Source organism: Triticum urartu, chromosome 2A, assembly GCF_056163025.1.
Source record: "Triticum urartu cultivar PI428250 chromosome 2A, HENAU_Tu73, whole genome shotgun sequence".
NCBI classification, from domain to species: Eukaryota; Viridiplantae; Streptophyta; class Magnoliopsida; order Poales; family Poaceae; genus Triticum; species Triticum urartu.
Window position 1 is genome coordinate 318,987,991 of NC_141874.1, and position 288,358 is coordinate 319,276,348.

Consider the following 288,358-nt stretch of genomic DNA (forward strand, 5'->3'; position numbering starts at 1 on the left):
AGTGAGGTGGCATCTCTTTATAGCCAACAACAGGCTACATTATTTACCATGCTCTAATGTGTTTTTCAAAACCGCCTTTGAGTATTGACAAGATTAATAGTACATGAGATGTATAATGTGAAAATTATATCATTATAAGCTCCTTTCACATACGAATTTGACCGTATGCTTTGTGTAAGTTGCATTTCATATATTATTACTCTAAAATTTGGTCAAAGTTAGCCTCGAAAAATGCATTAGGCAATGTATAGATGGAAGGATGGAGTAGTGGTGGAAGTGGATCCTCTCACGTTATCCCTGCCTTACCCTCCATTTCGATCACTTACTGGCAGGCCCCATGCTTGCTAGGCCCCGCATGTGAGTTACTCAATGGGTTCAGCCATGTCAGGGGATCCTCATCCATAGTATACTCCCTCTATTTTTACTTACTCCGCATAAAAAGGAGGGAGTAGTAGTATAAATGACATTGGCGGGGGAGGGAGAGGGATGTTAGTTTGCTCTCAACTGCGGTCCCACAAGTGACCGAAAATGCAAGAAGAAGCGCGTTCCATTCGGTGAGTAACGTGGAGGGTCCAGCGTGCCAGGGTGCAACGCGAACATGACAAGAGCGATGTACAGTCAAACCCGGTTGACCAGTAGTCATTGGAACCACTATTCACACCAGAACCTTCCCTGCTCGGCCTACGCCAGCCACTGCGCCAAAACCACACCTCCTCTACAACCCATTCCCCCACCTTTTGATCCCCTAGCCCGCATCAAGTGCCCCCTAGTTTGCCGAAAAGCCATGGTGCGCCGCAAGATCACGTACTACAAGATGCTGATTCCGGAGCGCCGCGCAGAAATCGCGGCAGCGGTCGGTGCCACAAACCTCCGTTCCCAAGCTCGCTTTGCGGCGGGCCAATCCCCGAGTTCTCTGGACCCAAGCTACGAGGAGGAGGAAGCCGATCCAATGTTCATGGCGGAGGACGTGGCGCAGAAGGCCCCTCATGCCTATGAGATGATGGACGTCGACTTCGTGCCGGCGTCCGGGTCCCCAATGGTGCAGGCATACCAGTGGTTCAACCTGGCGATACTAAAGGAGGACCGGGAGGCGGAGTCTCAACTCGATGCGGAGCGCGCGCATGCCGCTGCCATCAAGGCTCTCCTGCAGGTGGAACTAGATGTCGTGGATGTGAACCGGGCAGCGGAGGCTCAACTTAACGCGGAGTGCAAGGATGCCGCTGCCATCGAGGCCCTCCTGCAGGCGAAACCGGATGTCCTAGACTTGAACCGGGCGGCAGAGGCTCAACTCGACGTAGAGCGTATGGATGCCACTGCCATCGAGGCCCTCCTATAGGCGGAACCGGATGTCCTGTTCTTGAACCGGGTGGTGCTCTCGTCCATGCAGAGTGCCCACATGCTCCGCATGAATGTGTAGCTGGAGGCCGAGGACAACCACGGTGCGAAGACACATGTTGGCAGCTATGGCTTGTTCGCGACGGCAACCAAAGACGACGAGACCATCTTGTTCTGCGAGCAATAATAGTTTTTCTTTATGTTGTTTTTAGGGATCTTTTGTTGTGTAAAAACATATATTTATGCAAGTCGCCTGACTTCCATCATTTGGGTCAGACGACCACTTCAGGCGGTTGGATGAATATCCTACGTCTCCTAACCCTTCTTCCTTACGTCTTCTTCTTCCCCAACAGACCACCGCACGGGCCGTACGGATCTTCCCCAACATGTAGTTGGATAAACGTGTTGTATGAACGAAAATTATGTGTTAGTGGTATGATGGCTGAGTTTGGTTTGATCACATACAGTAGCACGTGTCAATGAGGGTGTGTTCCCTTGGTTGGGTTTGCGGCGTGCAGGAGCGACTGTGTGAGGGTGCGGTGCGACCGCGACAGCCGTGCACAAGTGTACCTCCTTTTCATTTTGAAAACTTTAGGCAAGCATGGCAAAAATGATGTAGGGTAGAACCCTAATCGCCCGATCTTTCACGAGAGGAGCGGAATCCCGCGATGAACACGAAGAATACAAAGGGGAAAACGAGGGGAAACACAAGGGAAATAAGAGAGGAACACACAAACCAACAAGATAGTCACACACATGCTAGATCCCTGAATACATAGAGTAAGATACACGATCCACGATCAACTAGGGATGATACACGGTAACAGATCTTGTCCATGAGGAGGTCTTGATGTTCTTCCCTAAAGAGGGGTCTTGAATCCGCTTGGGGCATCTTCTCCAAGGAGGTGCGATCTCTGAGGAGAAGGTAACCAAGTGGATGAGCAAAGCTCTCACACAATCATGAGCTATCTCTTTGCCAACCCTAAAACGTAGGTAGGAGAAGAGTATTTATAGTCTACTTGACGAAAGGGTACATGGGCCTCAGCCCAAGTCGCTGCACGCAGGCAAGGCCGGAAGTTCCGGGGAGGGTCCGGCCTAACCAGAGAGTTGGCGCGGGTGGAGATGTGTTGGCATCCGGGGGCCGGAAGGTCTGGGCTGGCCGGAGGTTCCGGGCGCCGGAAGGTCCGGGATGGGGTCCGGGCTAACCCGAGAGTTGGCACGCCTGGGCTGGTCGAAGTCATCGGCGGCCGGAAGCTCCGGGTCGGCCGGAAGGTCCGGGGGCCGGAAGTTCCGAGCTTTGGCTGGAGGTTCCGGGCGATCCAGAGTGTTGACGCATGTCTCTTCTTCTACAGCCCTTGGCTCCATGTCTTGAGCGTTGTACCTGATCACACATAGCATCTCGGACTTAGGCAGTAGCCATGTCTCACTTGAAGAGGGGGGAAACTCAAGTAGGAGTGATGTCACCTCGGATTGAATAGCACATGCCCTAGCCCTTGTCATGGGCCCACTTGGAGCTTGGATAGTTGAGGTGGCGTCCATGGGGATGGTTGTGGGATGCTCCGCATCATCTCCCCTCCCTTGGGGAATATCCGTCCTCGGATCGAATTCTTCATCACCATGGAAAGGCGAGAGGTCATTGACATTGAATATATCGCTCACGTTGTACTTGTCGCGGGGGAGGTCGATCTTGTAAGCGTTGTCGTTGTAGCGTGCAAGCACCTTGAAGGGTACGTCCGCTCATGGTCGAAGTTTGGACTTGCGTTCTTGGGGAAAGCGGTCCTTGCGAAGGTGTAGCAACACGAGGTCTGCAATGTTGAATATCATAGGGTTCTTGTTGACGTCGAGCTTGGTCGCAAGGTGTTGTACTTGGTGCTCAATGGTGTTTCTTGTATCTTCATGCACCTTCTTGAGATGTGTCGCTCGTGCATGTGCGTCCAAATTGATGCACTCCTGTAGTGGTAGAGGAAGAATGTCCAATGGTGACAATGGGTTAAATCCGTAGACGACCTCGAATGGGTACTCGCCGGTTGTTGAGTGTCATGCCCGATTGTAGGCCAACTCGGCGATAGGTAGACACTCCTCCCACTCCTTGATATTCGTCTTGATGAGTACTCGAAGTAGAGCGGAGAGTGTGCGGTTGGTCACCTCCGTTTGGCCGTCGGTTTGAGGATGGTAAGCTGTGGCGAAGAGTAGCTTCATTCCGAGCTTGGCGCATAGGGTCTTCCAAAAGTAGCTAAGGAACTTGACGTCGCGGTCCGAGACGATAGTCTTTGGCACACCATGTAGACGCAATATTTCCCTACAAAAGAGATTAGCAACATGTGAAGCATCGTCTATCTTGTTGCAAGGAATGAAATGTGCCATTTTAGAGAAACGGTCCACAACGGCAAATATGGAATCTTTCCCATTTCGAGTCCTAGGAAAACCAAGTACAAAGTCCATGCTAATGTATTCCCATGGTTGGTATGGAATTGGTAGAGGCATATAGAGGCCATGAGATTGATCTTTGGACTTAGCTTTGCGACATGTAGAGCATCGGTTTGTGAAACGATGGACGTCCCGAAACATCTTGGGCCAGAAGTAGTTCTTTGAGAGCGTGGCAAACGTCTTGTTGTTTCCAAAATGTCCCATTAAGCCTCCTCCATGAGATTCCTGCAAAAGCAACAAATGAAGAGAAGACTCGGGGATGCAAAGTTTGTTAGCTCGCATAAGATATCCATTTTTTGATGTAATAGCGTTCCCAAGAGGTGTGCGACAAACACTTGGCATAAGGAGTAGCAAAAGTTGCATCATGCTCATACAAGTCTTTGATATGCTCAAAACCAATGACATCTAACTCAAGTTGTGTAACAAGCATGCATATGCGGGAAAGAGCATCCGCTACGATGTTTTCTTAACCCTTGATGTACTTGATGACATAAGGAAAAGACTCAATCAATTCACTACACTTAGCAAGACGCTTGTTCAACTTGGTTTGGCCCTTAAGGTACTTGAGAGTCTCATAATCGGTATGAATGATGAACTCATGGGGACGAAGGAAATGTTCCCACTCATGCAAAACACGGACTAAAGCATATAGCTCTTTGTCATAGATGGGGTAATTGAGTTGCGCTATGGAAAGTTTCTCAATAAAGTAAGCTATGGGGTGCTTCTCTTGCGTTAACACACCGCCTATGCCATTACCACTAGCATCGCAATGAATCTCAAAAGGCTTGTCAAAGTTGGGTAAAGCAAGCACGGGAGCATGAGTAAGCAAATTCTTAAGCTCATTGAATGTGGTATCTTGGGATGATCCCCAAACGAAAGGTGCATTCTTCTTTCTCAAAGCATGTAAAGGAGAAGCAATGGTGCTAAAATCCTTCACAAAGCGACGATAGAAACCCGCAAGGCCAAGAAAACTACGCACTTGATGAAAGTTCGTTGGTTGCGTCCAAGTCTTAATAGAATTGATCTTGGACTCATCAACATGAACACCCTTAGAAGAAACAACAAAACCCAAGAAAACAAGCTTATCAACATCAAAAAGGCATTTCTCCATATTAGCATAGAGGCGCTCTTTTCTAAGAGTTTGCACAACGGTGCGGACATGGGTGAAATGCTCTTTGATAGATTTGCTAAATAGAACAATTTCATCGAAGTAAACCACAACAAATATACCAATGTAAGGGCGAAAGACATGATTCATAAGGCGCATAAAAGTGTCTGGTGCTTCCGAGAGACCCATAGGCATGACTAACCTCTCATACAAAGAAAACTTGGTTTTGAAGGCGGTTTTCCATTCATCACCTTCTTGTATGCGGATTTGATAGTAACCACTCTTAAGATCAATTTTGGAAAATATACTGGCACCACTAAGTTCATCTAGCATATCATCTAGGCGTGGAATGGGATAGCTATAGGGAACGGTGATAGCATTGATAGGTCTACAACCGGAGCACATGCGAAAGCTACCGTCATGTTTTTGCACAAGAATGACCGGTACGGCACAAGGGCTCAAACTTTCACGCACATGTCCATGGTCTATGAGATACTTTACTTGCCTTTGTATTTCTTTGGTTTCTTCAGGGTTGACGCGGTAGGGAGCTTTGTTCGGAAGCGGTGCTCCGGGGATGAGGTCGATGCCGTGCTCAATGCCTCGTAGTGGAGGTAGTTCCGGAGGTAGCTCGTCGGGGAAAACGTCGTGAAATTCCTGCAAAGAGAAGACAACACTAGAGGAAGATTGTGAGAAGTGTTAGTTTGTGGTGCATTGTCCTTGCACACAAGGACGTAGTGTAGGACACTAGATGGGTTCTCACACACTCCTCGTATCTCACTTTTGGTGTCATATAGGACTAAGTTCTTCTTTTCGCTCATCGTGGAGGTGTTCGATTTGGGCTTGTGGCGCTCACTCTCTTTTTCGTGGCTCGCTCTCTCACTATTCTCTCCATGATGGGTGGCTTGCTTGTCGGCGATAACTTGACTTAGGGACATGGGACGAAGTACATACTCCTTGCCCTTCGTCTTGAAGATGTAGTGGTTCGTTCGGCCGTTGTGGAAGACTCCTCTATCGAATTGCCATGGCCGTCCTAGGAGAAGATGACAAACGGACATTGGAACGACGTCGCACTCCATGGTGTCTTCGTAGGCGCCGATTTTGAAGGAGACTTGTACTCGGTGCTCGACTTGGATGGTGCCAAAGTCACTAAGCCATTGCACTTTGTATGGATGTGGATGCTTCGTCTTGGGCAATTGGAGCTTGGAGCAAAGCTCTTCGCTTGCGAGATTATGACAACTTCCTCCATCGATGATGACCTTGACAGATCGTCCATTGATGCCGGCCTTGGTGTGGAATATGTTGCATCTTTGGTCTTCTTCTTGGTGATGTTGGAAGGTCAAGACTTTGGAGACAACGAGTGCGGGACTTGAGTCTTCATTGCAAAAGACTTGTTCTTCTATATTGTTCACTTGGCGGTGCATGCTGACTTGCTCAAGGGCTTCCATTTTGCCTTCACTCATGGAGTCATAGGTGCCATCGTCGTTGAAGACCATGGTTCGCTTGTTGGTGCACTCATAGGACTTGTGGCCTCGGTCTCCGCAAGTGAAACACTTGAAGGAACTCGTCTTGATGGTCTCATCGGTTGCGGTTGATGACGATGAAGCTCTCGGCTTGACATTGCTCGTAGTAGGATGGCTTGTAGTTGACGAAGCTTTCTTGGAAGTCGACTTGTCGATGTTGGTAGAAGAAGGCTTTGTAGTCGGTGTTGGAGTCATTGAAGCTTGGTTGTTGGAGAAGCCGTAGGACTTGGATGAGAACTTGGCATACTTGAAGTCATCTTGCACTTGGCGTTCCGCTTTGGTAGCTTGGTGCACTAGCTCGATGAGATTGGAGTATGGTTGGAAGTCGGCGATCTTCTTGATGGGATGATTGAGTCCATTCAAGAAGCGTGCCATTGTTTGCTCACCATCTTCCATGACATTGGCTCTTATCATTGCAATATCCATCTCCTTGTAGTATTCTTCAACGCTCTTGGTTCCTTGTTTGAGTTGTTGGAGTTTCTTGAAGAGGTCGCGGTTGTAGTAGGTAGGTATGAAGCGTGCTCTCATGACATCCTTCATTTGCACCCAAGTAGTGATGGGTGGTTCACCTCTTGCCTCTCGATGCTCTATGATTTGTTCCCACCAAATGAGCACATAGTCTTGGAACTCAAGGGATATCGTTACGATCTTCTTCTCTTCTTCATAATTGTGCAAACGGAAGATCTTGTCAACTTTCAATGTCCATGAAAGGTACTCTTCGGGATTGGTGCTTCCGTTGAACTTGGGCATGGTGAACTTGAGTTTGCTCGAGCGTTGCTCTTTATTGTGTTGGGGTCGGGGATGACGACGCCCATGTTGTTGATGTTGTTCAACTCGTGGTGCTCTTGGCGCAGAGGGTTGTCAACCACGTGTTGCTCTTGTCGTGGGTGATCTCCAATGTCTTCATGATCTTGAGGAACTCGTTGTTCTTGGCATGCTTGTGGAGGAGCTTCTCGAGCGGAGGGAGGAAGTTGACGGTGCGCGCGAGCTTGATAAATCCTCTCGCGGACTTCTTCGCGAAGTGCTTCGGCATGTTCACGAGCTTGTCGTCCTCGGTTGGCTACGACTCGACTTGAATCGCGTAGAGCTCGTTGTGCCTCAAGTGCTTGAGTGTCACGGAGTTGTTGTTCTTGACGTTGTCCCTCGGCATCTTGTGCATTTTGGTGTAGATGCGCGCGTTCTTCCTCTTCATGTTGGCGTTGTCGTTGCCGTTCTTGTGCTAGCGCAAAGGCTTCTTGGGTTTGACGTCGTCGGTGCTCTTGCGAGTCGGTATCGCGTAGAGGATTGATGTATGCTTGATGCTCCTTGCGCGCGGCATGGCGAAGAGTGTTCGATGTCGGTGTACTTGAGCCGAAGAGGGTGAAGTCAGAGTGGCGACTTGAACGGCTCCTTCTTGAAGTGGAAGAAGAGCGGTTGAGCAACAACGCATGAATCTCGTCCATCCTTGCGTCATTCTCTTGCTTTTGATCATCGAGCTTGTGGTCGAAGTAGTCCCTTATACGTTGCTCGGAGAGTCGCAAGTCGGTGGAGAGGTTGTCGATGCGGTCACTCATGGCTTGTTGTTCTTAATGCAAAGCACGTTGTGCACCAAAGAGGTGACTCTTGGTGATGAAGGAGTTCATGTCATCGTCTTGCTCCATGATGAGTGGGTTGGTAGAAGTACTTGGCCTATCCATCATTCCAAGAAAAATGTGAGTGGTAGTGTCGGTGTCAAAACCGGCGGATCTCGGGTAGGGGGTCCCGAACTGTGTGCCAAGGCCGGATGGTAATAGGAGACAAGGGACACGATGTTTTTACCCAGGTTCGGGCCCTCTCGATGGAGGTAATACCCTACTCCTGCTTGATTAATATTGATGATATGGGTAGTACAAGAGTAGATCTACCACGAGATCAAGGAGGCTAAACCCTAGAAGCTAGCCTATGGTATGATTGTTGTATGATGTTCTATATCTATCGACTAGCCTGGCCTCGGTTTATATAATGCACCGGAGGCCTAGGATAACAAGAGTCCTAGCCGAATACGCCGGTGGGGAGAAGTCCTTGTCTTGATCGCCAAGTCTTGTGGAATCTTCCTTGTATGCGGTAGCCGTCCGAACTGGCCCATGAGTATATGGCCACGGGGGTCCTCGGGCCAATCTAATAGATTGGGAGACGACGTGGTGAGTACCCCCTAGTCCAGGATACCGTCAGTAGCCCCCTGAACCGGTGTTCAAGTTAGGGACGCTCCTCGATTCTTCCGAACTGTTCTTCATCTTCGGTTGCCGGTCTTGAAAACTGGTTCAACAAATCTTCTTTATCTTCGATCTTGAGGATCACCGAAATGCATTCGACGAGTTTACACGTCGGGTATCCAAGGAGCCCCTTTAAGTTTCCAGCCTTTATCAATGCCTTGTTTATTTTTATGCCACACCTCGGGTTTGAAGTCGTTCCCGGGAGGCAGGGTCCTCTTGCGTCCGAGCTCCAACGCCGGACTGCATTCGAGGTATCTTTTGCAGCCGAGCACCAACGCCGGACCGCTTCCCAACTCTAGTGCCGGAATGTATCCGAGCTCCAACGCCGAACTATGTATCCGAGCTCCAACGCCAGACTGTATATCCGAGCTCCAACACCGAAATATATCCGAGCTCCAACGCCGGACTGTGTCCAGGCTCCAATGCCGGACTATATCCGAGGTGTCATATCACCTTGGTTCAAAAAAGTTGAAGGAGTTTAGCCGAGCTTAATGCCGGAAATGCCCTCTATGGAGCCAGCCACTAGCGCCCGAGCTTTATGCCGGCCTGCTTCCGAGGTGGTGCACCACCCCGACTATGTGTAACACCCTCGATGCGGCTATAGCTCCCACGTGTCGAGGCACGACTTAGAGACATAACCGCATTGAAAGCAATGTCGCAAGTCAGGCAATCATTACAACATCCCATGTAATACATAATCAAAGGGGGAGATAACATAGTTGGCTTACACTCGCCACGTCACATCAGAGTACATAAATAACATTCATCAAACAAACACTCATGGCCCGACTACGGCGCCAAAATGGAAAAGAACCCAACATGCGACAAGGCCCTGAATTGAACCCCAACTAGGCACCACTACTGATCATCAGGAAAAGAAACATAATAACGCTGAGAGTCCTCGTCGAACTCCCACTTGAGCTCGTACTCGTCACCTGGAGCGGAATCACCTGGACCTGCATCTGGAATTATAGTATTTGTGAGCCACAAGGACTCAGCAATCTCGCACCCACGCGATCAAGACTATTTAAGCTTATAGGACAGGATAAGGCAAGTATATATGGAGCTGCAGCAAGCGACTAGCATATATGGTGGCTAACTTATTCGCAAAGGAGAGCGAGAAGAGGAGGCAAAGCGCGAGCGAGAAACTAGAAGGAACAACCTGCGCAAGCATTACTCCAACACCGTGTCCACTTCCCGGACTCCGCCGAGAAGAGGCCATCACGGCAACACACGCAGTTGATTCGTTTTAATTAATTAAGGTTTAAGTTATCTACAACCGGACATTAACAAATTCCCATCTGCCATAACCGCGGGCACGGCTTTCGAAAGTTCAATCCCTGCAGGGGAGTCCCAACTTAGCCCATGACAAGCTCTCACGGTCAACGAAGGAAAAGACCTCCTCCCAAGACGTTCCGATCAGACTCGGTATCTCGGTAACTCAAGACACTTCAACAGGTTAAAACAAGACCAGCAACACCGCCCGAATGTGCCGACAAATCCCGATAGGAGCTGCACATATCTCTTTCTTAGGGCACACTCAGATTGTCCTAGGTACGGGTAGGCCAGCCCAGAGTTGCCCCTGGTGGCCACCGGTAGCTGACAGGTGGACCAACACTCAGAGGAGCACTGGCCCGGGGGGGGGTTAAAATAAGATGACCCTTGAGTCTGCAGAACCCAAGGGAAAGAAAAGGCTAGGTGGCAAATGGTAAAACCAAGGTTGGGCATTGCTGGAAAAGCTTTAATCAAGGCGAAATATCAAGGGGTTCCCATTATAACCCAACTGCGTAAGGAACGCAAAATCCGGGAACATAGCACCGATATGACGGAAACTAGGGCGGCAAGAGTGGAACAAAACACTAGGCGAGAGGCCGAGCCTTCCACCCTTTACCAAGTGTATAGATGCATTAAGATAACATAGCAATATAATGATATCCCAACAAGTAAATAAAAGATGTTCCAACAAGGAACGGCTCCAATCTTCACCTGCAACTAGCAACGCTATAAGAGGGGCTGAGCAAAGCGGTAACATAGCCAATCAACGGTTTGCTAGGACAAGGTGGGTTAAAGGTTCAACCATGGCAATTGGGAGGCTGACAAGCAAAAGGTAGGCATCGTAGCAGTGGCATAGCAAGAGCGAGCAAACTAGCATAGCAAAGATAGTAGTGATTTCGAGGGTATGATCATCTTGCCTGCACAGTTGTCAGAGTTGACTGGATCCTCACAAGCAAACTCAACGGGCTCCTCAGTAGAGAACTCGTCTCCCGGCTCTACCCAACAAGACAAACAAGCAACAAGGATACAATCAACCACGTGCAAGACCAAGCAATATGATGAAATGATGACATGCTATGCGGGATGTGATGCGGGATGCAAAATGCAAGATATGACAGGAAATGCATGAACCTGGCCTCAACTTGGAATTCCAAGGGTGCCACTGGATAGAGGGGATGAAATCGCTTGAAAACGATATAAAGATCATTGGAATCGGAGTTACGGTTTGGAAATGGCAAGCGTTTTAAGATAGGACACCGGTCTGCGATTTACAGCAAGTAGGCATCTTAATGCAACTAAATAAACATGCTACAGACACCAAACATGAAAACAAAATACATGGCAGTGATGTACACAAGATGGTTAACAAAACACTAGCACTGAGCGATAGGCAAATTCATCCATTAAGAGGTTAAAACAAGCATGGCAAAAATGAATATGCAAAACAGATTCCAGACTTAGTGAAATTAACACTAGCCTGAAATTTCAGATCACGATGCTCTCTTTGGAGCAGCAAAACAACATGATAAATGACCTTAACGTGACAAGTGAGAACATGGCATGGAGCTACTCAACATGCTTAACAAAACACCCAAAGTGAACTGGGGTCAAAAGGGTTCACAAAATACTCTACCGAGCTCACGAACATAGCTCGAACACAATCAGTTTTCAGACTTTGTGAAAACTGAGACATGCAGAAATTTAACTCACGAAGGCATGTAAACGAGCTCGATGCACTCACCATGGTGCAAGTAATGGCAAGGCAAGCATATATCCAGAAAGAACACACAATATTCTAGCTACACATGGCAAGAACAAAGGCATATCATGCATGGAACACTAACGGTAGCATCAGCAAAATCGCAAACAAGTTGACGATCTGCCCAGAATAACAACGAAGCAAAAGTTGAGCTCGATTGAGTCAACCTAGAGCACTCCATATATGCAAACAAAGACATGGATGGATAGAGCATAACGTAAATATCAAAACTCCCTTACTGATCATCCTCAAAAGAGGCACGGATCACTAGGAAACAAGCTGGACATATAGCATCACGAACTAAAATATCCCAGACTTAGTGAAAATCACTAAGTCCCTGAAAACAGATTTCCCGGGTGCCTCACTTTGCAAGCTTGCACAAGTCACCACACACATCCGAAAAATGCATGGGTTGCACCTCTGGAAATAAGACAAAATTCTTAACAAAACATATGAAGGACTCACAGGCATAGCATGCACACAATAATCATGGCAAAAATGACAAAAGTGCATGATGAACTAACGGATCTGCAATTTAACTCACGAAGCCTCCTACTAACAGAATTTTGGGAATCAAGATGACCTCAAATGCAAATGATTCAATGGAATGAAATGATGTACATGTCGAGACGAAGATTTTGATATATCATATGCCCAAAACGGATCTACGGTTGCGGAAATACAAGCAGTCAAAGAATGCATGAAAATCTGGGAGTTAGGGTTTCGGGGGAGAGGTCAACCCGATCCAGATCCAGATCCAGATCGGCACGCGGATCGAGGAACGCCGGGGATCACTGTAGCTGGCCGGAACTTGGCCGTCGGAGACGCGGGAGGAGGCCGGCTGGGGCGGATCCGGTGGTCGCCGGGGCGGTGGCGCCGGCACGGTGGCGCGGAGGCCCGCGGGCGGAGGCGGCGGTGGTCCGGCGGCACTACGGGCGCCGGCCGGCAAGGGCGCGCACGGCGGTGCGGCGGCGGCGCCGGTCGCCGGAGGCGCGGAAGGCGGCGGCGCTCGGGGAAAGGAGGAGGCGCGGGGGCGCGGGCTCGCGGGGGCCGTCCCCGGGCCTGGCGGGCCGCGGCGGCGGTGGAGGCGCGGCTGCCACGTGGCGAGCCCTCAGTGGCTGCGGGCGGCGGCGGCGGTTGTCCGGGCCGGGACGGACATGTCCAGCTCGACGTGGGGATTTTTAGGGTTTCGGAGGTGGAAGACGATCCGAAAACGGAGGGGACTTTAAATAGGCATAGAGGGAGCTAGGAGAGTCCAAATGAGGTGCGGTTTCCGCCCACGCGATCGTGATCGAACGATCTAGGACATGAAGAAGAGTTTGGTGGGTTTTGGGCCAAATTTGGGGGGTGTTAGGCTGCAACACACACGAGGCCTTTCGGTCCCTCGGTTAACCGTTGAAGTATCAAACGAAGTCCAAATGGTACGAAACTTGACAGGCGGTCTACCGGTAATAAACCAAGGCCGCATGACAAGTCTCGGTCCAATCCGGAAATGTTTGAACCCCACACATGAAAGAAAGCTAGAAATGGCCACCGGAGGAGAACGAAGCGTCGGAATGCAAAACGGACAATGGGGAAAATGCTCGAATGCATGAGATGAACATGTATGCAAATGCAATGCACGAGATGACATGATAAGAGATGCACGAAAAGAAAAACAACACACGGAGACAAAGACCCGAACCCGAGAAATAAATATAACTTAATGCCGGAAACGGCAAGAGTTGGAGTACAAATAGGGAAAGTCGTATCTGGGGCGTTACAACACTCCACCACTACGAAAAGATCTGGTCCCGAGATCTAGGACTGAAAGAACTCCGGGTACTCAGAACGGAGGTGATCCTCGCGTTCCCAGGTAGCTTCACGGTCGGAATGGTGAGACCACTTGACTTTGAGAAATTTGATTGACTTGTTGCGAGTCTTGCGTTCAGTCTCTTCAAGAATAGCAACTGGGTGCTCACGATAGGAGAGATCTTCTTGGAGCTCAATGTCCTCGAAGTTGACGGTGCGGTCAGGCGTCTTGAAGCACTTTCGAAGCTGAGAGACATGGAACACGTCATGAACATTTGAAAAGTTTGAAGGAAGCTCGAGTTGATGGGCGAGGTCGCCTCTCTTGCTGACAATCTTGAAAGGTCCCACGTATCTAGGGGCAAGCTTCCCTTTGATACCGAAGCGACGAGTACCTTACATAGGAGAGACGCGGAGGTAAACATGATCTCCGATCTTGAAAGCCAAATCACGGTGCTTACTATCATAGTAGCTCTTCTGGCGGGATTGGGCTGCTTTGAGGTTATCACGAATGACTTTGCACATTTCTTCTGCTTCTGTGATTAAGTCATTACCCAGCAGCTGACGTTCACCGGTTTCAGACCAGTTGAGAGGGGTACGACACTTCCTGCCATACAGAATTTCGAAGGGGGCCTTGCCCGAACTTGCTTGAAAACTGTTGTTATAGGAGAATTCAGCATAAGGAAGACAATCCTCCCACTTCATGCCGAAGGAGATCACACAAGCCCTGAGCATATCTTCAAGAATCTGGTTGACACGCTCGACTTGACCGCTTGTTTGAGGATGGAAAGCAGTGCTGAAACGGATGTTGGTGCCCATGGCCTTCTGAAAAGAATCCCAAAACTTGGAGGTAAAGATGCTGCCACGGTCTGAAGATATCACTTGAGGAATACCGTGCAGAGGGACAATGCGAGAGGTATAGAGTTCCGCCAATTGAGCTGCAGTGAGTGACTCTTTGATAGGCAGAAAGTGAGCCACTTTGGTGAGCTTGTCGATGACAACGAATATAGCATCATTGCAATGCTTGGACTTTGGAAACCCAGTCACGAAGTCCATTTCGATGTGGTCAAACTTCCATTCTGGAATGGCAAGAGGTTGGAGGAGACCAGCTGGCCTTTGGTGTTCTGCCTTCACTCTTCTGCAGACATCACATTCATTCACGAATTGAGCGATCTCGCGCTTCATTCGAGTCCACCAATAAGCTTGCTTGAGATCCTGATACATCTTCGTACTACCAGGGTGGATGGAGAGGAGAGAGTTGTGAGCCTCGTTCATGATCACTTTACGAAGTTCACCTTTGGGCACAACAATACGATCCTCGAAGAAGAGAGTTTCCTTGTCATCAAGGCGGTAGCACTTGTACTTGGACTGACTCTTGGCAATCCCAATCTTCACCTTTTTCACCATAGCATCAAGAAGCTGGGCTTGGCGAATCTGGTCTTCTAAGGTAGGAGAGACTTGAAGGTTGGCGAGGAAACCTTGAGGAACAACTTGCAGATTAAGTTTGCGGAAAGCTTCACAAAGCTCGGGTTGATAAGGCTTGAGAATCAGACTGTTGCAGTAGGCCTTTCTGCTCAAAGCATCAGCAATCACATTAGCCTTGCCTGGAGTATACTCAATACTCGGATTGTACTCTTGAATCATTTCGACCCATCGAGTTTGCCTTAGGTTGAGATTAGGCTGAGTGAAGATGTACTTGAGACTCTTGTGATCAGTGAAAATGTCCACTTTTCTTCCCAACAGAAGATGTCTCCAAGTCAAAAGAGCATGCACAACTGTCGCCAACTCGAGATCATGAGTGGGGTAGTTCTTCTCATTAGGCTTCAACTGGCGAGATGTATAAGCAACAACTTTCTTCTCTTGCATCAATACTGCGCCAAGACCTTGGAGAGAGGCATCACAAAAGACCTCGTACGGCTTGGATTCATCAGGTGGAGTCAGAACTGGAGCAGTGATCAACTTCTCTTTCAAAGTGTTGAAAGCAATATCACACTCCGGAGACCAAACGTACTTGACGTGCTTCTGAAGAAGATTTGAGAGAGGCTTCGCGATCTTGGAAAAGTTTTCAACGAATCTTCGGCAATAGCTTGCGAGACCGAGAAAACTGCGGAGTTGCTTCACATTCTGAGGAGGTTCCCAATTCACAATTGCAGACACCTTCTCAGGATTCACGGAAATGCCCTTGGCAGAGATGATATGACCAAGATAAAGAACCTCATCGAGCCAAAATTCACACTTGGAGAACTTGGCATAGAATTGATGTTCCCTGAGCTTATCGAGAACCAAACGTAAATGCTTGGCATGATCTTCCTTCTTCTTCGAGAAAACCAGAATGTCATCGAGATAGACCAAAACGAAGTCATTGGTGTAGGCGTTGAAGATGAAGTTCATCATGCGAGAGAACGTCGGAGGAGCGTTGGCGAGGCCAAAAGACATGACAGTGTATTCATATGAACCAAAGCTTGTTCTGAATGCTGTCTTGGGAATATCTTCTTCACGAATGCGAATCTGGTGATAACCCATACGGAGATCAAGCTTGGAGAATACTTGAGCACCCTTGAGTTGTTCGAACAGCTCATTGATGTTGGGAAGTGGGTATTTGTTCTTGATGGTCTTCTTATTCACTGGACAGTAATCAACACAAAGTCGGCTCGAACCATCCTTCTTCTTCACAAAAAGAACACCACAACCCCACGGAGAAGTACTAGGCCGGATGAGACCCAATCTTTCTTGCTCATCGAGTTGTTTCTTCAACTCCTTCAACTCTTCGGGGCCGAGCTTGTAGGGACGTTTGCACATAGGTTCCGTACCGGGCTCAAGTTCAATAACAAATTCAACCGGCCGATGATAACCCATACGGAGACAAAGACCCGAACCCGAGAAATAAATGTAACTTAATGCCGGAAACGGGAAGAGTTTGAGTACAAATAGGGAAAGTCGTATCTGGGGCGTTACACTATGGGCCGATTTTTTGTCAATATTTTTTATTGGTGCAATTTATTCTCTACCGAGATATATAGCCAGTAGCCCTCAAGGTGTGTTTCGGTCTAAAACCCGAGATGCACACGAAGGATGACATAAGACCGCTGACCCCAGTAGCCGCTGAGACTCAGGTTGATTTGCAAAATCGGCCTGAGGATCAAGTCCTAGCTCGGCAGAATACTTCGGGACACAAAAGCGGCGTGCTCAGTCCTCAATACTCAGGTTGGGTGCGGCCGACCAACCTGAGGATCAAAATCTCCTCGGAAACTATATTGCACAGAAAATTTTCTGCATTGGACAAGCAATGCAGTAGCCCCCTTTAATATTTGTAAATAATAAGCCCGAAGCCCAGAAGCCCCCGAGCCTTAATGTGGGCACGGGTGGCCGAATTAAGGATCAATATCCATGGTAAAATCACAAATTATGTGTAATGACTCTATGTATCCAAGTACTTTACGCCATTAATGCTCGGATCCGCATTGTACAAAACTTTGTTGACCGACCATCGGCTTCCACCTCCTTGGCCAGTAGCCGAGGAGTATTTGTCCTACTTTATAAAGCCTTTATGAGGGCAAAGATTTACGACAAACAAGGCAATCTGGCCACACGGTTTTATAAACAAAGGTACGCAGAGAGATATGTTATATTAGTGTTTAACAGAAGAAATGTATTCCAAAGAAAATAGTCCCGCTATCGGTTCCTTTCTTTGGGTTGTCATGGTAAGCATGATCATGAAACCTCAGCTTGAATGTAAGAGCAAAATATCGAGGATTTAGTTTGGGAGGCCAGTTAATAGCCCCCGGTAGTGTTCGGCGATAGTCGAGGTCAAGCCATAAACACTTCGGCCAATGTTATGAATGGCCCGTCATAGTCATCGGATCGCTGACCAGATTACGCTTATTGTGACAGTCAGTTTTTGGCTTTCTCCACTAAGGTGCTTAACCATGTGAGATGGAAGCACAATCGCAGTGGTTCTCCCTTTGCACGCCTAGCCGAACAAAACGGAACGTAGGAAGCAAGTGCAGGAGCCGGGCAACCCAACTATTGACCGAAGACACAATTCGAAACCGATGCATATATAGCAATATCTGAGAATGTTTTTGCCGAATCCCTAGAGGTGTCCGGCGTTGCACTGCGAGACTAATGCTGGAAAAGCACAAATAGTTTAAAAGTGCCAAAAAGCTTGGAAAACCAAGAAACGTCAGTAAAAACATGACGTCCGAACAAGATCAAGTGTTCGGTGTCAATCCGGAAATTGTTCTTAGAAAAAAGAAGTGCTTCTGTCGTCCTTTAACATGACACATCCTATCTCAAGACTTCGAGCGGGTCAGCCTACAGCTTCAACCTCCTATCCCGAGGGCGGAGTACTTCTCATTAGGCCAGTTTAGCAAACTAAACTCTAGCGGCTTTGAGAGAGAAATTAGGTCCCCGGCTAGTGAACGCACACTCGCGTCGAAAAAGGGAGTGATAAATAATAATAATAGAACTTTGCAACGACTGAGAAGAAGAACACTTATTATAAAACGGCTCAAATAAACTTAAGATCCCCCAAGTGACTTGGGTAGAAGAATGATTGCATGTACCGAAGTACTTATATCATATCTATGTTCAACCGAACTTTAAACGCGTCTTAACCGACCGTCGGCTTCTCCCTCTTCGGTTAAGGACCGAAAAGTGTTATGTACTCCATGGGCCGAGAATATCGACGGTGTTTCCAATAACTAGGCAATCAGGCCATAAGGCTGTAACAGACAAAGTGCGCTCAGGGAACTTATGCTATATTACTGCGAAGAGTAAGAAGCATCTTCGAAGAAAATAGTACCCCCACTGATACCTTTCTTCGGTGCTCATTGTTATTATGAGACTTGTGCAATAGATTTTTTGTACTCATGAGTTCCGTTGTGTGCCGACCATCATTGAATAACTATAAGAGCGCTAGCTTTCGGCTTCACCCAGTCTGAGGTCCGGCTCGGGTGACCCGATCATGACAATCGCAGAGGTGCTCCCTTTACTCCCTAGCCGAACAATCGGGAACGTAGGGGTAAACACAGGAGCGAGGCAACCCAGCTTGCAAATCGCTTAAGTCAATGTGGTGCATATTGTGGCGTAATACACGAACAAGGAACGAAGCCGTACAAGTATAATCATATGCAATAGGAAAAGCTTCATAAAGGAACCCTCCAAGTAAACGGGGTATTTGAATTTATGCGTCACAAACAAAGTTTGGACAAGGAAATTTTTTAGAAGAAACTTTTTTCCAAAAAAGTATAATGCTTGGTCGAACTGAGCACAAGTTAGAAATTAAAGCTTTGAGCATGAAAGCGACTTAGCTGGTTAATGTGTTCGGTATTGATGACGCGGTCCGAGCTTGATGCGGGGCAAGGTTCCATCCCTCAAGCCGGTCCCGAGGTGGCGGAGTAGAGAGCTTGACACGCCGAAGTGGTGACATAGCACGATCAATGCAGACCGGCAGAGTGACGCCGAAGTCCCCGGATCATTTTCCTGTGCACAAAAAATAGTGCAAACCCGAGATAATAGTAATAATGATAATTAAAAAAATCGTTGCATAATAAATAATTTATGCAAAGTGAGTAATAAAAGAAATATGGCCTGGCGCCGAAGTCAAGTCGATGCAGGGCGTCGGTGTGATGCGGTAAAGGCGTGGCAAAGCCTGAATTCGCAGGTCGGTCCGAGCTCCGAGTGCGGCGTTCGCCGGACTATGTACGGAAACTGACCGAACCACCATGCGACTGTCGTTAATGCAGCCACCATTTGATAGACCTGTGTACATATGACGGACAAACCAGAGTAATAATTCCTTGGGAAAAATGAACCCAAACAAGCAAAAAATACTGGGATTAATAGCACCTGGTTTATTTGTTGTAGCAATCCGAAGGAAGGTGATTCCTAAAATTGGGACCCGCTCCGCACACCCATTGCCTGATGGGCGATAAAACGACGGCATGGTAATGCTGGTAAAGGTTGACTCGCCGAGGCAAAGCCTTCGGCCCAGCTAACGTGACGGAGCTGGTCGGCTAGTGACGCCGAAGTGTCCGGAGTAGGTTGAAGAAGAGATGGAGAAGCCCCCGGTCCAGCCGAGATGTCGAAGCCTCGATGTCAGCCGATGAGTCGAAGTATGTCGGCGTGATGGACACCAGCTTGAAGAAGCAATAGTGCGGCCCCATCGATGCAGGTCGTGACGTGGTCGATGCCGACTTGATGAAGCGACCGTGCGGCGATGCCGGTATGCCCGCTCCGTGTAATCCATGGGGCGGCGATGTTGGTGATGATTTATCCTTCGCGATGCCGGGCTCTTGTTCGGCTTGCCGAGATGATGATCCGAAGAAGTTGAGCTCGGCTCAACAAAGTGACGCCGTGTCTAGCGCAGGTCGGCAGCCGTGGAGTAATATTGCCGGACTAGTTTGACACCAGCATGATGTTGAAGATCATGTTCCAAAGATCTTACAGTTAGTGGGACGTGTTCGGGAACAAAACACAATACCCCATACAAAACTTCCTTCAAAAGGGAGGTCCGAAATCCTGTTCATAAAAAAGATGAACTCGGGTCGGATTCGTTTTTGCGCAGAAAACAGATCCAAAAAGTGATGCACTAATCGGAAGGTTTCCGGAGATTGGACGGTCGGATCGAGCCGAAATTTTGAGAGATGGTAGATATAGGAATTCCGCAGCCGATCAACGGCTAGATCTTCCAAAGGACGTCCGAGCTAGAAGCTGGACACCACGCCCTAAACTCATCCAAATTCCCGTCCAGATTTGACAGGGCTCCAGTATATCGTGGATTGCCAGAGATTTCTCCATCGGAACTCGACGAAATTTTCCAGGGTTGTTGTAGACTCAATTTCGCACAATTCCACCAAAGCGATCGTCAAAGCGATACTCGAGGAGGTGGTGATGGCAGATACGAGTTCGCTGCCCAGAAAGACAGCACGGTCGCTTGAGGGCAATGTTGACGTTGAGCCCCCGAGCTCCATAGATGATTCCTCCATGATCTTGATAGAGATCGGAGTTGATGTTTGATGAAGGCCCTCGTCTGGACATGGCGATCCGAACACGGGGCACAATTCTTGGTCGAACCAAGGTGACCAGTCGAGCTGGTGATGAAGATGCCGAAGTCGCAGTTGATCTGCAGGCGAGCCATCGATCCTTTTGTCGATCACACAGCGGAACTCTCAATGAAAGCACCAATGTCGGTGTCAAAACCGGCGGATCTCGGGTAGGGGGTCCCGAACTGTGCGTCAAGGCCGGATGGTAACAGGAGACAAGGGACACGATGTTTTTACCCAGGTTCGGGCCCTCTCGATGGAGGTAATACCCTACTCCTGCTTGATTAATATTGATGATATGAGTAGTACAAGAGTAGATCTACCACCAGATGAAGGAGGCTAAACCCTAGAAGGTAGCCTATGGTACGATTGTTGTATGATGTTCTATATCTATCGACTAGCCTGGCCTCGGTTTATATAATGCACCGGAGGCCTAGGATAACAAGAGTCCTAGCCGAATACGCCAGTGGGGAGAAGTCCTTGTCTTGATCGCCAAGTCTTGTGGAATCTTGCTTGTATGCGGTAGCTGTCCGAACTGGCCCATGAGTATACGGCCACGGGGGTCCTCGGCCCAATCTAATAGATCGGGAGACGACGTGGTGAGTACCCCCTAGTCCAGGACACCGTCACGTAGAAAGAGAAGAACGAATACCAAATGTACCTTGACCAAAGTTGAAAGTGGATCGGTGATCACTCCAATGTAGGACAAGGAAATAGCACGATTGGTGATGTAGGGTAGAACCCTAGTGGCCCGATCTTTCACGAAAGGAGCGAATCCCGCGATGAACACGAAGAACACGAGGGGGGAAACGAGGGGAATCACGAGGGGAAACACGAGAGAACACTCAAACCAACAAGAATGATCACACATGCGCTAGATCCATGAACACAAAGGGAGATACAAGATCCAAAGTCAACAACGGACGATACAAGAGGTAACCGGTTCTTCTCCGTGAGGAGGTCCTGAATCCACAAGGGGATCTTCCCATGAGGGGTCTTGAATCCAAGGTGGATCTTCTCCATAGAGGGGTCGCGGTCTCTCTCGTGGAGTAGATCCGATATGGATGAGCGAAGCTCTATCTCTCAAATGAGCTATCACAACGCTGACCCTAAAATGTAGGTGGAGTGGGAGTATATATAGTCTAAGGGGCGAAGGGGTACATGGGCCTTGGCCCAGATGCACTGCACGCAGGCAGGGGAGGCCGGACGTCCGGGCGACGGGCCGGATGTCCGGGGCTTCACGAAGAGCCGGATGTTTGAGCTGGCAGGCCGGATGTCCAGGCTGGAGGAGCTGACTTTGTTGCTCTCTGTTTGGAGGGTGCCGGATTTTTGGGGGTGAGGCCGGATGTCTGGGACTTGGCGAGGCGCCGGATGACCGGGGTTGACGCCGGATATCCGGGGCCTATAACACTTGGCGGCTGGGTGGCTGTTGCTGTAGTGGTCGTCTCTAGTGGCCGGATGTCCGGGTCCTGGAGTTGTCTCCGTCTTCTTCCGTCGTCGGTTCCGCGCATGCTTGGCCTTGGTCCTTGGGTTCTCCATGGTCTCCTCAGGTGTACCTGGGTATGCACAAGGTCTGTGCTTGAAGTAGCATCCATTTCTTACATGCGGAAAGGGAAGATTCGAAAAGGAGCGAGTTCATCTTGTGTCCAATGGCGTATGCTCGAGTGTACATGGGGATGATTGTAGGATGCTCCGCATCATCTCCCCTCCCTTGGGGAAGATCCGACCTCGGATCGTGATCCTCATCACCATGGAAACGGTTGTTGTTGACGAACTTATAGTTGGACGGAGTTGAAGACATTGCGCAATCCAAGTACGCCAAGGTGTCGCTGGAGTGGTATACATGCAAGAAAATCAAACACAACGGACACTCGGAAATACGATGGTTAGTGCACACAAAGTGTCCATCATGTAAGAAAGAGTCTGTGCAATAAGATTGATCATGACAAGGTGCATGAAGCTTATCCAAAAGATATGGAATGATATGCAAAGCATTCATGGGAGCAAAAACATTCAGTGCGCACACAAATGTGTTGTGAATACGATCAATGCAACCATGGTGCAAAATGATGTCATAGTGAGACGGTTTATCAATAGCATGAATATGGTAATGGATGCTCAATGTGATGTGATCATGCAATTGATGGTAGGCAATTAGATCATGATGTATGAATATGCCTTCAAGGTATATCACAACAAATTTGCTAATGAAATGCACAAGCTCATATATCATGGATGACACAGAAAGACAAGATGCAACAAGGCAATCATAATATGAGTCAATCCATGCATAAGATGCAAATTTGTCATTTGTATGATATGTCCATCGAGCATGACATGTGTGGTCACAATCAACAAGTATGGAGGTGTTGGTGTACCAATGCTCAATGTCGTGGTATGAGTGGAAGTTTGAAGGTGCATCCAATAAGTCCGAGCGCTCCTCATTGTGAAGGTCCATAGAGCCAATCTTCAATGTCGCTCCTCCGTTCGCGAGATGTACTATGTAGACAACAAGAAGGAAACAACAATGAAAGAGTGACCCATCCAATATGCATATTTGAGGATGGCTCAAAGGGAAGGAGTTCACCTTTAGGAGATTCTCGCAAATGTTGGTGTTGCACATCGTGTATGCCTTCACATGACCAAAATGTGTCATGACGGTATCGCCTTGTGAATCCTTCAAAATGAAAGAACAAAACAAACACTCGGAAAAACAAATGAGGTTAGCGGAAGTGCAAAACCTATCATTCGTGTGGGAAGATACCCAATAAGTGTATGCATCATGCTCATCATAAGAAAGGACAAGGGAGCATTTCATAGTATGAAGGCATATGATGCGAGAACAACCAAATGCAATAGGTTCAACCAAACAAGCATGCATCACAAGTAAAGTGTCCAAGTCTCCACGATCAATAGATGCAACAATTGGAGGCAAGCCACAATGAACAAAATATATCATGTGAGAGGCATGAACATATATGTCATCAACCCAAGAAAGCAAGTAATAATGGAACATGGGTGATGCGACAAAGCAAGCAATCATAGCAATCAAGTGGTGTGAGCTAGTAGTGCGAAGATGCAACATACTAGAGGGAATCATAGCAAGAATGTTATGGGTGCAAATAGTGTGCATGAATAATTCACATGACATAGCACAAGCATGAAAGGATGATATGAGCAAAATAACATCAATAGCATGAGGCACATGATAAACATGGAAATAGCAACAAGGATCTCCACCAAGCATGCAAATACACATAGGAGTAGCATAATTGTGAATCATGGGTAGATGCAAGCAAGGGTCACAATTGCATGGCAAAGGCATAGAAGAAAGCATAACATGCAAAGTGACCATGGTAAAATGAGAAAGAGAGCAGCCCATAGCCGTGTGAGAGCCAAGTGAGAGAGATGCACGTAGTTATTGCGCGAAAGGAACGGTGGTAAGGATAGTTCACGGGATCGCAAGTCATCTTTGCTCTCAAGAGCTCGTTTCGTTAACTCTTGGGATTGAGAGGTTGACGATTGTGCATGATTACCTACACAAAACAAAGACAAAGGAAAAATTGTGTGTGCGTGGTAGATGTACACATCATCCATCATGATGTGCACGTGCTTGTGTTGGTTAGCACAAAATATCCAATGCTCAAACAAATGAGATGCGTGATATAGAAACATGTCATCCATCATCATAGGTTTGTTGTTATGTATAGCATACTGGAGACTCAAATTGTGTAATGCATCAGAAGAAATATGTAGAGCATTGTTATTCATGGAATGCATATGGTGCAAGCAATTATGGGAATCATGCAAAGTATGGAATGCATCAAAATCTCCTAATATGTATGAGGAAACTATGGGGGTCTCCTCATGAGCATTAATGGAAACATCAAATGGAGAAGATTGACAACATCCCCAAAAATGCATATTTGGAACAATGTGATCATGCCATGGCATAGTAGATGAATTGCGCAAATCATGTAAAGGAAGCATAGCAATACCATCGCAAGAGAAACAAAAGCCAATGACCATCATCTCGTCATCTATGCCATAAGTGCAAATGGGATTTATGGTAATGGGGCATGCATAGTCACTATGTTGAGATTGAAATGATGCAATATGGGATATCTCACTCATAGCATATGACAAGGTTAATGGATTGTCAAACATGATGTGACCAAAAGAATTTTCACATGATACCCTATGGAGCATAGCATCACAACTAGGCAACTCGACATGCTCGTCATCATATTCATCATAAATAGGTAAGTCATGACATGAAGAAGTCGCACTAGCATGAAGCATGGGTATAGGTGTGTCAACATGATGCAAGAAATCATTCATAAAATAGTCCACTAGTGGGACAAGAGAAGCACCATCACCTATGTTACCTTTGGAGCATCGCTCATGTGTTGTAGGTGAGGTGTCGAAGACCAAGTCTTGGTCATCTTCATCTTGATGGAACCATGTGGGGGTACATCTTCTTCCACCATGTCCATCGTTGTCTCCATTGGAGGTATGGACTCGTCGAGGATAGGCATGTCGTCATGTAGGAGAGCTAGCACCAAAGAAGAAAACACACTCGGAGTAGAGGTTAGGTCGTTAGAAATCAAAGTGGCCTCACATGCCGTCTCAACTACCTCACTCACTAAGTGTTGTGGCTCACTCACTCCCTCTTGGATGGTCTCATTCATATGGTTGGTGGAGTCACTCAAATGGCGCTCAACCTCACATAGGATGTGTGGCATGCTCTCAAGTGCGGGGCTAGTGGTGGTCACACTCATCCTCTCATAGTAAATGCACTCAATGTCACATATGGTGGAGTCACTCATGTCACTCATGTGGTGGTGGATCTCCTCACATGGGAATTGGGGCATCTCTTCATATGTGGGTGTCGGAGAGATGTAGGTGCAAATGTCTCCATGCTCAATCATGTCGTGGTCGTAGCCGTGGATGAAGGCCGAAGATGGCACATCATCACTCTCCTCTAAGACCAAAGATAAGGTCTTATGTGCGGTCTCGTAGCTTGACTCGGAGTATGAGTCCAATATGGGCGCCGTCTTCATGTTGTTGAAGAGGTTCATGCTCGTCGCCGTGGTCGAAGGGGATGGCCCTAGATCGACCTTCTTGTCACCGCCTTGTTGTTGGAGGCCCATATGATGTGGCACCTCGTAGCTCGTCTCTATGACCGAAGGGAATTTCCCATGCTCGGCCATTTTCCTTTAGGGGCTTCCGAAGATGGAAGTGTCGCCCTCGCTCATAGGTGGTCGCCTTGTAATTGATGACGTCAATGTAGGGAGCTCATGGGAAGTAGGCGAAAATGCCGTACGTCCAAAGGCGAAGATCCCTTGATAGCACTTGGCGAAGATGCCAAAGTGGTGGTGGTAGTAGCCATAGCGCCATCTTGGTGGTGCTCGTCTCGCGGTCTTCTCTTCTGCTCATGAAGTTTGGACTTGTGAAGTAGGGCTTCTAGGGACTTGTGCATTTGCGCTTCGTGAGCATCGTCATGATGATGTTGGCGTTGTCGCACTTGAGCTCGTATTAGATGTCGTTCGTCATCGTCGTGCACATGTTTCTTGGAGGTGACTTGCCCTTCACGACGAGGTTGATCACAAACATGATGGTGGTCGCCATGGATATGTGGACGTGGATGACTTGCGCTTGTATCGCTTGGGCGCTCCGAAGAGGATCGATGTGCTCGCCGCCGCCTTGAAGATGACAAAGGGGAAGTAGACTTGATCAAGGCCCGAATCTCCTCCATCCTTGCATCTTGCTCCTTCTTTTGTGCGGAAAGCTTGTTGTCGATGTAGTCCCTTTTCCTCGCTTCGGAGAGGCGAATTTCCATGGAGAGGTTCTCGATGCGCTCTCGCAATCTTGATCGTGCACCTTGGGTTTGTCATTGTAGATCGAAGATTGTCGCTTTGGTGATGTAGTTGTTCATGCTATCGTTGTTGTGGAAGACCGGAGATGAAATGCCTTGCCTATCCATCACTCTAAGAGAAAAATGTGAGTGGTAGAAAGTGAAGAACGAATACCAAATGTACCTTGACCGAAGTTGAAAGTGGATCAATGATCACCCCAATGTGGACAAGGAAATAGTACAATTGGTACCAATTCTTGTCAGTTTCTCACACCTACACAAATACGGCTTATGATGGAGCTCGGTGAGTATAGTGGCACAAAAATTTGATGCAAAATGTTATCAAGAGTCAATAATGTTGAAAGAGATTCACAAATTCGCAAGTGTAACAAGTAGACCAATAGCAATATGGGTGGCACACGGAAACACACACACGTATAGATAAATGGGGTCGTGCAACCAAGGATGAGCACAAAATGTGGAATCCACGAAAAACGCTCGTGTTGCACAACTCAAGAGAGACGCTAGCACAATTGCTCTATAGGCGGATACGACACTTGTGCACAACCTATGAGATGCAAAATGTATGAACTTTCTATCCCAAGTATGCTATATATGTATGATGTTCCGGTGGTATGATCCAAGATGATCGGATATGACAATCTTATGCGATGGGGTATGATGCTATGGCACTTGCTTACAAGCTTCTTTGCTCTTTCTCTTTTGCTTAAAAGCTTTATTCTTTTTTTTGTATGGCCACTTTGCAAAATGCACAAACCAAGATAGCTATTGTGTATATGCGGGAACAAACTTGAGGCACAAGGGATGATATGATACCGATATGATATGGTACGTATGCAATGTATGGTGTAGATCACTAATGTGCACAAGTAACGTTGCCGGCAATACTCAAATGGCTAGTCACGATAGGCAAGTAACACAAAATGGGCTAGGGGTTATCAGTGCAATGGTAAGGAAATATACAATGGAGGGATACCATGATACCAAGATGATATGGAGGTTACTGTCCTTGGCGATGATGAGTGGCGGTGATCTTGATGGAGATACCAAGATGATGGAGACTCGTCCCTAAGTAGCCGAAACACCTTAGGAAACGGAAAAACCGCGAACTCAAAATCTCAAATGTCAAATGGTGGTAGCGGGAATGCAGTGGTGGTTGCGGAAGCTCAATGGGATTGCGGAAATGGCAATGATGGGTTATGGAGTACGCAATGCGGAAGTCGAGAGTCAGGTGGTGGACTATACACGGTGTCGGAGTTGGAAGCACGGTCCCTAAGTAACCGAAACACCTTAGGAGACACAACTCACAACACAAACAAAATTGGGTTAAGTTGGGATGGTGGAAGTGTATGGTGGTCAAGCCTATGCGGTAGTGGTGGTGGTTGATGAAGAAGCAACCGTCCCTAAGTAGCCTAGACACCTTAGGAGACTCAAATCACTCCTCAAGCAACCACTAATGCGATGGGGAACAAAATTGGTTAGGTTGCAGAAGTTGGTCGTGGTTATGTGGAGGTTGTGGTGGAAGCCCTAGGCAAAGATGCCAAAGTTCCAAATATTTGATTGAGTCAAATGGTGTTGGTAGTATTTTTGTTGGAAGGGGGATGTCAAGAGCTTTTCAACGAGCTAAAGAACGCGAAAATCGGAATCCAGATGAATTAGTTATGGACAAAACGGTGAAATGGGAAAGCTGAAATGTACAGGGGCCAGACATCCGGGGGTGCGGGCTGGATATCCGGGGGCTGATGTCCAGAACCGTGCGGGTTTTATGTTCCACGAGCTGGATGTCCGGCCCGATGGCCCGGATGTCCGGCCCGATGATTCCCGATCTCGTTCAGGACATCAAAACTCGATTTGGGGGCGGAAATAGATGAATTTGGGGGCAAAATTGATGGGATTTCGTGGATGGAAAGTGGGGAAAATTGGGGATATGCTAGATCCACTTGAAACCAAGAAAATCCATGGATCAAAATCAACAAAACTTCGTCAAACCAACAAATCACAAAAAAATTAGGGACTATTTTTGGTGGGGATTTTCGAAATTGGGGAAGAACACAACAAAATTAGGTTAGAAAACTATGAGGGGAGGCTCCGAAATCGTGATCAACATGGCTCTAGATACCAAGATGATGTAGGGTAGAACCCTAGTGGCCCGATCTTTCATGAAAGGAGTGAATCCCGCGATGAACATGAAGAACACGAGGGGGGAAATGAGGGGAAATACGAGAGAACACTCAAACCAACAAGAATGATCACACATGCGCTAGATCCATGAACACAAAGGGAGATACAAGATCAAAAGTCAACAACGGATGATACAAGAGGTAACTGGTTCTTCTCCATGAGGAGATCTTGAATCCACAAGGGGATCTTCCCGTGAGGGGTCTTGAATCCAAGGTGGATCTTCTCCGTAGAGGGGCCGCGGTCTCTCTCGTGGAGTAGATCCGATATGGATGAGCAAAGCTCTACCTCTCAAATGAGCTATCACAATGCTGACCCTAAAACGTAGGTGGAGGCAGGGGAGGCCGGACGTCCGGGCGACGGGCCGGATGTTCGGGGCTTCACGGAGAGCCAGATGTCCTTGTTGGCAGGCCAGATGTCCGGGCTGGAGGAGCTGACTTTTTTGCTCTTTGTTTGGACGGTGCCGGATTTCTGGGGGTGAGGCCGGATGTCCGGGACATGGCAAGGCGCCGGATGTCCGGGGTTGACGCCGGATATCCGGGGCCTGTAGCACTTGGCGGCTGTTGTTGTAGTGGTCGTCTCTAGTGGCCGGATGTTCGGGCCTGGGGCCGGATGTCCGGGTCCTGGAGCTGTCTCTGTCTTCTTCCGTCGTCGCTTCCGCGCACGCTTGGCCTTGGTCCTTGGGTTCTCCATGGTCTCCTCGGGTGTACCTGGGTATGCACAAGGTCCGCGCTTGAAGTAGCATCCATGTCTTACATGCGGAAAGGGAACATTCAGAAAGGAGCGAGTTCACCTTGTGTCCAATGGCGTATGCTCGAGTGTACATGGGGATGATCGTAGGATGCTCCGCATCAATTGGTACCAATTCTTGTCTGTTTCTCATGCCTACACAAGTAAAATGCTCGTGTTGCACAACATGATGAGGACATCAATACCATTATTACACCCACAACCCCTGCTGCTATACATACTGGACCAATTACTAGAGCTCGTGCATGCCAATTGAATTATCAGGTACTTTCGTTTCTTGGTAACGATTCTAATGTTCATGAGAATATGATGTTGCCTAAATTGGATACATTTGTTTTGCTTACAAATGAAGGGCCTAGCTTGGACAAGAAAGATGAACCTTGGAGCAAGATCAAGCATGGAGATGATGGCATGCGCAAGGGAATCAAGAACAGAGTTACAAGTGATGATTTCAAGACTTTGAAGCCACCATAAGGAGTGCATGAAGCCTTGGACGAAATATACAAGATGCCACTTCATAAATTTCGTCTAGAGGCTATTTTAGGTGCTGCGTCACCTTATTATTGGGCTAGGCCCATATATTTTCGAAATACTTAAGTATAGGCTATTTTTAGAGTCCGTATGTGTGAGGAAACAAGAGTTAGGGTTGGTTTCGGACCCCTCCTCCAAGGGCCACGAAATTCCCCCCTCTTCCTCCATATATACAGCCCTTAGGGCGTCGTTTAGACTTTGGGTTTTGTTTAGATTAAAAGTTCACCATAGCTGCAACTTCGCGTACTTCGTTTGTGTCCAACGACCAGACCAAGACGTCACAGAACCCCACCTTGATCAATAAAGCTTTCATCTTATATTCGCAATATCTAGATTGCAATCTCAGTTTCTTACTTGTTCTTCGTTTGCTCGCAGGAAACAGACCCTCGTGGTCAGGTTGATCGTGCTCTGGCGTGGTCAATAACCCCTCGGAAGTTGGTTTAGCGATTGATAAGGCGCGGCGTCTCGCACGTACGTAGTCAGATCGTCAAGGTCGACTCCCACAAAAACAATAGCCACCATCTCATCGAAACATCGGGACACCTTCGCCTCTATCACAACACTAGAGAGACGCTAGCACGATTGCACAATAGGCGGATACAAGAACTTGTGCACAACCGACTTAGCAAAAATGCAACGACTTCTATCCCAAGTATGTTCTATGCAAGGTGTTCCGATGATATGATCCAAGATGATCCAAGATTAATGTTGCATGATGCTATGGTTCTTGCTTAAAATCTCTTTGCTTATATTTCCTTTTTGCTTAAAAGCTTGTTTGGCTCTTTGATGTTTGAGCTCTTTTCACATGCAATTCTTGACGAACCAAGATAGTGATTGTGTATGCGGAAACAACTTTGTGACACAAGGGATGATACCAATATATGCAACAATGATGTATGTATGCTATGGGAGGTATGATAACTAATGTGCACAAGTCTCGTTGCTAGCAATACTCAAAGGCTAGTCTCGATGGGTAAGCAACGCAAAGGAGTGAGGCTATGAAGGCTACCAATATAATGGCAAGAGTGATATGTCCAATACCAAGATGAGGCTACCGTTCTTGCTTACGGTTGAAGGTTTCAAAAGGATGAGATTGTAGTCGTTGTCGTAGTGCACGGTCTTCAGTATGTTGGTGAAGATGCCGCTGCACCGTGGGTGGAGTTGTCGAAGTAGCGGAAATCGTCGAAGATGTGCGAACTTTCTGTCTAAGCCGGAAGGTCCGGGAAAGACGGAAGGTCCGGGTTCCGGAGGTTCCGGTGAGGCCGGAAGGTCCGGTGGCCGGACGGTCCGGGCATGGCCATAAGGTCCGGGGGTCGGAAGGTCCGGGCGTGTCCGGAATGTCCGGTGGTCGCGAAACTGGCAAGAACAGAGAAGTGGGTATCGTGGACTTGGGCAGAAAAACTTGAGGAAAAACACAAATCCACAGGGAAAAGCAAGGAAATTGGTGGAAAAGAAGGGTGGGGAGGCTGGATCTACGAGCCACACACAAAATTCATGGATCAAATCCAACAAAACTTCAACACACCAACAAATCACAAAAAAAATTGGGGCTATTTTATGGTGCGGATTTTCGGATTAGGATGAAAAACCACAAAATTAGGCTAGAAACACAACAGAGATGCTCCGAAATCGTGATCCACGTGGCTCTGATACCAAGATGATGTAGGGTAGAACCCTAATCGCCCGATCTTTCACGAGAGGAGCGGAATCCCGCGATGAACACAAAGAACACAAAGGGAAAAACGAGGGGAAACACAAGGGAAATAGGAGAGGAGCACTCAAACCAACAAGATAGTCACACACGTGCTAGATCCCCGAATACATAGAGTAAGATACATGATCCACGATCAACTAGGGATAATACACAGTAACCGGTCTTCTCCGTGAGGAGGTCTTGATGTTCTTCCCTAAAGAGGGGTCTTGAATCCGCTTGGGGAATCTTCTCCGAGGAGGTGCGATCTCCGAGGAGAAGGTAACCAAGTGGATGAGCAAAGCTCTCACACAATCATGAGCTATCTCTTTGCTAACCCTAAAACATAGGTAGGAGAAGAGTATTTATAGTCTAGGTGACAAAAGGGTACACGGGCCTCGGCCCAAGTCGCTGCACGCAGGCAGGGCCGGAAGTTCCGGGCGAGGCCGGAAGTTCCGGGCGCCGGAGGTTCCGGGGAGGGTCCGGCCTAACCAGAGAGTTGGCGCGGGTGGAGATGTGTTGGCATCCGGGGGCCAGAAGGTCCGGGCTGGCCGGAGGTTTCAGGCACCGGAAGGTCCGGGACGGGGTCCGGGCTAACCCTGGAGTTGGCACGCCTGGGCTGGTCGAAGTCATCGGCGGCCGGAAGCTCCGGGTCGGTCGGAAGGTCCAGGGGCCGTAAGTTCCGGGCTCTGGCCAGAGGTTCCGGGCGATCCAGAGTGTTGATGCCTGTCTCTTCTTCTACAGCCCTCGGCTCCGGTGTCTTGAGTGTTGTACCTGATCACATATAGCATCTCGGACTTAGGCAGTAGCCATGTCTCACTTGAAGAGGGGGAAAACTCAAGTAGGAGTGATGTCACCTCAGATTGAATAGCATGTGCCCTAGCCCTTATCGTGGGCCCATTTGGAGCTTGGATAGTTGAGGTGGCGTCCATGGGGATAGTCGTGGGATGCTCCGCATCAAAAAATGTGTGGCGAAGTATGGCAATGCAAGGCCTAGACCCAAACAGGATACAAGTACGTACGTAGGAGTACTAGGGTTCAAAAAGAAAGGCGGGGTTTTCCTTCGCGGGATTAATCGATACAAGTCCTCGTTTGATGTGTCAATTAATGCGTATTTTTTCTCCAACGCCCAAAGAGCTAACCATCTCACTCCTCATCACTTAATTAATGCAGCGCCATGCAAACCAACCTTCTCATTTCCGCATGCATGCATGGGTATATTAATGTCCTTGGTTGCTAGTACAAGGCAAACCCCATCAATTTTGCCTCGATTAGTGTTAGTGGCCTTCTGCAAATTGTAATTTTGATATACTGGCCTTGTGTACAATAAAAATTGAGGTAGTAACTATTTGACTTCCTTCCCCATTGCGGTGATGTCGATGATATCTCGAACGTTGTGGTTTGGCGAAGTGCGTTCGACGGAGAACACCATTGAGGGAGACCACGGTAAGTCGTTCACAAGTGCCGCTTGGAAGCCGATACAACCGCCTTATTTTCATCCATTATGTCCGTGAGCCAAAGGATGCATAATTGTACTGGTACTACACAATAGCGTCGTCCGTTCAACTTTAGTGTAGTGAGGTAGTTTCTCGAAGAAGACGATGGAGAAGTAGAGTCAGCAAAGAGTGAAATGATGGCTGCTTTGTCCGTGCTTTGTGATTTGACTCCTCACTGCTTTGTGATTTGTGATAAAAGGGACAGGGCAGTAGACTCTGTGCTCTATACTATACATGCGTCCAAGCACGGGAGAAAGAGGAGAGACGTTGCATTTCTCTATTCCTTCAATAAATCAATTAGGGAGCTTTGATTCCATCTTTTTGGCTTTGACAGCACTGTCCACAATGGTTCCCATAGATGACAAAAGCTATTTTCATATTTGGCTACACATTGTGGATGCCCTTAACCGCACCACTTGGTTTTGCTCCTGTGTGCTATCTATACAAATCTCAATTATATTGATCTACAAAATTATAGTATCAAGATTAGTAAAAAGGAGGTGATTTTGTCGGAGGATGGCTAGGCACGTTTCATACTATTAGAGGACGTTGGCCTGGCATTTTGCTAACATGCGGTCCCACGTGTTAGTGCTTTACCAAGCCGATCCGCGTCCCACATGAGGCAGAACAACGGCAGAAGCAACACGTGGTTAAGATGAAGAAGATGAGGGAGAAACGGATTTAGCAACGAGTGAAATGATGGTTGCTTCATCCCTCCAACTTCTTTTTTTAGCATTATTACTTCGTCCCTCCAACTTAACTGCGGAAAAGGTGCAACTTTGTGATTTGACGCCTCATTGCTCATCACTACGCTGGCGCCATGACTGAGGTGCTTCACCCCTACTGCTCTGCACTGTATTTGGGTATGGGACATGGATCCAGTAGCTTGATGTCCCACATGTCGGCGAAAGGGACTAGAACATTTATGAAAGTGAGCGCTCTAGTCTTACGGCGGAGGACTACACGACACAGCGGCCTAGTGAACTGTTACTTGTACTATAGTACTACTATAGTTTTGCTGTTTGGCACAATCTGTCGATACAAACCCGATTAAATAGGAAAGGGCGGGATTTTTCCCACGCAGTAGATGATACTGGCCATACATTTCAAAGGCAATTTTAATGTTTGCAAACTGAATAATTAAGTAACAATATGAGATCTAGTAAAACTAAAAAACACATATAATTTATTGTGTTGGTGTGTAGTAGTATTGTTGTATTGCATAGTCGTTATATGTAACATGCGAGAATGTGTAGAGATGTAGTTTTGGACGGCCTACAGAGAGAAAAGCTTAATACAGTCAGCGGACTTCATAATACGCTCATTATGGTCACTATATACGTTTTGCGGTGATTATACGGCCACGTGCTCACGGTTCAGCTTCGTATTGCACTCTGTTGACCGGCCAAATAGTCTGTGTAGCACTATATTGACTAGTTAAATTGACCATGTTCCTTGTGGGTCCCACCTGTCAGTTTGCATTGGAAAAAGGTCAGCTAAACACAAATTTACGCAGGCGCGACAAGACTCCAACCCGTGCACGGGAACCACCTGGTTGTGTATGTGTCTCTCAAGGCCTGATGTGTGCGCATGCACGTGCATGTTGAGCATTTGAGCTTGACAGTGTGTGTTGGTCGTGTGGTGTGTGCATGCATGCGTGCGTGTGTGCGTGTGAGTGTTGCGTGTGCATGCATGCGTGCGTGTGTGCGTGTGAGTGTTGCGTGCGTGCGTGGCTGTGTGTGTACGTGTGAGTGTTGCCGTGCGTGGCTGCATGTGTTCGTGTGAGTGTTGCGTGCATGCACTTTGTGTGCATGCGTGCGTGTGTGTATAATCACCACACCAGCTCATGTGTGTTAAAGCAGACGACTCAACATACCAATACAAGGCCACCTTGTCCGTTGTGTCCATGGTCATGACTTCGAACCACCATCCAATATTTTTTTGTCGTTTGTTTCATTCTTACTAGCAAGATGCCCGTGCGTTGCACGTAACATCAGGATGCATTTGTATGAGTAGTTTATCTTGTGAGAGAAAAGGATGAATGAGGGAAGGCCTTATTTGCAAATGTGGAGAGGTGTGTGGGTACCTGTAAGTGCATCTAGTGCCACCCTAAGTTGGTTTTGGAGTATTGATGACAAACTTGGTTCAGGGACTAATGTGTTTGTGAGAATTGCTGGATAACACAGGTAGTAGTCCCATATTGATTCGATTTACCTACCAAAGATGAGCCCTAAAAATGTGTGAAGACATTGAAGACAATGGTCGTCTGTGAAGATATTCACAATGAACATTATGACATGAGAAGACATTCACATGAAGACTATGGAGTGCGAAGACATAGTTGTTTTGTAGTTTCCTTTTCTTCTTTGTTGAGTCATAGGAACCACGGTACTGTTAAGTGTGGTCCAAGTGAACAAAGTCAGAGTGACTAAAGTGATGCTCAACCAAATCCTATGTCTTCGAGTGAAGACAATGAGAGCAAATCTTATCCAGAGCTGGATGAGTCAGCTTTACTTGTAGCCCAAGTCAAGCTGTCGCGTTTGTTTGAAATCTGACCGTTGGACACATGTCATTTCCTTAGTGACCCAGGGTCATTTTGGACAAATCAGGTCGGGTTCCCTCCTGGCTTTAAATAGCCCACCCCCTACACCATAAATTGGTGGCTGCTCAGAGCTAGTGCATGGCTTTTGTCGTTTGAGAGCAACCCACCTCCAAAGAATTTGAGAGAGAGAACCTTGTGAGGACAAAGCCCAAAACACCCAAAGCCAAAGAGTGTTAGGCATCACTGAAGTCTTTCTGTCCGCATGATCTGAAGACTTGTTGCACTTGAGGACTATGAATCCTCTAGCCGGTTAGGCGTCGCATTCTGAGTATAAAAGAGTCATTGTGGATTGCCGGTGAACGAAGTCTGTGAAGGTTTGGAAGTCTACCTTGAAGACTTACCAGAGTGATTGGGCGAGGACTGATAGGGGCGGGGTGTCCCGATCTTTCAATGAGATGATAACAATCGATTTGGTGGAGTCGACTTTGACAATCCGACTACAAACGTGCACGACGTTGCGCCTTAGCAATCGCTAAACCAATCTCCTGAGGTTACTGACGATGCCGGAAGCATGGTCAGCCTGACCACGAAGGTCTATTCCTGCAAGCAATCGAAGAACGAACAAGAATATGATAAAGCAATCTGAATATTGCGAATATATATGAAGTATTGATAATGGTGGGGATCTGTAAGCAGTCTTGGTCTGGTCATTGGACACAAACGAAGAACACAAAGTTGCAATGGCTAAATTTTTACTAAACAAATCCCAAGTCTAAACGATGCCTTAAGGGCTATATTTATAGGGAAATGAGAGGGGATTTCTTCCACCCTAGGCAAGGTGGGACTAAAACACCTCCTAAGTCATTCCCCCTACAATATGGACTCTAAAAATAGATTACATGGGCCTGGCCCAATATAAGGTGGCGCAACACCAATAATAAGCTATGGATGAAATTTATGAAAGGCCATCTTGTATATTTCGTCCATCTTCTTGTATGCCATCATGGTGGCTTCAAAGTCTGGAAATCTCCACTTGAACCTCTGTTCTTGTTCTCTTTGCACGCACCTTCATCTCTGTGCTTGACGATGCTCCAATGTTCATCCTTCTTGTCCGTGCTAGGCCCTTCCATTGCAAGCAACACAAATGTATCTAAGTTAGGCAGCATCATATTCTCATGAACACTAGAAACATTACCAAGAAACGAAAGTACCTGATAATTTAATTGGCATATGCGAGCCCTAGCAATTGTTCCAAGAGGTAGCAGGGGATATGGGTGTAACTGCGGTAGCCATGTCATCATCATCCTCCCCTTCTTGGAAACAAAGTCGTCCTCGGCGTTGCTTAGTCTGAAATGTGGCTAACAAAAGAGACAAGGTGTACACATTGTATATGTATATGTCATCCATTTTTCCTGATCTCAGTTGGGGAACATGTGACATGGTTATATAAGAGCACCCTTCGAAAGTCATGAAATATAAAGCCAATATATTATCACAAGAAGTCAAAGGCATGAAAATATTGCAATTCAGTTTGCACATATAAGTGAAGCTCTTATTCATATCAAAAGATTGACAGTGCTTTTCATTAAACGAGACCAACATTGATGAACCATCACCAAGAGTAGAGGTCATATCAAAATGATTAAACATTGGCACAATTATTTTCAAACGTATTTGATCCAAATTTGAGTTATTCCCTGATTCACATGGTTCTTTCGCATCAATAGTAAATTCAATGGGTTCACTCAAAATTGTTTGATCACATGGCAAAGTCAAATCATCAACAGAGTCCTCTAAAATAGCTGGTATGATGAAAGTAGTAGGTAGCTCATCGCATGGTGCATTTAAATTAACAAGGCACTAATTATACTCATGTGGAGGTGGAAGATTAATACCTTTGTCATTACCTATTATGGTTAACTCAGATGATGTAGGCACTATAGGTGGCGATAGGTCATGTGGTGGAGGTGAAGTAGTGCTCACAACAATGGATGTTGTTGTCATAGTAGGCGCAGTGGTGGAAGGAACAACTGTCGCAACTCTTGGGATTTGCACCTTCCACTTGTTTGTCTTCTAGGCAATACGTCTTGTTATCTCCTGTTCAGCTTTACAAGCAAGATGAAACAAACGGTCCATAGGATAACACTGTTCATGCATTAGTATCTCCTGAATGTCATAGTTTAATCCTCCCCAAAATCTATCCATAAAATCATCTTCAGTTTCTTCTAAAGAGGAATGCAACAAGATAGTTTGTAAATCATCATAATATTTCGTTACAGTGTCACTACCTTTTTTTAAATGCTGCAACTTTTTAATCATGTCACGAGTATAATAAGCGGGGACGAATGTATGTCGCATGGAAAGTTTCAAATCATCCCAAGTAATAGGTATATAATCAGGGTGTAACCGACAATATTCACTCCACCAAACTAAAGCATAACCAGTGAAAGAACCAACCGCAACATTAACTTTTTTACGTTCATCAAAATTATGGGAAGCAAATATATTATTTATGTCAAAATCCCATTCAATATATAAAGCAGGTCTAAAACGGCCATTAAATGATGGTGTAGGAAAATTAACCTGATCATGTGCATTTGGATGTTTATGCACCTCTCGTGATCGTTGTGGAATTTGCATAGGTGGTGGCACGTCTCCCGTGATCGACAAAGCCCATGAATTGACTCTAGATCTTGTCATGATTAGTAGAAACAAGAAACAAAATCCAAAAATAATGTTCCTATAACTACTAGGATGGGGTGATAAAATGCTCACAGTAAAGCAAATATCAATGTCTTATAAGTTCTTACCATGCAGCAGGCGGTGATCGGCGACCAACGGTGTCACGTAACACCAAAAGTTGGGTAAAGCGATTGCCAGTTGAACGTATGGATACATGGTGTACAAATATGTGGAGCTGGGTTGGCTTTATATATGTGAAAAAAATGCTACAACAACATTAATTAATGCAAGATGAACATTCGTTCAAAGTGGTCGAGTGCTGGTCCTAGGCTAGACTGTACTAGAGACGCGAGCCTAAGACAAAGAGGGATTCACGTAACAACTTGACAAACGGATGTGCATGCATAAGCAGGAAGCAACTAGAAAAAATGGGCGTACTGAAAAGGTTGATTTTTTTTCTGTCCTGATGATCTATCTCTCTGTAGTGCGGCACACAACCACCCTCTTTTTTGTTAAACCAAAAGGCCTACTACTCCCTATGCAAATTGATAGCACCTGAACCTTTTGTTTCCTTTCTTTCCTAATTCCTTTCTCCTAGAAAAAAACTGCATATGCTGTTTTTCTTTTTAGGAAACACAACCGAATCAGCCAACAGACTTTTTGAACTCCAACGTGAGGACCTAGGCAAATTCCACGTGCACTTTCCTTTCTTTTTCAATCTCCTTCCTTTAGTCTCCCTCTACTTCTTCTTTTAATTCCTCGTCTCTTTTTTGGCTGATTAGACTTGCCCTTTTTTCTTCTCTTTGAATACCTTCCAAACTTGGAAACAGATCTGCACTTTATTGTTAACCGATGCAAACCTGCAAAACCGGTCAGGTCTTTCCTTCTTTGTTTTATTCCTTTCCTAATTGAACTCTCTCTCTCCAAAACGTACTCAACTCTTTTTTTTTCAATAAATGTGCCTGGATCTGATCCGACTTGCCTTTTTTCTCTGCAAGATGGCTGCCCTTTTTCTCCTTTATTTTCGCCAAGGAAATTCCAAAACTTAGACACCACCAAGCGAATCAGCCAATTACAGTACTACTCCCTCTTTTATTTCCTTTCCTTCCCTTTTTTTTACCAATCAGATCTCCCTTTATCTATCTCTTTGATTCCTTTCCAAACTCTCTCTTCTTGCCTTTTTTCTTTTGCTCTCTTTCCAAACACACAAATCGGTTAGCACTTTCTTTTACTTGGTTTCCAAAAACGTGAAGAGCAAGGACTCCAAACCGAACAACTTTTTTATGTCAACGTCCCAAGTAGAAGTCCTTCCATATAGCACAAAATCGTACGTAAAAAGAATATCCGGAGCTTTCCTTTTCTCTCACTCTTCCAAACGTGAAAACAACCACATCTCTTCGATTTACGTGCAGATTTCTTTCCTCCTTTCCAAATAAACAACAGATCCCTTCCCCCCTTTAATCTTTCTTGACTTATTCAGATCACCGCTAAGAATTCATCGTTCAGTTTTGTGTGCTTAGGTACCATGTAAGCAACCAACGAGAAGTCATGATGTGAGAAGGACATCAAGAGCATGAAGAACATCATCCCAACTCAAAAGTCCCGGAACAACCGCCCATGCACCGCCCAACTTCCGCCTAGGCGGTACAACCGCTCGACCAACGGTCAACTACCGGTCAAGCTTCTGACATCAAGCGGTGCAAGGCCGGTACAACACCGGTTTATCCCTGCCACAACCATCTGACCGGTACAACCGCTGAGCACATCCGGAAACGCCTCCAGGAACCAGTACCCGAGCTCCCAGCGGTACAACCGCCCCCATGACCTGTACAACCGCCCTGCCTACGTGCAGCGACAGGGGTTTCACCCCATGTATCCCCCCAACTTACCTCTTGGACTATATATACTTATCCCTTAGCTCCGTACTAGGGTTAGCAAAGGATTAGCTCATATTTTGTGTGAAAGCTTTGCTCATCCACTTGGTTACCTTCTCCTCGGAGATTCGAGCCTCCACCGAAGAAGATCCCCCAAGCGGATTCAAGACCCCTCTTTAGGGAAGAACATCAAGACCTCCTCACGGAGAACTGGTTACCCTTTTGTATCGTCCCTAGTTGATCGTGAATTGTGTATCTTACTTTATGTACTCGAGCATCTAGCCCATGTGTGACTTGTTCTTGTTAGTTTGAGTGTTCCTCTCGTGTTCCCCCTTGTGTTTTCACTCATTCCCCTCTTTGTGTTCCTCGTGTTCTTCGCGGGATCCGCTTCTTTCATGAAAGATCGGCCGATTAGGGTTCCACCCTACATCATGTTGGTATCAGAGCCAACTTGATCACGATTTTGGAGCCTCCCCGTTGTGTTTCTAGCCTTGTTTTGTTGTTTTTCGTACTAATTCGAAAATTCCCAACCAAAAATAGCCCCAAATTTTTTTTGTGACTTGTTGGTGTGTTGATGTTTTGTTGGATTTGATCCGTGGATTTGCTTGGATTCAAGTGGATCTAGCATCTTCCCATTTTTCTCCACCTTCCATCCATGAAATCACTCGAATTTTGACCTCAAAATCATCCTTTTCCGCCCCAAAAACCACCCCGATCCAGATCTTGCGATCTTCCCGACCCCTGCGGTACTACCGTCCCCACGAGTGGAACTACCGCTAAAGTACCAAGCGGTACTACCGCCCCACCCAGTTTCAGTCAAAACCGATTGGCATCTTTGCGTCCACCACTTATACACCATCACCACTTCCGCATACTACCACCATTGTGCCCGTTTCGCACTCCGACACGTGTTGCCACTTCGAGGTTTGAGAATTTGAGTCGCGGTATCGTATCCTTTTGTGTTTCGCCTATTTAGGTACGGTTCGACATCGACATCATCGCCGCTCATCTTCGCCACGGACACGTCATCAACAACGACAACCTCGACTACAACTTGGTATTTGTGCCACCATTTTGACACCATACCGAAGCAAGAACGGTAAATTCATCTTGGTAATGTAATACATCATTCTTGCCATTACATTAATAGCCATCATAGCCTTACTCCTTTGCGGTACTTACCCATCGAGACTAGCCTTTGAGTATTGCCGGCAACGAGACTTGTGCACATTAGTGATCATACTCCCCATAGCATACATACATCATTGTTGCATATATTGGTATCATCTCTTGTGTCACAAAGTTGTCATCACATACTCATTTGCTATCTTGGTTCGTCAAGCATTGCATGAGAAAAGAGCTCAAACATCAAAGAGCCAAACAAGCTTTTAAGCAAATAGAAAAGATAAGAAAAGAGCTTTTAAGCAAGAACCATAGCATCTGACAACATTAAGATTGTCTTGGATCATATCATAGCAACACCTTGCATACAGAATATTTGGGATAGAAGTCGTTGCATTTTTGCTAAGTAGGTTGTGCACAAGTTCTTGTATCTGCCTATTGTGCAATCGTGCTAGCGTCTCTATAGTGTTGTTCAACAAGAGCATTTTTGTGGATTCCACATTTTGGCTCACCCTTGGTTGCACAACCCCACTTATCTTTTTGCGCGTGTGTTTCTGTGTACCTTATATGCTTGGTCTACTTGTTACATTGCATCTTGCGAATCTTTTCCAATATTATTGAAGCTCACTTACAATTGCATCAAATTTTGTGCCACCATCCTAACCAAGCTCCACCAAAAGCTTTTACTTGTGTAGATGTGAGAAACCGACAAGAACTCGTACCAATTGTGCTATTTCCTTGTCCTACATTGGAGTGATCCTCGATCCACTTTCAACTTCGGTCAAGGTACATTTGGTACTCGTTCTTCTCTTTCTACCACTCACATTTGTCTTGCAATGATGGATAGGCCAAGTACTTCTACAAACCCACTCTTCATGGAGCAAGACGACGACATGAACTCCTTCGTCACCAAGAGTCACCTCTTTGGTGCACAACGTGCTTTGCATCAAGAGCAACAAGCTATGAGTGAACGCATCGACAACCTTGCCGCAGACTTGCGACTTTTCGAGCAGCGTACAAGGGAGTACTTCGACCACAAGCTCGATGATCACAAGCAAGAGAATGATGCCAGGATGGACGAAATTCGTGCTTTGTTGCTCAACCGCTCGTCTTCCACTTCAAGAAGGAGCCGTTGAAGCCGCCACTCCGACTTCACCCTCTCCGGCTCAAGTACACCGACATCAAACACTCTTCGCCGAGCCGCGCGCACCGACCATCAAGCAAGCCTCAATCCCCTACGAGACACCGACTCTCAAGAGCGCTGACAACGTCAAACTCAAGAGGCCTTTGCGCTTGCACGAGAACGGCAACGACAACGCCAACATGAAGAGGAAGAGTGAGCACGTCTACACCAAAATGCCCAAGATGCCGAGGCACAACTTCAAGAACAACAACTCCGTGACGCTCAAGCACTTGCGGCGCAACAAGCTCTACGCGATTCGAGTCGATCTCTTGCCGACCGAAGCCGACAAGCCCGTGAACAAGAGGAAGCACTTCGTGAAGAAATTCAAGAACGAAGATTTCAAGCTCGCGTGCATCGTCAAGTTCCTCCTCGAGCTCGACAAGCTCCTCCACAAGCTCGCCAAGAACAACAAGTCAATCCAGAGCATGAAGACAATGGAGATCCTCCACGACAAGAACAACATGACGATAACAACCCTCCGCGCCAAGAGCACCACGAGTTGCACAATCATCAACAACATGGGCGTCCTCATCCCTGACCCCAACACAATGAAGAGCAACGCTATGGCAAACTCAAGTTCACCATGCACAAGTTCAACGGAAGAAACGATCCCGAAGAGTACCTTTCATGGGCATTGAAGATTGACAAGATCTTTCGTTTGCACAATTATAACGAAGAGAAGAAGATCGCAATGGCATCCCTTGAGTTCCAAGACTATGTGCTCATTTGGTGGGAACAAATCATAGAGCACCGAGAGGCAAGAGGTGAACCACCCATCACTACTTGGGCACAAATGACGGATGTCATGAGAGCATGCGTCGTACCTACCAACTACAACCGCGACCTCTTCAAGAAACTCGAACAACTCAAGCAAGGAACAAAGACCGTTGAAGAATATTACAAGGAGATGGAGATTTCAATGATAAGAGCCAATGTCATGGAAGATGATGAGCAAACAATGGCACATTTCTTGAATGGACTCAATCATGCCATCAAGAAGATCGCCGACTTCCAACCATACTCAAATCTCATCGAGCTAGTGCACCAAGCTACCAAAGAGGAACACCAAGTGCAAGATGATTTGAAGTATGCCAAGTTCTCATCCAAGTCCTACGGCTTCTCCAACAACCAAGCTTCAACGACTCCAACACCGACTACAAGACCTTCTACTTCCAACATCGACAAGTCAACTTCCAAGAAAGCTTCGTCAACTACAAGCCATCCTCCTACTAGCAACTTCAAGCCGAGAGCTTCATCATCATCAACCCCAACCGGTGAGACCGTCAAGACGAGTTCCTTCAAGTGTTTCACTTGCGGAGGCCGAGGCCACAAGTCCTACGAGTGCACCAACAAGCGAACCTTGGTCTTCAACGACGATGGCACTTATGACTCCATGAGTGAAGGAGAAATGGAAGCCCTTGAGCAAGTCGCCATGCACCGCCAGGTGAACAATGAAGAAGAACAAGTCTTTTGCGATGAAGACTCAAGCCCCGCACTTGTTGTCTCCAAAGTCTTGACTCTCCAACATCACCAAGAAGAAAACCAATGATGCCACATATTCCACACCAAGGCCGGCATCAATGGACGATCCGTCAAGGTCATCATCGATGGAGGGAGTTGTCATAATCTCGCAAGTGAAGAACTTTGCTCCAAGCTCCAATTGCCCAAGACGAAGAATCCACATCCAACAAAGTTCAATGTCTTAGTGACTCCGGCACCATCCAAGTCGAGCACCGAGTACAAGTCTCCTTCAAAATCGGCGCCTACAAAGACACCTTGGAGTGCGACGCCGTTCCTATGACCGTTTGTCATCTTCTCCTAGGACAGCCTTGGCAATTCGATAGAGGAGGTGTCCACAACGGCCGAATGAACCTCTACATCTTCAAGATGAAGGGCAAGGAGTACGTCCTCCATCCAATGTCTCCAAGTCAAGTGATCGCCGACAAGCAAGCCACCCATCGTGGAGATCATAGTGAGAAAGCGAGCCACCAAAAAGAGAGTGAGCGCCACAAGCCAAAATTGAGTGCCTCCACAATGAGCGAAAACAAGAACCTAGTTCTATTTGCCACCAAACATGAGATAAGAGAAGTGTGTGAGAACCCATCTAGTGTCCTACACTACGTCCTCGTGTGCAAGGACAATGCACGACAAACTAACACTTCTCACACTCTTCCTCTAGTGTTGTCTTCTCTTTTGCAGGAATTTCAAGATGTTTTCCCCGATGAGCTACCTCCGGGTCTACCTCCTCTATGAGGCATTGAGCACCAAATCGACCTCATCCCCGGAGCACCTCTTCCGAACAAAGCTCCATACCGTGTCAACCCCGACGACACAAAAGAAATACAAAGGCAAGTAAAGCATCTCATGGACCACGGACATGTGCGTGAAAGTTTGAGCCCTTGTGCCATTCCGGTCATTCTTGTGCCAAAACATGATGGTAGTTTTCGCATGTGCTCCGATTGTAGACCTATCAATGCTATCACCGTTCGCTATAGGTATCCCATTCCACGCCTAGATGATATGCTTGATGAGCTTAGCGGTGCCACTATATTTTCCAAAATTGATCTTAAGAGTGGTTACTATCAAATCCGCATACAAGATAGTGATGAATGGAAAACCGCCTTCAAAACCAAGTTTGGTTTGTATGAGTGGTTAGTCATGCCCATGGGTCTTTCGGAAGCACCGGGCACTTTTATGCGCCTTATGAATCATGTCTTTCGCCCTTACATTGGTATATTTGTTGTGGTCTACTTTGATGACATTCTTGTGTTTAGCAAATCTATCAAAGAGCATGTCACCCATGTCCGCACCATTTTGCAAACTCTTAGAAAAGAGCGCCTCTATGCTAATATGGAGAAATGTATTTTTGGTGTTGATAAGCTCATTTTCTTGGGTTTTGTTGTTTCTTATAAGGGTGTTCATGTTGATGAGTCCAAGATCAATGCTATTAAGACTTGGCCGCAACCAACCAACTTGCATCAAGTGTGTAGTTTTCATGGCCTTGCGGGTTTCTATCGTCGCTTTGTGAAGGATTTTAGCACCATTGCTTCGCCTTTGCATGCTTTGAGCAAGAAGAATGCACCTTTTGTTTGGGGACCATCCCAAGATACCGCATTCAATGAGCTTAAGAATTTGCTCACTCATGCTCCCGTGCTTGCTTTACCCAACTTCGACAAACCTTTTGAAATTCATTGCGATGCTAGTGGTAATGGCATAGGATGTGTGTTAACGCAAGAGAAGCGCCCCATAGCTTACTTTAGTGAGAAACTTTCCGCAGAGCAACTCAATTACCCCATCTATGACAAAGAGCTATATGCTTTAGTCCGCGTTTTGCATCAATGGGAACATTACCTTCGTCCCCATGAGTTTATCATTCATGACGATCATGAGACCCTCAAGTATATTAAGGGTCAAACCAAGTTGAACAAGCGTCATGCTTAATGGAGTGAATTTATTGAGTCTTTTCCTTATGTCATCAAGTACATCAAGGGTAAAGAAAACATCGTAGCGGATGCTCTTTCCCGCATATGGATGCTTGTCACGCAACTTGAGTTAGATGTCATTGGCTTCGACCATATCAAAGACTTGTATGAGCATGATGCAACTTTTGCTACTCCTTATGCCAAGTGTTTGTCGAATACATCTTGGGAACGCTATTACATCAAACATGGCTATCTTATGAGAGCTAACAAACTTTACATCCACGAGTCATCTCTTTGTTTGTTGCTTTTGCAGGAATCGCATGGAGGAGGCTTAATGGGACATTTCGGCCGCAACAAGACGTTCGCCACGCTCTCGAAGAACTACTTTTGCCCAAGATGTTTCGGGACGTCAATTGTTTCACCAACCGATGTTCTACATGTCGCAAAGCTAAGTCCAAAGCTCAATCTCATGGCCTCTATATGCCTCTACCAATTCCATACCAACCATGGGAAGACATTAGCATGGACTTTGTACTTGGTTTGCCTAGGACTCGAAATGGGAAAGATTCCATATTTGTCGTTGTGGACCATTTCTCAAAAATGGCACATTTTATTCCTTGCAACAAGATAGACGATGCTTCACATGTTGCTAATCTCTTTTGTAGGGAAATATTGCGTCTCCATGGTGTGCCAAAGACCATCGTCTCGGACCGTGACTACAAGTTCCTTAGCTACTTTTGGAAGACCCTATGTGCCAACCTCGGAATCAAGCTACTATTCTCCACGGCGTACCATTCTCAAACCAACGGCCAAACGGAGATGACAAACCGCACACTCTCCGCTCTACTTCGAGTACTCATCAAGAAGAACATCAAGGAGTGGGAGGAGTGTCTACCCATCGCCGAGTTCGCCTACAACCGAGCAAGACACTCAACAACCGGCAAGTCCCCTTTCAAGGTCGTCTACGGATTCAACCCTTTGTCATCATTGGATATTCTACCTCTACCACTCCAAGAGCGAATCAATTTGGACGCAAGTGCATGAGCGACCCATCTCAAGAAGGTTCATGAAGATACAAGAAACACCATCGAGCGCCAAGTACAACGCCTTGCGACCAAGCTCAACGTCAACAAGCACCCTATGATATTCAACATTGGAGACCTCGTGTGGCTACACCTTCGCAAGGACCGCTTTCCCCAAGAACGCAAGTCCAAACTTCGACCACGAGCGGACGGACCCTTCAAGGTGCTCGCACGCTACAACGACAACGCTTACAAGATCGACCTCCCCCGTGACAAGTACAACGTGAGCGATATCTTCAATGTCAATGACCTCTCGCCTTTCCATGGTGATGAAGAATTCGATCCGAGGACGGATCTTCCCCAAGGGAGGGGAGATGATGCGGAGAATCCCAAGGTCATCCCCATGGACCTACCTACATCTCCCACGACACCACTTTGACCAATGACAAGAGCCCGTGCGAGAGCCATTGAGAACGAGGTTAACTCTCTCCTTGTTGAACTTCCCTTTTACCAACTTGAGACATGGCTACTACCTTAAACAGAGATGCTTTGTGTGCTTAGGTGCCATGTAAGCAACCAAGGAGAAGTCATGATGCGAGAAGGACATAAAGAGAATGAAGAACATCATCCCAGCCCAGAAGTCCCGGAACAACCGCCCATGCACCACCCAACTACCGCCTGGGTGGTACAACCGCTGGACCACTAGTCGACTACCGGTCAAGCTTTTGACATCAAGCGGTGCAAGGCCGGTACAACACATGTTTATCCCTGCAACAACCACCTGACCGGTACAACCACCCCTGGCACCGGTACAACCGCCGAGCACATCCAGAAACGCCTCCAAGAACCAGTACCTGAGCTCCCAGCGGTACAACCGCCCCCATGACCTGTACAACCGCCCTGCCTACGTGCAGCGACAGGGGTTTCACCCCATGTATCCCCCCAACTTACCCCTTGGACTATATATACTTGTCCCTTAGCTCCGTACAAGGGTTAGCAAAGGATTAGCTCATATTTTGTGTGAGAGCTTTGCTCATTCACTTGGTTACCTTCTCCTCGGAGATTCGAGCCTCCACCGGAGAAGATCCCCCAAGCGTATTCAAGACCCCTCTTTAGGGAAGAACATCAAGACCTCCTCACGGAGAAGAACCGGTTACCCTTTTGTATTGTCCCTAGTTGATCGTGGATCGTGTATCTTACTTCATGTACTCAAGGATCTAGCCCATGTGTGACTTGTTCTCGTTAGTTTGAGTGTTCCTCTCGTGTTCCCCCTTGTGTTTTCCCTCGTTCCCCTCTTTGTGTTCCTCGTGTTCTTCACGGGATCCGCTCCTTTCGTAAAAGATCGGCTGATTAGGGTCCCACCCTACATAAGAGGGTCTATTTCCCGCAAGCAATGAAGAACAAGCAAGAAATTGAAATTGCAATCTGGATATTGCGAATATAAGAGGAAAGCTTTATTGATGAATGTGGGGTTCTGTGACGTCTTGGTCTGGTCGTTGGACACAAACGAAGTACACGAAGTTGCAGCTATGGCGAACTTTTATTCTAAACAAAACCCAAAGTCAAAACGACGCCCTAAGGGCTGTATATATGGAGGAAGAGGGGGGGATTTCGTGGCTGTTGGAGGAGGGGTCCGAAACCAACCCTAACTCTTGTTTCCCCACACATACGGACTCTAAAAACAGCCTATACTTAAGTATTTCGAAAATACATGGGCCTGGCTCAATAATAAGGTAACGCAGCACCTAAAATAGCCTCTGGACGAAATTTATGAAGTGGCATCTTGTATATTTCGTCCAAGGCTTCATGCACTCCTTATGGTGGCTTCAAAGTCCTGAAATCATCACTTGTAACTCTGTTCTTGACCCCCTTGCGCATGCCATCATCTCCATGCTTGAACTTGATCCAAGGTTCATCTTTCTTGTCCAAGCTAGGACCTTCATTTGTAAGCAAAACAAATGTATCCAATTTAGGCAGCATCATATTCTCATGAACATTAGAATCGTTACCAAGAAACAAAAGTACCTGGTAATTCAATTGGTGTGCGCGAGCTCTAGTAATTGGTCCAGTATGTATAGAAGCAGGGGCTATGGGTGTAACAATGGTATTGATGTCCTCATCAAAAGTGGATCCCTCAAAATACTAAGAAGACATGTTGGCTCAAGCTCAAAGCTCAGGACTCTACATTTTCTATTTTAGTGATCCAAGATCACATTGAGTCCACAGGAAAGCCAATACTATTAAAAGGGGATGAGGTGTTGCTTAATGGCTTGCTTGCTCAAGGGGCTTAGTGATATGCTCCAAAACCCTCAACTACTTCCTCATATCCACATATGTTCCAAACCAAAAGTCAAACTCGGCCCCACCGAAATTTCCCACCCGGCTCCATCGAGTTCACTTGACATAGCCACTGCCACAAACCCTGGTTGTTTCAGTCTCACCGATAGGGATCTCGGTCTCACCGAGATGGGATTGCAACCTCTCTATTTCCCTTCATAACGTTTCGGTCCAACCGAGATGAGCGATGGGTCCCACTGAGATTGCAATGCAAACTCTCTGTTTCCCCTTCATAATGTTTCAGTCTAACCGAGATGGGTGAATCGGTCCCATCGAGTTTGCTTGACCAACTCTCTGTTTGCCTATTACCAAAATCGGTCCCACCGAATTTGTGTAATCGGTCTCATCGAGATTACGTTATGCCCTAACCCTAATGGAATCGGTCCCACTGAAAATCCTAACGTTCACATTTTGAACTAAATCTGTCGACCGAGTTTCATGATTTGGTCCCACCGAGTTTGGTGATTTGTGTGTAACGGTTAGATTTTGTGTGGAGGCTATATATACCCCTCCACCCACTCTTCATTCATGGAGAGAGCCATCAGAACATGCCTACACTTCCAACACATATTTTCTGAGAGAGAACCACCTACACTTGTGTTGTGGTCAAGATATTCCATTCCAACCACATAAATCTTGATCTCTAGCCTTCCCCAAGTTTCTTTCCACTCAAACCCTCTTTCCACCAAATCCAATACTATGAGAGAGAGCCGAGTGTTGGTGAGACTATCATTTGAAGCACAAGAGCAAGCAGTTCATCATCAACACACCGTCTATTACCTTTTGGAAAGTGATGTCTCTTACATTGGTTAGGTGTCACTTGGGAGCCTCCGTCAAGATTGTGGAGTTGAACCAAGGAGTTTGTACGGGCAAGGAGATCGCCTACTTCGTGAAGATCTACCCTAGTGAGGCAAGTCCTTCGTGGGAGATGGCCATGGTGGTATAGACAAGGTTGCTTCTTCGTGGACCCTTCGTGGGTGGAGCCCTCCGTGGACTCGCGCAACCGTTACCCTTCGTGGGTTGAAGTCTCCATCAATGTGGATGTACGATAGCACCACCTATCAGAACCACCACCTATCTAAACAAAACCCAAAGTCAAAACAATGCCCTAAGGGTTGTATATATGGAGGAAGAGGGGGGATTTCGTGGCCCTTGGAGGAGGGGTCCGAAACCAACCCTAACTCTTGTTTCCCCACACATACGGACTCTAAAAACAGCCTATACTTAAGTATTTCGAAAATACATGGGCCTGGCCCAATAATAAGGTGACGCAACACCTAAAATAGCCTTTGGACAAAATTTATGATGTGGCATCTTGTATATTTCGTCCAAGGCTTCATGCACTCCTTATGGTGGCTTCAAAGTCCTGAAATCATCACTTGTAACTCCGTTCTTGACCCCCTTGCGCATGCCATCATCTCCATCCTTGAACTTGATCCACGGTTCATCTTTCTTGTACAAGCTAGGACCTTCATTTGTAAGCAAAACAAATGTATCCAATTTAGGCACCATCATATTCTCATGAACATTAGAATCGTTACCAAGAAACAAAAGTACCTGATAATTCAATTGGCGTGTGCGAGCTCTGGTAATTGGTCCAGTATGTATAGCACCAGGGGCTGTAGGTGTAACAATGGTATTGATGTCCTCATCATCCTCCCCTTCTTGAAATGAAGTCGTCCTCGATGAAAGCTCATCTTCCTCACCCAAATAAGGCTTCAAATCTGCAATGTTAAAAGTGGGACTAACCCCAAAATTTGCAGGCAGCTCAAGTTTATATGCATTATCATTTATTTTCTCTAACACCTTAAAAGGACCATCAACACATGGCATTATCTTTGATTTGTGCAAATTAGGAAATCTATCCTTACGCAAATGTAACCAAACAAGATCTCTAGGTGCAAACACAACATGTTTTCTATTTAGCATTCATATGCTCAATGTTTTCCTTAGTTAACTCATGCATTTTTAAAATCAATTCAGCATGTTCTTTAGCATCAAAATTAAACTTCTCCGAAGATGGAAGAGGCAACAAATCAATAGGTGCACGAGGTAGGAAACCATACACAATTTCAAAAGGGCACATCTTAGTAGTAGAATGCAATGAACGATTATAAGAAAATTCAATATGAGGCAAGCATTCTTCCCACATTTTTCTTCTTATTCTTCAAAACAGCCCTAGGCATAGTAGACAATGTTCTATTGACTACTTCAGTTTGTCCATCAGTTTGGTGGTGACAACTAGTACTAAAAAGTAGTTTAGTCCCAAACATAGCCCATAAACATCTACAGAAGTGGCAAAGAAATTTAGTATCACGATCTGAAACAATAGTATTTGGCACACCATGCAAGCGAATAATTTCACGAAAGAACAAATCAGCAACATTAACAACATCATCGCTTTTATGACATGGTATAAAGTGTGCCATTTTCGAGAACCTATCCACGACAACAAATATGCTATCCCTCCCCTTCTTTGTTCGAGGTAAACCTAAAACAAAGTCCATAGATATATCCTCCCAAGGAACACTAGGTACATGCAAAGGCATATATAAACCATGAGGATTGAGTCGTGACTTAGCTTTTTGACATGTAGTGCAGTGAGCAACAAAACGCTCAACATCCCGTCTCATCTTTGGCCAAAAGAAATGTGTAGCAAGTATATCCTTCGTCTTCTTGACGCCAAAGTGTCCCATTAATCCTCCTCCATGCGCCTCCTGCAATAATAAAAGACGAACAGAGCTAGCTGGAATGCATAGCTTGTTAGCACGAAACATAAATCCATCACTAAGAACGAACTTGTTCCATGTTCTCCCTTCCTTACAATTCCGCAATACATCTTTAAATTTGGCATCATGCACATATTGATCTTTGATGGTCTCCAAACCAAATATTTTAAAGTCAACTTGTGAAAGCATAGTATAACGACGAGACAAAGCATCAGCAATAACATTTTCTTTACCCTTCTTGTGTTTAATGACATAAGGGAAAGTCTCAATGAATTAAACCCATTTAGCATGTCTACGGTTCAGTTTTGCTTGACTTTGAATGTGTTTCAAAGATTCATGATCAGAATCTATAACAAATTCTTTGGGCCATAAATAATGTTGCCATGTTTCTAAGGTGCGAACAAGAGCATAAAATTGTTTATCATAAGTAGAATAGTTCAGACTAGGCCCACTCAATTTTTGAAAAAAGTATGCAGCAGGTTTGCCATCTTGTAATAACACACCTCCTAATCCAATTCCACTAGCATCACATTCAAGCTCAAAAGTCTTATTAAAATCATGAAGTTGGAGTAAAGGAGCATGTGTCAACTTATCTTTCAATACCGTGAAGGCTTCTTCCTGTGCGCTACCCCAAACAAAAGGCACATCCTTCTTTGTAAGATCGTTGAGAGGTGCAGCAATGGTGCTGAAATCTCTCACAAATGCCTATAGAATCCAGTGAGGCCAAGGAAACTCCTCACTTGTGTGATCGTTTTGTGCTGCGACCAACTCTCAATAGCTTCAATCTTGGCTTTATCAACTTGAATTCCCTATGGAGTAACAACATAGCCAAGAAAAGATACTCGGTCGGTGCAAAAGGTGCACTTTCCAAGGTTACCAAACAAACATGCATCACGTAGAGCAATAAAAACAACACGTAAATGTTCCAAATGTTCCTCCAAAGATTTGCTATAAATCAATATGTCATAAAAGTAAACTACCACAAATCGTCCAATGAAAGCTAGTAAAAGTTTGTTCATTAATCTCATGAAAGTACTAGGTGCATTAGTTAACCCAAAAGGCATGACTAACCACTCATATAATCAAAACTTAGTTTTAAATGTTGTTTTCCATTCATCTCCCAATTTCATACGAATTTGATGGTATCCACTACGCAAATCAACTTTGGAGAATATTGTAGAGCCACTCAATTCATCAAGCATATCATCTAGCCTAGGAATAGGATGATGATAACGAATAGTAATATTATTAATGCCTCTACAATCAACGCACATACGCGATGTACCATCCTTTTTCGGCACTAAAATGATAGGAACAGCACAAGGACTAAGGGATTCGCGTATATAACCTTTGTCGAGCAGTTCTTGTACTTGACGCATAATCTCCTTCGTCTCCTCTGGATTGGTACGGTATGGTGCGCAGTTAGGTAATGATGCACCGGGAATTCAGTCAATTTGATGCTCAATCCCTCTAATAGGTGGTAATCCCGGTGGCACGTCTTGTGGAAAGACGTCAGCGAACTCCTGCAAAATGTTAGTGACAGCAGGGGGCAAAGAGGAAGGCACGTCCTCGAATGAAAATAATGCCTCTTTGCACACAAAAGCATAGCAAACATATTTGCTAAAATCTAGATCATCAATATCAGATTTGGTGGCAAGTAAACATGCACTTTTCAATTTAATTTCAGAAACAACACTAGATGGTTTATTATTAGGCTTCATTTGTTGCTCAAATTCTTTTGCCACAATCTGATTTTCACTCTTATTTTTCTCCTGTTTTACTTTATTAGCTCTATTAATATCATCTTTCAAAATGGAATCAGGAGTCATAGGAAGCAAAGTAATATTTTTATCCTTATGAACAGGAGTATACTGATTGTTTCTACCATGTGGTCTTGATGTGGGGCATCCTATGGACATCACCATGTCAAGATTCCATTTGGCAAGTGACACGTGCCACACCTACTTCATACATACAAAGGTGAATCATCTCCTTTACACGTGTCCACTTGTACTTCTCGAGGATGGTATACTACTTGACCCCTCTCTCGTATGCATACATAGATGTAAGTGGAGCTACACATTCATCAAGGAGGAGTCCAAGAATAAGAGAACATCTACACCATCCAAGAGGGAAGCCTGGAAGCGGGGAAGGAAGCGCCAAGAAGAATGCAGCAGCTCCCAGGCAACCCCGTGCGCACGGGCCCCTCGGACCCCATGCCCACAGGCCTCCCAGGCTAGCGGTCCTGAAGTCCCCGTGCGCACGGCGTGTACCGTGCCCACGGGCCTCACGGACCCCGTGCGCATGGGCCCTTGCGTCAGGTCTCTAGATACCCCATGCGCATGGGCTCCACTTACCCCGTGCACACGGGGCCCCTGTGTGATGCTGCAGGCTTTGCCCTTGTTTTACCATTTCGCCCCCACTTATCCATCTCTTTGCCTAGGACTATATATACTCCTCCATCTCCTCCATTTAGACGTAGCTATGAATATATCTAAACACTAGAGCTTAGCTCATGTATCTCCCCTTGTGGGATTCCTCTTGAGAGAGAGACACTCCATTGGAGTTCAAGGCCTCCATTGGAGAAGATCCCTAGTGGATAAAGACCCCTTGTGGGAAGGATCTATCTAGATCATCAAGCCCTCGTCTCCTTCATAGGATTTGGGATGAACTGTACCATGTATCTTATTTCCCTTTGATTGTTCATGTACCCTGTGGGTCTTATGTGTTTGATTGTCTAGTGGATGTGTGATTGGACTTGTTCTTAAGTGTTCCTCTTGTTTTCCCTCTTGTGTTCATCTTGTTCTTGGGGATTCCCCCTCCAATTCATGAAAGATCTCCACTTAGGGTTCCACCCTACACCATTTTGGTATCATGAGCCAAGGTTTCTCACGAAATTGGAGCCCCCCTCTTTGTTTTCTAGCCTAGTTTTGTTGATTTCGTCCTAAATTCGAAAATTCCCCACCAAAAATAGCCGCATTTTTTTGTGATTTGTTTGTTTGGATGATGTTTTGTTGGATTTGATCCATGGATTTGCTTGATTTCAAGTGGATCTAGCTTTCCTCCACCTTCCCCTACCTTCCGTCCTTCGATTTAGACCCCAATTTCGAATTTACCCACGGATCCGGAGCAGTTCATCCGCTCACAGAGCACCCCGTGCACACGGGCCATCGGGACCCCGTGCACACGGGACCCCATGCACACGGGACCCCATGCACACGGGCCAGACAGACCCCGTGCGCATGACCCTTCCAGTGCGCTTCGGCCGCTGTCCCTTCGACCTCCCACCCTCCCATACCACCCCCATACACCCCAGCTACACCAAAGCAAAGAGATCCATCCATTTGGAGCCCAGATCGGGCAGAAATCCACCACACTCGCGTGTCCCAGGTGACCCCGTGCCCTCGGGTTGTGTACCGTGCGCACGGCACCCCGTTCCCACAGGCCCTAGACCCCGTGCGCACGGCCCCCCCTACAGCAGCCGCGTGCACTTCACCATTTCGGCCATAACTTCCACATCCGGAGTCCGATTGTCGCGTTCTTTACCTTGTTGAGTAGCTATTGACATCCCCCATCCACCTAGATAGGTTCCATCACCATTTGACTCCATAAAAATTTTCACATTTTGGCATCTTTGCATAATCCTTCCACCATACCATCCGCAAAATCCACCATATCCTTCCGCAACCTAACCCATTTTGCTCCATTTAGCATTTGTGGTTGTTTGAGTGGTGACTTGAGTCTCCTAAGGTGTTTCGGCTACTTAGGGACGGTTGCTTCTTCATCATCCATCACCACCACTTCCACATTGCCATCTCCGCTACCACCATTTGACTTGTGTCCGTGAGATTTTGAGTTCACGGTTTTTTACCGTTTCCTAAGGTGTTTCAGCTACTTAGGGACGAGTCTCCATCATCTTGGTATCTACATTGAGAACACCGCCACTCACCATCTTCAAGGACGGTAACCTCGACGACACCATTGTACATTCCCCTTGCAATTCCATTGATAACCCCTAACCCCTTTTGCGTCACTTGCCTATCGAGACTAGCCATTTGAGTATTGCCGGCAACATTACTTGTGCACATTAGTGATCTACACCTTCCATTGCATACATACCATGTCATATTGGTATCATCATATCATCTCTTGTGTGACAAGATTGTTCCCGCATATACACAATTGCTATCTTGGTTTGTGCATTTCGCATAGTGGCCATAAAAAAAGAGAATAAGCTTTTAAGCAAAAGAAAAGAGAGCAAAGATCTTGTAAGCGAGAGCCATAGCATCATACCACATTGTGCATAAGATTGTCATATCCGATCATCTTGGATCACCTTGAGAAGAACAAAGGGAACATCATACACATAGCATACGTGGGATAGAAAGCTCATACATTTTGCATCTTATAGGTTGTGCACAAGTGTCGTATCCGCCTATTGAGCAATCGTGCTAGCGTCTCTCTTGAGTTGTGCAACACGAGCGTTTTCCGTGGATTCCACATTTTGTGCTCATTCCTTGGTTGCACGACCCCATTTATCTATCTGTGTGTGTTTTCGTGTGCCACATATTGCTATTGGTATACTTGTTTCACTTTGCGAATTTGTGAATATTTTCCAACATTATTGACTCTTGCTAACATTTTGCATAAAAATTTTGTGCCACTATCCTCACCAAGCTCCTCCTTAAGCTTTACTTGATAGGTGTGAGTGAACATGTCCGGTACCAATTCCACTATTCTTTCATCTCACATTCAGTGATACAAGATACATCCTCAACTTTGGGAAAAGGTAGCTTGGTATTGTTTATCTCATTTCCTACTCACCTTTGCTCGAGTTTTGTGATGGATAGGCAAGGCATTTCACCTCCGGTCTACAACCACGACAACGAGTTCGATGCTATCAAGAACGTCATCGATGCCAAGATGGACAAGCAAATGGAGGAGCTCAAGGCCCTCATCAAGAACCGCAAGCGGTCCTCCTCATCTTCGAGAAGACGCTCAAGTGCAAAGACTTCCGTGCTACCATCTGCGGCAAGTACACACAAGCATCGACATCGACAAGACCATGAAGAGTGACCTACTGGACGAGAGTTGGCTTCTCTGCCACCCCTGTGCACACGGGCCCTCGACCCTCGTGCACACGGCCTCCAGCCCCTCCGTGCGCACGGGCCATACAGTACAGCAACATCGACTACAAGGCTACGACTTCTTCAATACCTTTGGCATCTTCACCAAGTGACTTCAAGGCATCTTTGCCTTCGGACGTACGACATCTTCGCCTACTCCACGAGCTCAAGTCCACTACTCCCTTGAGCTACTACGACCTCGACACCAACCACGAGATTCCTTTCTATGGGACTCTAGAACCCGAGGAGTATCTCGAGTGGGAGCGTTTGATGGACGACTTCCTCAAGATACATCAAGTCCATCCCGAAGATCAAGTGAAGTGCGCCTCAAGAAACTTCCACGACTACGCGTCCACATGGTGGCTTCATGCACCTTTGGAGAGCTACGACATGAGTTGGCGCAAGACGAAGAGAGGTTTGAGGCAAGAGTTCGTGCCTCCAACCTACACGGAACAACTTCCACGCCAATTGGAGAACACCATCCAAGGATCCAACTCCATCGATGAGTACTTCAAGGAGATGAAGCATGCCTTGCGACGTGCCGGCATGGATGACCCCATGTCAATGAAGTTCCACTTCATGATGGGATTGAACAACGACATCTCCAAGCCTATCTTCCTCGAGAACTACAAGTCCCTCGACGACAACTACATTGGTGCTCTCAAGGCCGAACAAGAACTCATGAAGGCCAAGGCTTCTCCACCCCAAGCACACTTCTCGAAGACCAAGCTCCAACACGACGAGCATGAGGCTAGTACCACCATGATGTCCAAGCCCGACGAGCTCCAAGACGATGCTCCCAAGTTCGACTTCACCGCCATCCCTCTTTGTGGCATTGATGATGCCAAGTCTCCTATGACTCTTTTTCAAGACAGTGCGGCGACGAGTTCAACTACGGAGACCTTCAAAGACCAAGCTTTGGAGGTGAGCGACATGGTGGCGAGCAAGGATGATGCTCCCATCTTAGGAGGCGAGAGTGATGATGTTCCATCTTCGGCCTTCATCCATGGCGACGGCGATGAGATGGTTGAGTATGTCACCTCAACCACGGCGACGCATGATGACTTGAGTAACTTTTTCCACCATATTGAGAGTGAGAGTGACTTCACCACTAGCCCCATATATGATGTGTTTCCACAATTCCCATGTGAGGAGAGCCACAACCCCCACCTCTTGATTGAGAAGAGTGACTCCACCATATGTGAGTTTGAGTGCACCTATTGTGAGGGAATGAGTGAACCACCACATAGAGAGAGTGAGGTAGTTGATAGGGCATGTGAGGCCACTATGATTTCTAACGACTTAACCTCTACCTCTATTGTGTCTTCTCATTTGGTGCTAGGTCCCTTATATGATGACGCGCCGATTCTCGACGACTTCGTCCTACCTTTGGACAAGACAATGGCCATGGTGGAATATGATGCACCCCCCCCACATGGTTCCATCAAGATGAAGATGACCACCATTTGGTCTTTACCACCTCACCTACACCACTTTAGTGGAATGAACAAGGTAACATAGGTGAAGGTGATGCTCTAGTCCCACTAGTGGACATTCTTGACGTTGATTGCTTGCATGATGTTGATCAACCTATTTCCATGCTTCATGCTAGTGTGACTTCCCCATGCGATGATTTACCCATTTATGATGAGTATGATGATTGCCATGTGGAGTCTATTAGTTGTGATGCCATGTTACATAGGATTTCTTGTGCTAATTCTCTCGGTCACATCATGTTTGCCAATCCGCTTGACTTGTCATATGCTATGCATGAGATCGACCACATGTCATATTTGCAATCTCTTCATAGTGACTATGCATATGCCATTAAGATTAACCCAATTTGCACTTATGGCATAGATGACATGCCCATGGTTATTGGCATTTGTTTTTCTTGTGATGATATTGATATGCTCCCTTTGCATCATTTATCTCATATGCCATGCCATGAACACCTAGCTTCGGATATGCATTGTTTTGGATGTTGTCCATTTTCTCCATATGATGTTTCCATTATTGCTCATGAGGAGACCCCCATAATTTCCTCATACATTTTAGGAGATTTTGATTCATCCCATTCATTGCATGATCCCAATACTTGTGCGCACCATATGCTTTCCATGAATTATGTTCCATATACTTCCATTCTCAATTTGTGTCCCCATCGTGTCATACATAATAACTATTCTTTCATGATGGATGACATGTTCTTATACCATGCATCAAATTTCTTTGAGCAATGCTTATCTTGTGCTAACTCACACAATGCTTATCTTGTACATTTACCACACGCACAATTTCTTTGGTTTGTGTCTCTTTTGTGTAGGTACCCATGAATACTTGTCAACCTCACAATCCCACGAGTTGACAAAACGAACTCTAGAGAGCAAGGATGACTTGGGATCCCATGGATTGTCTTTCCCACCGCTCTCTTCGCGCAAATACTTCGCGCATTTCTTCTACATGACCCTCACTTGGCTATGGGTTATTGTCCATTATATATCCTTTGCCCATCTTGCCATGTTCACTTTGCATGATATGATTATTCATATGCCTTTGCCATGCATTTGTGACCCATGCTTTGCATTACACATGATGATTGATTCTCATATTTGTATGTGTATTTGCAAGCTTGGTGGAGATATTGCTTGTTATTGCCATGTCTACTTTGTGCCCCATGCCTATGATGATACTATGATCTTGCTTTGTGTTTGTGCTTGCGATATGTCATGTGCATTGCCTATGCCTATTACTTTCTCACATGACATGATTGCCATTATTTACTCTAGTATGTTGCATCTTCGCACTACTAGCTTGGACGACTTGTTTCCTATGATTGCTTGCCTTGTTGCATCACCGATGACTCATACTTGCTCACTTCATGCGGTTGATGACAACCATCTACATGCTTATCACATGATTATTATTGCTTCTTGTCATATATCTCCCCATGTTGCCTCTCTCATTCTAGATGATTTGCCATGTATTGAGTGCAACTATGCCTTTAGTCTTGCTAATGAGATTGCCCCCATAGCATTCTCGCATATATTTGGAGATTCAAACATATTTCTTGTGAAGCATGCTTGTCTTACCCCTTTGCACCATATACCTAGTGCCATGAATATTGCCATTGTTGCATCATATTATTCTTGCACTTGTGTTTCTAATGGTTATGTGCAAGAGAAGAGAACCATCATGATGGACGATGTGTTTATCTACCGTGCGCATACGTTCTTTGCTTTGTTTTGTTCATGTGTAGGATACTTGGACATTCTGTCGACTTCCGCTTCACATGAGTTGACCATTCAAGCTCTTGAGAGCGAGCCTCATACATTCGACCACGACTCGCTTCTCCAACACCTTTGCTACCTCTTCGGCATTGTGAAGAATGCACAAGGACACGCCTTCAAGGTGACATCTTTCTTGAGCATGGCTATTGCGGATCATACTACTTGTGTTGCTTGCACCATGAGACTTATTGTTCATCATGATATATATGCCTTGTATGTTGCATCCAATTCTTGGATTACTTGCTCCTCTCATATGTTTGGTTGCAACAGTCATCACTTCACATATGACATGTTCCATCGATTGCTACATGCTTGCCTTGATTGCCTCACACATGATGAACACTTGCTCTTTCTATTGTGTTGAGTGCCACACTATATTCACTACACCCCATGCACATTATGCTTGGATTGTCTTGCACTTGACCCATGTTTTTAGACACCTCATTCTATTTGGTGTTGTGAATGATTCCTATGCCTACCATAGACCTTTTGTTGAGCACATTGCGCATTCTTGCTATGATCTTGAGGTTGATGCTTGTTCACTTGTCACACATATTAGCATCTTTACCTCCCATTTGCATACTTGTTTCCATGATGTCCTTGATTGTGCTCACCTTATATGCTTAAATGCCATGCCACACTTCTTTGTCAAACCATATGCTATGCTTGATGACAACACTTGTTGGGTGAACCACCTCTTGAATGCTTGGTTTTGCTCTTACACCAACCACATTTGTTTTTCCATGTTCTTGTTATCTTTGCTCCTTTTGAAGGAATTACAAGATGGTATGACATCGGAGAGTGCCCATTTGGAAATACAAGATGATGAATGCTTTGGTGATCGTCCACTACTACACGTCAACATCATCTCTTTCCAATGGTGATTTGGCTTTCGATCCGAGGTCGGATCTTTCCCAAGGGGGAGGGGATGATGCGGAGCATCCTATGGACATCACCATGTAAAGAGTCCATTTGGCAAGTGACACGTGCCACATCTACTTCATACATACAAAGGTGAATCATCTCCTTTACACATGTCCACTTGTACCTCTCGAGGATGGTATACTACTTGACCCCTCTCTCGTATGCATACATAGGTGTGAGCGGAGCTACACATTCATCAAGGAGGAGTCCAAGAAGAAGAGAACATCTACACCATCCAAGAGGGAAGCCTGGAAGCGGAGAAGGAAGCGCCAAGAAGAAGGCAGCAGCTCCCAGGCAACCCCGTGCGCACGGGCCCCTCCGACCCCGTGCCCACGGGCCTCCCAAGCTAGCGGTCCTGAAGACCCCGTGCGCACGGGCGTGTACCGTGCCCACGGGACCCCCATTCCCACGGGCCTCACGGACCCCGTGCGCACGGGCCCTTGCGTCAGGTCTCTGGATACCCCGTGCGCACGGGCTCCACTTACCCCGTGCACATGGGCCCCCCCTGTGTGATGCTGCGGGCTTTGCCCTTGCTTTACCATTTCACTTCCACTTATCCCTCTCTTTGCCTAGGACTATATATACTCCTTCATCTCCTCCATTTAGACTTAGCTAAGAATAGATCTAAACACTAGAGCTTAGCTCATGTATCTCCCCTTGTGGGATTCCTCTTGAGAGAGAGACACTCCATTGGAGTTCAAGGCCTCCATTGGAGAAGATTCCTAGTGGATAAAGACCCCCTTGTGGGAAGGATCTATCTAGATCATCAAGCCCTCATCTCCTTCATAGGATTTTGGATGAACTCTACCATGTATCTTATTTCCCTTTGATTGTTCATGTACCTTGTGGATCTTGTGTGTTTGATTGTCTAGTGGATGTGTGATTGGACTTGTTCTTGAGTGTTCCTCTTGTTTTCCCTCTTGTGTTCATCCTGTTCTTGGGGATTCCCCCTCCAATTCATGAAAGATCTCCACTTAGGGTTCCACCCTACACCAGGTCTTGTGGTGAGAGATAGCTTCTCCACCATCTCCATGCTAGCCAAGTTATTGCATCTCCCTCCATCTATGATGACGCGAACAGAACATTCCTTCACAACTCCCATTGTATGGAAAAAATTATGCCTCTGATTTTTCTCAGCTTGTGTAACCTGCACACTCAAAACACGTTGAGCAACTAAACATTCATACCTGTCAGCATCTTCAACAGCCATGTATTGCGTCTCATGATCAGAATCCTCTCCACCGTGTTCTTCATGTGTAATAAGAGCCAAAGTCTCCTCATCATAGTCACTAGCGGACTCATACCCACCATCCTTAGTAACAATCATCACACGCTGAGATTTGCATTCTCTCACAAAATGTCCTCTTCCCTTACAACGACGACAAATAATATCACTTGTGTGACCTATTGATGGCATGGAAGAAGAAGAACTCTATGCAGGCCTAGCAGGTGTGCTCTTGGCAGATAGTGGTGGTTGTGCTTGCTTTCTTGTATCACGGCTGGAGGTGGCACCTGATGGAGGTGCTCTTGCAGTGGAAATAGAGGATGCACGTGGTGTCCATGATGAAGATCGACCTGCAGAAAAGTTAGTTCGCGCCAATGTCTGTCGATCCTGCACTTCATGGTCAGCTTTACAAGCAAGATGGAATAAACAATTGATATTAGTATACTCCTTATACCCTAGAATGGTTTGAATCTCTCTATTTAATCCACCCATAAAACGTGCAGGCATAGCTTCATTCTCCTCAACAATACCACATCTAATCATGCCAGTTTTGTAATTCCTGATAATATTCTTCTACAAAAATTTTTCCTTGTCTTAAACGCTGCAATTTTTAAAGTAATTCACGTTGATAATATGGTGGAACCCAACGAGTACGCATAGCAGTTTTCAAAGCAGCCCAAGTTGCTGGAATAGGATATAATCTACAATGTTCAGACCCACCAAACACGTGCAAAGCTAGTGAAAGCACAAACAGCGCCTTGAACACGTCTCTCCTCAGGATATTGTGATGAGGACATCAATACCATTGTTACACCCACAGCCCCTACTGTTACATATACTGGACCAATTACTAGAGCTCGCGCACGCCAATTAAATTACCAGGTACTTTCGTTTCTTGGTAATGATTCTAATGTTCATGTGATTATGATGCTGCCTAAATTGGATACATTTGTTTTGCTTTCAAATGAAGGGCCTAGCTTGGAGAAGGATGAACATTGGAGCAAGAACACGCATGGAGTTGATGGCATGCGCAAGGGGATCAAGAACGAAGTTACAAGTGATGATTTCAGGACTTTGAAGCCGCCATAAGGAGTGCATGAAGCGATGGACGAAATATACAAGATGCCACTTCATAATATTCGTCCATAGGCTATTCTAAGTGCTGCGTCACCTTATTAATGGGCCAGGCCCATGTAATTTCGAAATACTTAAGTATAGGCTATTTTTAGAGTCCGTATGTGTGGGGAAACAAGAGTTAGGGTTGGTTTTGGACCCCACCCTCAAGGGCCACGAAATTCCCCTCTCTTCCTCCATATATACAGCCCTTAGGGCATCGTTTAGACTTTGGGTTTTGTTTAGATTAAAAGTTCGCCATAGCTGCAACTTCTCGTACTTCGTTTGTGTCCAACGACCAGACCAAGACGTCACAGAACCCCACCTTGATCAATAAAGCTTTCATCTTATATTCGCAATATCCAGATTGCAATCTCAGTTTCTTGCTTGTTCTTCGTTTGCTCGCAGGAAACAGGCCCTCGTGGTCAGGTTGATCGTGCTCCGGCGTGGTCAATAACCCCTCGGAAGTTGGTTTAGCGAGTGCTAAGGCGCGACGTCTCGCACGTTCGTAGTCGGATCGTCAAGGTCGACTCCCACAGAAAACGATAGCCACCATCTCATCGAAACATCGGGACACCTTTGCCTCTATCAAGTGGTATCAGATTTCCAGGTTGCTCGGTGAGATTTTTACAGTTTTTCGTACATTAGATCGAGTATGTTCTTCATACCTACAGTCCACAAAAAAGCCACAAAAAAAATTAGGGTTAGTTCATCATATCCGAACCAATCTGAGCCTTTGCATAATCTTTTTAGGGTTTTTGATTTGTTGAATTTGCGGTTGCATCGTCGTGTCAAGTTGCTGGTCTTAGAGTCTAGTCTTTTAGAGTTTCAAGTTCTGGTCATAAGTTGTCACGCCGCCGCCGCACCATCATCATCGCCCATCTACCACCATTGCTTATCCGCCACCGTTCTGAATCCGTATCCGTATACCACCACCAATCCGTATCCATATACCACCACCAATCTGTAACCATATATCCACCACCAATCCGAGTTCTTCTCTTATTAGGTTTGTTCTTGAGATCAATCTCAATTCCGATTCGTGTTTCCTCGCCTGCGTAGGTCTCGAAAAAAAAAAGAAAAAAGAGTCTGGAGACCCCCGGGCAGTTTTTAGGCCAAAATTTTCACGGGCAAAAATATTTTTCCCTATCCTATTTTTAGGTTTTTCTGAGTCTTTTGAGCCACGTGCCATCATAGTGATTTTTTGTCGCACTTTTTCGTCGTCGCTGCCCTGATTTCCGAAAAAAAAGTGAAATTTTTTTTTCGTGCCCATCCTATCAGTTTGACGAGGGAAGAGTTTTGAGACACTCGCCATTATAGTAATTTTTCGCAAAAAAAAGAGGAGCGCAAAAAAAACGAGGAGCGCAAAAAAAGCGAAAAAAAAAGTTCCAGAGTGTGCTTTTCCCTTATTTACGTGCAGCGCCGTGATTTTGTTAGTGTTCTAGGCTCGCGTCTCTAGCACGGTCTAGCCTAGGACCAGCACAGTACCGTCGTTGAGCGTTTATTCAACTTTGCATCTCTGAATTGATTATTGCTAACCCTTTTTGCTACCATACTATAAGCCTTCCCAGCTCCACATACCTCTACGTCGTGCGTTTGACTCTCCCTGGCAATCGCTCTATCCAAGCTTTTGAGAGTTGTGACTACAACGGTTGCCGGTCACCGCCTGCTGCTAGGTAAGAACTGGTAAGAATTTGAGATTTGCTTGACGGATTTGTGACACCCGCCACCACCACCTCTTGTTAGTATTCTGTAGGATCATATTCTTGTGTGTTTTCTATTGTTGCTAACCATGGCAGGATCACAAGCTGACGAGACTGACTGGGAGAACATGACGAATCAGGAGTTGCATGATAAATTTCAGCAAATGATGAATGGACAGGTGCAGGATGTGCTAAACAGATTTGAAGAGGCCATGGAGAAGATAGATGACATGGAGAAGACGTTCGAAACAAAGCTCGATAACAGGTTTAATGAATTGCTCGCGCGTCTTCCACCACCACCACCGGCTGCACCTAACGCACCTCTACAACAACAACAACGACGACTACCTACACATCGTGAAACAACCCTCCGCCGAGCGAGCCGTCTCCCTCTTGCACCTGGCCAAACTGTTGGTGCTACTGTTGCTACTTCTGTGGCTCCTGCTGTTGATGCAGAGGAGGATGATTTTGTTGGCGATTACGAGGATGAGGTTGATCAAAATCAGAACTACGTGCCACCACCAGCACAGCAACCATCAGGTCGTCCACATGCAAACAATGGCAATGGTAGGGCTCACCCTCAGGTACGAGATCATGACCATCTCCCTAAACTAAAATTGAATATTCCACCATTTGAGGGTAGATATGTTCCTGATATATATCTTACTTGGGAGTTAGAAACTGAACAACGATTTACATGTTTACAATATCCCGAGGAGAGACGTGTTCCTGCTGCTGTTTGTGCATTCACTAGTTTTGCATGTGTTTGGTGGTCTGAGCATTGTAGATTATATCCCATTCCTGCTACTTGGGCTGCTTTGAAAACTGCTATGCGTACTCGTTGGGTTCCACCATATTATCAACGTGAATTACTTCAAAAATTGCAGCGCTTAAGACAGGGAAAAAATTCTGTAGAAGAATATTATCAGGAATTACAAACTGGCATGATTAGATGTGGTGTTGTTGAGGAGAATGAAGCTATGCTTGCATGTTTTATGGGTGGATTAAATAGAGAGATTCAGACGATTCTAGAGTATAAGGAGTATACTAATATCACTCGTTTATTCCATCTTGCTTGTAAAGCTGAACGTGAAGTGCAGGATCGACAGGCATTGGCGCGGACTAACTTTTCTGCAGGTCGACCTTCTTCATGGACACCACGTGCATCATCTACTTCCACACGTTCTGCTACACCGGCGCCTCCGTCGGCTGCCACCTCCAACCGTGATACAATAAAGCAGGCACAATCACCACTATCTGCCAAGAGCACACCTTCTGGGCCTGCAAAGAGCTCTTCTTCATCCATGGCATCAACAGGGCAAACACATGATATTATTTGTCGATGTTGCAAGGGTGGAGGTCATTATGCGAGAGAATGCCCATCTAAGCGTGTGATGATTGTTACTGAGGATGGTGGGTATGAGTCCGCTAGTGACTATGATGAGGAGACTTTGGCTCTTATTACACGTGACGAACACGGTGGAGACGATTCTGATCATGAGACGCAATACATGGCTCCTGAAGATGCTGACAGGTATGAATGTTTAGTTGCTCAACGTGTTTTGAGTGTGCAGGTTACACAAGCTGAGCAAAATCAGAGGCATAATTTGTTCCATACAAAGGGAGTTGTGAAGGAACGTTCTGTTCGCGTGATCATAGATGGAGGGAGTTGCAACAACTTGGCTAGCATCGAGATGGTGGAGAAGCTATCTCTCACCACAAGACCACATCCACATTCTTACTACATCCAATGGTTCAACAACAGCGGCAAGGTTAAGGTAACACGTACTGTTCGTGTGCATTTTAGTATCTCTACATATGCTGATTATGTTGATTGTGATGTGGTACCTATGCAAGCATGTTCCTTATTACTTGGTAGACCATGGCAATTTGATAAAAATTCTATTCACCATGGTAGAAACAATCAGTATACTCTTGTTCATAAGGATAAAAATATTACTTTGCTTCCTATGACTCCTGATTCCATTTTGCAAGATGATATTAATAGAGCTAATAAAGCAAAACAGGAGAAAACTAAGAGTGAAAATCAGATTGTGGCAAAAGAATTTGAGCAACAAATGCAGCCTAATAATAATAAACAATCTAGTGTTGCTTCTGAAATTAAATTGAAAAGTGCATGTTTACTTGCCACCAAATCTGATATTGATGATCTAGATTTTAGCAAATCTGTTTGCTATGCTTTTGTGTGCAAAGAGGCATTATTTTCATTCGAGGACGTGCCTTCCTCTTTGCCTCCTGCTGTCACTAACATTTTGCAGGAGTTCGCCGACGTCTTTCCACAAGACGTGCCACCGGGATTACCACCTATTCGCGGGATTGAGCATCAAATTGACTTAATTCCCGGTGCATCATTACCCAACCGTGCACCATACCGTACCAATCCAGAGGAGACGAAGGAGATTATGCGTCAAGTACAAGAACTGCTCGACAAAGGTTATATACGCGAATCCCTTAGTCCTTGTGCTGTTCCTATCATTTAGTGCCGAAAAAGGATGGTACGTCGCGTATGTGCGTTGATTGTAGAGGCATTAATAATATTACAATTCGTTATCGTCATCCTATTCCTAGGCTAGATGATATGCTTGATGAATTGAGTGGCTCTACAATATTCTCCAAAGTTGATTTGCGTAGTGGTTACCATCAAATTCGTATGAAATTGGGAGATGAATGGAAAACAGCATTTAAAACTAAGTTTGGATTATATGAGTGGTTAGTCATGCCTTTTGGGTTAACTAATGCACCTAGTACTTTCATGAGGTTAATGAACGAAGTTTTACGCGCTTTAATTGGACGATTTGTGGTAGTTTACTTTGATGACATATTGATTTATAGCAAATCTTTGGAGGAACATTTGGAACATTTACATGCTGTTTTTATTGCTCTACGTGATGCACGTTTGTTTGGTAACCTTGGAAAGTGCACCTTTTGCACCGACCGAGTATCTTTTCTTGGCTATGTTGTTACTCCACAGGGAATTGACTTTGATAAAGCCAAGATTGAAGCTATTGAGAGTTGGCCGCAGCCCAAAACGGTCACACAAGTGAGGAGTTTCCTTGGCCTCGCTGGTTTCTATAGGCGTTTTGTGAGAGATTTCAGCACCATTGCTGCACCTCTCAACGAACTTACAAAGAAGGATGTACCTTTTGTTTGGGGTACCGCACAGGAAGAAGCCTTCACGGTATTGAAAGATAAGTTGACACATGCTCCTTTACTCCAACTTCCTAATTTCAATAAGACTTTTGAGCTTGAATGTGATGCTAGTGGAATTGGATTAGGAGGTGTGTTATTACAAGATGGAAAACCTGTTGCATACTTTTCTGAAAAATTGAGTGGGCCTAGTCTGAACTATTCTACTTATGATAAAGAATTATATGCTCTTGTTCGGACCTTAGAAACATGGCAACATTATTTATGGCCCAAGGAATTTGTTATACATTCTGATCATGAATCTTTGAAACACATTAAAAGTCAAGCAAAACTGAACCGTCGACATGCTAAATGGGTTGAATTCATTGAGACTTTCCCTTATGTGATTAAACACAAGAAGGGTAAAGAATATGTTATTGCTGATGCCTTGTCTCGTCGTTATACTATGCTTTCACAACTTGACTTTAAAATATTTGGTTTGGAGACCATCAAGGATCAATATGTTAATGATGCAGAATTTAAAGATGTATTGCAGAATTGTAAGGAAGGGAGAACTTGGAACAAGTTCGTTCTTAATGATGGATTTGTGTTTCGTGCTAACAAGCTATGCATTCCAGCTAGCTCCGTTCGTCTTTTGTTGTTGCAGGAGGCGCATGGAGGAGGATTAATGGGACACTTTGGCGTCAAGAAGACGGAGGATATACTTGCTACACATTTCTTTTGGCCAAAGATGAGACGGGATGTTGAGCGTTTTGTTGCTCGCTGCACTACATGTCAAAGAGCTAAGTCACGACTCAATCCTCATGGTTTATATATTCCTTTGCCTGTACCTAGTGTTCCTTGGGAGGATATATCTATGGACTTTGTTTTAGGTTTACCTAGAACAAAGAAGGGGAGGGATAGCATATTTGTTGTCATGGATAGGTTCTCGAAAATGGCACACTTTATACCATGTCATAAAAGCGATGATGCTGTTAATGTTGCTGATTTGTTCTTTCGTGAAATTATTCGCTTACATGGTGTGCCAAATACTATTGTTTCAGATCGTGATACTAAATTTCTTAGCCACTTTTGGAGATGTTTATGGGCTAAGTTGGGGACTAAGCTGCTTTTTAGTACTACTTGTCACCCCCAAACTGATGGACAAACTGAAGTAGTCAATAGAACATTGTCTACTATGCTTAGGGCTGTTTTGAAGAATAACAAGAAAATGTGGGAAGAATGCTTGCCTCATATTGAATTTGCTTATAATCGTTCATTGCATTCTACTACTAAGATGTGCCCTTTTGAAATTGTGTATGGTTTCCTACCTCGTGCACCTATTGATTTGTTGCCTCTTCCATCTTCGGAGAAGGTTAATTTTGATGCTAAAGAACATTCTGAATTGATTTTAAAAATGCATGAGTTAACTAAGGAAAACATTGAGCGTATGAATGCTAAATATAAACTTGCTGGAGATAAGGGTAGAAAACATGTTGTGTTTGCACCTGGAGATCTTGTTTGGTTACATTTGCGTAAAGATAGATTTCCTAATCTGCGCAAATCAAAGCTAATGCCACGTGCTGATGGTCCTTTTAAGGTTTTAGAGAAAATAAATGATAATGCATATAAACTTGAGCTACCTCCAGATTTTGGGGTTAGTCCCACTTTTAACATTGCAGATTTGAAGCCTTATTTGGGTGAGGAAGATGAGCTTCCGTCGAGGACGACTTCATTTCAAGAAGGGGAGGATGATGAGGACATCAATACCATTGTTACACCCACAGCCCCTACTGTTACATATACTGGACCAATTACTAGAGCTCGCGCACGCCAATTAAATTACCAGGTACTTTCGTTTCTTGGTAATGATTCTAATGTTCATGAGATTATGATGCTGCCTAAATTGGATACATTTGTTTTGCTTTCAAATGAAGGGCCTAGCTTGGAGAAGGATGAACATTGGAGCAAGAACACGCATGGAGTTGATGGCATGCGCAAGGGGATCAAGAACGGAGTTACAAGTGATGATTTAAGGACTTTGAAGCCGCCATAAGGAGTGCATGAAGAGATGGACGAAATATACAAGATGCCACTTCATAATATTCGTCCATAGGCTATTCTAGGTGCTGTGTCACCTTATTAATGGGCCAGGCCCATGTAATTTCGAAATACTTAAGTATAGGCTATTTTTTTAGTCCGTCTGTGTGGGGAAACAAGAGTTAGGGTTGGTTTCGGACCCCACCCTCAAGGGCCACGAAATTCCCCTCTCTTCCTCCATATATACAGCCCTTAGGGCGTCGTTTAGACTTTGGGTTTTGTTTAGATTAAAAGCTCGCCATAGCTGCAACTTCTCGTATTTCGTTTGTGTCCAACGACCAGACCAAGACGTCACAGAACCCCACCTTGATCAATAAAGCTTTCATCTTATATTCGCAATATCCAGATTGCAATCTCAGTTTCTTGCTTGTTCTTCGTTTGCTCGCAGGAAACAGGCCCTCGTGGTCAGGTTGATCGTGCTCCAGCGTGGTCAATAACCCCTCGGAAGTTGGTTTAGCGATTGCTAAGGCGCGACGTCTCGCACGTTCGTAGTCGGATCGTCAAGGTCGACTCCCACAGAAAACGATAGCCACCATCTCATCGAAACATCGGGACACCTTTGGCTCTATCATATTGTAAACATGTAAATCGTTGTTCAGTTGCTAACTCCCAAGTAAGATATATATCAGGAACATATCTACCCTCAAATGGTGGAATGTTCAATTTCAGTTTAGGGAGATGGTCATGATCACGTACCTGAGATGGTTGTGCAGCCCTACCATTGCGATGATATGCATGAGGATGACCTAGTGGCGGTGGTGCTGGTGGTTGCATGTTGTCGGTGTCAAAACTGGCGGATCTCGGGTAGGGGGTCCCGAACTGTGCGTCTAGGTCGGATGGTAACAGGAGGCAGGGGACACGATGTTTTACCGATTTTCGGGCCCTCTTGATGGAGGTAAAACCCTATGTCCTGCTTGATTAATATTGATGATATGGGTAGTACAAGAGTAGATGTACCACGAGATCAGAGAGGCTAAACCCTAAAATCTAGCCTATGGTATGATTATTGTTCGTCCTACGGACTAAAACTCTCTGGTTTATATAGACACCGAAGAGGGCTAGGGTTACACAGAGTCGGTTACAATGGTAGGAGATCTACATATCCGTATCGCCAAGCTTGCCTTCCACGCCAAGGGAAGTCCCTTCCGGACACGGGACGAAGTCTTCAATCTTGCATCTTCATAGTCCAGGAGTCCGGCCAAAGGTATAGTCCGTCCGTCCGGACACCCCCTAATCCAGGACTCCCTTAGTAGCCCCTGAACCAGGCTTCAATGACGACTAGTCCGCTGCGCAGATTGTCTTCGGCATTGCAAGGTGGGTTCCTCCTCCAAGTACTTCATAGAAGATTTTGAACGCAAAGGTAGTGTCCGGCTCTGCAAAATATGTTTCCACATATTGCCATAGAGAGAATAATATTTACAAAAACCTAATCTGCTGACGTATTCCGTAGTGTGACATCACACCATGGCCAGGTCTTTATTTGAATCGTTTTATTGTCCCACCTCAGCGCATTTAGCGAGGCGGTTTCCTCGGCATGTCTTGCTAAAGCAGAGATCGTGTCCCCTTATTCCGGGATTCTCATCAATACAGGTGTGAGTAACCCAACCGCGCCATTGACTACGGCGCTTGGGAGATAGGCGAGTTTTACTAGGCTGGTGGGGGGGGGGGGCATAGTCGCGTCCGCCCATATAAGGGGATAAGGATCCACCTTTTCATCCATGCCTTCTTCCTCCTTTGCCTATCCATTTCCGCGCACTCGAGCTCCAGCGCCCAAGTCCGCACACCCCACCTCAACCTTCTCCAGCCATGTCCGGAGCGGGAGGCAAGTGGATGGTCTCCTCCATCACGGAGGGACACATCAAAAAACTGAGGAAGGCCGGATACTTGTCTAACGACATTGCGCACCAGCTTCCCGAAGAGGGGCAGCTCATCCCCACCCCCAGGCCCCATGAGAGGGTGGTGTTCCTCCCCCATTTCCTCCGCAGATTGGGCTTCCCTCTCCACCCATTTGTCCGGGGGCTCATGTTCTACTATGGCCTGGATTTCCACGATCTGGCCCCGAACTTTGTCCTCAATATCTCGGCGTTTATCGTCGTGTGCGAGGCTTTCTTCTGCATCCGCCCCCATTTCGGCCTATGGCTCAAGACTTTCAATGTCAAACCGAAGGTGGTGCGCGGCACTCAGGCAGAGTGCGGAGGCGCCATGGTGGGCAAGATGCCCAACGTCCTATGGCCCGAGGGCTCCTTCGTGGAGTCCCTAAAGGGGTAGCAATCAGGGTGGTTTTACATCACTGAGCCGCGCAACCCTGAATGGGTCGCAGCCCCCGAGTTCCGATCTAGACCCCCTATGCGGCTCACCTCCTGGAAAGAGACGGGCCTGTCGTGGGGTAAAGAAGGAGAGCTGACCGGACTCCAAACATGCGTCCAAACCCTGGTGGACAAGAAGCTCAAACTTGTCAACGTAGTCCAGTTTATGCTCATCCGCCGGATCCTCCCGTGTCAACATCGAGCTTTCAACCTGTGGGAGTTCGACCCAGCGCAGCACCGAACTCTAAGCAGGCTCTTTGACACAACGTACGAAGATGCCTGGAAGGTGCTTTTCAAGGGCGCCGAGGCCCCCGCATCCGCTATCGAGGATCGCGGATTCAGCACACAGCGTCGCGCTCGTGCGATAAGCTGTTTTTATCTTTTACAGGGTATTAGTTTTTCATAGTTTGACTCCATGCGGGATCTTAAGCTCCCTTACCTTTGACAGGATTGGCAGGAGACGTCCGGACAGATCAACTATCCGGCTCCTTTGCCCGAAGGCCCAGCGGACGCTCGCTTGGCGAAGCTGCTGGTTCCGGCACCCTATGTGGTGCCGGAGAAGAAGGCCAAGAAGAAGACCACGGGGACTCGAAAGAGTGCCCGGCGCCTGGGGGTGTCGGATTCATCATCCGACGACTCCAAGACGCACTCCTCCCGTGAAGACGAGGAGGAGGAAGAAGAGACCTCTCCCCCTCCAGCGGGGGGAGAGAAGAAAAGGAAGGCCGCCCCAACTAGGGAGGCCGAAGGGTCCAAGAAGGGAAAAACCCTTCCTCCGGACGGCTCCACAACACCAACGACGGCGAAGAGGAGTGGCCGCACAGGGCCAAGCCCCTGGCGAGGTCGTAAGTGTCCGGATACCAGAGTGATTCATAGTATTATTCCATTGCACAACTTTTCCTTATGTCGAACATGTTTATGCAGTCCATCCAAAGACCGGCTCAACATGTCGTCGAGCGGTTCCCTGGATTCGTTGGATTGGAATTCGCTTCCGACGGCTACCTCCCCCCACCCTACGGACGACGCCAAGGTGCTGTCCCAACAGGTTCCAAGCCAGGAGGAGGTGGTCCTGGAGGAGCCGCAAGGCGACCTCCCGGACTCCAGGCGCAAAGGGAATAAAACCCCCAAGGGCTCTGAGTCCGGCCTTGAGACAGACACCGCGCGGGAACCTTCAATGGTTCCGGACTCCAGTAGGCGGCCTCATTCCAAGAGGAGCAAGCCTAGCGAGACAGTGACCTCCGTCCAACCGGAGGCACCGGACAATTTGCTGGAGACGCTTAACGGCGCCTCCATCGACGAGGAGCACCACACTATTATGAGTGCGGTGATCCAGAAGGTTCAGTCCGCCAAGAGCGGACTGACTGAAGCCTGTGCCAGCCTTCTAACGGGCTTTGAGGTAGGTAAAGAATATGTAAAAATATTACCGCATAGACAGTAGCCCCTGATGCTCTGTTCGGCATTCGAAAAGAAAAGCCGAATAGAGGATCTAATAATCAGAGGAGTCTAACATAATCAAGTCAATATACGTATGCAGGCTTCGCTGCTGGCCTCCGCCGCACTGACTGCGGAGGTGGATACGCTGAAGCAGAACCTCGCACGGTCCGAGAACGAGCTCGGCCATGCCAAGAGGCAACTCGAGGAGAAGGAAGGTAAGTAATACCTTGCGCAATTATATAGAGAAGATGTTGTTGCAAAAAATGACAGGATCAACGTGCTATTATAGGGGCCACGGCCGAGGTGGCAACCCTTAAGCAACAGCTATCCGAAGCCGAAAACAGGGCGGCCGCGGAGCGCATGGAGAGAGAGTAGCAGGAGGCGCGGGTGGAGGAGGTGCAGAAAGAGCTCCATGCTCTCGTGAAAAAACACGAGAGTTTGGAGCTTGACTCAAAGACGCAAGCGTCCGAGCTTGCGGCAGCCCTCAAAACACGAAGTCTGCCAAGGCCAAAGCCTAGAAAGACCTCAAAGAAATTGACGCGATGAAGAAGATAGCAGCGGGTAAGGCATTCATTATGCAAAGCAAGCATGTGAAAGTGAATTATTTGTTACTTACCCGAGTCCGGAGCTCTCCAGGAGCATTCGCCGATTTGCCCTGTAGTGCGTCTGATGTCGCCGCCTACTAGCGAGCCGAGGAGGGGAGCTCGACGGAGATGGTGTTTTGGTCTCAGTATGCTGAGGCCGGATGCCTGGTGCCTTTGAGCGACCAGCTGAAGTAGATGGTCAAGCTCCACAAGGTTGCCGAACAGGCCGTAAAGGGCCTCATAGTTCGGTTGTGGCCTGGAGAGGCTCTGCTTGGGAGCTACTTCGGGCTGGTGAGGCGGCTGGTGGATGCCTGTCCACGGCTTGAAGTAATCAAGCGCTCTATCTACATCGAAGGTGCCCGTAGGGCGCTTGCCCGTGCTAAAGTGGACTGGGGCAAGATGGATGCGGAGAAGCTGGTGAAGGACGGGCCGCCGTCGGGCAAGGAGCATTGCGTCCCGGAAGCGTATTATGAGGGCGTCCTGAAGGGTGCCTGCCTTATAGCGGATGAATGCTCCAAAGATGTAATTTTTGAGTAAACTCGCATTTGTGATCCTATACGCTGAAAACTTGTTCATATGCGCTAAGCAACGCTTTTGTATTTAAAATATTACCTTCTGTGCGGCCGTTCATCAAATTTGAGAGATGGCGAGTCGTCGGCTTCTGCCCCCATGCCACGAGTGCTGGGGTGTTCGGGATAAACATAAGCGCTCCTTTTCCCATTCTTGGGTCCTTCGAGGGAGGCGCTCAACACAACGAACAAGGCAATCGGACTATAATGCTTGAACACTCTCACTTAGCCATAGAATTCTATAATTTTAAATTTTGGTGAAGCCCCTAGTGTTCGGAAGACCGACTTCAGGGCGCTATCCACGCCTAGGCCGGACAAAGCCGACTCCTCGCTCTAAGCGGCATAAGTCTTTAGGGACTCGAAAACCTCTCGAACAGCGACCAGCTCTCGCCTCATCATGACGGCCAGTTTTAGCTTTCTCTACTGAGGTGCTTAGCCCTGCTCAACTGGGGCACAATCGCAGTAGTTCTCCTAGTGCTACCTTAGCCGATATGACGGAACGTAAGGTACCAAAACATAGGAGCCGGGCAAACCCAACTATTGACCCAAGACATGATTCGGAGCAGATGCATATAATGCTATAAGTTTGGGGTGCCGCACTTGTGAAAGTGTTTGAAATTCTCACACCATGTTGTGGGGTACTTAAGCCCCTGGCGTATTGGCCGTACCAAAGTGTACGGGTGCAACATGTCATTAATGAACATATATTCGTAAAAAAAGGTAATGCAATAATAGACGGAAGCTATGCATTGTTTATTTAAAAAAGCTGCGATCAAAGCAGAATGATACAAATAGTGCGATAAGCAAAAGATGGGACTATCAAATATGTCCTTTCCAGGGGCGAGCTGCGGAATGTTATGCGAAACAGGTATACTGCTCGGTATAGAGACCACCTTGGAGTTCCATAGTGCGGCGTAGCTTTCTGCTTCCCTGGTTGTATCGTTTGTGCGGCAATTGTACTGCCGGACAAGCCATCCGAAGAATGGAGTCCTGAAAATAAGAGAAAATTAAGAAATCGGCAGCCCCTAGTGCGGTTTAAGCCGCGTTTCAGGCGTGCCGGGATGGTGCCCCTCCCCCTGTGCCCATGGTATTTCTAGAGCGTAGTTATGTACGTGCAACACTGGTTTCGCAAGTTCGCGAGGGCTGGGGTTGGGGCCGCATTGCTACGCTTGCTCGGAACGTGCCAGGCGGTCTTGTTGTAGGTTACTCCGGGCGCACTTGATTGTGTCCGGACGTTTAATGGCCGGACTGGAGAATTGCCTTGAGAGGCTGCTTTGTACTTCCGCTGCGATAGCCGCCGTATGCTCCTCCATTCGGAGAGAGCGTTCGGTGTTTCCATTGACCGTGATGACGCCTCGAGGGCCTAGCATCTTGAGCTTGAGGTATGCGTAGTGCGACACCGCATTGAACTTGGCAAATGCGGTTCGCCCGAATAGTGCGTGATAGCCAATGCGGAACGGGACTATGTCGAAGATTAACTCCTCGCTTCGAAAATTATCCGGAGATCCGAAGACCACTTCAAGTGTAACTGAGCCTGTACAGTTGGCTTCTACACCTGGTATGACACCTTTAAAGGTCATTCTGGTGGGTTTAATCCTCGAGGGATCGATGCCCATTTTCCGCATTGTATCCTGATAAAGCAGGTTCAGGCTGCCGCCGCCGTCCATAAGGACTCTAGTGAGGTGAAATCCGTCAATAATTGGGTCTAGAACCAATGCGGTGAATCCACCATGATGGATGCTAGTGGGGTGGTCCCTTCGATCAAAAGTGATTGGGCAGGAAGACCATGGGTTGAATTTTGGGGCGACTGGCTCCATTGCGTATACGTCCCTTAGCACACGCTTCCGCTCCCTCTTGGGGACGTGGGTTGCATATATCATGTTCACCGTCCGCACTTGTGGGGGAAAACCTTTCTGTCTGCTGTTGTTCGGCGGCCGGGGCTCCTCCTCGTCATCACTATGCAGCCCCTTGTCTCTGCTTTCGGCATTTAACTTGCCTGCCTGCTTGAACACCCAACAATCCCTGTTGGTGTGATTGGATGGTTTTTTGGGGGTTCCATGTATCTGGCATGAGCGTTCGGGTATTCGGTCCAAACTGGACGGGCCCAGACTATTTCTTTTGATTGGCTTTTTCCGCTGACCGGGTTTAGAGCTTTTGAATCCGGCATTAACTGCCGTATCCTCAGCATTGTCGCCGTTAATGCGGTGCTTTTGCTTGTTGCGACAAGACCTGCCACAGCTGTCCTTGGTATCCGAAGTACCAGGGCTCTTGGTCATGTTATTGCTGCGAGCTAGCCAGCTGTCTTCTCCCACGCAAAAGCGGGTCATAAGTGTCGTGAGGGCTGCCATAGATTTCGGCTTTTCCTGTCCTAGGTGCCGTGCAAGCCACTCGTCGCGGATGTTATTCTTGAAGGCTGCTAGGGCCTCTGCGTCCGGACAGTCAATGATTTGATTTTTCTTGGTTAGGAACCGTGTCTAGAATTGTCTGGCCGATTCCTCTGGCTACTGAATTATGTGGCTTAGGTCATCGGCGTCTGGTGGTCGCACATAAGTGCCCTGGAAATTGTCGAGGAATGCAGCTTCCAGGTCCTCCCAACAACCAATTGATTCTGCTGGCAAGCTGTTAAGCCAATGCCGGGCTGGTCCTTTAAGCTTGAGTGGGAGGTATTTGATGGCGTGTAGGTCATCACCGCGGGCCATGTGGATATGAAGGAGATAGTCCTCGATCCATACCGCCGGATCTGTTGTGCCATCGTATGATTCGATGTTCACGGTTTTAAAACCCACGGGGATTTGATGATCCATTACTTCATCTGTGAAGCATAGTGGGTGTGCGGCGCCTCTGTATTGGGCTACATCACGATGCAGCTCAAACGAGCTTTGTCTACTGTGTTCGGCCCAGCCAGATTTACTGTATCTGGCGTGACGAGTACCGTCTCGTGCCGTGGGGCGCCCACGTGATCCGTAGATCGATCTTGTTTGCCTTGCCTTGTCCTCCAATATATCTCGCAGGTCTAGCGCATTTTCCCATGCCTTGGTAGTTTTTGAGCGGCGCCGGGGTGCGGCTTGAGTGGAGGGCCGAGAGGCCTCTTTGTCGCAGCCACGGGGTGGCCGGTGGGCCGCATCATGCGTTGGTGATGTAGGTTTAGGTGCTTCCTCCTCTAATTGGGTAGCAACCTGCACTTTGGGTAGCTCTTGTAGGGGCGTTCGAGTTCATACTCTTCGGCCGCAGGGACTTCAGTCCATCTGTCGGCTAGCAAATCTTCATCAGCTCTAAGTTGTTGCTGTTTTTTCTTGAGGCTGCTCGCCGTGGCCATAAGCCTACGTTTGAAACACTCTTGTTTGACGGGATCCTCCGGCACGACAAATTCGTCGTCGTCAAGGCTTGCCTCGTGTTCGGAGGGAGGCATATAATTATCGTCCTCGACCTCTCTTTCTGCCGCTCACTCATGAGGGCTGGCTTCTCTATCCTCCTGTGCTGAATCTTGCTGGAGGTGGTTGTCTTCGGCACTGTCCGGGGTGTTATTATCCCCCGTGCCGGAATCACCGTTTTTGTTTTGGCGGGATTTAGAGCGGCGCCGCTGACGCCGGCGCTTAGGCTGCTTCTTGGAGGGGTCATCCTCCGCTGTTCCATCGCCATTGTCTTCTTTTGGGGTGTCCACCATGTATATATCATACGACGAGGTGGCTTTCCAGTGCCCTATAGGCACTGGCTCTTGATCGTCTCCTGCATCGGCGTCCATACCGTCGATGTCTTCGGAGTCGAAGTCGAGCATGTCGGTTAAATCATCGACAGTGGCTACGAAGTGGGTGGTGGGTGGGCTTTGAATTTCTTCATCATCCGCATCCCAACCTTGCCGACCATAGTCCGGCCAGGGCTCTCCAGACAAAGAGAGAGACTTTAGTGACTTCAGAATATCACCGAAGGGCGAGTGCCGAAAGATGTCTGCGGCGATGAACTCCATGATCGGTGCCCAATCAGGTTCGATCGGTCGGGGTGCGGAGGGCTCGGAGTCTGGAGAGGAGTCCGGCTCCTTGGAGTCATGGGCTTCGCAGAGAATAGGGCTGGTGTTCGGCTCGATCGCCATAGAAATTGCAGCCCCCGAGGCGGTGTCTAACCACCCATCCTCGGCTGCTGTGATCGGCTCCGAGCTATGGGTCGGAGCGGACACAGGTGCAGCCTCCAAGGCACTGTTCGGCGGCAGAGCTAAATCATGCCCATCGTGACAGTGCGGTGCGCTCGGTTGTGGGTCGAATCCGTCAAAGATCAAGTCTCCGCGGATGTCGGCCTTGTAGTTCAAACTTCCAAATCTGACCTGATGGCCAGGGGCGTAGCTTTCGATCTTCTCCAGATGACCAAGCGAATGGGCCCGCAGTGCAAAGCCGCCGAATACGTAGATCTGTCCAGGGAGAAAAGTCTCACTCTGGATCACATCGCTGTTGATGATCGGAGAAGCCATCGGGCCTAAGAGTGATGACACAGAGGAACTCTCAATGAAAGCAGCAATGTCGGTGTCAAAACCGGCGGATCTCGGGTAGGGGGTCCCGAACTGTGCGTCTAGGTCGGATGGTAACATGAGGCAGGGGACACGATGTTTTACCCAGGTTCGGTCCCTCTTGATGGAGGTAAAACCCTACGTCCTGCTTGATTAATATTGATGATATGGGTAGTACAAGAGTAGATCTACCACGAGATCAGAGAGGCTAAACCCTAAAAGCTAGCCTATGGTATGATTGTTGTTCGTCCTACGGACTAAAGCTCTCCGGTTTATATAGACACTGGAGAGGGCTAGGGTTACACAGAGTCGGTTACAATGGTACGAGATCTACATATCCATATCCCCAAGCTTGCCTTCCACGCCAAGGAAAGTCCCTTCCGGACACGGGACAAAGTCTTCAATCTTGCATCTTCATAGTCCAGGAGTCCGGCCAAAGGTATAGTCCGTCCATCCGGACACCCACTAATCCAGGACTCCCTCACACGTAGTTCTGATTTTGATCAACCTCATCCTCATAATGGTCCTCCACCTCTGCAGTAGCAGTAGGAGCTACAGAAGCATCAACATCGGCACCAGAATTTTGACCAGGCCCAAGGGGAATGCGCAAGTGCCCGTCCCACTTGATTTGGAAGGTGATGTTGTTGTTGTTGTTGTAGAGGTGCGTTAGGTGCAGTTGGTGGTGGTGGTGGAAGACACGCGAGCAATTCATTAAACTTGTTATTGAGCTTTGTTTCGAGTGTCTTCTCCATGCCATAGATCTTCTCCATGGCCTCTTCAAATCTGTTTAGCACATCTTGCACCTGTCCACTCATCATTTGCTGAAATTTATCATCTAGATCTTTGTTCATCATGTTCTCCCAATCTGTCTCATCGGCTTGTGATCCTGCCATGGTTAGCAGCAATAGAAACACACAAGAATATGATCCTACAGACTACTAGGAAGTGGTGGTGGTGGTGTATCACAAATCCGCAAGCGAATCTCAAATTCTTACCAGTTCTTACCTAGCAGCAGGTGGTGATCGGCAACCGTCGTAGTCAAAACTCTCAAAGGTTGGATAGAGCGATTGCTAGGTGGTGTCAAACACACGATGTAGATGTATGTGGAGCTGGGAAGGCTTATGATATGGTAGCAAAAATGTCAGCAATAATCAATTCAGAGATGCAAGTTGAATAAACGCTCAACGATGGTACTGTGCTGGTCCTAGGCTAGACCGTACTAGAGACGCGAGCCTAGAACACGAACAAAATCACGGCGCGACACGTAAAGAAGGGAGGAGCACTCTCTGAAAAAACATTCCTTGTTTTGTCACTTTTTTGCACTTTTTTTCCTTTTGTTTGCCCCGCAACAATTTTTTTTCGGAAAAGTCTACAAATGGTCTAAAAATGCAATGAACTATTATAAGCAAATTCAATATGATGCAAGCATTCTTCCCACATTTTCTTGTTATTCTTCAAAACAGCCCTAACCATAGTAGACAATGTTCTATTGATTACTTCAGTTTGTCCATCAGTTTGGGGGTGACAAGTAGTACTAAAAAGCAGTTTAGTCCCAAACATAGCCCATAAACATCTCCGAAAGTGGCAAAGAAATTTAGTATCACGATCTGAAACGATAGTATTTGGCACACCATGCAAGCGAATAATTTCACGAAAGAACAAATCAGCAACATTATCAACATCATCGCTTTTATGACATGGTATAAAGTGTGCCATTTTCGAGAACCTATCCATGACAACAAATATGCTATCCCTCCCCTTCTTTGTTCTAGGTAAACCTAAAACAAAGTCCATAGATATATCCTCCCAAGGAACACTAGGTACAGGAAAAGGCATATATAAACCATGAGGATTGAGTCGTGACTTAGCTTTTTGACATGTAGTGCAGCGAGCAAAAAAAATGCTCAACATCCCATCTCATCCTTGGCCAAAAGAAATGTGTAGTAGGTATATCCTCCGTCTTCTTGCCGCCAAAGTGTCCCATTAATCCTCCTCCACGCGCCTCCTGCAACAACAAAAGACAAACGGAGCTAGCTGGAATGCATAGCTTGTTAGCACGAAACACAAAACCATCGTTAAGAACGAACTTGTTCCAATTTCTCCTTTCCTTAGAATTCTGCAATACATCTTTAAATTCAGCATCATGCACATATTGATCTTTGATGGTCTCCAAACCAAATATTTTAAAGTCAAGTTGTGAAAGCATAGTATAACGACTAGACAAAGCATCAGCAATAACATTTTCTTTACCCTTCTTCAGTTTAATGACATAAGGGAAATTCTCAATGAATTCAACCCATTTAGCATGTCTACGGTTCAGTTTTGCTTGACATGCAATGTGTTTCAAAGATTCATGATCAGAATGTATAACAAATACTTTGGGCCATTAATAATGTTGACATGTTTCTAAGGTCCGAACAAGAGCATATAATTCTTTATCATAAGTGGAATAGTTCAAACTAGGCCCACTCAATTTTTCAGGAAAGTATGTAACAGGTTTGCCATCTTGTAATAACACACCTCCTAATCCAATTCCACTAGCATCACATTAAGCTCAAACGTCTTACTAAAATCATGAAGTTGGAGTAAAGGAGCATGTGTCAACTTATCTTTCAATACCGTGAAGGCTTCTTCCTGTGCGGTACCCCAAACAAAAGGCACATCCTTCTTTGTAAGCTCGTTGAGAGGTGCAGCAATGGTGCTGAAATCTCTCACAAAACGCCTATAGAATTAAGCGAGGCCAAGGAAAATCCTCACTTGTGTGACCGTTTTGGGCTGGAGCCAACTCTCAATAGCTTCAATCTTGGCTTTATCAACTTCAATTCCCTGTGGAGTAACAACATAGCCAAGAAAAGATACTCAGTTGGTGCAAAAGGTGCACTTTCCAAGGTTACCCAACAAACATGCATCACGTAGAGCAATAAAAACAACATGTAAATGTTCCAAATGTTCCTCCAAAGATTTGCTATAAATCAATATGTCATCAAAGTAAACTACCACAAATCGTCCAATGAAAGCTCGTAAAACTTCGTTCATTAATCTCATCAAAGTACTAGGTGCATTAGTTAACCCAAAAGGCATGACTAACCACTCATATAATCCAAACTTAGTTTTAAATGTTGTTTTCCATTCATCACCCAATTTCATCCGAATTTGATGGTATCCACTACGCAAATCAACTTTGGAGAATATTGTAGAGCCACTCAATTCATCAAGCATACCATCTAGCCTAGGAATAGGATGACGATAACAAATAGTAATAATATTAATGCCTCTACAATCAACGCACATACGCGATGTACCATCCTTTTTCGGCACTAAAATGATAGGAACAACATAAGGACTAAGGAATTCGCGTATATAACCTTTGTCGAGCAGTTCTTGTACTTGACGCATAATCTCCTTCGTTTCCTCTGGATTGGTACGGTATGGTGCACGGTTGGTTAATGATGCACTGGGAATTAAGTCAATTTGATGCTCAATCCCTCTAATAGGAGGTAATCCCGGTGGCACGTCTTGTGGAAAGACGTCAGCGAACTCCTGCAAAATGTTAGTGACAGCAGGAGGCAAAGAGGAAGGCACGTCCTCGAATGAAAATAATGCCTCTTTGCACACAAAATTATAGCAAACAGATTTGCTAAAATCTAGATCATCAATATCAGATTTGGTGGCAAGTAAACATGCACTTTTCAATTTAATTTCAGAAACAACACTAGATGGTTTATTATTAGGCTTCATTTATTGCTCAAATTCTTTTGCCACAATCTAATTTTCACTCTTATTTTTCTCCTTTTTTACTTTATTAGCTCTATTAATATCATCTTTCAAAATGGAATCAGGAGTCATAGGAAGCAAAGTAATATTTTTATCCATATGAACAAGAGTATACTGATTGTTTCTACCATGGTGTATAGAATTTTTATCAAATTGCCATGGTCTACCAAGTAATAAGGAACAAGCTTGCATAGGTACCACATAACAATCAACATAATCAGCATATGTAGAGATACTAAAATGCACACGAACAGTACGTGTTACCTTAACCTTGCCGCTGTTGTTGAACCATTGGATGTAGTAAGGATGTGGATGTGGATGTGGTCTTGTGGTGAGAGATAGCTTCTTCACCATCTCCATGCTAGCCAAGTTATTGCAGCTCCCTCCATCTATGATGACGCGAACAGAACATTCCTTCACAACTCCCTTTGTATGGAACAAATTATGCCTCTGATTTTGCTCAGCTTGTGTAACCTACACACTCAAAACACGTTGAGCAACTAAAAATTCATACCTGTCAGCATCTTCAGCAGCCATGTATTGCGTCTCATGATCAGAATCCTCTCCACCATGTTCTTCATGTGTAATAAGAGCCAAAGTCTCCTCATCATAGTCACTAGCGGACTCATACCCACTATCCTCGGTAACAATCATGACACGCTGAGATTTGCATTCTCTCGCAAAATGCCCTCTTCCCTTACAACGACGACAAATAATATCACTTGTGTGCCCTGTTCATGCCATGGAAGAAGAAGAACTCTGTGCAGGCCCAGCGGGTGTGCTCTTGGCAGATAGTGGTGGTTGGGCTTGCTTTCTTGTATCACAACTAGAAGTGGCACCTGATGGAGGTGGTGGTGCAGTGGAAATAGAGGATGCACGTGGTGTCCATGATGAAGATCGACCTGCAGAAAAGTTAGTTCGCGCCAATGCCTATCGATCCTGCACTTCACGTTCAGCTATACAAGCAAGATGGAATAAACGAGTGATATTAGTATACTCCTTATACTCTAGAATAGTCTGAATCTCTCTATTTAATCCACCCATAAAACATGCAAGCATAGCTTCATTCTCCTCAACAATACCACATCTAATCATGCCAGTTTGTAATTCCTGATAATATTCTTCTACAGAAGTCTTTCCTTGTCTTAAACGCTGCAATTTTTGAAGTAATTCACGTTGATAATATGGTGGAACCCAATGAGTACGCATAGCAGTTTTCAAAGCAGCCCAAGTAGCTGGAATAGGATATAATCTACAATGTTCAGACCACCAAACACATGCAAAGCTAGTGAAAGCACAAACAGCACCAAGAACATGTCTCTCCTCAGGATATTGTAAACATGTAAATCATTGTTTAGTTGCTAACTCCCAAGTAAGATATATATTAGGAACATATCTACCCTCAAATGGTGGAATGTTCAATTTCAGTTTAGCGAGATGGTCATGATCACGTACCTGAGGTGGTTGTGGAGCCCTACCATTGCGATGGTATGCATGAGGACGACCTGGTGGCGGTGGTGCTGGTGGTTGCACATAGTTCTGATTTTGATCAACCTCATCCTCGTAACGGTCCTCCACTTCTGCAGTAGTAGTAGGAGCTACAGAAGCATCAACAGCGGCACCAGAATTTTGACCAGGCTCAAGGGGAATGCGCAGTGCCCGTCCCACTTGATTTGGAAGGCGATGTTGTTGTTGTTGTTGTTGTTGTTGTAGAGGTGCGTTAGGTGCAGCTGGTGGTGGTGGTGGAAGACGCGCGAGCAATTCATTAAACTTGTTATCGAGCTTTGTTTTGAACGTCTTCTCCATGCCATCTATCTTCTCCATGGCCTCTTCAAATCTGTTTAGCACATCTTGCACCTGTCCACTCATCATTTGCTGAAATTTATCATGTTGATTGCCAGGTGGTGTCAAACGCACGATGTAGATGTTTGTGGAGCTAGGAAGGCTTATGATATGGTAGCAAAAATGTCGGCAATAATCAATTCAGAGATGCAAAGTTGAATAAAAGCTCAACGACGGTACTATGCTGGTCCTAGGCCAGACCGTACTAGAGATGCGAGCCTAGAACACGAACAAAATCACGGCGCGGCACGTAAACAAGGGAGGAGCACTCCTTGAAAAAAAATTCCTTTTTTGTCACATTTTGCACTTTTTTTCCTCTTTTTTGCTCCGCAACAATTTTGAGTTTGGAACTCATTTTCTTCCGTGGATGGCTCGAAAGCTGGGGAGTCCTACTTGGTTACGACTCGAAGTATCAGGTGATCTGGAACTCGAAAACAAAGCAACAAATACTAGACTCGGACTAGGACTGGTGGCGGAGATGAATCTGGTGGAACTCGGACTGGTGGTATATCTGGACTCGGATTGGTGGTGGTATATGGCGATGGTATATCTGGACTCGGATTGGTGGTGGTATATGGCGATGGTATATGTGGACTCGGATTGGTGGTTGTATATGGCAGCGGCGATGTATATGGTGGGGTGGTGGTATATGGTAATGTTCATGATGATGGTGTGGCGGCGGCGTGACAACCTGTGAACAGAACTCAAAACTCTAAGGGACTAGACGCTAAGACCAGCAACTCGACACAACGATGCAACCACAAATTCAACAAAGTAAAACTCTAAAAAGACTATGCAAAGGCTCAGATTGGTTCGGATATGATGACCTAACCCTAATTATTTTTGGCTTTTTCGTGGACTATAGGTATGAAGAACAGACTCGGCCTAAACTACGAAAAACTGTAAAATCTCACCGAGCAACCTGGAAATCTGATACCACTTGATAGAGGCGAGGGGCCCGATCTTTCGATGAGATGGTGGCTATCATTTTGGTGAAAGTCGACTTTGACGATCCGACTACGAACGTGCGAGGACGTCGCGCCTTAGCAATCGCTAAACTAACTTCGAGAGATTATTGACCACGCCGGAGCACGATCAACCTGACCACGAGGGTCTATTTCCTGCAAGCAACGAAGAACAAGCAATAAATTGAAATTGCAATCTGGATAATCTGGATATTGCGAATATAAGAGGAAAGCTTTATTGATGAAGGTGGGGTTCTGTGACGTCTTGGTCTGGTCGTTGGACACAAACAAAGTACGCGAAGTTGCAGCTATGGTGTACTTTTAATCTAAACAAAACCCAAAGTCAAAACGACGCCCTAAGGGCTGTATATATGGAGGAAAAGGGGGGATTTCGTGGCCCTTGGAGGAGGGGTCCGAAACCAACCCTAACTCTTGTTTCCCCACACATACGGACTCTTAAAACAGCCTATACTTAAGTATTTCGAAAATACATGGTCCTGGCCCAATAATAAGGTGATGCAGCACCTAAAATAGCCTTTGGACGAAATTTATGAAGTGGCATCTTTTTATTTCGTCCAAGGCTTCATGCACTCCTTATGGTGGCTTCAAAGTCCTGAAATCACCACTTGTAACTCCGTTCTTGACCCCCTTACGCATGCCATCATCTCCATGCTTGAACTTGATCCAAGGTTCATCTTTCTTGTCCAAGCTAGGACCTTCATGTGTAAGCAAACCAAATGTATCCAATTTAGGCAGCATCATATTCTCATGAACATTAGAATCGTTACCAAGAAACGAAAGTACCTGATAATTCAATTGGCGTGCGCGAGCTCAAGTAATTGGTCCAGTATGTATAGCAGCACGGTTGTGGATGTAACAATGGTATTGATGTCCTCATCAAAAGTGGACCCCTCAAAATAATAAGAAGACATGTTGGCTCAAGCTCAAAGCTCAATGATGTAGGGTAGTAACCCTAACGGCCCGATCTTTCACGAAAGGAGCTGATCCCGTCCAAGAACGCGAAGAACACGAGTGGAAAACGAGGGAAAACACAAGAGGAAACACAAGAGAATCACTCAACCAACAAGAATAGATCACACATGCGCTAGATCGATGAACACAATGGTGAGATACAAGATCCAAAGTCAACAACAGACGATACAAAGGTAGCCGGTCCTTCTCCGTGAGGAGGTCTTGAATCCACGAGGGGGTCTTCCCTGAGAAAGGGGGCTTGAATCCAAAGGTATCTTCTCCGAAGAGGCCGCAATCTCTCGCACGGAGGAGATCCGATATGGATGAGCGTAGCTCTATCCCTCAAATGAGCTATCACAACGCTAACCCTAGAAAGGAGGTGGAGGAGTTCTATTTATAGTCTAGTGGGCGAAGGGCTAAGTGAGGGGGCGAAACAGGTACATGGGCCTCGGCCCGGTGGCATGCACGCAGGCAAGGCCGGATGATCCGGATGGGGGTCCGGATGATCCGGGCGTCGTCCTGATGATCCGGGACCTCGTCCGGATGATCCGGCTCCGCCGTGGAGATTCTGCAAGCTTCGGGTGTCTTCGGACGCAGTTACCCAGATGATCCAGAGGGGGACCTGGATGATCCGGCTGAGCCCGGATAATCTGGACGGCGGTACAGATGTCTGGCCTGGCTCCTGCAGCCGCTCCGTCTTCTTCTTCTCCTTTCTTCCATCTTCTCTTCCATGCTTCCGTCTTCTCTTCCATGCACTCCTCCTCGACATCCATGATGTTCCGACAATACCTATGCATGCACACGGAAGGAGTGTCAAGTAGTATACCATCCTCGAGACGGTCAAGTGAGCACGTGTAAAGGAGATGATTCACCTTTGTGTATGTGAAGTAGATGTCGCACGTGTCACTTGCCAAATGGTCTCATGACATGGTGATGTCCGTAGGATGCTCCGCATCATCCCCTCCCCCTTGGGAAAGATCCGACCTCGGATCTAAATCCAAACCACCATGGGAAAGAGATAGCGTCGCCAAGTAGAAGTGGTCAATCACCAAGTTCTCATCATCTTTAAGCTCGAAATGGGCACTCTCCAATGTCGCACCATCTTGGGATTCCTTCAAAAGGAGCAAAGACAACAAACACTTGGAAAAACAAATGTTGTTAGCGTTAGTGCAAAACCAAGCATTCAGGAGGTGATTCACCAAACAAGTGTCATCATCAAGCATAGCATATGGTGTGACAAAGGATTGTGACATGGCATGCAAGCACATAAATTGAGCACAAAGAAGGATTTCATGGAAACAAGCATGCAAATGGGAGGTAGAGATGCAAATATGTCTGACAATTGAACAAGCATCTACCTCAAGGTCATAGCAATCATGCATAAAACACTCGACAAATGGTCTATGGTAGGCAAAGGAAGCATTCACCACACCAAATAAAATGAAGTGTCTAAACACATGAGTCAAGTGCAAGACAATCCAAGCATAATGTGCATAGGGTGTAGTGAAGATAGTATGACACTCAACACAATAGAAAGAGAAATTGTTCATGATGTGTGAGGCAATCAAGTCAATCATGTGACAAGCAATGGGACATGGCATATGTGAAGAAGTGACATTGTTGCAACCAAACATGTGAGAGGAGCAAGTAATCAAAGAATTGGATACAACACACAAGGCATATATATCATGAGGCAGGGAAATGTTGAAATGGCAAGCAAGATCTCTAACATGTGCGCAATCAAGTAGTCCAAGATGAACAAGTCTCATGGGGAAAAGCAACACAAGTAGTATGATCCATAATATCTAGGCTCAAGAAAGATGTCACCTTGAAGGCGTGTCCTTGTTCATTCTTCACAATACTGAAACACAAGCAAGTGTGATGTAGAATCGTCGTGGTAGAAGGTGGTTCGCTCTCAAGAGCTCGGATGGTCAACTCATGTGATGTGGAAGTTGACACAAAGTCCAAGTATCCTACACATGCACACAACAAAAGAAAGAACATATGCGCATGGTAGATAAACACATCATCCATCATGATGGTTCTCTTCTCTTGCACATAACCATTAGAAGCACAAGTGCATGAATAATATGATGCAACAATGGCAATATTCGTGGCACTAGGTATATGGTGCAAAGAGGTAAGACAAGCATGCTTCACAAGAAATATGTCAAAATCTCCACATATATGTGAGAATGCTATGGGGGCAATCTCATTAGTAAGATTAAAGGCATTGTTGCACTCAATACATGTCAAATCATCTAGCATGAGGGGGCAACATATGGAGAGATATGACAAGAAGCAATAACAATCATGTGCAAAGCATGTAGATGGTTGTCATCAACCGCATGAAATAAGCAAGTATGAATCATTTGTGATGTAACAAAGCAAGCAATCATAGGAATCAAGTCGTGCAAGCTAGTAGTGCAAAGATGCAACATACTAGAGGAAATCATGGCAATCATGTCGTGTGAGCAAATAAGAGGCATAGACAATGCATATGACATGTCGCAAGCACGAACACAAAGCAATATCATAGTATCATCATAGGAATGGGGCTCAAAGCAAACATGGAAATAACAAGTGATATCTCCACCAAGCTTGCAAATACACATACAATTACTAGAATCAATCATCAAGTGTTATGCAAAGCATGGGTCACAAGTGCATGGCAAAGGCATAGGAATGGGCATATCATGCAAAGTAAACATGGCAAGATGGGCATATAATAAGTAATGGCAATAACCCATAGCCAAGTGAGGGTCATGTAGAAGAAATGCGTGAAGTATTTGCACGAAGAGAGCGGTGGGAAAGACACTCCATGGGATCCCAAGTCATCATTGCTCTCTAGAGCTCGTTTTGTCAACTTGTGGGATTGCGAGGTTGACAAGTATTCATGGGTACCTACACAAAAGACACACAAACCAAAGAAATTGTGCGCGTGGTAAATGTACACATCATCCATCATGATGTGTATTTGCACGTGGAAGTTAGCAGAAGATAAGCATCGCTCAAAGAAATTTGATGCATGTTATAAGAACATGTCATCCATCATGAAAGAGTAGTTATTGTGTATAACACGATGGGGATGCAAATTGAGCATACAAGTATAAGGTTCATGCAATGGATGGGAGTGATCAAAATCTCCTAAAATGTATGAGAAAAGTATGGGGGTCTCCTCATGAGCAATATTGGAAACATCATGAGGAGAAAATGGACGACATCCAAAACAATGCATATCCAAAGCAAGATGGTTATAGCATGGCATATGAGATAAATGATGCAAAGATAGAATGTCAATATCATCACAAGAGAAACTAATGCCAATAACCATAGGCTTGTCATCTATTCCATAAGTGCAAATTGGGTTAATCTTAATGGCATATGCATAGTCACTATGAAGAGATTGCAAATATGACATGTGGTCGATCTCATGCATAGCATATGACAAGTCAAGTGGATTGGCAAACATGATGTTACCGAGAGAATTAGCACAAGAAATCCTATGTAACAAGGCATCACCACTAATAGACTCCACATGGCAATCATCATACTCATCGCATGGGGAAGTCATCTTCATCTTGATGGAACCATGTTGGGGGGTGCATCGTATTCCACCATGGCCATCGTCTTGTCCAAAGGGAGGACGAAGTCACCGTGAATCGGCGCGTCATCATATATGGGACCTAGCACCAAATGAGAAGACACAATAGAGGTAGAGGTCAAGTCGTTAGTGTTGAAAGTGGCCTCACATGACCTATCAACTATCTCACTCTCTCTATGTGGTGGTTCACTCACTCCATCAAAATAGGTGCACTCAAACTCACATATGGCGGAGTCACTCATCTCACTCAAGTGGTGGGGGTTGTGTCTCTCCTCACATGTGAATTGTGGCAACACATATATGGGGCTAGTGGTGAAGTCACTCTCACTCTCAATATGGTGGCACAAGTCACTCAAGTCATGATACGTCGCCGTGGTCGACGGGAAAATCCCATGCTCAACCATCTCGTTGTTGTCGCCATGGATGAAGGCCGAAGATGGCACATCATCACTCTTGCCTCCTAAGATGGAAGCATCAACCTTTCTCGTCACCATGTCACTCGCCTCTAAAGCTTTGTCCTTGATGGTGTCCGTAGTCGTAGTCGTCGCCGTACCATCTTGAAAAAGAGTCGAAGTAGACTCGGCATCGTCAATGCCACAAAGAGGGATGTCGGTGAAGTCGAACTTGGGAGCATCGTCTTAGAGCTCGTCGGGCTTGGACATCATGGTGGTACTAGCCTCATGCTCGTTCTCATGGAGCTTGGTCATCACGAAGTGATCTTGGGGTGGAGAAGCTTTGGCCTTCATGAGTTCTTGTTCCGCCTTGAGAGCACCAATGTAGTTATCGTCGAGGGACTTGTAGCTCTCGAGGAAGATCGTCTTGGAGATGTCGTTGTGCAATCCCATCATGAAGTGGAACTTCATCGAAATGGGGTCGTCCATGCCGGCTCGTCGCAAGGCAATCTTCATCTCCTTGAAGTACGCGTCGATGTACTTGGATCCTTGGGTGGTGTTCTCCAATTGGCGTAGAAGTTGTTCCATGTAGGTTGGAGGCACAAACTCTCGCCGCAAAGCTCTCTTCGTGTTGGGCAAACTCATGTCGTAGGTCACCGAAGGTGTGTGAAGCCACCATGTGGACGCGTAGTCATGCACGTTCCTTGTGGCGCACTTCACTTGATCTTTGGGAGGAACTTGGTGTAGCTTGAGGTACTCGTCCATCAAACCCTCCCACTCGAGATACTCCTCGCGTTCTTGAGTCCCGTAGAAAGGAATAACGTGGTCGATGTCGAGGTCGTAGTAACTCGTGGAAGTCACGGACTTGAGCTTGGGGAGCTTCTCTTGAGGTGATTGTGGGCGAAGATGCCTTATGTCTGCAGGCGAAGATGCCTTATGTCTGCAGGCGAAGATGCCTTGAAGTCGCTTGGCAAAGATGCCAAGGGAGATGGTGAAGTCGTTGAGCGGTCACTGGTGTTGAGCTCGTGACCTTCACGTTCATGGTGGTGATGGTGTCGATGCTGATGTGACCTTGCCGGAGATGGTAGCTCGGAGGCATGTGCTCTTGAGCGTCATCTCGAAGATGAGGAAGACCGCTTGTAGGACTTGATGAGGGCCTTGATCTCCTCCATTTGAGCTTGCATCTTGGCGTCGGAGGAGTTGCTCGTGGCATCGAACTCGTCATTGTTGTTGTAGACCGAAGATGAAATGCATTGCCTATCCATCACTCCAAGAGAAAAATGTGAGTGGTAGAAAGAGAATAACGAATACCAAATGTACCTTGACCAAAGTTGAAAGTGGATCAATGATCACTCCAATGTGGACAAGGAAATAGCACAATTGGTACCAATTCTTGTCGGTTTCTCACACCTACACAAATAAGGCTTATGGTGGAGCTCGGTGAGGATAGTGGCACAAAAATTTGATGTAAAATGTTAGCAAGAGTCAATAATGTTGAAAAAGATTCACAAATTCGCAAGTGTAACAAGTAGACCAATAGCAATGAAAGGCACACGGAAACGCACACACGGATAGATAAATGGGGTCGTGCAACCAGGGATGAGCACAAAATGTGGAATCCACGGAAAACGCTCGTGTTGCACAACTCAAGAGAGACGATAGCATGATTGCTCTATAGGCAAATACAACACTTGTGCACAACCTATGATATGCAAAATGGATAAACTTTCTATCCCAAGTATATTATGTATGTATGGTTCCCGGTGTTTGATCCAAGATGATCGGATATGACAATCTTATGCAATGTGGTGGATGTTATGGCTATGTCCACTTTGCGAAATGCACAAACCAATATAATAATTGTGTATATGCGGGAACAAACTTGAGGCACAAGGGATGATATGATACCAATATGATATGGTATGGTATGTATGCAATGGAAGGTGTAGACCACTAATGTGCACAAGTAATGTTGTCGGCAATACTCAAATGGCTAGTCTCGATAGGCAAGTGATGCAAAATGAGCCAGGGGTTATCAATGCAATGGCAAGGGGAAAGTACAATGGTGTCGGCGAGGTTACCGTCCGTGGCGATGATGAGAGGCGGTGTTGTCGATGTTGACCCGTCCCTAATTAGCCGAAACACCTTACGAAATGGAAAAACAACTCAAAATCTCAAGGACAAAAGTCAAATGGTGGAAGCGGAAAGCGGTGGTGTTGCACTAGGCAAGGCGGAAGTGGAGGTTATGTTGGTGGACTATACACGGTGTCGGAGTTGAAAACACGGTCCCTAAGTAGCCTAAACACCTTAGGAGACACAACTCACAACACAAACAAAATTGGGTTAAGTTGAGGTGGAGGAAGTGTATGGTGGGCAAGGTTATGCGGAAGTGGTGGTGGTGGTTGATGAAGAAGCAACCGTCCCTAAGTATCCGAAACACCTTAGGAGACTCAAGTCACAACTCAAACAACCACATATACAAGGGGGATCGAAATGGGTTAGGTTGCGGAAGTTGGTGGTGGTAATGTGGATGATATGGTGGAGAGCCTAGGCAAACTTGCCAAATTTCAGAAAATTTGTTGGAGTCAAATGATGTTGGTGGTATTTTTGTTGGAAGGGGGATGTCAAGAGCTTCAAAACGAGCTAAAGAATGTTAAAAGCGGAGTTCGGATGAATTAGTTATGGCCAAAACAAAAATTCAGCCGAGTCAGTGTCAGGGTTACACGGACATCCGGGAGTAGGTCCGGATGATCCGGGTTCGTCAACCGGATTTCTGTCGTGTGGGGCGTTCGGACATCCGGGAGATGGTCCAGCTGATCCGGGTGGATCCGGATGATCCGGGAGCACTTTCGGATGATCCAGGCAGGTCAAACTGCTCGGGATTTTCTCTCGGGGACGGAAATTGGTTGATTTTGGGGTCAAAATTGATGAGATTTCGTGGATGGAAGGTGGGGAAACTTGGGGAGATGCTAGATCCACTCGAAACCAAGCAAATCCATGGATCAAAATCAACAAAACATCATCAAACCAACAAATCACAAAAAAATTTGGGGCTCTTTTTGGTGGGGATTTTCGAATTTAGGACGAAATCAAGCAAAAGTAGGCTAGAAAACTGTGGGGGAGGCTCCGAAATCGTGATCAACGTGGCTCATGATACCAAGATGATGTAGGGTAGAAACCCTAACGGCCCGATCTTTCACGAAAGGAGCGGATCCCATCCAAGAACGCGAAGAACACGAGGGGAAAACGAGGGAAAACACAAGAGGAAACACGAGAGAATCACTCGAGCAACAAGAATAGATCACACATCTGCTAGATCGATGAACACAAAGGTGAGATACAAGATCCAAAGTCAACAACGGACGATACAAAGGTAGCCGGTCCTTCTCCGTGAGGAGGTCTTGAATCCACGGGGGGGTCTTCCCTTAGAAAGGGGGCTTGACTCCAAAGGGATCTTCTCCGAAGAGGCCGCAATCTCTCGCACGGAGGATATCCGATATGGATGAGCGTAGCTCTATCTCTCAAATGAGCTATCACAACGCTAACCCTATAAAGGAGGTGGAGGAGGTCTATTTATAGTCTAGTGGGCGAAGGGGTAAGTGAGGGGGTGAAACAGGTACATGGGCCTCGGCCCGGGGGAATGCACGCAGGCAAGGCCGGATGATTCCGATGGGGGTCTGGATGATCCAGGCGTTGTCCGGATGATCCGGGACCTCGTCCGGATGATCCGGCTCCGCCATGGAGATTCTGCAAGCTTCGGGTGTCTTCGGACGCAATTACCCGGATGATCCGGAGGGGGACCCGGATGATCCGGCTAAGCCCGGATGATCCGGACGGTGGTTCGAATGTCCGGCCTGGCTCCTGCAGCCGCTCCATCTTCTTCTTCTCCTTTCTTCTGTATTATCTTCCACGTGTCCCTCGCAGATGGTGTAGACGTACACTTGCGCTCGCACTCGTCCTCGGCATCCGTGATGTTCCGACAATACCTATGCATGCACACGGAAGGAGTGTCAAGTAGTATACCATCCTCGAGAGGGTCAAGTGAGCACGTGTAAAGGAGATGATTCACCTTTGTGTATGTGAAGTAGATGTCGCACGTGTCACTAGCCGAATGGTTTCTTGACATGGTGATGTCCGTAGGATGCTCCGCATCACTCAGGACTCTACATTTTCTATTTTAGTGATCCAAGATCACATTGAGTCCATAGGAAAGAGAATACTATTAAAAGGGGATGAGGTGTTGCATAATGGCTTGCTTGCTCAAATTGCTTAGTGATATGCTCCAAAACCCTCAACTACTTTCTCATATCCACATATGTCCCAAACCAAAAGTCAAACTCGGCCCCACCGAAATATCCCACCCGGCTCCACCGAGTTCACTTGACATAGCCACTGCCACAAACCCTAGTCATTTCGGTCTCACCAATAGGGATCTCGGTCTCACCGAGATGGGATTGCAACCTCTCTGTTTCCCTTCGTAACGTGATAGAGGCGAAAGTGTCCCGATGTTTTGATGAGATGGTGGCTATCATTTCTGTGGGAGTCGACCTTGACGATCCGACTATGAACGTGCGAGACGTCGTGCCTTCGCAATCGCTAAACCAACTTCTGAGGGGTTATTGACCACGCCGGAGCACGATCAACCAAACCACGAGGGTCTGTTTCCTGCGAGCAAACGAAGAACAAGCAAGAAACTAAGATTGCAATCTGGATATTGCGAATATAAGATAAAAACTTTATTGATCAAGGTGGGGTTCTGTGACGTCTTGGTCTGGTCGTTGGACACAAACGAAGTACGCGAAGTTGCAGCTATGGAGAACTTTTAATCTAAACAAAAACCCAAAGTCTAAACGACGCCCTAACGGCTGTATATATGGAGGAAGAGGGGGGGATTTCGTGGCCCTTGGAGGAGGGGTCCGGAACCAACCCTAACTCTTGTTTCCCCACACATACGGACTCTAAAAACAACCAATACTTAATTATTTCGAAAATACATGGGTCTGGCCCAATAATAAGGTGAAGCAGCACCTAAAATAGCCTCTGAATGAAATTTATAAAGTGGCATCTTGTATATTTCTTCCAAGGCTTCATGCACTCCTTATGGTGGTTTCAAAGTCCTAAAATCATCACTTGTAACTCCGTTCTTGATCCCCTTGCGCATGCCATCATCTCCATGCTTGAACTTGTTCCAAGGTTCACCTTTTTTGTCTAAGCTAGGCCCTTCATTTGTAAGCAAAACAAATGTATCCAATTTAGGCAGCATCATAATCTCATGATCATTAGAATCGTTACCAAAAAACGAAAGTACCTGATAATTCAATTGGCGTGTGCGAGCTCTAGTAATTGGTCCAATACGTATAGCAGCAGGGGCTGTGGGTGTAACAATGGTATTGATGTCCTCATCATCCTCCCCTTCTTGAAATTAAGTTGTCCTCGACGAAAGTTCATCGTCCTCACCCAAATAAGGCTTCAAATCTGCAATGTTAAAAGTGGGACTAACCCCAAAATCTGCAGGTAGCTCAAGTTTATATGCATTATCATTTATTTTCTCTAACACCTTAAAAGGACCATCAACACGTGGCATTAGCTTTGATTTGCGCAAATTAGAAAATCCATCCTAATGCAAATGTTACCAAAAAAGATCTCCAGGTGCAAACACTACATGTTTTCTACCCTTATCTCCAGCAAGTTTATATTTAGCATTCATACACTCAATGTTTTCCTTAGTTAACTCATGCATTTTTAAAATCAATTCAGCATGTTCTTTAGCATCAAAATTAACCTTCTCCGAAGATGGAAGAAGCAACAAATCAATAGGTGCACGAGCTAGGAGACCATACACAATTTCAAAAGGGCACATCTTAGTAGTGGAATGCAATGAACGATTATAAGCAAATTCAATATGAGGCAAGCATTCTTCCCACATTTTCTTGTTATTCATCAAAACAGCCCTAAGCATAGTAGACAATGTTCTATTGACTACTTCAGTTTGTCCATCAGTTTGGGGGTGACAAGTAGTACTAAAAAGCAGTTTATTCCCCAACTTAGCCCATAAACATCTCCAAAAGTGGCTAAGAAATTTAGTATCACAATGTGAAACAATAGTATTTGGCACACCATGCAAGCGAATAATTTCACGAAAGAACAAATCAGCAACATTATGTTAGGACCCCGATTCCAAGTCACATCGATCTAGCCGGTAACACCTCATATAACATTGTGGCCTCACGCACGGTATTCCCACGGGTGTCGCCTTACCATGGCCCGGGGCCGTTTGCGCCTTTTGGCTCACGTATATGATAGTGTCGCTAGCATCCATATGACAGAGAACCCGGGCCGAGATGGCTAGTCGTGAACCAAAAGCGGCGCAGACCTATGGAGACAGGCATACATGAATCACATCGAGCATGTCGGTCATCAGCGAGTGAATCCGGGTTGTAGCACTGGGCTAATAGGACTCCGGGGAACCCGGGCTGTAGCAGGCCAGGCAGGACTCCGGATGTCACCGTGTGACATTTCCCCGAAGGGACAGACATAGGAACGAAGTGAAACACATGCCGGCCAGTCAAGTGTCCTGAGCAGTAGTGCTGGGCTAGCAGGACTCCAGTGGACTGGGCTGTAGCGGACTACTATGGCTCGAGGAACACTAGACTACATTTCCCCATAAGAAAGGCTACCAAGGATAAACAACTAGATTGTCGGATCCCACTCATACCAAGCATTTCAATCATACACATAATATGCCCGATATGAGTACATACAACATGGCATCACAAGAAAACTCTACAACTCAAGTACTTTATTTAAAGGCTCCAGAGAGCCATACTTAACATGTTCATACAGGTAGGGGGCACATGACCCAACACTCAAGTCATACAAGCATACAAGCACATGCGGAAGCAAATAGTCTGAGTACAGACAGTAGAAAGAAAGAAGGCTTCTCGAAGCCTATCTATCTACATAGGGCCCTCCATGGCCAGGATCAGCACCTGGGTGGCTAGTCACTCGTCGACATCAAGGTCTACATAAAACCCATCGGAGGGGGCGGTGTTGTCGTCTGAAAACAGTAATTAAGCAAACATGAGTACAAGGGTACTCAGCAAGTCTTACATTAAAACCTACTATACATGCTCATTCTGAAGAAGGTGGTGGAGTTATTGCAACAAGCGAGCTTTGACTCTTGGCTAAGCTATCCTACAGAACTCCACTAGTAAAACAGTTTTTCGCACACGAGTCCACTAATCACCAACACAATACTCCACCGGGGATCCTCCCTCGTCATCCTACGAGAGGGCCCTCCTCGGTACTCACACTTATCTTGAGTCTTTTAGTAGTATCCATTAGCTTGTCTATGAACTGTATAGGCAACCAAGCAGTCCTTTACCGCGGACGCGGCTATTCGGATAGTTTTATACCCTGCAGGGGTGTACTTCTTCATACACACTTTCACCACTTACCGCCATTTACACGACATGTACTCGGCAACCTTCAAGCGGAAGCCCAACGAGGGTGTCGGCCACGGCCTACCTAACACTCAAGCCTCTAGTCCAGGTTTATCGCCTATCCAGGTTCCATCCTAAGGGAGTCCGGCCGAGGTTTCCACATACGGCCCCGAACGATGTGAACAGGGTTCCCGAGACACCAAATGGGTGACTCGGTACACCGTGCCACGGTGTATCTACCGCTACATAGCCCACCCCTAGGGTCAGCGCTACGCACGGCCGCCAACACATAACCTACAAACACCAGAAACTATTTGCAACTCCTGCACAGAGTACTAGGGTGATTAAGAAGGCGAGAGGGTCCATTGGTTTCGGGCCCAATGTATGGTAGTAACTAAATCTTAAATCACACATACAGATCTCAGTTCTTCGGGACGGCCTCAATGAAACAACCCACCATGTACTCCTACATGGCCTCTCATCGATACCTTTACCAAATCATGTTCAACACATCCCTCACATTACCGACATAATCATTTCACTCTAGCCCATCACCCAGATGAACCAAACGTGACACAACTCTAAGCATAGCTGGCATAGCAAGGTAGGAAACACATACACGGCTCAATCAACTCCTACACATGCTAGTGGGTTTCATCTAGTTACTGTGGCAATGACAGGTCATGCAGAGGATAAGGGTTCAACTACCGTAGCACACAGCAGTTTGAATCGCGTTGTCTTAATGCAGTAAACAAGAGAAGAAGCGAGAACATGGGTTTGTATCAGAATGATCAATGGGTTGCTTGCCTGATGTAGTGGTAGTAGGGTACTGCCCTTCAGACGGATACTCGAGATTATCCTTGGAGGCAGAACCTACCACGAAAGACACACCGAACATAATCAACACATGACGATATGCAACAATATGATGCATGCTATGATGGCAAAATGAAAGTGTCTTGGCCTAATGCAAGCTAAAACAGAAAGGAATGAACTCATTTGAATCAAAGATTCAAATGTTAGATCATTTAACATGGCCTTATTAGTGCATTATCTTATTATGTTTAAACAGCAAGGTTAACTTGTTTTGTCATGCATGAAACCATTACAGATGGATAGATTGAATTTTTCCGATCATTTTTCATATATAAATTGTTTGATTTGGAGTTATGGTTGATTTTCTATGATTTTTAGAAGTTTTGGCTATTTTCTGGAATTTCCTATATAAGAATAATTCCAGTAATTGAATTAATGCGTCAGCATGACATAGGTGTGACGTCAGCGGGTCAACTGGGTCGGCCAGGTTAAACCTGACTGGTGGGCCCTGTCTGTCAGTGGTTCAGCTAATTAACAGGATTAAATTAGTACTAATTAACTGTCAGTGGGGCCTGGGCCCACATGTCAATGACTAAACTAATTAAAATCAGTTAACTCTAATCCTAAACTAATTAGCAGGCCGGCCCCACCTGTCATAGGCGCAGGGGGGAGTCAACCTGGGCCCACGCGTCAGTCCACGGTCAAAGGGGGTCAAACTCGCCGGTGTTTAGACGCTGGCGAGGCCAGACGCGGCGGAGGGCTCGAGTTTTGCACTCCGGCGACCAAAAGGACGGCGGAGACCATCTACGTGATGTGGTGAGTGAGCCGTGTCGAGTGGTGGCAGTAGGTGGAGCAGCGGCCGGAGTTCGGACGAGGTTGAACTAGTCGCTAGCAGGCACGGCGAGGGGCGCGCGGGGGTGCTACGGGCTCCTGCGAGTGCGTTGAAGACGAAGGCGTGCTCGGTTGTGACCCAACGTGGCTGTGGCCACGACAGCGACGTGCGGTGGCGGCGGCGAGCTTCGGCTCCAATGGCCATGGGTGTTAGAGGGCACAGACAAGCGCGGGGAGTCGGGGAAATAGGTCAGTAGCTCACTGCGGTTGCAGGGGAGCAAACGGCAAGCTCGGGGAAGAGCTGGAGCGAGCGGGGCGGCGAGGGGGATCTCCCGCGACCAAGGTTGAAGACGAGCTCGGTGCAGCGTCTCCGGGGCGAGCGAGCGCTCGGGGATGGGTCGAGGCGAAGCAGCGGACGACGGCGGAGCTTCTTGGCACAGCGAGGCAGCGAGTGGACGGCGGTGGCTGCGGTGGTGCTTGTCGGCGGCGACGGCTGCGCTCGGCAGTGGATGGGGAGAGAGCCAGAGAGGGGGAGAGGCGACGGGGAGAGTGGGGAGAAAGAGAGGGGGACGTGGGGGAGTGCGTGGCACTCGTAGGCGTGTCCGGGGCGTCGGCGGAAGCAGGAGGTGGCCGGCGTGTGGCCGTGGGCGCCGGCCACGCGCTTCTCGTCCTCCTGGCGGGAGGAGGAGGACGACTGGCAAGAGCCAGTGGACTGGGCCGAGCCGGTGGGCTAGGTGGGCTGTGCCAGGTAAGTTCTGTTCTCTCTATCCTTTTCTGTTTTTTATTTATTCTATTATTTCTGTAACTTCAGGGCTTTATTAAAAATGCCAGGGCATTTCCATAAATCATAAAATTAATCATGGCCACTGCTTAGAATATATCCAACAGCAAAAATTTTGATTTATGATTATTTGAGCATTTAAAATATTTTATAGCATTTAAATGCCCAAATGCAAATACTATAAGAATTAATTCAATGACCTTAAGATGTCCTAGAAAAATGTGCACCATTTTTGTCCAAGGTTTTAACCCAAAACAAAAAGGGTGGGCTTTTTAGAAGGGCATTTCAGGTTCATTGAAAAAGTTTTTAGTAAACCCTAGTTGTTCCAGGGGGTGCTGGGGGTTCTGTCATCCCCATTTCAAATTTAAGAGAAATTTAAACATGATGCGCACTCTAATGCTTGAACTGGCTAGGGTGTGACAACTCACCCCCACTCAAAAGAATCTCATCCCGAGATTTAGGATCCTCCAGGAAGAAGGTGGGGTACTCGAGTTGAAGACGATCCTCCCTTTCCCAAGTGGCTTCCTTTTCGGAATGGTGTGACCATTGAACCTTGAGAAACTTGATATTATGGCGTCGAGTGGTACGCTCGGCTTGATCAAGGATACGAACGGGATATTCCCGATATGAGAGGTTATCTTGTAGATCAAGCGTTTCGTGGTCCACTCCACGGATAGGATCCGCGAAGCAACGCCTGAGTTGAGAAATGTGGAGGACAACGTGAACTCTGGAAAGATGTGAAGGTAGTTCCAATTGGTAAGCAACTTCTCCTCTTTTGGCAAGAATGCGGAAGGGTCCGATGTAACGAGGAGCCAATTTTCCTTTGATACCGAAACGATGGGTTCCCTTTAACGGGGTAACCCGAAGGTAAGCCTTCTCGCCGACTTCATAAGTCATGAGCTTATGTTTACGGTCATATTGGCTCTTTTGACGAGATTGGGTTGTTTTCAATTTCTCACGAATAACGGGAACCTGCTCTTCTGCTTCCTGAATCATATCCGGGCCAAAGAGTTGTCTTTCCCCGGTTTCTGACCAGTTAAGAGGCGTTCGACATTTTCGTCCATAGAGAACTTCGAAAGGAGCTTTGCCCAAGATAGCTTGATAACTATTGTTATAACAAAACTCCGCGAATGGAAGGCATTTCTCCCAACCCATTCCGAATGAGATGACAGAAGCTCGGAGCATATCTTCCAGAATTTGATTGACTCGCTCTACTCGACCACTTGATTGAGGATGGAAGGCGGTGCTAAAAGAGAGACGAGTTCCCATAGCATTTTGGAAACTTTCCCAAAATCGAGAGGTGAAGAGACTCCCACGGTCTGAGTTAATTTCCAATGGGACACCATGAAGAGACACTATTCGGGAGATGTATAAGTCAGCTAGCTGGTTAGCGGTGATACTCTCACGAACAGGTAGGAAATGGGCTACTTTGGAAAGACGGTCGATCACGACGAAGATGGCATTATTCCCTCTCTTGGTCCTGGGAAACCCGGTGATGAAATCCATACTGATTTTATCCCATTTCCACTCAGGAATAGCCAAAGGTTGAAGGGTGCCAGCAGGCCGTTGATGCTCTGCTTTAACACAACGACAAACGTCGCAATTTGCAATGTATTGAGCGATTTCTCTCTTCATCCTAGTCCACAAAAACCTCTGCGTAGGTCTTGATACATTTTAGTACTACCGGGATGAATGGTGAGAGGGGATTCATGAGCTTCCTTAAGGATCAGCCGCCTTAGGTTTCGTGCCTTGGGAACCACTAAACAATTTCCAAAGTATACGACACCTTGATCATCAACGGAGAAACAATTTGCGACTCCTTTCTTAATGTTTCTTCTAATACGGGAGATTCCCGGATCTACCTTCTGTGCCTTGATGATCTGATCCGTAAGGGTAGGTTTCGCCACCAGGGTGTATAGGAATCCTCGAGGGACAATGTGAAGATTGAGCTTACGAAATTCCTCGTGGAGAAGTGGTTGACTTTGTTGTAACATCAGGTTGTTACAATAAGATTTATGACTTAGTGCATCAGCCATGATATTGGCTTTGCCCGGGGTGTAAGTTATTCCTAAATCGTAATCCGAGATCAACTCGACCCAACGTCGTTGCCTGAGATTCAAATCCGGTTGGGTGAAGATATATTTCAAACTTTGGTGATCGGTGAAAATCTCGCAACGATTACTGAGGAGGTAATGTCGCTAAGTTTTGAGTGCATGGACTACAGCTGCAAGCTCTAGATCATGTGTGGGATAGTTTTCCTCATGTGGGTGTAATTGCCGTGAAGCATAGGCAATTACCTGACGATCTTGCATGAGTATGCAACCTAGTCCTTGTCGCGAGGCGTCGCAATAGATAATAAAGTCCTTGGAGAAATCTGGTGGTACCAGTACGGGAGCAGATGTCAGGCCTCTTTTCAGTTCCTGAAAGCTGACTCGCACTGTGGGGTCCACTCGAACTTTTTATCTTTCTTGAGGAGTTCAGTTAGGGGTTTAGCAACCTTGGAGAAATTCTCGACGAAGCGGCGGCAATAGCTCACTAAGCCAAGGAACCTCCGAACTTGCTTGACCGTCTCAAGTGGAGTCCAATCAAGGACGGCTTGAACTCGCTCGGGATTGACAGCAATACCCTTACCAGAGATTACATGGCCTAGATAGGTCACTTCTGGCAACCAAAATTCACACTTGGAGAATTTGGCATAAAGGCGATGCTCATGAAGTTTCGTCAATACCAGCCTTAGATGTTCGGCATGTTCCTCTTCATTCTTGGAGTAGATGAGTATGTCATCGAGGTAGACTACGACGAATTTATCCAAATACTCCATGAAGACCGAGTTCATTAACCGAGAGAAAGTGGCTGGGGCATTGGTTAAACCGAAATACATTACGGTGTACTCGTATTGGCCATAACGAGTAACAAAGGTCGTTTTGGGAATGTCCCCATTTCTGATTTTGATTTGATGGTAGCCCAACCTCAAATCCATCTTGGAAAAGACCGAGGATCCAGCGAGCTGGTCATACAGATCGTTGATCCTGGGAAGCGGATACTTGTTCTTGATGGAGACCAAGTTGACAGGTCGGTAATCTACAACCATCCGATCCGTTCCATCCTTCTTCTTGACAAAGAGGACAGGGCAAGCCCAAGGAGAGGAACTAGGACGGATGAAACCCTTTTTCAAGGACTCATCGAGTTGGTTCTTAAGCTCGGCTAGTTCTAAGGGTGCCATCTTATAGGGTCTTCTAGAAATTGGAACGGTTCCTGGAACAAGGTCTATCACGAACTCGACATCCCTGTCAGGTGGAACACCTGGCAGTTCTTCTGGAAAGACATCCGGAAAGTCTCGGACTACCGGAATATCCTCAAGGTCTGGAAGGGGGTTGGCATTTAGGGAGTAAAGCTGGCGCTTGGCCACTCGAGTTAAGACATTGACTGTCTTGCTCGATGGGTGAGTAAGTTGAACGGCTCTAGTGGCACAATCAATCTTAGCATAATGAGCTGACATCCAGTCCATACCCAAGATGATGTTAATGTCTGAGGATTTAAGAGCTATTAAGGATGCAAGGAAGACAAGTCTATCAACAGGAATTTCGTTCCCATGGCTTACTCTAGAAGTTTGCCATTTGGAACCCGGAGTTTGAATTACCATGGAAGTGGGCATGTCACAGAATGTCGTGTTATGCAATCGAGCATAGTTCTTGGATATGAATGAATGAGATGCTCCAGTATCGAAAAGAACAGATGTCGGATGGCAGTTAACAAGGAGCGTACCAAGGACGACGTTAGGATCCTCATGAGCCTCCTTGGCTGAGACATAGTTGACATGGCCACGTGCAGTTGTGACCGGCTTGGCGTAGAATGTCTTTCCCGCTGGTTTACCACGGCCAACGGACTTTCCAGACTGATTGGGGTTGTTGTTCTGGGGACACTCTCGGATATAGTGACCCGGCTCTCCACACTTGAAACACGTCACAACATTGGGACGTGGAGCAGCATTAGCAGCGGGGCCACCATAGGGCTTGGGCGGTGCAAACTGCTGGTTGGGACGAGGCGCCTCAAAGGATGGCCTCGGAATGAACCTGGGTGGCAGTGCCGTGCTTGGAATCCACACCCGGCGCTTCTGAGCTCCAGAGTCGGATGAAGAGCCAAAATCACGTGAGTGCTTGCGTGAAGCGTCATAGTCAGACTGGCCTGACTCAGCACTGATGGCTTTATTGACCAACTTCTGAAAGGAGGTGCACTCGTGCAGACGAACATCGCGGCAAAGCTCAGGGCTAAGTCCCTTGCGGAACCTTGCCTGCTTCTTAGAGTCGGTAGATACTTCTTCGGGAGCATATCGTGCCAGATTCCCAAATTCATGACTATATGCATCCACAGTCAGTCTTCCTTGGGTGAAACTGCAGAACTCTTCCCTCTTGCGATCTATGAGACCTTCCGGAATGTGATGCTCACGGAAAGCCTCACTGAATTCAGCCCAAGTAGTGATTTGGCCGACCAGGCGCATAGCTTCAAAGTTTTCCCACCAGAGGCTAGCAGGGCCTTCGAGGTGATAGGCAGCATAGGTAACCTTATCAGCTTCAGCTACGTTGGCAGAACGTAGCTTGTGGGTGATGCTGCGAAGCCAGTCATCCGCGTCGAGGGGCTTGACGGAATGGTTAAACTTCGGTGGGTACAGCTTGATGAAGTCATTGATTGACACCAAGTCATTTCGCTGATGGCGTGCAGTGTTCTGCTCAATCCGCTCTAGCAGGCGGTTAGTCTCACGCTTGTTTCTTTCCGCCTCCAGCATCACTTCGGCCAGAGAAGGCGGGTGAGGCAGATTTTCACCCCTAGCTGCACTGGCTTCCCCCTGCTCCGGGGCAGCAGGGTTGCTGCGGGTGTTGACCATCCTAGATGAAAACAAGACAACGGTTTAGATAAGGATGGGACAGAATTAGCAAGGAAGTGCAGAATGTAATGGATAAGACGGAATGCAGAGATGTTCATTGCATGACATGGTAATATAGAAACTGCCATATATATACCATTGGTCATACACACCGTACATAGTTTAGTACAAGCCCAGGCTAGAGTACAACTACGGTGAAAGACATTACATCTCATCGGAGGCATTCCAAGATCCTATACATTATTTCCTACACCTCCAGAGCGTGATACACACCAAGTCATATCCCACGGTTACGCATGACTGTGGAGAATACAACTACTACAATACTAGTGGAACTACTACTAGCTCAGACGGCTCCGTAGTAATCCTCATAGAAGTCGCCACCAAAACCTGGAAGTGGAACATGATCATCTGGGAACAGACAATCCTGCGGAACCTGCGGACCAAAGGGACTCGGATGTGGCCTTGGTCCCATAGGTGGTGGCAGACGGGGACCACAAGGAGGGGTGATGCCTCCCACATCGCGCCACTCCATACAATCTGGCAATCCAGATCGTACAGGGTACAGATCCCTCAGATCCATGTATCCTGCCTTTACCGCTCGTGCAAACCGAGTCAAAGTGGTCCAGTGATCAGCACGAAAGTTAAAAAGCTCCATACGCAAGGCCCGATTTTCGCGGTCCTTATCCTCGAGCATCTCGGCAGTGGTGTGGAGTAGTGACTCCTCATGTGTGGGGTCAGCATAGATAGCCTGGAGATACCCTTGCGCTCCCGGAAGTGAAGCTGGCATATAACGGAAGTCGGTGTTCCGAAGTAGGCCAGTCCGGACTCGCATGATGGTCATCATGGAATAGGCAGCATCCTGCACAGCCATCTCAACAGTAACCCCGAGTCCATAGGAACAGTGAAGGGGCTCAGTGGCTCCAGGATAAGAGGGATATATCCTGACGATACAGAGGTACTGGCTCTGGTTGAAGTCTCTGAACTGCTCTTCGACAGTGTATTCGGGATACCAACGGTAACCTGTCTCGATCATTACCCGTACTAACATAGCAGTATGACCGGGCACAACGAGGCACCGGGTCAGGCGAACCACTTGAATTTGAGCACGAGTGGCCATCTGAAAGCACAACCACAATGCAAAGGCATTAGAATTTCTTGGGAAAAGTGGACAGCATAACAGCTGTAAATGCTTAGAGAAAGATTTGAGACATCCACAATAGTTTGCAATACCACTCAACATCATCATATCAAGGTTCTGATTCAACTAACAACATACTAAAAGTATTAGAAATTGTACTGAGGCTTGTAACAACAATCCTATAAGCTACTACGGATTAGTAACACGTGAACCTGATAGAAGAATAGAGCCTAGTCCTTAACCCATGTCGAATGAGTAGAGAATTACTCAGATCAGAGGGCATAAGGTAAAGGAGTAAAAGATCCTTACGTTCCCTCCCACAATCAATTCCCCTACATATAACTACAGCATTTCTAGACTCGACATCGACCAGTTTGGCTCAATGAACCTACAGGCAGTCCGGCTCTGATGCCAACGCTGTCAGGACCCCGATTCCAAGTCACATCGATCTAGTCGGTAACACCTCATATCACATTGCGGCCTCACGCACGGTATTCCCATGGGTGTCGCCTTACCATGGCTCGGGACAGTTTGCGCCTTTTGGCTCACGTATATGATAGTGTCGCTAGCATCCATATGACAGAGAACCTGGGCCGACATGGCTAGTCGTGAACCCAAAGCGGCGCAGACCTATGGAGACATGCATACATGAATCACATCAAGCATGTCGGTCATCAGCGAGTGAATCCGGGCTGTAGCACTGGGCTAACAGGACTCCGGGCAACCCGGGCGGTAGCAGGCTAGGCAGGACTCCGGATGTCACCGCGTGACATTTCCCTGTAGGGACACACATAGGAATGAAGTGAAACACATGCCGGCCAGTCAAGTGTCCTGAGCAGTAGTGCTGGGCTAGCAGGACTCCGGTGGACCGGGCTGTAGCGGACTACTATGGCTCGAGGAACACTAGACTACATTTCCCCATAAGAAAGGCTGCCAAGGATAAACAACTAGATTGTCGGATCCCACTCATACCAAGCATTTCAATCATACACACAATATGCCCGATATGAGTACATACAACATGGCATCACAACAAAACTCTACAACTCAAGTACTTTATTTAAAGGCTCTAGAGAGCCATACATAACATGTTCATACAGGTAGGGGTCACATGACCCAACACTCAAGTCATACAAGCATACAGGCACATGCGGAAGCAAATAGTCTTAGTACAGACACTAGAAAGAAAGAAGGCTTCTCGAAGCCTGTCTATCTACATAGGGCCCTCCATGGCCAGGATCACCACCTGGGTGGCTAGTCACTCGTCGACATCAATGTCTACATAAAACCCATCGGAGGGGGCGGTGTTGTCGTCTGAAAACAGTAATTAAGCAAACATGAGTACAAGGGTACTCAGCAAGTCTTACATCAGAACCTACTATACATGCTCATTCTCAAGAAGGTGGTGGAGTTATTGCAACAAGCCAGCTTTGACTCTTGGCTAAGCTATCCTACGGAACTCCACTAGTAAAACAGTTTTTCGCACACGAGTCCACTAATCACCAACACAATACTCCACCGGGGATCCTCCCTCGTCATCCTACGAGAGGGCCATCCTCGGTACTGACACTTATCTTGAGTCTTTTAGTAGTATCCATTAGCTTGTCTATGAACTGTATAGGCAACCAAGTAGTCCTTTACCGCGGACGCGGCTATTCGAATAGTTTTATACCCTGCAGGGGTGTACTTCTTCATGCATGCTTTCACCACTTACCGCCGTTTACACGACATGTACTCGGCAACCTTCAAGCGGAAGCCCAACGAGGGTGTCGGCCACAGCCTACCTAACACTCAAGCCTCTAGTCCAGGTTTATCGCCTATTCAGGTTCCATCCGCAGGGAGTCCGGCCGAGGTTTCCACATACGGCCTCGAACGATGTGAACAGGGTTCCCGAGACACCAAATGGGTGACTCGGTACACCGTGCCACGGTGTATCTACCGCAACATAGCCCACCCCTAGGGTCAGCGCTACGCACGACCGCCAACACATAACCTACAAACACCAGAAACTATTTGCAACTCCTAGACAGAGTACTAGGGTGATTAAGAAGCCGAGAGGGTCCATTGGTTTCGGGCCCAATGTATGGTAGTAACTGAATCTTAAATCACACATACAGATCTTAGTTCTTAGGGACGGCCTCAATGAAACAACCCACCATGTACTCCTACATGGCCTCTCATCGATACCTTTACCAAATCATGTTCAACCCATCCCTCACATTACTGACATAATCATTTCACTCTAGCCCATCACCAAGATGAACCTAACCTGACACAACCCTAAGCATAGCAGGCATAGCAAGGTAGGAAACACATACACGGCTCAATCAACTCCTACACATGCTAGTGGGTTTCATCTAGTTACTGTGGCAATGACAGGTCATGCAGAGGATAAGGGTTCAACTACCGTAGCACACATCAGTTTGAATCACGTTGTCTTACTGCAGTAAACAAGAGCAGAAGCGAGAACATGGGTTTGTATCGGAATGATCAATGGGTTGCCTGCTTGATGTAGTGGTACTAGGGTACTGCCCTTAAGATGGATACTCGGGGTTATCCTTGGAGGCAGAACCTACCACGAAAGACACACCGAACATAATCAACACATGACGAAATGCAACAATATGATGCATGCTATGACATGGCAAAATGAAAGTGTCTTGGCCTAATGCAAGCTAAAACAGAAAGGAATGAACTCATTTGAATCAAAGATTCAAATGTTAGGTCATTTAACATGGCCTTATTAGTGCACTATCTTATTCTGCTTAAACATCAAGGTTAACTTGTTTTGTCATGCATGAAACCATTACAGATGGATAGATTGAATTTTTCTGATCATTTTTCATATATAAATTGTTTGATTTGGAGTTATGGTTGATTTTCTATGATTTTTAGAAGTTTTGGCTATTTTCTGGAATTTCCTATATAAGAATAATTCCAGTGATTGAATTAATGCGTCAGCATGACATAGGTGTGACGTCAGCGGGTCAACTGGGTCGGCCAGGTCAAACCTGACTGGTCGGCCCTGTCTGTCAGTGGCTCAGCTAATTAACAGGATTAAATTAGTACTAATTAACTGTCAGTGGGGCCTGGGCCCACATGTCAGTGACTAAACTAATTAAAATTATTTAACTCTAATCCTAAACTAATTAGAAGGCCGGTCCCACCTATCATAGGCTCAGGGGGGAGTCAACCTGGGCCCACGCGTCAGTCCACGGTCAAAGGGGGTCAAAGGCGAGGCCAGACGCGGCAGAGGGCTCGGGTTTTGCACTCCGGCGACCAAAAGGACGGCGGAGACCATCTACGTGATGCTGTGAGTGAGCAGCGTCGAGTGGTGGCAGTAGGTGGAGCTAGGGTGGCCGGAGATGACGGCGACGAGCACGTCCGCGGCGGCCGGAGTTCGGGCGAGGTTGAACTAGTCGCTAGCAGGCACGGCGAGGGGCGCGCGGGGGTGCTACGGGCTCCTGCGAGTGCGTTCAAGACGAAGGCGTGCTCGGTTGCGACCCAACGTGACTGTGGCCACGACGGTGACGTGCGGTGGCGGCGGTGAGCTTCGGCTCCGATGGCCATGGGGGTTAGAGGGCGCAGACGAGCGCGGGGAGAGGGGAAATGGGTCAGTAGCTCACTGCGGTTGCAGGGGAGCGAACGGCGAGCTCGGGGAAGAGCTGGAGCGAGCGAGGCGGCGAGGGGGATCTCCGGCGATCGAGGTTGAAGACGAGCTCGGTGCAGCGTCTCCGGGGCGAGCGAGCGCTCGGGGATGGGTCGAGGCGAAGCAGCGGACAACGGCGGAGCTTCTTGGCACGGCGAGGCAGCGAGTGGACGGCGGTGGCTGCGGTGGTGCGTGTCGGCGGTAACAGCTACGCTCGGCAGGGGATGGGGAGAGAGCCAGAGAGGGGGAGAGGCCACGGGGAGAGTGGGGAGAAAGAGAGGGGGACGTGGGGGAGTGCGTGGCACTCGTAGGCGCGTCTGTGGCGTCGGCTGAAGCAGGAGGTGGCCGGCGTGTGGCCGCGGGCGCCGGCCACGTGCTTCTCGTCCTCCTGGCGGGAGGAGGAGGACGACTGGCAAGAGCCAGTGGACTGGGCCGAGCCGGTGGGCTAGGTGGGCTGCGCCAGGTAAGTTCTGTTCTCTCTCTCCTTTTCTGTTTTTTATTTATTCTATTATTTCTGTAACTTCAGGGCTTTATTAAAAATGCCAGAGCATTTCCATAAATCATAAAATTAATCATGGCCACTGCTTATAATATATCCAACAGCAAACATTTTGGTTTATGATTATTTGAGCATTTAAAATATTTTATAGCATTTAAATGCCCAAATGCAAATACTATAAGAATTAATTCAATGACCTTAAGATGTCCTAGAAAAATGTGCACCATGTTTGTCCAAGGTTTTAACCCAAAACAAAAAGGGTGGGCTTTTTAGAAGGGCATTTCAGGTTCATTGAAAAAGATTTTAGTAAACCCTAGTTGTTCCAGGGGGGTGCTGGGGGTTCTGTCATCCCCATTTCAAATTTAAGAGAAATTTAAACATGATGCACACTCTAATGCTTGAACTGGCTAGGGTGTGACACATTAACAGCATCATCGCGTTTATGACATGGTATAAAGTGTGCCATTTTCGAGAACCTATCCACGACAACAAATATGCTATCCCTCCCCTTATTTGTTCGAGGTAAACCTAAAACAAAGTCCATAGATATATCCTCCCAAGGAAGACTAGGTACATGCAAAGGCATATATAAACCATGAGGATTGAGTCGTGACTTTGCTTTTTGACATGTAGTGCAGCGAGCAACAAAACGCTCAACATCCCGTCTCATCTTTGGCGAAAAGAAATGTGTAGCAAGTATATCATCCGTTTTCTTGACGCCAAAGTGTCCCATTAATCCTCCTCCATGTGCCTCCTGCAACAACAAAAGACGAATGGAGCTAGCTGGAATGCATAGCTTGTTAGCACGAAACACAAATCCATCGTTAAGAACGAACTTGTTCCAAGTTCTCCTTTCCTTACAATTCTGCAATACATCTTTTAATTCAGCATCATGCACATATTGATCTTTGGTGGTCTCCAAACAAAATATTTTAAATTCAAGTTGTGAAAGCATAGTATAACGACGAGACAATGCATCAGCAATAACATTTTCCTTACCCTTCTTGTGTTTAATGACATAAGGGAAAGTCTCAATGAATTCAACCCATTTAGCATGTCTACGGTTCAGTTTGGCTTCACTTTTAATGTGTTTCAAAGATTCATGATCAGAATGGATAACAAATTCATTTGGCCATAAATAATGTTCCCATGTTTCTCAGGTCCGAACAAGAGCATATAATTCTTTATCATAAGTAGAATAGTTCATATTAGGCCCACACAATTTTTCAGAAAAGTATGCAACAAGTTTGCCATCTTGTAATAACACACCTCGTAATCCAATTCCACTAGCATCGCATTCAAGCTCAAAAGTCTTATTAAAATCAGGAAGTTGGAGTAAAGGAGCATGTGTCAACTTATCTTTCAATACCGTGGAGGCTTCTTCCTATGCGGTACCCCAAACAAAAGGCACATCCTTCTTTTGTAAGCTCGTTGAGAGGTGCAGCAATGGTGCTGAAATCTCTAACAAAACGCCTATAGAAACCAGCGAGGCCAATGAAACTCCTCACTTGTGTGACCGCGTGGAGTAACAACATAGCCAAGAAAAGATACTTGGTCGGTGCATAAGGTGCACTTTCCAAGGTTACCAAACAAACGTGCATCACGTAGAGCAATAAAAACAACGCGTAAATGTTCCAAATGTTCCTCCAAAGATTTTCTATAAATCAATATGTCATAAAAGTAAACTACCACAAATCGTCCGATGAAAACACGTAAAACTTCGTTCATTAACCTCATGAAAGTAATAGGTGCATTAGTTAACCCAAAAGGCATGACTAACCACTCATATAATCCAAACTTAGTTTTAAATGCTATTTTCCATTCATCTCCCAATTTCATACGAATTTGATGGTATCCACTACGCAAATCAACTTTGGAGAATATTGTAGAGCCACTCGATTCATCAAGCATATCATCTAGCCTAGGAATAGGATGACAACAATGAATAGTAATATTATTAATGCCTCTACAATCAACGCACATACGCGATGTACCATCCTTTTTCGGCACTAAAATGATAGGAAGCGCACAAGGACTATGGGATTCGCGTATATAACCTTTGTCGAGCAGTTCTTGTACTTGACGCATAATCTCCTTCGTCTCCTCTTGATTGGTACGGTATGGTGCACAGTTGGGTAATGATGCACCGGGAATTAAGTCAATTCGATGCTCAATCCCTCAAATAGGTGGTAATCCTGGTGGCACGTCTTGTGGAAAGACGTCAGCGAACTCCTGCAAAATGTTAGTGACAGCAGGAGGCAAAGAGGAAGGCACGTCCTCGAATGTATATAATGCCTCTTTAAACACAAAAGCATAGCAAACAAATTTTCTAAAATCTAGATCTTCAATATCAGATTTGGTGGCAAGTAAACATGCACTTTTCAATTTAATTTCAGAAGCAACAGTAGATGGTTTATTATTAGGCTTCATTTGTTCCTCAAACTCTTTTGCCACAATCTGATTTTCACTCTTATTTTTCTCCTGTTTTGCTTTATTAGCTCTATTAATATCATCTTCCAAAATGGATTCAGGAGTCATAGGAAGCAAAGTAATATTTTTATCCTTATGAACAAGAGTATACTGATTGTTTCTACCATGGTGTACAGAATTTTTATCCAATTGCCATGGTCTACCAAGTAATAAGGAACATGCTTGCATGGGTACCACATCACAGTCAACATAAGCAGCATATGTCGAGATACTAAAATGCACACGAACAGTATGTGTTACCTTAACCTTGCCGCCGTTGTTGAACCATTGGATGTAGTAAGGATGTGGATGTGGTCTTGTGGTGAGAGATAGCTTCTCCACCATCTCCATGCTAACCGAGTTATTGCAGCTCCCTCCATCTATGATGACGCGAACATAACGTTCCTTCATAACTCCCTTTGTATGGAACAAATTATGCCTCTAATTTTGCTCAGCTTGTGTAACCTGCACAGTCAAAACACGTTGAGCAACTAAACATTCATACCTGTCAGCATCTTCAGCAGCCATGTATTGTATCTCATGATCAGAATCCTCTCCACCGTGTTCTTCATGTGTAATAAGAGCCAAAGGCTCCTCATCATAGTCACTAGCGGACTCATACCCACCATCCTCAGTAACAATCATCACACACTGAGATTGGCATTCTCTCGCAAAATGTCCTCTTCCCTTACAATGACGACAAATATTATCACTTGTGTGCCCTGTTGATGCCATGGAAGAAGAAGAGCTCTGCGCAGGTCCGGTAGGTGTGCTCTTGGCAGATAGTGGTGGTTGTGCCTGCTTTCATGTATCACGGCTGGAGGTGGCACCTGATGGAGGTGCTGGTGGAGTGGAAGTAATTCATGTTGATAATATGGTGGAACCCAACGAGTACGCATAGCTATTTTCAAAGCAGCCCAAGTAGATGGAATAGGATATAATCTATAATGTTCAGACCACCAAACACATGCAAAGCTAGTGAAAGAACAAACAACAGCAAGAACACGTCTCTCCTCAGGATATTGTAAACATGTAAATCGTTGTTCAGTTTCTAACTCCCAAGTAAGATATAGATCAGGAACATATATACCCTCAAATGGTGGAATATTCAATTTTAGTTTAGGAAGATGGTCATGTACCTCAGGTGGTTGTGCAGCCCTACCATTGCGATGATATGCATGAGGACGACCTAGTGGTGGTGGTGCTGGTGGTTGCACATAGTGCTGATTTTGATCAACCACATCCTCGTAATGGTCCTCCACCTCTGCAGTAGCAGCAGGAGCGAGAGAAGCACCAACAGTAGGTACAGTAGCACCAGAAGTTTGACCAGGCTCAATGGGAACGTGTTGTGCTCGTCCCACTTAATTTGGAAGACGATGTTGTTGTTGTTGTAGAGGTACGACAGGTGCAGCGGGCGGGGGAAGGCGCGCGAGCAATTCATTAAACTTGTTATCGAGCTTTGTTTCGAACACCTTCTCAATGCCATCAATCTTCTCCACGACCTCTTCAAATCTGTTTAGCACATCTTCCACCTGTCCACTCATCATTTGCTGAAACTTATCATGTAACTCTTTGTTCGTCATGTTCTCCCAGTCAATCGCGTCGGGTTGTGATCCTGCCATGGTTAGCAGCAATAGAAACACACGAGAATATGATCCTACAGACTACTAGAAAATGGTGGTGGTGGAGTGTCACAAATCCGTCAAGCAAATCTCAAATTCTTACCAGTTCTTACCCAGCAGCAGGCAGTGATCGGCAACCGTCTAGTCAAAACTCTCAAAGCTTAGATACAGCGATTACCAGGGAGAGTCAAACGCACGACGTAGATGTATGTGGAGCTAGGAAGGCTTATAATATGGTAGAAAAAAGGGTCAGCAATAATGAATTCAGAGATGCAAAGTTGAATAAACGCTCAACGACGGTACTGTGTTGGTCCTAGGCTAGACCGTGCTAGAGACGCGAGCCTAGAACACTAACAAAATCACGGCGCTGCTCGTAAACAAGGGAGGAGCATGCTCTGAATTTTTTTCTTCACTTTTTTCCCTTGTTTTGCTACGCAACAATTTTTTTACGAAAAAGTCTACAAATGGTCTAAAAACTGCCTAGCCAGAATTTTCCAGACTTAGTTTTTTTTAGGTTGGAACTATTTTTCTTCTGCGGGTAGCATGGAAACTCAGGAGTCCTATTCTGTCACGACTCAAAGTATCCCGTGATCCGGAAATCGAAAACAATGCAACAATTACTGGACTCGGACTAGGACTGGTGGCAGAGATGAATCTGGTGGAATCTCGGACTGGTGGCGGCGATGAATCTGTTGGAAATCGGACTAGTGGCGGATATATGTTGCAGGTGGACTCGGATTGGCGTGACGGCGGCGGATATGTGGTGGCGTATATGGACTCAGATTGGTGGTGAATATGGCAGCAACGATGAAGTTGGTGTGGTGGCGGTATATGGCAGCAACAATGATGATGATGCGGTGGTGATATATGGCACCGGCGACATGACAACCTATGAACAGAACTCGAAACTCTAAAGGACCAGACGCTAAGACCAGCTACTTGACACGACGATGCAACCGCAAATTTAACAAAGCAAATATAGAAAAGATTATGCAAAAGATCAGATTGGTTCGGATAGGATGAACTAACCCTAATTTTTTTGGCTTATTCGTGGACAATAGGTACGAAGAACAGACTCGATCTAAACTATGAAAAACTGTAAAATCTCACCGAGCAACCGGGAAATCTGATACCACTTGATAGAGGCGAAAGTGTCCCGATGTTTCGATGAGATGGTGGCTATCGTTTCTGTGGGAGTCGACCTTGACGATCCGACTACGAACATGCGAGACATCGCGCCTTAGCAATCGCTAAACCAACTTCCGAGGGGTTATTGACCACGCCGGAGCACGATCAACCTGACCACGAGGGTCTGTTTCCTGCGAGCAAACGAAGAACAAGCAAGAAACTGAGATTGTAATCTGGATATTGCGAATACAAGATGAAAGCTTTATTGATCAAGGTGGGGTTCTGTGACGTCTTGGTCTGGTCGTTGGACACAAACGAAGTACGCGAAGTTGCAGCTATGTCTAACTTTTAATCTAAACAAAAACCCAAAGTCTAAACGACGCCCTAAGGGCTATATACATGGAGGAAGAGGGGGGATTTCGTGGCCCTTGGAGGAGGGGTCCGAAACCAACCCTAACTCTTGTTTCCCCACACATACGGACTCTAAAAACAACCTATACTTAAGTATTTCGAAAATACATGGGCCTGGCCCAATAATAAGGTGAAGCAGCACCTAAAATAGCCTTTGAACGAAATTTATAAAGTGGCATCTTGTATATTTCATCTATGGCTTCATGCACTCCTTATGGTGGCTTCAAAGTCCTGAAATCATCACTTGTAACTCCGTTCTTGATCCCCTTGTGCATGCCATCATCTCCATGCTTTAACTTGTTCCAAGATTCATCTTTCTTGTACAAGCTAGGCCCTTGATTTGTAAGAAAAAAAATGTATCCAATTTAGGCAGCATTATATTCTCATGAACATTAGAATCGTTACCAAAAAATGAAAGTACCTGATAATTCAATTGGCTAGCGCGAGCTCTAGTAATTGGTCCAGTATGTATAGCAGCAGGGGCTGTGGGTGTAACAATGGTATTGATGCCCTCATCATAACGTTTCGGTCCAACCGAGATGAGCGATCGATCCCACCGAGATTGCAATGCAAACTCTCTATTTCCCCTTCGTAAAGTTTCGGTCTAACCGAGATGAGTGAATCGGTCCCACCGAGTTTGCTTGACCAACTCTCTGTTTGCCTATTACCAAAATCGGTCCCACCGAGTTTTTGTAATCGGTCTCACCGAGATTATTTTATGCCCTAACCCTAATGGAATGGGTCCCACCGAAAATCCTAATGTTCACATTTTGAACTAAATCGGACTGACCGAGTTTCATGATTTGGTCCCACCGAATTTGGTGATTTGTGTGTAACGGTTAGATTTTGTGTGGAGGCTATATATACCCCTCCACCCACTCTTCATTCATGGAGAGAGCTATCAGAACATGCCTACACTTCCAACACATATTTTCTGAGAGAGAACCACCTACACTTGTGTTGAGGTCAAGATATTCCATTCCAACCACATAAATCTTGATCTCTAGCCTTCCCCAAGTTTCTTTCCACTCAAACCCTCTTTCCACCAAATCCAATCCTATGAGAGAGAGCTGATGTAGAGACCCGACCCGAATGGATCAAGTGCTCTGTGCTCAGGTGTCATCCCTGGATCAGTAATGCTGACACCACACAGTACATCGAAGGATTTATAGCAGAGTGGCAATCACACACTTATTACATCGTTGTCTCAAAGAGAACTTATTACAATAAATATGGCTTAAGGCCATCTAATAATGGTAACAACGGAAGACTCAGAAGATAAATGGGTCCATCAACTCCAACGGCATCACTGAGTATAGAACCACGACCTAAAAGCACCTTACTCATTGTCTAAAAAGTCTACAACATGAGAAGTTGCATCCCGAAACGGGTCAGCACATGGAATATGCTGGCAATGTAACACATAGAGAGTAATGGAATGAAACAGCTATACTATATGCATATATGGCTGGTGGAAAGCTCTATGGTTACAGTTTTGCGTAAAGCCAGTTTTTCACTACTGCAAAGGAATAAATTTATTTAACTATCATGGTGGTTGTGAAACATCGAGAATGGTTGACAGCATTCCCAATTAAGTGAACATTTAAACCCAACAATATTAATTAAAAGTAACATGTTGAGATTCACATGATATTCAAGTACTAGATACTCAAGTTGTCCATGACCAGGGACACGGCTAATCATGATTAGTTTGTACACTTTGCAGAGGTTTGCGCACTTTTCCCCACATGACTCGATCGCCTCCGTTTGGTTCCTCGCACTACATGGTGTTTGAGAAACGGATGACCGAGACACAGTCTTTCAGAAGCGCTAGCACCTTACATGTGGGGTAGACCGTACCACCTACAACCCCTACATCTGCTAATCCACCCCGTAAGAGTTCGCACAACTTAGTCAACAATGCCAGAGCCCATAGTAGCATGTGGCTGCACACGGAAGTTTCTAGCATGAAAGATCTTATGATCCCTTTGAGCCTGGGTGGCGGTCCGAAATAAAAACAGGCAAGTCCTGATAGACATCAGGTGCCTCAATCCACCCAGATGTGTGTTTAAGTTGCCACCTTAAATAAACCATTAAAATTAACAAACTCACATCTGTCATGGATATCACTCACCCAATCCACGTCTAGTAGCATAGCATGGCATAATAAGCAAACCTAGAAGTAACTCCCAAGGGTTTCATAATAATACAGGTAATAGGTACTACCTCATCTACTTCCCATCCCATAATTTAATTAGATCCTAATCATGCAATGTGAGAGGATTGATCTAATGCAATAAAACATGGGTTGTAGAAAAGGTATGATCAAAGTGTTACTTGCCTTGCTGATGATCCGCGAGACCTAGGGTTTCGAAGTAACAAGTGGCGCAATCTGGGTAATCTATCGCAGAATAACAACAAGCATACAATAAGTACTCATCTAATGCACAGGTAAAACTCGAACAAGAGAACGAACCAGATAGTTCAACTTAAGAACTCCGGTTGCAAAGAAAGAACGAACCGAACAAAGAAACAGAAAACAAACGGCGGAAGAAAACAACTCGGTTCTAGCAAGTTGAAGCTAGGTCAAATTTTACCGGGGCAAAAACTTGTTTAAGTTGACTAGACGAAATGGCGGTTTCGAAATGAAACTCCAGGCGCTTGAATCACCTGATTCCGATAAACGAGCGAGAAGAAAGACTAGAACGAAGATCGGATCTGAGATCACGATCGCGGAAAAGACGCGGAATAAATCCGACGAGAAATAAAACGAAGAACGGTTAAACGAACAGACGTTCGTTAACCGGGAACAACCGGTGATCACGTTCGTTAAGACGAACGGTCCGAAAGAAGAACGAAAACTGATCTAGGGTTTCGGAAAAGAAAACCGAAACAAAAACCGGAAAAGAAACTGGAAAAGAAACCGGAAAAAAAACCGAACCGAGGCGAGGGTGGCGCGGCTACCTCGACGAGGCTCCGGCGAGGGGCTCCGGTGGCGGCGGAACAAGGGCGGCGGCGGCAGGTGGCGGGGCTGGCGCGCGGCTCGGGGCGGGAGGCGGCGGTGGCTGCTGCTGCTGCTGTTTGGTGTGGAGAGGGGGGGTGGCTAGGTATTTATAGGAGGGAGGGGGGGTTTACTTGGGGGAGGGGGCAAGCAAGGGGTGGTGGCGGAGGCAGAGTCCTACTAGGACTCGGCCTGGCGAGGCGGCGGCTGGCGCGCGAGGGCGGCTGGGCCGGCCGGCCGGCTGGGCCTTGGCCCGGGCGGGGCGCTGCTCTCTCTTTTTTTTTAAATAGTTCCGCGTGCAGAAAAACAAAGAAAAAGAAAACTAAACGAGCTCCAAAAATTTTAAAGTAAATTTTCACCGACTCCTAAAAATGAGCCGAGCAAAATGAACTTTTCTCCGGGCCTAAAATGCAATTTTTGAAAACACGCATTTTTCCCTATCCTAATAAAATGCAAATAAACACCGGAAAACAAAATTTGATTTATTCATTAAATCTTCATTTTTTCCTAACTTTTGGGAAAGTCATATTATTCCCTCTCTCATTTTTTATTGGAAAAATAATTGAAGATGAAATAAATAAATCAAATGATCCTCTTTTCAAATTTGAGAAAACTCTCAAATATGAAAACAACGAAATCTCCAACTCTCTCCGAAGGTCCTTGAGTTGCGTGAAATTTCTAGGATCAACCAAAATGCAAGAAAATATAATATGCATGATGATCTAGTGTATAACATTCCAAATTGAAAATTTGGGATGTTACAAACCTACCCCCCTTAAGATGAATCTCGTCCTCGAGATTCGGGTTGGCTAGAAAATAGGTGAGGGTGGTCCTTGAGCAAATCTTCTTCTCTTTCCCAGGTGGCTTCATCCTCTGAGTGGTGGTTCCACTGAACTTTGCAAAATTGGATAACCTTGCTGCGGGTAACTCTACTGGCATAATCGAGAATCTTGACTGGCTTCTCCTCATACGTTAAGTCGTCCTTCAACTGAATCGCTTCGAGTGGCACGGTATCTCTTAGCGGTACCTCCGCCATTTCGGCGTGACATTTCTTCAGCTGAGAAACATGGAATACATCATGAACTCCTGACAGTCCCTCGGTAATTCCAACTTATAAGCGACTTCTCCCATACGTTGCAAGATGTTATATGGTCCAACGAAACGCGGTGCTAACTTTCCCTTAACTCCAAAGCGCTTAACTCCTTGAAGTGGGGATACTCGGAGATAAACTCTGTCTCCAATTTCATAGACTATCTCCTTGCGTTTAGAATCTGCGTAGCTCTTCTGCCTGGACTGGGCTGCCTTGAGCCTATCGCGAATCAACTTAACTTTCCGTTCAGACTCCTTAATCAAATCCGGTCCAAAGAATTGACGATCTCCAACTTCGGCCCATGACAACGGTGTCCTGCACCTCCTTCCGTATAAAGCTTCGAAAGGTGCCATCTTCAAACTGGTTTGGTAACTATTGTTGTAAGAAAACTCCGCATACGGCAAGTTATCGTCCCAACTAGATCCATAATCTAGTGCACAAGCTCTCAGCATATCTTCCAAAATCTGATTGACTCTCTCGGTCTGTCCCTCCGTCTGTGGGTGGAAAGCTGTGCTGAACTCCAGTCTGGTTCCTAAAGTTTCATGCAACTGATTCCAAAACTTTGAGGTAAATTGGGTTCCTCTATCTGATATGATACTCCTCGGAACTCCATGCAAACAAATGATCCTAGTCATGTATATCTTTGCCAACTTAGCACTGGTGTAAGTGGTCTTAACTGGAATGAAATGTGCTACCTTCGTCAAACGATCAACTACTACCCATATCGAGTCATAGCCTGATTTTGTCCTGGGTAGTCCTGTGATAAAATCCATGCCTATCTTATCCCACTTCCATTCGGGTATAGGCAATGGTTTTAACAATCCTGCTGGCTTCTGATGCTCTACCTTTACTCTCTGACATATGTCACAAACTGCCACATATGCTGCAATATCCTTCTTCATTCTGGTCCACCAGAATGTTTCCTTCAAATCCAAATACATCTTGGTATTCCCTGGGTGAATCGAATACGGTGAATCATGTGCCTCTTGCAAAATCAACTTCCTGATCTCCGGGTCATTTGGCACATACACACGGTCCTCAAACCATAGGGTATCGTGCTCATCCTCACGAAATCCCTTTGCTTTTCCTTTACTCATTTTCTCTTTTATAGCAGCAATCTCCTTGTCAGATTTCTGAGCTTCTCTGATCTTATCCATCAATATTGATTGAATCTCCAATGCTGCTACATAGCCTCTCGGAACTATTTCCAAACATAGCTCACGAAGGTTTTCTGCTAACTCCTTGGGTATTTTCCCCATCACTAGGGTATTGACATGGCTCTTACAGCTCAATGCGTTAGCTACTACATTAGCTTTTCCAGGATGGTAATGCAATCTCATGTCATAACCCTTGATGAGCTCCAACCATCTCCTTTGTCTGAGGTTCAACTCCTTCTGCGTGAAAATGTACTTCAAACTCTTGTGATCCGTGTACACCTCACAGTGATTTCCAATGAGGAAATGTCTCCACATTTTCAATGCATGCACTACGGCTGCTAACTCCAAATCATGCGTGGCATAATTCAACTCATGAGGCTTCAGTTGCCGTGAAGCATACGAAACCACTCTTCCTTCCTGCATAAGCACTGCTCCAAGTCCTCGACGTGAAGCGTCGCAATACACCTCATAATCCTTGGTCTGATCTAGCAAAATCAATACTGGTGAGGTGACCAAACGTTTCTTCAACTCCTGGAAACTAGCCTCACACTCCTCAGTCCATTTGAACTTAGTATCCTTCTTCAACAATTCAGTCATAGGCTTTGCAATCTTTGAAAAGTTCTCAATGAATCTCCGGTAGTATCCTGTGAGTCCAAGAAAACTCTGGATCTCTCCAACTGTTGTTGGTGATTCCCATTCGTTACGGTCTCAACCTTAGTGGGGTCAACTGCTATACCTTCTCCGGATATAACGTGTCCGAGGAATCCAACTTCCTTCAACCAAAACTCACATTTGCTGAATTTGGCGTATAACTGATGTTCCCTTAGTTTCTCCAAAACCAAACGCAAATGTTCCTTATGCTCCTCTTCATTCTTTGAATAAACCAGGATGTCATCAATGAACACTACGACGAACTTATCCAAAAACTCCATAAACACTTTGTTCATCAGGTTCATAAAATAGGCAGGTGCTTTAGTCAATCCAAATGACATAACGGTATACTCATACAGTCCATATCTCGTGGTGAATGCTGTCTTAGGTATGCCCTGCTCCCGAATCTTCAATTGATGGTACCCTGATCTCAAATCGATCTTGGAAAACACTTTAGCTCCTTGCAACCGATCAAACAGATCGTTGATCATTGGCAGTGGGTACTTGTTCTTGATGGTTACTTCATTCAATCCCCGATAATCTACAACCATCCTTAATGATCCATCCTTCTTTTCCACTAGAAGTACGGGTGATCCCCAAGGCGAAGAACTTGGGCGAATGTAACCTTTTTCCAGTAACTCCTTAATCTGATTCTTAATTTCCACCAAATCCTTTGCTGGCATCTGGTATGGTCGCTTCGATATTGGGCCTGTACCTGGCAATAACTCAATCAAAAACTCAATGTCTCTATCCGGTGGCATGCGTGGCAACTCTTCTGGAAATACATCAGGAAAATCCTTTACCACTGGTACTTCCTCGTATACAACTCCTGTTAGGCAATTCACTTGTGTCCCTTTTGGTACATGCCGGGATACATACTTGATCCTTCTCCCTTCTGGTGTGGTAAGCAAAATTGACTTACTAGCACACTCAATAATCCCTTCATACTTTGATAACCAATCCATGCCTAATATCATATCCAATCCTTGAGATTCCAATACTATTAGGTCTGAGGGAAAAACATAGGTACCAATCCTTAATGGTAACCGATCACACCATAAACTTGTCACATACTCTGCTCCTGGCGAGGTTACTAACATGGGTGACATAAGGGCTTGGGTTGGTAGGTTATACTTATCCACAAATCCCCTTGAGATGTATGAATGCGATGCACCAGTATAAAAAAGAACGAGTGCAGTAAATGACTTAACCAAAAACTTACCTATTACTGCATCGGGCTGATCTTCAACCTCCTCCACATTAGCGTGGTTCACCTGTCCTCTATTGAAAGGGTTTGACTTCTTCCCAGAACTCCCATTGCCATTTCCATTCTGGCCTTCAGGACATTCATTGGCATAATGTTCGGTCTTGGAACACTTGAAACAGGTGACTTGACTCAGGTCTCTCTTGGTTGGGGTCGATGGGGTGGTCCGGTTCTGGCCGTTGCTTCCTCCATTCCCATTACCATTCTTGTGGCCATTATGGTTGTGCGAGCTACCTCCTCCATGGGTGTGCTGAAACTGAAATCCCGGTTTAGGGGTAAAGCGGGGCTTCTGCTGGGCTCCAGAGTTATACTTCCCTTGTCCATACTTCCTCTTACGGTTCTCAATCTGCTGTTGCTTTCCTTCAATCATGATGGCACGATCTACCAACTCCTGGTAGTTGTTGAAACTTGCTACCATCAGCTTCATGCTTAGTTCATCATTCAGTCCTTCCAAAAACTTCTCCTGCTTAGCTGCATCCGTAGCAATGTCATCTGGGGAATAACGTGCTAACTTGCTGAAATCATCAACGTACTAGCCAACTGTCCTTCCTCCTTGGCGTAAGTTGCGAAACTCACACTTCTTCATGGCCATAGCTCCTGCTGAAACATGGGCAGTGCGGAAAGCTTGCTGAAACTGATCCCATGTGACAGTGTCAACTGGGTAAGTGGCTGTGAAATTCTCCCACCATGCTGCCGCGGGTCCGTCAAGCTGGTGAGCAGCAAACTTTACTTTGTCACCATCCGTGCATCCTGCAGTGGTCAACTCCCTTTCTATCTTGCGGAGCCAATCGTCTGCTACTATTGGCTCGGTGCTACTGGAAAACACCGGCGGATTCACCATCTCTGTAGCGACCCGACCCGAATGGATCAAGTGCTCTGTGCTCAGGTGTCATCCCTGGATCAGTAATGCTGACACCACACAGTACATCGAAGGATTTTTAGCAGAGTGGCAATCACACACTTATTACATCGTTGTCTCAAAGAGAACTTATTACAATAAATATGGCTTAAGGCCATCTAATAACGGTAACAGCGGAAGACTCGGAAGATAAATGGGTCCATCAACTCCAACGGCATCACTGAGTATAGAACCACGACCTAAAAGCACCTTACTCGTCGTCTGAAAAGTCTGCAACATGAGAAGTTACAGCCCGAAACGGGTCAGCACATGGAATATGCTGGCAATGTAACACATAGAGAGTAATGGAATGAAACAGCTATACTATATGCATATATGGCTGGTGGAAAGCTCTATGGTTACAGTTTTGCGTAAAGCCAGTTTTTCCCTACTGCAAAGGAATAAATTTATTTAGCTATCATGGTGGTTGTGAAACATCGAGAATGGTTGAAAGCATTCCGATCCCAATTAAGTGAACATTTAAACCCAACAATATTAATTAAAAGTAACATGTTGAGATTCACATGATATTCAAGTACTAGATACTCAAGTTGTCCATGACCGGGGACACGGCTAATCATGATTAGTTTGTACACTCTGCAGAGGTTTGCGCACTTTTCCCCACATGACTCGATCGCCTCCGTTTGGTTCCTCGCACTACATGGTGTTTGAGAAACGGATGACCGAGACACAGTCTTTCAGAAGCGCTAGCACCTTACATGTGGGGTAGACCGTACCACCTACAACCCCTACATCTGCTAGTCCACCCCGTAAGAGTTCGCACAACTTAGTCAACTATGCCAGAGCCCATAGTAGCATGTGGCTGCACACGGAAGTTTCTAGCATGAAAGATCTTATGATCCCTTTGAGCCTGGGTGGCGGTCCGAAATAAAAACAGGCAAGTCGTGATAGACATCAGGTGCCTCAATCCACCCAGATGTGTGTTTAAGTTGCCACCTTAAATAAACCATTAAAATTAACAAACTCACATCTGTCATGGATATCACTCACCCAATCCACGTCTACTAGCATAGCATGGCATAATAAGCAAATGTAGAAGTAACTCCCAAGGGTTTCATAATAATACAGGTAATAGGTACTACCTCATCTACTTCCCATCCCACAATTTAATTAGATCCTAATCATGCAATGTGAGAGGATTGATCTAATGCAATAAAACATGGGTTGTAGAAAAGGTATGATCAAAGTGTTACTTGCCTTGCTGATGATCCGCGAGACCTAGGGTTTCGAAGTAACAAGCGGCGCAATCCGGGTAATCTATCGCAGACAAACAACAAGCATACAATAAGTACTCATCTAATGCACAGGTAAAACTCGAACAAGAGAACGAACCAGATAGTTCAACTTAAGAACTCCGGTTGCAAAGAAAGAACGAACCGAACAAAGAAACAGAAAACAAACGGCGGAAGAAAACAACTCGGTTCTAGCAAGTTGTAGCTAGGTCAAATTTTACCGGGGCAAAAACTTGTTTAAGTTGATTAGACGGAACGGCGGTTTCGAAACAAAACTCCAGGCGCTTGAATCACCTGATTCCGATAAACGAGCGAGAAGAAAGACTAGAACGAAGATCGGATCTGAGATCACGATCGCGGAAAAGACGCGGAATAAATCCGATGAGAAAGAAAACGAAGAACGGTTAAACGAACGGACGTTCGTTAACCGGGAACAACCGGTGATCACGTTCGTTAAGACGAACCGTCCGAAAGAAGAACGAAAACCGATCTAGGGTTTCGGAAAAGAAAACCGAAACAAAAACCGGAAAAGAAACCGGAAAAGAAAACCGAAACGGTTTCTTTAAAAAAAAACCGAACCGAGGCGAGGGTGGCGCGGCTATCTCGACGAGGCTCCGGCGAGGGGCTCCGGTGGCGGCGGAACAAGGGCGGCGGCGACGGCGCTAAGCGGCGGCGGCGGCGGTAGGCGGCGGGGCTGGCGCGCGGCTCGGGGCGGGAGGCGGCGGTGGCTGCTGCTGCTGCTGTTTGGGGTGGAGAGGGGGGGTGGCTAGGTATTTATAGGAGGGAGGGGGGTTTACTTGGGGGAGGGGGCAAGCAAGGGGCGGCGGCGGTGGCAGAGACCTAATAGGACTCGGCCTGGCGAGGCGGCGGCTGGCGCGCGAGGGCGGCTGGGCCGGCCGGCCGGCCGGGCCTTGGCCCGGGCGGGGCGCTGCTCTCTTTTTTTTTAAATAGTTCCGCGCGCAGAAAAACAAAGAAAAAGAAAACTAAACGAGCTCCAAAAATTCTAAAGTAAATTTTCTCCGACTGCTAAAAATGAGCCGAACAAAATGAACTTTTCTCTGGGCCTAAAATGCAATTATTGAAAACACGCATTTTTCCCTATCCAAATAAAATGCAAATAAACACCGGAAAACAAATTTTGATTTATTCATTAAATCTTCATTTTTTCCTAACTTTTGGGAAATCATATTATTCCCTCTCTCATTTTTTATTGGAAAAATAATTGAAGATGAAATAAATAAATCAAATGATCCTCTTTTCAAATTTGAGAAAACTCTCAAATATGAAAACAACGAAATCTCCAACTCTCTCTGAAGGTCCTTGAGTTGCGTGAAATTTCTAGGATCAACCAAAATGCAAGAAAATATGATATGCATGATGATCTAGTGTATAACATTCCAAATTGAAAATTTGGGATGTTACAGCTGAGTGTTGGGGAGACTATCATTTGAAACACAAGAGCAAGCAGTTAATCATCAACACACCGTCTATTACCTTTTGGATAGTGATGTCTCCTAGATTGGTTAGGTGTCACTTGGGAGCCTCCGTCAAGATTGTGGAGTTGAACCAAGGAGTTTGTACAAGCAAGGAGATCGCCTACTTCGTGAAGATCTACCCTAGTGAGGCAAGTCCTTCGTGGGCGATGGCCATGGTGGGATAGACAAGGTTGCTTCTTCGTGGACCCTTCGTGGGTGGAGCTGATGTAGGGTAGGAACCCTAGGGGCCGATCTTTCACGAAAGGAGTGGATCCCGCGAAGAACGCGAAGAACACGAGGAGGGAAACGAGGGGAAACACGAGGGGAAAACGAGAGAAATCACTCAACCAACAAGAATAGATCACACATGCGCTAGATCGATGAACACAAAGGTAAGATACAAGATCCAAAGTCAACAACGGACGATACAAGAGGTAACCGGTCTTCTCCGTGAGGAGGTCTTGAATCCACGGGGGGATATTCCCTTAGAAAGGGGGCTTGAATCCAAAGGGATCTTCTCCGTATAGGCCGCGGTCTCTCTCGTGGAGTAGATCCGATATGGATGAGCGTAGCTCTATCTCTCAAATGAGCCATCAGAATGCTAACCCTAGAAAGGAGGTGGAGGAGGTCTATTTATAGTCTAAGCCACGAAGGGGTAAGTGAGGGGGCGGAAAGGGTACATGGGACTCGGCCCGAAACGTTACACGCAGGCAAGGCCCGGATGATCCGGATGGGGGTCCGGATGATCCGGCCATCGTCCGAATGATCAAGGAGGGGGCCCGGATGATCCAGCTTCACATGAGGCCTTCGGGTGTCTTCTCTTGCGAGTTATCCGGATGATCTGGAGGGGGACCCAGATGATCCGGCTAAGCCAGGATGATCCGGACGGAGGTGTAGACGTACACTTGCGCTCGCACTCCTCCTCGACATCCGTGATGTTCCGACAATACCTATGCATGCACACGGAAGGAGTGTCAAGTTGTATACCATCTTCGAGAGGGTCAAGTGAGCACATGTAAAGGAGATGATTCACCTTTGTGTGTGTGAAGTAGATGTCGTACGTGTCACTTGCCAAATGGACTTTTGACATGGTGATGTTCGTAGGATGCTCCGCATCATCCCCTCCCCCTTGGGAAAGATCCGACCTCGGATCGAAATCCAAATCACCATGGGAAAGAGATGCCGTCGCCGTGTAGGAGTGGACGCTCACCAAGTACTTGTTATCTTGAAGCTCGAAATGGGAACTCTCCAATGTCGCACCATCTAGTGATTCCTTCAAAAGGAGCAAGGACAACAAACACTTGGCAAAACAAATGTGGTTAGCGTTAGTGCAAAACCGAGCATTCAAGAGGTGATTCACCCAACAAGTGTCATCATCAAGCATAGCATATGGTGTGACAATGGATTGTGACATGGCATGTAAGCACATAAATTGAAAATAATGAAGGACATCATGGAAACAAGCATGTAAATGTGAGGTAGCGATGCAAATGTGTGTGAGAAGAGAATAAACATCTACCTCATGGTCATAGCAATCATGAATATAGCACTCGACAAATGGTCTTCGGTAGGCATAGGAAACATTCACAACACCAAATAAAATGAAGTGTCTAAACACATGAGTCAAGTGCAAGAAAATCCAAGCATAACGTACATAGGGTGTAGTGAAGATAGTATGGCACTCAACACAATAGAAAGAGCAATTGTTCATCATGTGTGAGGCAATAAAGTCAATCACGTGACAAGCAATGGGACATGGCATATGTGAAGAAGTGACATTGTTGCAACCAAACATATGATAGGAGCAAGTGATCCACGAATTGGATGCAACACACAAGGCATATATATCATGAGGCATGGGAATGTGGAAATAGCAAGTCGAAGCAAGATCTCTAACATGTGCGCAATCAAGTAGTCCAAGATGAACAATAAGTCTCATGGTTCAAGCAACACAAGTAGTATGATCCATAATATCCATGCTCATGGTTTGGGGGTTCTCAAAAGAGAAGGATATCACCTTGAAAGCATGTCCTTGTGCGTCCTTCACAATGCCGAAGTACAAGCAAGTGCGATGTAGAATCGTCGTGGTAGAAGGTGGTTCACTCTCAAGAGCTCAAATGGTCAACTCACGTGATGTGGAAGTCGACACAAAGTCCAAGTATCCTACACATGCACACAACAAAACAAAGAACGTATGCGCATGGTAGATAAACACATCATCCATCATGATGGTTCTCTTCTCTTGCACGTAACCGTTAGAAGCACAACTGCGTGAAGAATATGATGCAACAATGGCAATATTCATGGCACTAGGTATATGGTGCAAAGAGGTAAGACAAGCATGCTTCATAAGGAATATGTCGAAATCTCCAAATATATGTGAGAATGCTATGGGGGCAAACTCATTATCAAGACTAAAGGCATAATTTCACTCAATACATGGCAAATCATCTAGCATGAGAGAGGCAACATATGGAGAGATATGACAAGAAGCAATAACAATCATGTGCAAAGCATGTAGATGGTTGTCATCAACCACATGAAATAAGCAAGTATGAATCATTGGTGATGCAACAAAGCAAGCAATCATAGGAATCAAGTCGTGCAAGCAAGTAGTGCGAAGATGCAACATACTTGAGGAAATCATGGCAATCATGTCATGTGAGCAAATAAGAGGCATAGACAATGCATATGACATGTCGCAAGCACGAACACAAAGCAGGATCATAGTATCATCATAGGCATGGGTCACAAAGCAAAGATGGCAATAACAAGTGATATCTCCACCAAGCTTGCAAATACACATACAAGTACTAGAATCAATCATCATGTGTAATGCAAAGAATGGGTCACAAACGCATGTCAAAGGCATAGGAATGAGCATATCATGCAAAGTGAACATGGCAAGATAGGCATAGAATATGTAACGGACAATAACCCGTAACCATGTGAGAGCTATGTAGAAGAAATGCGCGAAGACTTCGCGTGAAGAGAGCGGTGGGAAGGACAATCCATGGTATCTCAAGGCATCGTTTCTCTCCAGAGCTCGTTTTGTTAACTCATGGTATTGTGAGGTTGACAAGTAAGCATGGGTACCTACACAACAAATACACAAGTGAAAAAATTGTGTGTGTGGTAAATGTACAAATCATCCATCATGATGTGTATGTGCACGTGAGAGTTAGCACAAGATAAGCATCACACAAAAAAAATTGATGCATGGTATAGGAACATGTCATCCATCATGAAAGAATAGTTGTTATGTATAACACGATGGGATGCAAATAGAGCATACAATTATATGGCACATCAATAGCATATTTATTCATGGGAAGCATATGGTGCACACAAGTATTGGGATCATGCAATGGGTGGGAGTGATCACAATCTCCTAAAATATATGAGGAAACTATGGGGGTCTCCTCATGTGCAATATTTGAAACATCATATGGAGCAAATGGGCAACACCCAAAACAATGCATATCCGAAGCAAGATGGTTATGGCATGGCATATGAGATAAATGATGCAAAGGTAGCATGTCAATATCATCACAAGAGAAACAAATACCAATAACCATAGGCTTGTCATCTATGCCATAAGTGCAAATTGGGTTAATCTTAATGGCATATGCATAGTCACTATGAAGAGATTGCAAATATGACATGTGGTCAATCTCATGCATAGCATATGACAAGTCAAGCAGATTGGCAAACATGATGTGACCCAGAGAATTAGCACAAGAAATCCTATGTAACATGGCATCACCACTAATAGACTCCACATGGCAATCATCATGACGAAGTCACCGTGAATCGGCGCGTCATCATATATGGGACCTAGCACCAAATGAGAAGACACAATAGAGGTAGAGGTCAAGTCGTTACTGTTGAAAGTGGCCTCACATGACCTATCAACTATCTCACTCTCTCTATGTGGTGGTTCACTCACTCTCTCAAAATAGGTGCACTCAAACTCACATATGGTGGAGTCACTCATATCACTCAAGTGGTGGGGGTTGTGGCTCTCCTCACATGTGAATTGTGGCAACACATATATGGGGCTAGTGGTAAAGTCACTCACACTCTCAATATGGTGGCACAAGTCACTCAAGTCATCATACGTCGCTGTGGTCGATGGAAAAAACCCATGCTCAACCATCTCGTTGTTGTCGCCGTGGATGAAGGCCGAAGATGGCACATCATCACTCTCGCCTCCTAAGATGGAAGCATCATCCTTGCTCGTCACCACGTCACTCGCCTCCAAAGCTTGGTCCTTGATGGTGTCCGTAGTCGTAGACCCCCATGTACACATCATCCATCATGATGTGTATGTGCACGTGAGAGTTAGCACAATATAAGCACCACACAAAAAAATTTGATGCATGGTATAGGAACATGTCATCCATCATGAAAGAATAGTTTTTATGTATAACACGACGGGATGCAAATTGAGCATACAATTATATGGCACATCAATAGCATGTTTATTCATGGGAAGCATATGGTGCAGACAAGTATTGGGATCATGCAATGGGTGGGAATGATCACAATCTCCTAAAATATATGAGGAAACTATGGGGGTCTCCTCATGTGCAATATTTGAAACATCATATGGAGCAAATGGGCAACACCCAAAACAATGCATATCCGAAGCAAGATGGTTATGGCATGGCATATGAGATAAATGATGCAAAGGTAGCATGCCATATCATCACAAGAGAAACAAATGCCAATAACCATATGCTTGTCATCTATGCCATAAGTGCAATTTGGGTTAATCTTAATGGCATATGCATAGTCACTATGAAGAGATTGCAAATATGACATGTGGTCGATCTCATGCATATCATATGACAAGTCAAGCGGATTGGCAAACATGATGTGACCGAGAGAATTAGCACAAGAAATCCTATGTAACATGGCATCACCACTAATAGACTCCACATGGAAATCATCATACTCATCATAAATGGGTAAATCATCGCGTGGAGAAGTCACACTAGCATGAAGCATGGAAATAGGTTGATCAACATCATGCAAGCAATCAATTTCATGATAGTCCACTAGTGGGACAAGAGCATCACCTTCACCTATGTTACCTTGTTCATTCCACTCTAATGGTGGAGATGAGGTCGGTAAGATCAAATGGTGGTCATCTTCATCTTGATGGAACCATGTGGGGGTGCATCATATTCCACCATGGCCATCGTCTTGTCCAAAGGGAGGACGAAGTCGCCGCGAATCGGCGCGTCATCATATATGCGACCTAGAACCAAATGAGAAGACACAATAGAGGTAGAGGTCAAGTTGTTAGTGTTGAAAGTGGCCTCACATGACCTATCAACTATCTCACTCTCTCTATGTGGTGGCTCACTCACTCCCTCAAAATAGGTGCACTCAATCTCACATATGGTGGAGTCACTCATATCACTCAAGTGGTGGGGGTTGTGGCTCTCCTCACATGTGAATTGTGGCAACACATATATGGGGCTAGTGGTGAGGTCACTCTCACTCTCAATATGGTGGCACAAGTCACTCAAGTAATCATACGTCGCTGTGGTCGATGGGAAAAACCCATGCTCAACCCTCTCGTTGTTGTCGCCGTGGATGAAGGCCGGAGATGGCACATCATCACTCTCGCCTCCTAATATGGAAGCATCATCCATGCTCATCACCATGTCGCTCGCCTCCAAAGCTTGTTCCTTGATGGTGTCCGTAGTCATAGTCGTCGTCGCAGCATCTTGAAAAAGAGTCGAAGTAGACTCGGCATCGTCAATGCCACAAAGAGGGATGTCGGTGAAGTTGAACTTTGGATCATCGTCTTGGAGCTCGTCGGGCTTGGACATCATGGTGGTACTAGCCTCATGCTCGTTCTCATGGAGCTTGGTCGTCGCAAAGTGAGCTTGGGGTGGAGACGCTTTGGCCTTCATGAGTTGTTGTTCCACCTTGAGAGCACCAATGTAGTTATTGTCGAGGTACTTGTAGTTCTCGAGGAAGATCGTCTTGGAGATGTCATTGTGAAATCCCATCATGAAGTGGAACTTCATCGAAATGGATTCATCCACGCCGGCTCGTCGCAAGGCAATCTTCATCTCCTTGAAGTATGCGTCGATGGACTTGGATCCATGGGTGGTGTTCTCCAATTGGCGTAGAAGTTGTTCTGTGTAGGTTGGAGGCACAAACTCTCGCTGCAAAGCTCTCTTCGTGTTGGGCCAACTCATGTCGTAGGTCTCCGAAGGTGTGTGAAGCCACCATGTGGACGCGTAGTCGTGGAAGTTCCTTGTGGCGCACTTCACTTGATCTTCGGGAGGAACTTGGTGTAGCTTGAGGTAGTCATCCATCAAACGCTCCTACTTGAGATACTCCTCGGGTTCTTGATTCCCATAGAAAGGAATCACGTGGTCGATGTCGAGGTCATAGTAACTCAAGGAAGTCATGGACTTGATCTTGGGGAGCTTCTCTTGAGGTGCTTGTGGGCGCAGATGTCGTATGTCCGCAGGCGAAGATGCCTTGAAGTCGCTTGGCGAAGATGCCAAGGGAGATGGTGAAGTCGTTGAGCGGTTGTTGGTGTTGAGATCGTGACCTTCACGTTCATGGTGGTGATGGTGTCGATGCCGATGTGACCTTGCCGGAGATGGTAGCTCGGAGGCATGTGCTCTTGAGCGTCTTCTCGAAGATGAGGAAGACCGCTTGTAGGACTTGATGAGGGCCTTGATCTCCTCCATTTGAGCTTGCATCTTGGCGTCGGTGGAGTTGTTCGTGGCATCGAACTCGTCGTTGTTGTTGTAGACCGAAGATGAAATGCCTTCCCTATCCATCACAAGACTCGAGCAAATATGAGTGGGAGAAAGAGAAGAACGAATACCAAATTTACATTGACCGAAGTTGAAAGTGGATCAATGATCACTCCAATGTGGACAAGGAAATAGCACAATTGGTACCAATTCTTGTCGGTTTCTCACACCTACACAAGTAAGGCTTATGGTGGAGTTCGGTAAGGATAGTGGCACAAACATTTAATGAAAAATGTTAGAAAGAGTCAATAATGTTGAAAGAGATTCACAAATTTGCAAGTGAAACAAGTAGACCAATAGCAAAGAATGACACATAGAAACACACACACAGATAGATAAATGGGGTCGTGCAACCAAGGATGAGCACAAAATGTGGAATCCACGGAAAATGCTCGTGTTGCACAACTCAAGAGAAACGCTAGCACGATTGCTCTATAGGCGGATACGACACTTGTGCACAACCTATAAGATGCAAAATGGATAACTTTCTATCCCAAGTATGCTATGTATGTATGGTTCCCGGTGTTTCTCACAAGGTGATCCAAGATGATCTTATATGCAATGTGGTATGATGCTATGGCTATTGCTTACAAACTTATTTGCTCTTTCTGTTTTTCTTAAAAGCTTATTCTTCTTCTTTTTGTATGTCCACTTTGCGAATTGCACAAACCAAGATAGTAATTGTGTATATGCGGGAGCAAACTTGCGCCACCCGAGGTGATATGATACCAATATGATATGGTATGTATGCAATGTATGGTGTAGATCACTAATGTGCACAAGTAACGTTGCCGGCAATACTCAAATGGCTAGTCTTGATAGGCAAGTAACGCAAAATGGGCTAGGGGTTATCAATGCAATGGCAAGGGAATATACAATGGAGGGGTACCATGATACCAAGATGATATGGAGGTTACCGTCCGAGGCGATGATGAGTGGCGGTGATCTTGATGGAGATACCAAGATGATGGAGACTCGTCCCTAAGTAGCCGAAACACCTTAGGAAACAGAAAAACCACAACTCAAAATCTCAAGGACAAGAGTCAAATGGTGGTAGCGGAATGTGGTGGTGTTTACGGAAATGCAATGATGGGTTTTGGGGTAGGCAATGTGGAAGTGGAGGTTATGGTGGTGGACTATACACGGTGTCAGAGTTGAAAGCACGGTCCCTAAGTAGCCAAAACACCTTAGGAGACACAACTCACGACACAAACAACATTGGGTTAAGTTGAGGTGGCAGGAGTGTATGGTGGGCAAGGTTATGCGGAAGTGGTGGTGGTGGTCGATGAAGAAGCAACCGTCCCTAAGTAGCTGAAACACCTTAGGAGACTCAAGTCACAACTCAAACAACCACATATACAATGGGGCTCAAAATGTGTTAGGTTGCGGAAGTTGGTGGTGGTAGTGCGGATGATATGGTGGAGGGCCTAGGCAAACATGCCAAATTTCAGAAAATTTGATGGAGTCAAATAATGGTGGTGTTATTTTTGTGAGAAGGGGAATGTCAAGAGCTTCAAAGCGAGCTAAAGGACGTCAAAAATGGACTCCGGATGAATTAGATATGGCCAAAACAAAAATTCAGCCGAGTCAGTGTCAGGGTTACCTGGACATCCGGGAGTAGGTCCGGATGATCCGGGTTCGTCAACCGGATTTCTGCCGTGTGGGGCGTCCGAACATCCGGGAGATGGTCCAGCTGATCCGGGTGGATCCGGATGATCTGGGAGCACTTCCGGATGATCTGGGCAGGTAAAACTGCTCGGGATTTTCTCTCGGGGACGAATTATTGGGCGGAAATGAGGGATTTTCGGGAGAAAATTGAGGAGATTTCGTGGATGGAAGGTGGGGAAACTTGGGGAGATGCTAGATCCACTTGAAACCAAACAAATCCATGGATCAAAATCAACAAAACATCATCAAACCAACAAATCACAAAAAAAATTGGGGCTATTTTTGGTGGGGATTTTCGAATTTAGGATGAAATCAAGCAAAAGAAGGCTAGTAAATGGTGGGGGGGCTCCGAAATCGTGATCGACCTTGCTCATGATACCAAGATGATGTAGGGTAGGAACCCTAGGGGCCGATCTTTCACGAAAGGAGTGGATCTCGCGAAGAACACGAGGAGGGAAACGAGGGGAAACACGAGGGGAACACGAGAGAAATCACTCAACCAACAAGAATAGATCACAAATGCACTAGATCGATGAACACAAAGGTAAGATACAAGATCCAAAGTCAGAAACGGACGATACAAGAGGTAACTGGTCTTCTCCGTGAGGAGGTCTTGAATCCACGGGGGGATCTTCCCTTAGAAAGGGGGCTTGAATCCAAAGGGATCTTCTCCGTAGAGGCCGCGATCTCTCTCGTGGAGTAGATCCGATATGGATGAGCGTAGCTCTATCTCTCAAATGAGCTATCACAACGCTAACCCTAGAAAGGAGGTGGAGGAGGTCTATTTATAGTCTAAGCCATGAAGGGGTAAGTGAGGGGGCGGAAAGGGTACATGGGCCTCAGCCCGAAATGTTGCACGTGGGCAAGGCCCGGATGATCCGGATGGGGGTCCGGATGATCCGGCTTCACATGAGGCCTTCGGGTGTCTTCTATTGCGAGTTATCCAGATGATCCTAAGGGGGACCCGGATGATCCGACTGAGCCTGGATGATCCGGACGGAGGTCCGGACGTCCGGCCTGACCCCAGCAGCTGCTCCGTCTTCTTCTTCTCCTTTCTTCCGTCTTCTCTTCCACGCTTCCCTCGCGGATGTTGTAGACGTACACTTGCGCTTGCACTCCTCATCGACATCCGTGATATTGTGACAATACCTATGCATGCACCCGGAAGGAGTGTCAAGTAGTATACCATCCTCGAGAGGGTCAAGTGAGCACGTGTAAAGGAGATGATTCACCTTTGTGTGTGTGAAGTAGATGTCGCACGTGTCACTTGCCAAATGGAATTTTGACATGGTGATGTCCGTAGGATGCTCCACATCAGGAGCCCTCCGTGGACTGGCACCACCTATCAGAACCACGCCAAAAATCTCTGTTCCTACATTGCATTTGCTCCCTCCAAACTCCTCCCTTTACCTTCATATGAAATTGTTTTACATTCCGCTGCTATAATCTTAGAATTGCATGTGTAGGTTGATTACTTGACTTGTGCTAAGTTGTTAAAATCTGCCAAGAATTAAAATTGGTAAAAGGCTAGATTTTTATTTGGTTAAGTAGTCTATTCCCCCCCTTAGACATACTTTCGATCCTACACTCTCTCTCAAGACACGTATGTTGCCTTTGTAAAACACCTTCACCGGGCATGCACACACAAAGTCTATCTAGGCCACTCTCTCAGTAACTATCTCCCTCCAGCCCTCACTACAACTTCGCCGCACGATATCTCGGTGTATTGTCTTTAAAATTCGAGTGTACGCTAGGCCACACTCACTCGATCTCTCCCTCTATAAATGTCTTGATTGACCTTGCTTTCTTGCATCGTCTCTCTCACACCTAGACACTCCCACTACACCCCTTGCATAGGCAGAGCTATGTAGATCGTCGGGGGGTAACCAAAAAGTCTCATGCTTACGTTACTGTGAAATTGTGAAGCTCTATTTAGGATTGTTTAAATTATATTTTTTGAACATTATATTTGTCCCCGCCCTTGCAAACACCGATGGGTTCTGCACCCCCAGTAGAATATCATGTGACCCCACACCTTAGATGATATACGGTGATATGAGTTCCTTGGAGCGTGTAGATCTGAGATATAGCGGCTCACAAGATGTCTTAATAGTTTTACAAGAAACCTTAATGACTTTGGGAATTGAACACAATAGTACCAAAACTACTCATATGCCCTTGGATCCAATATCCAACAGCCTCAAAGCTCGTATAAGATGAGGGAAGACCTCATATTCCCTTTTATTTAAGAATACCACGTGCTACCACACCTTAGATGCTGTGGTGATACAAGCTCCTTGGAGCCGTTGGATCTGTGATCCAATGACTCCTTGGTGGTTCAAAAGTTCTTTGCAGAAAGTCGCCCAAAGACTTGGGGCACAGCCCTCAAGCACAAAGACTACTAAGATGCCATTGGATCTTAGATCCAACAACCTCAAAGCTTGTATCACCGTAGCATCCAAGCTGCGAGAGCACCTGATGTTTTCTCGCACGCGGGAATATGAGGTGCTCCCACACTGTAGATTCTATGGTGATACGAGGCCCAGGAGATCTAACGGCTTGCAGTAGGAGGTTTGAATGTTTTTGCAATATAGGTAATTGCGTAGAAAGTACAAATACTACACACATGGCATTAGATCTCAGATTCAACGACCTAGATGCTTGTATCACCGTAGTGGCTAATTAAGCTATGGGGAGCACCTAATATGAGCTACTGGGAGCCGTTGGATCCATGATCCAGCGGCTCACCTGAGGCCTGAATGTTTTTTTTGCAAAAAACCCTTGGAGAGTTTGGAAGTTGTGCATAATTACAAAGACTACTCCCAAGCCATTGGATCTCAGATCCAACGATGTAAAATCTCATATCACCATAGGATCTAAGCTATGGGGAGCATGTGATATTCTATGGCACTATGATTGTTGTTCCTAAACTTGCAACATACGTGTAACTGGTGCCGTAACTTGTCTAACCGTGCAAATTGTTTGTGCAACAAAACCATCCTATACTGAAATATCGAAACAACACACAGGAGGCCCACTTGTCATTGATCAAATTTGGACCTAAAACTAACAAATCTAAAGGATGAGATTCGAACTAGCAACCTGGAGTACAAAGCGTACGTCGATAGCCTAAAACTCCAATGGTTGTTTGATTTGTCGCAGAAATTGATTTTATACAGTATTACGTTGAGTGGGGTAGAGGGAGTGGCTTGTCAACATGGGCATGAACAGTGACTGACTTACTGGTGGGTCCCATGTCTGCCATCTCTCTCTCCTCTCCATCTAGTAGTACAACCTTGAGACGCATGGGCACACACGAAGAGCGGCACGAGCACGCCGTGGTGTTATTATAAGTAAAAAATGCTTGGAAAATATATGAATCGGCTAGAACAAGAGACGTTGTGGCTGGTCGAGACAAAGCTGTGTGGCTAGTGGGGTGTTTTTGACCGATTGGCTGGGTCCCGAGGTCGAACCATAGGTAGTTTGATGTTTATTTTTACACGCACGTTTTTCCTCCATGCCGAGATGTGGAACACCCTACCGCATGGTTTCTGGATCCTCCTGGGTGGTGCACGCATATTTTCTTCCTTGCCGAGACATGGGACGCCCTACCGCGCGTTTTCTGGGACCTCCTCAGTCGTAGCGCCAAAGCAAGTAAATGAGTTGTCAAATCATAAAAGCACACCTTCCCGCCGAATACATCAGTGAAGCACGGTTGCTAGCTAGTTGGGCTAGTGCGGACGATTAGCTAGGCTGCCGCCACATTTATTTTTTCACTCCTGTATTTATCTCCTTGCTGGTAGGTAAATTTAAATATCCACCGCTTCATTGCACTAGTCTTTGGGTGCGGCAGGCGTGACGGGATTTTTATTATTTTGATTGACGGGAGCAGGCATGGTAGCAATTAGTCATGATGACCCTGCCTATAAAACCAACTACTCCCTAAAGTGAAAAGTTGTCGATTGGTGTTTTCCAATGGTGAAAACCAAAAGACTCACCCCGCTCCTCGCTGGCTCCCTCCGCCTTCTAGTAGATTGCATTTCCTTTTAGCCGTTTCGCCCCCTTTGCTTCCTCTCCCCATTGCTTCAACCTGGTTCCATGGGTGCACCAGATGACAGAACTCTGAGGTGAGGCACCTGACACAAAAGCTCCATGCCAAGGATGCGGAGCTCAGGGCCAAGGACATGGAGCTCCATGAGCTCAAGGAGGAGAGGAGCGCCATGCTCCTCCTTTATGTGCGAGAGTTCATGGAGCTTCAAAAGTGGCAGGCGTCCACCACAAAGATGCTTGAGGTGTCGGCGGCGTTGTTGTAGAAAGTAGGAGATACGATAGGTGGTTAGGCAAGCCGGCTGGAGCGTGAGCCGGTCGATCATGACAAGGTCCAGGATTACCTCAACCACTTGCTGGACCATGTTGCCACACACATATTGCGGTTGTGCGATGACTACCGTCGTGCCAGCGCAACCATGTCGGTCGTCGGGCTAAACCTATTCGACCAACCCATCGACTTCAACGAGCTGTGGCTTCCTTACCTGGTCTCCTTCACCTATATCTACAAGGAGCTGAGCCGTCTCTGTGAGGTGGTGGGGGCGGAGCTAGACTAGGAGGGGTTGCGGGCGGCCGTCGCCTTTGCCGGGCGAATCCTCTCAGGGCTTTTTCACCGGAATCCATTCCTGCCATGGACGTTCTCTTTGAAGAGTCGGCTCCTATCGACCGGGAGCGGGATGATGAGGACATCAATACCATTGTTACACCCACAGCCCCTGCTGCTATACATACTGGACCAATTACTAGAGCCCGCGCACGCCAATTGAATTATCAGGTACTTTCGTTTCTTGGTAACGATTCTAATGTTCATGAGAATATGATGCTGCCAAAATTGGATACATTCGTTTTCCTTACAAATGAAGGGCCTAGCTTGGACAAGAAAGATGAACCTTGGAGCAAGTTCAAGCATGGAGATGATGACATGCGCAAGGGGATCAAGAACGGAGTTACAAGTGATGATTTCAGTACTTTGAAGCCAGCATAAGGAGTGCATGAATCCTTGGATGAAATATACAAGATGCCACTTCCTAAATTTCCTCCAGAGGCTATTTTAGGTGCTGCGTCACCTTATTATTGGGCCAGGCCCATGTATTTTTGAAATAACTAAGTATAGGTTGTTTTAGAGTCCGTATGTGTTGGGAAACAAGAGTTAGGGTTGGTTTCGGACCCCTCCTCCAAGGGCCACGAAATCCCCCCTCTTCCTCCATATATACAGCCCTTAGGGCGTCGTTTAGACTTTGGATTTTGTTTAGAATAAAGTTCTCCATAGCTGCAACTTCGCGTACTTCGTTTGTGTTCAACGACCAGACAAAGGCATCACAGAACCCCACCTTGATCAATAAAGCTTTCATCTTATATTAGCAATATCCAGATTGCAATCTCAGTTTCTTGCTTGTTCTTCGTTTGCTCGCAGGAAACAGACCCTCGTGGTCAGGTTGATCGTGCTCCGGTGTGGTCAATAACCCTCGGAAGTTGGTTTAGCGATTGCTAAGGCACGACGTCTCGCACGTTCGTAGTCGGATCATCAAGGTCGATTCCCAAAGAAAACGATAGCCACCATCTCATCGAAACATCCGGACACCTTCGCCTCTATCACGGGCTCTACGGGCGGTGGCATCCTGCATCACCACCATCATGCGCCTCGAGAAGCAGAGGAACTTCGGCGGTGTTTAGGCATCCTATGCATGCGCATGTCTCGGCGCAACATGACCGTTGGATGCAATTCAGACGGTCAGATTAGTCACTATAGCTCAAAGCGTGCGAGTGTGTCTTGTTGCATTCTCATCTCAACGTAGTTGTTCCCTCTTCGTGCATGCTCATTTCAGCACCCCTCTTCATGCATGCTCCTAGTGTATTTGTGTTAACCTAGTGTGGGCTCATGCACCCTTCATGCTCATCTCAGATCCCATGTTCCATGGAGTACAGTAGCACCGTACTCTCCGTGCGTTGTAGTCCTAGTTCTGTTTACATTGATTTCAATGTTCATTGGCCCTGTTTGGATACTCTAACTTAGATAGAGGTTAGAGTTAGTTTCTAGCTCATGACTAACCCTGAACTAACTCTAGCTAAAGAGGTGTTTGGATGACAGGGTTAGATTGACAATAAATGTAGAGAACGAGCTCCAATTTAGCAGCTCTTGGTGGGATAGTTTTTTTGGGTGCGTTAGATGCAACTAGTGTTGGGGAATGTAGTAATAATTCAAAAAAATTTCCTACATGTCACCAAGATCAATCTAGGAGATGCTAGCAACGAGAGAGAGAGAGAGAGGCAGTGCATCTTCATACCCTTGAAGATCGCTAAGCGGAAGCGTTGCAAGGAACGCGGTTGATGTAGTCGTACTCGCGGCGATTAAAATAGCGGAAGATCCGATCTAGCACCAAATGGATGGCTCCTCCACATTCAACACACGTACAACCCAGGGACTTCTCCTCCTTCTTGATCCAGTAAGGGGAGAGGAGAAGTTGAGGGAGAACTCCGGCAGCACGACGACATGGTGGTGGAGCTCGTGGTTCTCTAGTAGAGCTTTGCTAAGCACTACGGAGGAGGAGGAGGAGTTGGAGGGGGAAGGGCTGTGCCAGGGGAAGGGTGCGGCTACCCTCCCACCACCTCACTATATATAGGGGGAAGGGAAGAGGGGGCCGCCCCCCTAGATGCATCTAGAGGGGCAGGGCGACGGCCAAGGGGGGAGACTTGCCCCCCAAGGAGGTGGGAGGCACCCCCACCCCTAGGGTTTTCAACCCTAGGCGTCGTGGGCCCTTGGGAGGGCGCACCAGCCCACTAGGGGGCTGGTTCCCACCCATATTCAGCCCACTTGGTCCGCCGGGGTAGGTGGCCCCACCTGATGGACCCCCATAGACCTTTTCGTGGTCCTGGTACAATACCGATAACCCCCGAAACTTTCCGGCGACTGAAACTGGACTTGCCATATATAAATCTTCACCTCCGGACCATTCCGGAACTCCTTGTGATGTCCAGGATCTTATTCGGGACTCAGAACAACTTTTGATAACCACATACAATTCTTATAACAACTCTAGCGTCACCGAACCTTAAGTGTGTAGACCCTATGGGTTCGGGAACCATGCAGGCATGATCGAGACACCTCTCTGGCCAATAACCAATAGCGGGATCTGGATACCCATATTGGCTCCCACATGTTCCACGATGATATCATTGGGTGAAACACGATGTCAGGGACTCAATCAATCTCGTATACAATTCCCTTTGTCCATCGGTATGTTACTTGCCCGAGATTCCATCGTCGTTATCCCCATACCTTGTTCAATATCGTCACCGGCAGGTTTGTTTACTCGTTCCGTAACACATGATCATGTGGTTAACTCCTTAGTCACATTGAGCTCATTACGATGATGCCTTACCGAGTGGGCCGAGAGATACCTCTCCCTCATACGGAGGGACAAATCCCAGTCCCAATTCATGATGAGGACATCAATACCATTGTTACACCCATAGCCCCTGCTCCTATACATACTGGACCAATTACTAGAGCTCACGCATGCCAATTGAATTATCAGGTACTTCCGTTTCTTGGTAACGATTCTAATGTTCATGAGAATATGATGCTGCCTAAATTGGATACATTTGTTTTGCTTACAAATGAAGGGCCTAGCTTGGACACTAAAGATGAACCTTGGAGCAAGTTCAAGCATGGAGATGATGGCATGCGCAAGGCGATCAAGAACAGAGTTACAAGTGATGATTTCAGGACTTTGAAACCACTATAAGGAGTGCATGAAGCCTTGGACGAAATATACAAGATGCCACTTCATAAATTTCGTCCAGAGGCTATTTTAGGTGCTGCTTCACCTTATTATTGGGCCAGGCCCATGTATTTTCGAAATACTTAAGTATAGGCTGTTTTTAGAGTCTGTATGTGTGGAGAAACAAGAGTTAGGTTTGGTTTCGGACCGCCTCCTCCAAGGGCCACGAAATCCCCCCTCTTCCTCCATATATACAGCCCTTAGGGCGTCGTTTAGACTCTGGGATTTGTTTAGTTAAAAGTTAGCCATTGCAACTTCGTGTACTTCGTTTGTGTCCAACGACTAGACCAAGACCGCTTACGGATCCCAACTTTTATCAACACTTCGTCCATATTCGCAATATTCAGATTGCTTAATCATATTCTTGCTTGTTCTTCGATTGCTTGCAGGAATAGACCTTCGTGGTCGGGTTGATCGTGCTCCGGCATGGTCAAGAACCTCTCGGAGTTGGTTTAGCGATTGCTAAGGCGCAATGTCGTGCACGTTTGTAGTATGATCGTCAAAGTCGTCTTCACCAAATCGATAGTTATCATCTCATCGAAAGATCGGGACACCCTCGCCTCTCTCAAGTGGTATTAGATTTCCAGGTTGCTCAGTGAGATTTTACAGTTTTTCATAGTTTAGATCGAGTCTGTTCTTCATACCTACAGTCCACGAAAAAGCCAAGAAAAAAAATTAGGGTTAGGTCATCATATCCGAACCAATCTGAGCCTTTGCATAATCTTTTTAGGGTTTTGCATTGTTGAATTTGGGGTTGCATCGTCGTGTCTAGTTGCTGGTCTTAGCGTCTAGTTTCCTTTAGAGTTTCGAGTTCTGTTCACAGGTTGTCACGACGCCGCTGCACCATCGTCATCATCATTACCATATACCACAACCCCACCATATACATCGCTGCTGCCACATACAACCACCAATCCGAGTCCACATATACCATCGCCATATACCACCACCAATCCGAATCCAGATATACCATCGCCATATACAACCACCAGTCCGACTTCCACCAGATTCATCTCCGCCACCAGTCCTAGTCCGAATCCAGTATTTGTTGCTTTGTTTTTGAGTTCCAGATCACGCGATACTTTGAGTCGTGACGAAGCCGGACTCCCTAACTTTCGTGCTATCTGCAGTAGAAAAATAGTTCCAAACTCAAAAAAAACTAAGTCTGGAAAATTCTGGCTAGGCAGTTTTTAGATCGTTTGTAGACTTTTTCGAAAAAAAATTGTTGCAGAGCAGAAAAAAAGAGGAAAAAAAGTGCAAAAAAAAGAAGTGAAAAAGGAAAAAAATTCAGAGGGTGCTCCTCCCGTGTTTACGTGCCACGCCATGATTTTGTTCGTGTTCTAGGCTCGCGTGTCTAGTACGGTCTAGCCTAGGACCAGCATAGTACCGTCGTTGAGCGTTTATTTAACTTTGCATCTCTGAATTGATTATTGCTGACATTTTTTCTACCATATCAAAAGCCTTCCCAGCTCCACATACATCTACATCGTGCGTTTGACACCACCTGGCAATCGCTCTATCCAATCTTTGACCATTTTGATTACGAGGTTGCCGATCACCACCTGCTGCTGGGTAAGAACTGGTAAGAATTTGAGATACGCTTGCCGGCTTTGTGATACACCACCACCACCACCACCACCACTTCCTAGTAGTCTAGAGGATCATATTCTTGTGTGTTTCTATTGCTGCTAACCATGGCAGGATCACAAGCCGATGAGACAGATTGGGAGAACATCATGAACAAAGCGCTACATGATAAATTTCATCAAATGATGAGTGGACAGGTGCAAGATGTGCTAAACAGATTTGAAGAGGCCATGGAGATGATAGATGGTATGGAGAAGACGTTCTAAACAAAGCTCCATGACAAGTTTAATGAATTGCTCGCGCGTCTTCCACCACCACCACCGGCTGCACCTAAAGCACCTCTACAACAACAACAACAACAACATCCCCTTCCAAATCAAGTGGGACGGGCAATGCGCATTCCCCTTGAGCCTGGTCAAAATTTTGGTGCCGCTGTTGATGCTTCTGTAGCTCCTGCTGCTACTGCAGAGGTGGAGGACCATTACAAGGATGAGGTTGATCAAAATTAGAACTATGTGCAACCACCAGCACCACCGCCACCAGGTCGTCCTTAGGTACATGATCATGACCATCTCCCTAAACTGAAATTGAACATTCCACCATTTGAGGGTAGATATGTTCCTGATATATATCTTACTTGGGAGTTAGAAACTAAACAACGATTTACATGTTTACAACATCCTGAGGAGAGACGTGTTCCTGCTGCTGTTTGTGCTTTCACTAGCTTTGCGTGTGTTTGGTGGTCTGAACATTGTAGATTATATCCTATTCCAGCTACTTGGGCTGCATTGAAAACTGCTATGCGTACTCGTTGGGTTCCACCATATTATCAACGCGAATTACTTCAAAAATTGCAGCGTTTAAGACAAGGAAAAAAATTCTATAGAAGAATATTATCAGGAATTACAAACTGATGAGGACATCAATACCATTGTTACACCCACAGCCCCTGCTGCTATACATACTGGACCAATTACTAGAGCTCGCGCATGCCAATTGAATTATCAGGTACTTTCGTTCCTTGGTAACGATTCTAATGTTCATGAGAATATGATGCTTCCTAAATTGGATACATTTGTTTTGCTTACAAATGAAGGGCCTAACTTGGACAGGAAAGATGAACCTTGGATAAAGCTCAAGCATGGAGATGATGGCATGCGCAAGGGGGTCAAGAATAGAGTTAGAAGTGATGATTTCAGGACTTTGAAGCCACCATAAGGAGGGCATGAAGCCTTGGACGAAATATACAAGATGCCACTTCATAAATTTCGTCCAGAGGCTATTCTAGGTGCTGTGTCACCTTATTATTGGGCCAGGCCCATGTATTTTTGAAATACTTAAGTATAGGTTGTTTTTAGAGTCTGTATGTGTGGGGAAACAAGAGTTAGGGTTGGTTTCGGACCCCTCCTCCAAGGGCCACAAAATCCCCCCTCTTCCTCCATATATACAGCCCTTAGGGCGTCGTTTAGACTTTGGGTTTTGTTTAGATTAAAGTTTGCCATAGCTGCAACTTCGCGTACTTCGTTTGTGTTCAACGACCAGACAAAGGCGTCACTGAACCCCACCTTGATCAATAAACTTTCATCTTATATTCGCAATATCCAGATTGCAATCTCAGTTTCTTGCTTGTTCTTCGTTTGCCTGCAGGAAACAGACCTTCATGGTCAGGTTGATCATGCTCCGGCGTGGTCAATAACCTCTCGGAGTTGGTTTAGCGATTGCTAAGGCGTGTCGTCCTCGCACGTTCGTAGTCGGATCGTCAAAGTCGACTTCCTCCAAAACGATAGCCACCATCTCATAGAAAGACGGGACACCTTTGCCTCTATCAAGTGGTATCAGATTTTCAGGTTGCTCGGTGAGATTTTACAGTTTTTCATAGTTTAGATCGAGTCTGTTCTTCATACCTACATTCCATGAAAAAAGCCAAAAAAAATTAGCGTTAGTTCATCATATCCGAACCAATCTGAGCCTTTGCGTAGTCTTTTTTGAGTTTTGCTTTGTCGAATTTGCGGTTGCATCGTCGTGTCGAGTTGCTGGTCTTAGCGTCTAGTCCCTTAGAGTTTCGAGTTCTGTTCACAGGTTGTCACGCCGCCACCGCACCATCGTCATCATCATTGCCATATACCACCACCCCACCATACATCGCCACTGCCATATACAACCACCAATCCGAGTCCGGATATACCATCGCCATATACCACCACCAATCCGAGTCCAGCTATACCATCGCCATATACAACCACCAGTCCGAGTTCCACCAGATTCATCGCCGCCACCAGTCCGAGTTCCACCAAATTCATCTCCGCTACCAGTCCTAGTCCGAGTCCAGTATTTGTTGCTTTGTTTTCGAGTTCCAGATCACGCGATACTTCGAGTCGTGACAGAGTAGGACTCCTGATATTCTGTGCTACTCGTAGAAGAAAAATAGTTCCAAACTCAAAAAAAATATTCTGGCTAGGCAGTTTTTAGATCATTTGTAGACTTTTTCGAAAAAAAATTGTTGCGAAGCAAAAAAAGAGGGGAAAAAAGTGCAAAAAAAGTGAAAAAAAATCAGAGAGTGCTCCTCCCTTGTTTACGTGTCTAGTACGGTCTAGCATAGGACCAGTAGAGTACCATCGTTGGGCGTTTATTCAACTTTGCATCTCTAAATTGATTATTGCTGACATTTTTGCTACCATATTATAAGCCTTCCCAGCTCCACATACATCTACGTCGTGCGTTTGACACCACCTGGCAATCGCTCTATCCAATCTTTGAGAGTTTTCACTACGACGGATGTCGATCACCACCTGCTGCTGTGGTGTAGGATGGAATCCCAAGAACAAGATGAACACAAGAGGAAAAACAACAGGAACACTCAAGTACAAGTCCAATCACACATCCACTAGACAATCAAACACACAAGATCCACAAGGTACATGAACAATCAAAGGGAAATAAGATACATGGTAGAGTTCATCCCAAATCCTATGAAGGAGATGAGGGCTTGATGATCTAGAAAGATCCTTCCCTCAAGGGGGTCTTTATCCACTAGGGATCTTCTGCAATGGAGCCCTTGAACTCCAATGGAGTGTGAGGGAGTCCTGGATTAGGGGGTGTTCGGGTAGGCGGACTATACCTTCAGCCGGACTCCAGGACTATGAAGATACAAGATTGAAGACTTCGTCCCGTGTCCGGATGGGACTTTCCTTGGCGTGGAAGGCAAGCTTGGCGATGCGGATATTCAAGATCTCCTACCATTGTAACCGACTCTGTGTAACCCTAACCCTATCCGGTGTCTATATAAACCGAAGGGTTCTAGTCCGTAGGACGAATTCATTGTACAACAATCATACCATAGGCTAGCTTCTAGGGTTTAGCCTCCTTGATCTCGTGGTAGATCTACTCTTGTACTACCCATATCATCAATATTAATCAAGCAGGAGTAGGGTTTTACCTCCATCGAGAGGGCCCGAACCTGGGTAAAAACATCGTGTCCCTTGTCTCCTGTTACCATCCGCCTAGACGCACAGTTCGGGACCCCCTACCCGAGATCCGCCGGTTTTGACACCGACATTAGTGCTTTCATTGAGATTTCCTCTGTGTCATCACTTTTAGGCCCGATGGCTCCTTCGATCATCAACGACGATGCGGTCCAAGGTGAGACTTTTCTCCCCGGACAGATCTTCGTCTTCGGCGACTTCGCACTGCGGGCCAATTCGCTTGGCCACCTGGAGCAGATCGAAAGCTACGCCCCTGGCCATCAGGTCAGGTTTGGAAGCTTAAACTACATGCCAGACATCCGCGGGGATTTGATCTTCGACGGATTCGAGCCACAGCCAAGCGCGCCGCACTGTTTTGAGAGGCATGATCTTGCTCTGCCGCCGAACAGTGCCCTGGAGGCCGCACGTGCACCGGTTCCTACCCTTAATCCGGAGCCTATTGCGCCAATTGAGGATGAGCGGCTGGACATCACCTCAGGGGCTACGATCTCAAAGGCGATCGAGCCGAACGTCAGCCCCGCGTTCTGCGTGACCTGTGACTCCGAGGATCCGGATTCCTCTCCGGACTCCGAACCCCCTGCGCCCCTACCGATCGAATCCGATTGGGCGCCGATAATGGAGTTCACCGCAGCGGACATCTTTCAGCACTCGCCCTTCGCCGACATCCTGAACTCACTAAAGTCTCTCTCTTTATCAGGAGAGGCATGGCCGGACTACAGTCAGCAAGGATGGGATGCGGGCGATGAAGAAATTCGAAGCCCACCCATCACCCACTTTGTAGCCACTGTCGACGATTTAACCGACATGCTTGACTTCGACTCCGAAGACATCGACGGTATGGACGACGATGCAGGAGGCAAACAGGAACCAGCACCTGTAGGGCGCTGGAAGGCCACCTCGTCATATGATATATACATGGTGGATACTCCAAAAGATGGAGATGGCGATGGAACAGCGGAGGATGACCCCTCCAAGAAACAGCCAAAGCGCCGGCGTCAGCGGTGCTGCTCTAAATCCCGCCAAAGCAAAAACGGCGATTCCGGCACGGGAGATAATACTACCCCGAATAGCGCCGAATAACACCCCCTACAGCAAGATTCGGCACAGGAAGATGGAGAAGCCAGCCCTCATGACAGAGCGGCAGACCGAGAGGTTGAGGATGATAGCTATATGCCTCCCTCCGAAGACGAGGCAAGCCTCGACGACGACGAATTCGTCGTACCATCGGACCCCGCCGAACAAGAGCGTTTCAAATGCAGGCTTTTAGCCACGGCAAGCAGCCTCAAGAAAAAGCAGCAACAACTTAGAGCTGATCAAGATTTGCTAGCTGACAGATGGACCGAAGTCCTTGCAGCCGAAGAGTACGAACTCGAACGCCCCTCCAAGAGTTACCCAAAGCGTAGGCCGCTACCCCAATCAGAGGAGGAAGCACCTACATCACCAGCACACGACATGGCCTCTCGGCCACCTCGCGGCCGCGACAGAGAGGCCTCTCGGCCCTCCACCCAAGGCATGCCCCGGCGCCGTTCAACCAAGGCACGGGAAAATGCGCCAGACCTGCGAGACGTACTGGAGGACAAGGCAAGACAAACAAGATCGATCTACAGATCGAGCAGGCGCCCCACGGCACGTGACGGTGATCTTCATTCCGGATACAACAAATCCGGCCGGGCCGAACACAACAGACATAGCCCCTTCGAGCTGCATCATGATATAGCCCAGTATAGAGGCGCCGCACACCCATTATGCTTCACAGACGAAGTAATGGATTATAAAATCCCAGAGGGTTTCAAACCCGCGAATCATATGATGGAACAACAGATCCTGCGGTATGGATTGAGGATTATCTCCTCCATATCCACATGGCCCGCGGCGATGATCTAGACGCCATCAAATACCTCCCACTCCAACTTAAGGGACCGGCCCGGCATTGGCTTAATAGCTTGCCAGCAGACTCAATCGGTTCTTGGGAGGACTTGGAAGCCGCATTCCTCGACAACTTCCAGGGCACTTATGTGCGACCACCGGATGCCGATGACTTAAGCCACATAATTCAGCAGCCAGAGGAATCGGCCAGGCAATTCTGGACACGGTTCCTAACAAAGAAAAACCAGATAGTCGACTGTCCGGACGCAGAGGCCCTAGCAGCCTTCAAGCATAATATCCGCGACGAGTGGCTCGCCCGGCACCTGGGACAGGAAAAGCCAAAGTCCATGGCAGCCCTCACGACACTCATGACCCGATTTTGCGTGGGAGAAGACAACTGGCTATCTCGCAGTAACAACTTAGCAAAGAACCCTGGTAATTCGGATACCAAGGACAAAAGTGGCAGTACACGTCGAAATAAGCAAAAGCGCCGCGTTAGCAGCGACAACAATGAAGACACGGCAGTTAATGCCGGATTCAGAGGCTATAAATCCGGTCAGCGGAAAAAGCCATTCAAAAAGAATACTCAGGGCCCGTCCAGTTTGGACCGAATACTCGACCCCTTGTGCCAGATACATGGCACCCCCGAAAGGCCAGCCAATCACACCAACAGGGATTGTTGGGTGTTCAAGCAGGCAGGCAAGCTAAGAGCCGAAAATAAAGACAAGGGGCTGCATAGCGATGACGAGGAGGAGCCCAGGCCGCCGAACAATAGTGGACAGAGGGGTTTTCCACCACAAGTGCGGACGGTGAACATGATATACGCAACCCACATTCCCAAGAGGGAGCGGAAGCGTGCGCTACGGGACATATACGCGATGGAGCCAGTCACCCCAAAGTTCAACCCAGGGTCCTCCTGCCCGATCACTTTTGATCGAAGGGACCACCCCACTAGCATCCGTCACGGCGGCTTCGCCGCATTGGTTCTCGACCCAATTATCGACGGATTTCATCTCACAAGAGTCCTCATGGACGGCGGAAGTAGCCTGAACCTGCTTTACCAGGATATAGTGCGGAAAATGGGCATAGATCCCTCGAGGATTAAGCCCACAAAAACGACCTTTAAAGGCGTTATACCAGGTGTAGAGGCCAACTGTACAGGCTCAGTAACACTTGAATTGGTCTTCGGGTCCCCGAACAATTTCCGAAGCGAAGAGTTAATCTTCGATATAGTCCCGTTTCGTAGTGGCTATCACTCCCTGCACGGGCGAACCGCATTTGCAAAGTTCAATGCGGTAACGCACTACGCATATCTCAAGCTCAAGATGCCAGGCCCTCGAGGAGTAATCATGGTCAACGGAAACACCGAACGCTCCCTCCGTACGGAGGAGCACACGGCGGCCCTCGCAGCGGAAGTACAAAGCAGCCTTCTTAGGCAATTCTCCAGTCTGGCCGTTAAAAAGCCAGACACTGCCAAGCGCGCCTGGAGTAACCTACAACAAGACCGCCTGGCACGTTCTGAGCAGGCGTAGCAATGCGGCTCCAACCCCAGCCCTCGCGACATAGCGAAACCAGTGCCTCGCATACATAACTACGCTCTTGAAATACCATGGGCGCAGGGGAAGGGGCACAATAACGGCAAACCCAAAATACGGCTTAAAACGTACTAGGGGCTGCCGGATTCTTTTTTTAATTTTCTCTTACTTTCAGGACTCCATACTTCAGACGACCTATTCAGCAATTCAACTGCCGCACAAATGATGCAAGATCCAGGGAAGCAGACAAGCCATGCCGCATTATGGAACTCCCAGGTGGTCTCTGTTACGGGCAGTATACCTGTTTTGGCATACAATTCCGCGGCTTGCTCCTGGCCAGGACATGTTAAATAGCCCAATATCTTTTGCTTATCGCACTACTTGTATCGTTCTGCTTTGATAGGAGCCTTTCTATTAACAATGATAGCTTTTTGTCTATTTTTTGCATTATCCTCCTTTCATATATACGTTTATTAAATGACATGTTGCACCCGTACACCATGGTATGGCAAACACGCCAGGGGCTTCAGTACCCCTCAATATGGTGTGAGAAGCCCGTACACTTTCACAAGTGCGGCACCCCGAACTTATAGCACTATATGCATCGGCTCCGAATCATGATTTGGGTCAATAGTTGGGTTTGCCCGGCTCCTATGTTTTGGTGCCTTACGTTCCGCTATATCGGCTAAGGTAGCACTAGGAGAACCACTGCGATTGTGCCCCAGTTGATCTGGGTTAAGCACCTCAGTGGAGAAAGCTAAAACTGACTATCATGATGAGGCGAGAGACCGGTCACTGTTCGAGAGGTTTTTCGAGTCCCTAAAGACTTATGCCACTTCGAACGAGGAGCCGGCTTTGTCCGGCCAAGGCGTGGATAGCGCCCCAAACTCGGTCTTCTGAACTAGGGGCTTCGCCGAAATTTAAAATTATAGAGTTCTATGGCTAAGTGAGAGTGTTCAAGCATTATAGTCCGATTGCCTAGTTCGTTGTGCTGAGCGCCTCCCTCGAAGGACCCAACTATGGGAAAAAGAGCGCTCAGGTTTATCCCGAATACCCCAGCACTAGTGGCATGGGGGCAGAAGCTGACGACTGGCCATCTCTCAATTCTTTGATAAACGGCCACACAGAAAGTAATATTTTAAATTCAACAAGCATTGCTTAGCGCATATGAACAAGTTTTTAGCTCACAGGATAAACACGAGCGAGTTCATTCAAAAATTACATCCTTGGTACACTCATCCGCCACAAGGCGGGCACCCGCAAGAACATCCTTATAGTAGTTCTCGGGCTTGCGATGCTCCTTCCCCGGCGGCGGCCCGTCCCTAACAAGCTTCTCACCGTCCAGCTTACCCCAGCACACCTTTGCACGGGCAAGGGCCCTACGGGCACCTTCAATGTAGACGGAGCGCTTGATGACCTCGAGCCTTGGACAGGCCTCCACCAGCCGCCGCACTAGCCCGAAGTAGCTCCCAGGCAGGGCCTCCCCGGGCCACAGCCGAACTATGATGCCCTTCATGGCCTGTTCGGCCACCTTGTGGAGCTCGACCAGCTGTTTCAGCTGGTCGCTCAAGGGCACAGGGTGTCCGGCCTCAGCATACTGAGACCAGAACACCTTCTCCATCGAGCTGCCCTCTTCAGCTCGGTAGAATGCGGCGGCGTCGGATACGCTGCCAGTAAGATCTGCGAATGCCCCTAGAGAGCTCCGGATTCGGGTAAGTAACAAGTAGTTTACTTTTATATTTCTGCTTTGCATAAAGAATGCCTTACCCGCTGCTATCTTTTTCATCTCCTCCAACACTTGGAGGGCCTTTTGGGCTTTGGCCTTGGCAGACTTGGCAGTCTCAAGGGCTGCCGCGAGCTCGACGCTTGCGTCTTTGACTCAAGCTCCAGACTCTCATGTTTTTTCATGAGAGCCTGAAGCTCTTGCTGCACCCCGCCGACCCGGGCCTCAAGTTTCTCTCGTTCGGTGCGCTCCGCGGCCGCTTTCTTTTCGGCCTCGGACAGCGCCTGCTTGAGGGTCGCCACCTCAGTCGTGGCCCCTACAATAAGCAGTACAATCCTATTATTTTTTGCAATCACATCTTTTTATAGGCACTTTTTTCTGTAAGGTATTTCTTACCTTCTTTCTCCTCGAGCTGCCGCTTGGCAAGGCCGAGCTCTTGCTCGGTCCGCTCGAGTCCCTGTTTCAGGGCACCCACCTCCGCAGTTAGTGCGGCGGTGGCTAGCAGCGAAGCCTGCATACGCATATTGACTCTTTGTTGTTATACTCCTATGAAATTTAATAGATCCTCTATTCGGCTTTTCTTTCCGAACGCCAAATAGAGCATCAGGGGCTACTGTCTATGCAGTTATATTCTTACATATTTTTTACTTACCTCGAAGCCTGTTAGAAGGCTAGCGCAAGCTTCACTCAGTCCGCTCTTGGCGGACTGAACCTTCTGGATCACCGTACTCATAATAGTACGGTGCTCCTCGTCGATGGAGGCGCCGTCAAGCACCTCCAGCAGATTGTCCGGCACCTCCGGTTGGACGGAGGCCGCCGGCTCAGAAGGCTTGCTCCTCTTGGAAGGAGTTCGCCTACCGCGGTCCGGAACTGTTGAAGATTCCGGCGCGGTGTCCGGCACAAAGCCGGACTTGGAGCCCTGGGGGGGTCTTGTCCCCTTTACTCCTGGAGTCCGGGAGGTCGCCTTGCGGCTCCTCCAGGACCACCTCCTCCTGCCCCGGAGCTCGTTGCGACGCCACTTCAGCGTCATCCACAGTGCGGGGGGAGACAGCGGGCGGAACTGAGTTCACGTCCGATGAATCCAGGGAGCCGCTCGATGAGTCGTTGAGTTCGGCCTGGGGCGGGCTGCATAATTATGTTCGACATTAGGGAAGGGTGTGCAACAAAGGAACGTCATGAGTTACTCTGATATCCGAATACTTACGATTTCGCCGGACACTTGGCCCTATCTGGCCACTCCTCTTCGCCCTCTTCGGTGTCGGGGAAGTAGTTCGGCGGAGGGGTCTTCCTCTTCCTGGACCCTTCAGCCTCCCCCGTTGGGGCATCCTTCCTTTTCTTTCCTCCCCCCGCTGGAGGGGGAGAGTGTTCTTCTTCCTCCTCCTCATTCTCACGGGAGGAGAGCGTCTCGGACTCGTCGGATGACGAGTCCGACACCACCACATTACGGGTACTCTTTCGAGTCCACGTGGCCTTCTTCTTCTTGGCCTTCTTCTCCGGCACCACATAAGGTGCCGGAACCAGCAGCTTCGGTAGGAGAGCAGGGGCTGGGTCTTTGGGCAAGGGAGCCGGACAGTTAATCGATCCGGACTGTGCCTGCCAAGCATGTCAAAGGTGAGGGAGTTTAGATCCCACATAGAGTCAAACTATTGAGAAACTTAACATCCTGTAAAGGTGAAAATAGCTTACCTCGCTAGCGTGACGCTGCGAGCTGTATCCGCGGTCCTCGGAAGCAGATGTGGGAGCCTCGGCGCCTTTGGTTAGCACCTTCCAGACGTCTCCATACGTCGTGTCGAAGAGCCGGTTAAGGGTTTGGTGCTGCGCCGGGTCGAACTCCCACAGATTAAAGCCCCGTTGTTGACACGGGAGGATCCAGCGGACGAGCATAACCTGGACTACATTGACAAGCTTGATCGGCTTGCTCACTAGGGACTGGATGCATGTCTACAATCCGGTCACCTCTTTTTCGTCGCCCCATGATAGGCCCGTCTCTTTCCAGGACATAAGCCGCGTGGGGGGTCCGGACCGGACCTCGGGGGCTGCGATCCATTTCAGATCGCGCGGCTCGGTGATGTAAAACCACCATGATTGCCGCCCCTTCAGGGTCTCCACGAAGGAGCCCTCGAGCCATACGACGTTGGCCATCTTGCCCACCATGGCGCCTCCACACTCTGCCTGGCTGCCGTGCACCACCTTGGGCTTGACATTGAAGGTCTTGAGCCAGAGGCCGAAATGGGGGTGGATGCGGAGGAAAGCCTCGCACACGATGATAAACGCCGAGATGTTGAGGACGAAGTTCAGGGCCAGATCGTGGAAATCCAGTCCATAGTAGAACATGAGCCCCCGGACAAATGGGTGGAGTGGGAAACCCAGTCAGCGGAGGAAGTGGGGAAGGAATACTACCCTCTCATGGGGCCTTGGGGTGGGGAGAAGCTGCCCTTCCTCGGGAAGCCGGTGCGCGATGTCCTTGGACAAGTATCCGGCCTTCCTTAGCTTTTTGACATGGCCCTCCATGACGGAGGAGACCATCCACTTGCCTCCCGCTCTGGACATTGCTGGAGGAGGTTGAGGTAGGAAGCGCGGGCTTGGGCGCTGGAGCTCAAGTGCGTAGGAGATGGATAGGCAAAGGAGGAAGAAGGCGTAGGTAAAAAGGTGGATCCTTATCCCCTTATATGGCCGGATGCGGTTGTGCGTCCCCACCATCCTAGTAAAACTCGCTTGCCTCCCAAGCGCCATGATAAATGGCGCAGTTGGGTTACCCACGTCCGTATTGATGAGAATCCCGTAAAAGGGGGCACACGATCTCTGCTTTGACAAGACGTGCCAAGGAAACCGCCTCGCTAAACGTGCTGAGGTGGAAAAGTAAAAACGATTCGAGTAAAGGACTTGGCCGTAGTATGATGTCACGCTGCGGAATGCGTCAGCAGATTGGATTTGTGTTGATATTATTCTCTCTATGGCAATATGGGGAAACTTATTTTGCAGAGCCGGACACTATCCTTGGTGTTTAAAATCTTCTTGAAGGACTTGGAGGAGGAACCCGCCTTGCAATGCTGAAGACAATCTGCGCGCCAGACTCGTCGTCATTGAAGCCTGGTTCAGGGGCTACTGAGGGAGTCCTGGATTAGGGGGTGTTCGGGCAGCCGGACTATACCTTCAGCCTGACTCCAGGACTATGAAGATACAAGATTGAAGACTTCGTCCCGTGTCCGGATGGGACTTTCCTTGGCGTGGAAGGCAATCTTGACGATGCGGATATTCAAGATATCCTACCATTGTAACTGACTCTGTGTAACCCTAACCCTATCCGGTGTCTATATAAACCGGAGGGTTCTAGTCCGTAGGACGACTTCATTATACAACAATCATACCATAGGCTAGCTTCTAGGGTTTAGCCTCCTTGATCTCATGGTAGATCTACTCTTGTACTACACATATCATCAATATTAATCAAGCAGGAGTAGGGTTTTACCTCCATCGAGAGGGCCCAAACCTGGGTAAAAACATCGTGTCCCTTGTCTCCTGTTACCATCCGCCTAGACGCACAGTTCGGGACCCCCTACCTGAGATCCGCCAGTTTTGACACCGATAGAGTGTCTCTCTCTCAAGAGGAATCCCACAAGGGGAGTTACATGAGCTAAGCTCTAGTGTTTAGATCTATTCTTAGCTAATTCTAAATGGAGGAGGAATTGGAGTATATATAGGTCCAAGGGATGAAGAGGTAAGTAGGGACGAGATGGGGATACAAGGGCCAAGCCCAACAGCCACGCACAGGGGGGCCCGTGTGCATGGGCTATGTGGAGCCCGTGCGCACGGGGTATCCAGAGACCTGACGCATGAGCCCGTGCGCACGGGGTCCATGGGGCCCATGGACGCGGGGGTCCCGTGGGCACGGTACACGCCTGTGCGCACAGGGTCTTCAGGACCGCCAGCCTGGGAGGCCCGTGGGCACGGGGTCGGAGGTGCCCGTGCGCACGGGGTCGCCTGGGAGCTGTTGCCTTCTTCTTGGCGCTTCCTTCTCCGCTTCCAGGCTTCCCTCATGGATGGTGTAGATGTTCTCTTCTTCTTCGACTCCTCCTCGATGAATGTGTAGCTACGCTCACACCTATGTATGCACACGAGAGAGGGGTCAAGTAGTATACCATCCCCGAAAGGTACAAGGGGACACATGTAAAGGAGATGATTCACCTTTGTATGTATGAAGTAGATGTGGCACGTGTCACTTGCCAAATGGACTCTTGACATGGTGATGTGCATAGGATGCTCCGCATCATCCCCTCCCCCTTGGGAAAGATCTGACCTCGGATCAAAATCCAAATCACCATGGGAAAGAGATGATGTTGCCGTGTAGAAGTTGACGATTACCAAGCATTCATCATCTTGTAGTTTCAAATGGGTACTCTCCAATGTCGCACCGTCTTGTAATTCCTTCAAAAGGAGCAAATATAACAAGCACTTGGAAAAACAAATGTGGTTGGCGTAAGAGCAAAACCAAGTATTCAAGAGGTGAGTCACCAAACAAGTGTCGTCATCATGCAAAGCATATGGTGTGACAAAGGATTGTGACATGGCATGTAAGCATATCAATCGAGAACAAGCAAAGATATCATGGGGACAAGCATGCAATTGTGAGGAAGTGATGCAAATATGTGTGTCAAGAGAATAAGCATCTACCTCATGGTCATAGCAAGAATTCACAAATTGCTCAATGAAAGGTCAATGGTAGGCATAGGAAGCATTCACAACACCAAATAAAATGAAGTGTCTAAACACATGGGTTAAGTGCAAGACAATCCAAGCATAATGTGCATGGGGTGTAGTGAATATAGTGTGGCACTCAACATAATAGAAAGAGCAAGTGTTCATCATGTGTGAGGCAATCAAGTCAATCATGTGACAAGCAATGGGACATGGCGTATGTGAAGAAGTGACATTTTTGCAACGAAACATATGATAGGAGCAAGTAATCCAAGAATTGGATGCAACATGGAAAGCAATCATAGTAACATCATAGGCATGGGGAACAAATGGAACATGGAAATAACAAGCAATATCTCCACCAAGCATGCAAATACACATACAAGTATGAGAATCAAGGGACGTGTGTAATGCAAAGCATGGGTCACAAATGCATGGCAAAGGTATAGGAATAAGAATATCATGCAAAGTGAACATGGCAAGATGGGCATAGAATATGTAATGAACAATAACCCATAGCCAAGTGAGGGTCATGTAGAAGAAATGTGCGAAGTCTTTGCGCGAAGAGAGCGGTGGGAAAGACAATCCATGGGATCCCAAGTCATCATTGCTCTCTAGATCTCGTTTTGTCAACTCATGGGATTGCGAGGTTGACAAGTATTCATGGGTACCTACACAAAAGAGGCACAAACCAAAGAAAATGTGCGCGTGGTAAATGTACACATCATCCATCATGATGTGTATGTGCACGTGTGAGTTAGCACAAGATAAGCATCGTTCAAAGAAATTTGATGCATGGTATAAGAACATGTCATCCATCATGAAAGGATAGTTATGGTGTACGACACGATGGGGATGCAAATTTAGCATACAAGTATATGGCACATCAATAGCATGTTTATTCATGGGAAGCATATGGTGCGCACAAGTATTGGGATCATGCAATGAATGGGATGAATCAAAATATCCTAAAATGCATGAGGAAACTATGTGGGTCTCCTCATGAGCAATAATGGAAACATCATATGGAGAAAATGGACAACATCCAAAATAATGCATATCCGAAGCTAGGTGTTCATGGCATGGCATATGAGATAAATGATGCAAAGGGAGCATATCAATATCATCACAAGAAAAACAAATGCCAATAACCATGGGCTTGTCATCTATGCCATAAGTGCAAATTGGGTTAATCTGAATGGCATATGCATTTTCACTATGAAGAGATTGCAAATATGACATGTGGTCGATCTCATGCATAGCATATGACAAGTCAAGCGTATTGGCAAACATGATGTGACCGAGAGAATTAGCACAAGAAATCCTATGTAACATGGCATCACAACTAATAGACTCCACATGGCAATCATCATACTCATCATAAATGGGTAAATCATCGCATGGGGAAGTCACACTAGCATGAAGCATGGAAATGGGTTGATCAACATCATGCAAGCAATCAACGTCAAGAATGTCCACTAGTGGGACTAGAGCATCACCTTCACCTATGTTACCCTTGTCATTCCACTCATGTGGTGTAGGTGAGGTGGGAAAGACCAAATGGTGGTCATCTTCATCTTGATGGAACCATGTGGGGGGTGCATCACATTCCACCATGGCCATCGTCTTGTCCAAAGGTAGGACGAAGTCGTCGAGAATCGGCGCGTCGTCAGATAAGGGACCTAGCACCAAATGAGAAGACACCATAGAGGTAGAGGTCAAGTCGTTAGAAATCATAGTGGCCTCACATGCCCTATCAACTACCTCACTCTTTCTATGTGGTGGTTCACTCACTCCCTCACAATAGGTGCACTCAAACTCACATATGGTGGAGTCACTCTTCTCACTCAAGAGGTGGGGCGTGTGGCTCTCCTCACTTGGGAATTGTGGAAACACATCATATATGGGGCTACTGGTGAAGTCACTCTCACTCTCAATATGGTGGCAAAAGTGACTCAAGTCATCATGCGTCGCCGTGGTCGAGGTGACATACTCAACCATCTCATCGTCGTCGCCATGGATGAAGGCCGAAGATGGCACATCATCACTCTCGCCTCCTGAGATGGAAGCATCATCCTTCCTCGTCACCATGTCGCTTGCCTCCAAAGCTTGGTCCTCGAAGGTCTCCGTAGTCATACTCGTTGCCGCACCATCTTGAAAAAGAGTCGTGGAGGACTCGGCATCATCAATGCCACAAAGAGGGATGGCGGTGAAGTCGAACTTGGGAGGATCGTCTTGGAGCTCGTTGGGCTTGGACATCGTGGTGGTACTAGCCTCATGCTCGTCGTGTTGGAGCTTGGTATTCGAGAAGTGTGCTTGGGGTGGAGAAGCCTTGGCCGTCATGAGTTCTTGTTTCGCCTTGAGAGCACCAATGTAGTTGTCGTCGAGGGACTTGTAGTTCTCGAGGAAGATAGGCTTGGAGATGTCATTGTTCAATCCCATCATGAAGTGGAACTTCATTGACATGGGGTCGTCCACGCCGGCACGTCGCAAGGCATGCTTCATCTCCTTTAAGTACTCGTCGAAGGACTTGGATCCTTGGATGGTGTTCTCCAATTGGCATAGAAGTTGTTCCGTGTAGGTTGGAGGCACGAACTCTCGCCGCAAAACTCTCTTCATCTTGGGCCAACTCATGCCGTAGCTCTCTGAAGGTGTGTGAAGCCACCATGTGGATGCGTAGTCATGGAAGTTTCTTGAGGCACACTTCACTTGATCTTCGGGAGGTACTTGATGTAGTTGAGGTAGTTGTCCATCATACGCTCCCACTCGAGATACTCCTCGGGTTCTAGAGTCCCATAGAGAGGAATCTCGTGGTTGGTGTCGAGGTCGTAGTAGCTCGAGGGAGTAGTGGACTTGAGCTCGTGGAGTAGGCGAAGATGCCGTACGTCCGAAGGCAAAGATGCCGTTAAGTCACTTGGCGAAGATTCCAAAGGTGTTGAAGAAGTCGTAGCCTTGTAGTCGATGTTGTTGTACTGTATGGCCCGTGCGCACGGGGGTGCTGGAGGCCGTGAGCACGGGGTCCCGTGTGCGCAGGGGTCGAGGGCCCATGTGCACGAGGGTGGCAGAGTAGCCAACTCTCGTCCAGTAGGTCGCTCTTCATGGTCTTGTCGATGTCGATGCTTGTGTGTACTTGCTGGAGATGGTAGCACGGAAGTCTTTGCACTTGAGCGTCTTCTCGAAGATGAGGAAGACCGCTTGCCATTCTTGGTGAGGACCTCGAGCTCCTCCATGTGCTTGTCCATCTTGGCGTCGATGTCGTTCTTCATAGCATCGAACTCGTCGTCGTGGTTGTAGACCGGAGGTGAAATGCCTTGCCTATCCATCACAAAACTCGAGCAAAGGTGAGTAGGAAATGAGATAAACAATACCAAGATACCTTTTCCCAAAGTTGAGGATGTATCTCGTATCACTCAATGTGAGATGAAAGAATAGTGGAATTGGTACCGGACTTGTTCACTCACACCTATCAAGTAAAGCTTATGGTGGAGCTCGGTGAGGATAGTGGAACAAAAATTTGATGCAAAGTGTTAGCAAGAGTCAATAATGTTGGAAAAGATTTACAAATTCGCAAAGTGAAACAAGTAGACCAATAGCAATATGTGGCACACGGAAACACTCACGGATAGATAAATGGGGTCGTGCAACCAAGGAATGAGCACAAAATGTGGAATCCATGGAAAACGCTCGTGTTGCACAACTCAAGAGAGACGCTAGCATGATTTATCAATAGGCGGATACGACACTTGTGCACAACCTATAAGATGCAAAATGTATGAGCTTTCTATCCCAAGTATGCTATATGTATGATGTTCCCGTTGTTCTTCTCAAGATGATCAAAGATGATCGGATCTGACAATCTTATGTGCAATGTCGTATGATGCTATGGCTATTGCTTACAAGCTCTTTGCTCTCTCTTCTGTTGCTTAAAAGCTTTTTCTTTTTTTTGATATGGACACTTTTGCACAATGCACAAACCAAGATAGCAATTGTGTATATGCGGGAACAATCTTGTGACACAAGAGACGATGTGATACCAATATGATATGGTATGTATGCAATGGGAGGTGTAGATCACTAATGTGCACAAGTAACGTTGCCGGCAATACTCAAATGGCTAGTCTCGATGGGCAAGTTACGCAAAATGGGCTAGGGGTTATCAACGCAATTGCAAGGGTGATTGTACAATGGTGTCGTCGAGGTTACCGTCCTTGAAGATGATGAGTGGTGGTGTTCTTGATGTAGATACCAAGATGATGGAGACTTGTCCCTAAGTATCCGAAACACCTTAGGAAACGAAAAACCGCGAACTCAAAATCTCAAGGACAAAAGTCAAATGGTGGTAGCGGAGATGGCAATGCAGAAGTGGTGGTGGTGGTTGAAGAAGAAGCAACCGTCCCTAAGTAGCTGAAACACCTTAGGAGACTCAAGTCACCACTCAAACAACCACAAATGCTAAATGGAGCAAAATTGGTTAGGTTGTGGAAGGTTATGGTGGTTTTGCGGATGATATGGTGGAAGGCCTAGGCAAAGATGCCAAAATGTCAAAATTTTGATGGAGCCAAATGGTGTTGGAGCGTATCTAGGCGGATGGGGGATGTCCATAGCTACTCAACGAGCTAAAGAACGCGAAAATCGGACTTCGGATGTGGAAGTTATGGGCGAAATGGTGAAGTACTCGCGGCTGTCCTGGGGGGGTCGAGCACACGGGGGTAGGAGCCCGTGGGCACGGGGTCCCGTGCGCACGGTACAGGTTCATGGGCACGGGGTGTCCAGAGACTTTTTTGGGGGCCCGTGCGCACGGGGTCTGGGGTCCGTGGGCACGGGTTGGGCGGAAAGTTCGCGATTTCGTGGCGGAAAATGGAGATTTCTTGGGCAAAATTGGGGAGATTTTGGGGATGGATGATGGGGAAAAGATGGGGGAGGGCTAGATCCACTTGAAACCAAGCAAATCCATGGATCAAATCCAAAAAAACATCACCAAACCAACAAATCACAAAAAAATTGGGGGCTATTTTTGGTGGGGATTTTCGAAATTGGGGAAGAACACAACAAAACTAGGCTAGAAAACAAAGAGGAGGCTCCAATTTCATGAGAAACCATGGCTCATGATACCAAATGGTGTAGGATGGAACCCTAAGTGGAGATCTTTCACGAATTGGAGGGGGAATCCCCAAGAACAAGATGAACACAAGAGGGAAAAACAAGAGGAACACTCAAGAACAAGTCCAATCACACATCCACTAGACATTCAAACACACAAGATCCACAAGGTACATGAACAATCAAAGGGAAATAACATACATGGTAGAGTTCATCCCAAATCCTATGAAGGAGATGAGGGCTTGATGATCTAGATAGATCCTTCCCTCAAGGGGGTCTTTATCCACCAGGGATCTTCTCCAATGGAGGCCTTGAACTCCAATGGAGGCCTTGAACTCCAATGGAGTGTCTCTCTCTCAAGAAGAATCCCACAAGGGGAGATACATGAGCTAAGCTCTAGTGTTTAGATCTATTCTTAACTAAGTCTAAATGGAGGAGGAAGGGGAGTATATATAGGTCCAAGGGATGAAGAGGTAAGTAGGGACGAGATGGGGATACAAAGGCCAAGCCCAACAGCGACGCACAGGGGGCCCCGTGTGCATGGGGTAAGAGGAGCCTGTGCGCACGGGGTATCTAGAGACCTGACGCGTGAGCCCGTGCGCACGGGTTCCATGGGGCCTGTGGACACGGGGGGTCCCGTGGGCACGGTACACGCCTGTGCGCATGGGGTCTTTAGGACCGCCAGCCTGGGAGGCCCGTGGGCACGGGGTCGGAGGTGCCCGTGCGCACGGGGTAGCCTGGGAGCTGTTGCCTTGTTCTTGGCGCTTCCTTCTCTGCTTCCAGGCTTCCCTCTTGGATGGTGTAGATGTTCTCGTCTTCTTCGACTCCTCCTCGATGAATGTGTAGCTCCACTCACACCTATGTATGCACAGGAGAGAGGGGTCAAGTAGTATACCATCCCAGAAAGGTACAAGGGGACACGTGTAAAGGAGATGATTCACCTTTGTATGTATGAAGTAGATGTGGCACGTGTCACTTGCCAAATGGACTCTTGACATGGTGATGTCCATAGGATGCTCCGCATCATGCTGGGTAAGAACTGGTAAGAATTTGAGATTCGCTTGCCGGATTTTTGACATCCACCACCACCTCTTGTTAGTAGTCTGTAGGATCATATTCTTGTGTGTTTCTATTGCTGCTAACCATGGCAGGATCACAAGCCGACGTGACTAACTAGGAGAACATGACGAATAAGGAGTTGCATGATAAATTTCAGCAAATGATGAGTGGACAGGTGCAAGATGTGCTAAACAGATTTGAAGAGGCCATGGAGAAGATAGATGGCATGGAGAAGACGTTCGAAACAAAGCTCGATAACAAGTTTAATGAATTGCTCGTGCGTCTTCCACCACCCCCACCGGCTTCCCCTAACGCACCTGTACAACAATAACAACAACAACAACAACAACAACGTCGGTTTCCAAATCAAGTGGGACGAGCACAGCGCGTTCCCATTGACCCTGGGCAAAATTCTAGTGCCGCTGTTGATGCTTCTGCCGCTCCTGCTGCTACTGCAGAGGTGGAGGACCATTACGAGGATGAGGTTGATCAAAATCAGAACTATGTGCAACCACCAGCACCACCACCACCAGGTCGTCCTCATGCATATCATCGCAACGGTACGGCTGCACCACCACTTGAGGCACATGACCATCTTCCTAAACTAAAATTGAATATTCCACCATTTGAGGGTAGATATGTTCCTGATATATATCTTACTTGGGAGTTAGAAACTGAACAACGATTTACATGTTTACAATATCCCGAGGAGGGACGTGTTCCTGCTGCTGTTTGTGCTTTCACTAGCTTTGCATGTGTTTGGTGGTATGAACATTGTGATTATATCCTATTCCAGCTACTTGGGCTTCTTTGAAAACTGCTATGCGTACTCGTTGGGTTCCACCATATTATCAACATGAATTACTTCAAAAATTGCAGCATTTAAGACAAGGAAAAAATTCTACAGAAGAATATTATCAGGAATTATAAACTGGCATGATTAGATGTGGTATTGTTTAGGAGAATGAAGCTATGCTTGCATGTTTTATGGGTGGATTAAATAGAGAGATTCAGACCATTCTAGAGTATAAGGAGTATACTAATATCACTCATTTATTACATCTTGCTTGTAAAGCTGAACGTGAAGTGCAGGATCGACAGACATTGGCGCGAACTAAATTTTCTGCAGGTCGATCTTCATCATGGACACCACGTGCATCCTCTACTTCCACTCCACCAGCACCTCCATCAGGTGCCACCTCCAGCCATGATACAAGAAAGCAGGCACAACCACCACTATCTGCCAAGAGCACACCTGCCGGACCTGCGCACAGCTCTTCTTCTTCCATGGCATCAACAGGGCACACAAGTGATATTATTTGTCGTCGTTGTAAGGGAAGAGGACATTTTGCGAGAGAATGCCAATCTCAGCGTGTGATGATTGTTACTGAGGATGGTGGGTATGAGTCCGCTAGTGACTATGATGAGGAGACTTTGGCTCTTATTACACATGAAGATCACGGTGGAGAGGATTCTGATCGTGAGACGCAATACATGGCTACTGAAGATGCTGACAGGTATGAATGTTTAGTTGCTCAACGTGTTTTGAGTGTGCAGATTACACAAGCTGAGCAAAATCAGAGGCATAATTTGTTCCATACAAAGGGAGTTGTGAAGGAACGTTCTGTTCACGTCATCATAGATGGAGGGAACTGCAATAACTTGGCTAGAATGGAGATGGTGGAGAAGCTATCTCTCACACAAGACCACATCCACATCCTTACTACATCCAATGGTTCAACAACAACGGCAAGGTTAAGGTAACACGTACTGTTCGTGTGCATTTTAGTATCTCTACATATGCTGATTATGTTGATTGTGATGTGGTACCCATGCAAGCATGTTCCTTATTACTTGGTAGACCATGGCAATTTGATAAAAAAATTGTACACCATGGTAGAAACAATCAGTATACTCTTGTTCATGAGTATAAAAATATTACTTTGCTTCCTATGACTCCTGATTCCATTTTGAAAGATGATATTAATAGAGCTAATAAAGCAAAACAGGAGAAAAATAAAAGTGAAAACCAGATTGTGGCAAAAGAATTTGAGAAACAAATACAGCCTAATAATAAACCACCTAGTGTTGCTTCTGAAATTAAATTGAAAAGAGCATGTTTACTTGCCACCAAATCTGATATTGATGATTTAGATTTTAGCAAATCTGTATGCTATGCTTTTTTGTGCAAAGAGGCATTATTTTCATTCGAGAACGTGCCTTCAGCTTTGCCTCCTGCTGTCACTAGCATTTTGCAGGAGTTCGCTGACATCTTTCCACAAGACGTGCCACCGGGATTACCACCTATTCGAGGGATTGAGCATCAAATTGACTTAATTCCCGGTGCATCATTACCCAACCATGCACCATACTGTACCAATCCAGAGGAGACGAAGAAGATTATGCATCAAGTACAAGAACTGCTCGACAAAGGTTATATACACGAATCCCTTAGTCCTTGTGCTGTTCCTATCATTTTAGTGCCGAAAAAGGATGGTACATCGCGTATGTGCGTTGATTGTAGAGGCATCCTATTCCTAGGCTAGATGATATGCTTGATGAATTGAGTGGCTCTACAATATTCTCCAAAGTTGATTTGCGTAGTGGATACCATCAAATTCGTATGAAATTGGGAGATGAATGGAAAACAACATTTAAAACTAAGTTTGGATTATATGAGTGGTTAGTCATGCCTTTTGGGTTAACTAATTCACCTAGTACTTTCATGAGGTTAATGAACAAAGTTTTACGTGCTTTCATTGGACGATTTGTGGTAGTTTACTTTGATGACATATTGATTTATAGCAAATCTTTGGAGGAACATTTGGAACATTTACGTGTTGCTTTTATTGCTCTACGTGATGCACGTTTGTTTGGTAACCTTGGAAAGTGCACCTTTTGCACCGACCGAGTATCTTTCCTTGGCTATGTTGTTACTCCACAGGGAATTGAAGTTGATAAAGCCAAGATTGAAGCTATTGAGAGTTGGCCGCATCCCAAAACGGTCACACAAGTGAGGAGTTTCCTTGGCCTCGCTGGTTTCTATAGGCGTTTTGTGAGAGATTTCAGCACCATTGCTGCACCTCTCAACGAGCTTACAAAGAAGGATGTGCCTTTTGTTTGGGGTACCGCATAGGAAGAAGCCTTCACGGTATTGAAAGATAAGTTGACACAAGCTCCTTTACTCCAACTTCCTGATTTTAATAAGACTTTTGAGCTTGAATGTGATGCTAGTGGAATTGGATTAGGAGGTGTGTTATTACAAGATGGCAAACCTATTGCATACTTTTTTGAAAAATTGAGTGGGCCTAATCTGAACTATTCTACTTATGATAAAGAATTATATGCTCTTGTTCGGACCTTACAAACATGGCAACATTATTTATGGCCAATGGAATTTGTTATACATTCCAATCATGAATCTTTGAAACACATTAAAAGTCAAGCAAAACTGAACCATAGACATGCTAAATGGGTTGAATTCATTGAGACTTTCCCTTATGTCATTAAACACAAGAAGGGTAAAGAAAATGTTACTGCTGATGCATTGTCTCGTCGTTATACTATGCTTTCACAACTTGACTTTAAAATATTTGGCCTGGAGACTCGATATGCATGATGCTGAATTTAAAGATGTATTGCAGAATTGTAAGGAAGGTAGAACTTGGAACAAGTTCGTTCTTAACGATGGATTTGTGTTTCATGCTAACAAGCTATGCATTCCAGCTAGCTCCGTTCGTCTTTTTTTGTTGCAGGAGGCGCATGGAGGAGGATTAATGGGACACTTTGGCGTCAATAAGACAGAGGATATACTTGCTACACATTTCTTTTGGCTAAAGATGAGACGGGATGTTGAGCGTTTTGTTGCTCGCTGCACGACATGTCAAAAAGCTAAGTCACGACTCAATCCTCATGGTTTATATATGCCTTTGCCTGTACCTAGTGTTCCTTGGGAGGATATATCTATGGACTTTGTTTTAGGTTTACCTCGAACAAAGAAGGGGAGGGATAGCATATTTGTTGTCGTGGATAGGTTCTCGAAAATGGCACACTTTATACCATGTCATAAAAGCGATGATGCTGTCAATGTTGCTGATTTGTTCTTTCATGAAATTATTCGCTTGCATGGTGTGCCAAATACTGTTGTTTCAAATCGTGATACTAAATTACTTAGCCACTTTTGGAGATGTTTATGGGCTAAGTTGGGGGCTAAACTGCTTTTTAGTACTACTTGTCATCCCCAAACTGATGGACAAACTGAAGTAGTCAATAGAGCATTGTCTACTATGCTTAGGGATGTTTTGAAGAATAACAAGAAAATGTGGGAAGAATGCTTACCTCATATTGAATTTGCTTATAATCGTTCATTACATTCTACTACTAACATGTGCCCTTTTGAAATTGTGTATGGTTTCCTACCTCGTGCACCTATTGATTTGTTGCCTCTTCCATCTTCGGAGAAGGTTAATTTTGATGCTACAGAACATGCTGAATTGATTCTAAAAATGCATGAGTTAACTAAGGAAAATATCGATTGTATGAATGCTAAATATAAACTTGCTAGAGATAAGGGTAGAAAACATGTTGTGTTTGCACCAGGAGATCTTGTTTGGTTACATTTGCGTAAGGATAGGTTTCCTAATTTGCGCAAATCAAAGCTAATGCGACGTGCTGATGGTCCCACTTGAGCTGCCTACAGATTTTGGGGTTAGTCCCACTTTTAACATTGCAGATTTGAAGCCTTATTTGGGTGAGGACGATGAACTTTCGTCGAGGACGACTTCATTTCAAGAAGGGGAGGATGATGAGGACATCAATACCATTGTTACACCCACAGTCCATGCTGTTATACATACTGGACCAATTACTAGAGCTCGCGCACGCCAATTGAATTATTAGGTACTTTCATTTCTTAATAATGATTCTAACGTTCATGAGAATATGATGCTGCCTAAATTGGATACACTTGTTTTGCTTACAAATGAAGGGCCTAGCTTGGACAAGAAAGATGAACCTTGGAGCAAATTCAAGCATGGAGAGTTATGATTTCAGGACTGCGCAACGGGATCAAGAATGGAGTTACAAGTGATGATTTCAGGACTTTGAAGCCACCATAAGGAGTGTATGAAGCCTTGGACGAAATATACATGATGCCACTTCATAAATTTCGTCTAGAGGCTATTTTAGGTGCTGCGTCACCTTATTATTGGGCCAGGCCCATGTATTTTCGAAAAACTTATGTATAGGCTATTTTTAGGGTCTATATGTGTGGGGAAACAAGAGTTAGGGTTGGTTTTGGACCCCTCCTCCAAGGGCCATGAAATCCCCCCCTCTTCTTCCATATATACAGCCCTTAGGGCGCCGTTTAGACTTTGGGTTTTGTTTAGATTAAAGTTCGCCATAGCTGCAACTTTGCGTACTTCGTTTGTGTTCAACGACCAGACAAAGACGTCACAGAACCCCACCTTGATCAATAAAGCTTTATCTTATAATCGCAATATCCAGATTGCAATCTCAGTTTCTTGCTTGTTCTTCGTTTGCATGCAGGAAACAAACCTTCGTGGTCAGGTTGATCGTGCTCCGGCGTGGTCAATAACCTCTCGGAGATGGTTTAGCGATTGCTAAGGTACGACGTCCTCGCATGTTCGTAGTCGGATCGTCAAAGTCGACTTCCTCCAAAACGATAGCCACCATCTCATCGAAAGACGGGACACCTTTGCCTCTATCACAAACTGGCATGATTAGATGTGGTATTGTTGAGGAGAATGAAGCTATGCTTGCACGTTTTATGGGTGGATTAAATAGAGAGATTCAGACCATTCTAGAGTATAAGGAGTATACTAATATCACTTGTTTATTCCATCTTGATTGTAAAGCTGAACGTGAAGTGCAGGGTGGACATGCATTGGCGCGGACTAACTTTTCTACAGGTCGATCTTTATCCTGGACACCACGTGCATCATCTATTTCCACTGCACCAGTACCTCCATCAGGTGCCACCTCCAGCCGTGATACAAGAAAGCTGCACAACCACCACTATCTGCCAAGAGCACACCTGCCGGGCCTGCACAAAGTTCTTCTTCTTCAATGGCATCAACAGGGCACACAAGTGATATTATTTGTCGTTGTTGTAAGGAAAGAGGACATTTTGTGAGAGAATGCAAATCTTAGCGTGTGATGATTGTTACTGAGGATGGTGGGCATGAGTCCGCTAATGACTATGATGAGGAGACTTTGGCTCTTATTACACATGAAGAACATGGTGGAGAGGATTCTGATCATGAGGCAATACATGGCTGTTGAACATGCTGACAGGTATGAATGTTTAGTTGCTCAATGTGTTTTGAGTGTGCAGGTTACATAAGCTGAGAAAAATCAGAGGCATAATTTGTTCCATACAAAGGGAGTTGTGAAGGAACGTTCTGTTCCCATCATCATAGATGGAGGGAGCTGCAATAACTTGGCTAGCATGGAGATGGTGGAGAAGCTATCTCTCACCACAAGACCACATCCACATCCTTACTACATCCAATGGTTCAACAATAGCGACAAGGTTAAGGTAACACGTACTGTTCGTGTGCATTTTAGTATCTCTACATATGTTGATTATGTTGATTGTGATGTGGTACCTATGCAAGCATGTTCCTTATTACTTGGTAGACCATGGCAATTTGATAAAAAAATTGTACATCATGGTAGAAACAATCAGTATACTCTTGTTCATAAGGATAAAAATATTACTTTGCTTCCTATGACTCCTGATTCCATTTTGAAAGATGATATTAATAGAGCTAATAAAGCAAAACAGGAGAAAAATAAGAGTGAAAATCAGATTGTGGCAAAAGAATTTGAGCAACAAATGAAGCCTAATAATAAACCATCTAGTGTTGTTTATGAAATTAAATTGAAAAGTGCATGTTTACTTTCCACCAAATCTGATATTGATGATCTAGATTTTAGCAAATCTGTTTGCTATGCTTTTGTGTGCAAAGAGGCATTATTTTCATTCGAGGACGTGCCTTCCTCTTTGCCTCCTTCTGCACTAACATTTTGCAGGAGTTCGCTGACGTCTTTCCACAAGACGTGCCACCGGGATTACCACCTATTAGAGCGATTGAGCATCAAATTGACTTAATTCCCGGTGCATCATTACCCAACTGTGCACCATACCGTATGATGCGGAGCATCCCAAGATCATTCCCATGGACGCACCCACACCTCCAACGGCACCACTTGGACCAATGACACGAGCCCGAGCCAAAGCTATCGAAGATAAGGTGAACTCACTCCTCTCCAAACTTCCACTTCCTATGCATGAGACATGGCTACTACCTAAGTCCGAGATGTTGTGCATGATTAGGTACCAAGAGGGTCCTCCCGAAGATGCGCATGAAGACGGACAAGTCCCTAAGTCCACGGATGAGGAGAACCAACGGAAGGAGCCAAGAGCATCTCTCAGGCCCCGGACATCCGGCCCCTGGAGCGCCTTCCTCCACAGCTGCTCAACCACCAAGTGCCTACAGACCCCAGACATCCGGCCCCGCAAGCCCAAACATCCGGCACTTCCCGAGGTACCGGAAATCCGACCCCCTGCCCGAAAATCCGGACCCCCCCGAACCCAAGAGCAACATGGCCAGCTTCACCAGCCCGGACATCCGGTCTCCACAGCCCGGACGCCTTGCCCTCCGTGAATGCCCGGACACCCGGCCCGACGCCCAGACGTCCGGCCTCCCTGTCTGCGCACAGTAAAGGGCCGAGGCCCGTGTACCCCTTCTACCCACCTAGACTATATATACTCCATCCTGTACAACTTTCTAGGGTTAGCAAAGGATTAGCTCATAATTTTTGTTAGAGCTTTGCTCATCCACTTGGTTACCTTCTCCTCAGAGATTCGACCCTCCACCGGAGAAGATCCCCCAAGCGGATTCAAGACCCCTCTTTAGGGAAGAACATTAAGACCTCCTCACGGAGAAGAACCGGTTACCCTTTTGTATCGTCCCTAGTTGTTCGTGGACCGTGTATCGTTCTATGTATCCGAGGATCTAGCACATGTGTGACTTGTTCTTGTTTTGAGTGTTCCTCTTGTGTTTCCCCTTGTGATTTCCCTCGTTTTCCCTAATTTCCCTCTTTGTGTTCCTTGTGTTTTTCGCGGGATCCGCTCCTTTCGTGAAAGATCGGGCGATTAGGGTTCTACCCTACATCATCTTGGTATCTAGAGCCACGTTGATCACGATTTCGGAGCCTCCCCATTGTGTTTCTAGCCTTGTTTTGTTGTTTTTCGTCTCAATTCGAAAATTCCCCACCAAAAATTGCCCCAATTTTTTTTTTGTGATTTGTTCGTGTGTTGAGATTTTGTTGGTTTGGATCCGTGGATTTGCTTTGTTTTGAGTGGATCTAGCTTCCCATCCTTTTCCCCCCAATTTCCATCCACAAATTCCTCCGAATTTCGCCCGGATTTAACCTCCCCACACGGTGTTCATCCCGTTCGTCCCCGGATCCAGAGCCCGGAGATCCGGCCCCACTCAGACATCCGGCCTTCCACCTGGACATCCTGCCCCTGGCAGCAACATATCCACCCACCGCCCCAATTTCCACCAAATTTTGTTCCGGTGCTCACCATATACCATATATACTTCCGCATACCTCCACCACTTCCGCATAACCGAACCATTTTTGGAATGTTTCGCTCTCCGACACAATTGCTACTTCGAGGTTTGAGAATTCGAGTTGTGGTACCGTATCCTTTTGTGTTTCGGCTATTTAGGTACGGTTCGACATCGACATCACCGCCGCTCATCTTCGCCACGAACGCGTCATCAAAAACGACCACCTCCACTACGACTTGGTATTCATGCCACCATTTTGACACCATACCGGAAGCAAGACCGGTAACCTCATCTTGGTATTGGACATATCATTCTTGCCATTACATTGATAGCCATCATAGCCTTAGTCCTTTGTGTTGCTTACCCATCGAGACTAGCCATAGAGTATTGCCGGCAACAAGACTTGTGCACATTAGTGATCATACTTTCCATAGCATACATACATCATTGTTGCATATCTTGGTATCATCTCTTGTGTCACAAAGTTGTCATTGCATACTCATTTACTATCTTGGTCCATCAAGCATTGCTTGAGAAAAGAGCTCAAACATCAAAGAGCCAACCAAGCTTTTAAGCAAAGAGAAAAGATAAGCAAAGAGCTTTTAAGAAAGAACCAGAGCATCTTACAACATTAAGATTGTTATACTCGATTATCTTGGATCATATCATAGCACACCTTGCATAGAACATATTTGGGATAGAAGTCGTTGCATTTTTGCTAAGTAGGTTGTGCACAAGTTCTTGTATACACCTATTGTGCAATCATGCTAGCGTCTCTCTAGTGTTGTGCAACAAGAGCATTTTTGTGGATTCCATATTTTGGCTCACCCTTGGTTGCACAACCCCACTTATCATTTTGCGCATGTGTTTCCGTGTACCTTATATGCTTGGTATACTTGTTACATTGCATCTTGCGAATCTTTTCCAACATTATTGAAGCTCACTTACAATTGCATCAAATTTTGTGCCACCATCCTAACCAAGCTCCACCAAAAGCTTTTACTTGTGTAGGTGTGAGAAACCGACAAGAACTCGTACCAATTGTGCTATTTCCTTGTCCTACATTGGATTGATCCTTGATCCACTTTCAACTTCTGTCAAGGTACATTTGGTACTCGTTCTTCTCTTTCTACCACTCACATTTGTCTTGGAATGATGGATAGGCCAAGTACTTCTACCAACCCACTCTTCATGGAGCAAGACGATGACATGAACTCCTTCGTCACCAAGAGTCACCTCTTTGGTGCACAACGTGTTTTGCATCAAGAGCAACAAGCTATGAGTGAACGCATCGAAAACCTTGCCGCCGACTTGCGACTTTCTGAGCAACGTACAAGGGACTACTTTGACCACAAGCTCGACGATCACAAGCAAGAGAATGACGCGAGGATGGATGAAATTCATGCTTTGTTGCTCAACCGCTCGTCTGCCACTTGAAGAAGGAGCCCGGAACTTCCGTCCCCCGGACCTTCCGGCCGACCCGGAGCTTCCGGCCTCCGACGTTTTCGACCAGCCCAGGCGTGCCAACTCTCTGGTTAGCCCGGAACCCGTCCCAGACCTTCTAGCACCCGGAACCTCCGGCCAGCCTAGACCTTCCGGCCCCCGGATGCCAACCCAGCTCCACCCGCGCCAACTCTCGGGTTAGGCCGGACCCTCCCCGGAACCTCCGGTGCCCAGAACTTCCGGTCTCGCCCGGAACTTCTGGCCCTGCCTGCGCGCAGCGACTTGGGCCGAGGCCCGTGTACCCTTTCGTCACCTAGACTATAAATACTCTTCTCCTACCTACGTTTTAGGGTTAGCAAAGAGATAGCTCATGTTTGTGTGAGAGATTTTCTCATCCACTTGGTTACTTTCTCCTCGAAGATCGCACCTCCTCGGAGAAGATTCCCCAAGAGGATTCAAGACCCCTCTTTAGGGAAGAACATCAAGACCTCCTCACGGAGAAGACCGGTTACCGTGTATCATCCCTAGTTGATTGTGGATCGTGTATCTTACTTTATGTATTCGGGGATCTAGCACGTGTGTGACTATCTTGTTGGTTTGAGTGTTCCTCTCCTATTTCCCTTGTGTTTCCCTCATTTTCCCCTTTGTGTTCTTCGTGTTCATCGCGGGATTCCGCTCCTTTCATGAAAGATCGGGCAATTAGGGTTCTACCCTACATCATCTTGGTATCTAGAGCCACGTTGATCACGATTTCAGAGCCTCCCCGTTGTGTTCCTAGCCTATTTTTGTTGTTTTTCATCCTAATCCGAAAATCCCCACCAAAAATAGCCCCAATTTTTTTTTGTGATTTGTTGGTGTGATGAAGTTTTGTTGGATTTGATCCATGAATTTTGTGGGTGGCTCGTAGATCTAGCCTCCCCACCCTTCTTTTCCACCAATTTCCTTGCTTTTCTCCTGCGGATTTGGGTTTTTCCTCAATTTTTTCCGCCCAAGTCCATGATCCCCAATTCTCTGTTCTTGCCAGTTTCGCAACCACCGGACCTTCCGGCCATGCCCGGACCTTCCGGCCTCCAGACCCTGGACCTTCCGTCTTGCCCGGACCTTCCGGCTTAGAGAGAAAGTTCGCACATCTTCGACGATTTCCGCTACTTCGACAACTCCATCCACGGTGCAGCGGCATCTTCGCCAACGTACTGAAGACCGTGCACTACGACAATGACTACAATCTCATCCTTTTGAAACCTTCAACCGTAAGCAAGAACGGTAACCTCATCTTGGTATTGGACATATCAATCTTGCCATTACATTGATAGCCATCATAGCCTTACTCATTTGCGTTGCTTACCCATCGAGACTAGCCATTGAGTATTGCCGGCAACGAGACTTGTGCACATTAGTGATCATACTTCCGACATCATACATACATCATTGTTGCATATATTGGTATCATACCTTGTGTCACAAAGTTGTTACCGCATACACAATCGCTATCTTGGTTAGTCAAGCATTGCATGAGAAAAGAGCTCAAACATCAAAGAGCCAAACAGGCTTTTAAGAAAAAAGGAAAGATAAGCAAGGAGCTTTTAAGAAAGAACCATAGCATCATACAACATTAAGATTGTCATACTAGATCATCTTGGATCATATCATCGGAACACGTTGCATAGAACATACTTGGGATAGAAGTCGTTGCATTTTTGCTAAGTAGGTTGTGCACAAGTTCTTGTATCCGCCTATTGGGCAATCGTGCTAGCGTCTCTCTAGTGTTGTGCAACAAGAGCATTTTTGTGGATTCCACATTTTGGCTCATCTTTGGTTGCCCAACCCCACTTATCTTTTTGCGTGTGTGTTTTCGTGTACCTTATATGCTTGGTCTACTTGTTACATTGCATCTTGCAAATCTTTTCCAACATTATTGAATCTCACTTACAAATTGCATCAAATTTTGTGCCACATCCTAACCAAGCTCCACCATAAGATTTTACTTGTGTAGGTGTGAGAAACCGACAAGAATTCATACCAATTGTGCTATTCCCTTGTCCTACATTGGAGTGATCATTGATCCACTTTCAACTTCGGTCAAGGTACATTTGGTATTCGTTCTTCTCTTTCTACCACTCACATTTGTCTTGGAATGATGGATAGGCCAAGTACTTCTACCAACCCACCTTCATGGAGCAAGACGATGACATGAACTCCTTCATCACCAAGAGTCACCTCTTTGGTGCACAACGTGCTTTGCATCAAGAGCAACAAGCTATGAGTGAACGCATCGACAACCTTGCCGCCGACTTGCGACTTTCCGAGAAACGTACAAGGGACTACTTCGACCACAAGCTCGACGATCACAAGCAAGAGAATGACGCAAGCATGGATAAAATTCGTGCTTTGTTGCTCAACCGCTTGTCTTCCACTTCAAGAAGGAGCCGTTCAAGCTGCCACTCCGACTTCACCCTCTTCGGCTCAAGTACACCGACATCGAACACTCTTCGTCGAGCCGCGCGCACCGACCGTCAAGCAAGCCTCAATCCCCTACGAGACACCGACTCTCAAGAGCGCCGACAACGTCGAACTCAAGAGGCCTTTCCGCTAGCACGAGAACGGCAACGACAATGCCAACATGAAGAGGAAGAGCGAGCGCGTCTACACCAAAATGCTCAAGATGCCGAGGCACAACATCAAGAACAACAACTCCGTGACTCTCAAGCACTTGTGGCGCAACACGCTCTACGCGATTCGAGTCGAGCCGTTGCCGACCGAAGCCGACAAGCCCGTGAACAAGAGGAAGCACTTCGCGAAGAAATTCAAGAACGAAGATTTCAAGCTCGCGTGCATCGTCAAGTTCCTCCTCGAGCTCGACAAGTTCCTCGACAAGCTCGACAAGACCAACCAGTCAATCAAGAGCATGAAGACAATGGAGATCCTCCACGACAAGAGCAACATGACGATAACAATCCTCCGCGCCAAGAGCACCACGAGTTGATCAATCATCAACAACATGGGCGTCATCATCCCGACCCCAACACAGTGAAGAACAACGTTATGGCAAACTCAAGTTCACCATGCCCAAGTTCAACGGTAGCAACGACCCCAAAGAGTAGCTTTCATGGGCATTGAAGGTTGACAAGATCTTCTGTTTGCACAATTTTGAAGAAGAGAAGAAGATCGTGATGGCATCCCTTGAGTTCCAAGACTATGTGCTCATTTGGTGGGAACAAATCATAGAGCGCCGAGAGGCAAGAGGTGAACCACCCATAACTACTTGGGCGCAAATGAAGGATGTCATGAGAGCACGCTTCGTACCTACCTACTACAACCGCGACCTCTTCAAGAAACTCCAACAACTCAAGCAAGGAACAAAGAGTGTTGAAGAATACTACAAGGAGATGGAGATTGCAATGATAAGAGCCAATGTCACGGAAGATGATGAGCAAACAATGGTATGTTTCTCGAACGGACTCAATCACCCTATCAAGAAGATCGCCGACTTCCAACCATACTCAAATCTCATCGAGCTAGTGCACCAAGCTACCAAAGCGGAACGCCAAGTGCAAGATGATTTCAATTATGCCAAGTTCTCATCCAAGTCATACGGCTTCTCCAATAACCAAGATTCAATGACTCCAACACCGACTACAAGACCTTCTACTTCCAACATCGACAAGTCGACTTCCAAGAATGCTTCGTCACCCACAAGCCATCCTCCTACGAGCAACTTCAAGCCAAGAGCTTCATCATCATGAAATCCAACCGACGAGACCGTCAAGATGAGTTCCTTCAAGTGTTTCACTTGCAGAGGCCGAGGCCACAAGTCCTAGTATATCCTCGGTCTTCTTGATGCCAAAGTGTCCCATTAATCCTCCTCCATGCACCTCCTGCAACAACAAAAGACGAACGGAGCTAGCTGGAATGCATAGCTTGTTAGCACAAAACACAAATCCATCGTTAAGAACGAACTTGTTCCAAGTTTTCCCTTCCTTACAATTCTACAATACATCTTGAAATTCAGCATCATGCACATATTGATCTTTGATGGTCTCCAAACCAAATATTTTCAAGTCAAGTTGTGAAAGCATAGTATAACGACGAGACAAAGCATCAGCAATAACATTTTCTTTACCCTTCTTGAGTTTAATGACATAAGGGAAAGTCTCAATGAATTCAACCCATTTAGCATGTCTACGGTTCAGTTTTGCTTGACTTTTAATGTGTTTCAAAGATTCATGATCAGAATGTATAACAAATTCTTTGGGCCATAAATAATGTTGCCATGTTTCTAAGGTCCGAACAAGGGCATATAATTCTTTATCATAAGTAGAATAGTTCAGACTAGGCCCACTCAATTTTTCAGAAAAGTATGCAACAGGTTTGCCATCTTGTAATAACACACCTCCTAATCCAATTACACTAGCATCACATTCAAGCTCAAAAGTCTTATTAAAATTAGGAAGTTGGAGTAAAGGAGCATTTGTCAAGTTATCTTTCAATACCATGAAGGCTTCTTCCTGTGTGGTACCCCAAACAAAAGCCACATCCCTCTTTGTAAGCATGTAGAGAGGTGCAGCAATGGTGCTGAAATATCTCACAAAACGCCTATAGAATCCAGTGAGGCCAAGGAAACTCCTCACTTCTGATGAAGACTCAAGTCCCGCACTTGTTGTCTCCAAAGTCTTGACTCTCCAACATCACCAAGAAGAAGACCAATGATGCCACATATTCCACACCAAGGCTGGCATCAATGGACGATCCGTCAAGGTCATCATCGATGGAGGGAGTTGTCATAATATCACAAGTGAAGAACTTTGCTCCAAGCTCCAATTTCCCAAGACGAAGCATCCACATCCATACAAAGTGCATTGGCTTAGTGACTCCGGCACCATCCAAGTCGAGCACCGAGTACAAGTCTCCTTCAAGATCGGCGCCTACGAAGACACCTTGGAGTGCGACATCGTTCCAATGACCGTTTGTCATCTTCTCCTTGGACGGCCATGGCAATTCGATAGAGGAGTCGTAGACAACGGCCGAACGAACCACTACATCTTCAAGATGAAGGGCAAGGAGTACGTCCTCCGTCCAATGTCTCCAAGTCAAGTGATCGCCGACAAGCAAGCCACCCATTATGGAGATCATAGTGAGAGAGAGAGCCACCAAAAAGAGAGTGAGCGCCACAAGCCAAAATTGAGTGCCTCCACGATGAGGAAAATAAAAACCTAGTTCTATTTGCCACCAAACGTGAGATGAGAGAAGTGTGTGAGAACCCATCTAGTGTCCTACACTACGTCCTTGTGTGCAAGGACAATGCACCACAAACTAACACTTCTCACACTCTTCCTCTAGTGGTGTCTTCTCTTTTGCAGGAATTTCAAGATGTTTTCCCCGATGAGCTACCTCCGGGTCTACCTCCTCTATGAGGCATTGAGCACCGAATCGACCTCATCCCCGGGCACCTCTTCCGAACAAAGCTCCATACCGTGTCAACCCTGACGAAACAAAAGAAATACAAAGGAAAGTAAAGCATCTCATAGACCATGGACATGTGCATGAAAGTTTGAGCCCTTGTGCCGTTCCGGTCATTCTTTTGCCAAAACGTGATGGTAGTTTTTGCATGTGCTCCGATTGTAGACCTATCAATGCTATCACCGTTCGCTATATGTATCCCATTCCACGCCTAGATGATATGCTTGATGAGCTTAGCGGTGCCACTATATTTTCCAAAATTGATCTTAAGAGTGGTTACTATCAAATCCGCATACAAGAGGGTGATGAATGGAAAACCACCTTCAAAACCAAGTTTGGTTTGTATGAGTGGTTAGTCATGCCTATGGGTCTTTCGGAAGCACCAGTCACTTTTATGCGCCTCATGAATCATGTCTTTCGCCCTTACATTGGTATATTTGTTGTGGTCTACTTTGATGACATTCTTGTGTTTAGAAAATCTATCAAAGAACATGTCACCCATGTTCGCACCATTTTGCAAACTAAAAGAGCGCCACTATGCTAATATGGAGAAATGCCTTTTTGATGTTGATAAGCTCGTTTTCTTGGGTTTTGTTGTTTCTTCTAAGGGTGTTCATGTTGATGAGTCCAAGATCAATGCTATTAAGACTTGGCCGCAACCAACCAACTTGCATCAAGTGCGTAGTTTTCTTGGCCTTGTGGGTTTCTATCGTCGCTTTGTGAAGAATTTTAGCACCATTGCTTTGCCTTTGCATGCTTTGAGCAAGAAGAATGCGCCTTTTGTTTGGGGACCATCCCAAGATACCGCATTCAATGAGCTTAAGAATTTGCTTACTCATGCTCCGGTGCTTGCGTTACCCAACTTCGACAAGCCTTTTGAAATTCATTGCGATGCCAGTGGTAATGGCATAGGAGGTGTGTTAACACAAGAGAAGCGCCCCATAGCTTACTTTAGTGAGAAACTTTTCAGAGCGCAACTCAATTACCCCATCTATGACAAAGAGCTATATGCTTTAGTCCGTGTTTTGCATGAATGGGAACATTACCTTCGTCCCCATGAGTTTATCATTCATACCGATCATGAGACTCTCAAGTATCTTAAGGGACAAACAAAGTTGAACAAGCGCCATGCTAAATGGAGTGAATTTATTGAGTCTTTTCCCTATGTCATTAAGTACATCAAGGGTAAATAAAACATCATAGTGGATGCTCTTTCCCGCATATTCATGCTTGTCACACAACTTGAGTTAGATGTCATTGGCTTCGAGCATATCAAAGACTTGTATGAGCATGATGCAACTTTTGCTACTCCTTATGCCAAGTGTTTGTCGAATACATCTTGGGAACGCTATTACATCAAAGACGTCTATCTTATGAGAGCTAACAAACTTTGCATCCCCTAGTCGTCTCTTCGTTTGTTGCTTTTGCAGGAATCGCTTGGAGGAGGCTTAATGGGACACTTCGGACGCGACAAGACGTTTGCCACGCTCTCGAAGAGCTACTTTTGGCCAAAGATGTTTCAGGACGCCAATCGTTTCACCAACCGGTGTTCTACATGTCGCAAAGCTATGTCCAAAGCTCAATCTCATGGTCTCTATATGCCTTTACCAATCCCATACCAACCATGGGAAGACATTAGCATGGACTTTGTACTTGCTTTGCCTAGAACTCGAAATGGGAAAGATTCCATATTTGTCATTTTGGATCGTTTCTCAAAAATGGCACATTTTATTCCTTGCCACAAGATAGACGATGCTTCACGTGTTGCTAATCTCTTTTGTAGGGAAATTTTGCGTCTCCATGGTGTGCCAAAGACCATCTTCTCGGACCGGGACGTCAAGTTCCTTAGCTACTTTTGGAAGACCCTATGTGCCAAGCTCGGAATCAAGCTACTCTTCTTGATGGCATACCATCCTAAAACCGACGGCCAAACAGAGGTGACAAACCACACACTCTCCGCTCTACTTCAAGTACTCATCAAGAAGAACATCAAAGAGTGGGAGGAGTGTCTACCCATCGCCGAGTTCGCCTACAACCGAGCAAGACACTCAACAACCGGCAAGTCCCCTTTCGAGGTCATCTATGGATTCAACCCTTTGTCACCATTGGATATTCTACCTCTACCACTCCAAGAGTGAATCAATTTGGATGCAAGTGCACGAGCGACCCATCTCAAGAAGGTGCATGAAGATACAAGAAATACCATCGAGCACCAAGTACAACGCCTTGGGACCAAGCTCAACGTCAACAAGCACCCTATGATATTCAACATTGGAGACCTCGTGTGGCTACACCTTCACAAGGACCGCTTTCCCCAAGAACGCAAGTCCAAACATCGACCACGCGCAGATGGACCATTCAAGGTGCTTGCACGCTACAACAACAACACTTACAAGATCGACATTCCTCGTGACAAGTACTCCGTGAGCGACATCTTCAACATCAAAGATCTGTCGCCCTACCATTGTGATGAGGATTTCGATTCGAGGACGGATCTTCCCCAAGGGAGGGGAGATGATGCGGAGCATCCCAAGATCATCCCCATGGACGCACCCACACCCCCAAGGGCACCACTTGGACCAGTGACATGAGCCCGAGCCAAAGCTATCGAAGATAAGGTGAACTCACTCCTCTCCGAACTTCCACTTTCTATGCATGAGACATGGCTACTACCCATGTCTGAGATGTTGTGCATGATTAGGTACCAAGAGGGTCCTCCCGAAGATGCGCATGAGGACGGGCAAGTCCCCAAGTCCACGGATGAGGAGAACCAACGGAAGGAGCCAAGAGCATCTCCCAGGCCCCGGACATCCGGCCCCTGGAGCGCCTTCCTCTACAGCTGCTCAACCACCAAGTGCCTACAGGCCCCGGACATCCGGCACTTCCCGAGGTCCCGGACATCTGGCCCTTGCCCGGAAATCCGGACCCCCCCGAACCCGAGAGCAACATGACCAGCTTCACCAGCCCGAACATCCGGCCTCCACAGCCCAGACATCCGGCCCTCCATGAACGCCCAGACGTCCGGCCTCCCTGTCTGCGCACAGTAAAGGGACGAGGCTCGTGTACCCCTTCTACCCCCTAGACTATATATACTCCAACCCGTACAACTTTCTAGGGTTAGCAAAGGATTAGCTCATAATTTGTGTGAGAGCTTTGCTCATTCACTTGGTTACCTTCTCCTCGGAGATTCGAGCCTCCACTAGAGAAGATCCCCCAAGCGGATTCAAGACCCCTCTTTAGGGAAGAACATCAAGACCTCGTCATGGAGAAGAACCGGTTACCCTTTTGTATCGTCCCTAGTTGTCCATAGACCGTGTATCGTTCTATGTATCCGAGGATCTAGCACATATGTGACTTGTTCTTGTTAGTTTGAGTGTTCCTCTTGTGTTTCCTCTTGTGATTTCCCTTGTTTTCCCTCGTTTCCCCTTTGTGTTCCTCTTGTTCTTCACGGGATCCGCTCCTTTCGTGAAAGATCGGGCGATTAGGGTTCTACCCTACATCACCGTACCAATCCAGAGGAGATGAAGGAGATTATGCGTCAAGTACAAGAATTGCTCGACAAAGGTTATATACGTGAATCCCTTAGTCCTTGTGTTGTTCCTATCATTTTAGTACCAAAAAATGATGGTACGTCGCGTATGTGCGTTGATTGTAGAGGCATTAATAATATTACTATTCGTTATCGTCATCCTATTCCTAGGCTAGATGATATGCTTGATGAATTGAGTGGCTCTGCAATATTCTCCAAAGTTGATTTGCGTAGTGGATACCATCAAATTCGTATGAACTTGGGAGTTGAACGGAAAACAACATTTAAAACTAAGTTTGGATTATATGAGTGGTTAGCTATGCCTTTTGGGTTAAGTAATGCACCTAGTACTTTCATGAGGTTAATGAACGAAGTTTTACGTGCTTTCATTGGACGATTTGTGGTAGTTTACTTTTATGACATATTGATTTATAGCAAATCTTTGGAGGAACATTTGGAACATTTACGTGCTGTTTTTATTGCTCTACGTGATGCACGTTTGTTTGGTAACCTTGGAAAGTGCACCTTTTGCACCGACCGAGTATCTTTTCTTGGCTATGTTGTTACTCCACAGGGAATTGAAGTTGATAAAGACAAGATTGAAGCTATTGAGAGTTGGCCGCAGCCCAAAACGGTCACACAAGTGAGGAGTTTCCATGGCCTCACTAGTTTCTATAGGCATTTTGTGAGACATTTCAGCAACATTGCTGCACCTCTCAACGAGCTTACAAAGAAGGATGTGCCTTTTGTTTGGGGTACCGCATAGGAAGAAGCCTTCACGGTATTGATAAGTTGACACATGCTCCTTTACTCCAACTTCCTGATTTCAATAAGACTTTTGAGATTGAATGTGATGCTAGTGGAATTGTATTAGGAGGTGTGTTATTACAAGATGGCAAACCTGTTGCATACTTTTCTGAAAAATTGGGTGGGCCTAGTCTGAACTATTCTACTTATGATAAAGAATTATATTCTCTTGTTCGGACCTTAGAAACATGGCAACATTATTTATGGCCAAAGGAATTTGTTATACATTCTGATCATGAATCTTTGAAACACATTAAAAGTCAAGCAAAACTGAACCGTATACATGCTAAATGGGTTGAATTCATTGAGACTTTCCCTTATGTCATTAAACACAACAAGGGTAAAGAAAATGTTATTGCTGATGAATTGTCTCGTCGTTATACTATGCTTTCACAACGTGAGTTCAAAATATTTGGTTTGGAGACCATCAAAGATCAATATGTGCATGATGATGAATTTAAAGATGTATTGCAGAATTCTAAGGAAGGGAGAACTTGGAACAAGTTCATTCTTAACGATGGATTTGTGTTTCGTGCTAACAAGCTATGCATTCCAGCTAGCTCCATTCATATTTTGTTGTTGTTGCAGGAGATGCATGGAGGAAGATTAATGGGACACTTTGGCGTCAAGAAGACGGAGTATATACTTGCTAAACATTTCTTTTGGCCAAAGATGAGACGGGATGTTGAGCGTTTTGTTGCTCACTGCACTACATGTCAAAAAGCTAAGTCATGACTCAATCCTCATGGTTTATATATGCCTTTTCCTGTACCTAGTGTTCCTTGGGAGGATATATCTATGGACTTTGTTTTAGGTTTACCTCGAATAAAGAAGGGAAGGGATAGCATATTTGTTGTCGTGGATAGGTTCTCAAAAATGGCACACTTTATACCATGCCATAAAAGCGATGATGCTATTAATGTTGCTGATTTGTTCTTTCATGAAATTATTCGCTTGCATGGTGTGCCAAATACTATTGTTTCAGATCGTGATACTAAATTACTTAGCCACTTTTGGAGATGTTTATGGGCTAAGTTGGGGACTAAACAGCTTTTTAGTACTACTTGTCACCCCCAAACTGATGGACAAACTGAAGTAGTCAATAGAACATTCTCTACTATGCTTAGGGCTGTTTTGAAGAATAACAAGAAAATGTGGGAAGAATGCTTGCCTCATATTGAATTTGCTTATAATCATTCATTGCATTCTACTACTAAGATGTGCCCTTTTGAAATTGTGTATGGTTTCCTACCTCATGCACCTATTGATTTGTTGCCTCTTCCATCTTCGGAGAAGGTTAATTTTGATGCTAAAGAACGTGTTGAATTGATTTTAAAAATGCATGAGTTAACTAAGGAAAACATTGAGCTTATGAATGCTAAATATAAACTTGCTGGAGATAGGGGTAGAAAACATGTTGTGTTTGCACCTGGAGATCTTGTTTGGTTACATTTTCGTAAGGATAGATTTCCTAATTTGCACAAATCAAAGCTAATGCCACGCACTGATGGTCCTTTTAATGCATATAAACTTGAGTTGTCTCCAGATTTTGGGGTTAGTCCCAATTTTAACATTGCAGATTTGAAGCCTTATTTGGGTGAGGACGATGAACTTTCGTCGAGGACGACTTCATTTCAAGAAGGGGAGGATGATGAGGACATCAATACCATTGTTACACCCACAGCCCCTGCTCCTATACATACTGGACCAATTACTACAGCTCGCGCACGCCAATTGAATTATCAGGTACTTTTGTTTCTTGGTAACGATTCTAATGTTCATGAGAATATGATGCTGCCTAAATTGGATACATTTGTTTTGCTTACAAATGAAGGGCCTAGCTTGGACAAGAAGGATGAACCTTGGAGCAAGTTCAAGCATGGAGATGATGGCATGCGCAAGGGGATCAAGAATGGAGTTACAAGTGATGATTTCAGGACTTTCAAGCCACCATAAGGAGTGCATGAAGCCTTGGACGAAATATACAAGATGCCACTTCATAAATTTCATCCAGAGGCTATTTTAGGTGCTGCATCACCTTATTATTCGGCCAGGCCCATGTATTTTCGAAATACTTAAGTATAGGCTGTTTTTAGAGTCCGTATGTGTGGGGAAACAAGAGTTAGGTTTGGTTTTGGACCCCTCCTCCAAGGGCCACGAAATCCCCCGCTCTTCCTCCATATATACAGCCCTTAGGGCGTCGTTTAGACTTTGGGATTTGTTTTGTTAAAAGTTAGCCATTGCAACTTCGTGTACTTCATTTGTGTTCAACGACCAGACCAAGACCGTTTACGGATCCCCACTTTTATCAACACGTCATCCATATTCGCAATATTCAGATTGCGTAATCATATTCTTGCTTCTTCTTTGATTGCTTGCAGGAATAGACCTTCGTGGTCAAGTTGATCGTGCTCCGGCGTGGTCAATAACCTCTGGGAGTTGGTTCAGCGATTGCTAAGGTGCAATGTTGTGCACGTTTGTAGTCGGATCTTCAAAGTCGTCTGCACCAAATTGATGGTTATCATCTCACCGAAAGATCGGGACACCCTCGCCTCTATCAATTCGTGCCAACCCAACAGACACTTTTAGAGATACCTGTAGTGCACCTTTATAGTCACTCAGTTACATTGTGATGTTTGATACATCCAAAGCATTCCTACGGTATCCAGGAGTTGCACAATCTCATGGTCTAAGGAAATGATACTTGACATTAGAAAAGCTCTAGAAAACGAACTACCCGGTCTTGTGCTATGCTTAGTATTGGGTCTTGTCCATCACATCATTCTCCTAATGATGTGATCCCGTTAGCAATGACATCCAATATCCATTGATGCGGAGCATCCTACGACCATACCCATGTATACTCAAGCATACGCCATTGGACACAAGGTGAACCTGTTCCTAAATGCTTCCCCTTCCCACTCATACAAGACATGGTTGCTACCTAATGTAAAGACACTACTTGTGCTCAGGAACCGAGGAGACAACCATGAAGATGCTCGAAGCATAGGACAAGTTCACACGGAACCGGATCGAGAAGTGCATCAAGTGGAGTCGCCACAGAGCTACAGCGGCCGGACATCCGGCAAGAGCCCAGACATCCGGCGCCACCAACCAAAGAACACCAGAGGGAGACAGAATCTAGGCAACTCTACAGTGGCTGGACATCAGGCCGACCCCCGGACATCTGGCGCCCCGCGACGGGCCGGACATCCGGCGCCTGCACGGAAATCCGGCGCCCCCTATCCAGAGAACACCGAGGCCGACCTCGCCAGCCTGGACATCCTGTCCGTGCCCGGACATCCCGCCACCCGCGAACGGCCGGACATCCGGCTCCCAGCCCGGACATTCGGCGCCTGTTTGCGCACAGTGAACGGGCCAAGGGCCCATGTATCCCTCTTTCCCACTTACCCCTTCGTGGCTTAGACTATATATACTCCCCCACCTCCTTCTAGTTAGGTTAGCGTTGTGTTAGCTCATTTGAGAGATAGAGCTTCGCTCATCCATATTGGATCTACACCGCGAGAGAGACTGCGGCCCCTCTACGGAGAAGATCCACCTTGGATTCAAGACCCCTCACGGGAAGATCCCCTTGTGGATTCAAGACCTCCTCACGGAGAAGAATCGGTTACCTCTTGTATCGTCCGTTGTTCACTTTGGATCTTGTATCTCTCTTTGTGTTTCGAGGATCTAGCACATGTGTGATCATACTTGTTGGTTTGAGTGTTCTCTTGTGTTCCCCTCGTGATTTTCCCCTTGTTTCCCTCCTCGTGTTCTTTGCGTTCTTCGTGGGATCCGCTCCTTTTGTGAAAGATCGGGCCACTAGGGTTCTACCTTACATCATCTTGGTATCAGAGCCACATTGATCACGATTTCGGAGCCTCCCCATTGTGTTTTCTAGCCTAATTTTGTTGATTTCGTCCTAAATTCGAAAATCCCCATCAAAATAGCCCCAATTTTTTTGTGATTTGTTGGTTTGACGAGGTTTTGTTGATTTTGATCCATGGATTTGCTTGGTTTTGAGTGGATCTAGCATATCGCCAATTTTGCCCACTTTCCATCCACGAAATCCCATCAATTTTGCCCCCAAATTCGTCTATTTCCGCCCCCAAATCGAGTTTTGATGTCCCAAACGAGATCTGGAATCGTCGTTCCAGACATCCGGGCCATCGGCCCGGACATCCGACTCCTGGAGCATAAAACCCGCACGATTCTGGACATCAGCCCCCACCCCCGGATGTTCGGCCCCTGGGATTTCAGCCTCCCCCGTTTCACCGTTTTGTCCATAACTAATTCATCCGGAGTCCGATTTTTGCGTTCTTTAGCTCGTCGAAAAGCTCTTGACATCCCCCTTCACACAAAAATACTACCATCACCATTTGAATCCAACAAAATTTTGGAACTTTGGCATCTTTGCCTAGGGCTTCCACCACAACCTCCGCATAACCACCACCGACTTCCGCAACCTAACCAATTTTGTTCCCCATCGCATTAGTGGTTGCTTGAGGAGTGACTTGAGTCTCCTAAGGTGTCTAGGCTACTTAGGGACGATTGCTTCTTCATCAACCACCACCACCACCATAACTTCCGCATAGGCTTGACCACCATACACTTCCACCACCGCAACTTAATCCAATTTTGTTTGTGTTGTGAGTTGTGTCTCCTAGGGTGTTTCGGCCACTTAGGGACCGTGCTTCTAACTCCAACACCATGTATAGCCAACCTTACCCTCCACTTCCGCATTTCCTACCCGCAAAACCAATCATTGCATTCCCGCAATCCCATTGAGCTTCCGCAAAACCACCACCACATCCCGCTACCACCATTTGACATTTGACATTTGAGATTTTGAGTTCACGGTTTTTCCGTTTCCTAAGGTGTTTCGGCTACTTAGGGACGAGTCTCCATCATCTTGGTATCTCCACCAAGATCACCGCCACTCATCATCGACACGGACGGTAACCTCCATATCATCTTGGTATCGCGGTATCCCTCCATTGTACATTCCCTTGCCATTGCATTGATAACCCCTAGACCATTTTGCGTTACTTGCCTATCGAGACTAGCCATTTGAGTATTGCCGGCAACGTTACTTGTGCACATTAGTGATCTACACCATACATTGCATACATACCATATCATATTGGTATCATCATATCATCTCTTGTGCCTCAAGTTTGTTCCCGCATATACACAATTGCTATCTTGGTTTGTGCATTGTGCAAAAGTGGCCATACAAAAAAAACAAAAAAAGAATAAAGCTTTTAAGCAAAGAAAAAGAGTGAACAAAGAGCTTGTAAGAAAGTGCCATTACATCATACCACATTGTCATATCCGATCATCTTGGATCACCTTGAGAGGAACATCGGGAACCATACATATATAGCATACTTGGGATAGAAAACTCATACATTTTGCATCTTATGGGTTTGCACAAGTGTCATATCTTCCTATTGAGCAATCGTGCTAGCGTCTCTCTTGAGTAGAACAACACGAGCGTTTTCCATGGATTCCACATTTTGTGCTCATCCTTGGTTGCACGACCCCATTTATCTATCCGTGTGTGTGTTTCCGTGCACCACATATTGCTATTGGTCTACTTGTTACACTTGCGAATTTGTGAATCTCTTTCAACATTATTGACTCTTGCTAACATTTCGCATCAAATTTTTGTGCCACTATCCTCACCGAGCTTCACCATAAGCCTTATTTGTGTAGGTGCGAGAAACCGACAAGAATTGGTACCAATTGTGCTATTTCCTTTTCCACATTGGAGTGATCATTGATCCACTTTCAACTTCGGTCAAGGTACATTTGGTATTCATTCTTCTCTTTCTACCACTCACAATTTTCTCTTGGAGTGATGGATAGGCAAGGCATTTCATCTCCGGTCTTCGACAACAACAACGGTGTGAACAACTACATCACCAAAGTGTCAATCTTCGATCTGCAACGACAAATGCAAGGCGCACAATCAAGATTGCGTGAGCACATCAAGAACCTCTCCATCGACATTCGCCACTCCGAAGCGAGGAAAAGGGACTACATCGACAACAAGCTTTCCGCACAAAAGAAGGTGCAACATGCAAGGATGGAGGAGATTCGGGCCTTGATCACGTCTACTTCCACTTTGTCATCTTCAAGGTGGCGGCGAGCACATGGATCCTCTTTGGAGCGCCCAAGTGATACAAGCGCAAGTCGTCCACGTCCACATCTCCATGGCGACCACAATCACGTTCGTGATCAACCAAGTCATGAAGGGCAAGTCACCTCCGAGCAACATGTGCATGACACCAACGAACGACATGTACTACGAGCTCAAGTGCGACAACACCAACATCATCATGACGATGCTCACCAAGCGCAAATGCACAAGTCCCAACAGGCCCTACTTCACGCCAAGTCCAAACTTCATGAGCACAAGAGAAGACCGCGAGACGAGCACCACCAAGATGGCGCTACGGCTACTACCACCACCACTTTGGCATCTTCGCCAAGTGCTATCAAGGAATCTTCGCCTTTGGATGTACAGCATCTTCGCCTACTTTCCGTGAGTTCGCCTACATCGACATCATCAAGTACAAGGCGACCACCTACGAGCGAGGGCGACATTTCCATCTTCGGAAGCCCCTCAAGGAAGATGGCCGAGCATGGGAAATTCCCTTCGGTCATGGAGACGAGCTATGAGGTGCCACATCATATGGGCCTCCTACAACAAGACGGCGACAGGAAGGTCGAGCAAGGGCCATCCGCTTCGACCACGGCGACGAGCATGAACCTCTTCAAGTACATGAAGACGGTGCCCCAAAAGGACTTATTCTCTGAGTCAAGCTACGAGACCGCACATGAGACCTTATCTTTGGTCTTGGAGGAGAGTGATGATGTGCCATCTTCGGCCTTCATCCACGGCTACGACTACGACGTGATTGAGCATGGAGACATTTGCACCAACATCTCTCGACACCGACATGTGACGAGATGCCCCAATTGCCATGTGAGGAAAGCCACAACCACATGAGTGACATGAGTGACTCCACCATACGTGACATTGAGTGCATTTCCTATGAGAGGATGAGTGTGACCACCACTAGCCCCACACATGAGAGCATGCCACACATCCTATGTGAGGTTGAGAGCCATTTGAGTGACTCCACCAACCATATGAGTGAGAGCATCCAAGAGGGAGTGAGTGAGCCACAACACTTAGCGAGTGAGGTAGTTGGCACGGCATGTGAGGCCACTATTATTTCTAACGACTTAACCTCTACTCCGAGTGTGTTTTCTTCTTTGGTGCTAGGTCTCCTACAAGATGACACGCCTATCCTCGACGAGTCCATACCTCCAATGGACACAACGATGGCCATGGTGGACGATGATGCACCCCCACATGGTTCCATCAAGATAAAGATGACCACGACTTGGTCTTCGACACCTCACCTACAACACATGAGCGATGCTCCAAACGTAAAATAGGTGATGGTGCTTTTCTTGTCCCACTAGTGGACTATCTCACCAATGATTGCTTGCATGTTGTTGATCCACCTATTCCCATGCTTCATGATAGTGCGACTTCTTCATGCCATGACTTACCTATTTATGATGAATATGATGATGGGCATGTTGAGTTGCCTAGTTGTGATGCTATGCTCCATAGGATATCATGTGAAAATTCTATTGGTCACATCATGTTTGACAATCCATTGAACTTGTCATATGCTATGAGTGAGATCTCCCATATCGCATCATTTCAATCTCAACATAGTAACTATGCATGCCCCATTAAAATAAATCCCATTTGAACTTATGGCATAGATGACGAGATGATGGTCATTGGCTTTTGTTTTTCATGTGATGATATTGCTATGCTTCCTTTACATGATTTGCACAATTCATCTACTATGCCATGCCATGTTCACATTGTTCCAAATATGCATTGTTTTGGATGTTGTCAATATTCTCCATGTGATGTTTCCATTAATGCTCATGAGGAGACCCCCATAGTTTACTCATACATATTAGGATATTTTGATGGATTCCATACTTTGCATGATTCCCATAATTGCTTGCACCATATGCATTCCATGAATAACAATGATCTACATATTTCCTGTGATGCATTACACAATTTGGGTCTCCATTATGCTATACATAACAACAAACCTATCATGATGGATGACATGTTTCTCTATCATGCATCACATTTATTTGAGCATTGGATATTTTGTGCTAACCAACACATGCACGTGCGCATCATGATGGATGATGTGTACATCTACCATGCACACACAATTTTCCCTTTGTCTTTGTTTTGTGCAGGTACTCACGTATACTCGTCAACCTCTCAATCCCAAGAGTTGACGAAACGAGCTCTTGAGAGCAAAAATGACTTGGGATCCCATGGACTATCGTTACCACCGTTCCTTTCGCGCAATGACTACGCGCATCTCTCTCACTTGGCTCTCACACGGCTATGGGCTATATACTGCTTGTCGCTTCATGCTCATTTTACCGTGTTCACTTTGCATGCTATGCTTGCTTCTATGCCTTTGCCATGCAATTGTGACCCTTACTTGCATCTATCCATGATTCACAATTATGTTACTCCTATGTGTATTTGCATACTTGGTGGAGATCCTTGTTGCTATTGCCATGTTTATCATGTGCCTCATGCTATTGATACTATTTTGCTCATATCCTCCTTCCATTCTTGTGATATGTCTTGTGCATTATTCATGCCCACCATATGCACACATGACATACTTGACATGATTCTTTCTAGTACGTTGCATCTTCGCAATACTAGCTTGCTTGCCTTGATTCACATGATTGCTTGCTTTGTCGCATAACCTATGTTCCATTCTTCCTTGCTTTCTTGGGTTGATGACGTATATGTTCAAGCCTCTCACATGATATATTTTGTTCATTGTCGCTTGCCTCCAGTTGTTGCATCTATACTTATTGATCGTGGAGACTTGGACACTTTACTTGTGATGCATGCTTGCTTGATTGAGCCTATTGTATTTGGTTGTCCTCGCATCATCATATGCCTCCATACTATGAAATGCTCCCTTGTACTTTCTTATGATGAGCATGATGCATCCATGTAACATCCCAAAATTCTAAATTTTGGAATGTTATAATAAATAGATAGATTTGATTGATTGTTTGATTGATTGTCTGAAACTGAGTGAATTCGAAACTTTTTGAAAGTTAAATGAGAGGGAATAAAAGGACTTTCCCAAACTTTCATATTTGCTTTCATTTAAATTAAAATGAAACGGTATTTGAAATATGACTTCTTCCATTTAAATGAGAGGGAATAAAAGTTTAACTCCATGAATTCAAATTCTTTTTAAATACAAAACCCTTGAGAGAAGATGATATGACTTCTTCCATTTAAATTAAATGAAATGGTATTTGAAAATAATTGAATTTCATTTGGAAATATTTCAATTCATAAACTTCATGCAGCTCAATGATTTTCACGAGAGAAGATAAAATGACTTCTTCAAATTATATGAAATATGAGTTGGGAGTTTCAAAGAATTAAATTCAAAGTTCTTTTGAATTTATTTTCAATTTGGAGTTATTTGATTTTTATTCAAATTATTTTTCTCCAAAAACAAAATATATGGAAATTAAGGTAACATGATTCCCTACAACAGAAAATTGGATAGAAATAAATTTGAAATCATTTTGATATTTTTAAAATGATTTTTATCGGATTTTATTAGACCAGTAGCACTCTTTGAATTATCTCAATTTGTGTGGATTTTATTCGGCACTATAAAAATGTCCATGTTGTAGAAAATCTTTTTCTGCAAATTTTGGTATATTATGTGGCTACATAAAAAATTTATTTTATTTTGTTATTCGTTTTTCCTTCTGTTTTTATTTTTTTAAAAAAACTGTACGTGCGGCCCATATTTATTTATCATCTACATGCGCAGTATAGTAGCTTCTGGCGCCCCATTGTTTTTTCTTAGGCCGAATTTTGTAAAAAAAAAACTGCATCACAGCGTGCGTGCGGCCGAAGGCCTTTAGGCCCATTCGCCTCTTTTCTTCTCTGTTTCGTATATTTTCGTCTACGTTTAGTCCCACATTGCCTACCCTTTGACCCCTAAGCCTCTTTTCCATCAATAAATATAGACCCATAGAGCCTCCAAAAATCATCCAATTCGGATTAAATCAATATTTTGCTTTGACTAGATCCATTTAAGAAAAATATTTTTCTACTCTCCGGCGCGACTTCTGGATGTTGTCTCCTCTCTCCAAAGTCGTCTTTTCTCTGCCTTATAAAGGTATCTTTTTTTTCTTCATATACTTCCGTAGTTTATTATTTTTAGACTAATACGATAGATAATTAGATTATCAATTAGTCTACGTATTTATACGTTAGACCTTAACCGTAGCTATTTTTTCTTTCATAAAACAGCTTGGCCCTGATTTTTCAAATAGCCATAACTTTTCACTCGTTTATCCAAATTAGATGAAACCAGCGCCTATAGCTTCGTCTTGTTTTCACCTATCCAGTGAACTTGTCACATCAACTTTTTGAAATTCTCAAATTTCGAATTTTGTTCAGATTCATATTCAAACTTCTTTTGATCATATCGTTTTATCCGTAACTCCATTTGAGTTGATTCTTTTTGCAAATTAAAGCTCTTGACCTAAACTTTATGATAAGGCCAAATTCACATAATTTTGGTACTGTTAGAAATTGTTTTATGTTGCAAGAGCTATTTGCTTAGTTTTGATGTTTTCCGAATCGACTTCTTCGATCTTTCTGGTCTTTTGAGTGATTGCTTATGTGTGGTTACTATTGCTTGATTACGATAGATTGACCGGAGTGTGACGAGTAGAGCTATCAAGATTTTTGAGTGCGAATCATCTTCATCAACATTGCAGGCAAGTTCACACTTTGATCATACCTCTTTCATACCTAGTTTTTATTGCATTAGATCAAACCTCCAACATTGCATGATTAGGATCTAATTAAATTGTGGGATGGGAAGTAGTTGAGGTAGTACCTATTACCTGTTTATTATCAAACCCTTGGAATTACTATTACGTTATGCTTACATTGCCATGCTATGCTCGTAGACGTGGATTGGGTTCTGAGAGTATTCACGACAGATGTGAGATTGTTAATTAATGGTTTACTTAAGGTGGCAACTTAAACACACATCTGGGTGGATTGAGGTACCTGGGTATTCCAGGATTGCCTGTCTAGGCACCTGGGTAGACCAAGATTGTCTGTTTTTTTATGGACCGCCACCCAGGCTCAAAGGGATCATGAGATTTTTCTTACTAGAAACTTCAGTGTGCAGCCACAAGCTATTATGGGATCTAGCATAGTTGATTAAGTCGTGCGAACTCTTACATGGTAGACTAGCAGATGTAGGGGAAGTAGGTGTAACGGTCTATCCATCGTAAGGTGCTAGCGCTTCTAAAAGACTATATCTCGATCATCCGTCTTCTCAAACACCATGTGGTGCGAGAAACCAAACGGAGGCGATCGAGTCTTGTGGGGAAAAGTGCGTAAACCTCTGCAGAGTGTATAAACTAATCATGATTAGCCGTGTCCCCGGTTATGGACATCTTGAGTATCTAGTACCTGGATTATCATGTGAATCTCATGACGTTACTTTAAACGAATATTGTTGGGTTTTAATGATGACGTTTAATTGGGATTGAGAATGCTGTCAACCATTCTCAATGTTCAACAACCACCATGATAGTTAAATAAAATTTATTCCTTTGCAGTAGGGAAAAATTGGCTTTACGCAAAACTATAACCATAGAGCTTTTCCACCAGCCAAATATGCATGTAGTGATAGCCTTTATTCATCATTCTCTATGGTGTGAATTTGCCAGTACATTCAATGTACTGACCCTTTGTGGCTGCAGCGTCTCATGTTGCAGGATTTTCTTACGACGAGTAAGTGATACGTTAGGGTTACGATTTCTACACTCAACTTTGCCGTTAGTGTTGATGGGAATCCACAACCTTGTTACTTCCGCTAGTTGGATTGAGGTAATAGTATTTATGTTATTTTATACATGTGATTTATCTCTGTTATAAATCCTTGAGTACTGTGTATGTCAGCATACCGATCCAGGGATGACACTTAAGCACAGAGACTTGATCCATTCGGGTCGGGTCGCTACAAGATGGTATCAGAGCACATGTTGACTGTAGGACGTGACCCTAGAAACTGACAAGCCCATAGCAAAGCTTTTTCTCTACAACTTTCCCTTTCAAAAAAGACATTTTACCTCTCTTCTCTTCTGAGCTTATTCAAATATTCTCTTTTAGTGAGACCATACCACTTTTCCCTTTTGACCACTCAAAGATTCGACTGATGAGACCACTCCAAGAAGTACAAGATATCGGACAACTAAGACTACTTCGGAATGAAGAGTATTTTCTGTGCATCTGAATAATGGAAACTACAACGGTTGAAGACCGAAGACAAGTAGAATTTGAAGGCTCTGAAGAATTCCCGGATTTGTATGACCTAGGAAGGCTACCCTTATGGAACTTGGCAGACTATGGAAGTTGTCAATACCCGAGATCAAGGTGTATCGGAGAAAGACTGAAACAAGGAGCATGAGAACTCGAAGTTTTGTCAAAGAAAACCCTAAGGGAGGAGATATCAACTATGGAATGATAGCTCATGGGAATGACAAGAGTAGAAACACAGCTATCCATGATGTTATCGCCCGCTTATGCTATTGTCACCGTGCTAAGTTAAGCATGCATATACATGGAAGGATTGGATGGTAGAAGGCTGATGGAGCATCTAATAGCAAGAGGTGAAGTTTTAACCTTAGCTAGTGTATCACCAGGATCTGGAGTATTACATCAAGAAGTTAAGATGGACCTACAAGAAGCAGTATTTTGACAAGGAAGTATTTCATGACGAACTCAGGACCCTGAAGATGATAGTAGCCAAGCTGGAGGAGCAAAACCTCGAGAAACCAGAGATTCATCAGGAACTAGACCATGGTTCATGCCAAGGATGTTGAAACAAGAAGTTTGGAACGCAACTCCAGAATATTAAAGGACGTCACGAGAGACTTCACGTCAACAGAATTGATTTGGCAAAAGAACTTGAGAAAGACAAGCATGATCGGAACAAGCCATTGGAGGCATGAACAAGAATCGTAGAGTTAGACGACCTTGAAGATTTATTGACCTTTAGAAGGCCAAACCCCTGTCCTATACCTACGTTAGATGCGATGATTGTGAGCTGTCATTTGTTTGATGTTTTTCGACAGCCATAACAAAAATCTGTCTTTTCAAAACTGTTGTTTGCATTGTGTGTATCCCTCTCTATCTCTCTTATCTCACCCCAAACCCATGGACCCAATAGAGGATGAATGGAGATGAGCTTGTATTTTCTAGACCGATGAGTCAATTGGAGACAGACCGATGGATTCAGAACATGGAGGATCACATGGAGAATAACCCTATAGTTGGAAATGATATGACCCAGCATGCTCTTCAGTGCTTTGAAAGAGGTGCTGCTACTTGGTGGAGGATATACCAACCATGAATGGATGGCAAGGAGTAACCACTTGGAGAGAATTAAAGTTGACTCTGCAAAGATCTCACCTTGTGTCCCAGAAGTTGAAGCCTTATGGAAATTTTAGAAGAACCCGTGATGAAGGAAGATATGGAGGACACACCTAAAGAGGACCCGAGTAAACCCCACACTAAGTCTTGCTATTCATGTGGAGAAGAAGGACACATCTCCCAAAATTGTTTGAATGGGGATCTAGTAGAATTCCCAACGGAGGAAGTAGAGTATGACCCACGAGAAATAGAATCCATGATTGGAACGGGAAAGTCCAGGAAGAGAAGTAGATTGGATACCAGGAAGGACCTAAGTCATATCACCTATTACAGGTGCAAGGAGTCAGGGCACTACCTCAACAGTTGCCCAAAAAGTAAACCTCGATACTTGTCAGAAGTAATATGTTTTAGTTGTAATGGAGCAGGGCACTTTGCCAGAGAATGCCCCAAGGAGAAGGAAACTTGTGCTAGATAGTTGAGTTTGCAACAAAAGAAATGGAGTAGTAGAAGTGATAATATTTCCTTTTATATTGAGGTGTTCAGTTGAGACATGTAATGGAAAAGCGAGAGATTGTAATCATTTGAGGATGAATAAAGTTAGCCTCGTTGGTACTGATATGGATTTTATGAGTTGTTACCCTATGAAGAAGAATTTTGACCATTTTTGAGGATATGAGAAATATGGTCTATGGAAGATTTCTGCATTTTAAGGGTGGTAGTACCCTGTAAGAACCCTTGACCCCTGGAAAAGATAAGGATACACCACTGAGTGGATTCCGGATAAAATGAATACAAGTTTTGTCTCGATATGTGTGATACCCCAGGAGTGTGTGGGATGAAGTTGGAGACGTCGGTTGTTTGGACCAAATGTGATCAAGGAGTCAGAAGAGAATGTTAAGTTGATTCAAGATAGACTGAAGGTAGCTCAGTCCAAGCATAAGAGTTATGCGGACTCAAAAACGCAAGGAGGTAGTCTATGAAATTGGAGACAGAGCATGTCTTCGTGTGCCCCCTCTGCGAGGATTTAAATGAATTGGAGTTAAGGGAAAGTTAGCCCCGAGATTTGTAGGACCATACCGAGTTTTGGAGCGTATGGGAGAAGTGGCCAACAAGTTGGAGTCACCCAAAGGACTGTCAGGAGTTCATGATGTGTTTCACGTTTTCCTAGTTGAAGAAGTGCCATGCAGAGATGGCTAATATTCCCCTGTAAGGACGCTTGACCTTGGAAAGGATAATGATGTTCCACGAAGTGGAATATGGACTCCACAAGTATAAGTTTTTATCTCGTTATGAGGGATATCCCACGAGGATGAAGAGATGAATTACTATTGGTTATAAAGGAGGTATGATGTTGGAAATATGGATCAATGGAAATTCCATGATAAGTTTGAGTAATCACATCTTAGTCTTGTACAAATAGAAGGAAGGGATACAATACAACTGGATGGATTTTAAGTATGTTAGGAAGCTGGAAGTTGGATGTTGGAATAACGATAAGTTGCCCAGAGGATATGCCCTTATCGATAGACGATCTTATAGGAGTAACGCAAACCCTGAGAGTTGTGAAGGAACGATAGATGGTTGTTTGGCTTGCAGAATCAATGGATTTATTCGAACTTGGTTCGTCGACAAGAGAAATTCTGCAATGCTTGTGAGGATGACCGAGTGTTAGAATGCGAGATTCACTAAACTGTATACAAGGTAATGATTTGGGTGCGAGATGGATTGATCCCCATACCGACTTACTCTTATTATTCGCCTTGCTATGTGGGATGGTAAATCTGAGTGACTTACCTATAGTAAAGAGACGACGATCAAAACCCTGTTTAAACTTAGAATGGTATAAGTATTTTTCCCTTGTACACGGCAGTTGTTGCCAACCGTAGGTTATACGGTGAGGTTCAACCCAGACCCATTTCCTGTAGGAGAAACCATAAATTGTTGACCACCATGAGATATCGATAGTTGTTTAGTTTTGGCGCCAGACCCGTCAGCTAAGAACACCCAATCTCGGAATAACCTTACCAAGAGAAAAGACAGAAGAATTGAGGAAAAGGTTATGCCACTACCTGAAGAGCCTAGAGAAGGAATTATCCTTACGATCTGGAAAGACCAGCATTGTCAAGAATAAGGATGGAGTATATGAGTTTTGATGGAACCGTAACCATGCTTCTAAGGGTGGTAGCACCCCCAGACCCCGTGTGATGATCGATGGATTTTGAGGAGACCCCCAAACCCTAACCTATTTCTTTTTAGCCTCTCCGAATCTCAAGGACGAGATTCATTTTAAGGGTGGTAGGTTTGTAACATCCCAAAATTCTAAATTTTGGAATGTTATAATAAATAGATAGATTTGATTGACTGTTTGATTGATTGTCTGAAAGTGAGTGAATTCGAAACTTTTTGAAAGTTAAATGAGAGGGAATAAAAGGACTTTCCCAAACTTTCATATTTGCTTTCTGATCTCAATGAATTCAAATTCTTTTCAAATACAAAACCCTTGAGTGAAGATGATATGACTTCTTCCATTTAAATTAAATGAAATGGTATTTGAAAATAATTGAATTTCATTTGGAAATATTTCAATTCATAAACTTCATGCAGCTCAATGATTTTCATGAGAGAAGATAAAATGACTTCTTCAAATTATATGAAATATGAGTTGGGAGTTTCAAAGAATTAAATTCAAAGTTCTTTTGAATTTATTTTCAATTTGGAGTTATTTGAGTTTTATTCAAAATATTTTTCTCCAAAAATAAAATATATGGAAATTAGGGTAACATGATTCCCTACAACAGAAAATTGAAGAGAAATAAATTTGAAATCATTTTGATATTTTTAAAATGATTTTTATCGGATTTTATTAGACCAGTAGCACTCTTTGAATTTTCTAAATTTGTGTGGATTTTATTCGGCATTATAAAAATATCCATGTTGTAGAAAATCTTTTTCTGCAAATTTTGGTATATTATATGCCTATATAAAAGTTTTCTTTTATTTTGTTATTCGGTTTTCCTTCTGTTTCTATTATTTTTAGAAAAAAACTGTACGTGCGGCCCATATTTATTTATCGCCTACATGCGCAGTATAGTAGCTTCTGGCGCCCCATTGTTTTTTCTCTTAAATAGGCTAGGCCCAGCCAGCCTTTTTTTTTCTTAGGCCGAATTTTGTAAAGAAAAAAACTGCAGCGCAGCATGCGCGCGGCCGGCCGAAGGCCTTTAGGCCCATCCGCCTCTTTTCTTCTATGTTTCGTATATTTTCGTCTACGTTTAGTCCCGCATTGCCTAGCGTTTGACCCCTAAGCCTCTTTTCCACCAATAATTATAGACCCATAGAGCCTCCAAAAATCATCTGATTCGGGTTAAATCAATATTTTGGTTTGTCTAGATCCATTTAAGAAAAATATTTTTCTCCTCTCCGGCGCGACTTCTGGAAGTTGTCTCCTCTCTCCAAAGTCGTCTTTTCTCTGCCTTATAAAGGTATTTTTTTTTCTTCATATACTTCCGTTTATTATTTTTAGACTAATACGATAGAATAATTAGATTATCAATTAGTCTACGTATTTATACGTTAGACCTTAACCGTAGCTATTTTTTCTTTCGTAAAACAGCTTGGCCCTGATTTTCCAAATAGCCATAACTTTTCACTCGTTTATCCAAATTAGATGAAACCAGCGCCTATAGTTTCGTCTTGTTTTCACCTATCCAGTGAACCTGTCACATCAACTTTTTGAAATTTTCAAATTTCGACTTTCGTTCAGATTCATATTCAAACTTGTTTTTATCATATCTTTTTGTCTGTAACTCCGTTTGAGTTGATTCTTTTTGCAAATTAAAGCTCTTGACCTAAACTTTTTGATAAGGCCAAATTCACATAATTTTGGTACTGTTAGAAATTGTTTTATGTTGGAAGAGCTATTTGCTTAGTTTTGATGTTTTCCGAATCGACTTCTTTGATCTTTCTGGTCTTTTGAGTGATTGCTTATGTGTGGTTACTATTGCTTGATTACGATAGATTGACCGGAGTGTGACGAGTAGAGCTATCAAGATTTTTGAGTGCGAATCATCTTCATCAACATTGCAGGCAAGTTCACACTTTGATCATACCTCTTTCATACCCAGTTTTTATTGCATTAGATCAAACCTCCAACATTGCATGATTAGGATCTAATTAAATTGTGGGATGGGAAGTAGTTGAGGTAGTACCTATTACCTGTTTATTATCAAACCCTTGGAATTACTATTACGTTATGATTACATTGCCATGCTATGCTCGTAGACGTGGATTGGGTTTTGAGAGTATTCACGACAGATGTGGGATTGTTAATTAGTGGTTTACTTAAGGTGGCAACTTAAACACACATCTGGGTGGATTGAGGTACCTGGGTATTCCAGGATTGCCTGTCTAGGCACCTGGGTAGACCAGGATTGCCTGTTTTTTTATGGACCGCCACCCAGGCTCAAAGGGATCATGAGATTTTTCATACTAGAAACTTCCGTGTGCAGCCACAAGCTATTATGGGCTCTAGCATAGTTGATTAAGTCGTGCGAACTCTTACAGGGTAGACTAGCAGATGTAGGGGGAAGTAGGTGTAACGGTCTATCCATCGTAAGGTGCTAGCGCTTCTGAAAGACTATGTCTCGGTCATCCGTCTTCTCAAACACCATGTAGTGCGAGAAACCAAACGGAGGCGATCGAGTCTTGTGGGGAAAAGTGCGCAAACCTCTACAGAGTGTATAAACTAATCATGATTAGCCGTGTCCCCGGTTATGGACATCTTGAGTATCTAGTACCTGGATTATCATGTGAATCTCATCACGTTACTTTAAATGAATATTGTTGGGTTTTAATGATGATGTTTAATTGGGATTGAAAATGATGTCAACCATTCTCAATGTTCAACAACCACCATGATAGTTAAATAAAATTTATTCCTTTGCAGCAGGGAAAAATCGGTTTTACGCAAAACTATAACCATAGAGCTTTTCCACCAGCCAAATATGCATGTAGTGATAGCCTTTATTCATCAATCTCTATGGTGTGAATTTGCCAGTACATTCAATATACTGACCCTTTGTGGCCGCAACGTCTCATGTTGCAGGATTATCTTACGACGAGTAAGTGATACGTTAGGGTTACGATTTCTACACTCAACTTTGCCGTTGGTGTTGATGGGAATCCACAACCTTGTTACTTCCGCTATTTGGATTGAGGTAATAGTATTTACGTTATTTTATACATGTGATTTACCTCTGTTATAAATCCTCGAGTACTGTGTGTGTCAGCATACCGATCCAGGGATGACACTTAAGCACAGAGACTTGATCGATTCGGGTCGGGTCGCTACAATCCACTTGTTGGGCATTTTACCACATGAATGATAGGTTTTGCATCTCCGCTAACCTCATTTGTTTTTCCGAGTGTTTGTCATGTTCTTTCATGTTAAAGGATTCACAAGGCGATACCGCTCTCTTGCTCATTTTACCGTGTTCACTTTGCATGTTATGCTTGCTTCTATGCCTTTGCCATGAAATTGTGACCCTTGCTTGCATCTACCCATGATTCACCATTATGCTACTCCCGTGTGTATTTGCATGCTTGGTGGAGATCCTTCTTGCTATTGCCATGTTTATCGTGTGCCTCATGCTATTGATGCTATTTTGCTCATATCCTCCTTTCATGCTTGTGATATGTCTTGTGCATTATTCATGACCACTATTTGCACACATGACATACTTGACATGATTCCTTCTAGTACGTTGCATCTTCACACTACTAGATTGCTTGCCTTGATTCATACGATTGCTTGCTATGTCGCACCACCCATGTTACACTCTTACTTGCTTTCTTGGGTTGATGACAAATATGTTCATGCCTCTCACATGATACATCTTGTTCATTGTCGCTTGCCTCCAATTGTTGCATCTATGCTTATTGATCATGGATACTTGGACACTTTACTTGTGATGCATGCTTGATTGTTTGAGCCTATTGTATTTGGTTGTTCTCGCATCATATGCCTCGATACTATGAAATGCTCCCTTGTCCTTTCTTATGACGAGCATGATGCATACACTTGTTGGGTATTTTACCACACGAATGATAGGTTTTGCACTTCTGCTAACCTCATTTGTTTTTCCAAGTGTTTGTCATGTTCTTTCATTTTGGAGGATTCACAAGGCGGTGCCATTATGCGATAACTTGGTCATGTGAAGGCATACACGATGTGCAACACCAACATTTGCGAGAATTTCCTAAAGGTGAACTCCTTCCCTTTGAGCCATTCTCAAATATGCATATTGGATGGGTCACTCTTTCATTGTTGTTTCCTTCTTCTTGTCTACCTGTTACATCTATTGGATGGAGGACCGACATTGGAGATGTAACCCATTGACCTTCAAGTTGAGGAGCGTTTGGACTTATTGGATGCACCTTCGAACCTCCACTCATGCCACAACATCGAGCATTGGTACTCCAATACCTCCATAATTGGAGATTGTGCTCACACATGTCATGCTCGATGGACATATCATACACATGACAAATTTGCATCTTATGCATGGATTGACTCACATCATGATTGCCTTGTTGCATCTTGTATTCCCATGTCATCCATGATATATGAGCTTGTGCACTTTCTTAGCAAATTTGTTGTGATCTTCCTTGATGGCATATTCATAGATCATGATCATATTACCCATCATCAATTGCATGATCACATACTCATCTTGAGCATCCATGGCTATATTCATGCTATTGATAAACCGTCTCTCTATGACATCATTTTGCACCGTGGTTGCGTTGATCATATTCACAACACATTTGTGTGCATAATGAATGCTTTTGCTCAAATGAATGCTTTGCATACCATTCCATCTCTTTTGGATAAGCTTCATGCACCTTGTCATGATCAATCTTGTTCCACGAACTCATTCTTACATGATGGACCCTATGTGTGCGCTAACCATTGTATTTCCGAGTGTTGTTTGTGTTTGCTCTTTTTGCATGTATACTCCTCCGGCGACACTTTAGAGTACCTGGATTGCGCCATGTCTTCCTCTTCGTCCAACTACAAGTCTGTCCACAACAACCGTTTCCATGGTGATGAGGTTTTTGATCCGAGGTCAGATCTTCCCCAAGGGAGGGGAGATGATGCGGAGCATCCTACGACCATCCCCATGTACACTCAAGCATACGCCATTGGACACAAGGTGAACCCGTTCCTAAATGCTTCCCCTTCCCACTCGTACGAGACATGGTTGCTACCTAATGTAAAGGCACTACTTGTGTTCAGGAACCGAGGAGATAACCATGGACATGCTCGAAGCAAAGGACAAGTTCACACGGAAGCGGATCGAGAAGTGCCTCAAGTAGAGTCGCCGCAGAGCTACAGCAGCCGAACATCCGGCAAGAGCTCGGACATCCGGCGCCACCAACCAAAAGAAGACCAGAGAGAGACAGACGCTAGGCGACTCTATAGCGGTCGGTCATCCGGCCGACCCCCGGACATCCGGCGCCCCGCAACGGGCCAGACATCTGGAGCCTGCCCGGAAATCCGGCGCCCCCTATCCAGATAACACCGAGGCCGACCTCGCCAGCGCGGACATCCGGCCCGTGCCCGGACATCCGGCCACCCGTGAACGGCCGGACATCCGGCTCCCAGCCCGGACATCCGGCGCCTGTCTGTGCATAGTGAACGGGCCAAGGGCCCATGTATCCCTCTTTCCCACTTACCCCTTCGTGGCTTTGACTATATATACTTCCCCACCTCCTTCTAGTTAGGGTTAGCATTGTATTAGCTCATTTGAGAGATAGAGCTTCGCTCATCCATATCAGATCTACTCCACGAGAGAGACCGCGGCCCCTCTATGGAGAAGATCCACCTTGGATTCAAGACCCCTCACGGGAAGATCCCCTTGTGGATTCAAGACCTCCTCACGGAGAAGAACCGGTTACCTCTTGTATCATCCGTTGTTGACTTTGGATCTTGTATCTCTCTTTGTGTTTCGAGGATCTAGCACATGTGTGATCATACTTGTTGGTTTGAGTGTTCTCTTGTGTTCCCCTCATGATTTTCCCCTTGTTTCCCTCCTCATGTTCTTCGCGTTCTTCACGGGATCCGCTCCTTTCGTGAAAGATCGGGCCACTAGGGTTCTACCCTATATCATCCATGGTCAGGAAACCACAACCATCTATTGATCAATAAGCTAGTCAACTAGAGGCTTACTAGGGACATCTTTTGGTCTATGTATTCAGACATGTATTGCGGTTTTCGGTTAATACATTTATAGCATGAATAATAGACAATTATCATGAACAAGGAAATATAATAATAACCATTTTATTATTGTGTCTAGGGCATATTTCCTATAGTCTCCCACTTGCACTAGAGTCAATAATCTAGTTACATTGTGATGAATCCAACACCCATAGAGTTCTGGTGTTGATCATGTTTTGCTCATGAAAGAGGTTTAGTCAATGGATCTGCGACATTCAAATCCGTATATACTTTACAAATATCTATGTCTCCATCTTGAACAAATGGAGTTGAAGCGGCGCTTGATGTGCTTGGTCTTATGGTGAAACCTGGGCTCCTTGGCAATGGCAATCGCTCCAGTGTTGTCACAGAAGAGAGTCATCAGGCCCGAAGCATTGGGAATCACTCCGATGAGGACATGAATACCTTCGAAACGACCAAAAATATTGCATACATGCATATTTGTCAGGTGATTTCTAGTGCAAACTATTCAATAATCTATTTATGTTATCTAGAACAAAAATACTTCACACACTTTTGTGTTTTGTCTAATTGCAGGTGTATGGGACATTTGTACAATCCACATATGAAGATAAGGGAGAAAGAGAAAGTTCTCTCACATCACTTTTGGCCCAAGAGAAGATAGAGTCCAAGTCTCTCACGTTCTGGATTCAGATTCGGACTGCACAGACATACCTGACTCAAAACGCCAACAACTATTTCATACGGACTCCGAATTGGGTGATTCTTTTTTGTTGAAGCTAGATTTCGTGCTCTTTCCAACCCAATTGGATTCACCTTCAAATTCTTCCGGAGCATTGAGATATCGATGAAACAATCTGATGTTGCAGCAGAATCCGAGTCAAACAACAAGTCCAAAGGTGTTGCATCACCTCCACTTGGGCCCATGAGCCTTGTACGACCTAGGGTTAGTTTTAGGCTGCCTTGGGACGTCCTTCCACCTCCTTGGCCGCCACTCCTTGCTCCTATATAAGTAGATCCATCTAGTTGCTTTTTCCTTGGGTTTTGTTTAGATTAAAAGTTCGCCAAAGCTGCAACTTCGTGTACTTCGTTTGTGTCCATCGACCAGACCAAGACATCACAGAACCCCACCTTGATCAATAAAGCTTTCATCTTATATTCGCAATATCCAGATTGCAATCTCAGTTTCTTGCTTGTTCTTCGTTTGCTCATAGGAAATAGGCCCTCGTGTTCAGGTTGAAAGTGCTCCAGCGTGGTCAATAACCCCTCGGAGTTGGTTTAGCGATTGCTAAGGCGCGACGTCCTCGCACGTTCGTAGTCAGATCATCCAAGTCGACTTCCTCTAAAACGATAGCCACCACCGTCATAGTTTTCAGGTTGCTCGGTGAGAATTTCCAGTATTTCCTAGATTATATCTATTTTCTTACCTATTATCCAAGAAAAAGCCACAAAAATTTTTAGATCTATTCATCCTTTGTCCAAGCCAGTCTGAGCCTTTCCAATTTTCTTTTCATTGCTTGCATAGTTGAATTATCGGTTGCATCGTCGTGTCGAGTTGCTGGTCTTAGTGTCTAGTTCGTTTAGAGTTTTGAGTTCTGTTCACATTAGTCACGCCGCCGCTGCATCGTTATCCCTTCCGATGTCCAGCACCCATCCATCAATTTCCACCACGTGCTACCCATCGTTCATTGTCACAATCATAGTTGAGGTCGTTCACATTTTTGCTAGATGATAGAGGCAAAGGTGTAACGCCCCGGACACACCCGCCGGTGGTCGTTACTCCTGGCGGGATCTAGACTGGCCCCACATATCAATACTAGTCTTTTCTGCGCACTTTGTCCTCACTCATGCGCACCCGGGAGCAATTTCCTGGTCGGTCACCCATCCTGACACTACTCCAAGCTGAGCACACTTAACTTTGGAGTTCTGTCCGAATGGGCTCCCAGAAAAGAAGAATTTCCTTATTGATATGAGTAGTCTATCATCCCTAATAAGCCAGGCTATCACATACACCCCCACTCAGAGGAACCGACGTCCTCGTCGGGCCACAGGAACGTTCCCTCTTGGCACATACGTCTGTGCATCCAGTCCGGTACATGTGCCATGTCGGGTGCCACGACGGGTCACAAACGTCATGAACAACATGACCGCACACCTGTTCGCAACCATCCGTGTAACCACGAGGGTCGGCTCTGATACCAAACTTGTAACGCCCCGGACACACCCGTCGGTGGTCGTTACTCCTGGCGGGATCTAGACTGGCCCCACAGATCAATACTAGTCTTTTCTGCGCACTTTTTCCTCACTCATGCGCACCCGGGAGCAACTTCCGGTCGGTCACCCATCCTGACACTACTCCAAGCTGAGCACGCTTAACTTTGGAGTTCTGTCCGAATGGGCTCCCGGAAAAGAAGAAATTCCTTATTGATATGAGTAGTCTATCATCCCTAATAAGCCACGCTATCACAAAAGGTGTCCTGTCTTTCGATGAGATGGTGGCTATCATTTTAGAGGAAGTCAACTTTGACGATCCGACTACGAACATGCGAGGACATCGCGCCTTAGCAATCGCTAAACCAACTCCGAGGGGTTATTGACCATGCTGGAGCACGATCAACCTAACAACGAGGGCCTGTTTCCTGCGAGCAAACAAAGAACAAGCAAGAAACTGAGATTGCAATCTGGATATTGCGAATATAAGATGAAATCTTTATTGATAAAGGTGGGGTTCTGTGACGTCTTGGTCTGGTCGCTGGATACAAACGAAGTACGCGAAGTTGCAGCTATGTCGAACTTTTAATCTAAACAAAACCCAAAGTCTAAACGATGCCCTAAGGGCTATATATATGGAGGAAGAGGGGGGATTTTGTGGCCCTTGGAGGAGGGGCCCGAAACCAACCCTAACTCTTGATTCCCCACACATACGGACTCTAAAAACAACCTATACTTCAGTATTTCGAAAATACATGGGCCTGACCCAATAATATGGTGATGCAGCACCTAAAGTAGCATCTTGACGAAATTTATGAAGTGGCATCTTGTATATTTCGTCCAAGGCTTCATGCACTCCTTATGGTGGCTTCAAAGTCCTAAAATCGTCACTTGTAACTCCGTTCTTGACCCCCTTGCGCATGCCATCATCTCCATGCTTGAACTTGATCCAAGGTTCATCTTTCTTGTCCAAGCTAGGCCGTTCATTTGTAAGCAAAACAAATGTATCCAATTTAGGCAGCATCATATTCTCATGAACATTAGAATCGTTACCAAGAAACAAAAGTACCTGATAATTCAATTGGCGTGCGCGAGCTCTAGTAATTGGTCTAGTATGTATAGCAGCAGGGGCTGTGGGTGTAACAATGGTATTGATGTCCTCATCATCCTCCCCTTCTTGAAATGAAGTCGTCCTCGATGAAAGATCATCGTCCTCACCCAAATAAGGCTTCAAATCTGCAATGTTAAAAGTGGGTCTAACCCCAAAATCTGCAGGCAGCTCAAGTTTATATGCATTATCATTTATTTTCCCTAACACCTTAAAAGTACCATCAGCACGTGGCATTATGATGCGGAGCATCCCAAGATCATCCCCATCGACGCACCCACACCCCCAACGGCACCACTTGGACCAATGACACGAGCCCGAGCCAAAGCTATCAAAGATAAGGTGAACTCACTCCTCTTCGAACTTCCACTTTCTATGCATGAGTCATGGCTACTACCTAAGTCCGAGATGTTGTGCATGATTAGGTACCAAGAGGGTCCTCCCGAAGATGCACATGAAGACGGACAAGTCCCCAAGTCCACGGATGAGGAGAACCAACGGAAGGAGCCAAGAGCAACTCCCAGGCCGCGGACATCCGGCCAAGACCCCGGACATCCGGCCCCTGGAGCGCCTTCCTCTACAGCTGCTCAACCACCAAGTGCCTACAGGACCAGGACATCCGGCCCCGCAAACCCGGATATCCGGCCCCCCTGCCCGGAAATCTGGACACCCCCGAACCGGAGAGCAACATGGCCAGCTTCACCAGCCCGGACATCCGGCCTCCATAACCCGGACATCCGACCCTCCGTGAACGCCCGGACATCCGGCCCCACGCCCGGACGTCCGGCCTCCCTGTCTGCGCACAGTAAAGGGACGAGGCCCGTGTACCCCTTCTACCCCCTAGACTATATATACTCCACCTCGTCCAACTTTCTAGGGTTAGCAAAGGATTAGCTCATATTTTGTGTGAGAGCTTTGCTCATCCACTTGGTTACCTTCTCCTTGGACATTCGAGCCTCCACCGGAGAAGCTCCCCCAAGCGGATTCAAGACCCTCTTTAGGGAAGAACATCAAGACCTCCTCATGGAGAAGAACCGGTTACCCTTTTGTATCGTCCTTAGTTGTCCGTGGATCGTGTATCTTTCCTTATGTATCCGAGGATCTAGCACATGTGTGACTTGTTCTTGTTAGTTTGAGTGTTCCTCTTGTGTTTCCCCTTGTGTTTTCCCTCGTTTTCCCCCTCGTGTTCCTCGTGTTCTTCAGGGATCCGCTCCTTTCGTGAAAGATCGGGCGATTAGGGTTCTACCCTACATCATCTTGGTATCTAGAGCCAGGTTGATCACGATTTCGGAGCCTCCCCGTTGTGTTTCTAGCCTTGTTTTGTTGTTTCTCGTCCTAATTTGAAAATTCCCCACCAAAAATAGCCCCAAATTGTTTTGTGATTTGTTGGTGTGTTGAGATTTTGTTGGTTTGGATCCGTGGATTTACTTTGTTTTGAGTGGATCTAGCTTCCCATCCTTTTCCCCCCAATTTCCATCCACAAATTCCTCCGAATTTCGCCCGGATTTGACCTCCCCACGCGGTGTTCATCCCGTTCGTCCCCGGATCCAGAGCCTGGACATCCGGCCCATAGAGCCCAGACATCCGGCCCATAGAGCCCGGACATCCGGCCCCACCCGAACATCCGACCCCTGGCAGCAACATCTCCATCCACCGCCCCATTTTCCGCCTAATTTCCACCAAATTTTGTTCCGGTGCCAACCATATACCATATATACTTCCACATACCTCCACCGCTTCTGCATAACCCAACCATTTTTGGACCGTTTCGCTCTTCGACACAATTGCTACTTCGAGGTTTGAGAATTTGAGTTGCGGTACCGTATCCTTTTGTGTTTCGGCTATCTAGGTACGGTTCGACATCGACATCACCTCCGCTCATCTTCGCCATGGACGCGTCATCAACAACGATCACCTCGACTACATCTTGGTATTCGTGCTACCATTTTGACACCATACCGGAAGCAAGACCGGTAACCTCATCTTGGTATTGGACATATCATTCCTGCCATTACATTGATAGCCATCATAGCCTTACTCCTTTGCGTTGCTTACCCATCGAGACTAGCCATTGATTATTGCCGGCAACGAGACTTGTGCACATTAGTGATCATACTTCCCATAGCATACATACATCATTGCTGCATATCTTGGTATCATCTCTTGTGTCACAAAGTTATCATCGCATACTCATTTGCTATCTTGGTTCGTCAAGCATTGCATGAGAAAAGAGATCAAATTCAAAGATCCAAACAAGCTTTTAAGCAAAGAGAAAAGATAAGCAAATTGCTTTTAAGCAAGAACCATAGCATCTTACAACACTAAGATTGTCATACTCGATCAGCTTGGATCATATCATAGCAACACCTTGCATACAAAATATTTGGCATAGAAGTCGTTGCATTTTTGCTAAGTAGGTTGGGCACAAGTTTTTGTATCCTCCTATTGTGCAATCATGCTAGCGTCTCTCTAGTGTTGTGCAACAACAACATTTTTGTGGATTCCACATTTTGGCTCACCCTTGGTTGCACAACCCAACTTATCTTTTTGCGCGTGTGTTTCCGTGTACCTTATATGCTTGGTCTACTTTTTACATTGAATCTTGCGAATCTTTTCCAACATTATTGAAGCTCACTTACAATTGCATCAAATTTTGTGCCACCATCCTAACCAAGCTCCACCAAAAGCTTTTACTTGTGTAGGTGTGAGAAACCGACAAGAACTCGTACCAATTGTGCTATTTCCTTGTTCTACATTGGAGTGATCCTCGATCCACTTTCAACTTCAGTCAAGGTACATTTGGTACTCGTTCTTCTCTTTCTACCACTCACATTTGTCTTGGAATGATGGATAGGCCAAGTACTTCTACCAAACCACTCTTCATGGAGCAAGACGATGACATGAACTCCTTCGTCACCAAGAGTCACCTCTTTGGTGCACAACGTGTTTTGCATCAAGAGCAACAAGCTATGAGTGAACGCATCGACAACCTTGCCGCCGACTTGCGACTTTCCGAGCAACATACAAGGGACTACTTTGACCACAAGCTTGACGATCACAAGCAAGAGAATGACGCGAGGATGGACGAAATTCATGCTTTGTTGCTCAACCGCTCGTCTGCCACTTCAAGAAGGAGCCATTCAAGCCGCCACTCCGACTTCACCCTCTCCGGCTCAAGTACACCGACATCGAACACTCTTCATCGGGCCGCGCGCACCGATCGTCAAGAATGCCTCAATCCGCTACGCGGCATCGACTCTCAAGAGCGCCGACAACGTCAAACTCAAGAGGCCTTTGCGCTAGCCCGAGAACGGCAACGACAACGCCAACATGAAGAGGAAGAGCGAGCGCGTCTGCACCAAAATGATCAAGATGCCGAGGCACAACGTCAAGAACAACAACTCCGTGACGCTCAAGCACTTGCGGCGCAAGAAGCTCTATGCGATTCGAGTCGAGCCGTTGCCGACCGAAGCCGACAAGCCTGTGAACAAGAGGAAGCACTTCGCGAAGAAATTCAAGAACGAAGATTTCAAGCTCGCGTGCATCGTCAAGTTCCTCCTCGAGCTCGACAAGCTCCTCCACAAGCTCACCAAGAACAACAAGTCAATCAAGAGCATGCAGACAATGGAGATCCTCCACGACAAGAATAACTTGGCGATAACAACCCTCCGCGCCAAGAGCACCACGAGTTGATCAATCATCAACAACATGGGCGTCATCATCCCCGACCCCAACACAATGAAGAGCAACGTTATGGCAAACTCAAGTTCACCATGCCCAAGTTCAAAGGAAGCAACGATCCCGAAGAGTACCTTTCATGGGCATTGAAGGTTGACAAGATCTTCCGTTTGCACAATTTTGAAGAAGAGAAGAAGATCGCAATGGCATCCCTTGAGTTCCAAGACTATGTCCTCATTTGGTGGGAACAAATCATAGAGCGCCGAGAGGCAAGAGGTGAACCACCCATCACTACTTGGGCTCAAATGAAGGATTTCATGAGAGCACGCTTCGTACCTACCTACTACAACCCTGACCTCTTCAAGAAACTCCAACAACTCAAGCAAGGAACAAAGAGCGTTGAAGAATACTACAAGGAGATGGAGATTGCAATGATAATTGCCAATGTCACGGAAGATGATGAGCAAACAATGGTATGTTTCTCGAACGGACTCAGTCACCCTATCAAGAAGATCGCCGACTTCCAACCATACTCAAATCTCATCGAGCTAGTGCACCAACCTACCAAAGCGGAACGCCAAGTGCAAGATGATTTCAAGTATGCCAAGTTCTCATCCAAGTCATACGGCTTCTCCAATAACCAAGATTTAATGACTCCAACACCGACTACAAGACCTTATCCTTCCAACATCGACAAGTCGACTTCCAAGAAAGCTTCGTCACCCACAAGCCATCCTCCTACGAGCAACTTCAAGCCAAGAGCTTCATCATCATGAACTCCAACCGACGAGACCGTCAAGACGATTTCCTTCAAGTGTTTCACTTGCGGAGGCCGAGGCCACAAGTCCTAGTATATCCTCGGTGTTCTTGATGCCAAAGTGTCCCATTAATCCTCCTCCATGCACCTCCTGCAACAACAAAATACGAACGGAGCTAGCTGGAATGCATAGCTTGTTAGCACCAAACACAAATCCATCGTTAAGAATGAACTTGTTCCAAGTTTTCCCTTCCTTACAATTCTACAATACATCTTTAAATTCAGCATCATGCACATATTGATCTTTGATGGTCTCCAAACCAAATATTTTCAAGTCAAGTTGTGAAAGCATAGTATAATGACGAGACAAAGCATCAGCAATAACATTTTCTTTACCCTTCTTGTGTTTAATGACATAAGGGAAAGTCTCAATGAATTCAACCCATTTAGCGTGTCTATGGTTCAGTTTTGCTTGACTTTTAATGTGTTTCAAAGATTCATGATCAGAATGTATAACAAATTCTTTGGGCCATAAATAATGTTGCCATGTTTCTAACGTCCGAACAAGAGCATATAATTCTTTATCATAAGTAGAATAGTTCAGACTAGGCCCACTCAATTTTTCAGAAAAGTATGCAACAGGTTTGCCATCTTGTAATAACACACCTCCTAACCCAATTCCACTAGCATCACATTCAAGCTCAAAACTCTTATTAAAATCAGGAAGTTGGAGTAAAGGAGCATGTGTCAACTTATCTTTCAATACCGTGAAGGCTTCTTCCTGTGTGGTACCCCAAACAAAAGCCACACCTTCTTTGTAAGCATGTAGAGAGGTGCAGCAATGGTGCTGAAATCTCTCACAAAACGCCTATAGAATCCAGTGAGGCCAAGGAAACTCCTCACTTGTGATGAAGACTCAAGTCCCGCACTTGTTGTCTCCAAAGTCTTGACTCTCCAACATCACCAAGAAGAAGACCAATGATGCCACATATTCCACACCAAGGCCGGCGTCAATGGACGATCCGTCAAGGTCATCATCGATGGAGGGAGTTGTCATAATATCGCAAGTGAAGAACTTTGCTCCAAGCTCCAATTGCCCAAGACGAAGCATCCACATCCATACAAAGTGCAATGGCTTAGTGACTCCGGCACTATCCAAGTCGAGCACCGAGTACAAGTCTCCTTCAAGATCGGCGCCTACGAAGACACCTTGGAGTGCGACATCGTTCTAATGACCGTTTGTCATCTTCTCCTTGGATGGCCATGGCAATTGGATAGAGGAGTCGTAGACAACGGCCGAACGAACCACTACATCTTCAAGATGAAGGGCAAGGAGTACGTCCTCCCTCCAATGTCGCCAAGTCAAGTGATCGCCGACAAGCAAGCCACCCATCGGGGAGATCATAGTGAGAGAGCGAGCCACCAAAAAGAGAGTGAGCGCCACAAGCCAAAATTGAGTGCCTCCACGATGAGGAAAATAAAAACCTAGTTCTATTTGCCACCAAACGTGAGATGAGAGAAGTGTGTGAGAACCCATCTAGTGTCCTACACTACGTCCTCGTGTGCAAGGACAATGCACCACAAACTAACACTTCTCACACTCTTCCTCTAGTGTTGTCTTCTCTTTTGCAGGAATTTCAACATGTTTTCCCCGATGAGCTACCTCCGGGTCTACCTCCTCTATGAGGCATTGAGCACCGAATCGACCACATCCCCGGGCACCTCTTCCGAACAAAGCTCCATACTGTGTCAACCCTGGAAACAAAAGAAATACAAAGGCAAGTAAAGCATCTCATAGACCATGGACATGTGCGTGAAAGTTTGAGCCCTTGTGCCGTTCCGGTCATTCTTTTGCCAAAACGTGATGGTAGTTTTTGCATGTGCTCCGATTGTAGACCTATCAATGCTATCACCGTTCGCTATATGTATCCCATTCCACGCCTAGATGATATGCTTGATGAGCTTAGCGGTGCCACTATATTTTCCAAAATTGATCTTAAGAGTGGTTACTATCAAATCCGCATACAAGAGGGTGATGAATGGAAAACCACCTTCAAAACCAAGTTTGGTTTGTATGAGTGGTTAGTCATGCCTATGGGTCTTTCGGAAGCACCAGTCACTTTTATGCGCCTCATGAATCATGTCTTTCGCCCTTACATTGGTATATTTGTTGCGGTCTACTTTGATGACATTCTTGTGTTTAGCAAATCTATCAAAGAACATGTCACCCATGTTCGCACCATTTTGCAAACTAAAAGAGCGCCACTATGCGAATATGGAGAAATGCCTTTTTGATGTTGATAAGCTCGTTTTCTTGGGTTTTGTTGTTTCTTCTAAGGTTGTTCAGGTTGATGAGTCCAAGATCAATGCTATTAAGACTTGGCCGCAACCAACCAACTTGCATGAAGTGCGTAGTTTTCTTGGCCTTGTGGGTTTCTATCATTGCTTTGTGAAGGATTTTAGCACCATTGCTTCGCCTTTGCATGCTTTGAGCAAGAAGCATGCGCCTTTTGTTTGGGGACCATCCCAACATACCGCATTCAAAGATAAGGTGAACTCACTCCTCTTCGAACTTCCACTTTCTATGCATGAGTCATGGCTACTACCTAAGTCCGAGATGTTGTGCATGATTAGGTACCAAGAGGGTCCTCCCGAAGATGCGCATGAAGACGGACAAGTCCCCAAGTCCACGGATGAGGAGAACCAACGGAAGGAGCCAGGAGCATCTCCCAGGCCGCGGACATCCAGCCAAGACCCCGGACATCCGGCCCCTGGAGCGCCTTCCTCTACAGCTGCTCAACCACCAAGTGCCTACAGGACCCGGACATCCGGCCCCGCAATCCCGGATATCCGGCCCCCTGCCCGGAAATCTGGACACCCCCGAACCGGAGAATAACATGGCCAGCTTCACCAGCCCGGACATCCGGCCTCCACAGCCCAGACATCCGACCCTCGTGAACGCCCGGACATCCGGCCCCACGCCCGGACGTCCGGCCTCCCTGTGTGCGCACAGTAAAGGGACGAGGCCCGTGTACCCCTTCTACCCCCTAGACTATATATACTCCACCTCGTCCAACTTTCTAGGGTTAGCAAAGGATTAGCTCATATTTTGTGTGAGAGCTTTGCTCATCCACTTGGTTACCTTCTCCTCGGACATTCGAGCCTCCACCGAAGAACCTCCCCCAAGCGGATTCAAGACCCTCTTTAGGGAAGAACATCAAGACCTCCTCACGGAGAAGAACCGGTTACCCTTTTGTATCGTCCTTAGTTGTCCGTGGATCGTGTATCTTTTCTTATGTATCCGAGGATCTAGCACATGTGTGACTTGTTCTTGTTAGTTTGAGTGTTCCTCTTGTGTTTCCCCTTGTGTTTTCCCTCGTTTTCCCCCTCGTGTTCTTTAGGGATCCGCTCCTTTCGTGAAAGATCGGGCGATTAGGGTTCTACCCTACATCATCTTGGTATCTAGAGCCAGGTTGATCACGATTTCGGAGCCTCCCCGTTGTGTTTCTAGCCTTGTTTTGTTGTTTCTCGTCCTAATTCGAAAATTCCCCACCAAAAATAGCCCCAAATTGTTTTGTGATTTGTTGGTGTGTTGAGATTTTGTTGGTTTGGATCCGTGGATTTACTTTGTTTTGAGTGGATCTAGCTTCCCATCCTTTTCCCCCCAATTTCCATCCACAAATTCCTCCGAATTTCCCCCGGATTTGACCTCCCCACGCGGTGTTCATCCCGTTCGTCCCCGGATCCAGAGCCTGGACATCCGGCCCATAGAGCCCGGACATCCGGCCCATAGAGCCCGGACATCCGGCCCCACCCGGACATCCGACCCCTGGCAGCAACATCTCCATCCACCGCCCCGTTTTCCGCCTAATTTCCACCAAATTTTGTTCCGGTGCCAACCATATACCATATATACTTCCACATACCTCCACCGCTTCCGCATAACCCAACCATTTTTGGACCGTTTCGCTCTCCGACACAATTGCTACTTCGAGGTTTGAGAATTTGAGTTGCGGTACCGTATCCTTTTGTGTTTCGGCTATCTAGGTACGGTTCGACATCGACATCACCGCCGCTCATCTTCGCCACGGACGCGTCATCAACAACGATCACCTCGACTACATCTTGGTATTCATGCTACCATTTTGACACCATACCGGAAGCAAGACCGGTAACCTCATCTTGGTATTGGACATATCATTCTTTCCATTACATTGATAGCCATCATAGCCTTACTCCTTTGCGTTGCTTACCCATCAAGACAAGCCATTGATTATTGCCGGCAACGAGACTTGTGCACATTAGTGATCATACTTCCCATAGCATACATACATCATTTCTGCATATCTTGGTATCATCTCTTGTGTCACAAAGTTGTCATCGCATACTCATTTGCAATCTTGGTTCGTCAAGCATTGCATGAGAAAAGAGCTGAAATATCAAAGATCCAAACAAGCTTTTAAGCAAAGAGAAAGATAAGCAAATAGCTTTTAAGGAAGAACCATAGCATCTTACAACACTAAGATTGTCATACTCGATCAGCTTGGATCATATCATAGCAACACCTTGCATACAAAATATTTGGCATAGAAGTCATTGCATTTTTGCTAAGTAGGTTGGGCACAAGTTTTTGTATCCTCCTATTGTGCAATCGTGCTAGCGTCTCTCTAGTGTTGTGCAACAACAACATTTTTGTGGATTCCACATTTTGGCTCACCCTTGGTTGCACAACCCAACTTATCTTTTTGCGCATGTGTTTCCGTGTACCTTATATGCTTGGTCTACTTGTTACATTGCATCTTGCGAATCTTTTCCAACATTATTGAAGCTCACTTACAATTGCATCAAATTTTGTGCCACCATCCTAACCAAGCTCCACAAAAAGCTTTTACTTGTGTAGGTGTGAGAAAACGACAAGAACTCGTACCAATTGTGCTATTTCCTTGTCCTACATTGGAGTGATCCTCGATCCACTTTCAACTTCAGTCAAGGTACATTTGGTACTCGTTCTTCTCTTTCTACCACTCACATTTGTCTTGGAATTATGGATAGGCCAAGTACTTCTACCAACCCACTCTTCATGGAGCAAGACGATGACATGAACTCCTTCGTCACCAAGAGTCACCTCTTTGGTGCACAACGTGTTTTGCATCAAGAGCAACAAGCTATGAGTGAACGCATTGACAACCTTGCCGCCGACTTGCGACTTTCTGATCAACGTACAAGGGACTACTTTGACCACAAGCTCGATGATCACAAGCAAGAGAATGATGAGAGGATGGACGAAATTCATGCTTTGTTGCTCAACCGCTCGTCTGCCACTTCAAGAAGGAGCCGTTCAAGCCCCACTCCGACTTCACCCTCTCCGGCTCAAGTACACCGACATCGAACACTCTTCGTCGGGCCGCGCGCATCGATCGTCAAGCATGCCTCAATCCGCTACGCGACATCGACTCTCAAGAGCGCCGACAACGTCAAACTCAAGAGGCCTTTGCGCTAGCCCGAGAACGGCAACGACAACACCAACATGAAGAGGAAGAGCGCGCGCGTCTACACCAAAATGATCAAGATGCCGAGGCACAACGTCAAGAACAACAACTCCGTGATGCTCAAGCACTTGCGGCGCAAGAAGCTCTATGCGATTCGAGTCAAGCCGTTGCCGACCGAAGCCGACAAGCCTGTGAACAAGAGGAAGCACTTCGCGAAGAAATTCAAGAACGAAGATTTCAAGCTCGCGTGCATCGTCAAGTTCCTCCTCGAGCTCGACAAGCTCCTCCACAAGCTCACCAAGAACAACAAGTCAATCAAGAGCATGCAGACAATGGAGATCCTCCACGACAAGAATAACATGGCGATAACAACCCTCCGCGCCAAGAGCACCACGAGTTGATCAATCATCAACAACATGGGCGTCATCATCCCCGACCCCAACACAATGAAGAACAACATTATGGAAAACTCAAGTTCACCATGCCCAAGTTCAATGGAAGCAACGATCCCGAAGAGTACCTTTCATGGGCATTGAAGGTTGACAAGATATTCCGTTTGCACAATTTTGAAGAAGAGAAGAAGATCGCAATGGCATCCCTTGAGTTCCAAGACTATGTCCTCATTTGGTGGGAACAAATCATAGAGCGCCGAGAGGCAAGAGGTGAACCACCCATCACTACTGGGCACAAATGAAGGATGTCATGAGAGCACGCTTCGTACCTACCTACTACAACCGCGACCTCTTCAAGAAACTCCAACAACTCAAGCAAGGAACAAAGAGCGTTGAAGAATACTACAAGGAGATGGAGATTGCAATGATAAGAGCCAATGTCACGGAAGATGATGAGCAAACAATGGCACGTTTGTTGAATGGACTCAGTCACCCTATCAAGAATATCGCCGACTTCCAACCATACTCAAATCTCATCGAGCTAGTGCACCAAGCTACCAAAGCTGAACGCCAAATGCAAGATGATTTCAAGTATGCCAAGTTCTCATCCAAGTCCTACGGCTTCTCCAATAACCAAGCTTCAACGACTCCAACACCGACTACAAGACCTTCTACTTAGAACATCGACAAGTTGACTTCCAAGAAAGGTTCGTCACCTACAAGCCATCCTCCTATGATCAACTTCAAGCCGAGAGTTTCATCATCATCAACTCCAACCGACGAGACCGTCAAGACGAGTTCCTTCAAGTGTTTCACTTGCGGAGGCCGAGGCCACAAGTCCTAGTATATCCTCGGTCTTCTTGATGCCAAAGTGTCCCATTAATCCTCCTCCATGCACCTCCTGCAACAACAAAAATGAACGGAGCTAGCTGGAATGCATAGCTTGTTAGCACAAAACACAAATCCATTGTTAAGAACGAACTTGTTCCAAGTTTTCCCTTCCTTACAATTCTACAATACATCTTTAAATTCAGCATCATGCACATATTGATCTTTGATGGTCTCCAAACCAAATATTTTCAAGTCAAGTTGTGAAAGCATAGTATAATGACGAGACAAAGCATCAGCAATAACATTTTCTTTACCCTTCTTGTGTTTAATGACATAAGGGAAAGTATCAATGAATTCAACCCATTTAGCATGTCTACGGTTCAGTTTTGCTTGACTTTTAATGTGTTTCAAAGATTCATGATCAGAATGTATAACAAATTCTTTGGGCCATAAATAATGTTGCCATGTTTCTAAGGTCCGAACAAGAGCATATAATTCTTTATCATAAGTAGAATAGTTCAGACTAGGTCCACTCAATTTTTCAGAAAAGTATGCAACAGGTTTGCCATCTTGTAATAACACACCTCCTAATCCAATTCCACTAGCATCACATTCAAGCTCAAAAGTCTTATTAAAATCAGGATGTTGGAGTAAAGGAGCATGTGTCAACTTATCTTTCAATACCGTGAAGGATTCTTCCTGTGTGGTACCCCAAACAAAAGCCACATCCTTCTTTGTAAGCATGTAGAAGGTGCAGCAATGGTGCTGAAATCTCTCACAAAATGCCTATAGAATCCAGTGAGGCCAAGGAAACTCCTCACTTGTATGACCGTTTTGGGCTGCGGCCAACTCTCAATAGTTTCAATCTTGGCTTTATCAACTTCAATTCCCTGTGGAGTAACAACATAGCTGATGAGGACATCAATACCATTGTTACACCCACAACCCCTGCTACTATACATACTAGACCAATTACTAGAGCTCGCGCACGCCAATTGAATTATCAGGTACTTTTGTCTCTTGGTAACGATTCTAATGTTCATGAGAATATGATGCTGCCCAAATTGGATACATTTGTTTTGCTTACAAATGAAGGGCCTAACTTGGACAAGAAAGATGAACCTTGGATAAAGCTCAAGCATGGAGATGATGGCATGCGCAAGGGGGTCAAGAATAGAGTTAGAAGTGATGATTTCAGGACTTTGAAGCCACCATAAGGAGTGCATGAAGCCTTGGACGAAATATACAAGATGCCACTTCATAAATTTCGTCCAGAGGCTATTTTAGGTGCCGCGTCACCTTATTATTGGGCCAGGCCCATGTATTTTCGAAATACTTAAGTATAGGCTGTTTTTAGAGTCCGTATGTGTGGGGAAACAAGAGTTAGGGTTGGTTTCGGACCCCTCCACCAAGGGCCACGAAATTCCCCCTCTCTCCTCCATATATACAGCCCTTAGGGCGTCGTTTAGACTTTGGGTTTTGTTTAGATTAAAAGTTCGCCATAGCTGCAACTTCGTGTACTTCCTTTGTGTTCAATGACCAGACCAAGACGTCACAGAACCCCACCTTGATCAATAAAGCTTTCATCTTATATTCGCAATATCCAGATTGCAATCTCAGTTTCTTGCTTGTTCTTCGTTTGCTCGCAGGAAACAGACCCCCGTGGTCAGGTTGATCGTGCTCCGGCGTGGTCAATAACCCCTCGTAAATTGGTTTAGTGATTGCTAAGGCGCGACGTCTCGCACGTTCGTAGTCGGATCGTCAAGGTCGACTCCCGCAGAAATGATAGCCACCATCTCATCGAAACATCGGGACACCTTCGCCTCTATCAAGTGGTATCAGATTTCCAGGTTGCTCCGTGAGATTTTACTGTTTTTTGTAGTTTAGATCGAGTCTGTTCTTCATACCTATAGTCCACGAAAAAGCCAAAAAAATTAGGGTTAGTTCTTCCTATCCGAACCAATCTGAGCCTTTGCCTAATCTTTTCTGTATTTGCTTTGTTGAGTTTACGGTTGCATCGTCGTGTCAAGTTGCTGGTCTTAGCGTCTAGTCCTTTAGAGTTTCGAGTTCTGTTCATAGGTTATCACGTCGCCGCTGCCATATATCACCACCGCATCATCATCATCGCTGCTGCCATATACCACCACCACACCAACTTCATCGTCGCTGCCATATACCACCACCACATATTCACCACCAATCCGAGTCCATATACGCCACCACATATCTGCCGCCGCCACGCCAATCCGAGTCCACCTACAACATATATCCGCCACCAGTCCGATTTCCACCAGATTCATCGCCGCCACCAGTCTGAGTTCCACAAGATTCATCTCCACCACCAGTCCTATTCCGAGTCCAGTATTTCTTGCTTTATTTTCGAGTTCCAGATCACGCGATACTTCGAGTCGTGACAGAGTCGGACTCCCGAACTTTCGTGCTACCCACAGAAGAAAAATAGTTCCAAACTCAAAAAAAAAAGAAATTGCAAAAAAATTCTGGCTAGGCAGTTTTTAGACCATTTGTAGACTTTTTCGAAAAAAATTTGTTGCAGAGCAAAAAAAGAGGAAAAAAGTGCACAAAAAAGAAAAAAAAGAAAAGAAAATTCAGAGCGTGCTCCTCCCTTGTTTACGTGCTGCGCCGTGATTTTGTTAGTGTTCTAGGCTCGCATCTCTAGCACGGTCTAGCCTAGGACCAGCACGGTACAGTCGTTGAGCGTTTATTCAACTTTGCATCTCTGAATTGATTATTGCTGACCCTTTTTGCTACCATATTATAAGCCTTCCCAGCTCCACATACATCTACGTCATGCGTTTGACTCTGCCTACTAATCGCTCTATCCAAGATTTGAGAGTTTTGACTACAACGGTTACCGATCACCACCTGCTGCTGGGTAAGAACTGGTAAGAATTTGAGATTTGCTTGACAGATTTGTGACATCCACCACCACTTCTTGTTAGTAGTCTGTAGGATCATATTCTTGTGTGTTTCTATTGCTGCTAACCATGGAAGGATCACAAGCCGACGAGACTGACTGGGAGAACATGACGAATAAGGAGTTGCATGATAAATTTCAGCAAATGATGAGTGGACAGGTGCAAGATGTGCTAAACAGATTTGAAGAGGCCATGGAGAAGATAGATGGCATGGAGAAGACATTCGAAACAAAGCTCGATAACAAGTTTAATGAATTGCTCGCGCGTCTTCCACCACCACCACCGGATGCCCCTAATGCACCTCTACAACAACAACAACGTCACTTTCCAAATCAAGTGGAACGAGCACAACGCGTTCCCATTGACCCTAGGCAAAATACTGGTGCCGCTGTTGATGCTTCTGCCGCTTCTGCTGCTACTGCATAGGTGGAGGACCATTACGAGGATGAGGTTGACCAAAATCAGAACTACGTGCAACCACCAGCACCACCACCACCAGGTCGTCCTCACGTATATCATTGCAACGGTAGGGCTACAACACCACCTGAGGTACATGACCATCTTCCTAAACTAACATTGAATATTTCACAATTTGAGGGTAGATATGTTCCTGATACTTGGGAGTTAGAAACTGAACAACGATTTACAAGTTTACAATATCCTAAGGAGAGACGTGTTCCTGCTGCTGTTTGTGCTTTCAGTAGCTTTGCATGTGTTTGGTTTTCTGAACATTGTAGATTATATCCTATTCTAGGTACTTGGGCTGCTTTGAAAACTGCTATGCATACTCATTGGGTTCCACCATATTATCAACGTGAATTACTACAAAAATTGCAGCGTTTATGACAAGGAAAAAATTCTGTTGAAGAATATTATCAGGAATTACAAACTGACATGATTAGATGTGGTATTGTTGAGGAGAATGAAGATATGCTTGCACGTTTTATGGGTGGATTAAATAGAGAGATTCAGACCATTCTAGAGTATAAGGAGTATACTAATATCACTCGTTTATTCCATCTTGCTTGTAAAGCTGAACGTGAAGTGCATGATCGACAGGCATTGGCGCGAACTAACTTTTCTATAGGTCGATCTTCATCATGGACACCACGTGCATCCTCTATTTCCACTACACCAGCACCTGCATCAGGTGCCACCTCCAGCCGTGATACAAGAAAGCAAGCACAACCACCACTATCTGCCAAGAGCACACCTGTTGGGCCTGCACATAGTTCTTCTTCTTCCATGGCATCAACAGGGCACACAAGTGAGATTATTTGTCGGTGTTGTAAGGGAAGAGGACATTTTGCGAGAGAATGCAAATCTCAGCGTGTGATGATTGTTACTCAGGATGGTGGGTATGAGTCTGCTAGTGACTATGATGAGGAGACTTTGGCTCTTATTACACATGAAGAACATGGTGGAGAGGATTTTGATCATGAGACGCAATACATGGCTGCTGAAGATGCTGATAGGTATGAATGTTTAGTTGCTCAACGTGTTTTGAGTGTGCAGGTTACACAAGCTGAGCAAAATCAGAGGCATAATTTGTTTGATACAAAGGGAGTTGTGAAGGAGCGTTCTGTTCATGTCATCATAGATGGAGGGAGCTGCAATAACTTGGCTAGCATGCAGATGGTGGAGAAGCTATCTCTCACCACATGACCACATCCACATCCTTACTACATCCAATGTGATGTAGGGTAGAACCCTAGTGGCCTGATCTTTCATGAAAGGAGCGGATCCCGCGATGAACACGAAGAACACGAGGGGCAAAACGAGGGGAAAAACACGAGGGGGACACAAGAGAACTCTCAAACCAACAAGAATGATCACACATGCGCTAGATCCATGAACACAAAGGAGATACAAGATCGAAAGTCAACAATGGATGATACAAGAGGTAACCGGTTCTTCTCCGTGAGGAGGTCTTGAATCCACAAAGGGATCTTCCCGTGAGGGGTCTTGAATCCAAGGTGGATCTTTTCCGTAGAGGGGCCACGGTCTCTCTCGTGGAGTAGATCCGATATGGATGAGCGAAGCTCTATCTCTCAAATGAGCCATCACAATGCTAACCCTAAAACGTAGGTGGAGGGGGAGTATATATAGTCTAAGGGGCGAAGGGGTACATGGGCCTCAGCCCATATACACTGCACACAGGCACGGAAGGCCGGATGTCCGGGCTTTCGCGGAGGGCCGGATGTCTGGGATGGAGGGGCCGGATGTCCGGGCTGGCGGGGTTGGTCTTGTTGCTCTCGGGTTCGGCGGTGTCTGGATTTCCGGGACCTGGGCCGGATGTCCGGCGGCTCGTGAAGGGCCGGATGTCTGGGCCATGGCCGGATGTCTGGCTGCTGTAGCAGCAGACTCTTCTTCCTTCTCCTTCCTTCGCTCCCATGCACGCTTGGCCTTGGTCCTTGGGCTCTCCTTGGACTCCTCGGGTGTACCTGAGTATGCACAAGGTCCGCTCTTGAAGTAGCATCCATGTCTTACATGCGGAAAGGGAAGATTAGGAAAGGAGCGAGTTCACCTTAGGTCCAAAGGCGTATGCTTGAGTGTACATGGGGATGATCGTAGGATGCTCCACATCATCTCCCCTCCCTTGGGAAAGATCCGACCTCGGATCGAAAACCTCATCACCATGGAAACGGTTATCGTGGACGGACTTGTAGTTGGACGAAGAGGAAGACATGGCGCAATTCAAGTACTCGAAGGTGTCACCGGAGTGGTATACATGCAAAAAGAGCAAACACAAATGACACTTCGAAATACAATGGTTAGCGCACACAAAGTGTCCATCGAATAAGAGAGAGTCTGTGCAACAAGATTGATCATGACAAGGTGCATGAAGCTTATCCAAAAGATATCGAATGGTATGCAAAGCATTCATGGGAGAAAAAGCATTCATTGTGCACACAAATGTATTGTGAATGTGATCAATGCAACAACGGTGCAAAATGATGTCATAGTGAGACGGTTTATCAATAGCATAATATGGTAATGGATGCTCAATGTGATGTGATCATGCAATTGATGGTAGGCAATAAGATCATGATGTATGTATATGCCATCAAGGTATATCACAACAAATTTGCTAATGAAATGCACAAGCTCATATATCATGGATGACATGGGAATACAAGATGCAACAAGGCAATCATGATGTGAGTCAATCCATGCATAAGATGCAAATTTGTCATGTGTATGATATGTCCATCGAGCATGACATGTGTGAACACAATCAACAAATATGGAGGTGTTGGTATACCAATGCTCGATGTCGTGGCATGAGTGGAGGTTCGAAGGTGCATCCAATAAGTCCGAGCGCTCCTCAACTTGAAGGTTCATGGGTTCCATCTCCAATGTCGGTCCTCCATCCAATAGATGTAACATGCAGACAAGAAGAAGGAAACAACAATGAAAGAGTAACCTATCCAATATGCATATTTGAGGATGGCTCAAAGGGAAGGAGTTCACCTTTAGGAGATTCTCACAAATATTGGTGTTGCACATCGTGTATGCCTTCACATGACCAAATTATCTCATGGCAGTATCGCCTTGTGAATCCTTCAACATGGAAGAACATGACAAACACTCGGAAAAACAAATGAGGTTAGCGGAGATGCAAAACCTATCATTCATGTGGTAAAATACCCAACAAGTGGATGCATCATGCTCATCATAAGAAAGTACAAGGGAGAATTTCATAGTATGGAGACATATGATGATGCAAGGACAACCAAATACAATAGGCTCAATCAAGCAAGCATGCATCACAAGTAAAGTGTCCAAGTCTCCACGATCAATAAGCATAGATGCAACAATTGGAGGCAAACGACAATGAAAAAAATATATCATGTGAGAGGCATGAACATATACGTCATCAACCCAAGAAAGCAAGGAAGAATGGAACATGGGTGATGCGACAGAGCAAGCAATCATGTGAATCAAGGCAAGCAAGCTAGTATTGCAAAGATGCAACGTACTAGAAAGAATCATGTCAAGTATGTCATGTGTGCAAATGGTGGGCATGAATAATGCACAAGACATATCACAAGCATGAAAGGAGGATATGAGCAAAATAACATCAATAGCACGAGGCACATGATAAACATGGCAATAGCAACAAGGATCTCCACCAAGCAGGCAAATACACATAGGAGTAACATAATTGTGAATCATGGGTAGATGAAAGCAAGGGTCACAATTGCATGGCAAAGGCATAGAAGCAAGCATAACATGCAAAGTGAACATGGTAAAATGAGCAAGAGAGCGGTATATAGCCCATAGCCGTGTGAGAGCCAAGTGAGAGAGATGCACGTAGTCGTTACGCGAAAGGAACGGTGGTAAGGATAGTTCACGGGATCCCAAGTGATCTTTGCTCTCAAGAGCTCGTTTCATCAACTCTTGGGATTGAGAGGTTGACGAGTATACATGAGTACCTACACAAAACAAAGACAAAGGGAAAATTGTGTGTGCGTGGTAGATGTACACATCATCCATCATGATGCGCACGTGCTTGTGTTGGTTAGCACAAAATATCCAATGCTCAAACAAATGAGATGCATGATATAGAAACATGTCATCCATCATGATAGGTTTGTTGTTATGTATAGCATAATGGAGACTCAAATTGGGCAATGCATCATGATATATATATATGTAGAGCATCGGTATTCATGGAATGCATATGGTGCAAGCAATTATGAGAATCATGCAAAGTATGGAATGCATCAAAATCTCCTAATATGTATGAGGAAACTATGGGGGTCTCCTCATGAGCATTAATGTAAACATCACATGGAGAATATTGACAACATTCAAAACAATGCATATTTGGAGCAATGTGATCATGGCATGGCATAGTAGATAAATTGCGCAAATTGTGTAAAGGAAGCATGGCAATATCATCACATGAAAAACAAAAGCCAATGACCATCATCTCGTCATCTATGCCATAAGTGAAAATGGGATTGATTTTAATGGGGCATGCATAGTTACTATGTTGAGATTGAAAGGATGCAATATGGGATATCTCACTCATAGCATATGACAAGGTTAATGGATTGTCAAACATGATGTGACCAAAAGAATTTTCACATGATATCCTATGGAGCATAGCATCACAACTAGGCAACTCAACATGCTCATCATAATATTTATCATAAATAGGTAAGTCATGACATGAGGAAGTCGCACTAGCATGAAGCATGGGAATAGGTGTGTCAACATCATGCAAGCAATCATTCGTGAAATATTCCACTAGTGGGACAAAAGAAGCACCATCACCTATGTTACCTTTGGAGCATCGCTCATGTGTTGTAGGTGAGGTGTCGAAGACCAAGTCGTGGTCAACTTCATCTTGATGGAACCATGTGGGGGGTGCATCTTCTTCCACCATGGCCATCATTGTCTCCATTGGAGGCATGAACTCGTCGAGGATAGGCGTGTCATCATGTAGGAGACCTAGCACCAAAGAAGAAAACACACTAGGAGTAGAGGTTAAGTCGTGAGAAATCAAAGTGGCCTCACATGCCGTGTCAACACCTCACTCACTAAGTGTTCTGGCTCACTCACTCCCTCTCGGATGCTCTCACTCATATGGTTGGTGGAGTCACTCAAATGGCTCTCAACCTCACATAGGATGTGTGTCATGCTCTTAAGTGTGGGGCTAGTGGTGGTCACACTCACCCTCTCATAGGAAATGCACTCAATGTTAAAAATGGTGGAGTCACTCATATCACTCATCGTGGGGTGGCTCTCCTCACATGGGAATTGGGGCATCTCTTTATATGTGGGTGTCGGAGAGATGTAGGTGCAAATGTCTCCATGGTCAATCATGTCGTGGTCGTAGCCGTGGATGAAGGCCGAAGATGGCACATCATCACTCTCCTCCAAGACTAAAGATAAGGTCTCATGTGCGGTCTTGTAGCTTGACTCGGAGTATGAGTCCAATATGAACGCCGTCTTCATGTTGTTGAAGAGGTTCATGCTCGTCGTCGTGGTCAAAGGGGATGGCCCTTGCTCAACCTTCTTGTCACCGTCTTGTTGTTGGAGGCCCGTATGATGTGGCACCTCGTAGCTCGTCTCCATGACCGAAGGGAAATTCCCATGCTCGGCCATCTTCCTTGAGGGGCTTCCGAAGATGGAAGTGTTGCCCTCACTTGTAGGTGGTCGCCTTGTACTTGATGATGTCGATGTAGGCGAACTCACGGGAAGTAGGCGAAGTTGCCTTACGTCCAAAGGCGAAGATACCTTGAGAACACTTGGCAAGGATGCCGAAGTGGTTGGTGTAGCCGTAGCTCCGTCTTGGTGGTGCTCGTCTCGCGGTCTTCTCTTGTGCTCTTGAAGCTTGGCCTTGGCATGAAGTAGGGCTTGTTGGGACTTGTAGGTAGGCACATCTCGAGCATCTTCATGTTGATGGTGTTGTTGTTGTGCTTGAGCTTGATGGGGTTCGTCATCGTCGCGCACGTGATGTTTGGATGTGACTTGCCCTTCATGACGATGTGGATCACGAATGTGATGGTGGTCACCATGGAGATGTGGACGTGGACGGCTTGCGCTTGCATCATTTTTGCGCTCCGAAGACTCGTGACTTGAACGTCGCCGCCTTGAGGATGATGAAGGGGAAGAACGGTTGATCAACAAGGTCCGAATCTCCTCCATCCTTGCATCTTGCTCCTTCTTTTGTGCGGAAAGCTTGTTGTCGATGTAGTCCCTTTTCCTTGCTTCAGAGTGACAAATGTAGACGGAGAGGCTCTCGATGCGCTCTCGCAATCTTGATTGTGCGCCTTGCATGTGTCGTTGTAGATCAAAGATTGACGCTTTGGTGATATAGTTGTTCACGCCGTCGTTGTTGTGGAAGACCGGAGATGAAATGCCTTTCCTATCCATCACAATACTCGAGCAAATATGAGTGGGAGAAAGAGAAGAACGAATACCAAATGTACCTTGACCGAAGTTGAAGGTGGATCAATGATCACTCCAATGTGGACAAGGAAATAGCACAATTGGTACCAATTCTTGTCGGTTTCTCACACCTACACAACTAAGGCTTATGGTGGAGATCGGTGAGGATAGTGGCACAAAAATTTGATGTAAAATGTTAGCAAGAGTCAATAATGTTGAAAGAGATTCACAAATTCGCAAGTGAAACAAGTAGACCAATAGCAATATGTGGCACACGGAAACACACACACAGATAGATAAATGGGGTCATGCAACCAAGGAATGAGCTCAAAATGTGGAATCCACGGAAAATGCTCTTGTTGCACAACTCTAGAGAGACGCTAGCATGATTTCTCAATAGGCGGATACGACACTTGTGTACAACCTATAGGAGACAAAAATGCAATGACTTCTATCCCAAGTATGCTATGTATATGATGTTCCAGTGGTATGATCCAAGATGATCGGATATGACAATCTTATGCAATGTGGTATGATGCTATGGCACTTGCTTGCAAGCTCTTTGTTCACTCTTTTTCTTTTGCTTAAAAGCTTATTCTTTTTTTGTATATGGTCACTTTGCGAAATGCACAAACCAAGATAGCGATTGTGTATATGCGGGAACAAACTTGAGGCACAGGGGATGATATGATACCGATATGATATGGTATGTATGCAATGTATGGTGTAGATCACTAATGTGCACAAGTAACGTTGCCAGCAATACTCAAATGGCTAGTCTCGATAGGCAAGTGACACAAAATGGGCTAGGGGTTATCAATGCAATTTCAAGGGAATATACAATGGAGGGATACCACGATACCAAGATGATATGGAGGTTACCGTCCTTGGCGATGATGAGTGGCGGTGATCTTGATGGAGATACCAAGATGATGGAGACTCGTCCCTAAGTAGCCGAAACACCTTAGGAAACGGAAAAACCACGAACTCAAAATCTCAAACGTCAAATGGTGGTAGCGGGAATGCAGTGGTGGTTTTGTGGAAGTGCAATGATGGGTTATACGAGTAGGCAATGTGGAAGTGGAAGGTAAGGTGGTGTACTATACACGGTGTCGGAGTTGAAAGCACGGTCCCTAAGTAGCCGAAACACCTTAGGAGACACAACTCACAACACTAACAAAATTGGGTTAAGTCGGTGTGGAAGAAGTGTATGGTTGGTAAGCCTATGCGGAAGTTATGGTGGTGGTGGTGGTTGATGAAGAAGCAACCGTTCCTAAGTAGCCTAGACACCTTAGGAGACTCAAATCACTCCTCAAGCAATCAATAATGCGATGGGGAGCAAAATTGGTTAGGTTGCGGAAGTCGGTGGTGGAGTAGCGGAGGATGTGGTGGAATCCCTAGGCAAAGAAGCCAAAGTTCCAAAATTTTTATGGAGTCAAATGGTTTTGGTAGTATTTTTGTGGCAAGGGGGATGTCAAGAGCTTTTCAACGAGCTAAAGAACGTCAAAAATAGACTCCGGATGAATTAGTTATGGACAAAACGGTGAAACGGGGGTGGCTGAGATGTCAGGGGCCGGACATCCGGGAGTGGGGGCCGGATATCCGGGGGCTGATGTCGAGAACCGTGCGGGTTTTATTCTCCAGGAGCCGGATGTCCGGCCCGATCGCCCGGATGTCCAGCCTGAGGCCCGGATGTCCGGCCTGACGATTCCAGATCTCGATTGGGACATTGAAACTCGATTTGGGGGCGGAAATAGATGAATTTGGGGGCAAAATTGATGGGATTTCGTGGATGGAAAGTGGGGAAAATTGGCGATATGCTAGATCCACTCGAAACCAAGCAAATCCATGGATCAAAATCAACAAAACTTTGTCAAACCAACAAATCACAAAAAATTTGGGGCTATTTTTGGAGAAGAGGAGAAGATCGCGATGGCAACCCTTGAGTTCCAATATTATGGCCTCATTTGGTGTGAACAAATCGTAGAGCGCCGAGAGGCAAGAGGTGAACCACCCATCACTACTTGGGCGCAAATGAAGGATGTCATGAGATCACGCTTCGTACCTACCTACTACAACTGCGACCTCTTCAAGAAACTCCAACAACTCAAGCAAGGAATAAAGAGCGTTGAAGAATACTCCAAGGAGATGGAGATTGAAATGATAAGAGCCAATGTCACGGAAGATGATGAGCAAACAATACACGTTTCTAGAACGGACTCAATCACCCTATCAAGAAGATCACCGACTTCCAACCATACTCAAATCTCATCGAGCTAGTGCACCAAGCTACCAAAGCGGAACGCCAAGTGCAAGATGATTTCAAGTATGCCAATTTCTCAACCAAGTCCTACGGCTTCTCCAATAACCAAGCTTCAACGACTCCAACACCGACTACAAGACCTTCTACTTCCAACACCGACAAGTCAACTTCCAAGAAAGCTTCGTCACCTATAAGCCATCCTCCTACGAGGAACTTCAAGCCGGGAGCTTCATAATCATCAACTCCAACCGACGAGACCGTCAAGACGAGTTCCTTCAAGTGTTTCACTTTCGGAGGCCAAGGCCACAAGTCCTACGAGTGCACCAACAAGCGAACCATGGTCTTCAACGACGATGGCACTTATGACTCCATGAGCGAAGGCAAAATGGAAACCCTCGAGCAAGTCGCCATGCACCGCCAAGTGAACAATGAAGAAGAACAAGTCTTTTTTGATGAAGACTCAAGTCCCGCACTTGTTGTCTCCAAAGTCTTGACTCTCCAACATCACCAAGAAGAAGGCCAACGATGCCACATATTCCACACCAAGGCCGGCGTCAATGGACGATCCGTCAAGGTCATCATCGATGGAGGGAGTTGTCATAATTTCGCAAGTGAAGAACTTTGCTCCAAGCTCCAATTGCCCAAGACGAAGCATCCACATCCATACAAAGTGCAATGGCTTAGTGACTCCGACACTATCCAAGTAGAGCACCGAGTACAAGTCTCCTTCAAGATCGGCGCCTACGAAGACACCTTGGAGTGCGACATCGTTCTAATGACCGTTTGTCATCTTCTCCTTGGATGGCCATGGCAATTCGATAGAGGAGTCGTAGACAACGGCCGAACGAACCACTACATCTTCAAGATGAAGGGAAAGGAGTACGCCCTCTGTCCAATGTTGCCTAGTCAAGTCATCGCCGACAAGCAAGCCACCCATCGTGGAGATCATAGTGAGAGAGCGAGCCACCAAAAAGAGAGTGAGCGCCACAAGCCAAAATTGAGTTCCTCCACGATAAGCAAAAACAAAAATCTAGTTCTATTTGCCACCAAACGTGAGATGAGAGAAGTGTGTGAGCACCCATCTAGTGTCCTACACTACGTCCTCGTGTGCAAGGACAATGCACCACAAACTAACACTTCTCACACTCTTCCTCTAGTGTTGTCTTCTCTTTTGCAGGAATTTCAACATGTTTTTCCCTATGAGCTACCTCCGGGTCTGCCTCCTCTACGAGGCATTGAGCACCGAATCGACCTCATCCCCAGAGCACCTCTTCCGAACAAAGCTCCATACCGTGTCAACCCCGACGAAACAAAAGAAATACAAAGGCAAGTAAAGCATCTCATAGACCATGGACATGTGCGTGAAATTTTGAGCCCTTGTGCCGTTCCGGTCATTCTTGTGCCAAAACGTGATGGTAGTTTTTGCATGTGCTCCAATTGTAGACCTATCAATGCTATCACCGTTCGCTATAGGTATCCCATTCCACGCCTAGATGATATGCTTGATGAGCTTAGCGGTGCCACTATATTTTCCAAAATTGATCTTAAGAGTGGTTACTATCAAATCCGCATACAAGATTGTTATGAATGGAAAACCGCATTCGAAACCAAGTTTGGTTTATATGAGTGGTTAGTCATGCCTATGGGTCTTTCGGAAGCACCGGGCACTTTTATGCGCCTCATGAATCATGTCTTTCGCCCTTACATTGGTATATTTGTTGTGGTCTACTTTGATGACATTCTTGTGTTTAGCAAATCTATCAAAGAGCATGTCACCCTTATCTGCACCGTTTTGCAAACTCTTAGAAAAGAGCGCCTCTATGCTAATATGGAGAAATGCCTTTTTGGTGTTGATAAGCTCGTTTTCTTGGGTTTTGTTGTTTCTTCTAAGGGTGTTCATGTTGACGAGTCCAAGATTAATGCTATTAAGACTTGGCCGCAACCAACCAACTTGCATCAAGTACGTAGTTTTCTTGGCCTTGCGGGTTTCCATCGTCGCTTTGTGAAGGATTTTAGCACCATTGCTTCGCCTTTGCATGCTTTGAGCAAGAAGAATGCGCCTTTTGTTTGGGGACCATCCCAAGATACCGCATTCAATGAGCTTAACAATTTGCTTAGTCATGCTCCCGTGCTTGCTTTACCCAACTTTGACAAACCTTTATAAATTCATTGCGATGCTAGTGGTAATGGCATAGGAGGTGTGTTGACGCAAGAGAAGCGCCCCATAGCTTACTTTAGTGAGAAACTTTCTGGAGCGCAACTCAATTACTATATCTATGACAAAGAGCTATATGCTTTAGTCCGCGTTTTGCATGAATGGGAACATTACCTTCGTCCCCATGTGTTTATCATTCATACTGATCATGAGACTCTCAAGTATCTTAAGGGACAAACAAAGTTGAACAAGCGTCATGCTAAATGGAGTGAATTTATTGAGTCTTTTCCCTATGTCATCAAGTACATCAAGGTTAAAGAAAACATCGTAGCGGATGCTCTTTCCCGCATATGCATGCTTGTCACGCAACTTGAGTTAGATGTCATTGGCTTCGAGCATATCAAATACTCGTATGAGCATGATGCAACTTTTGCTACTCCTTATGCCAAGTGTTTGTCGAATACATCTTGGGAACGCTATTACATCAAAGACGGCTATCTTATGAGAGCTAACAAACTTTGCATCCCAGAGTCGTCTCTTCGTTCGTTGCTTTTGCAGGAATCGCATGGAGGAGGCTTAATGGGACACTTCGGACGCGACAAGACGTTCTTGACGCTCTCAAAGAGCTACTTTTGGCCAAAGATGTTTTGGGACGTCAATGGTTTCACCAACCGGTGTTCTACATGTCACAAAGCTAAGTCCAAAGCTCAATCTCATGGTCTCTATATGCCTTTACCAATCCCATACCAACCATGGGAAGACATTAGCATGGACTTTGTACTTGGTTTGCCTAGAACTCGAAATGGGAAAGATTCCATATTTGTCGTTGTGGACCGTTTCTCAAAAATGGCACATTTTATTCCTTGCCACAAGATAGACGATGATTCACATGTTGCTAATCTCTTTTGTAGGGAAATTTTGCGTCTCCATGGTGTGCCAAAGACCATCGTCTCAGACCATGATGTGAAGTTCCTTAGCTACTTTTGGAAGACCCTATGCGCTAAGCTCGGAATCAAGCTACTCTTCTCCACGGCATACCATCCTTAAACCGACGGCCAAACGGAGGTGAAAAACCGCACACTCTCCGCTCTACTTCGAGTACTCATCACGAAGAACATCAAGGAGTGGGAGGAGTGTCTACCCATCGCCGAGTTCGCCTAAAACCGAGCAAGACACTCAAAAACCGGCAAGTCCCCTTTCAAGGTCGTCCACGGATTCAACCCTTTGTCACCATTGGATATTCTACCTCTACCACTCCAAGAGCGAATCAATTTGGACGCAAGTGCATGAGCGACCCATCTCAAGAAGGTGCATGAAGATACAAGAAACACCATCGAGCGCCAAGTACAACGCCTTGCGACCAAGCTCAACGTCAACAAGAACCCTATGATATTCAACATTGGAGACCTCGTGTGGCTACACCTTCGCATGGACCGCTTTCCCCAAGAACGCAAGTCCAAACTTCGACCACGCGCGGATGGACCATTCAAGGTGCTTGCACACTACAACAACAACGCTTATAAGATCGACATTCCTCATGACAAGTACTCCGTGAGCGACATCTTCAACATCAAAGATCTCTCGCCCTACCATGGTGATGAGGATTTCGATCCGAGGATAAGGTGAACTCACTCCTCTCCGAACTTCCACTTTCTATGCATGAGACATGGCTACTACCTAAGTCCGAGATGTTGTGCATGATTAGGTACCAAGAGGGTCCTCCCGAAGATGCGCATGAAGACGGACAAGTCCCCAAGTCCACGGATGAGGAGAACCAACGGAAGGAGCCAAGAGTATCTCCCAGGCCCCGGACATCCGGCCCCTGCAGCGCCTTCCTCTACAGCTGCTCAACCACCAAGTGCCTACAGGCCCCGGACATCCGGCCTCGCAAGCCCGGACATCCGGCACTTCCCGAGGTGCCGGACATCCGCCCCCCTGCCCGGAAATCCGGACCCCCGCCCCCCGAACCCAAGAGCAACATGGCCAGCTTCACCAGCCCGGACATCCGGCCCTCCGCGAACGCCCGGACATCCGGCCCGACGCCCGGACGTCCGGCCTCCCTGTATGCGCACAGTAAAGGGCCGAGGCCCATGTACCCCTTCTACCCCCTAGACTATATATACTCCATCCCGTACAACTTTATAGGGTTAGCAAAGGATTAGCTCATATTTTGTGTGAGAGCTTTGCTCATCCACTTGGTTACCTTCTCCTTGGAGATTCGAGCCTCCACCGGAGAAGATCCCCCAAGCAGATTCAAGACCCCTCTTTAGGGAAGAACATCAAGACCTCCTCATGGAGAAGAACCGGTTACCCTTTTGTATCGTCCCTAGTTGTCCATGGACCGTGTATCGTTCTATGTATCCGAGGATCTAGCACATGTGTGACTTGTTCCTGTTAGTTTGAGTGTTCCTCTTGTGTTTCCCCTTGTGTTTTCCCTCGTTTTCCCCCTCATGTTCCTCGTGTTCTTCACGAGATCCGCTCCTTTCATGAAAGATCGGGCGATTAGGGTTCTACCCTACATCAGGCTCTCCTTGGACTCCTCGGGTGTACCTGAGTATGCACAAGGTCCACGCTTGAAGTAGCATCCATGTCTTACATGCGGAAAGGGAAGATTCGGAAAGGAGCGAGTTCACCTTAGGTCCAAAGGCGTATGCTTGAGTGTACATGGGGATGATCGTAGGATGCTCCGCATCACCATGGTTCAACAACAGCGGCAAGGTTAAGGTAACACGTACTATTCATGTGCATTTTAGTATCTCTACATATGCTAATTATGTTGATTGTGATGTCGTACCTATGCAAGCATGTTCCTTATTACTTGGTAGACCATGGCAATTTGATAAAAATTCTGTACACCATGGTAGAAACAATTAGTATACTCTTGTTCATAAGGATAAAAATATTGCTTTGCTTCCTATGACTCCTGATTCCATTTTGAAAGATGATATTAATAGAGCTAATAAAGCAAAACAGGAGAAAAATAAGAGTGAAAATCAGATTGTGGCAAAAGAATTTGAGCAACAAATGAAGCCTAATAATAAACCATCTAGTGTTGTTTCTGAAATTAAATTGAAAAGTGCATGTTTACTTGCCACCAAATTTGATATTGATGATCTAAATTTTAGCAAATCTGTTTGCTATGCTTTTGTGTGCAAAGAGGCATTATTTTCATTCGAGGACGTGCCTTCCTCTTTGCCTCATGTTGTCACTAACATTTTGCAGGAGTCCGCTAACATCTTTCCACAAGACGTGCCACCGGGATTACCACCTATTAGAGGGATTGAGCATCAAATTGACTTAATTCCCGGTGCATCATTACCTAACCATGCACCATACCGTACCAATCCAGAGGAGACGAAGGAGATTATGCATCAAGTACAAGAACTGCTCGACAAAGGTTATATACGCGAATCCCTTAGTCCTTGTGTCGTTCCTATCATTTTAGTGCCGAAAAAGGATGGTACGTCGCGTATGTGCGTTGATTGTATAGGCATTGATAATATTACTATTCGTTATCGTCATCCTATTCCTAGGCTAGATGATATGCTTGATGAATTGAGTGGATCTACAATATTCCCCAAAGTTGATTTGCGTAGTGGATACCATCAAATTCGTATGAAATTCGGAGATGAATGGAAAATAGCATTTAAAAGTAAGTTTGGATTATATGAGTGGTTAGTCATGCCTTTTGGGTTAACTAATGCACCTAGTACTTTCATGAGATTAATGAACTAAGTTTTACGTGCTTTCATTGGACGATTTGTGGTAGTTTACTTTGATGACATATTGATTTATAGGAAATCTTTGGAGGAATATTTGGAACATTTACGTGCTATTTGTATTGCTCTACGTAATGCTCGTTTCTTTGGTAATCTTGGAAAGTGCACATTTTCCACCGACCGAGTATCTTTTCTTGGCTATTGATAGAGGCGAAGGTGTCTCGATGTTTCGATGAGATGGTGGCTATCATTTTAGAGGAAGTCGACTTTGATGATCCGACTACGAACGTGCAAGACGTCGCGCCTTAGCAATCGCAAAACCAACATCCGAGGGGTTATTGACCATGCCGGAGCATGATCAACCTGACCACGAGGGTCTGTTTCCTGCGAGCAAACGAAGAACAAGCAAGAAACTGAGATTGCAATATGGATATTGTGAATATAAGATGAAAGCTTTATTGATCAAGGTGGGGTTCTGTGACGTCTTGGTCTGGTCGCTGGACGCAAACGAAGTATGCGAACTTGCAGCTATGGCGAACTTTTAATCTTAACAAAACCCAAAGTCTAAACGAAGCCCTAAGGGTTGTATATATGGAGGAAGAGGGGTGGATTTCATGGCGTTTGGAGGAGGGGTCCGAAACCAACCCTAAATCTTGTTTGCCCACACATACGGACTCTAAAAACAGCCTATACTTAAGTATTTCGAAAATACATGGGCCTAGCCCAATAATAAGGTGACGCAACACCTAAAATTGCCTCTGGACGAAATTTATGAAGTGGCATATTATATATTTCGTCCAAGGCTTCATGCAGTCCTTATGGTGGCTTCAAAGTCCTGAAATCATCATTTGTAACTCCGTTCTTGACCCCCTTGCGCATGCCATCATCTCCATGATTAAACTTGATACAAGGTTCATATTTCTTGTCCTAGCTAGGCCCTTCATTTGTAAGCAAAACAAATGTATCCAATTTAGGCAGCATCATATTCGCATGAACATTAGAATCGTTACCAAGAAACGGAAGTACCTGATAATTCAATTGGTGTGCACGAGCTCTAATAATTGGTCCAGTATGTATCGTAGGAGGGGTTGTGCGTGTAAGAATGGTATTGATGGCATCTTATCTAGTTTCTCTTGGAAAGAGGGAGAGAGAGAAAAAAAAGGCAGAGAAAAAAAGAGAAAAAAAGTCACAGAAAAAAAGGAGAGAAAGAAAAAAATGTGAGGAAAAAATGAGAGAAGAAAAAAACAAAATTCGGATCTATCTAGACTCAATCTCGTAGTTGAATTCGGATTGGAATCTGTTTTGTGCATTGTTCAGTAAAACATGCATAACTTCCTCATATGAAGTCCATTTTGGCTCCACGAGTACTAAAATGAAAGCTAGCGACGAGCTGCATCTAAATAGTTGCAGAAGCTTGTTCAATATTTGGCACCTCAAAATAGGCTTCTAAATAGGTTTTTTTGCCCTCCGAAGTTCACGAACACAGCTTATTCCAGTTTTCTAGGCCAATTTCAAATTTTTTTGACTCCTCATATCAAATCGGAATTGAGTGATTCCTTTTGTGTTTGAAAGATTGAGTCAGTACCATTGTTGAAAAAAATTATCAAAAAATTGGCACAAACTTTTCCAGAGGAAAGTTAGAGAGAAAGTTGTTGATATATCCTTCTTGGCTGTTGTTTCATATCATTATCTTTACTGCTATTGTGATCTTCACTTATATCTTGCTATCCAGAGCTACTTCATATTCTTTATTGATGCTAGTTGTGCTACGTCGTAACCTCATTAGTGTTCTAGGCTCGCATCTCTAGTCCGGTCTAGCCTAGGACCAGCACAGTGCCGTCGTTGAGCGTTTATTCAACATTGCATCTATGAATTGATTATTGCTAATCTTTTGCTACCAAATATAGCCAACCCAGCTCCACATATTTCTACACCGTGTATACTTACGTTCCCTCACAATCGCTTTACACAATCTTCGGAGTTATTTGAAACCGCTAGTTGCCTGTCACCACCTGCCGCATGGTAAGAACTTGTAAGATATTGATATTTGCTTTACTGTGAGCACTTTACAACCACATCCTTGTAGTTCATAGGAACATTATTCTCGGATTTTGTTTCTTGTTTCTACTAATCATGACAGGTTCCAGAGATAGAAGTTCTTGGACGACGGAGACATCTTCACCATCACGAGAGTTGGGACAACACACAGATGCACATGGTCAGATTATCTCTTTACCGTCATTTCAGGGTAGATTTAATCCTGCTATTTATCTAGCTTGGGAGCTTGAAGTAGAACAATTTTTACTCACCATGATTTTTTTGAACTTGAGAGAGTACGAGCTACCACTAGAGCTTTTACTGGTTTTGCTTCTGTTTGCTGGAGTGTACATTGTAAGAAAAACATTGATAACCAACCCACAACTTGGAAAGTTTTGAAAGCTGTAATGAGACAAGAATTTTTTCCTCCTTACTATCGTCGTGAATTTCTTCGCAAATTGAAACAATTAAAACAAGGTAGTAACACTGTTCATGCTTACTACCAAGAGTTCAAATCTTATATGCATCACTGTGACATGGAAGAATCTGAGGATAATACAATGAATAGATTTTTTGGTGGTTCAAACCATGATATCCGTGCAAGGTTTCAGTATATTCCTCGTTGCATTACTGGTATGTATGTTCGCGCTTGTACCTTTGAGAGACAGATACAGGAGGATGCATTGGGTGACAACAACAACTACTATTCCAGTTCATGCTCACCACCACCGGTCGGTTCCTCCACTATGGCACCTACTAGAGCAGCCCCACCTCGGATTGTGAGCGCGACATCATCTCAAGAGTATGATACATTGTCAACGTCCGTACCTACATCAGCTACGTCTTTGCGACAAGGTAACAATAAAGGTATTGATGATATAACTTCACATGAGAATGATGCATGCCTAGTTAACTTGAATGCATCATGTGTTAAGTTCCCTATTGATTTGAGCACACCACCTATTTTCGAGAATCTTGTTACTGTCATGAATACGCAAAACAACTGAAATACCAACAATTTTGAGTGCACGCATTGAATTAACTGTTGATGCAAAAGAACCAATGTTTAATGATTTTGATATGACCTCTAATCTTGGTGATGATTCTATGTCCAATGACTTATTGCATGTTTACTTATTTAAGCATGTTGTAGCATGTAAATTTGATGCAAGTAAGGTTTATTCACCAATGTTGGGATGGTTTAATGACGAACATTGTCAATCTTTTGAAATGAGTAAGAGCTTCACTTATATGTGCAAACTGATTTGCAATATTTTCATGCCTTCTAATTCTTGTGATAATTTTTTGGATTTATATTTTATGAACTATGAAAGTTACTCATGTATACACGTGTCATATGTGCAAAAATCAAGGGAAGTAAAAATGGATGGCATATACATATACAGCATGTACACCTTTCTCTTTTGTTAGCCACATTTCAGATTAAGCAACGCCGAGGACGGCTTTGTTTTCAAGAAGGGGAGGATGATGAGGACACGACTACCTTGGATACGACCAAAAATATTGCATACATGCATATTTGTCAGGTGATTTCTAGTGCAAACTATTCAATAATCTATTTATGTTATCTAGAACAAAAATACTTCACACACTTTTGTGTTTTGTCTAATTGCAGGTGTATGGGACCTTTCTACAATCCAAATATGAAGATAAGGGAGAAAGAGATGTTTACTTGCTGTTCAAAAAGTTCTCTCACGTCACTTTTGGCCCAAGAGAAGATAGAGTCCAAGTCTCTCACGTTCTGGATTCAGATTCAGACTACACAGACATACCTGTCTCAAAACGCCAACAACTTTTCCATACGGACTCCGAATTGGATGATTCTTTTTTTGTTGGAAACTAGATTTCGTGCTCTCTCCAAGCCAATTGGATTCATCTTCAAATTCGTCCGGAGCATTGAGATATCAATGAAACAATCTGACGTTGCAGCAGAATCTGAGTCAAACAACAAGTCCAAAGGTGTTGCATCACCTCCACTTGGGCCCATGAGCCTTGTACGACCTAGGGTTAGTTTTAGGCTGCCTTGGGACGTCCTTCCACCTCCTTGGCCGCCACTCTTTGCTCCTATATAAGTAGATCCATCTAGTAGCCTTTTCCTTTGGTTTTGTTTAGATTAAAAGTTCGCCATAGCTGCAACTTCACGTACTTCGTTTGTGTCCAGTGACCAGACCAAGACGTCATAGAACCCTACCTTGATCAATAAAGCTTTCATATTATATTCGCAATATCCATATTGCAATCTCAGTTTCTTGCTTGTTCTTCGTTTGCTCGCAGGAAACAGACCCTCGTGGTTAGGTTGATCGTGCTTCGGCGTGGTCAATAACCCCTCGGAGTTGGTTTAGCGATTGCTAAGGCGCGACGTCCTCGCACGTTCGTAGTCGGATCGTCCAAGTCGACTTCCTCTAAAACGATAGCCACCATCTCATCGAAAGACGGGACACCTTTGCCTCTATCACACTCCTAGGTCAATGATAAACTACTTCATCCAGACTCCTTCCTGCGCTCCTTCTGAAGCAACTATGTACTCCGCTTCACATGTAGATCCCGCCACGACACTTTGCTTGCGACTGCACTAGCTGACTGCCCCACCATTCAAAATATACATGTATCCAGTTTGTGACTTGGAGTCATCCAGATTTGTGTCAAAGCTAGCATCGACATAACCCTTTGCGACGAGCTCTTCGGCACCTCCATAAACGAGAAACATATCCTTAGTCCTTTTCAGGTACTTCAGGATATTCTTGACCGCTTTCCAGTATTCCATTCTGGGATCACTTTGGTTCCTCCCTACCAAACTTATGGCAAGGTTCACATCAGGTTGGTACACAGCATGGCATACATAATAGAGCCTATGGCTGAGGCATAGGGGGATGACACTCATCTTTTATCTATCTTCTACCGAGGTCGGGCATTGAGCTGTGCTCAATCTCAGACCTTGCAATACAGGTAAGAACCCCTTGTTGGACTGATCCATATTGAACTTCTTCAATATCTTGTCAAGGTATGTGCTTTGTGAAAGACCAATGAGACGTCTTGATCTATCTCTATAGATCTTAATGCCTAAATGTATGTAGCTTCTCCAAGGTCCTTCATTGAAAAACACTTATTCAAGTAGGCCTTTATGCTTTATAAAAGTTCTATATCATCTCCCATCAATAGTATGCCATCCACATATAATATGAGAAATGCTACAGATCCCCCCTCACTTTCTTGTAAATATAGGCTTCTCCACACGTCTGTATAAACCCAAACGCTTTGATCATTTCATCAAAGCGAATGTTCCAACTACGAGATGCTTGCACCAGCCCATAGATGGAGAATTGGAGCTTCCTTACCTTGTCAGCATTCTTATGATCGCCAAAACCTTCTGGCTGCATCATTTACAATTCTTCCTTAAGGAAACCGTTAAGGAATGCCGTTTTGACGTCCATTTGCCAGATCTCATAATCATAGAATGTGGCAATTGCAAACATGATTCGGATGGACTCCAGCTTCGCTACGGGTGAGAAAGTCTCATCGTAGTCAACTCCTTGAACTTGTCAACAACCCTTAGCGACAAGCCAAGCCTTATAGACGGTCACATTACCATCCGTGTCAGTCTTCTTCTTAAAGATCCACTTATTCTCTATGGCTCACCGATCATCGGGCAAGTCCACCAAAGTCCATACTTTGTTCTCATACATGGATCCTATCTCGGATTTCATGGCTTCAAGCCATTTGTTGGAATCCGGGCCCGCCATGACTTCTTCATAGCTCCAAGGTTCACTGTTGTCTAACAACATGATTCCTAGGACAGTGTCCCCGTACCATTCTGGTGCGGAACATGTCCTCGTGGACCTACGAAGTTTAGTAGCAACTTGATTCGAAGTTTCATGACCATCATCATTAACTTCCTCTCTAGTCAGTGCAGGCACCACAGAAACATATTTCTGTGCTGCACTACTCTCCGGTTCAAGAGGTGGTAGCTCATCAAGTTCTACTTTCCTCCCACTTACTTCTTTCTAGAGAAAATCTTTCTCCAGAAAGGATCCATTCTTGGAAACAAAGATTTTTCCTTCGGGTCTAAGGTAGAAGGTATACCCAATAGTTTCCTTAGGGTATCCTATGAAGACGCATTTTTCTGATTTGGGTTCGAGCTTTTTAGGTTGAAGTTTCCTGACACAAGCTTCGCATCCCCAAACTTTCAAAAACGACAGCTTAGGTTTCTTCCCAAACCATAATTCATACGGTGTCGTCTCAACGGATTTAGACGGGGCCCTATTTAAAGTGAATGTGATAGTCTCTAAGCATAACCCCAAAATGATAGTAGTAGATTGGTAAGAGACATCATAGATCGCACCATATCCAATAGAGTGCGATTACGACGTTCGGACACACCATTACACTGAGGTGTTCCAGGCGGCGTGAGTTTTGAAACAATTCCACATTTCCTTAAGTGCGTGCCAAACTCGTGACTCAAGTATTATCCTCCACGATCAGATCGTAAGAACTTTATTTTCCTGTCACGTTGATTCTCTACCTCGCTCTAAAATTCCTCGAACTTTTTAAATGTCTCAGACTTGTGTTTCATTAAGTAGACACAGCCATTTCTAACAAGTTGGTTTCTCACTCCATTGTTCCGGAGAACGGAGTATTGGCCATCTTGCCCATGAGGTATGGTTCGCACGTGTCAAATGATTCATAATCAAGAGAATCCAAAAGTCCATCTGCATGGAGTTTCTTCATGCGTTTGACACCAATATTGATAGAGGTGAAGGTATCCCGATGTTTCGATGAGATAGATATCGTTTTCTGTGAGAGTTGAATATGACGATCCGACTACGAACGTGCGAAGACGTCGGGCCTTAGCAATCGCTAAACCAACTTCCGATGGTTATTGACCACGCCGGAGCATGGTCAACCTGACCACGAGGGTCTATTTCCTGCGAGCAAACAAAGAACAAGCAAGAAACTGAGATTGCAATCTGGATATTGTGAATTAAAGAGGAAATCTTTATTAATGAAGGTGGGGTTCTGTGACGTCTTGGTCTGGTCGTTGGACACAAACGAAGTACGCGAAGTTGCGGCTATGGCGAACTTTTAATCTAAACAAAACCCGAAGTCTAAACGACGCCCTAAGGGTTGTATATATGGAGGAAGAGGGGGTTTCGTGGCCCTTGGAGGAGGGGTCCGAAACCAACCCTAACTCTTGTTTCCCCACACATACAGACTCTAAAAACAACCTATACTTAAGTATTTCAAAAATACATGGGCCTGGCCCAATAATAAGGTGACACAGCACCTAGAATAGCCTCTGGATGAAATTTATGAAGTGGCATCTTGTATATTTCGTCCAAGGCTTCATGCACTCCTTATGGTGGCTTCAAAGTCCTGAAATCATCACTTGTAAGTCCGTTCTTGATCCCCTTGCACATGCCGTCATCTCCATGCTTGAACTTGCTCCAAGGTTCATCTTTCTTGTCCAAACTAGGCCCTTCATTTGTAAGAAAAACAAATGTATCCAATTTACCCAGCATCATATTCTCATGAATATTGGAATCATTACCAAGAAATGAAAGTACCTGATAATTCAATTGGCATGTGCGAGCTCTAGTAATTGGTCCAGTATGTATAACAGCAGGGGCTGTGGGTGTAACAATCGTATTGATGTCCTCATCATCCTCCCCTTCTTGAAATGAAGTCGTCCTTGACGAAAACTCATCCTCCTCACCCAAATAATGCTTCAAATCTGCAATGTTAAAAGTGGGACTAACCCCAAAATCTGTAGGCATCTCAAGTTTATATGCATTATCATTTATTTTCTCCAACACCTTAAAAAGACCAGCAGCACGTGGCATTAACTTTGATTTGCGCAAATTAGGAAATCTATTCTTACGCAAATGTAACCAAAAAAGATCACCAGGTGCAAACCCAACATGTTTTCTACCCTTGTCTCTAGAAATTTTATATTTAGCATTCATACGCTCAATGTTTTCCTTAGTTAACTCATGCATTTTTAAAATCAATTTAGCACATTCTTTAGCATCAAAATTAACCTTCTCCGAAGATGGAAGAGGCAACAAATCAATAGGTGCATGAGGTAGGAAACCATACACAATTTCAAAAGGGCACATCTTAGTAGTGGAATGCAATGAACGATTATAAGAAAATTCAATATGAGGCAAGCATTCTTCCCACATTTGCTTATTATTCTTCAAAACAGCCCTAAGCATAGTAGACAATGTTCTATTGACTACTTCAGTTTGTCCATCAGTTTGGGGGTGACAAGTAGTACTAAAAAGCAGTTTAGTCCCCAACTTAGCCCATAAACATCTCCAAAAGTGGCTAAGAAATTTAGTATCACGATCTGAAACAATAGTATTTGGTACACCATGCAAGCGAATAATTTCACAAAAGAACAAATCAGCAACATTAACAGCATCATCGCTTTTATGACACGGTATAAAGTGTGCCATTTTCGAGAACCTATCCACGAGAACAAATATGCTATCCCTCCCCTTCTTTGTTCGAGGTAAACCTAAAACAATGTCCATAGATATATCCTCCCAAGGAACACTAGGTACAGGCAAAGGCATATATAAACCATGAGAATTGAGTCATGACTTAGCTTTTTGACATGTAGTGCAGCGAGCAACAAAACGCTCAACATCCCGTCTCATCTTTGGCCAAAAGAAATGTGTAGCACGTATATCATCTATCTTCTTGACGCCAAAGTGAAAGTGTGTTATATCGACTAGAGGGGGGTGAATAGGCGATTTTTATGAAATTCTTCATTGAGGAATTTGCCAGTGAGGAAATTCCTTAGTGCAGAACTACTAGCAGCGGAATAAGTACTCAAAAGTAAACATAACAGAATACAAGCATAGTCATCATGATGAAATGAAGACAGGCACAAAGTACAGGAAGCATAATCACATGATAACACATGATGAAGACAAACAGACTGAAGAAATTGAACTGAGGAAATTGAGAAAGTCTTCAGTCAAAGTCTTCAAACACAGATATGAACAAACACACAGCACATTTATGAGGAAATGAAAGAGTTGAGGAAATAGAACCAGTAAGCTTGGTGAAGACAATGATTTGGTAGACCAGTTCCAACTGCTATCTCAGTTGTACGTCTGGTTGGATCGGCTGAGTATTTAAACTCGAGGACACACAGTCCCGGACACCCAGTCAAGGACACTTAGTCCAAGACACCCAGTCCTCACCGTATTCTCCTTGAACTAAGGTCACACGGACCTCGTCCAATCACTCGTCGTAAGTCTTCAGGCGACTTCCAAACCTTCACAAACTTGGTCACTCGGCGATCCACAATTCCTCTTGGATGCTCTAGACCATGACGCCTAACCGTCTAGAAGAAGCACAGTCTTCAAAGGTAACAAGCGTCGGATCCACTAAGGATCAATCTCTTCAGTGATGCTCAATCACTTGGGGTTTGTAGGTGTTTGGGTTTTGGGTGTTTGGTTTTTCCTCACTTGATGATTTTCGCTCAAAGTCCTCGGAGGATGGGTTGCTCTCAAATGACAAGTGTAAGTTTCTCTCGAAGCAGCCAACCAGCTAGTGGTTGTAGGGGGCGGCTATTTATAGCCTTGGGAGCATCCCGACATGATAAGACATAAATGCCCTTAATGATATGACCGTTTGGTGGATAGATATTTTGGGACAGCTGGCGCATAGCACAGCAACGGTCGGAATTTTGAGTAGTAAAATCCTTAGGGCTATCATGTTCCTCACTGTGTAGGCAATCCGCACTAGCGAATTCCTAACTCCTCAGTTAGGACAAATTCCTCAGAGACCAGAAGAACTTCGTCTCTGTCACTGAAGAAATTGACTGAACTGTATGAGATTTCCAATGGCTTCACTCGAAGGGATTGGTAGATGTAGGATTTTGAGTTGAGCATCACATGGAAATTTTTCCTTAGTATTTCCTCGACCCCCTTTAACAGTACGTTGTTTCCTATGACTCAAGAAAGAGAAAAACAAAAAACTATGAAAACGAAAGTCTTCAAGCTTCATATTCCTCGCATGAATATCAAGTCTTCATGGACACACCAATTTCTTCACTTTCAAAGTCTTCATGAAAGTCTTCAGAAATACCAAAATCTTTAGTCGAAGATGTTCATTTTTAGGGGTCGACTTTTCCTGTAAATATCAAACTCCTCATAGACTTATAGACCTGTGTACACTCACAAACGCATTAGTCCCTTAACCTATAAGTCTTCAATACACCAAAATCACTAAGAGGCACTAGATGCACTTACAATCTCCCCCTTTTTGGTGATTGATGACAATATAGGTTAAGTTTTCAATGGGGATAAACATATGAAGTGTAACTACTGATATTGAGGAATTTGATTGCAAGATATAGAAGAACTCCCCCTGAAGATGTGCATAGTGAGGAATTTGCTTTTGAAGCAATGCACACTTGAAGAGTTGAATCATGGAGATCTCCCCCTATATCTTGTAATTCATACACGCATTTAACATATAATATGAAGAATTTGAAATGCATGATGAAATATGGTGCCTGATGAAATTCAGCATCCGTGCAATAATATTTAACGAGGAATAAGCATGCAGAATAGTGCATCAAAAGTATCAGAGCACAGTGCATCAAAAGTATTAGGGCACCATCGGGTTTAAGATTACAACTCGATCCAATAAAGTTTCAGAAGAACAAGAGTTGTAACTTAGCAAAAAAATGCCCATATAGTAGACCCGCTTGAAGACTAACTCATATTTCTCCCCCTTTGTCATCGAATGACCAAAAGGATCGAAAATGAGGACTAACGCCCCTGAAGGTAATCATGTTGATGAAGGAGCGCCAGCGTTGTTGGGGTCGTTTGTTGATGTAGGGCCTGCCGTAGTGTCGTCCAAATCTTCATGTTCATCAGTGTCGCATGATGAAGAAAATGAGCTGGCCACCAGAGAAGGAACTTGGACCTTCTTGAATTTCTTCGATGGAGGTGCAGACCAGTCAAAATCTTCTTTGAGACCCATGTTCTCCAGATCTTCACCATATAGATGTGATAGGATTGCCTAGGTGCGACCGAAGAATTGATGGAGGTAGTAGTGGTTTTTCTTCACTGCATTGTGTGTGGCAGTCATGTTGTGAAAAAGTGAACCAAACTGACGCTTAACCCATTTGTGATTTCGATCCACCTTCTGGTGAAGACTAAGCAGAAGTTCACGGTCAGTCATCACGCGCGGAGCAGTGGCTTGAGGAGTGGACTTGGGTGCATTGGCATAGTCATGTGTGGCAGAGTCATCATTGGTGGAATAAGATGCAGCTTTGCGAAACTGACCATCCAATGGACGAATGCCTTCATCTATTACAGCTGGTGCCTTGCCCTTTCCATCAACTGAGGAATATGTCTGCTTGAGGACTTCAATTGGGGAAAAGTAGCTGCGGTGATTCTGGAAATCAGCTTTGTAATTGAGTGAAGACCTTGTTCTGAGGAATCTCATAATCCAAGGTGCATAAGGCTTCAGCTCAAACGGAGACAGTGCAACATTGGCCATAGTCCTCATGAAGAAATCGTGATAATTGACAGGAATGCCATGAACGATGTTGAAAACCCGATTCTTCATGATGCCAACGATTTCCTCATCAGATGAGTCATGGCCTTTGATAGGACTGATTGTCCTCGTAAGAATACGATAGACAGTTCTGGGCACGTACAGCAATTCCTTCATGAGGAATTTGGTTCTTGGTGCTTGGCCTGGCTTCAAAGGTTTCATCAGCACCTGCATGTAATGATGTGTGAGCTTAGGTTCACTATAGATGCAGCGAGCTTCTTCAAGGGGAGGACTGAGTGGTAGAGCACGAAGCAATTCAGAGGCTGGTGCAGTGTAGTGAGTGTTTTCAGACATCCAGTCCAGCACCCATGAATTCACATCTTCAGCATCTCCGGTGATATGCAGCGTTGCATAAAATTGAAGAATCAGTTCTTCATTCCAATCGCAGATGTCAGAGCAAAAGTTTAGCAGTCCAGTGTCGTGAAGAACACTCAGGACTGGTGCGAAGCACGGCAGAGATTCCATATCCACGTGAGGAATATGCTCATGGTAGAAGATCTTCTCCTTGTTGAACAACACTGAGGAATAGAAATTGGCTTGATTGGCAGTCCAGAAACGCCTCTTCCTAATGCGAGCAGAGTCATATGGGTTGTAATCTTCGAAGTAGACGTGCTCACCGAAAAAATCATCAGCCTTGAACTTTTGCTTGCGTGAGAATGGATCCTTTAGCTTCGGCAGAGGAGTGTCAGTGAGTTGCATCACGACCTCAGGAATCTCAATCGTAGGTTCTTCAGGCTGAGGAATTTCTGGTTCCTCCTCAGTGGCAGTCTATGTAGTTAGTTGTTCAGCAGCAACAGTTTCTTCAGCGCTAGTGGCTGGAATTTCCTCGTGGACAGATGCAGTGGGATGAGTTTCTTCAGAGCCCAGGTGAACAGTTTGTGTGGGGGACTGAGGAATTTGCTATAGAGGGGTGAACATTGGAGAGTTTGGATGCTGACTTTCCCAGAATTCATCACTGATTACGGGTGTGGAGCAGCCAATGTCCACATCTTCATCTTCCATTTCTTCAACGCCAGCCTCTTCAGTTGTGAACTGAGGCACAAGCGAGGAGATGATAGGTGTTGAAGGGATCGCATCCACTTCAATTTCTTCATCCAATGGTTCGGACGAAGCAGCAGAAGGAGTTTCTTCATCAGATCCGCTGGGGATCACATATTCTTCATCAAAAGGAACAAGGTCCTTTGATGGCCTGGTTGAGATGGGAACATCATCAATCGATTTTGCAAATGAGCTTGTCATAGGCTTCATTTTCTTCGGAGCTGAAGAATCTGAAGCAGCTGATGCTTTCCTTTTTTTCACTGCAGCACGCTCGGCAGCCTTGGTCTTCTTCACATCTGATGCAGATGGAAGGATTGGAGGTGAAGTTGGTGCAGAAGCAGCTGAGGAATTTGGTTGATTTTCTTCAGGCACAACTGATGCAGTTGCCCTGAGTTCTTCAGTTTCTTCAGGCACACCACTAGTGGGTGCCCCGTCAATTTCGTCAGCGGCTGGAATGCAGTCATCAGCCCTGGAACTCACATTATCTTTAGCAGCCTGATTGTCATCAGCGGTGCTGGCATTTTCTTCAGTAGGCCGAGCAGATGCTTCAGCCTGAGGAATTTCCTGTTGCGTTGGGGCTGCAACATTGGAAGTGAAGTTATCCGCAAGTTTCATAAAACGAACCTTGGCTCCAAGCCAATCAGCGCGATATGCGTCAAAGTCATCACTGAGTTTCTTAATCTCAGTCTGAGTAGTGACAAGTTCTTTAGTTGTCATAGAGATAACATTTTCCTTCAGATAGCGCTCTTTCTTGTACTGCACTTTCTTGATCTGCCCGGCCTTCTCAAATTTCCACTTTTCTTCTTGAATGAAGTGGGTCAGCATGTGACTCTGGCCAGGAGTCAGCTTGAAGTCAGGCAAGGGAGTGTTGGGGTCCTTGTGCCAATCATCAATGTAGTCGAGGATCAGCTTGGGATCCAAAAGTAGTGGCACCTCTGATCCTTTGGCTCTAGCGGCCCTGACTTGCCTGTCTTTGATGATTTCTGCAAGTTCATCATCATCAGCTTCGTCTTCATCAGACGGCACTTGGAAAGCGACTTGCTTCTTTTGAGGACTTGGGCGTGGACCTCGTCCAGCAGTGGCCTTTGTCTTCAGCAGTGAGGGGCCAGCTGAGGAACTTGGTGCAGCTGAGGAACTAGCTGAGACACCTGAGGCGATGGAGATGCCGACAGTCCTTTGGCACGAAGCGAGATGCACAGGTGCTGAGGATTTGGTCGGAACAACTGAAGGCTTTGGCGGAGGAGCGGAGGACTTTGGAGGAACAGAAGCAGCATGAGGAATTGGCCGTGAGGGCTTTGATGATTCTGGCCGTGAGGGCATTGCTGAGGAAGCACTTGGCTTGCGCGCAGGCTTCTTTGACATAGCCTTCTTTGGCTTGACAGCAAGGACCTCAGCAGAGGCAGCAGCAGCAGTAGAGTCTTCATTGAATTTCCTCACTGCTTCTTTGGCTTGCTTAGCCAACTTGCCTTGGTGCTTGGCCCATTCATCAAGATAGTCCTCACCGCGCTTGAGGCTGGTGGGATCTGCTATTTAGCAAGGTGCCAATGGAGCTCTTGGGCATGGAGGATTGAGTGCGAATTTCTTCACGTACTTAGGAGTGACATATCTGTACTCCCTCCATTCTCTTGTCCATCTCCTCTCTATCTTCTGAATGCGCACTTTGCGCTCATTCTTGGTTTCCTCAGTAGGTGTGCAGTACCCAGCATATATGTCATCAGGGATCTCAAACGTTGTATTTACCTCAGGCCTCTTTCCTCCCTTCTATGGCCTTTTACCATCAACCATTTTCTTCAGTTGAGGAATTTGAACAATCGAATTCTCTGAAGAAGTATGCAACTTTTCTTCGAGGAATGCTGCAAATGAGTTAAGTTGATCAGAACCTAGTGATTCAGCAGCTGACATGTGTACCTGTGAACAGAGTATAGTTGCGAGGAATTTGGAGAGGTCATATGCGTTCTCAGAAGGTTTTTCAAAATGAGCAAGTTTGAGGAATTTGACCAGATGAGTCTTGAAGATTTTCACTAAGCGTTCTTTGTCTTAGGTTCCAGAGTTGTATAGATCGAAGATCCACACAATTGAGGAATCTTGAAGAAAAATGATTCTTGGAGAAACGAATCAAGAACGGATGACTTGTGAGGTGTTCAGTGTGTGAAGATATGAAGAAAAACACTTTTGAAGATTTTGTAGATAATCATTCGAATCAACGAGGGCAGTAAAAGTAACTTTTAATTACCCTGGACGAAGAACACGATGAACTAGAGTGAGGAGATGTGAAGTTCGTCTGTGCAGATCTTCCACGCCCTAACTTGGCGGAGGAAGACGACCACGGCGGCGGCGGAGTGAAGATGTCCGCGGTCGGCGCGAGTACGTCGGCGACGAGGTCGAGGCAGTGAAGCTCTTCCTCACTGGCGGCGATGAAGTAGCGACGGCGCTAGGGTTTGAGAAGCTCGAGCTGGAGAGAGAGGTCGAGCGGAGTAAAAGAAGTGAAGGAGGGAAGGAGGGGTATTTATAGCCACGGTGAAAAACTGCTCGCCCGAAGAAATTGGACGAATGTGCCCCTGACCCTTCTCATTCGCATGACATCTGTCACCCACGTAGTGAGAGGTGGAGATCGTGTTAGATCGTGGGTGAGTGGATAAGTGTATCGAGGGATGCGAAACGGTTTGAGCAGCAAGACCGAAAATTTTGATAAGATAGGTTTTAAAGTTCCGTTCGCAATTTCTTCAGCTGACAAGGATACAGTGAAGATTTTGAACGAGTTTCAAATAGAACGCACATGAAGAATTTGTGAACAGATTGGGTTGAGTATAGCATAGAGGGGAAGGGTCCGATCACATTCACTTAGCAGAAAACCAACTTGAAGAATTAGCAATAAGTGAATGCTGTAGAGGACATAAACTCATATATATATATATATATATATATATATATATAGCCAATGAAGAAAAACGACGGAACTAGTGAAGACTATGCAAGGTTGAAGAATATGAATAATTTGAGGAATTTCAACTTTTGGTGGTGGCGTGACCCACCGTATAAGAATGATGATTTCAGACACCGCGTACAATTATCGTAGGGTTCTGAGAATCAAATTCTTCGTTAATTTCTTCACACTAAGAGTGTTATTCTTCATTGATTGAAGAAAAATGTTTCTTCATGTGTTGCACATCTAAGTCATCAATTTTGCATAAGTGTTAGGATGAGTGTCCTTTTCACAGAACATTCAAAGATTCTAGGATATTTAGCTCACACCGCAACTTGCTAAATTTCTTCTCATCCAAGGGCTTTGTGAAGATATTGGCTAGCTGTTCTTCAGTCTTCACATGCTCAGTAGAAATGTCGCCCTTCAACACAAGATCATGAAGAAAATGATGACGAATCTGAATGTGCTTTGTCTTCGAGTGCTGAACTGGGTTGTGAGCAATCTTGATGGCACTCTCATTATCACAGAAGAGAGGCACATTCTTCATGTTGACGCCGTAGTCCTTGAGAGTTTGCTTCATCCATAGCAATTGGGCATAGCAAGAACCAGAGCAATGCACTCAGCTTCAGTAGTAGATAGTGATACGCAGTTCTGTTTCTTCGAGGACCAACAGACCAAAGATCGTCTAAGGAAATGACATGTACCAGATGTTGACTTGCGATCCACACGATCACCAGCATAGTCAGAGTCAGAATATCCAACAAGATGAAAAGTCGAGCCCTTGGGGTACCATAATCCAAGTGTTGGTGTGTGAGCTAGATATCGAAGAATATGCTTCACAGCCTTATGGTGTGATTCCTTCGGTGCAGCTTGAAATCGGGCACACATGCAAACACTAAGCATTATATCTGGCCTAGATGCACATAAGTATAATAAGGAACCTATCATGGAGCGTTATACCTTATGATCAAAGTCAATACCATTTTCATTAGTGCATAGATGGCCATTTGTGGTCATAGGAATTTTGACGCCTTTGCAATCTTGCATGCTTAATTTCCTTAGTACATCCTTGAGGTATTTCTCCTGAGATATGAATATGCCATTGTGTTGTTGACAAATTTGAAGACCTAAGAAGAATTTCAACTCTCCCATCCTAGACATTTGATATTCTTCACTCATCATATAGGCAAATTCATCACTATAATGTTGGTCAGTACAGCCAAAGAAAATATCATCAACATATACTTGGCACACAAACAATTCACCATCATAAGATTTAGTGAAAAGAGTAGGGTCGAGTGAACCAGGTTTGAAGCCTCTCTTCATGAAGAGGTCCTTCAGGGTATCATACCAAGCCCGTGGGGCCTGCTTGAGGCCATAGAGGGCCTTGTTGAGTCTGAAGACTTTGTCAGGATTCTTTGGATCTTCAAAACCTAGGGGTTGAGCAGCATATACTTCTTCCTCAAGCTTACCATTGAGGAATGCACTTTTCACATCCATTTGATACAAAGTGATATCATGATGGTTAGCATAAGCAAGTAATATGCGAATAGCCTCAAGTCTAGCAACATGTGCAAAAGTTTCATCGAAATCAATTCCTTCAACCTGTGTGTAGCCTTGAGCTACAAGCCGTGCCTTATTCCTCACCACAAGGCCATTTTCATCTTGGTTGTTGCGGTAGATCCACTTTGTGCCGATGATATTGTGCTTGCGAGGATCTGGACGTTTGACCAGTTCCCAGACATTGTTAAGCTCGAACTGATGTAATTCCTCTTGCATGGCCTGAATCCACTCAGGCTCCAGAAATGCTTCATCTACCTTAGTGGGCTCTGTAATAGAGACAAAAGCATACTGCCCACAAAAGTTAGACAAATGTGAAGCTTTTGAGCGTGTGAGAGGACCTGGCGCTTTGATGTCATTGATGATCTTTTCAACTTGCACTTCTTTTGCAATGCGAGGATGAGCTGGTTGTCGTTGAAGAATTTGAGGAGCGTTTTCTTCAACACCATTTTCTTCAGCATTTTCATCAGGTGCATTAGCTCGACGTTCTTCATGTTCTGGAATGAATTCTTCAGCAGATTCTTCAGTAGGAATGTATCCTCAGTAGCCTTGAACTTGATAGTTTCCTCAGGTGCTGGTTCATCTATCACAGTAGGTAGGTGCTCTCTTTGCGAGCCGTTAGTTTCATCCAACCGCACATCTACAGTTTCAACAACTTTGTGAAGAACGTTGTTGAAGGCTCTGTAGGTGTGCGAGTCCTTTCCGTAACCAAGCATAAAACCTTCATGTGCTTTTGGTGCAAATTTTGAGTTGTGATGAGGATCTCTAATCCAACATTTAGCACCAAAGACTTTGAAATAACTTACATTGGGTTTCTTGTCAGTGAGGAGTTCATAGGAAGTCTTTTTGAAGAATTTGTGAAGATATACTCTGTTGATGATGTGGCACGCAGTATCAATTGCCTCAGTCCAGAAACGATGAGGCGTTTTGTATTCATCAAGCATAGTGCGAGCCATCTCAGCAAGAGGTCTTGTTCTTGCACTCCACGACGCCATTCTGCTAAGGAGTGTAAGGAGCAGATAACTCATGAGTAATACCAAGTTCATCAAGATAGTCATCGAGACCAGAATTCTTGAACTCAGTGCCATTGTCACTTCTGATGTGCTTGATCTTCACACCAAAGTTGGTTGAAGCCCTCGAGGAAAATCGTTTGAAGACTTCCTGCACTTCATGTTTGTAAGTAACAAGGTGTACCCATGTGTAGCGAGAATAATCATCAACAATAACAAAGACATATTGAGATGCTTCATTTGAAATAGCAAAATAATGATTAGGACCAAAGAGATCCATGTGAAGCAATTCAAATGGGCGAGTGGTGGTCATGATAGTCTTCGCTGGATGCTTGGCCTTGGTCATCTTCCCAGCTTCACAGGCTCCGCATAGGTGATCCTTGAGGAATTTAACATTCTCGATGCCAATGACATGCTTCTTCTTTGCAAGCGTGTGCAAATTCCTCATGCCTGCATGACCAAGTCGTCAATGCCAGAGCCAGCCTTCTGAAGCTTTTGCAAGTAAACACACGGCTGGGTGTGGTCCTGTAGAGAAATCAACAATATACATGTCTACTCTCCTAAAGCCTTCGAAGACTTTGGAATTGTTAGCTTCCATAACCACAACAGAACGGTACATGCCAAAGACAACAACCATATCAAGATCACAAAGCATTGAGATAGACATAAGGTTGTATCCTAAGGACTCAACAAGCATGACTTTGTCCATGTGTTGATCCTTTGTAATCGCAACCTTACCTATACCCAATACCTGACTTTTGCCTTTGTCAGCAAAGATGATATGCTTCAAATGCGACGGAGATAATGGATCATCCATCAATAGATTCTTGTCACCAGTCATGTGGTTTGTACATCCACTATCGAGGACCCACTCAGTGGCTTTGGGTTGATCATCCTGCAGATGAATTAGTGCAGCTTACAAACTCATATACTTCATCAGTGAAGAATATGACATCAATTCATCAGATCAATTTCATCAAGTAAAAGAACTAATAACGCAATATGAGGACGTGAGAAATGAAAGTTCATTTCTTCATGATTAGCCTGCGTCCTATCAGGCATGCTCAGGTCTCCAGCAAATTGTTCAGACGATTATGTGCGTCTGGAGACCTGACCCTGCAGAAGAGATTAGTTCTTTTTCTTCAATACCCACATCTGAAGGGGTGGCAAAGAGTTCATCATTCTGCGAGCTCCATACGAGAAGGATGGTATAGAAGCCAGTCCATTTCGTTTCACATAAGAGGGGTTAGAGTAAGCATAAGAGTATGCAGAGAAATTCTTCAAGGACTTATGGACATAATGATTTGAAGAATAATGCATATATCCATAATCCTTAGATCTTCCCTGCGAAACAGACGAGTTAGCACGATGATGTTCATATGAGGACTCTGCTCCATATGAGGAATTTGGTCCATATGAAGAATTTGATCTGGGGTTCCTATTCTTCACAGGTGGCGTCATGACGACATTCACCTGAAGATTTTCAAGACATCTTTTGGGAACCCAGATTTTCTTCATAGGGGAGCCATTCCTGCAGTTAGTGCCAACATATCTAGCAAATACTTCACCATTCTGATTTTTGAATAGCTTATAGTTGGAGTCAATTGACTCATCATCAGAATGAGGAGATTCACATGCAAATCCAGATAAGTTAGATGGATCAACTGGAGGTCCCTTTGCAGCAACCCATGACTGCTCAGGCTTCCAATATGTACCATTAGCATTGAGTTTCCTCTCAAAGGCGATACCCTCTTTCCTAGGGTTCCCGTTGAGGATCTGCTTTTTAAGCACATCACAAAGAGCCTGATGCCCTTTGAGGCTTTTGTACATGCCTGTCGTGTACAATTCCTTCAGCCCTGCATCATCAGTGATACTAGCAATGTCCTCAGATGAGGAATTAGTGATAGCATAGGCATGTGAAGAATTTTAAACATTAGCAGCATTTGAACATTCAGGTGAAGAATTAGCAGATTCACGTTCAATGCACTTCAAGCATGGTGGAACAAATTCTCCATGAGAAGCGCTGATTTGTTGAGCAAGTAATGAATCGCGCTCCTTCTGAAGATCTTCATAACTCACTCTTAGCTTCTCAAGGTCTTGCTTTATTTGAAGAAATTCATAAGAAAGCTTCTCATGATCCGATAAGAGAGTGTTATGATGACTTTGAAGTTTGTCAAGCTTGGACTGAAGTCTCTGAAGATTTTCAGTCAAAGTTTCAGTGCGATCCATTTCTTCACCCAACATATCATCACTTTTATTTAGCATGTTTTGAACCTTTTATAAAGCCCTTTGTTGTTTTATAGCAATCTTAGCAAGTTTAGAATAGTTGGGTTTAAGGTTTTCATTAGATTCATTCTCACTTGATTCAGAGGAGGTATATTTGAGTACCTTGGCACCCTTTGCCATGAAGCAATAGGTGGGAGCATAGTCATCATCGCCTTCATCAGCCTTGTTGGTGAGGTCATTTTCTTCAGTGTCGAAGATAGACTTGCTGACGAATGCAGTAGCGAGAGCAAGGCTCGCCACTCCGGATTCAGACTCCTCAGATGACTCCTCTTCCTCATTTTCTTCAGATTCAGCCTCAGAGTCCATTTCCTTGCCAATGAAAGCCCTGGCCTTCTTGGAGATGCTTTTCTTGTGATATGAAGGCTTGGAGGATTTTGATGATGTGGATTTTGTGGATTTCTTCTTTTTCTTCGTATCATCAGAACTGTAATCCTTGTATTTCTTCTTCTTTGATTCCTTTTCCCACTGAGGACAATCTTGAAAGAAATGTCCAGGTTTCTTGCATTTGTGACAGAGCCTCTTCTTGTAGTCACTGGATGAGGAATCATAGCTCCTTGAGGATCTTCCAAGGCGACCACGTCTTGAGAACTTTTGGAACTTCTTCATGAGCAGAGCCAGATCATGGCTCATTTCTTCAGGATCACCAAGGCTGCTACCAGAGTCTTCATCTTCAGACTCAGATACTGCCTTGGCCTTCAGTGCACGGGTTCTGCCATAGCTTGAACCATAGAGATCTCTCTTTTCAGCAAGTTGGAACTCATGAGTATTTAGCCTCTCGAGAATATCAGTGGGATCAAGTGACTTGTAATCAGCACGTTCTTCTATCATCAATGCCAGAGTGTCAAATGAGGAATCAAGTGATCTCAGCAATTTCTTCACCACCTCATGGTCAGCGATGTCAGTGGCACCAAGTGCTGGAAGCTCATTTGAGATGTCAGTGAGGCGATCGAAGGTTTGTTGAACATTTTCATTGTCGAGTCTTTTGAAGTGGTTGAAGATATTGCGAAGAACATCAACTCGAGAGTCACGCTGAGTTGCGACTCATTCATTCACTTTGGACAACCTGTCCCAGATAAGCTTCGCTATTTCCAAAGCACTCACTCTGCCATACTGTCCTTTGCTCAGATGGCCACATATGATATTCTTCTCTTGAGAGTCGAGTTGCTTGAATCTCTTCACATTGGCAGCATTCAGAGAAGGTGTGACTGAGGGAACACCATTTTCCACAACATACCAGAGATCGTTATCAATTGCTCAAGATGCATTCGCATCTTATTCTTCAAGTAGGGGTAGTCCGTCCCATCGAAGATAGGACACCAAGCAGAGACCTTGATCATACCTGCGGTCGACATAACTAAAACTCCAGGCGGTTAAACCAAAATCACACAGAACAAGGGAGTACCTTGCTCTGATACCAATTGAAAGTGCGTTATATCGACTAGAGGGGGGGTGAATAGGCGATTTTTATGAAATTCTTCACTAAGGAATTTGCCGGTGAGGAAATTCCTTAGTGAAGAACTACTAGTAGCAGAATAAGTACTCAAAAGTAAACATAACAGAATACAAGCATAGTCATCATGATGAAATGAATACAGGCACAGAGTACAGGAAGCGTAATCACAGGATAACACAGGATGAAGACAAACAGACTGAAGAAATTGAACTGAGGAAATTGAGAAAGTATTCAGTCAAAGTCTTCAAACACAGATATGAACAAACACACAACACAGTTATGATGAAATGAAAGAGTTGAGGAAATAGAACCAGTAAGCTTGGTGAAGACAATGATTTGGTAGACCAGTTCCAACTGCTGTCTTAGTTGTACGTCTGGTTGGAGTGGCTGAGTATTTAAACTCGAGGACACACAGTCCCTGACACCCAGTCAAGGACACTTAGTCCAAGACACCCAGTCCTCACCATATTCTCCTTGAACAAAGGTCACACATACCTCGTCCAATCACTCGTGGTAAGTCTTCAGGCGACTTCCAAACCTTCACAAACTTGGTCACTCGGCGATCCACAATTCCTCTTGGATGCTCTAGACCATGACGCCTAACCGTCTGGAAGAAGCACAGTCTTCAAAGGTAACAAGCGTCGGATCCACTCAGGAAAAATCTCTTCAGTGATGCTCAATCACTTGGGGTTTGTAGGTGTTTGGGTTTTGGGTTTTTGGTTTTTCCTCACTTGATGATTTTCGCTCAAAGTCCTTGGAGGATGGGTTGCTCTCAAATGACAAGTGTCAGTTTCTCTCGGAGCAGCCAACCAGCTAGTGGTTGTAGGGGGGGGCTATTTATAGCCTAGGGAGCAGCCTGACATGATAAGACATAAATGCCCTTAATGATATGACCATTTGGTGGATAGATATTTTGGGAGAGCTGGCGCATAGCACAACCAACGGTTGGAATTTTGAGTAGTAAAATCCTCAGGGCTATCATGTTCATCACTGTGTAGGCAATCCGCACTTGCGAATTCCTAACTCCTCAGTCAGGACATATTCCTTAGAGACCAGAAGAAGTTCATCTCTGTCACTGAAGAAATTGACTGAACTGTATGAGGTTTCCAATGGCTTCACTCGAAGGGATTGGTAGATGTAGGATTTTGAGTTGAGCATCACATGGAAAATTTTCCTTAGTATTTCCTCGACCCCCTTTAATAGTACGGTGTTTCCTATGACTCAAGAAAGAGAAAAACAAAACTATGAAAACGAAAGTCTTCAAGCTTCATATTCCTCGCATGAATATCAAGTCTTCACGGACACACCAATTTCTTCACTTTCAAAGTCTTCATGAAAGTCTTCAGAAATACCAAAATCTTTAGTCGAAGATTTTCATTTTTAGGGGTCGACTTTTCCTGTAAATATCAAACTCCTCATAGACTTATAGACCTGTGTACACTCACAAACACATTAGTCCCTTAACCTGTAGTCTTCAATACACCAAAATCACTAAGGGGCACTAGATGCACTTACAATCTCCCCCTTTTTGGTGATTGATGACAATATAGGTTAAGTTTTCAACGGGGATAAAGATATGAAGTGTAACTACTGATATTGAGGAATTTGAATGCATAGCTTGTTAGCACGAAACACAAATCCATCGTTAAGAACGAACTTGTTCCAAGTTATCCCTTCCTTACAATTCCGCAATACATCTTTAAATTCAGCATCACGCACATATTGATCTTTGATGGTCTCCAAACCAAATATTTTAAAGTCAAGTTTTGAAAGCATAGTATAACGACGAGACAATGCATTAGCAATAACATTTTCTTTACCCTTCTTGTGTTTAATGACATAAGGGAAAGTCTCAATGAATTCAACCCATTTAGCATGTCTACGGTTCAGTTTTGCTTGACTTTTAATCTGTTTCAAAGATTCATGATCAGAATGTATAACAAATTCCTTTGGCCATAAATAATGTTGCCATGTTTCTAAGGTCCGAACAAGAGCATATAATTCTTTATCATAAGTAGAATTGTTCAGATTAGGCCCACTCAATTTTTCAGAAAAGTATGCAACAGGTTTGCCATCTTGTAATAACACACCTCCTAATCCAATTCCACTAGCATCACATTCAAGCTCAAAAGTCTTATTGAAATCAGGAAGTTGGAGTAAAGGAGCATGTGTCAACTTATCTTTCAATACCGTGAAGGCTTCTTCCTGTGCGGTACCCCAAACAAAAGGCACATCCTTCTTTGTAAGCTCGTTGAGAGGTGCAGCAATGGTGCCGAAATCTCTCACAAAATGCCTATAGAAACCAGTGAGGCCAAGGAAACTCCTCACTTGTGTAACCGTTTTGGGTTGCAGCCAACTCTCAATAGCTTCAATGTTGGCTTTATCAACTTCAATTCCCTATGGAGTAACAACATATCCAACAACATAGCCACAAGTCCTAGTATATCCTCGGTCTTCTTGATGCCAAAGTGTCCCATTAATCCTCCTCCATGCACCTCCTGCAACAACAAAAGACGAACGGAGCTAGCTGGAATGCATAGCTTGTTAGCACAAAACACAAATCCATCGTTAAGAACGAACTTGTTCCAAGTTTTCCCTTCCTTACAATTCTACAATACATCTTTAAATTCAGCATCATGCACATATTGATCTTTGATGGTCTCCAAACCAAATATTTTCAAGTCAAGTTGTGAAAGCATAGTATAACGACGAGACAAAGCATCAGCAATAACATTTTCTTTACCCTTCTTGTGTTTAATGACATAAGGGAAAGTCTCAATGAATTCAACCCATTTAGCGTGTCTACGGTTCAGTTTTGCTTGACTTTTAATGTGTTTCAAAGATTCATGATCAGAATGTATAACAAATTCTTTGGGCCATAAATAATGTTGCCATGTTTCTAAGGTCCGAACAAGAGCATATAATTCTTTATCATAAGTAGAATAGTTCAGACTAGGCCCACTCAATTTTTCAGAAAATTATGCAACAGGTTTGCCATCTTGTAATAACACACCTCCTAACCCAATTCCACTAGCATCACATTCAAGCTCAAAAGTCTTATTAAAATCAGGAAGTTGGAGTAAAGGAGCATGTGTCAACTTATCTTTCAATACCGTGAAGGCTTCTTCCTGTGTGGTACCCCAAACAAAAGCCACATCCTTCTTTGTAAGCATGTAGAGAGGTGCAGCAATGGTGCTGAAATATCTCACAAAACGCCTATAGAATCCAGTGAGGCCAAGGAAACTCCTCACTTGTTTAACCGTTTTGGGTTGCAGCCAACTCTCAATAGCTTCAATCTTGGCTTTATCAACTTCAATTCCCTATGGAGTAACAACATATCCAAGAAAAGATACTCGGTCGGTGCAAAATGTGCACTTTCCAAGGTTACCAAACAAACGTGCATCACGTAGAGCAATAAAAACAACACGTAAATGTTCCAAATGTTCCTCCAAAGATTTGCTATGAATCAATATGTCATCAAAGTAAACTACCACAAATCGTCCAATGAAAGCACGTAAAACTTCGTTCATTAACCTCATGAAAGTACTAGGTGCATTAGTTAACCCAAAAGGCATGACTAACCACTCATATAATCCAAACTTAGTTTTAAATGTTGTTTTCCATTCATCTCCCAATTTCATACGAATTTGATGGTATCGACTACGCAAATCAACTTTGGAGAATATTGTAGAGCCACTCAATTCATCAAGCATATCATCTAGCCTAGGAATAGGATGACGATAACGAATAGTAATATTATTAATGCCTCTACAATCAATGCACATACGCAATGTACCATCCTTTTTGGCACTAAAATGATAGGAATAGCACAAGGACTAAGGGAATCGCATATATAACCTTTGTCGAGCGGTTCTTGTACTTGACGCATAATCTCCTTCGTCTCCTCTGGATTGGTACGGTATGGTGCACGGTTGGGTAATGATGCACCGGGAATTAAGTCAATTTGATGCTCAATCCCCCGAATAGGTGGTAATCCCGGTGGCACGTCTTGTGGGAAGACGTCAGCGAACTCCTGCAAAATGTTAGTGACAGCAGGAGGCAAAGAGGAAGGCATGTCCAGGAATGAAAATAATGCATCTTTGCACACAAAAGCATAACAAACAGAGTTTCTAAAATCTAAATCATCAATATCAGATTTGGTGGCAAGTAAACATGCACTTTTGAATTTAATTTTAGAAGCAACACTAGATGGTTTATTATTAGGCTACATTTGTTGCTCAAATTCTTTTGCCACAATCTGATTTTCACTTTTATTTTTCTCCTGTTTTGCTTTATTAGCTCTATTAATATCATCTTTCAAAATGGAATCAGGAGTCATAGGAAGCAAACTAATATTTTTGTCCTTATGAACAAGAGTATACTGATTGTTTCTACCATGGTGTACAGAATTTTTATCAAATTCCCATGGTCTACCAAGTAATAAGGAACATGCTTGCATAGGTACCACACCACAATCAACATAATCAGCATATGTAGAGATACTAAAGTGCACACGAACAGTACGCGTTACCTTAACCTTGCCGCTGTTGTTGAACCATTGGATGTAGTAAGGATGTGGATGTGGTCTTGTGGTGAGAGATAGCTTCTCCACCATCTCCATGCTAGCCAAGTTATTGCAGACCCCTCCATCTATGATGACGCGAACAGAACGTTCCTTCACAACTCCTTTTGTATGGAACAAATTATGCCTCTGATTTTGCTCATCTTCTGTAACCTGCACACTCAGAACACGTTGAGCAACTAAACATTCATACCTATCAGCATCTTCAGCAGCCATGTATTGCGTCTCATGATCAGAATCCTCTCCACCGTGTTCTTCATGTATAATAATAGCCAAAGTCTCCTCATCATAGTCACTAGCGGATTCATACCCACCATCCTCAGTAGCAATCATCACATGCTGAGATTGGCATTCTCTCACAAAATGTCCTCTTCCTTTACAATGACGACAAATAATATCACTTGTGTGCCCTGTTGATGCCATGGAAGAAGAAGAGCTCTGCGCAGGTCCGATAGGTGTGCTCTTGGCAGATAGTGGTGGTTGTGCCTGCTTTCTTGTATCACGGCTGGAGGTGGCACCTCATGGAGGTGCTGGTGGAGAGGAAGTAGAGGATACACGTGGTGTCCATGATGAAGATAGACCTGCAGAAAAGTTAGTTCGCGCCAATGCCTGTTGATCCTGCACTTCACGTTCAGCTTTACAAGCAAGATGGAATAAACGAGTGATATTAGTATACTCCTTATACTCTAGACAATGGTCTGAATCTCTCTATTCAATCCACCCATAAAACGTGCAAGCATAGCTTCATTCTCCTCAACAATACCACATCTAATCATGCCAGTTTGTAATTCCTGATAATATTCTTCTACAGAATTTTTTCCTTGTCTTAAACACTGCAATTTTTTAAGTAATTCACGCTGATAATATGGTGGAATGCAATGAGTACGCATAGCAGTTTTCAAAGCAGCCCAAGTAGTTGGAATAGGATATATTCTACAATGTTGAGACCACCAAACACATGCAAAGCTAGTGAAAGCAAAAACAGCAGCAGGAACACGTCTCTCCTCAGGATATTGTAAACATGTAAATCGTTGTTCAGTTTCTAACTACCAAGTAAGATATATATCAGGAACATATCTACCCTCAAATGGTGAAATATTCAATTTTAGTTTAGGAAGATGGTCGTGTACCTCAGGTGGTGGTGCAGCCCTACCGTTGCGATGATATGCATGAGGACGACCTCGTGGTGGTGGTGGTGGTTGCATGTAGTTCTGATTTTGGTCAACCTCATCCTCGTAATGGTCCTCCACCTCTGTAGTAGCAGCAGGAGCAGCAGAAGCATCAACAACGGCACCATAATTTTGCCCAGGGTCAATGGGAACGCGCTGTGCTCGTCCCACTTGATTTGGAAAGCGACGTTGTTGTTGTTGCTGTTGTAGAGGTGCGTTAGGGGCAGCCGGTGGTGGTGGTGGAAGACGCGCGAGCAATTCATTAAACTTGTTATCGAGCTTTGTTTCGAACGTCTTCTCCAGGCCATCTATCTTCTCCATGGCCTATTCAAATCCGTTTAGCACATCTTGCACCTGTCCACTCATCATTTGCTGAAATTTATCATGCAACTCCTTATTCGTCATGTTCTCCCAGTCAGTCTCGTTGGCTTGTGATCCTGCCATGGTTAGCAGCAATAGAAACACACAAGAATATGATCCTACATACTACTAACAAGAGGTGGTGGTGGATGTCACAAATCCGTCAAGCAAATCTCAAATTCTTACCAGTTCTTACCCAGTAACAGGCGGTGATCGACAACCGTCGTAGTCAAAACTCTCAAAGCTTGGATACAGCGATTACCAGGGAGAGTCAAACGCACGACGTAGATGTATGTGGAGCTGGGAAGGCTTATAATATGGTAGCAAAAAGGGTCAGCAATAATCATTTCGGTGATGCAAAGTTGAATAAACGCTCAACGACGGTACTGTGCTGGTCCTAGGCTAGACCGTGCTAGAGACGCGAGCCTAGAACACTAACAAAATCACGGCGCTACACGTAAACAAGGGAAAAGCACACTCTGGAACTTTTTTCGCTCTTTTTTAAGCTCCTTTTTTTTGCGCTCCTCTTTTTTTTGCAAAAAATCACTAGAATGGCGAGTGTCTCAAAACTCTTCCCTCTTCAAACTGATAGGATGGGAACGAATTTTTTTTTGACATTTTTTGGAAATCAGGGCAGCGACAACGAAAAAGTGTGACAAAAAATCACTATGATGGCACGTGGCTCAAAAGTCTCAGAAAAGCCTAAAAATAGGATAGGGAAAAAATATTTTGCCTGTGAAAATTTTGGCCTAAAAACTGCCCGGGGGTCTCCAGACTCTTTTTTTCGAAACCTACTCTGGCAAGGAAACACGAATCGGAAATTAGACGGACCTCGAAAACAAACCTAATATGAAAGGAACTCGGATTGGTGGTGGATATATGAAGGCAGGATATGGCAGCGTTGGTGGTATATGGATACGGATTGGTGGTGGTATATGGATACAGTTTGGTGATGGTATAAGGAGACGGATTGGTGGTGGTATATGGATACAGATCGATGGCGGATAAGCGGTGGTGGTAGATGGCAGGGGCGATGATGATGGTGTGGCGGCGGCGTGACAACTTATCACCAGAACTCGAAACTCTAAAAGACTAGACTCTAAGACCAGCAACTAGACACGACGATGCAACCGCAAATTTAACAAAGCAAAATACTGAAAAGACTATGCAAAGGCTCAGATTGGTTCGGATATGATGAACTAACCCTAATTTTTTTTGGATTTTTTTTCGTGGACTGTAGGTATGAAGAACAGACTCGATCTAGACTACGAAAAACTGTAAAATCTCACCGAGCAACCTGGAAATCAGATACCACTTGATAGAGGCAAAGGTGTCCTGATGTTTCGATGAGATGGTGGCTATTGTTTCTGTGGGAGTCAACCTTGACGATCTAACTACGAACGTGTGTGACGTCGCGCCTTAGCAATCACTAAACCAACTTCCGAGGGGTTATTGACCACGCCGGAGCACGATCAACCTGACCACGAGGGTATGTTTCCTGCGATCAAATGAAGAACAAGCAAGAAACTGAGATTGCAATCTGGATATTGCGAATATAAGATGAAAGATTTATTGATCAAGGTGGGGTTCTGTGACGTCTTGGTCTGGTCGTTGGACACAAACAAAGTACGCGAAGTTGCAGCTATGGCGAACTTTTAATCTAAACAAAACCCGAAGTCTAAACGACGCCCTAAAGGCTGTATATACGGAGGAAGAGGGGGGGGGCTTTCGTGGCCCTTGGAGGAGGGGTCCGAAACCAACCCTAACTCTTGTTTCCCCACACATACAGACTCTAAAAACAGCCTATACTTAAGTATTTTGAAAATACATGGGCCTGGCCCAATAATAAGGTGACGCTGCATCTAAAATAGCCTCTGGATGAAATTTATGAATTGGCATCTTGTATATTTTGTCCAAGGCTTCATGCACTCCTTATGGTGGCTTCAAAGTCCTGAAATCATCACTTGTAACTCCGTTCTGGATCCCCTTGCGCATGCCATCATCTCCATGCTTGAACTTGTTCCAAGGTTCATCTTTCTTGTCCAAGCTAGGCCCTTCATTTGTAAGCAAAACAAATGTATCCAATTTAGGCAGCATCATATTCTCATGAACATTAGAATCATTACCAAGAAACGAAAGTATCTGATAATTCAATTGGAGTGCACAAGCTCTAGTAATTGGTCCAGTATGTATAGCAGCAGGGGATGTGGGTGTAACAACGGTATTGATGTCCTCATCAGTGCATTAGTTAATCCAAAAGGCATGGCTAACCACTCATATAATCCTAACTTAGTTTTAAATGTTGTTTTCCATTCATCTCCCAATGTCATACAAATTTGATGGTATCCACTATGCAAATCAACTTTGGAGAATATTGTTGAGCCACTCAATTCATCAAGCATATCATCTAGCCTAGGAATAGGATGACGATATGATGCGGAGCATCCTATGGACATCACCATGTCAAGAGCCACTTCGTCAAGTGACACGTGTGACATCTACTTCATGCTTACAAAGGTGAATTGTCTCCTTTACACGTGTCCACTTGTACCCTTCGAGGATGGTATACTACTTGACCCCTCTCTCATGTGCATGCATAGGTGTGAGCGGAGCTACACGTTCTTCGAGGAGGAACCCAATCGAAAGAGTACAACTACACCATCCACGAGGAGAACACACGAAAGAAGGAAGCTCGCCGAGTCCAAGCAGAAGGATGGGAAGACCGCAAGGAAGACGGAGGCGAGAAGATGGAAGAAGATGCACGGTTTAGAGGACCCCGTGCGCACGACCCTCTTGGACCCCATGCGCACGGTCTATCCAGAGAGTTTCTGGATACCCCGTGCGCACGGGCCCCAAAAGACCCCGTGCCCACGGGGCTGACTTAGCCCGTGCGCACGGACCTACCTGCGAGTTGGCCGGGAGATGCCCCTTTTGCCCCTCCACTCGTCCCTCACCTCCAGCCACCTATATATTTCGTCCCTAGGTCATTTGTTAGGGTTAGCAAAGTATATGATAGAAATATGAGAGCTTTGCTCCTTGTACAACTCCTCCTCTTGAGAGAGAGAGAGAGACCTCTCCCTTGGAGATCAAGACCTCCTATGGAGAAGATCCCTAGTGGATAGATCAAGAGCTCCTATGGAGAAGATCCCTATTGGATAGATCCCCATCATAGGATCACCTAGACCTCATTCCTCATAGGATTGGGATGAACTAGCACCTTGTATCTTTCCTTTGTTTACTTTGAATCATTGTATCTCTCTTTGTGTGATTGGATCTAGCATATGTGTGATTGGATCTAGTCAATTGAGTGTTTTCCCTCTTGTGTTCATCTTGTTCTTGGGGATTCCCCCTCCAATTCGTGAAAGATCTCCACTTAGGCTTCCACCCTACACCATTTTGGTATCATGAGCCATGGTTTTTCATGATATTGGAGCCCCCCTCTTCGTTTTCTAGCCTAGTTTTGTTAATTTCGTCCTAAATTCGAAAATCCCCCACCAAACATAGCCCCAAATTTTTTTGTGATTTTTGGTTTGGTGATGTTTTGTTGGATTTGATCCATGGATTTGCTTGGTTTCAAGTGGATCTAGCTTTCCCCCATCTTTTCCCCACCATCCATCCCCAAAATCTCCCCAATTTTGCCCAAGAAATCTCCATTTTCCGCCATGAAATCGCGAAATTTCCGCGCACCCCGTGCCCACGGACCCCAGACCCCGTGCGCACGGGCCCCCGAAAAACTCTCTGGACACCCCGTGCCCACAGACCTATACCATGCGGGACCCCGTGCCCATGGGCTCCTACCCCCGTGCGCATGACCCCCTAGGACAGCCGCGAGTGCTTCACCGTTTTGCCCATAACTTCAACATCCGGAGTCTGATTTTCGCGTTCTTTAGCTCGTTGAGTAGCTATTAACATCCCCCATCCACCTAGATAGGCTCCAACACCATTTGACTCATTAGAAGTTTTGAAATTTTGGCTTCTTTAACTAGGCCTTCCACCATATCATCCGCAAAACCCAACATAGCCTTCCGCAACCTAACCCATTTTGCTCCATTTAGCATTTGTGGTTATTTGAGTGGTGACTTGAGTCTCCTAAGGTGTTTCGGATACTTAGGGATGGTTGCTTCTTCATCATCCATCACCACCACTTCCACATTACCATCTCCGCTACCACCATTTGACTTTGGTCCTTGAGATTTTGAGTTCGCGGTTTTTCCGTTTCCTAAGGTGTTTCGGCTACTTAGCGACGAGTCTCCATCATCGTGGTATCCACATCAAGAACACCGCCACTCACCATCTTCAAGGACTATAACCTCGACGACACCATTGTCCATTCCCCTTGCAATTGCATTGATAAACCCTAGCCCTTTTTGCATCACTTACCTATCGAGACTAGCCATTTGAGTATTGTCTGCAACGTTACTTGTGCACATTAGTGATCTGCACCTCCCATTGCATACACACCATATAATATCGGTATCATATCATCCCTTGTGCCTCAACTTTGTTCCCGCATATACACAATCGCTATCTTGGTTTGTGCATTTCGCAAAGTGGCCATATACAAAAAAAGAAAAGAGAGCAAAGAGCTTGTAAGCAAGTGCCATAGCATCATACCACATCGCACATAAGATTGTCATATCCGATCATCTTGGATCATATTGATAAGAACAACGGGAACATCATACATATAGCATACTTGGGATAGAAAGCTCATACATTTTGCATCTTATAGGTTGTGCACAAGTGTCATATCCGCCTTTTGAGCAATCGTGCTAGCGTCTCTCTTGAGTTGTGCAACACGAGCGTTTTCCGTGGATTCCACATTTTGTGCTCGTTCCTTGGTTGCACGACCCCATTTATCTATCCGTGTGTGTGTTTCCGTGTGCCACATATTGCTATTGGTCTACTTGTTTCACTTGCGAATTTGTGAATCTTTTCCAACATTATTGACTCTTGCTAACATTTTGCATCAAATTTGTGTGCCACTATCCTCACCGAGCTCCACCATAAGCCTTATTTGTGTAGGTGTGAGAATTGACAAGATCCGGTACCAATTGTGCTATTTCCTTGATACATTATTGAGTGATCTTTGATCCATCCTCAACATTGGATAAGGTACATTGGTCTAGTTCTTTCCTTTGTTCCACTCATATTTGCGCGAGTCTTGTGATGGATAGGCAAGGCATTTCATCTCCGGTCTTCGACAACAACGACGGCGTGAACAACTACATCACCAAAGCGCCCATCTTCGATCTACAATGACAAATGCAAGGCACACAATCTACCTTGCGAGAGCGCCTCAACAACCTCGCCATCGACATACACCACTCCGAAGCAAAGAAAAGGGACTACAACAACACCAAGTTGGGCGAGCTAAAGGATCAACTACGAGACATGGTGGCCGACTACAAGTCTTCTTCCCCTTCATCATCCTCAAGGTGGCGGCGAGCAAGTCGATCAACTTTGGAGCGCAAACTAGATACAAGCGCAAGTCATCCACGTCCACATCTCCCTGGCGACCATCACCAACATCGTCATCAAGGACAAGACACTTCCAAGCATCATGTGCACAACGACAACGAACGACATCTACTACGAGCTCAAGCACGACAACGACATCATCAACATAAAGATGCTCAACATGCGCAAACGTACAAGTCTGAACAAGCCCTACTTCACGCCAAGTCCAAGCTTCATGAGCATAAGAGAAGACCGCGAGACGAGCACCACCAAGACGGAGCTACGGCTACAACAACCACTTTGGCATCTTCGCCAAGTGCTATCAAGGCATCTTCGCCTTTGGACGTACGGCATCTTCGCCTACTTCCCATGAGTACACCTATGTTGACTTCATCAAGTTCAAGGCGACCACCTACAAGTGAGGGCGACACTTCCATCTTCGGAAGCCCCTCAAGGAAGATGGCCGAGCATGGGAATTTCCCTTCGGTCATGGAGACGAGCTATGAGGTGCCACATCATACGGACCTGCTACAACAAGACGTCGACAAGAAGGTCGAGCTAGGGCCATCCCCTTCGACCACGGCGATGAGCATGAACCTCTTCAACAACATGAAGACGGCACCCATATTGGACTCATACTCCGAGTCAAGCTACGAGACCGCACATGAGACCTTATCTTTGGTCTTGGAGGAGAGTGATGATGTGCCATCTTCGGCCTTCATCCACGGCTACGACCACGACATGATTGAGCATGGAGACTTTTGCACCAACATCTCTCCGACACCCACATATAAAGAGATGCCCCAATTCCCATGTGAGGAGAGCCATGCCACCATGAGTGATATGAGTGACTCCACCATTTTTAACATTGAGTGCATTTCCTATGAGAGGATGAGTGTGACCACCACTAGCCCCACACTTGAGAGCATCCAAGAGGGAGTGAGTGAGCCACCACACTTCGTGAGTGAGGTAGTTGACATGGCACATGAGGCCACTATGATTTCTAACAACTTAACCTATACTCCGAGTGTGTTTTCTTTGGTGCTAGGTCTCCTACATGATGACACGCCTATCCTCGACGAGTCCATGCCTCCAATGGAGATGACGATGGCCATGGTGGACGATAATACCCCCCCATGGTTCCATCAAGATGAAGATGACCACGACTTGGTCTTCGACACCTCACCTACAACACATGAGCGATGCTCCAAAGGTAACATGGGTGATGGTGCTTCTCTTGTCCCACTAATGGACTATTTTACGAATGATTGCTTGCATGATGTTGACACACCTATACACATGCTTCATGCTAGTGCGACTTCTTCATGTCATGACTTACCTATTTATGATAAATATGATGATGAGCATGTTGAGTTGCCTAGTGGTGATGCTATGCTCCATAGGATATCATGTGAAAATTCTTTTGGTCACATCATGTTTGACAATCCATTAACCTTGTCATATGCTATGAGTGAGATATCCCATATTGCATCATTTCAATCTCAACATAGTAGCTATGCATGCCCCATTAAAATCAATCACATTTGCACTTATGGCATAGATGACGAGATGATGGTCATTGGCTTTTGTTTTTCATGTGATGATATTGCCATGCTTCCTTTACATGATTTGCACAATTCATCTACTATGCCATGCCATGATCACATTGCTCCAAATATGCATTGTTTGAATGTTGTCAATATTCTCCATGTGATGTTTCCATTAATGCTCATGAGGAGACCCCCATAGTTTCCTCATACATATTAGGAGATTTTGATGCATTCCATACTTTGCATGATTTTCATAATTGCTTGCACCATATGCATTCCATGAATAACAATGCTCTACATATATATCATGATGCATTGCACAATTTGAGTCTCCATTATGCTATACATAACAACAAACCTATCTTGATGGATGACATGTTTCTATATCACACATCTCATTTATTTGAGCATTGGCTATTTTGTGCTAACCAACACAAGCACATGCACATCATAATGGATGATGTGTACATCTACCACGCACACACAATTTTCCCTTTGTCATTGTTTTGTGTAGGTACTCACATATACACGTCAACCTCTCAATCCCAAGAGTTGATGAAATGAGCTCTTGAGAGCAAAGATAACTTGGGATCCTGTGAACTATCCTTACCACCGTTCCTTTCGCACAACGACTACGCGCATCTCTCTCACTTGGCTCTCGCACGGCTATGGGCTATATACCGCTCTCTTGCTCATTTTACCGTGTTCACTTTGCATGTTATGCTTGCTTCTATGCCTTTGCCATGCAATTGTGACCCTTGCTTGCATCTACCCATGATTCACAATTATGTTACTCCTATGTGTATTTGCATGCTTGGTGGAGATCCTTGTTGCTATTGCCATGTTTATCATGTGCCTCATGCTATTGATGCTATTTTGCTCATATCCTCCTTTCATACTTGTGATATGTCTTGTGCATTATTCATGCCCACCATTTGTAGACATGACATACTTGACATGATTCTTTCTAGTATGTTGCATCTTCGCAATACAAGCTTGCTTGCCTTGATTCCCATGATTGCTTGCTTTGTCGCATCACCCATGTTCCATTCTTCATGGCTTTCTTGGGTTGATGACGTATATGTTCATGCCTCTCACATGATATATTTTGTTCATTGTCGCTTGCCTCCAATTGTTGCATCTATGCTTATTGATCGTGGAGACTTGGACACTTTACTTGTGATGCATGCTTGCTTGATTGAGCCTATTGTATTTGGTTGTCCTTGCATCATCATATGCCTCCATACTATGAAATGCTCCCTTGTACTTTCTTATGATGAGCATGATGCATCCACTTGTTGGGTATTTTACCACACGAATGATAGCTTTTGCATCTCCACTAACCTGATTTGTTTTTCCGAGTGTTTGTCATGTTCTTTCATGTTGAAGGATTCACAAGGCGATACCATCATGAGGCAATTTGGTCATGTGAAGGCATACACGATCTGCAACACCAATATTTACGAGAATCTCCTAAAGGTGAACTCCTTCCCTTTGAGCCATCCTCAAATATGCATATTGGATGGGTCACTCTTTCATTGTTGTTTCCTTCTTCTTGTCTACATGTTACATCTATTGTATGGAGGACCGACATTGGAGATGGAACCCATGAACCTTCAAGTTGAGGAGCACTCGGACTTATTGGATGCACCTTCGAACCTCCACTCATGCCACGACATCGAGCATTGGTATAGCAACACCTCCATATTTGTTGATTGTGTTCACACATGTCATGCTCGATGGACATATCATACATATGACAAATTTGCATCTTATGCATGGATTGAATCATATTACGATTGCCTTGTTGCATCTTGTCTTTCTATGTCATCCATGATATATGAGCTTGTCCATTTCATTAGCAAATTTGTTGTGATATACCTTGATGGCATATTCATACATCATGATCATATTGCCTACCATCAATTGCTTGATAACTTCTCCATATTGAGCATACATTGCCATATTCATGCTATTGATAAACCATCTCACTATGACATCATTTTGCACCATGGTTGCATTGATCACATTCACAATACATTTGTGTGCACAACGAATGCTTTTCCTCCCATGAATGCTCTACATGTCATTTTACATCATCTTGATAAGCTTCATGCTCTTTGTCACGAACAATCTTGCCGCAAGGACTTATGCTTATTTTATGGACACTTTGTGTGCGCTAACCATTGTATTTCCGAGTGTCGCTTGTGTTTGCTCTTTTTGCATCTATACCACTCCGGAGACACCTTGGAGTACTTGGATTGCACCATGTCTTCAATTCCGTCCAACAACAAGTCCGTCCACGACAACCGTTTCCATGGTGATGACGATCACGATCCGAGGTCAGATCTTTCCCGAGGGGGGGGGAGATGATGCGGAGCATCCTATGGACATCACCATGTCAAGAGCCACTTCGTCAAGTGACACGTGTGACATCTACTTCATGCTTACAAAGGTGAATCGTCTCCTTTACACCTGTCCACTTGTACCCTTCGAGGATGGTATACTACTTGACCCCTCTCTCATGTGCATGCATATGTGTGAGCGGAGCAACACGTTCTTCGAAGAGGAACCCAATCGGAAGAGTACAACTACACCATCCACAAGGAGAATGCACGAAAGAAGGAAGCTCGCCGAGTCCAAGGAGAAGGATGGGAAGACCGCAAGGAAGACGGAGGCGAGAAGATGGAAGAAGAAGCACGGTTCAGAGGACCCCGTGCGCACGGCCCTTTTGGACCCCATGCGCACGGTCTATCCAGAGAGTTTCTGGATACCCCGTGCGCACGGGCCCAAAAAGACCCCGTGCACACGGGACCCCCGTGCCCATGGGGCTGACTTAGCCCGTGCACACGGGCCTACCTGCGAGTTGGCCGGGAGATGCACCTTTTGCCCCTCCACTCGTCCCTCACCTCCAGCCACCTATATATTTCGTCCCTAGGTCATTTGTTAGGGTTAGCAAAGGATATGATAGACATATGAGAGCTTTGCTCCTTGTACCACTCCTCCTCTTGAGAGAGAGAGAGAGAGACCTCTCTCTTGGAGATCAAGACCTCCTATGGAGAAGATCCCTAGTGGATAGATCAAGAGCTCCTATGTAGAAGATCCCTAGTGGATAGATCCCCATCATAGGATCACCAAGACCTCATTCCTCATAGGATTGGGATGAACTAGCACCTTGTATCTTTCCTTTGTTGTCTTTGAATCATTGTATCTCTCTTTGTGTGATTGGATCTAGCATATCTGTGATTGGATCTAGTCAATTGAGTGTTTTCCCTCTTGTGTTCATCTTGTTCTTGGGGATTCCCCCTCCAATTCATGAAAGATCTCCACTTAGGGTTCCACCCTACACCACGGTAATGAATAGTAATAAGATTAATGCCTCTAGAATCAATGCACAAATGTGATGTACCATCCTTTTTCGGGACTAAAATGATAGGAACAACACAAGGACTAAGGGATTCGCGTATATAACCTTTGTCGAGCAACTCTTGTACTTGACGCATAATCTCCTTCGTCTCCTCTGGATTGGTACGGTACGGTGCATGGTTGGGTAAGGATGCACCGGGAATTAAGTCAATTTGATGCTCAATCCCTCGAATAGGTGGTAATCTCGGTGGCACGTCTTGCGGAAAGACGTCAGGGAACTCCTGCAAATTTTAGTGACAACAGGAGGCAAAGAGGAAGGCACATCCTCGAATGAAAATAATGCCTCTTTACACACAAAAGCATAGCAAACAGATTTGCTAAAATCTAGATCATGAATATCAGATTTGGTGGCAAGTAAACATGCACTTTTCGATTTAATTTCAGAACCAACACTAGATGGTTTATTATTAGGCTTCATTTGTTTCTCAAATTCTTTTGCCACAATCTAATTTTCACTCTTATTTTTCTCCTGTTTTGCTTTATTAGCTCTATTAATATCATCTTTCGAAATGGAATCAGGAGTCATAGGAAGCAAATTAATATTTTTATCCTTATGAACAAGAGTATACTGATTTGTTTCTACCATGGTGTACATAATTTTTATCAAATTGCCATGGTCTACCAAGTAATAGGGAACATGTTTGCATAGGTACCACATGACAATCAACATAATCAACATATGTAGAGATACTAAAATGCACACGAATAGTACGTGTTACCTTAACCTTGCCTTTGTTGTTGAACCATTGAATGTAGTAAGGATGTGGATGTGGTCTTGTGGTGAGAGATAGCTTCTCCACCATCTCCATGCTAGCCAAGTTATTGCAGCTCCCTCCATCTATGATGACACGAACAGAATGTTCCTTCACAACTCCCTTTGTATGGAACAAATTATGCCTCTGATTTTGCTCAGCTTGTGTAACCTACACACTCAAAACACATTGAGCAGCTAAACATTCATACCTGTCAGCATCTTCAGCAGCCATGTATTGCCTCTCATGATCAGAATCATCTCCATCGTGTTCTTCATGTGTAATAAGGGCCAAAGTCTCCTCATCATAGTCATTAGCGGACTCATACCCACCATCCTAAGTAACAATCATCACACGCTGAGATTTGCATTCTCTCGCAAAATGTCCTCTTCCCTTACAACGACGTCAAATAATATCACTTGTGCGCCTTGTTGATGCCATGGAAGAAGAAGAGCTCTGCACAGGCCCAGCAGGTGTGCTCTTGGCAGATAGTGGTGGTTGTGCCCGCTTTCTTGTATCACGGCTAGAGGTGGCACCTGAATGAGGTGCTGGTCCAGTCGAAGTAGAGGATGCACGTGGTGTCCATGATGAAGATCGACCTACAGAAAAGTTAGTTTGCGCCAATGCTTGTCGATCCTGCACTTCACGTTCAGCTTTACAAGCAAGATGGAATAAACGAGTGATATTAGTATACTCCTTATACTCTAGAATGGTCTGAATCTCTCTATTTAATCCACCCATAAAATGTGCAAGCATAGCTTCATTCTCCTCAACAATACCACATCTAATCATGCCAGTTTGTAATTCCTGATAATATTCTTCTACAGAATTTTTCCCGTGTCTTAAACGCTGCAATTTTTGAAGTAATTCACATTGATAATAAGATGGAACCCAACGAGTACGCATAGTAGCTTTCAAAGCAGCCCAAGTAGCTGGAATGGGATATAATCTACAATGTTTAGACCACCAAACACATGCAAAACTAGTGAAAGCACAAAAGCAGCAGGAACATGTCTCTTCTCAGGATATTGTAAACATGTAAAACATTGTTCAGTTTCTAACTCCCAAGTAAGATATATATCAGGAATATATCTACCCTCAAATGGTGGAATATTCAATTTTAGTGTAGGAAGATGGTCATGATCTCATACCTCAGGTGGTGGTGCAGCCCTACCGTTGCTGTAACGCCGTCGATGCGGCTATATCTCCCACGTGTCGAGGCACGACTTAGAGGCATAACCGCATTGAAAGCAATGTCGCAAGTCAGGAAATCATCACACATTCCATGTACATAAATAATATAAAGGGGAGGTACATAGTTGGCTTACACTCGCCACGTCACATCAAAGTACATAAATAACATCCATCATACAAAGCACTCATGGCCCGACTACGGTGCCAAAATAGAAAAGACCCCCAACATGCGACAAGGCCCTGAATCGATAACCCCAACTAGGCACCACTACTGATCATCGGGAAAAGAAACATAATAACGCTGAGAGTCCTCGTCGAACTCCCACTTGAGCTCGTACTCGTCACCTGAAGCGAAATCACCTGGACCTGCATCTGGAATTATAGTATCTGTGAGCCACAGGGACTCAGCAATCTCGCACCCTCGCGATCAAAACTATTTAAGATTATAGGAAGGATAAGGCAAGTATGTGGAGCTGCAGCAAGCGACTAGCATATGTGGTGGCTAACTTATACGCAAAAGAGAGCGAGAAGAGGAGGCAAAGAGCGAGCGAGAATCTAGAGGAACAACCTGCGCAAGCATAACTCCAACACCGTGTCCACTTCCCGGACTCCGCCGAGAAGAGGCCATCACGGCAACACACGCAGTTGATTCGTTTTAATTAATTAAGGTTTATGTTATCTACAACCGGACATTAACAAATTCCCATCTGCCCATAACCGCGGGCACGGCTTTCGAAAGTTCAATCCCTGCAGGGGAGTCCCAACTTAGCCCATGACAAGCTCTCACGGTCAACGAAGGAAAAGACCTCCTCCCAAGACGTTCCGATCAGACTCGGTATCTCGGTAACTCAAGACACTTCGATAGGTTAAAACAAGACCAGCAACACCGCCCGAATGTGCCGACAAATCCTGATAGGAGCTGCACATATCTCTTTCTCAGGGCACACTCAGATTGTCCTAGGTACGGGTAGGCCAGCCCAGAGTTGCCCCTGGTGGCCACCGGTAGCTGACAGGTGGACCAACACTTAGAGGAGCACTGGCCCGGGGGGGTTAAAATAAGATGACCCTTGAGTCTGCAGAACCCAAGGGAAAGAAAAGGCTAGGTGGCAAATGGTAAAACCAAGGTTGGGAATTGCTGGAAAAGCTTTAATCAAGGCGAAATATCAAGGGGTTCCCATTATAACCCAACCGCGTAAGGAACGCAAAATCCGGGAACAAAACACCGATATGACGGAAACTAGGGCGGCAAGAGTGGAACAAAACACTAGGCGAGAGGCCGAGCCTTCCACCCTTTACCAAGTATATAGATGCATTAAGATAACATAGCAATATAATGATATCCCAACAAGTAAATAAAAGATGTTCCAACAAGGAACGGCTCCAATCTTCACCTGCAACTAGCAACGCTATAAGAGGGGCTGAGCAAAGCGGTAACATAGCCAATCAACGGTTTGCTAGGACAAGGTGGGTTAGAGGTTCAGCATGGCAATTGGGAGGCTGACAAGCAAAAGGTAGGCATCGTAGCAGTGGCATAGCAAGAGCGAGCAAACTAGCATAGCAAAGATAGTAGTGATTTCGAGGGTATGATCATCTTGCCTGCACAGTTGTCAGAGTTGACTGGATCCTCACAAGCAAACTCAACGGGCTCCTCGGTAGCGAACTCGTCTCCCGGCTCTACCCAACAAGACAAACAAGCAACAAGGATACAATCAACCACGTGCAAGACCAAGCAATATGATGAAATGATGACATGCTATGCGGGATGCGATGCGGGATGCAAAATGCAAGATATGACAGGAAATGCATGAACCTGGCCTCAACATGGAAATCCAAGGGTGCCACTGGATAGAGGGGATGAAATCGCTTGAAAACGATATAAAGATCATTGGAATCGGAGTTACGGTTTGGAAATGGCAAGCGTTTTAAGATAGGACACCGGTCTGCGATTTACAGCAAGTAGGCATTTAAATGCAACGAAATAAACATGCTACAGCCAGCAAACATGATAACAAAATACATGGCAGTGATGTACACAAGATGGTTAACAAAACACTAACAGTGAGACATAGGCAAATTCATCCATTAAGAGGTTCAAACAAGCATGGCAAAAAATGAATATGCAAAACAGATTCCAGACTTAGTGAAATTAACACTAGCCTGAAATTTCAGATCACGATGCTCTCTTTGGAGCAGCAAAACAACATGATACATGACATGAACATGACAAGTGAGAACATGTCATGGAGCTACTCAACAAGCTTAACAAAACACCCAAAGTGACCTGGGGTCAAAAGGGTTCACAAAATACTCTACCGAGCTCACGAACATAGCTCGAACACAATCAGTTTTCATACTGAAAACTGAGACATGCAGAAATTTAACTCACGAAGGCATGTAAACGAGCTCGATGCACTCACCATGGTGCAAGTCATGGCAAGGCAAGCATATATCCAGAAAGAAGACACAATATGATAGCTACACATGGCAAGAACAAAGGCATAGCATGCATGGAACACTAATGGTACCATCGGCAAAATCGCAAACAAGTTGACGATCTGTCCAGATTAACAACGAAGCAAAAGTTGAGCTCGATTGAGTCAAGCTAGAGCACTCCATATATGCAAACAAAGACATGGATGGATAGAGCATAACGTAAATATCAAAACTCCCTTACTGATCATCCTCAAAAGAGGAACGGATCACTAGGAAACAAGCTGGACATATAGCATCACGAACTAAAATATCCCAGACTTAGTGAAAATCACTAAGTCCCTGAAATCAGCAATCTCAGGTACCTCTCTTCGCAAGCTTGCACAAGACAACACACACATCCTAAAAATTCATGGGTGGCACCTCTGGAAAGAATACAAAATGCTTAACAATTCATCCCAAAGGGGCACAGGCATATCATGCACGGATTAAACATGGCAAAAATGACAAAAGTGCATGATGAACTAACGGATCTGCAATTTAACTCACGAAGCCTCCTACTAACAGAATTTTGGGAATCAAGATGACCTCAAATGCAAATGATGCAATGGATTGAAATGATGTACATGTCGAGACGAAGATTCTGATACATCATATGCCCAAGACGGAGCTACGGTTGCGGAGATACAAGCAGTCAAAGAATGCATAAAAATCTGGGAGATTAGGGTTTCAGGGAGAGGTCAACCCGATCCAGATCCAGATCCAGATCGGCACGCGGATCGAGGAACGCCGGGGATCACTGTAGCTGGCCGGAACTTGGCCGCCGGAGACGCGGGAGGAGGCCGGCCGGGGCGGATCCGGTGGTCGCCGGGGCGGTGGCGCCCGGCGCGGTGGCGCGGAGGCCCGCGGGCGGAGGCGGCGGTGGTCCGGCGGTGCTACGGGCGCCGGCCGGCAAGGGCGTGCACGGCGGTGCGGCGGCGGCGATGGCGTCCCGCGGCGGCGTCGGTCGCCGGAGGCGCGGAAGGCGGCGGCACTCGGGGAAAGGAGGAGGCGCGGGGGCGCGGGCTCGCGGGGGCCGTCCCCGGGCCTGGCGGGCCGCGGCAGTGGTGGAGGCGCGGCTGCCACGTGGTGAGCCCTCAGTGGCTGCGGGCGGTGGCGGCGGTTGTCCGGGCCGGGACGGACATGTCCGGCTCGGCGCGGGGATTTTTAGGGTTTCGGAGGTGGAAGACGATCCGAAAACGGAGGGGCCTTTAAATAGGCATAGAGGGAGCTAGGAGAGTCCAAAAGAGGTGCGGTTTTCCCCCACGTGATCGTGATCGAACGATCTAGGACATGGAGAAGAGTTTGGTGGGTTTTGGGCCAAATTTGGGGGGTGTTGGGCTGCAACACACACAAGGCCTTTCGGTCCCTCGGTTAACCATTGAAGTATCAAACGAAGTCCAAATGGTACAAAACTTGACAGGCGGTCTACCGGTAGTAACCCAAGGCCGCATGACAAGTCTCGGTCCAATCCGGAAATGTTTGAACCCCACACATGAAAGAAAGTTAGAAATGGCCACCGGAGGAGAACGAAGCGCCGAAATGCAAAACGGACAACGGGGAAATGCTCGGATGCATGAGACGAACACGTATGCAAATGCAATGCACATGATGACATGATATGAGATGCATGAAAATGAAAACAACACATGGAGACAAACCCGAACCCGAGAAATAAATATAACTTAACGCCAGAAACGGCAAGAGTTGGATACAAATATGGAAAGTATATCTGGGGCGTTACAACACTCCACCACTACGAAAAGATCTCGTCCCGAGATCTAGGACTGAAAAAACCTCTGGGTACTCAAAACGGAGGTGATCCTCGCGTTCCCAGGTAGCTTCACGGTCGGAATGGTGAGACCACTTGACTTTGAGAAATTTGATTGACTTGTTGCGAGTCTTGCGTTCAGTCTCTTCAAGAATAGCAACTGGGTGCTCACGATAGGAGAGATCTTCTTGGAGCTCAATGTCCTCGAAGTTGACGGTGCGGTCAGGCGTCTTGAAGCACTTTCGAAGCTGAGAGACATGGAACACGTCATGAACATTTGCAAAGTTTGAAGGAAGCTCGAGTTGATAGGCAAGGTCGCCTCTCTTGCTGACAATCTTGAAAGGTCCCACGTATCTAGGGGCAAGCTTCCCTTTGATACCGAAGCGACGAGTACCTTTCATAGGAGAGATGCGGAGGTAAACATGATCTCCGATCTCGAAAGCCAAATCACGGTGCTTACTATCATAGTAGCTCTTCTGGCGGGATTGGGCTGCTTTGAGGTTATCACGAATGACTTTGCACATTTCTTCTGCTTCTGTGATTAAGTCATTACCCAGCAGCTGACGTTCACCGGTTTCAGACCAGTTGAGAGGGGTACGACACTTCCTGCCATACAGAATTTCGAAGGGGGCCTTGCCCGAACTTTCTTGAAAGCTGTTGTTGTATGAGAATTCAGCATAAGGAAGACAGTCCTCCCACTTCATGCCGAAGGAGATCACACAAGCCCTGAGCATATCTTCAAGAATCTGGTTGACACGCTCGACTTGACCGCTTGTTTGAGGATGGAAAGCAGTGTTGAAACGGATGTTGGTGCCCATGGCCTTCTGAAAAGAATCCCAAAACTTGGAGGTAAAGATGCTGCCACGGTCTGAAGATATCACTTGAGGAATACCGTGCAGAGAGACAATGCGAGAGGTATAGAGTTCCGCCAATTGAGCTGCAGTGATCGACTCTTTGATAGGTAGAAAGTGAGCCACTTTGGTGAGCTTGTCGATGACAACGAATATAGCATCATTGCCACGCTTGGACTTTGGAAACCCAGTCACGAATTCCATTTCGATGTGGTCAAACTTCCATTCTGGAATGGCAAGAGGTTGGAGGAGACTAGCTGGCCTTTGGTGTTCTGCCTTCACTCTTCTGCAGACATCACATTCATTCACGAATTGAGCGATCTCGCGCTTCATTCGAGTCCACCAATAAGCTTGCTTGAGATCCTGATACATCTTCGTACTACCAGGGTGGATGGAGAGGAGAGAGTTGTGAGCCTCGTTCATGATCACTTTACGAAGTTCATCTTTGGGCACAACAATACGATCCTCGAAGAAGAGAGTGTCCTTGTCATCAAGGCGGTAGCACTTGTACTTGGACTGACTCTTGGCAATCCCAATCTTCACCTTTTTCACCATAGCATCAAGAAGCTGGGCTTGGCGAATCTGGTCTTCTAAGGTAGGAGAGACTTGAAGGTTGGCGAGGAAACCTTGAGGAACAACTTGCAGATTCAGTTTGCGGAAAGCTTCACAAAGCTCGGGTTGATAAGGCTTGAGAATCAGACTGTTGCAATATGCTTTTCTGCTCAAAGCATCAGCAATCACATTAGCCTTGCCTGGAGTATACTCAATACTCGGATTGTACTCTTGAATCATTTCGACCCATCGAGTTTGCCTTAGGTTGAGATTAGGCTGAGTGAAGATGTACTTGAGACTCTTGTGATCAGTGAAAATGTCCACTTTCCTTCCCAGTAGAAGATGTCTCCAAGTCAAAAGAGCATGCACAACTGCCGCCAACTCGAGATCATGAGTGGGGTATTTCTTCTCATTAGGCTTCAACTGGCGAGATGTATAAGCAACAACTTTCTTCTCTTGCATCAATACTGCGCCAAGACCTTGGAGAGAGGCATCACAAAAGACCTCGTATGTCTTGGATTCATCAGGTGGAGTCAGAACTGGAGCAGTGATCAACTTCTCTTTCAAAGTGTTGAAAGCAATATCACACTCCGGAGACCAAACGTACTTGACGTGCTTCTGAAGAAGATTTGAGAGAGGCTTCACGATCTTGGAAAAGTTTTCAACGAATCTTCGGCAATAGCTTGCGAGTCCGAGAAAACTGCGGAGTTGCTTCACATTCTGTGGAGGTTCCCAATTCACAATTGCAAACACCTTCTCAGGATTCACGGAAATGCCCTTGGCAGAGATGATATGACCAAGATAAAGAACCTCATCGAGCCAAAATTCACACTTGGAGAACTTGGCGTAGAACTGATGTTCCCTGAGCTTGTCAAGAACCAAACGCAAGTGCTTGGCATGATCTTCCTTGTTCTTCGAGAAAACCAGAATGTCATCGAGATAGACCAAAACGAAGTCATTGGTGTAGGCGTTGAAGATGAAGTTCATCATGCGAGAGAACGTCGGAGGAGCGTTGGCGAGGCCAAAAGACATGACAGTGTATTCATATGAACCAAAGCTTGTTCTGAATGCTGTCTTGGGAATATCTTCTTCACGAATGCGAATCTGGTGATAACCCATACGGAGATCAAGATTGGAGAATACTTGAGCACCCTTGAGTTGTTCGAACAGCTCATTGATGTTGGGAAGTGGGTATTTGTTCTTGATGGTCTTCTTATTCACTGGACGGTAATCAACACAAAGTCGACTCGATCCATCCTTCTTCTTCACAAAAAGAACACCACAACCCCACGGAGAAGTACTAGGCCGGATGAGACCCAATCTTTCTTGCTCATCGAGTTGTTTCTTCAACTCCTTCAACTCTTCGGGGCCGAGCTTGTAGGGACGTTTGCACACAGGTTCCGTACCGGGCTCAAGTTCAATAACAAATTCAACCGGCCGGTTTGGAGGCATCCCTGGGAGTTCTTCTGGAAAAACGTCTTGATATTCGCAAACGACAGGAATTTGAGAGATGGCATCCAATTCACCCTTCTCATTGAGAGAAAACAGACGGATTGTATTACCCCGAGCGGCAAAGACAATTACATCCTCAGACGAATGAGTCAATTGAATCTGCCTGGCTGCACAATCAAGCTGAGCTTTATGCTTAGAGAGCTAGTCCATCCCGAGAATAAGATCAATATCCGAGTCACCGAGAACCGTAGGAGAAGCAAGAAACTTGAACTCGCCCATCGTGATAGAAACATCCGGAACGATGGAGTTAGCCTGCATGCGCTTGCCGGGAGAGGCAACTGCTAAAGGACTAGGCAAAACTTGTGAAACCAATTCATGCCTATTTGTAAACGGTCTCGAGATGAAGCAATGCGATGCACCAGTGTCAAAAAGAACTTTTGCAGGAATATCATTAACAGGAAGGTTACCCATGATCACATCTGACGAGTCCTCTGCCTGAGCTGCATTCATCAAATTGACCTTGGCGTGCTTAGGGTTATGCTTGACCACAGCTGTACTTGCCGATCTCACAGGAGGAGGAGGAGGAAGACGCCTCTGGTTGAAACACTTGTTGGCATAGTGACCCTTCTGTTGGCACTTGTTGCACGTGACCTCTGAGAGCGGACGGTGATACGGAGCACTCGGTCTTGGAGCTTGAGACGAAGTTTTGTTCTGAAAGCCTGGGTTGGGTGGGTGGGAAGAACCACTGCCACCTTTGCTCTTCTGCTGATACGGCTGACGGAATGGAGGAGGAGGAAGCCAAAACTTCTGCTGCTTGGCCACTTGAGTAGAGGAAGACGGAGTAACATCTCTGGCACGCTTCCTGGAAGCATCACACCTCAACTGAGCAGCCTCTTGCTTCAGTGCCATGTTGTAGAACTCATCGTATCTCAACGGCTCAAAGAGGACAAGAGCGAGCTGAATTTCTTCACGAAGACCACCCCTGAACTGATAGATCATGCTCTTCTCATCAGGAACATCCTGCTTGGCAAAAAGGGCGAGCTTCTGGAACAACTTGTTGTAGTCATAGACAGACAAAGAACCTTGCTTCAGATTGCGGAATTCCTCACGCTTGCTTTCAACCACGCTCTGCGGAATGTGATGAGCTCGGAAATCTCGACGGAAATCATCCCAAGTAATAACACGTTCACCTCTGGAATCCTTGTACTGCTGGAACCATTCTGTAGCTTGATCTTTGAGTTGGAAGGAAGCGAACTTCACAAAGTCCTCAGGCCTGACGTTACTGCACTCGAAATGCTTGCCCAGATCCACTAGCCAATCGTCAGCATCGGTAGCCTCAACACAATTGCTGAACGTCTTTGGACCATTTGCGAGGAACTGGTTCAGTGTAGCAAAATGGTTCTGATTGCTGCCTTGATTCCCTTGACTGCCTTGATTGCGCTCTTGGAGGATTTGCATGATCAACTG